Source organism: Phyllostomus hastatus, unplaced genomic scaffold, assembly GCF_019186645.2.
Source record: "Phyllostomus hastatus isolate PE091 unplaced genomic scaffold, TTU_PhHast_1.1 phas_contig_62, whole genome shotgun sequence".
Lineage (NCBI taxonomy): Eukaryota > Metazoa > Chordata > Mammalia > Chiroptera > Phyllostomidae > Phyllostomus > Phyllostomus hastatus.
Genome location: NW_025333921.1, coordinates 14,534,390 through 14,820,311, shown reverse-complemented (window position 1 = coordinate 14,820,311; position 285,922 = coordinate 14,534,390). Strand labels below are relative to the sequence as shown.

At 50.7% G+C, this 285,922-nt stretch overlaps 1 protein-coding gene and 2 pseudogenes across 11 annotated transcripts; 2 read left to right on the top strand and 1 right to left on the bottom strand.

Moving 5' to 3' along the window:
* Positions 1-15,933: 15,933 nt before the first annotated feature.
* LOC123825334 lies at positions 15,934-16,118 on the bottom strand (annotated as a pseudogene).
* Positions 16,119-85,862: 69,744 nt separating this feature from the next.
* On the top strand, positions 85,863-181,017 carry LOC123825148 (annotated as a pseudogene).
* On the top strand, positions 180,539-224,509 carry TLE3 (TLE family member 3, transcriptional corepressor). Of its 11 annotated transcripts, none has more exons than XM_045848454.1 (20): positions 180,539-181,654; positions 182,228-182,328; positions 182,814-182,877; positions 183,828-183,872; positions 199,301-199,363; positions 200,872-200,946; positions 209,385-209,589; positions 211,118-211,134; positions 214,598-214,717; positions 215,481-215,531; positions 216,196-216,348; positions 216,793-216,934; positions 217,438-217,637; positions 218,386-218,486; positions 219,270-219,519; positions 219,872-220,119; positions 220,578-220,725; positions 221,508-221,658; positions 222,505-222,581; positions 223,294-224,509. In XM_045848454.1, exons 1-20 carry the CDS (start codon positions 181,631-181,633, stop codon positions 223,399-223,401), a joined length of 2,343 nt encoding a protein of 780 aa, XP_045704410.1. In that variant the 5' UTR covers positions 180,539-181,630; the 3' UTR covers positions 223,402-224,509. The 11 variants fall into 11 exon arrangements, with proteins under 11 accessions (XP_045704410.1, XP_045704407.1, XP_045704411.1 ...); XM_045848451.1 differs by having other exon boundaries at positions 200,872-200,976; positions 216,793-216,925; XM_045848455.1 differs by having other exon boundaries at positions 200,872-200,976; positions 217,438-217,622; positions 218,410-218,486.
* The last annotated feature ends 61,413 nt before the right edge of the window (positions 224,510-285,922 follow it).

Here is a 285,922-nt window from a genome sequence, read left to right as displayed (position 1 = left end):
TGACCCGCTTTACCTCGTGGTAGCACTCGTCCATGAGATCATTTATGTGTTTGTTTTTACTTCCTCCTATCTGCCTGCATGCCCCGCCAGGGCAAGGATGTCGCCTGTCTGTTCTCGGCCGTGTCCTGCTCCGACACCCATGCTGCACAGAGAAGGCACTGGGTGACCCGCTCTCGTGTGGCTGCAGGTATCTGCACCGTGCCTAGCACTTGGTGGCTCCACAGAAAACATGAGTTCTTTCCCAGGACACTGGGCACACCCAGTAGCTTCCTCCCCATCTTGTCTTCCTCTCACCTCAAGTCCAGCCTCCAGGTACCTCTTCAACTCTCGGTCAAAGCAAACAGACTGAGTTTCCTCACTGTTCATAACGGTTTTGTACTTTCCCAATAGGCCTAAGCCTGGCCTTGAGGTTTCAGTCGCAGGTCACTCTCTCCCTCGCTGCTCTCAGGGTCACAGAGGAGGATGTTGAACAGAGGGAAACAGACGCTGTGTGGGCACAGCCTGCAGAGCACCTGCCTGCGCAGCAGTACCAGCCAGGGGCCATCAGGGCTCCAAGCCCCCTCAGCCCTGGGATATCAGTGTTTTCTCCCCATATTTCAGATGAGGAAACTGAGGTTTGTGTAGTTAAAGCTCTTGCCCAGGCATCCAGCAAGGAGAGAAGCAACTGGTGTTTGAGACCAGGTTATCTCACTCAAGGTCAAGTCCTCGCACAGGCTAGAAAGAGAAAGGGTCTAAAGGAAGAGGGAAGAGGTCGGATCAGCTGTTAAGGAGCTGAATCCCTCTGAGCGTGGTTTAGCCAGATGAACTTCAACACAGGAGGCCCCTGGGGCCTGGGACAAGTCACTCCTTTGGCTATTGAAGGCCTCTTCTGAATGCAAGGATCCCTCAGTCACTCTTCACAGCTCATAGGACAAAGCCAAGGCCCTTACCAGGACACTGAAGGCCTCTGTGATTACGATACTGCCTGTCTTTCCAGAATGATCCTCCCCCACCCCAGGCTACGCCCCAGCTTCTTTAATAGTGCCCACGTGTGCCTGTGTTCTCCACTCCCTGCCCCAGAATCTGCTCCCTGCCTGGAAGGCCTGTCGAAGTCTGATGAGCCTGTTCAGTGCCAAACCTGACCCTGGAGTCCCTTCATTTCATCCTTTCGGAAGCCCTATGAAGCAGGTTCTATACCTGTCCCCATATTACAGATGAGAAAACTGAGGGTGGATGTTAAGTTTCTTGGAGTCATACAGTAAAGCTGGGAACTGGAGGTATCTGAGTCTCTCTGCCCCATTCCCCAATAATCCCTCTGGAAGTGACTAAAGGAGGCGGCTCCTTCTGAGGGTGGAGGTTCTGGGGTGGTCCCCTGGGCCCTTGTACTCGTCCCCTGCCTTTGACAAGAGGTAGGAACCAGACCGTATTTTCTGGTTCATCCTTGCTCCTACCCTAGTGAGCAGAATCCTCCCAGCAGGGGAAGAGTTGACAGTTTGTTTCTGTTTATGGGTTGCAGGGTTGGGCGAGTAGTTTGGGAGCCATTTGAGGCACCCTCTGTTCCTGTAGGTTTGTCCAGAGCAGATGCTGCTGCCTCCTACCATGGAGTTGCCTGTCCACACCTGCTTTCTGGGGCCACCGCTGCCTGTGTGTCCACCTTGCTTCCCGGCTCTCCTCCCCTCCTCCCTTTCTCACTCACCCTTGACCTCTAAAAGATTGGGAACTTCATCTTCAAGCACCTCTCTGCCCCTCTCTCCCTCTTCTTCTCCCCACCCCTCAACCCTGTACTTGCTTAGTCTTCAGCTTTCCAGAATTATCTTCCCCCACCAAGGGCTACACGGAATCTGCCTTCCCACCAGGATTATCTTTAAAGATCTACAGCAGCCTCATTTGGACTCACTCTCCTACCCTTCTCAGCAGATCTTTCAACTTCACAGGACAACACTTAACATGGAGGAATGTGTTGATAATGTTGGAATTTCAGACATCTGGAGTCAGACTTGTAAGCAGCATCTGGCCTTGAAGGGCTGTAGCAGGCCAGGAGTTTGGCATGTTTAGGAGGCTGTAGATTTATTCTCTGTACCTAAAGGCTAATAAAGAAGGCACGTCTTCTTGGCAGCATGCAGTTATAGCTTCTTCTCAGCCCATGGAAAACTCCTGGGCCTGGTGGATGGGCTTTGGCCGGGCCCTCACTGGAGCCCGATGACTTGGGCTGAGCAGAGAGGTCCCAGGCATTCGAGGAGTCATGCCTTCTCTCCCCTGCTGGCAGGCTCTCCGTGCCGACAGTTGGCAGAGGAGCAGGCACCTTGGTAACTAAAATTCTGTTGCAGGGGCAGCAGTCACATGCTGTCAGGGGCCAGCAAACTCAGCGAGAGTATGCTCAGCCTGAAGTGATCAAGAGAGAGTGGTGGGGCCTGGGGCACTGGAGAGTCCTGACTTTGCCTAATGAAATTCAAGGGAAAATACGTTCTGGCCCTCTTGGGCTGACTGCCAGCTTCTGCTAACCCATTACAGGTTCCAAAGCTCTTTTCTATGTGCTTTCATTGAATTATCATCTCCTGCCTTCCTTATAGAAATTATCCACACTTGGCAAATGAGGAAACTGGACGTTAACAAGGTTAAGATGTCTCCTGGACTCATTTCAGGTGGTGATTTATGGGAGGTGGCTTGAAGATAGGTGAAGAGAGGCCTTTGCCCCCAATTTCCCACCGATCATCAGGTTTGGAGGTTGAAATACAAGTTTCCGAGTCAGCCATTAAAATCGTGCTCTGTGCTGACTCCAGATTTTCATTCAAAATGCATCTCCTGCTCCTTTCCCCGTATGTCAATTCCCTCCCACCTATTTGAGCACATCCTGTTGCTTACTCACCACATGACAGAAGACACAGAGGGGCCTGCAGTGGGGGTTGGGCATGGAGGGCCAGAGGGGTGTGGCCCCTAGGAGGAGCCCAGAACTATGGGGAAGTCTGGGAAGGCTTCCTAGAGTGGGTGTCACCAGGCAGTGAAGAGGTATTTCCCAAAGTAAAAATGGCAGGTGCAAGGACCCAGCATGGGCATGCGAGTCCTGTCGCATCTGAGAGGCCCAGGAGGTGGAGTGTGTCTGGTGTCGCAGAGAAAGGACAGGGGATTGCATTTGGAAGTGTACTGTAGGCCAAGGTGAGCGTTCAAATTCTATCCCAGAGAGACAGGCCTTGAAGGAGGTGAGGGCCTGGCTGCTTTAAATGTTTTCACTAAAAAATTGTAATAGGTTTGAAGTTCAAAAAGCATGAAAGTATACAGTGAAAAGTTTCCTTCAGCCCCTCCAGCCACCCAGGTCCCTTCTGTGCCCTTCCGGCGGTGCTTCATTCTGTGCCTTTATGAACTGATCTCTGCCCATCCTTTCTCTCCTCTCTTTACATTCTAACCCCAAAGACAGCACACTCTTTATTCATCTCTGCACCTTGGTTTTTTTCACTTTAAGACTGTATCTTGGTCATCTCTTTTGCATGGCTGTGTCACGTTGCATGGCTAAGAGGAGTTGTATTTTATTTAACCAGCCTCTGTTGGCAGACATTTTGTTTTTCTCTAATCTTTATCTCTTACAGTAAATAATCTTGTATGTTTATAATAACTTCCCTGTGTAAATACATCTATAGAAAAATATGTCAGAAGTGGAATCTCTGAGGCAAAAGAGATACACATTTTTATTTGCATTAAATTGTTTAAAATTGAAATTTAACTTACAAAAAGTAAAGTGTACAATGGAATAAGTTGTTCACAGTTATACATGTGTGCAACCTGCACCCAGATGCAGTATTGGTTCTGGTGGGGCACTTCCAGCCCCACCTCTCATGCCGCGTCTGTCAATAGCCACCCACCAAGGTCATGTGCTCATCTGACCTCTATCACCAAGGATTGGCATTTTCTATCTCTCAGTTTTGTGTACGTGGAATTATAAAGGATGCACTCTTGTGCCTCGTTTCTTTTGTGGGACACGGTATCATGTCATTGTGCTCAGCTGTAGCTCTTTCCTTTTCATTTCTGATTGTCCTCCACTTTATGAATACATCACAATAATGTATCCATTCCACTACCGATGGGCATGTGGGCTGCTTTCAGTATTGGCTATTATTAATAATGCTGCTATATACAATTTTCTGAAGGACGTTATAAAATTCATGTCCATTGGTTATATGCCTCGGACTGGAACTGGTGTGTACATTCTAAATTTTGCTGCATGTTGCCAAATTGCCCCCACTGAGATGGGCACAGTGCTGTGGAGGGCCCATTCTCTTGTCCTGCATGGAAGTGTTCAGCTCAGCGCAGGGTCCGGCGCAGAGTCCACACGCCTTACGCCTGGGCAGCCCCCAACTCCAGAAGTCATAGGAGAATGTTTCGTGAGCCCTAAAGCTCTACTCAGAGCAAGAGGTTATGATTTGCCAGTGTGCCTCGCTAGAAGGATCAGGTGAGAGTGAGGAGTCGGGGAACCCATTTCTACCCCCAGGGAAAGCTCTTGAGTTAATGACAATAACCCTCCACTCACAGAGTTCTGGCCTCTCTGGAGCACTTTGACTGGCACCAGTGGGTTCTTGGCCCTGGCTTATAGGATATTCTGGGGAACTTTCCAGAAATACCAGTGCCAGGGCCCTAGCCCTATGATAATTATCCTGGGTGCAGCTGAGGCATTGGTATTTTATAAGCTCCTCAGATAATTCCAGTGTGGAGCCAGGGCCAAGAAGCACTGTCAGATATCATCCTCTGAAATGGAAGAAACTGCTAAGGTGCTGGGGAAGGGGTTGTGAACTGGTATCTCTAGTAAAGCAGTAACGCTGTCCCCCTGCCAGGAGCAGTGCTAGAGCCTCACAGTCCTCATCTCAGTGGCTACCGTCTGAGGGGTGCAGTGCCTCCTGGGCCACCCAGCTGGTCAGTGGCAGCCCTGAGCCCACACATGCCCCCGCCTGCCTGCAAGTCCTGACTCCCATTATGTCTAGAGAAAAGACTAGAAGGAAGTACAGCAAAATGTTATGGGTAATGTTTTCTTCCATATACGTTTCTGCAATTTTCAAGTCAGCATGTATTATGCTAATAATCTCAAGCAAATACAAGTCCTTTCAAGTTGAAGTGAATAGCATTGACATTTTCTAGAGGAGCAAACTGGGGTCAAGGGCACCCAAAGTGACAGAATTGGGGCCACACCTGTCACCCAAGCCCCGTACAGTGCTTGAGGCCTCTCAGGAGGTGAAGCCAGGATGATCTTTACCTGTAAGAGGAGGCTCTAGAAAGGCATGAGGAAATGTCCCAAAGTCAAAATTCTTCCATTGTTTTAATTTGATTACATATGTTTTTGCAGAATAACCAGAAAAATGCATAAAAGTAAAAATAAAGCAAAATAACCTGATATCTCACTCCCTGGATGTAAACAGCGGGAAACTCGGGGCCTGTTCTTTCAGACAAGTCTCTGTCCACAAACATTCACTCGGACCTGAGTAAGCATCATTTGTCCCCCGTGGGTAATGCCGCACACACGTACTTCTGCAACCTTCTTGTTTTCAAATTAATCTGTCATGATCATGTCAATGAACAGAGACCCCACCAGTCTTGCAATGGCTGTGTAGTCCTCAATGGGCATGTGTGTTGTTCCTAACACATCTTGTTCTCATTGTGTTGGAAAAGAATATTCTAACATAGCTTTATGAAAACTCTGGAGTTAAGTTTTGTGTTTGTTTTGTTTTTATAGAGTGAACAGTGGTTAAATCAGGGTATAAGGATATGAGAGTATGTGTGTAAATCTGGGCCTTCATGGGTTGCATTTGATTAATTAATTTAAAGAATATTGACCCCACAGAGAATTTATCAACCTCTCTCTCTCTCTCTCTCTCTCTCTGTCTCTCTCTCTCTCTCTCTCTCACACACACACACACACACACAGCCCATTTGCAGGTGAGCTGTGGCTGTGCAGCCCCCCAGACCAGAGCTACCTGATGAGGCCGTGAGACCAAGAACAAATTCAGGTGTTGTGTGCCAGCTTGGGCTCTGAGCCCATTTACACTTAACAAATGCCTGTGGGCAATCACACACACACACACACACATGCACACACGCACACACACTCACCAGCCAACCTCATTCTCTCTGCACGCCAGGCGCTGGGGCGGCAACAGGCCCACACGTCCAGAGGCAGGCACAATTGAGTGGCTAAGGGCATTAAGTCCTTGATTAAACTGGCTGTTCATCTGAAGGGTCAATTAACCCAGCTAATATTCCGGGCCAGCCCAGCAGGTCCGTCCCCATCAAAGGACATATTGAGCGGATAATAAAGTGGCTTCATCACCTTTATGGCAGAGAGTAAGGCTCTGGCTCCCTCACCTAAGGGCCACTGCCCAGGTCAAGCTGCAGCCATGGACACTTCAAAGCATGGAGACTCCAAATCCAGCCAGCCAGCCTGGGGTTCTGTGAGTTTGAGTTTGTGAGTGGAGGAGGATATCTCTGCTGCAGAAGTTCTCTCTCACAGATGGAATAGCTTCCCCTCTGCTTGACTGTTGTGTCCACCGACGATGCTTGGCACCTCAGCAGCCACCTTGTGATTATGTGGGGACCTCACTGAGTGCCCTACCTCTGGGACTTTCACTACATCCTAGCTTTCTTATTGAGCCAGTGGGTAGAGTTCCCGGTTTCAAGCAACAGAAAGCATCCTGACTGATCAGATGGGTCCTTTTCATCACTTACCAGCTCCCTAGTGGGGTGAAGGTATAGAAGTGAGGACACAAGGAAGAATCTTCCTTCCCCTTCTGGTTCAAAGCCTGACACCAGTCACAGGGTAAGGGGCGCCCTAAAGCACACATGTTCCCAGGTGCCTGGGTCCTGGGAGACTGAACCCAATACCTGCACTTGTTCTGGCCCTAGGGGTCTGGCAACACAGGTGACTATGCTGGGGGACCAGGGAGAGGAAGCCGGGCCCCAGGGAGCTTCTTAGGTTGGACAGGGCCTGAGTAATGACCAGCCAGTTGTCAAGCTTGGCCAGATATCCCTTGCTCTGGGGGAGAGCAAGAATGGGCAGGAGTAGAAGTGGTGGCAGCAAAACATGTCTTCATGCTAGGTGTTGTGCTGTGGGCTTTGCATGGTTTACCAGTATCATCTTCACCACACCTATAAGGCAGATGCCATTAACCCATTGCCAGACAGGGGCCAGAGGGGTTAAGTAGTTTGTCCCAAGGCACACACTGAGGAGGATGGAGACAGGATTAAAATATAAGGTTGTATAACATGAAAGCTCTTAACCACCCTTTCTCAGCTGACATGTTCATTGGTCCAGCCAGCCGGCCAGCCATCAACCATTATTCTTGTTCACCTTTCAAATATCACCAGGTCGTCTGTCCCTCCCTTGCCAGGCACAGGGCCAGGTGCCAAGATCGGAGCGATGACAGCCCTGGACGCACCTTCTCAGCATGCTGAGTGGGCAGAGGCACCCTTGGCCAAGGCTGATGGCCACATTTAGGCTGAGGGTCAGTGTCCTCACACCACCTGGGAAGGGTGGTGTGAGGACACCACCCTTCACTTTGTGAAGATAGCACCTCAGTTTTGACAGCCTTTGCAGTGCTCTGGCCGTGAGGTCACAGACCCTGCGTTGGGTCAGACTCTTGGCCCCGGGCACTCACTGCCGGTGTGACTGTGGGCAGCGCATTCTCTCTCTCCGGGGCCTCCATCTCCTCATCCACAGAGCTGGGGTAAAGTGTTTTCTCAGGGGGTTGGGAGCACAAAGGGGATTCTTGTCTTAGGGAGCTTGGTAGACTTCAATGTTCTAGGCAAATACCAAGCAATAAATCTACTCGCACTGTGTTTGAGGAAAAGATCTCTCTTTTGAGGTGGTCAGCAAGTCTCAGATTAGAATAACCTTTAAAAGCTTCCTTATGTGTTTTAGACTTGTCCTGGCACACACCTTTCTGGGACCCCTGAGGCCTCCTGTGTGCCCACGTGATAGGCACCCCCGGAGGGAAGCGGCTGCAGCCCAGGTGGCTCTCCAGGCTGAGGCGGCACGGTGACTCAGATGCTCATGCTGTGATCCAGGGCTTGCCCAACTCTACTGGCCATGCCAGAAAAGTGAGTGCCTGCTCTTGGTTCAGATCTTTTGGGGGTTCTGCTCACCAGGAGGGGGTCAGAAATGAGCATGTTTTCTTCTAGATGTAAAGGAGAGTGAGTGTGACCCCTTGGTGGCTGTGGGGTGGAGCGACGTGCCAGGTGAGGAGCAAAGCTGAGTTTGTGCAGCAGTGTGACTCACAGCAAAGGGCCATCCTGTGCCCAGCCCAGGGCCTGAAGCCTGTGCCCTTCACCTCCTGCCCGGTGGTGTTTCTGCTAAGCACTCCTGTGAGAAGCCACATGCGGGGTCATCTTCTAGGAGCCTTTCTTGGGAAGCCTCTGCACCTTCCTGCTTCAGAATTGCTCTTGGCCTTGGAGGAGACATTCACAGGGGGCTTTGCAGAGAGCAGCAAGGTCTTTATTGAAGCCCCACCCAATGTCTGGGAGCTCAGACAGGTTCTTTGGCTTGAGGATCCCTGGCAGCTCCTTTCTGAAAGGCAATGACAGAGGAAGTCCCTGCTCTGTGTCACCTGTTAATGTGACCCCAGGACCTTAGCATCTCACCTGCTGGTTTCCTGGGAACTAAAACAAAGGGATCAGGTGGGAGAGGAAAGAATGTGAGAATAGGTTGTATTAAAACTTAAGCCTTAGAGTTAAAAATATAGAGTCCAGAATAAGTGTTCCTTTACTTTTTTATAAAATAAATCCTCTCTCTCTCCCTCTCTCTCTCTCTCTCACACACACACACGTACACACACACACCCCTCTTAGCTATAGGTAATAAGCAACTTGGAATGAGTGTCCAGGCAGGTTCCATGTGCATGTGGTGGAAGTGTATGAACATATGTCTCTTTACACATGTATCTGTGTGGGTGATGTACACATCTTGTGTGTACACATCTCTATAAATGGGTGATGTAAATGAAGGCTTCCCCACACCTGTGAGTCAGTGCAGACGTGTGCTCCCAGCATCTGGGAGTGTGTCTGTGGGGAAGAGGGCTATCAGGGCCCACGCTGCCATGTCGGGGGTGTGGGGGCACTGACACCCGTGGGCAAGGCCGGGCCTGCTCAGCCCTGGGGTCAGGTGTTTCGGAGCCTGCTCCTCTGGTCAATAAGGAGTTTGAAACAATCCTAGATTCCTGAAAGGGGAACTTCCTATATTTTATAGAACCTATGGACTCCTGTACTGACAAACCACATATTTAAAGGCTGAAAATACCAACTTTATAATAAGGTAAAGGGTGGTTTTCAGATATCTCTATTGAAGGCATTTACAAATGATTTATTAATTGAATGGGATGGAAAAGAAAACTACCCCCTAAAACCTCACGTCACTGTGATTTACCTGCTACTAAGGTTTAGGGTATCCTGAGAAAGAATTATGGCTTAACAATGTAGAAATAAACATTTCAATACCAAAGAATCAACAAACTACACTACAACAAAGCAACTTGGAGGTCTTGGAGGTCTGAGGAGCTCTGTGTATATGTGTGTGTGTGTGAGTGTGTATGCATGCATATTGCCTGTGAGCCTGTGTGTGCTGTGTATCTTTATATGTGTGACTGTCTTGTCTGTGCAGCCTATGTATGTGTGTACATCGTGTGTGTGTCTGCATATACATATGTGTGCATGTGTGTGTTATGTGTACACATGTCATATTGGTCTCTGTGGATGTATGTGTGTATGTGTGTCTCTGTGTGAGAGCATGGTCTGTGCATTTTTGTGTATCTCTGTGTCCATGTCTGTCTGTACATGTATGTGTGTTGTGTTTCTCTGTATGTCCATGAGTGTGTACAGTAAATGTGTTTGTGTGTTCACGCATGTCTGTATATGTTACACGTTTCCCTGTATGTATATGAATATGCACAATAAATGTGTTTATGTGTTCATGTGTGTCTGTGTGTGTTGTATGTTTCCCTGTGTGTCTATGAATATGTGTAGTAAATGTATGTCTCTATGTTCATGTGTGTAGCTGAGTGAGTGTGTGTGACCTTAGATATACCCGCCCCCTGTGCCTGGACTGCAGTTCCCATAGTTACAATTTGAGGCACGAGGGCAACACAAACTCTGGGTTTCTGGTGGGCACTGTCTGCCCAGCTCTCCTGTTGGAGCTCTGAGGGAACCAATCTTCCTCCTCCTCCTCTGGAAACTCACCTAATGGCCTGTCACCCTCCCTGCTCCCAAATGCCTGTACAGTCCTTCGCATGTCCACACACTGTCCCAGCCACCGCGGAGGACTTAGCCCTTTGTTTCTGTTGCAAGCTCAGCCACCTCTTGCCTTTACCCTGGGTGACCTTGGAAAGCTCCCCCTGCTTCACTGAACTGCAGGCAGGAAAATGAGGTGGTGAGAAACACCTCTGGCTTTGACATTCTCAATATGCGGGCTTCTTGCCCCCGGTGAGCAGGTGGGAGCTGGGACATGGTCCAGAGAACGTCACACACACTCCTCTCCCATTCAGACTGCACAGTCCTCTAGGGCAGGGACAAGCATGTCAGTGTCCCAGCGCCAGCACAGGGCTTGCCCCTGCGCGGGGTGTGGCAGGGCGAGTAGGAAGAGGCAAGGCTGAATTAGCCAAACCAGCACCTCTAGAGCCTCCCCACCCTGCAACCTCCATGCCCCAGATTTAGGACTTAGAGATCTCTCTCTCTCTCTCTCTCTCTCTCTCTCTCTTTCTCTCTCCCCCTCACATGCGCACACGCGCTCGCTCAATCTGACTCTCTTTCTTCCTCACCTTGCCTGCACCACAGAGCCACCTGGGAGCATTTAGAGGCAATGGCTCCTAGGCCTTCTCAGGCCGCATGAATCAGAATCTCTGAGCAGAGGTCCAGCCACCTGCATCTTCCATGTTCCCAGATCACTCTAACACACAGTGAAGGCTGAGAACGGCTGCCCTAGTGGCCCGAGCCTCTCCAGGCACTCTCAACAGATTCAGCCTCACCGAGACCACATTGAAGGTCTCCAGCCATAACTTTGCTTCTGACTTTCCTGTTGAGTTCATAAAATACAAATTTCGTGACTGCCCCAAATGTTTCTAATTCCAGTGGTCTGGCCTGGACCTGGGAAGTCCACTCCGAGGCCCCTGGTGCTGAGGCAGGTGGCCCTGAGTCCTCCAACCCTGCAGTGGGAGGCTTCCATGGTGGAGCTTGTAAGAATGCCACAGTGCGAGTGTCACAAGCTGCTTTAGAATGAATACCCCCAGTGGTAGGAATCCCTAGCTTGCTGCTGCCCCCTCCTCCTCAACTTTCAGACATTCTCCAAAGCCAGTCTAATTCTGTTCCTGCCTTGGTTCAGGGGCTGTGAAGATGACACCCTGATCCCTCGTGCAGCCTGTGGAGACCTGGGGCACCCAGCTGGGTCCTCATCTTGAGCCCCCCATGGCTGTCAAGCCTCTATCTGTGCATGTCTCTCTGCTCAGCGCAATCTTGCCTATTTCCCCACCTGGCTGGGCTAACACTCCCACTCAAGGCTCAGAGGTCTCCTGACCTCAGATTGGTCCAAGTCACCAGTTACCCCTCCCAGAGCTCCTAGAGCCCAGGCATGAGTCCTGGGTCCTCTGCCAAACCACACCCTTCAAGAGGGCAGCGACTGGACCAGTTGTGCTCACCACTCTCCATAATAATCCCATGTCTGCCCAGGGCCTGCCCTGTAAGAGGTGCTCAATAAATACTTGCAGAATGAATAAATGACATAATATAAACACACACTTCTTCGGTCTCAGTGATTTTTACCTGGAATAGGTTTTCCAGACTCATGGAGCAAGCAGGCAGGGAATGTATGATTGAGGTTGCTGTGAAAATGCAGCACGGCAGCTACATCCTGCGTGTGTGTGGGGGGGGGTGCCTGTGGGTGTGCACACGTGTGGATGTATACAGACGTGTATGTGGTGATTAGAGGCTGCAGTTAGGTTGAACTCAGAGTCCCCATCCTGGCCCATGGCCTTTACCTGACAATCACGCAATGGCCTCTGGGAGTTAGGTGTTCACCCTAGAGCATGGGCCTCCTCCAGGTGCCACAGGGTATGAGAACTCAGAGCCTGAGTGCCCAGGGTATGGGGACAAAGGCACCTCAGTTGCCTGGGGTTTGACCAGAGAAGGGTTTAGGGGTAGTAGAAAGGAGCATAGCTCTGGCGTGGGTTCAAATCCAGGCCCTGCTTTTTCCTCACCAGCTTGGACCTTGGACTAGAACCTTACTGTCCTCTTCTGACAGATGACCAGCCACCTCGGGGTGCTGATTGGTAGGACTGGCTGGTGATGCAGGGTGCTTTGCTCTCACCTTTTCAAAAGAAATCTTTCCTCGAACATCTGTCTCCTCCTCTTGTTCACCCAGCACTGCCCAGCACAGGGCCTGGCATATGGTCGGCGCTTAATGAAATCTAGTTGACTTGATTTGACACCTGGCCCAGAGACTGGCACATACTAGGAACTTAATCGTTCCTTTTCCCTCCTGGATGCACTGCTGACCTGAGACACAGGGGAAGGGGATCACAGCCCAGCTGTGTGTGTCGCTGCTCCTATGACCTTGAACAAACCCATACCCTTTTTCCAGACCTCAGCTTCTTCCCAGGTCAAAGGAGCAGGCTGAGTTTCCTTATTAAGTTTTGCCTTGTGTGAGAAGATTCTGCCCAGGGGGTTGAGGGCCTGGCTGTGTCCCGGGGGAGGGGGCGGCACCTATCTGGCGTGTTCCTGGCCCGAAGGCACGGGAGCAGTGTTCCTTCTTACCTGCCGATAATAGAAAGCCGTTCCTTCCATTGAGCTGTTTCCTTCTTTTGCCCTAAGCTATGAGGAGTAGATTGGATGGAAATTATCAAGCCTTCTCGTCTAAAATAAATATTCTTGAAATGGAGCAAGTTATAAATAAGCAAGCAGCAATCTCCTGTGTTATGAATATATAATTTCCATCTTTAATAGCTGACTCGGCCCCAGGGACTAGCTGAAAATGGCCTGTCTGGTCCTGATATTTTATGTTTCTTTAAAAAGGCCTCCAGACTTTTGTTTCCCAGTCCTTGGAGAGTTGAGTCTCCAGGGGAAATAATGAGAGTTGAAAGGCATAGTGAGCCCATGTACGAAAGGCAGGCACTTTATTTTCACAAAATCCCAGAAAATGCAAAGGCTCACACGGAATCAGAGAGTGAGGGCTGGGAGGGGCCGCTGAGCTCGTCCCACCTTCTCACTCTGCAGAAAGGCAAGAGGACTGACCCAAAGTCCCACAGCAGTGAACTCCATTCTGGAAGTCTTGAATGCAGGCCTGTCCGATTCACCAGGCTGTTGGCTGGCTCTTTCTTTCAAGAGGCTGAAGACAGAGGCAGAGGATTCCCGATTCTGGAGTCCCCAAAATCTTTCGGGGTGACTGACAGGAGGTGTGCCTCCAGTGGTGGCCCGAGCTCTGGGTAAGGGCAGTTGCCTGGGCTTTTCTCAGTTAGGCCTCCCGGGCCAGTCTGCATCTCAGCCCGGCATTCAGGCCCTGGCACCTCCTTCTCCTTCGGCAGCCTGATGCTGGAGGGTTAGTGTCATCACTCCTGCCGGACGAGCAACCTGGTGTGACAGCCTGGTGATGACAACAGGCTGTGGGGCCTCACAGACCCCAACTGCCCTTCTCAGCTCTGTGGTGCCGAACAAGCTTCTCTTAGCCTCCACGTCCTCATCTGTCAAATGGGAATGAGGTAATGTGTGTAGATCACCTAGGATGAGGTCAGACAGGAACCAGGTGCTGTGACTCCCGAATGTCCTCCCAGGCCGGCAAGCTCTCCCTCGCCAGTCCACACCCTGCTCTGGGACTGCCCCTCCCTGAGACCCACTCAGTGGTTTGGATGTGTCCGTCGACTTTATGTTAATTCATCTCATCTCCAGGGGAGAATGACCCTTCTCCAGAGCCCCACAGTCTCCTCCTTGGTCCCCAGCAGTGTCCAGCACAGGGCCAGCCACACTGCAGGTGACAATTGAAGACATACTGAGTAAGCACCTACTAAGTGCCTGGTGCCAGCTGTAATGACAGCTACCAGCAATCAGGCAGTGACTCTGTTATACTCAGAAATGCACTCACTCATTTTATCCTCAGTACGACACTGCAGGCTGAGCATTGCTATCCCCATTTCAAAGATGAGCAAAAAGAGCTTTGCTAAGAGGATTAAGGAACTTGCCCTTAGTAATACTGCTAGGCATGGCAAGGGTAGCCAATTTAAGGCAGAACCTCTTTTCCCTCTTCTCCGTTGCCTTCTTGCAGGATGGCCTGCTTTTTCCAGGATTAGAGTAAAACTGGAAAATGAATGAATTCGGCAGCAGGGCCCCTCATGGTGGGAACAGGGGCGGGTGGGGAGATATTAATGCCTGTGCCGTGTGCGTCTTAAAATGTAAATGTCCTCTCCTGTGGGTCCCGAAGTATGCTCGTAATTATGAGGCAGCGTCTGAGTTCTGATTTTGATGGCATTAGCTCTAATGGGTTTATTTTTTTAAGCCATTTAATTACTAATCAGTGCTGCCTCGCAAGCTAATGTGAAATGTGCACTTTGCATCTGGGGACAAGGGCCTTCTTCAGCAGGCAGCTGAGAAGCCTGCCAGGGGCCGAATGCTGGCCCGAGCGAGTCCCCCTCCTTCAGAGGTTCTCCCACTGCAGTCCCCAGCCCTCTCTGCCATTTGACTCTTGACCCTGAAATCACAGAATCATCAGTTGGGTAGCTTGGCCCCTCCCCCTTCTTTCACAAAAGGGGAAACCGAGGCCCAAGAGGCATCAGGGGTTATAATGACTGGAATTTGTGGGGCTTCTTTCTTACTTGCTAGTTGATTTCTAGCACATATACTCACTTGCTTTCCTAATTTCAATAGTCAAAAACTTTCCACTGCTAAATCCTCATTTTCTGAGGCTAATTCAGGTCTCATTTTCATTCACTGCTCAACAACAATCATGCAGTGGAAATTTTTCCCAAGTTGAAAAAAGAGCTGAGGCCGGGATGTCAGGATGTCTCCTGGCTCCTGCTGTGTGTCTCTGGACAAGCTGAGCCACCTCTCTGGTCTGTGGTTTCCCCTCCACAGTCAAATGCAGGGAAGGAGTTATTCAGTATTTTTCCAAACACTATACTATAAACCACTCTGTAAAACAGAGCATGCCATAAGATGTAAATATTTGTTATTTAGAAAAAAACCTTTTTTGAAAGGTCACATGTTCTAATTAGTTTGGGCAGTGCTGGATTCCAGTTAATCAAGTAATGAGACTGAGCCTTGGTGAGAAGGGCTACTCAGGGCTCCCATCCTTGCCACCAGTGGCCATGGAGAGAGCTGGCTGACACCCACAGGCTGCATTGTCCTGCCTTCCTGGTTGTTCAATGTCTCCCTAGGAGCAGACATGAACGTGAGCCCCCAAGAACTGCCTGCTGTGTGCCTATTATCATAAGTCCTTTCATATACCTTTTCCTCAGACATTGTCACCGTGATCTTATTTTCTTCCTTTCTGGCCCTTGACCAAACGGCCAGACCATTACCATTACCACTGGGTCCTTGGTTCTTGAACTTAATTCATTCTGCAAGGCTGTTCAAAGGGCGATTTGTTAGAAAATTGATTTGTTTGAAAAAGTAATCATGCTCTATCAGCATGAGAAGGATGTTGGGACAAGAACTGAAGTTTTGTTCAACAATGGAGGCATTGAACAACTTGGTCGAGAACCGAATTGTTGAAGATGGAGACGTTCTAGAACCACAGTTTGTATATGCTTTTCTCAAGGCACTTTTCCTTGCAGCTCTGCTCACCCAGGGGACTTCTTTGCACTGATGTCCCTTCGGGCCATCAGGATTGGGTGCGTAACACAGCACAGTCCGTCTTGAAGTCATGATGATGTGTCATGTTGACCCATCAGTGAGCCGGGCCCAGTTTCCTCCGTCTCCATCAGATGATCAGAGAGAGTCTCTACCCGTAAAACCATAGGTGTTCATTGACAGAAATAGACATACTCCATGGGGCACATGTTTGTGCAAGTTACTCAAGTCTCATCTTTGGTTTTTCGTCTATGGCACCTCCTCCTCATGGTTTTGGGGTACTCTGTATGTTCAGAGGAACTTCTCTAGTATGGAACCATAAAAATGATCCCTGAAAGTACAGTCTTTTTCACTCATGCCTTTGTATACATTCAGGCTTGACCCCAGATGTGCCATTTCCATCATAACTGAACTACTCAACCTCATAACTTGGTGCATCTAGTACTCAGATATTGATAGGGGGGTTCAGTCCCATAGTCACTCAGTGTCCCGTGCCAATTTCCAGGGGCACCCAGAGCAAGAGGTCTCTGCCATGAGAAAAATGTCTTCGCTCTGGAACCCCAGAGGTCTGTCTTACAACTCCCCTGCGGCTGCTGGCCAGGGGCCCCAGCCCACACCCTTGTCTGCCGAGGAACCCTCTAACACCACTGGACCTTCTGGGTCCGATGGGCCCAGCGACGGGCAGCTCAGATCACAACCCAGATGTGCTGCAGAGCCCTCTCCCGGTCTCAGAGAGTCACCCTATCTCAATCATGTGCAACTTAAAGGATCTAGTAGAACGTTACATTTTATTTTTGTCACTTTTTAAATTTAACTTTTTGAATAAATAAAACATTAAAATATTTCCAAAATTAAAAATACATTAAAAGTATATAGTGAACAGCCCTCCTTCTACCACTAATTTCCTTTCCAGCAGAAAACCACTGTGTTTGATTTCTTGTGAATTCTTCTAGAGACACTCTATCTTCATACAAGCAAATACGTGTGTGGATGTGTATCTTCCCACCTCCCATCATTTTTTAACACAACTGGTAGTCTGTGGTTCCGTCCCGCACGTGTTTAACCCAACAGTACATGCACACCGTCTTCACATAGAAACACGTAAAGAGGTTCCCCATGATAGTTAATAGCCATCTACAAGTCCGTTTAATGGATGTGTTCAAATCTATTTAACCATTCTCTTATTGATAGACCTTTAGGTGGTTTCCAGTCATTTGAAATCACAGAGAGGACCACAACAAATAACTCCCTACACATAGAATTACAGCTTCCTAGGGTGGGGGTACATTTGTAATCTTAGAGGATATTTTCAAATAGCCCCACTTAAAGTTCCTATCAGTACTGACTCCAGGAATAACGTGGAAATGTGCTCACGTTTGTGAACACCACTCTCATTGTGTATTTAATCTTTGCCAATTGGCTCAGTAAACAAATGTTACTTCAGTGTACTTTAATCTGCTTGTAGGCTATTTTATTAAATTCCAGTGTGTCTGTGCCTAGTGTCACCGGTCAGGGTTAAAGCCACTTGAGTTTTCACAGAATCTGTGTCTTCTACATTTATATATAGCCACAGAAATGAGGAGCAGAGCAAGAATAAGGTCTGACTTGTTTGTGTCTCTCTCCTTTGTTCCAAGAATGATTTCTGGTACCTAGTGGGTGTTCAATAAAAATTTATGAATAAATAAATGAATTGAGTGTAATATTGGTCCCCTCTCTTCCACAGTTTATAGATTATTTTCATCCTCCCCAAAATCCAGTGAGAGTGCACTAGAGACATTTATAACAGCATACTTTGTATGAAGTCTTATTGAGAGAGAGTGTTTCACCCATAGACCCTACTGAAAGGCCATGACCATGTTCCTGTGTTTCATCCCATGGAACTCCCTGTGTCCCTTACCTGATGGAACCAAGAAGTAGGCATCTGATGCAAAAGCATCTCATTTATAGACTGGTCAACAACCTATGATCTACAAGAAATGGCTGGGCCAGTCAGGACTGGGTGCAGCACACTAAGAGCTGTGAGAGAGCACCAGGGAGGCTCTGGAAGGTGGAGAGCAGAGGGGAAGGCCACAAAGAGATTGCTCAGAGAAGAGAATTCCCTCATGTGCTCCCGGAAGACAAAGGGAGAGCTGTCTCCATTGCTGATGGTTTCCCAGCTGAGCCTCATGACTTCTGGAAATGACTTTAGGATTCTGTCCTTCAATTTCTACAGGACCCCTGAGTGACCTGACAATAAATATTTCTTTACTGGAGTTGCCTGAATTGGGTCTCTGTTTCTTGCCATCAATTGACCCCCTATTGGATTCCATTTTATAAATGTGGGATCTGTGGCTGTGAGCAGTAGAGTCCAAGTTCTCTCCCTACTATGTCTGCTGGCTCAGTGCCTCATACTTGGGAGGTAGTCAGTACATGTTTGGCAATTTTAGGATTGGCTAGTTGATTTTTCAGAGGCTTAATTCAAAGCAACAACAGCTCTTGTAGCAGAATGTTTTCCAAGATGGCGACAACAGTAACTCCACATGCCATTCTGCAGTGAGATCTTGCCACTCGCCCACCAGAAGATGGAATCTAATTCATCTCCCTTTAATTTGGCCTGGACTTAGTAACTCCTTGTAACTAACAGAATGTGACAGAAATGATACTGCATGACTTCTGAGGTTGGATCTTAAGGAACCTTGAGGCTTTTGCTTGGTCTCTTGGAACACTGTCTCCAGATGTTCCACCCTTCCCCCAAACCCCAGCCCCCAGCTGTGAGGAGCCCGATTCACATGAAGAGGCCGCATGGGGGGTGCTGTCATGATCAGCTCAGTTGAGCCCAGACTTTGAGACACTGCAGTCCAGGTGTCAGTGAGGTGAGTGAAGAAGGCTCCAGCTGCCTCCAGCCCTCAACAGTTCAAGTCACTCTCAAAGACATGAATCTCCCTGGCTGAGCCCCCGGACCTGGTGGAGCAGAGATGAGCATCTCCATGGGGCCCTGTCCAAACTCCTGGCTCCAGAAGAGTTTAAACGTCAGGGTTTGTTTTACCTCACTAGGTTTTAGGTTAATTTGTTACAGAGTAAGTAACTGAAATAGATAACTAGAAACAACTTTCTTTCCCCTAAAAACATGACTTCACTTCCTATTCATGTCCAGCTAAGGGTTAACAGATGAATTCTAAATCCAGTGGATGTATTCTTAACTTGAGCCCATAAACAAAGGCAGAGCTTTTCCAAGACTGGGACTGGCTATAAAAAGAACGTTCTCTGACTGTAAGCCCAAGAGAGCTTTGTTCCTTAAAATTGGTGAAAAGAGGCTTCCTGATACATGAAGAAATGACATCTGTTTCTTGGGTTAAACTCTCTCTCACACACACATACACACACACACAATGTGGACTAGCTTCCTGTGCAGACAATGTGGGCTCAGTTTTCCGGGAAATAGTTAACCAATTAGGAAATTCTCCAGTGGAGAAAGCCCAGTCGGGCCATTCAGCTCTGGGGAGGGCGCTCTGGCAACAGACTTTGGCAGCAGAACCAACTCTTCCAGCACACCTCCTTGTGAGGAGCTGGGGCCACCAAGGAACCCCAGCCCCGATGTGTCCTCCCAAGGAATCTGCAAGCGCCTGCCTTGCACACAGTTTGGCAAACTGCAAAGCGCTCTCCAATGTACAGATGTCAGCCTGGAGACCAGCCTGTCAGTGAGTAGGAAGGGCAGGGGAGGGACCGTGACATCCTGAGAAAGCAGCTGTCCCCAGCATCCTGCCATGGCTGAGGGGAATGACCCACACAGAGCTCCCTACCCGTGTTCAGCACTTTATACTTTGCACAGAGATGTCTTTCTTTCATTTCTTTGAGCCCTTTTTCCATAAGGAAAGGCCTCATTATATCCGTGGTGCTCATGTGGACCTGAAGCTCGAGGAGCTGGAGGCTCTTCTAAGGACCACATAGCCATGAGGTTAAAGGGCTGAGGCCAGGCCCGGGTCCCTTCATTCCTTTTTGGTGGCCTTTGCACTGAGCTTGTGGTCATTGCTCCTTACCTTTGCAGAGTACTTCACTGTGGGCAAGTGCATCCCCACACAGCATGCCAGTGGAGCAGCAGGACTTGCCCAAGGTGCCCTCACAGTCTCGCTGCTGAGCAAGTGGCAGAGCCTGGCTCTGAGCCAGGTCTCATGGCTCCAAAACCAGTGGTCCCCCCTCTCCGAGGTCTCCTGACACAGAACAACATTAATGAAACCCCTTCATGTGCCCCTCTGCTGTCTCTCACCGGCTCCTGAAACACATGAGCCTGGGAAGGAAGGTCACTGCCAGCAGCCTTTTAGCAGAGATGTTCCTGTGATTATTCAATATTTATTAAATAGCCACAGCACGTAAGGCACTGCCTACCCCATGGTGACTGCTGTCGACTGACGTGATATTAAAAGGCAGCCGTGACTTGGGCACTAAAGGGCTGGGCAAACCAGCAGCAGGTCTCCCGCTGTGCCCACTGCCCTTTCCCAGGCTTTGAGTGCCGCCACCCTCAACCCCACGTTGGAGGGCTGGGGACTGATCACCTGTGAGCCCAGGTGCGGCCACAGGAGAGCCGAAACCCTCGGGGCTGCAGTGTGATTAAACTCTCTGTTGTGAGAAAGTGACACTGTGATCTGATTCATACCAGTAAATATGTGATTTACATTTAATTCTGAGTAACCTTTGTGGGCTCGGCGAGGTGTGAAGGAATCTGATGGGGCCGGTTCCATGGAGGAGGAGGAGGAGATTCATATTCATTAAGAGCGCCACAGCAGCCGGCTGAGGGGTGACAGCATCCAACTCTGCCTCCCCCCACTCACCCGCCAGGGTCGCCACTCCAGGGAGGCCAGCCATCATGCCAGCTGCCACTCGGGGTGGGGGTTGTAGGTTGCCAGCGAGGGCTGGAGGCACAGACAGAAATTGGGAGGAAAATAAACAGCAGGCTCCCAAGCTACACTGCTCAGGCTCCAGATCGCTGCGTTAGCTGTATTGATCTCTCGAGGGTGGGGAGGGACATTGATTGAGGGGGCGGCAGGTCTCAGAGCCCGGCCGTCTCTCTGTACACATTTACAAGGCAGTGTTCAGCTCTCTCTGGTTCATACAGGCTTATGGTAGAGGGAGAAATGCCAGAGAAGGTGGGGGTCTCGGTGCCTGGTCCAGGAGGGAGCAGAGAGCAGGGGTGGTGCTCCCGGCCCCTCAGGGCGTTTATTTGGGTTTTCATTACCTGAACAGCACGTGGCCCTGAGCTTGGAAGGAGAAAGAAGTGCCCTGAGGGAAAAAATGTGCTTCTCCCCCAAATGGGCTGTCCAGATGCTCCCAGAGCCTCATCTTGTCTGTCCTCTTAATGGGAATATCCCTACTGACTGACAACGGCTCCAAGAGCTGATGTCTGCTGAAGGTCAGGGCGTGCCGGGTGTTGTGCTTGCTGTCAGGAAGGCTTCTGGCAGCTTTCCCATGGCGTCATCACTCTTCCTTCCAATTTGTAGATGAGGATGCACCCACTGCATAACAGGTAGGCTTCAATAAGGTGACGTGCCATGGTTGTCTGAGGGGACCTTACCTGACTGGAAAATGTGCCCCTGGTCAGTCCCTGACACTGGCGCTGCTTTACTTTGGATTCGACCTGTCTTTCCAGCAGAGCAGGGCCTGTTGCTCTGCCCCCACTCTTCCGGGCCCTCTGAGGGACTAGAAGGAAAGAGGATATGGCGTCTTCCCTCGGGGCCTCCCCACAGCCGTGGGAGAAGAGAAGGTCTAGACACCCGACATGCAGTGCAGATACAGAAGGGTAAGGTGGCCCCATGGGCATAGACAGGACTCTGTAGCAAGGATGGCTCAGCCCCTACCTGGCTTGGGCTTGGGGCTGTGTGGGCAGCTCCCCCAGGTAGCCAGGGTGCTCCTGAGGGCAGAGCTGTGGCCCTCAGGGTCATGCTGTGGCCAAATGCAGCAAGAGCTCAGGAAGATCATTCAGAATAAATGCCCCCAGTAACTCGGGACAGTAAAATGGGTAAGGCAGGGTCTCAGTCTCAGGTCTCAGACCATGGCCACTCAGCCTCCAGCACTGAGAGTTTGTAGACTGCAGCTCCCAGCCTGTGTCCCTTCAGCACATGTGTGCAACTTCTGGGCTCTGGGCTCTGGGGCAGTTTCTAGTGAGATGGCCAAGACCAGAGGGCATTTCACCATCCAGGTTGGAAAGGGTTAGGAGGGAGCCGCAGGGGGCTGTGGGAGTGCCTGACCTGGGAGCACTGGGGAAGGCAGGAGCTCCAGGAGGATTCCCTGGGGAGTGACAGCTGCCCTAGGAGGTGAAGGTGGCTGGAGCACAGGCGAAGAAGCGGGGAAGTGTCCCAGGTGTCCTGGAGGAAAGGTAAGGGGGATGGGGTCATGAGAGACCAAGGAGCCCCAAGGGAGGGCTAATATTTCTGTGTGCAGGACAGAGGAGGGAGTCACTTGTCCCAGAGCCCTGGCAGGACATGATAAGAATGTTGAATTTATTTTTGAGGGCCACAGGGAGCTATTGAAAGCCTTCAGGCAGTAGAGTGTTTGAATTGAGTAGGCATTTTTAAAAGCTCGCTCCCGCTATGCTATGGGGAGCAGAACCTGGAGGGAGAGGGACTGATGAGGCAAGGCGGCTGGAGCCATCAAGGGGGAGGGGGGTGTCCTGCCTGGAGTGGAGGAAGTCCTCCCGGTGGGGAGAGGGTCAGAGGTGACCACTAATCTGGATGTAAATCGGGGAGAGTGTCCAGAATGGTGTTCTGGTTTCTGGCGTTAACGTTTGGGAGGAAGTGAAACCCATTCCTGGCCCAGACTGGAGGGAAAGAGTTGTTGGTTTGGGAGGAAGCATGATAGGCTCCGTTTTGAAGCCGATGGGTTTGAAGTGTCTGGTGAGACGTCTGGAGGGTGGCGGGATGCTGACCTGAGGGCCAGGAGAGAGGCCCAGGTGATAAAGATGTGGGAGTCGTCCATTCAAACATAGCCCACAAAGACGTGCATATGCACGAAGGCCAGCAGCAGGCAATGCCGTGTTAGGAGGAGGAGGATGCTGTGTGTGTGATTGAGACAGAGCAGCAGCAGGGGAGAGCAGAGAGACTGCAGTGTCCAGCAGCCAAGGCGAGAAGCATGTCAGAAAGAGGAAGTGGTTGGCAGGGTCAGGCCCTGTCCACAGACCATGTGGGATTCAAAGTGTCCACTAGATTTAGCAACAAGGAAGTCAGAGGGGGTTGTGAGAAGCTAGCCTCGAGGGTCTGGAGAGGCCAAAGCCAGACTGAGGGAGGTGGGAGGTGAGGAAGTGGGAAAAGCATGTGCAGACACCCCTGGCTAAGAGGTTTGGCTCTGAAAGAAAGGCAGGATGGGGCAATGGCTGGAAGGGGCCAACAGGTCAAGAAAGGGATGTTTTCAAGACAGAAGAGGCTGCTGGCCAGGATCCAGAAGAGGGAGAGGCTGAGGAGCAGCAGATAAGGGGCTAAAGGGTTGACCGGGTGTCTGAGGAGGTGCACGGCAGGTCCAGAGCTGGCAGGGGAAGCTCAGAGGTGGAGACGGAGAGGCAGAAAGAAGGGATGGCGTGGGTACCCATCTATCTGCAGCTGGGGCGGTGAGGACTCGAGGTGGGGTGTGGTACCGCTGTGCAGGGATGCTGAGTCTGGGCCACCAGGGCCTGTGTCTGAACTCCCAGTGGGCCACACAGTGCTGGCCTGTTCCTCCGTCCTCTCTCAGTGCAGCCCTCACGCCCCTCCTACACCTTGAGACCTGCCTGCTGCCCTTCACCCCAGACAGGAAAGGGAACGTGGAGGGGCAGCCACCCCCTGGCCATTGGCCCTGCCATGCTGGTAAGGACAGCAGACATCGGGAGGAGCAGCAAGGAAGCCCCTGAGAGGATCGATGTCCCAGATGAAAGGGTGGGAACCGAGGTAGTCTGTGTGGATGCAGCAGGGCCCAGTGCCGACCCCTGTCCTGAGAGCCGGGGTGGACTGGGGGAGGCAGAGGGCACCGGGAGCCCAGGGGCGGGGCCCGGGGAGTGTGTGCACAGGATGCTGGGCTGGGTTAGAGGGAGCAGTTTTACTGTGGAGGTTTCAAAAAAAAACACAGAAAAAGGAATTTCTCCATGAGTCGTGGGGCCAGTGTCTGAGACAAAGCCAATTTCCTCTGCAGAGACCTTCAGCTAGTGAGTGGATAATTAGGAATAATAGCAAGACAGACTGGTTTTTAATCTGTACTTGACATCCGACATGCAAAAAGCCATGGAATCACAGTGTGGCGGAACAGGCGCCCGGGTGGGCCTGGTCTTGCAGTGGCCTGACATGGAGCGCCAAAGCCTCACCCCACCATCCCGGCAGGCAGGTACAGACCCCTATGCCTGCTCACTTCCCTTCTCCATCGCCTGCAACGAGGCCTCTCTCCTCCCACAGATGCTACCAACACACAGGCCCACTGAGACAAGACAAACACCCAAGTGCAGGGGCAGGCCAGCCTGCATCACCAGTCTGGCAGAGGGCTGCCTGTCTTTCTGTGTTCACCCCCCCCAGGAGGGGTTTCTCAGCCACCCAGGGGCTGAGTCCTCTAGGAAAGGGTTGCTGGGATTTGCACAAGGAACTACAGTTTACTTCAGTCCTTTTCCTTCCCCAATGTGTGCTGGGGGGAAGGGGCTGAGGTTGGGGAGGGTGGAGCCAGGGAGCCTCGTTTAGTTGTCATGAAAGTTCTACTCTTTTGGAGAGCTTGGGAGGCTTGGCTGGCCTCCAGAAAGAGGAGCAAATGGGGCCACTGGAGAAGGTTGTGTGGGGTGTGCACTTCTCGGAGGCACCCTGGCAGGGGATGGGCCAGGTGGGACTTGCGCTCACCCTGGGGCTACTAGCCAAGTCCAATGTCGTGGCATGGGCTGTGTCTGAAGAGAGGCGGCACCTTTTTTCAATTCACACTAAGCAGCCTTATAGGCTAGCTGAATCCCCCAGAGAAGCTTGCTACACCTGTCCCCAGCCAGGTGGGCCAGGGACCCAGGTATGCGACAAGAACCTTCTGGCAACCTGGATCTACTGGCCTGGGCTGGGGTTCCAGCTGGCCTCCCTGTCCCCGCCCACCTGCCTCTGCTTCCTGAGGAGAATGAACCAGAACAGGACCGGTCTCTCTTTTGGGGGGAGGGGGTTCAGTTTCCATCAGCCCCAGGGGAGCAAGAGAAACAGGGAACTTACAGAATCAGCATTGAAATTATAATGGGAGGCATCTGATTCACCAGGGAGGGTTCCTTGTTCCTCTTTTTTTATTTTTAGTCGCTATTATGTTGGCAAGGAGGCCTGTGCTCATTAACCTGTACTGCCAGAGCAGAGACTCTGCAAAACCGGCTGGAGAATCAACCGGTCCCCACCCACCCGCTCTGCTCCCACCGGTTATTTATAGCTTTCCTTCCCCCTGGTGAATTAATTAACTTGTACTCCTGGCCTTGGACACTGGCTGTTGTGTTTATTTGGTGTCCCTTTGAGGCCAACACGGAGCGTGTAGAAGGACTGGGACTGGCGGGAAGGTGGGGCCCTTGGCTATTGCCCAGCTGGGCCACCTCCCTCCTCCAGCTCTGTGCCCGCCCCCAAACCACCCCATTCCCAGCAAAATGGGATTGAGAAGGTCTCTTGTACTCCAGCTTCACTCTTCAGAGGCTTGTGAGGTTTGTGGTTTTAAAAGTCTGCTAATCTGCCCGCATTTGTAGAGTTCAACAACGTACTAGAAAAAACAAATCTGAAATACATCCCCTCCCCTCAGCAGGGAAGTGAGAGGTCCGGACATAAGGCTACAAAGTCCTCTGGGCCTAGAGCAGCACCTGAATGAGGGCCATCCGCACGGGCAGTGGTGCCTGGGAGCACAGGGATTCAGCAATGGAGCGCAGAGTGGAGGGCACCCCTGCAAGGACCCCGGCAGCAAAGGTGGGGAGAAGAGCTGCCCAGGAATGCGTGAGGGACCCCGCAGGGACGGACTTCTCCAGCCTGGCCTCCCACGTCACAGATGGGGAGGCGATGAGGCCCAGGGAGGGGCGGCATCTTCTTCCTTCCTTCAGTGCACATTGTCTAATTCCCCAGCTGGGGGAGGGGTGCTGACCTGTGCCGTCCTGCAGAGCCCACAATACCTCCTTGGTCTGCACCCTGTCTAACTGGGAGTCAGTATCAGCCCTGAGGACAGGGTCCACCAGGCTACATTATGGCCCATGCAGGGTTCCATAATCATTTGGGGGACTTTCTTGTCCAAGGTTACTGGGAGAGGCAAGATTACAAGCACTGCCACAGCCATCTCCCCTCCTGTACCCACCTGCACCCCCAGGGCCACCCCCCCCCCCATACACAAATTATGTAGAAAGAGCTCCTGGCCTTGTCCATGAGCATCGATGCCTGTCCCCTAAGTGACCCCACTCTCCTCTCCTTTGACGGACACTCTTGTATCACCGGGTCCCCGACCCCAGCCACACCGTGTCTGGGCCCCAGTGCAGGCTTCCAAACAAGGGCACAAAAGAAGCTCCTGTCACCTCTAACAAGCTGCTCATGAGCCCAAGGCCCCAGACTCCCACTCTCCAGATTTACAACCAACCACCTGATCTCTAAGCAGGTGGCTAACTTGGACGCTGGTCACACAGGAGCGGCTGCTCTTGGGACACATGTCTCCCATGGAAGATGGACACCTTGCTTCTTTCTTCCCCCAGAGGTGCTAACTCCTAGAGGAAGGGCATTGAAGGGGGCTGGGCTGGGTTCCCACCCATGAAATCTGGCAGCATTTACTCTTCAGGCTGAGCTGTCGCAGCTCTGTTGAGTGCGCACACCTGTGAGCTTCAGGTCACCCTCTATTCCATAACCCGGAAGTGGGCCCCCAGGACAGGCTTGTGGTCCAGCCTTCTGTGCCAGCCTGGAGAGGGGGTCAGATATCTGCCCTCTCAGCTCCTTGAACTATCTTGCTGAGTACGGATGATTAGTCCTCATCAGCACTAGTGATAATATGAAAATCACTACAATTAAAGCTGGCAGGTTGGCCTTGCTCTGTGCCACAGGTTAGGTGATTTGCCTAGAGGGAAGTTCTGCTCTCTAGCCCCACCCCCACCTCAGTCCTTGGCCTGGGGACCCTCCCTCAGCTGAGAGAGCCTTCCAGACTCTGCTGTCTCCAGCTCTCCCTGCTGGTCTCCCCTTGGCCACCAAGGCTGAGGCCAAGTTCTCTGGGCACAGTTTTGTTCCTAAAATTACCTCCTTATGCCTGCAATTTGCCATTTGCACCTTCAAAATAGAGTGCAACTGGCTAATTGCCATAGCAATTAGGTAATTGCAGGTGCAATTAGCATCTCTGTAGCAAAGCAGATTGAGAGTGAGAAGAGACAGAGGGAAAGAGGGAAATCAAGACAGGAACTGCAGGAGCCTGAAGACAGACCAGAGGCTGTGAGGAAGAAACCCAGGGGCTGGGGGAGAGCAAACAAGAGTGGGTGGGCAAGGAGCAGGGTGAGGATGGCTAGAGAGAAGACAGGGATGTGGCAAAGAAAAATAAATCAATCGGCCCCGCCGCTGTCCTGGAGGGGCTGGTGGCCTAGGGTTGAGAAGGAACCCAGACCATGGTGGGAAGGCACCTGTGGGGCGGTGCAGGCTGGCTGCAGCTTCGGGGCTTTCTGGGGAAGCTAAGCCTGTATGCATGGGTGGGGTCTCCACACGCAGACAAAGGGCGATGGGCACCCTGGTAGTAGTGTCCCAGCACAAGCAAAGGTCCTGAGGTGTGAGGGCCAACTCTGGGGACTGAGAGAGCCTAGATGCCACAGTGCCCGGTGGGGCATTCCGCCATTGTGGGAGTATTCTGTACCTGCAACCTCCGATGTGTTAGCCATCAGCCACAAGTGGCTGTTGAGGACTTAAAATGTGGTCATTGCAACTGAGGAATAGGGTTTTTTATTTTATTCCACTTTAAGTGAAAATATAAATAGTTACATGGACAGCACAGGGTGCTAGAAGAGTGGGGGTGAGGCTTGGATGCCAGGGTAAGGCCCCCATAGAAGCTGCCTCCCGCCCAGCCTGAGAGCCTGGGAGTGCAGGTACTTGGGTGCAGAGGGCAGAGGAGGGAGTGAAAGGCGTGAGCAGGCCCCATGCTTAGATGTCGACCTGTTCAGTTTGTGTGCAGGCGAGTCACCAGGAAGAGGTGTTTAGTTGACCATGGGAAGTTTAAGATTGAAGTCCTACTTCTGTCCTGCACCTTGCCCGCCCCGGCTCTGCAGCTCTGCACAGGTGTCTCCAGGTGTCCCACTCCATGAATGCTCTGCAGTCTGAGAGGAAGAGAGCCTGTGAGCCTCCTCCCCGCTCCAGCCTCATGTGCCCCAGGCCCAGCCCCAGCCCAGGACCTCCACCTGTGTGCTCAGGACCTCCACCTGTGTTTACCACAGAACAAGCTTCCAGAGGGGTGACAAGGGCTAACGGGCCTGCACACTCACATGCACATGCATCCACACCCGAACATAGGAGTGAACACATGGTCACAAACTACACTTTGGCATGCTCACATGCACCTCCCCCCCAGAGCACTTTGGATGGCTACTGCTGGTGGGTTTGGGACCTTAGAAGGACTTTGAGGTGCCTGCCCTGTGCAGTGTCAGGGGTGAGGACTGTCATTAGCACCAGTGAGAGTCAGGAAAGATACAGTCTGCAGACCAGAGTGAAGGTGCGGGGCCTGGACCAGCCGCTTCAGGGGCATTCGGAACCCGAGGGCCACCAGGTCCCTTTCCCTTTCACACCTTGGAGAGGTCAGGGCTGGGTCCTGGTTGGGGCCATGAATGCCAGGCTGCGTTTGATGAGGGGCATGGTGCCAATACTGCAACGTGGCCTGAACCGCCTTGTCCCTGTCATCTCTGCAGGGGATGAGAGCCTGGGAGTGCCTGGTACTGGGACTTCTTTTTCTGTCTCCCACCTCACCCACCCCGCCGCACTCATTCTTGGCCCTGCCTGCCTGCTGCACTCTTGTCTTCAACTCTGCCCCTGGTTCCATGTCTGTTCCTCCCTTTCTTGGATATTTCCTGTTTGCTTCCTTCAGCCTCCTCCTGGGCTAGAACCTCACATTCCAACCCACATGAAATTCTGACCCACGTGAAACCCCCACCTGAGGACTGCCATGCAAAACTTCCAGAACATTCTTTTCTTCGCTGATACTGGGACCTGCTGTGAAAGCCCTCAAGACCTGGGGCCTGGCACTCAGCAGCAGGATGAGTAAATCAGTCCCCAAGCTGGGAGAGGTCACTGCACGCTTTATAGGTGATGAAGGACAGAGCCCTCTGCACAATCCATGTCTGAGCATGCACAGACCTGTCCCTGTGCGCATGTGCACATGTGTGTGAGGCCTGCAGCTCCCTTCTCGGTGTCTGGTCCCATGCACAGGGCCCTGGGGAGGGCTGGGGATGCCCCTGAGCAGCCCGGCTTTGGCTGGGCTGCAGGAGGTTTTCCTGGAGAGCAGAGCACTGCGGCTGAAATGGCATGTGACCTCGGAGGCCCCTCTATCCCTGGAGTTTTGCAGCGGGATGAGGCCGGGTGGTCGTTTTTCTTGCTCCCCCCACAGTGCTGATACAGGCCTGGGCACAATGGGTGGGCCAGCCAGAGAGGGCCTGCAGATGGCCAGAAGCCTGAGTCTCTGAGCTCCAGGTCTGTCTGTCTGTCTGTGTCCTCTCATGGTTGGAGCTGTTCCAGTCCTGACAGGTGGTGGGGCGGGACAAGGCCATGACCCCATACCAGGACGCAGCGGGGAGGTAGCAGGTGAGCAGGAAGAAGATGGCTTCATATATTTAGCCCCAAACCCACCTGCCCCCAAGACCAGTCAGTGGGACTGCCCTCACCTTCCCGCACCCCATCCTCAAGCTACACATCATTCTGTGGCCGCACACACGCTGGGCAAGGGAGCTCTCTGCGTTTGTCCTGCTTGAATTCATCTGTACAAATGCCAGGCACCACAGCCCAGTACCGAGCTGGCCGCAGAATGCTTTTCCCTGAGGAAAAGCCATCGAGTGTCACAGGTTGGGGTGGGAGCACAGAGGGTGGAGGAAAGGATAGAAATCCAGTCTGTTTAAGGGGGAAAGGAATTTGTTAAAGTATTTTAGATTGATCCCCAAATCAATCTCTAGGGGAACCAGAAGTCCAACTGTGGAGGTTACACAGCCAGGGTCAAATCTGACAGCCCCTGCAGGCCTGGCCATGAGGTCCCTGCAGTCCTCTCAGCCTGCACACTCTGCCGTGGATGCCTGCTATAGCGCACCACCCCTGCACCCTGCCCATAGCCACCCCTTGAAAAGGGACCTGGAAGCCGGCACCCCTGCCAAGTGAGACCTCGCCACACCCACCTCTGTGAATGCCTCACTTCAGATTTGTGTATCACATGGGAACACCTGCTAAGCTGAGCCTGGCCCATGGGCACACCCTGGCTGCAGAGGAGGCAGGGAAACTACCATGTCTTCCCAGGCAGGCGGGGCCTTGAGCTGAGATGCCCTAGGAAAGACACCGGTAACCACAAAGATGGACAAATAGCCCAACACTCCAGCCTGCACCAGGCCTGGGCCACTCCCACCGCCCTGCTCTGCCAGCCAGAGCCCCTCCAGCCCCTCAATGAGGACCCCATCCTGCTACTTCCCTGCCCCCTCCCCTCCTTGTTTCCGAGCCCCTGTCCCCGAGTCATACGCCCCAGGAGGCCCTCTGCCTTGGGGCCCTCGTGTGCCCTGCAGTTTTCCAGGGCTTGTGAAGATGTCAGCAAACCGCTGTGCCTTTCTGGTGGCAATTCAGTCAGGCTGGGGCTGAGTTGCGCCCTCATGACACTTCAGACACAGGGAGAGAACACACATGCTGAACAAGCTTCTTTAAGGACAGCTGTGAGAGGAGGCTCCTGGAGCAGCAGAGGGTCCGGGACAGAGAAAGGGGACACTTTCTGTCTGCCAAGCACAGCAGTGGCTGCAGCTCACGCTTCATGAGCACTTGCTACATGCCAGGCCCTGCATCACACCCTCAGTTCTTAAAATCCATGCAACAGCTTTATGAATTAGAGCTGTTACCAGCGTGGGACCAATGAGAAAACTGAGGGAAGGAGAGGTTAAATGACTCACCTGGAGCCCCACAGCTACTGAGTGGCAGAACCAGCACTTGAACCCAGAGCCCTCCACCACTCTGTTATGTGGCCTCTCACATTGCTGATCCTCTCTGCAGCTCTACTTCTGCCTCTGAGAGGTGGTCCCCAAGGCTCAAGGCACATGGTGCCATAGAGGAACCAGCTCATAGTTGGTGACATTAGATTTGGACAAAGGCTCTGCTTTTGTTGGCTGTGTGACCTTGGGCAATTACTTCATGTCTCTGAGCCTTAGTTTTCTTCCCTGCAATATGGGGCAATGAGGTCTCTCTGCAGGAGTCGGTGGGAGCAGTAGTGGCATGTGCTAGGTGCCCGGTGCTTGTCAGGGGCTCAGGAAATGTAGGACCAAGGACGTTCAAGCCCGAGCCAAGGCTGTCCAACCCACGGCCCACAGGCTGCATGTGGCCGAGGAAGGCTATGAATGTGGCCCAACACAAAATCAAAAATTTAAAACATTATGAGATTTTAAAATTTTTGTTAGTGTTTATATATTTAATGCGTGGCCCAAGACAACTCTTTTTCTTCCAGTGTGGCCCAGAGACACCAAAAGTTTGGACTCCCCTGCCTGAGTCCCTCAGATGGCCCCCAGGATAAAAAAAAAAAGCCCTGTGCCCCACCAATACCTCAGTGAACTGCAGACACCCAGAGTGGGGTAGGGGATAATGGGGCCCAGTCTCCTCTTCCGCAGACTCAGGCGCTATGCCAGTCACCCTCCCTGGCCCCCCTGAAACCACCTATATGTGCGCCCACGCACCCTGTCCCCCTCATGACCCAGGTCCTTCCTTTTCCGAGGGAGCAGTCAAAAGCCCTCCCCACTCTGGTCCCATGGTCCTCAGTACCAGCTTTTCCTTTGAAGAGAGGAAGATGGAAGAAGGCAAAGCTTAGTTAACCTCACCAAGAAAAACACGCCTGTCTCCTGTTGGAATCAAGGGTGTTTAAGCGAGGGAAGAGAGCACTGTGAACAGGGAAGTTCCCTAGGGTCAGAGAAAAAAATTCTTCTCAGAGGAGAAGGTTACTCTGGGAGGGCAGCAGACTTTTGTCTTGGGTGACCCCAGTGAGCTGGGGTGGCTGCCAGGACTCTGGACTTGCGTCCTGCCCTGGTGGGAAAGAACACTGATTAGTGATGTCTGCTTTGGTGTTGGCTAAGGCCACAGTATGTATTTGCCAATCTGGATCTAAATGCCTGCCCATGAGACCCCGAACCCATTCTCTTCCGCTCAGTCTCCACTCCCTGCAAGTCCCTGGGACGAGGGGCCTGTCGTCTGAAGCACCCTCCAAACAGAACCCTCCCACGGCCCCCAACCGCTGCACAGCTGCTTTGTTTCTCGTGCATTCCTCTCCTCTCCGAAACGACGGGAGTCTAGAACAGTGTTCTCAGCCAGGGCCGGTTTTGCCTCCCAGAAGACACTTGGCAATGTGTGAAGACATTTTGGGAGGAAAAGGAGAAGGGGGACAGGGTGGGTGAGACCAGTGTCTCTCGGGCAGGGACCAGGGACATTGTCAGGCATTCTGCAATGCCGAGGGGACAGCAACCTGCCAGAGAGTTGTCTGGTCCCACTGTCCATACTGCTGACGTGGAGAAACCCAGGTCTAGGGTACACTGTTTTTTGCCTCTGCTAGAATAATCTGTTGAGCTCTCTACCCCAGCACTCCTAACCTTCCAAGTTGCAATTAACCTCTGTCTCTTCTTCACAACATCCCCCATCCCTGACCCAACCCCACCCCTCACCTTGGCTCACAAATCCTATTAGGATCTCCTTCAACCCCAGACCTCATCTTTCACCCAAGTGTTTCTGCTTATTATTTCTTCTTCTATCCATACAAACAAGCTTCTACCCAAGCAGACTTCTGTTCATCCTTTAACACTCAGATTAGACACCACCTCCTCCAGGAAGACCTTCCTGCCTCACCCTCCAAGAGGATTAGGGTGATCAGTTACACCTCTGTGCTACTTCTATATCTTGCAAAACCCTTTGCTATTGCACCATCATCCTACATTGTATTTTTTAAAACTTATTTCAGTGATCACTTCCTTCATGCGGCCATTAGCTTCTTAAACACAGGGACTGGGGTTCATTCATTTCCTACTCCTAGTTGAGCACACTGTGGTGCACTCGAAGGGCCCAGCAAGGGAGACTGCTGGGCTGCTGGGCGGGTCCTGCCCGGGCCTGGTCCCAGAGTCGGTCCTTGGCAGACTCCCCCCAGCAGAGTCGCTCGGAAGGTGAGCTTACATCCAGCCTCCACTCCTCACAGGCTGTGTGACCTTGGGCCAGATGCTCACCACGCCTGTGTCTCAGTCCCTTCTTTAGATAAGGATAATGATCAAATCTACCACATGATGATTATGATTAAATAAGCTAATATATGTCAAGTGGTGCCTGATACACAGGAGGGGCTCAAACACAGTTAGTGCTAAATATCCAATAGGGTTTTCCTAGTCACATCATACTGCTGCTTTGGGTGTGCCCTGGTTATCTCATTGCTTCGTGGACATTTATAGCTGGGAACCATGACTGCCTTCCACTACAGCTGCTACCTAGTTCCTGCCACTGATGTCTTCCTGAACATTTAAATGATTCTTGGCTGAGTCAACCCCCTTCTCTGCCCCTGGGCTCCTACAAGCCCAGCCTCCCTTGTCCCCCACCTGACTCAAGTCCCCTTGTAAGCCCCACAGTGCCTAGCAGAGAGCCAGGCCTCTTAGATTTACTCGGGAGGTTTTTGCTGGGTGAAGGAATGACTGATGGGACTTGTCAAGTGGGAGCCAAGGGCTGCGGGGGAGGAGAGGAGAGTCTGTGGAGCAGGGGCCAGGAGGCAGGCCTCTCCAGAAAGCTCAGGGCTGTTTCCAGGCTGGTTGATTGGTCTTGACAAGCAGGATGGAGGCTGAGCAGCCCCTTGTCCTCTGCACTTTAAAAGGCCAGCGCCCCTCCCGGAAGCTTCCCTCAGAGACCTGCTAAAATAATACATTTAGACCTGCCAAACCCAATCGCTTCCGTTTGTCAGGCTCCCTGCAAATAGCATTTCTTAGCAGAGCTCAGCGAAAATACGATTCCAAACAGCATGGGGGCAATCATACATCAATCGAAGAAAAACATTTTCCCCTTCCCTTCCACCAGCCCCCATAATTGAATTTTAAAACCATTCCTGTGTTTCTGGGAGAGACATCACGGTACCTGTTGCTTTTTAACTCAGAGCTGAGCCATGCAGCAAAATGAGGCCAAACAGCAAAATTATTTTGATTTATTTCCTAACATTAGAACTTGGAGCTTGCTGCGAGGACTCAGCCACAAGAAGACGAGCTGATGAAAATGTATTTTTCCCTGTCGTTACCCGTTTAAATAGACGGGTGTTTTATCCTTCCTTTTTGCCACTTCGCTGTGCTAGAGTGAGTTTCCTGGCACCCTAGCCTGCCTTGGGCTTCTCTTCTCGGCATCAGAATGGCCACCCAGGCCTCCTTCTCTTCCTCCAGGGGCCCACAGCTCAGCATTGCCTCACCCAGGGGCCAGTTTTGAAGTAGAGCCCTCTGAGGGTGCGGGGAGGTCACCAAGGCCTTGTGGGAATGTCTATAGTACCCCTTCCTCTCTGAGTGGGAGGCAGGGGGACTAAGGGGAGGGAATCATTAAGGAGTTAGAAGAAGAAGAGAGCAGGTGGATCTGAAAAAAAACGGGGACAGTGCCACCATTGGCCATTGGCTAAACCATGCCTGACTGCATTTAGAGTCAGGGAAGCCTGGATTTAACTCCAGACTCCACTGCCAACCACCAGGGAGGTGGCCTCAGGCAGACCCACCTGCAGAGTGGTGTGAAGTATAACCTGCCTCCCTGTCCTGTGAGATTCAGGTCTTATACCCAAAAGCAGGACCAGAGGAGCCCAGGGCCTGCCTCCAAGTCTGGGATGACTCCTGGGGCCTGCTGGGGGCCCAGTGGTCCAGGCCCCCTGCCTCTGGCTTCTCAAGGTCAGGGTCCCTCCTTCAGGCCGCACAGCAGACATGGCTGCAGACCACGGGCCTCTGGGTATTGTCTTGGCACTTAACGCCCTCTTCCCAGCTGTCTCTCTCGCTGCCTTACTGCTTGCTTCCACAGCTCCAAACCCCCCTCTCCGCAACGGGAGCAGCTTCAGCTCCTCTGAAGGGGTCCCTCCTACGCCAAAGGTTCAGTCACAGGTTTTCCTCAGCAGAAACTGTTCTCTTCCTTCAAGGAACTCCAGGGCCAGCTGCTAAGTTTGTTTTCCACTTTGTATGAGAGTGAAACTAATTAATTACCTAACAGAAATGCCTAGCCCAGGACTTCCTGCTGAGTAGGCCCTCCTCCGGGACATGCCAGCCCCTCAGACCCCCACCAGCTCCCTTCACGGAAGCTAGAGTGGGGCCCCTGGGACTCCACAGATGACTGGAAAGCAGAATCTGAGCTCAAAGCCCGAGTGGCTTCCTGAAGACTGAAGCTGAGGACAGTCCTCCTGGGGAGGCGGCTGGGGAGAACAGCATTCTGGGAGCAAGTCCAGCTATGCTATGAGGGGCCTCGGGGTGCCGATGTTTTTGACTCCACATTGAGTCATATCTGTGCTGACCATGGTCCCAGTGCCTGCCCAGTGCAGATATTTCCTGGCCGCTCCACTTCTCTGGGCCCTTCTGTCCACTGCAACATTTCCCCGCCTGCATCGTTGGTGGAGAGGCATTCGATGTCCCTTTGCAGACGGAGACGTTTGAAGCCCAAGAGGCTGAGTGACACCAGTTCCCTTGGACACTGGACAGAAGACTTGGCCTCCCCAAATCCTGCTGTCTCCTGCACACCTGTGTGGAGGAGGAGGTAGCTGTGCAACCTGAGGGAGCTGCCTGCCAGCCAAGTCTCAAGGGCAGACCCAGCAGGTTGCCACGGAGACGCAGTCATTTAACAGAGCTAATGGAGGTTCTGTGCAGGCCGTAGCGCTGATTCCAGGGCCTGGAGCCCTGCTGCAAGCAGTCCACTCCTGCGGAGCAGGTTGCTGCCCCCTCCACCCCACCCCGCACACTGGTTGTCACCCCAGAGGGCCCCCAGCTGTGGGCAGAGCATTACTTCCCAGCTCCTGCATCCTGATTCTCCCAAGGCCCCTTGAAAGCTGTGTGCTCTCTGGCAAGATGCCCACCTCTCCCATCCTTAGGCCTTACCTGTAAAGTATATGTGATGAGGGTTCAATAAGGTAAAATGCAGAGGTCCATGCCCACATAAAAGAAGAACACAGTAAATTTAAGCTATGTCTTTTAAAGCCTATTCTCTCTGAAGCCCAGAGAAGATGAGGATCCAGGGCAAGAACTATGGGGTCCTGGCTGTCGCTTAGCTCCACCTTTCTCTGTTCGATGTATCTAACACAAATCTTCACTTGTGCTATCTCCACCCCCTGAACGCCCCTCTCCCTCCAGTCCCTGAAGGATGTCCTGACCCCCAAGCCAGGCAGGCAGCATCCAGGAGGTATCTACAAGCCCTCAGATGAGCCTTGGGACCTCCTCTCTCTGACACCTGCATGCATTTCTTTGGAGCCCTGGGGACCCTAGACACTTCTCTCTGACTAGTCGGTTCATAGCTTCTGGTCTTAACTGAGCCTCTCATGTGAGACTGTCTACCTACTGAGAGCAGGCAGGCTCTCCCTGCCAGCACCATGGCCAGATGGCTGCCCCAACCCTCCTTGGGGTGGCCATGGGCTCGCCCACGGGACTAAAGAAGCTCTCTGTGAACAAGCTAGGGGAGGAAGCTTATAGAGCACAGATCCTGGCCCCAAGTGCCCCACCTGTGAAATGAAGGTGACACGGCAGCTGCTAGTTATGGGGCTCACCATGTGCAGAGCTCTGGGCTTCTTTGTCTCATTTTATCCTCACTACCTTATTTTTCAGGCAAAAAACCATAGGCTCAGGGCAGTTGAGCAACTTGCCCAATGTCACACATCAAGTTGCAGAGCAGGATCTTCTAGAACTAGAAACTCCCAACCTGAATTCGGGGATCTGAGCTGTGTTTGAGAGAGAGAAGCCAGGAGTCAAATGCCAGGAGCCAGGGGGCAGCACTGCCCCTATGACAGGAAGCCGGCCCAAGGAGACTCTGCCAGGGCTCTCCCACCCAGCCCTATCTGGGACTCTCGGGGCTTAATTAGGGTGATTCATTTTTCCAGCAGAGCAGGAGGCTGAGGGAGCCCCCTGAGGAAGGTATGGGCAGCCGTTTCCAGCTCCCTCTCCTGGGGCAAGTCACAGAGGAGCAGGTGTTCATGGCCCTGCTTCTCAAGAGTTCTGGGAAGCACATTGGGGGGTGTGGCCCCAGGTGGGCCTGGTTCTCTTGCCTGTGATAAACTGTGGCTTAAAGGGCAGCCCTGGAACTCGGAGGGGCACTTCTCTGTCCTGCCCTGCCCAGCTCCCCATCTCTCTCCTTCTTCCTGCTCTTCAGGGAGGGCCGGGAGGAGCAAAGTGGAATCCTCAGGGGTGTTCTCTGATTAGAGGCTGGTTCCAGCCAACTGGGCCCCAACGAGAGGAAAGCGGTTTCCCCAGGGGCTCGGAGCAAGCTGGCCTCAGTTCAGGCTCCCCTTGGGGAGGTCGGCAGGCTATGGAAATGATGAAGCTGCTCCCTGGGGACAACCTTCCACTCTGGGTACCATGGAAGAGCAAAGCTGCCGAGACCTTGGAGACCTTCTAGAACTGGGAGAACGCAGGGCCCAGGGAAAGGAAATGTGCATTAGATTACAGTCGGAGGCTGCACTGGGTCGGCGAGTGAGAGAGAAGGCACAGACCACAGCAGAGCGGGAAAGACACGCAGCACCAGCAGGCGGCGATGCCTTAAATAAACACTCCGTGCTGGCATCCTGGGCCATCAGCCCAGGCCCAGGCAGGTGGGCAATTGCCCATTTGGTGTGGGTTTTGAGAGATTTTAGAAACTGGATTTCAATTTTTGGAAAGAACTTAAGCGAAGCATGAACAAGAAACCAGGGAAGTATCACAGGAACTGCCCCCTGGAGCTGGGGCCTAAAGCTCTGGCTCAGTCCTCTGGCCCTTTTTTTGCCAAGTGACTTTGTGCCATCGCCTAGCTTCTCCGTCCCCCTTATCTGTCAAGTGCAGAAAATAATCCCACTGTACCACTTTCCCCAGGGGATGAGGGAAGATTCAGCACACCAAAACAATCAGACAACAATCAGCCCCACAACAGAGAGGCTGCATTGCTGACACACACCCCAGGCAGGGTGAGTCTGGCCTTGGAGAAGAGGCCAGGATTTATTCCTGCAAGAAGGGGTGTTTTAACAGAAAGGCCATGCTCACCGCCAGCATTAACAGAGCACTGCCGGTGCAGATTGTGCAGAGGGTGTCACTTCATTCTGTGTACTCTTCCTAACTCTTCAAGATGGCTTTCCTTCTATCCCTTTTCAAATGAGCTATCCGAGATGCTGAGAGGTTAAAGGACTTGCTGACAGTCAAGAGAGGGACTTCTACGGAGGTCTGTCTGCTCCAGGGATCACTGCCCTATGATGTTAAGGCTCTATGGGGTTAGCAGGTGAGGATCCGGCCTGTAGACCAGCCTGGAGCCATTCTACCAGGTGAGACTGACCCCCTGTCACGAGGAGGGAAGAATGGTCACAGCATCTACTCGGCCTCTCTGGCTGTTGTGAGGATTAACTTAGGTCTTAAAACTGCATCTAAAGTTGTACATGGCAATCACAATTATTATAAATAATAAACCAGTCACTGAAGTAGTATAAAGGTCACTGAAATGACTCCCTGCTTCAGACAGGGCTGTACTTTGGTAGGCCAGGGCACTGGGGTCGCTGGAGGCCACTTCCAGACCTCAGGGAGGTGCCTGATGTAGTGTGTGGGGCCCACAAACTTCATGGTCCTCCCTACTCTGCCATGACTGCCTGTGACCTGCCCCCACTCTCTCTGGGAGTTTGTGGGAAGTGTTTACAGCCCAGACCTGCTCCATCCTGGGTAGACTCACACTCAGACCTTTCCTGAAGCCTTTGGACCTCACCAGGCTGGGGAGTGTGGCACACACAGAGGCAGTGGGTGTGGGAGGAGACCGACAGAGGAGAAATTGTTGGTTGCAGAGGGTCAGGCTGTTACTGAAGCCAGCCCTTTGCTTAAAGAAATCTTGGAAGTGCTGACTTGAGCAGATGGGAGAGAAGGTAGGGACAGGAATTGCAGGCAGGAACCAAGTCTAAGACAAAGGTGGGAAGGTAGGAATGAGGCAGAGAGGAACAGGCTTGGCCTAAATGGTCACAGGGAGATGGCAGGTCATGTGATTAGAAATCAAGGCAAACTTCGGCTGGCTACGGGAAGAAGCGAGGGTCCACCTGCAGGCTCTCAGGCAGAGGAGGGGCAAGTGCAGGGGTCCTGTCTGTCCCGCCCCCTGCAACTGCTCTTTATTCTTGAGTAAAGTGTTCCTCAGAGCCTATCCTCTGCCACAACCCCAGATGCTGCAGGCCACAGAAGCAGCAATGTGACCCTGTCCATGCCCACCAGGTGTAGCTTTTGTGGTTGGCCTTTCAGCAGAAGACAGAGCAAGCCACACTCAGTCCCACTCAAGGTCACCCCACAATGACCCTGAGTGAAGGTGGCTTCAGCACAGAGAGAGGCGCATGCAAATGAGCATGGAAACAGTGACAAGGGCACCTGAGTGGAAAGCTTTCTTTTCCCAGGCCCCTAGTCAGGGGGTGGGTGGCGGTGAAAGGTGAACAGAGGCTGGAGGTTATTTTGAATGTGACTGAGTTCAGCTTTCTCACATCCTGCATCGAAAGAAGCAAAGGTTCTTTATAGCCTAGATCGCAGTTCTGGGTCTTTCTCCCAAGCAGGTGATCTGGGCAAGTTACTTCTCCCTGAACCCTGGTTTCCTCAAAACCTATAGAGAAAAAGTGCAAGGCCTGGCTTACCACATCCTTTACATGCATTTTACTGGCTTTCTCCTTTGTGAGCCAAGAGATCTGACATTCACCTAGAGGGGTGATGAGCTTCAATGCCCCTGGTCCCGGCAAGCAATGTAGCATACACAGAAAAATGGGCATGAGGCCACCTGATGTGAAGAGGAAGACTGACTTAGCCTGGTTCCTCTGACTTCTAAAAGCCCTTGATGCAGATGACAAGATACTGTACATAGAGAGCCCTAAAGATTCCACCAAAAAGCTACTAGAACTGATAAATGAATTCAGCAAAGTAGCAGGAGACAAAATAAATATCCAGAAATCAGCCCTGGCTGGTATATCTTAATGGATTGAGCATGGGCCTGAGAAGCAAAGGTTCGCAGGTTCGATTCCCAGTCAGGGCACATGCCTGGGTCGCAGGCCATGCCCCCAGTAGGGGATGCATGGGGGGCAACCACACACTGATGTTTTTCTTCCTCTCTTTCTCCCTCCCTTCCCTTCTCTCTAAAAATAATTAAGTAAAATCTTTAAAAAGAAAGAAATCAGTTGCATTTTTATACACCAACAATGAACTATCAGAAAGGAAAACTAAGAAAACAATCTCATTTACAATTGCATAAAAAAATACGTAGGGATAAATTTAATTAAAGATGAAAAAGACTTGTACTTGAAAAATTATAAGACACTGAAGAAAGAAATTGAAGATGATACAAATAAGTGGAAGTATATACAGTGCTCATGGATAGGAAGAATTAACATCATTAAAATGTCCATACTACACAAAGCAATTTATAAATTTAATGCAATTCACATAGAGAACACTAGAACAAATATTCCAAAATTTATAAGGAGCCACAAAAGACCCTAAATAGCCACAACAATCTTGAGAAAGAAGAACAAAGTTGGAGGAATCATAGTACCCAATATGAAAATATACTACAAGCCCATAGTTATCAAAACAGCATGGTATTGGCATAAAAATAGACATATAGATCAATGGAATAGAATACAGGGCCATAAATAAATCCACACCTTTATGGTCAATTAATATTTGATAAAGTGGCCAAAACATTATGCAGTGAGGTAAAGATAGTCTGTTCAATAAATGGTGTTGGGGAAATTGTGCAGATATATGCAACAACAACAACAAAAAGAAATTAGACCACCTTCTTACATCATATACAAGAATAAACTCAAAATGGATTAAAAACTTAAATGTTAGACTTGAAAACATAAGAATCCTAGAAAAAAACATAGGCTGTAAAATCTTGGACATTACTCTTAGCAATATTCTTTCCTATATATTCCCTTGGGCAGGGGAAACAAAAGAAAAAATATATTTCTGTCTACCTCAAACTACAAAGCTTTTGCACAGCAAAGGAAACCATCAACAAAATGAAAAGACAACCCACTGAGTGGGAGAATATATTCCCTAATGACACATCTGATTAGGGGTTAATATCCATAATTTATAAAGAACCTGAATAGACACTTATCCAAGAAGACACACAGATGGCCAATAGATGTATGAAAAGATGCTCAACATCACTAATCATCAGGGAAGTGCAAATTAAAACCACAATAAGATATCGAGTCACACCTGTCAGAATGGATATCATCGATAAACCAACAAATAACAAGTGTTGGCGAGGATGTGGAGAAAAGAGGACCCTAATGCACTATTGGTGGGAATGCAGACTGGTACAGCTACTATGGAAAACAGTATGGAGTTTACTCAAAAAATTAAAAATGGACCTGCCTTGTTGCCCAGCAATTCCACTTCTGGGGATATACCTGAAGAAATCCAAAACACTAATTTGAAAGAATATATGCACCCCTATGTTCATCGCAGCATTATTTACAATAGCCAAAATTTGAAAGCAGCCCAAGTGCCCATCAGTGGATGAGTAGAGAAAAAAGTTTGGTACATTTGCACAATGGAATACTACTTGGCCATAAAAAAGAAGGGAATCTTACCCTCTGTGATAGTATGGATGGACCTGGAGAGGTTATGATTAAGTGAAATAAGCCAGTCAGAGAAAGACAAATATCATATGATTTCACTCATACATGGAATCTAATGAACTAACAAACAAACTAGAAACAGACTCATAGAACAGACTGACAGATATCAGAGGGGAGGGAGGTGGGGGGCTGAGTGGAAAAAGTGAAGGGATTAAGCAAAAAAATCCCCCTGTAGAAACCAACAACATTATAATGATTACCAGAGAGAAAGCAGGGTGGGGGAGGTATTGTAGAAGAGGGGTTGGGGGCAATACATGGTGACTGAAGACCTGACTTGGGGTGGTGAACACACAATGCAGTACACAGATGGTGTATTATAGAACTGTACACCTGAAACCTATATACTGTTATTAACCAATGTCACCCCAATTAGTTCAATAAAAAGTAAAAAATAAAATAAAATAAAATAAAATAAAATAAAATAAAATAAATAAAAAGTAAAACCCCGTGTGGCCCAAACACACTGAGCTCTGGCATATACCAGCCCTAGGCTGCCTGCAGAGCCCCAGCCCACATCCTGGTACGATCAGAGGACAATCTGGAAGCTTCGCAAAGATCAAAGCCCTGAGCAGACAGGACACTCTTCCCAACTCTGCTTGCTTTCCCCATCTGGCTGAAGCAAGCCAGGAAGGAAAGAGCATGGCTGGTGAGGACCCAGCTCTGGTCACTGGAGACAGCCACCCACCCTGTGTTTCCTCACTGCCTTGAGCCTCCTCTCCGTTTTCTGGTGTCTCCACCTTCCAGCTGACATCATTTCTTTCCTCTTCACTCTGAGCCAGGCTGCCTGCTTTCAAATTCTAGCTCCATCTTTGCAAGCTGTGTGACCTCCAGCTGTCAATGTCTCTATGCCTCAGCTTCCTCATCTAAGAAATGGGTTACTGAGTGTTCCTCCTCATAGGATGCGTAAGAGGAGAAAATCAGTTCTCCTCTTACGCAGAAGCACTCAGATGGTACCCAAACAGGACCCGATGACGTGGTAAGTTGGTGATTTTTATTCAGACAGGCCCCTGGAGAGAGGTCAGCCCTAGCACCCTGTCTTTTCCCAGGGATCTCTGCAGTTAGGTCTGGGCTAAGTTGGTGGTATGTAAGGATTGGGCCTGAGTCAAAATAAATTACAAAGGAAGGAGGTGGGCAAGGAAGTGGTTTTTCACGCTCCCTGGTGCCCACAAACCAACCCGCTCACCTGCTTTTCCAGTGGGTCTGACTGGCCCACGTTCACACTGCTGCTTCCTTGGTGAGGAATGTGGACCCCTGGCAGGAATCCATAAAGAGCGACCTTTCTTCCAGGGCCTTCGTGAGCCAGTGATTCTGAAACAAGATATTGTTTCCACTTCACAGATGAGAAGACCAAAGCTCAGAATGGTGCTGTGACTTGCCCAGTGTCCCTCAGCTGAGGCACGGGCTTAGGAGAGTAGGTCTCCCTGAGCACCTTCCACCGCACCTAACAGGCTGAACATCTCCAGGCTCGGTTGGCTCCCCTGTGGAATGCCCATCCTGTACCTGGCCAAGGAGGGGAAGAAGGGCAGAGACTCCAGCCCAAAGCTGGCCACAGAGCCAACTGTCCATCCCCAGGGCTGATAGGAAGACAGGAAATGGCGTGGTTGCCCAGGCTTCCCACTTGGCCCCTCCTTCCTTCTGGCATCAAGTCAAAGCCAGCGGGGTCTGCTCTGAGCAGCCACCGCAACTCTGGCCCTTTGAGGTCAGTGTCTGTGGCAGGGGCAACAGGACTGTGGTGGCCAGACACTGAGGACAAACAGCAGCGCTTGAGAGAGGAGCTGCCTCTCTCTGCTTTGTCCGTCTAAGGGTCTGAGCTCTCGAGTCAGGCCAGAGGCAGGATCTCAAGACACCTAGCTGATGCTGGGGCAGGCCTGGTGGGGTGCTGATCAGTCAGAGAGGTTGGTGTTCCCCAGGGAGGAGGCCAGACGGAACCGAAACTCCCCTGTGTGAGCAGGCTGGGTGCTGGGTGGGAACCCTCCCAGGGCCCAGACCCCAAGACACCACAAAGGGAGGGCTGCAGCCGGGAGTTTGCACCTGGAATCCTCCGCCTTACCTTTAGCGGGTGCGCCAAGACGTCATTTGATCCATTAATTAGTGTAAGTGTGTCTATTTTTACGACAGAAAACACAGGCATTTGGGGAAAAGTCAAATGTAGAAAAGGATCTGACGGGAAAAGCAAGTCTCCTTGCATCCCCCAGGCCTCTGCCCCCAGCTCTGCTCCTCCGAGGCTCCCAGGCTCACGGATTTCTTTAAAACCATCCAGACACTACATCATTTGCAAATGCGCACACTCATCTGTGTAGGTGTGTGCGGGTATACATCTGTGTTCTTTACTCCCTTTTCGAAAAAATGGTAACAGATCTATATAGCTTGAAGCCCTTTTCTCATAAAAATACACAGAAGGGGAGGAAATGGTAATGAAAAGAAATACAACAAAAAGAACACAGAGACCACTCTTTTTTTAATAGTCTTGAAGGATGGCATTATTTGTGTTATGTTGTGTGGTTCTGTGGGAGGTCCCCTGTTCCGTGTGGTGTGGCCATCGTCATTCAAATGGTTGGCTCTGCCGAACAGCTGTGCAGAATCCCACTGTTGGGCACCACTGTTTGTTTAATAAGTCCCCTGCTAATTCACAGTCAGCTGGGTTTCAGTCTTTTCCTTTTATAAAACATGCCCTGATGAGTGGCCAAGTGCACACTTCGCACATCTAACTAAATGACACGGTCCTGGGGTTGGGTCACTGGGTCAAAGGGAAGAGCATGTGCAGCTGGGACGAGTTGCCTGTCCCAAGAGGTGGCACTGATCCACATCCCTGCCAGTCCACTCTGCCAGTGCCTGTCCCCTGTCCCCTAGCAGCAGGGGACAGCCACACTTCTGATCTTTTCCAATCTGATGGTTGGAAGTCTCTTCCTGAAGTTTTCATTTGCATTTCTCTTATGAGGAAGACTAACTTTTTATACATTTAAGAGCCGTGTATAAATTCTTTCAAAAACTGTTTTCCTATATTTCACCCATTTTTAAAAACTGGGTTGTTGGCACTTTCTCACTGGCGGGCAGGAGCTCTTTGTGCACTAACGAAGGCAGTCCTGTTTCCACAACGTGAGTTGCAGTTTTATTTCTCAGTTGATCACGTGTCATTATGTTGGGGTCCCACACTACCTATCATTTGTGTCCTCCTTTGAAGTTCAAAGGCCGTTGGGAGGGGAAACAAGTTCAGTTCCTAATCCCCAGTATGACTGCAGGCTGGGAGCTGGGGCCTGACCAGGCTTTTGTCCTCTTCGGTAAGGGGGTGGGGCTCCAGGGATCTCTGCAGTCCCTCGTGGTCCCACCCATCTGAGCCTGGGGTCTAACGCCCCGAAAGATCGGACTCAGGACCAAGGGGCTCTGAGTGCTGGGAGTGTGGGAACAGGGAGAACACACACAGCAGTCAGCAAGACCAAGTGAGAAAACGGGAGGCACACTGCTGTCTTCAGCACTGCTGTGGGCAGGGCCCCAGCCGCCAGCTCCTCCCAGGGAACAGGGGTACAGAAGTGGCCAGAGCACTCGGCCAGTGTTCAGAGGGGGCTGGATGTCTGTGCTATGACTATGGAGGACTCTGCCTCTGAGCTTCAGGCTCAGGCTGTGACGGTGGAGGGGAGCCCCTGCTTCTGGCCAGCAACTTGGGAGAACCCACTCTGGCCTGGCCAAGCTCCAGGGTCCCAGGCCCAGGCATTATCACCAAAGATGGACAAGGTCCAGAGGCCCAAGGGGTTAGCCTAGAGCCATTGACAAGAAAGAGGCAGTGGCAACACATGAACCCAGGTTCCCAGGTCTCTGAGCACTGTTTCGCACATGTGCCAGTTCCTGGATGGCTCTTAAAAAAAAAAAAGGCAGCATGCCTGTCAGTAATAATAAGAGCTCACATTTACGGAGCTCTCTCACATGCCTAGCTCTGCATGAGCACTTGGCCACCACCCGTACACCCGCGGCACTCTCCCCAGCAGCTCCTGGGGGAGCTCCACTGCACTGCTCTCTAACTGATCAGGGAACTGAGGGAGTTCTATAGAGACACACCCAGAAGGCGGGGGCAGGCTGGGAGAAAACAGTGTGGGCTGCTCAGCAGAGAAATCCAGTCTGAGCCCTGGGGGCCACAGCAGGGCACTGCTGGGCAGCAGGCTCCCTTAAAGGCTGAGCAGAAGATTACAGCCTCCTCCCCTCCCCAGGGGGCCTGAAGGGCCTTGAGCCTCCCTAATGCATCCTTAAATAAACCCAGCCTAGGGCCTGGCCTGGCCACTGCTCTGTTCCCCATCACATGAACCAGAGAAAAGTTTTCAGGCCCAGGAAACATGGAGAGAGTGGCCAGATCCCCAGAAGCAGGGAGAACTCTGGGTTGGGACTTGCCGTGGCTCCTTGGACAACCCTTCCTCCTTCTGGTCTCGGCTGCCCCAAGGAAGGAGTTGGGCCACATTGTACATGTGGTCCTTTGTCACTGAGGGCGGCACCATATTCTGGAAGTGAAACCCCTGCCAGGCCTCCTTGCAGGCCCCCTCACACGTGGACTCTCCAGCGTCCATTTCTCTGTGAGGTCCAGGAGGACAGGGACCAGGTGGGTGATGCTCAGCTGTTTCCCATCACCCAGCAGACACACAGAGATGTTTGTTGAATGAATGAGTGAGCGTGAGTGGCACACTGCTGAAATCACCTGCTGTGACCCAAATGCCCCCTCATAACATGTGAGGGGGTAGTATAGGTTGTCCCCTCTGTGAGGGGTCAGAGGGCCTAGAGAAGGGAGGAGGGCTCAGGGAGGAAGACGAACTTCACTGCTTTGCCACGGGCCATCTGCGCATCCTGTAAGGAAAACAACCAGGTTTACGGATGCCCTTCCCTAGAGCAAAGGCCACACTGCTCCAGGCACACTGAGCAGGGGCACTTACACTTCAGGCCCTGGAGGGAGGCCAAGGTTCAATGTTGTGGTGGGTCGGGGAATAGCTCCCATGTCTTCTCCCTCCCCCAAAGCTTAGGCCTCTGAGCCAGGTGCCTTTTTCACCCAGTGACAACCAGAGCAAGCAGATGCCCTGTGTCTGCAAAGCCAGCACCACCTGCTTGTACCCACAAGGTTACCCAGCAGGGCAGGAATCACCTCCTGGATTAACCCTCCTAACTGCAGGAGGCTGGGTGGGCTGGGGCAGGCCCTCATTTGCCCTAGGCCGGCTCCTAGCAGGGGACGGGGGAGGAGGAGTAGCAGGCCTCAATTCCCATGCCCGGTCCTGGCTTTTCAGAGTCCACTGACCGGTGGACTGGTGGACCTTCCTGGTGGGTTTCCTTCATCTTGTGTCTGCTGGGAAAGAAGGGTTAGAAGAGGAGAAATGAAATGGCCTAGAAAGCAGCCTGAGAGGCAGCAGACGGCACTGGTCTCAGGAGCCAGACAGCACCGGGAGGCCCGGCTCTGATGCTTCCAGGCTGAGTGGCCTTGGGCACATGACTTAACCTCAGTGGCTCTATTTCTTCATGTAAAATGGGGGTGACCACAGTAGTTTCCATTTCACAGATGAGTGAATACATGTGAAACACTCAGCACAGTGCCCACACAGGGTAAGAGCTGGATCAGTGTGATATATTGGTCTTAGTCTTGGCTTTCTCTGGCATTGCCTGTCTCTACACGGACCAGATGCCTACACTGTGACAGGGCCCGCAAGCCATTTTGCGTTGCTGCCCCAGGGACTCTCTACCAGCTCCAGGAGACGGGGTCGTTATCCCAGGCTCCCAGATCAAAAGACACGGGCTCAGGGAAGCTGAGTCATTTACCCAAAGTCACTTAGCTGGCAAAAGGCAGAGGTGAGGCAGACCCCAAGTTTGCCATCTCAGAAAAGTATACCCTGTCCATGGGGCTGTTCTCTCCCTGCCACTAAATGCTCCATGTGACTGGTGAGTCATTTGGTCTCTTGAGCCTTAGTTAGTTCATCTGTCACACGGCTTAGCTGGTTTCCCTGCCCTTTCTGCTAAGTAGGCCTGGTCGGTGGAAGCACCTTGTTTCTGGCTGCCTTGTCTGTACCCCAGGGGCCCACAGACGTGCCCCTAAGGGAGGTGAAGGAAGGTAACAGGTTAGAGCCTGATTTTTCCCTTCTTGGTTTGTGGCCACAAGCAAATTTCTTCCTCACTAATTCAATAATTCTCTAAGTAATGCTGGCTTGGGGCAGGATGGGCTAGGGCTCAGGACAATACATAAGGACACAGGTCTGCCCTCAGTGAGCACATGGCTGACCAGAAAAACTCTGAGATCCCTTTGCTTCCCTGGGCCTCAGCTGCCCGACTCTGTGGCACAGGTTAGCGCCTCTGCTCCTTCAGAAACCAGGAAATGCTGGGGGCTGGTGGTGTTCCAGCCTGGGGCCTGGCGGTGAAGGCGCAGATCCGAGGGAGCGGGGTGGGGGGGGGGGGGGCGCTCTGGAGCTGACTGTCTGGAGAAGCAGTCACAAGGGGTTGTCCTGCAGGCTGTTTTGCTCATGCTATCCTGCAGCAAGCTGTCTACTGTTCTCATTTCTCCAAAGAGGCTTTTTTTTTTTTTTTGATGAAAACTAGCCAATCGCTTTTCCTTGGGGATGTGAGCAGTAGGCTAATTTGCTGAGAACAAGGCAGATGGCAGGCTAGGCTGGGTCATCTCTTGCATCTCCATGTCTCTGAAATGCTGGCCTTGGCGGAATTCCATCCTAGTCCTGGGGGAAGCCTCTTTGCCCCCCAAGACCTGGCCTGGTGCCCTCAGCCCAATGGGCTCCTCTAAGACACCTGATCACTTTAGCCTCTGAAACGTTGAGGTCACCCTCTTTCCCACCTTCTCCAGCACAACAGATTCTCATAAGTTTCTTGGATTAACTTGAATTAAATTGACTTGGATCTAATTGAAGTGAATTGAATTGGATGCCAAGTTACAGGCTTCATCAGACCGCATGCATCTGGTTTTGGTCAGGATAGTCCACAGATCAGAAAGGCCAGTTTGACGCTTTCTTTCCATTTCCTTCTTGGGCGGAGTGGGTAGGAGGAGAAAAGGGGGAATAAAAGACAATGGGGTTCAATGATGGCTTCCTTTGTCAAACACCACCTCCCAGCAACCGCCTCCCACACGCACTTTCCAACTCAACTTAAAATGCCAAAAGGTTTGTTCCCAGCAGCTAAACCGAAATTTTTGCAGGCCCTTTGTTTTGCTTACAGGTGTCATCTGTGAGTATTGGTGGTACCAATGGCTAACCCTAGATCAGGTACAGATAGGGGCCCACGGGAGAACATTTGGGTGGGACTGGAAGAGAGGGTGAGTTTATGACAGTGGGCCAGCTGACAGGCCATCCCAGGCGATCATTACGCAAAGCTGAGACATTTTTGGTGTCCACTACCTTGACCTTGCAGAACCTGGCAGCCGTGAGTACTTCCTCCCAGTAGACAGTAACCCACCTAGCTTTGGGGTGTTTTCTTCTCAATCCTTTGCAGTCTAGGCCCCCTGGGTGGTGAATGCTGACCTCCCTCCAGGGCTGGGACACCCCCACCCCACTCCTCTGGGTTAATCCTGTTCACTTCCTCCCAGGTGGGGAAAGGCAGGCCCTGCATTTAATTGTTCTCATCACAATGTCTCAGTGACCCCCGAACACCCAACATCTCATAGAGCACTCTGGGATTCACAGCCACCCAAGACACAGACCCAGAGAGCCATCCACCTCCTTAACTTCCCAGCCATGTGCTTTAAATTTCCCAAAGCGAGTCCACTGGCTAAGTCCTCTGCCACCCTCCCCACCTCAGTAGGAAGCAACAGCATCTAGCCAGATGCCCAAGTCAGAGATGGGGCTTTAGCCTTGATACCTCCTTCCCTGTCCCCTCCATAGCCAGCCCACCCCCAAACCATGCTTATTCTAACTTCTAAAAATCTGTCAGACCCCCCAGTCATCTTCATCTCAGCACCTGAATCATCCCTGGCCTGGACAAATACAATAGTTGCTTCTTAACTGCTCTCCTGCATCCACTGTACCACTGCCAGCCCATCCTCACAATGCTGCCTGAGTGATGTTGCCAAACTTCAGATCAGACCGTATCAACCGTCCGTGGCCTTAAAAGCCAACAGTTGTTTCCCACTGTTTTGGGGTTGAAGGCCCAGCTCAATGATAAAGAGGGAAGAAGTCTCACCTTCCCCAACTGGCCCCCTCTGGGACCCTAGTGCCTGCCATGCCCCCTTCTGCCCTAAGACCTTTGTACAAGCTCTCCTCTACCTGGAATGCTCTCCCCTCCTCCCTTCCTGTAGTTAGCTTCTATTTATCATTCAGGTCATGCCTCTGACATCAGGGAAGCCTGCTTGACCTCTCCGGTCAGGTCAGGCCCTTCTAGTAAAGGCCTCGTCATGCTGTTGTTCATGTGATTAGCCTAGGCTGAAATCATGCATTTGTTGTCGTGACCTTTTGCCCAGCACCTGTCTCCACCTCTAGACTGTAAGGCAGGCAAGGTTGCTGCTTTTGTTCAGCACCCTATTCCCAGGAGCCAGCCCTGAGCCTTACATAGCAAGACCTTAATGATGAATGAATGAATGAATGAATGAATGAATGAGTGAATGAATGAATAAATGAATAAATGAATGCAAGCAAGTGAAGAGGTCCTATGTCTGAACACTTGTGTTCCTTTCACCAATGAGAGGTGGCCTCTGCAGTCACCAGGCTAGCCTCCTTACTAGCCCCTGAGACAGCCTCCTTAGTCCCACCTCCTGGGCTCTTTTTACTCAGGACCTCCTTCTTCTATCCTGTAATCCTCCAGCTTCTCAGCCTCTAGCTAATTCACTCTGCTCAAAACTCAGCTCATGTTAAATTCCAGGAAACCATCATCAGACAGTCACCAGGAGGATGGCTGGGAGGGGACGCTGTGTATTGAAACTCTTTTCTACCCCATACTGAAATTATACTAAATTCTCCATGGTCTGGTGGTGGTTCCTGGTAGACAGAGCTGAATAATAAATGTATATGCTGCAGTCATATTTCCTGAGGCAGAAACTGTCCCATTTGCAGGGGGTTGAGGTCTAGGAAATCTCCATATGCTGTCAGCCCTGCTTTAGCAAAAAGCTCCCAGGAAACTGACTGGAAAACTCTTCAAGCTTGAACAGTGGGGCTGGGCCCCAGCTAGGGGCCAGGGTGGCTGCTTTGGGATCTGACCTAGGCAAGGCCCTAGAGGTTCCCCAGAGGAGCAGCAGTGATGGGGATGTCCCATCACCTTAATGCTACCAACACCTTATTTTCAAAAGAGACTTTCAGAGCCCATAAGGGGAAGTCAGTCAGGGACTGAGTTAGAAGTCAGGCATCTCTGAAGCCTCTGAGAACTCAGGCAAGGTTTAGGGCCCAGGTGTAACACCAGTAGGGACAGTCCCTGCAGTGAGGATAGAGAAACATCAGGTCCCACATCCTGGCCATGAGTTTATGAGTCCCCAGAGCCCCTGGGTGGTTCTGAGGAACATTCCAGCACGTCAGTAGAATCTCTGAGTAGCAGGGCCAGGAAGAGCCATAGAGCTCATCCAGTTCAATTCCCCGTTTGAGAAAAGGGGAAACTGAGTTCAGAGAGAGCAATGGACTTGATCAAGGAAACTAAATAACTTAGTAGAGTAATTAGAGCTAGAAACCCAGTCTCCTGGCTTTTCCTGCAGCATCAAGCTACGTCCCTATTTGGGTGGCTCAGAACTCACACACTGTCTGCCTGTCCCTTCTGCACACTGATTATCCCCCAGTGAGGCCGAGGGGAGACTGGTGGACAGATGGGGCTGGCCCCTCCTGACTCTGAAACTGGTTGAGTGAATTCAGGAAGGGGGCAAGCCAACAACTAATATTTATTGAATATACATCAGGTGGCTGAGACTATCCTTTTTACGCAGGATCTCATTGCAGCAGATTAAAGAAGTTATCATTTTTTGCTTCTCCTTCCAACAAAAGATGAAGTGTCATCCTTAAATCTGGGCTGGCCATAGTGACTTGCTTGACCAAATAATAGATCCATATTGTGCAATGGAAGTGGTGTCTAAGGCTAAGCCTTGCAGCTCCCGCCTGGGGTCCTTGGAATGCTTGGTCTCAGGTGCGCCCTCTCAGAACCCCATGCTGTGAGAAGCCCAAATGCACGGGAGGTCATGTGTGACCACTCAGGTTGACAGCCCCTGCTGAGCTCTCAGCAAATAGCCAGCCTCCAGTGACAGCCACCTCAGACGCCCCAAACAGATGAGCCTTCTTATGATGGCAGCCGCAGCTGCCATCTGACTGCACTCACATAGCAGACTCCGAGCAACACCCGCGTGGCTGAGCAGTCAATCCACAGAGCCACGAATGATAATAATGAAGTCTTGTTTTATTTTAAGTCATTAAGGGTTGTAGTGCATTGCTACACAGTAATAGATCATTTCAAGACTCATCCATCCTCTCAGAAACTCCTATTGTCTATTCCCAGTTTACAAATGAGGAAACCTAGGTACAGGGAAGCTACATCACTCACTCAAGGTTGCACAGCTAGGCACATGGCTGATCTAGGATTAACCAACCCACTAAACTCTTTCTTGCTCTCTCCCATTAAATTAATTGGGATCCAGATGGCAAACAACCAAATCCACTGTAGCTGGTTTAAACAGAAGAGGGTAGGAGAGGGTGCACAGAACTTCTGGGAGAGCCAGAGAGCCAGACTGATGGTAGACAACCTGAAATAACTGCCCACACCTGGGGCCTCCATTGAACGTGCCTCCACCAAGGCCTAAGAACACAGGGTGCATGTCTGGAGCTCTGTACCGGTGCCCCCACGAGCCAAAGCACTGGTACCTCTGCCACACAGGTGCTGCTATATCAATGCCCCACAACCTGACCCCCATCTCCCTGCTCATACTTCTGAACCAAGTTTTGTAGGGGGCTGAGGGTTATGATCAGTGACATCGGGGTTGCATGCCTGGACCCATACTGGGGGTGGGTTGTCTGGCCCTGGGGCAGGATATACCCTGTGAGAAAAGTGTGAAGATGTGTTCATTCATTCAGATCTGTCTCCTGAGTTCACCATGTGTAGCACCCCAGGGACCACCCAGTCTAGGGTGGGAGAGGCACGAGCAAACCAAGAACCACAGGAGATCATGCAGGGGCACTCAAGGTCTGTGAGGGACTTGGGACACTTTGAGAGAAGAAGGAGGGACTCTTGTTCTGCCAGGTAGTTGAGGATGGTCCAAGAAGCCTTATGCGAAGGTGACATTGAAGTAGAACTTGGAGGAATGTGGACAAAATCACCACATAGAGAAGGAGGAAACACAACGTGCAGAGATATGGAGATGGGGAAGAAGGAGTGTGAGGCTTTAGGAAATTGGCAGCTCCTAAAGCTAGAGTGCAGGCATTCACTGCTGGGCCGAGACATTTAGCCTCCCACCCAGCAACAGGAAGCCATGAAAGGGTTTGAATCGGGGAAGTGGTGAGAGCAGGTCTGTGCTTTAGAAAGACCACTCTGACCAGTGGGCAGTGGTGTCCTGGCGAGGGGGGGGGGAGTTGCAGCAGGGAGCTCAGGTGGGAAGCTGTTGCAATGGATGATGGAGTCTTAAACCCGGGCAACAGATTTGGGGGTCCCATATCACTCCTGCCCTCTACACACACACACACACACACACACACACACACACACACACACAAACTCTTCTCTGGTCACCCACCACCTGTCCATCCTGACCTCTGCCACTGGCACCACCGTCCTTCGACCACCAGGAAACGGCTAGCCAGGGTTTCCAGTCTGAGGGCAGCTTATATATGTGCTAAGGCTTTCTTGAGAAGTGCAATCCCTGGGTAGCAGGAATGAAGAAGAAAGCATGGGAACGAGCCAGGGAAGGCAAATTCAGGGTGGGCTGTTACTGAGCTGACCACAGCCTCACAGTTTCTCAGCCCCTTGGGATGTCTCCCAGACAGGCATGTGGAATCATGAAGCCTGGGAACAGGCCATTAGGGAGAAGAAGAGAGGAACTTATCTTCTGGCTCCTACTGTCTCCTGTCTCTCATAGGTCAAGGTTGGCTTCATAGAGAATTAATAAGACTCCCCTGCAAATTTGGGGTGAACGGGGGCCTTCCAGGAAGCCTCCGGAAAGGCAAATCCTGCACCCCATCAGAGCACTTCATTCGAACCTGGAGCAGTGGGAAGACCTCTGTGGATGCACTCAGAGCCACTGTGGCTCCCTCCACAGTGGGCATGATCAAGTTTGTGCCAAAGTGGGGTCCTCACCCCAGGGAAGGCTGAGACGGCAGGCAGTTTGAAGAATGAGGTACTGGGACACTCCACTGAGCAAGCACTGAGGCTCAGAAGCTGGGCAGGGCTGAGTGGCTCTGAGAAGCATCAGCTAGATCTGGTGTGAGGAAAACAGGTGATCCCTCAGTACCTGGGGAGGCATCATTTCCAGGAAATACAGAGGCTACTTGAGCCCTACAGAGACTGGGGTCATGGCTGAGCAGCCTCCTGCACCATGTGCAGCCACAATCGTCTCCCTCCCTCAGGGCGTCCTGTCTTTCTCAGGGGTGTTGCCCAGAAGCCCCTGAGATGAGGATTCATGGGGAGGCGATTTACTAAGGAAGTGCCTCCAGGAGAGACCAGTAAAGGATTAGGGGGAGCAGGACAGGGTGCGCAGGAAGCCCAGACAGGTGGGGCATGACATTGGCAGGGGGCAGCTCAGCCTGATCCCGCAGCAAACTCTGCAGGGTAAGTTACTCCCCAGAGTCATTCTGACCCCTGTCAAGGGAGCTTGGCTTCCATAGTCCCCACCATCAATCATCAGTCAAGAGCCACTAATGGGGAACTTAAATTCCCAAGCACTTCTGGCTCTCTGCAAACCTCTGAAAACAAGAGCTGCGAGGTGATAAAAGCAAAGGCATACCAGAGGTGAGAAAAAGGGCCCTGGGGTCCGAGGGAAGCCCAGGCATCCTGCTATGCTACAGCGCATCCCCAGTGCACTGCTCTGGGGAAAAGGAGGTGCCAGTCTGTTCAAGTACAGACAGTGGAAGCTGTGTTCTCAGAAGTCAAGGGTCGGTTTGGGAGTGCACAGGGCTGTATGTGGCATATTCTGTTGAGGGTCTGGAAATCACCTGGCTTTGGTAAATAATAAAAATACTTTCTGGGGCTTAAAACTCTGCAGGTTTGCTGCTGCTACTGCTGCAACTAGTTGGTTTTAAACACGCTCGGTGTCTCAAGTTTCTGATGTGATGTCCTGACTCAGGCTTTCTTGATTCTGCAGCTCGGGCTGTAAGCAAGGAACTCACCCTGGCTGGTGTAGCTCAGTAGAATGAGCATGGGCTGCAAAACAAAGGGTTGCCTGTTCAATCCCCAGTCAGGGTACATGCCTGGATTTCGGGCCAGGTCCCCAGTGAGAGCCGCATGAGAGGCAACCACACAGTGATGTTTCTCTCCCTGTCTTTCTTCTTCTCTTTCCGTCTCTCTATAAATAAATAAATAAATAAATAAATAAATAAATAAATAAATATTTTAAAAAAGGAACTCAATCTGTCAGTAGGAAGTCTGTCTTTGCCATAGAACACTGAACAACGCCCAATTGTTCACAACAGCATAACAGCAATTCTTTACTCTTCTTCACTGTGAAAGCTTCGTCTAATCAATCCCAAAACACTAATAATACCAATAACAACAACAGTGACACTGCTATGACATTGTGTGCTGGTCCAGGTGTTTCTGCAGTAACTCACAGTAGGGACTGCTGCAGGCCTCATTTTACAGAGAAGGAAACTGAGGCACAGCACAGTTAATGAGCTTGCCCCACTACATGGCAAGTCAGTGAAGGGTCCAGGATTGGGTCTCAGGCAGCATGGCTCCAGAGTCCAGGTTCACACACCCGCTTTTCCGTGTTTCTTGGCTGTAGAACCCTACACTGGACTGGTGTGGCTGAGTGATATTTCCAGAGACAGGACAATCTCCCATCCTCCTTGTTATTCTTACTGGAGGACACGGACACTCCTCCCACTGAGAGGTGGAGTCTATATTTCCTCCTCTTTGAAACTGCACAGACTTCGGTGACTATTTGAGTAACAGAGCACAGCAGAAGTGACTCTGTCACTTCTGATGTGGGTCAGAAGAGGGAAAAAGTCTCTGCCTTGCTCGCACAACACTCCAAGCTTTGCGGGCGCAGACTGACCTGAGGCCGCCCACACTAGTCCAGAGTGCACTTGGAAAGGTCCCGAAACCTCATGAAATGAGAGACACCTGGCCTGCCTCCAGCTCCTCCAGCCTCTGCTGCTGCAGTTTCAGTTGCCACGTGACAAAACCACAGGAGACCTCCAGAGCCAAAGCCACCCAGACGAGCCCTTCCTGAGTTTCTGACTCAGCAAAACTGTACAATAACAAAATGCAGCAATAGTGGCTGGTGCAGCTAGCAAACCAGCATAGACTCCATAGCAAAAGGAGCAAGAGCACAGAGAGTTATTAGGTGAAAGTGAGAGAAGAGAGTGCCCATGGAGGCTAGGTGGTCTGGGAAGACTTCCTGGAGGAGGAGGGCTTGTACTGAACCTGGAAAGACAACAGGATACAATCAAGAGGAAAAGCAAGAAAGCCTCTGAAGGAGGTCAAGTGGTGTGAACAAAGCTGTGGAAGGAGGAAGACAGAGGTCAGCTTCAGGATACAATGAGGAAATCAGTAAACTAGAGCAGAGAGTTCACCTGGGGCTCACGCAACAGTGAAATGTGAGCTTGGAGAGGCACCTGGGACCTCATGGGGAGGCTTGGGTGTCAGGCTACCCTTCTGAATTTCATGGCCACAGGGAGCCATCAAATAATGACAGGAGTAGTAAAATCGGCTAACATTTCTTAGGCTATGTACCGATGACTTTGCTAAGCCTTTACATTCATTTATCATATTTAATGATTATAAAACCCAGGGAGATTTTGAAAGGCCCATATTACAGAGGAGAAAACAGGCTCAGAGAATTTACATAGTTTGTCCCAGTTCACCCAGCCCTAGTCTGTGTCAGAGCCTAGATTCAACCCTGGACCGGTTTGGCTCTCAAGCTCATGCCTAAGACCACGAGCTCCCGACAGACAATCTCCCCAGCGAGATGTCACAATCAGATCTGGGTATTCGAAAGATCACTCTGGCACCTCCGGCAAGATGGATTTGGGGCAGTGGTGTGGGAGGTGAGTTTGAAGGTAAGAAGGCCAGTTAGGAAACTGTTGCAATTGCCCTGGCAACAGGGGATGAGTGTCTTTCTTCACTAGGCTGAGATGGCAGGCTTGAGAAGCCCAGGACAAGGCTGAGTAAAAATTCCTGCACCACGTGCTTTTCAAAAAGGAAAAAGAACATCACAGAAGCAAAGTTCTTTAAGCCATGGACTCTGAATCTTGTTCTCATCCTGGGTCCCATCCTTCTTCTTTAGGGTTTCCTTCCAAAAGGGGGGGCCAGGAAATCTAATGTCAGGCCTTTCTCGACCTTTGAAATTGTGATGTGAAGAAAGAAGAACGTGAGTGTAAACACCCCAAATTACTACCTACTGGATTCTCCCCAGAGCCAATTCAGTGGAAGAAACACCATTGAGGCTGGCTGTGACATATGGTGCTTGACTTCAGAAGTGCTGGGTTCTCACACCAACTGTGCTGTGTGGCCTTGGACAAGCCACTTCCCCTGACTCAAAAGTCATTCCCAATACTGTCTTTCTGGCCTGACTCAGTACATGTTGAATTCATTTAAGGAGCATGTGACCCTGAGGATTATGAAGGTCTGATTGCACAAATGGCCACAATCCTGCATCCTTCCCTGTCTCTGCATCCTTTGCAGCTCCACCCCTCTAGAAGTGGATCCACCCTCCATCCCCACTTGAATTGAGGCTGGCCTTCAGACTGTCCTTGGACAACATGATATGGCAGAAGTGACAGTATGCTGGTTCCAGGTCCAACCCTCAACAGTCATTGTGTGCTTCTGTGCTTTCTCTTGGAGCTCTCATCTGCCACAGGAAGAAGCCCAAGCTGGCCTGCTGGAGGACGAGAGCTGTGGCTCGTACCAGGTGGCCCCATGCACGTGGGCATGCCCAGCAGAGCTGCCTATCCAACAGCAGCAGACCACAGAAGAGGTCAGAGGAGTGCCCATGAGCTTGTAGAATCTTGAGCAATAATAAGTCATCGTTTTAAGCCAACAAGTTTTGGAGTGGTTGGTTATGTAGCAATAATTAACTGATAAGGTGTCAAAGGACTTTGGCATTTCACAACTGTCATTACCATACAGCCTCACAAAAATCCCATGGATTCAGATTTGTTATCACCGCTTCACATGTAAGGAAACTTAGGCCCAGAGAGGGGATGTGGTTTACTTTATACGCAACAGATAAGTCTGGAATTTGGAGCCAGCCCATCTGACACATACCTGCATTCCTTCTTCTACTTCACCGCCCATTGGGAGTTCTTAAGTGATTCAAAGACTCTTCCTTCTCGTCTTTGTCTGGCTTCTCATACTGTCCTGTCCCTTGGTATTCTGTCCATGAGAAGAACAGGGAAGACAAGGCCATGTCCATTGGCCAAGCCTTTGTCCATTGAGACTGCATATGCACATTAAAGTGAATCTCACTTGTAGCACCTCATTCTTTCCCTTTTTAAAATGTATTTTATTGATTATGCTATTATAGTTGTCCCATTTTTTTTCTCCCATTTATTACCCTCCACCCTGCATCTCCCCTCCCACCAGCATTTGCCCACCTTAGTTGATGTCCATGGGTCATACATGTAAGTTATTTGGCTTCTCCTTTTCCCATACTACATTTAACCTCCCGCTGTCTATTTGTACCTACTACTTATGCTTCTTATTCCTTATACCTTTTCCCCATTCTACCCCTCCCCCTCCCCACTGATAACCCTCCATGTGATCTTCATTTCTGTGATTCTGTTCCTGTTCTAATTGTTTGCTTAGTTTGTTTTTGTTTGTCTGTTTTTGAAGTTCAGTTGTTGATAGTTCTGAGTTTTTTGTCATTTTACTGCTCATATTTTTGATCATTTTCTTTTTCCTAGACAAGTCCCTTTAACATTTCATATAATAAGGGCTTGGTGATGATGAACTCCTTTAACTTGACCTTATCTGGGAAGCACTTTATCTGCCCTTCCATTCTAAATGAAAGCTTTGCTGGATAGAGCAATCTTGGATGTAGGTCCTAGCCTTTCATGACTTTGAATACTTCTTTCCAATCCCTTCTTGCCTGTAAGATTTCTTTTGAGAAATCAACTGATAGTCTTATGGGACCTCGTTTGTAGGCAACTGTCTCCTTCTCTCTTGCTGCTTTTAAGATCTTCTCCTTATCTTTAATCTTGGGTAATGTAATTATGATGTGCCTTGGTGTGTGCTTCCTGGGGTCCAACTTCTTTGGAACTCTCTGAGATTCCTGGACTTCCTGAAAGTCTGTTTCTTTTGCCAGATTAAGGAAGTTCTCCTTCCTCATGTTTTCAAATAAGTTTTCAATTTCCTGCCCTTCCTCTTCTCTTTCTGGCATCCCTATGATTCAGATGTTGTAACATTTAAAGTTGTCCTGGAGGTTCCTAAGTCCTCCCTCATTTTTAAAATTCTTTTTGTTCATTCCATTCTGGTTGAATGTTTATTTCTTCCTTCTCCAAATTGTTGATTTGAATCCCAGTTTTCTTCCTGTCACTGTTGGTTCCCTGTTCACCTCCCTTCATTTCACTTTTTATAGCCTTCACTTCTTCCTCTATTTTGTGACCATACTCAACCATTTCTGTGAGCATCCTGATTACCAGTGTACTGATATTCAGGATGCTCACAACCCACACCTAATAGATTGGCTATCTTTCATCACTTAATTCTATTTTGGGAGCTTTGATCTATTCTTTCATTTGGGTCATATTTTTTTTCTTTCTGCGAACATTGTAGTAAGGGGTAGACTGTTAGGTATTTGCCAAGGCAGAGCAACCGACCTCACTGCATTGTGGCACTCACTGTATGTGTGTTGGGGGGTGGGGGTATGAAAGAGAACAATGCTGCTTGCTCGGCTCTCTGTGGGCTTTCAGTCACTTCCCCCACTACCCACAACCAAATTAGGCCCTTCTGGTACTGTCTCCCAGGTTGGTGAGCTTGTGTACATTCTAGGACCCTGTGGGTCTCTCCAATGAACTCTCCTGTGAGGCCGGGAGTTTCTCCCACCACTGTAACCCCCACTGGTTTTTACAGTCAGAGGTTTTAAGGCTTTATTTTCTTGCTCTGGAACCCTGGGTTGTATGGTCTGTCTCACTCCCCAGTTATTCCTCCTGGTTTATCCATACACAAATGTAGGACCACCCAGTCCACCAGCCGCTACCTTACAAGGAGTCCTCTCCACCCTGGCTGCCTGTCTCCACCCCTCCTACCAGTGTGGATGAATGTTTCTTCTGTAACTCCTTGGTTGTTGAACTTCCATACATTCAGTTTTCTGGCAGTTCTGGTTATTTTTTTTATTTTTAAATTTGTTATTGTCCTTCTTTTGGTTTGCAAGGAGGCAAAGTGTATTTACCTTTGCCTCCATCTTGGCCAGGAATCCCTGGTTCTTCCCTTTTGCACTCTGCTTTTATGTAGTTGAGAGACATGCTTGGAAATGTGGTCTCCAGAAAATGTGTGGTCCTCTGGACAGTAGGGAAAGCATCCAGTTCTATGAACAAAGTCACAGTGATCCTGTGAACCTGGGATGATGATCCAGGAGTAGAGGACATTCTCCCTGGGAAGGGAGACATTGTCTCTGGGGAGGATTCTGGTCTGATGTCCCCACACCTGGCCCTGGGCCTGCCCTGACATTATCTAGCTGTGTGTTTGACTAAAGCCATCTCCTCTGAGTGTCTGTTTTTCCATCCATAAGGGAGTCCTCACCACTGTTAGGATTCTGAATAGCATGATCCTGGAGTGGAAGATCGATAAAGTTTCCCAGAAGTTAGGTGAGTCCAGGACCACCGCCAGATTTTGAGGCTTCCAGTATATACAGAAATGTAAAAATGCCAAAACAGAGTTGCAAAAAAGGTAACTTTTAATGCTTACACTGGCAAAATTAACCCTTTAAACCTTTCATCTGCACCCAATACATTTTACTTTTGCTGATCACCAGTGAAAACAAGAGTCTTAAGTTGAGGTCGTTTGTGAGTTTATCTGAGCTGATTGTGAGAGTCACCTTCTACTGGTGGGTCAGTGACCAACAGGAACAGGAGGAAAGCACCTTGGTGCTCAGGCGTCTGATGCAAACCTCTGTCTGACCGCCTTTGAGATGGAGGCCCTGCTGGGTCCAAGGCCAATGCTTCCACAGTCTCAGATCCCTGAGAGGGCACAGTGGCCAGCTCCTGTAGGCAGAGCGAAACGCCCGGTTTGCATCTGAACTGAAAGTGAGTAACGCTGCATAGCAGATACAATAAAACAGATCATGGAAAATTTAATGGCCCATGGTCGGCAATCACTGAATTATTTATGCCCTCACTGCCTCTTCCGAATCGTCAATTGCTCTGCCCCCAGCGCTGCAGCCCTGGCCGTTTGCAGGCTACAGACTAACAGGGCCTGGAAAGAGAAATGGACCCAGGAGTTAAGAGGCTGGAGATTTCTGGGTAACCTTGGGCAAAAATTGCTCCTCATCTCTTGGCTTTAATTTTTCATCTGACAAATTAGGGGGTCCTCTGCCATGAGCTAATAACAACTTAAATTTATGCTGCTCTCTTTGTTCATAGAGAACTTCCACATTCCTCCAGCCTTTTCTGGTCCCCACGCGGTAGACCGGACCACTATTACTGTCATTCCCATTATCTATGTAATAAACTGAAGCTCAGAATTGGGAAAAACCATGGCCAACATGAAAAGGACAAAATCTAGTAAAGAGAATTTCCAATTTGGAATGTAGACTGAGTGCGTAGAACTTAACTTCTCTCTGTACCACAATCCTATTAAAAAGAAGTCAGAAAAGATAGTGAGAGAAAGAGTAAATCCATATAGAAAATAAGGAGGGATGCTATCAGTGGGCCAGAAAGGTAGAAGAATTGCTGGAAGTTAGTAGGAATGTGGGATCCAATTGATTGAGAAATCAGAGCAAGGACACCACTATCCAGCAAAGACTGAGAAGAGACTTGTCACTGAAGCCAGAGTCTCATGGAAATGCCAACAAAGGGAAGGAGCTGGAGCGGGTGGGTAGCTGAAAGTGCATGAAGCAAAGCTGAGCCAGTTGTGCCCCTTCTTGAATGCACAGAAGAGCTGGCCTTGGCATTCAGCCCCAGAAAGAAGTCATAAGAACAGCTCTCAAAATGGGGATTCTGCAGACATTTTTGTAGACTTCCTTTTCCTGACCTTGACAGACTCAGAAAAAAAAAAGACAGTGAAAGACAGGGCCTCCCCAAGGGGATGAAACGTAGTCTGTCCTCCCACAGCATGCCCCTACCATCAGCTTGGCTGGTCCATGATCGATACATGGGAGCATGATGTCAGCACAATGTGGACGTCACACTGGTTTACACACATTTTTTGCTGCATGCTGTGTTTTGTGCCACCAAGTAAAAGCCAATGAAGCAAAGCAAGCCGAGCCCAGGTGTACACAGCACCAGGCACAGTCCCCACCACCCACACCCTTTGTGCCACTTGCAGTGTCACAGAGGGCTTTTCACAGGGCACTCCTCACTTGTGTGCATTTCGTGCTCCTTTTCATAACTCAGAAGCCTGCACCCTACCTCCCACCACCTTCTGTCAAAGTAGTCTCACTTTTTAAAAGGTAAAGCCCTACAGTTACTGTAATTATTTTATTTATTAGAAATTTAACACATATTTTAAAGCATTTATTTTTTAAATCAGGGCAGTTACTTTTTTGTTAATGATCTGATTACAACATTGCATGAATTTTGAGTCCTTAACCCTATTTTCCCCATTAGTCCTATTATTTTTAATATGTAGTTTTAAAGATTTAAAGATTTTCAGAATCTTGTGTTTTGGAATCCCTAACTAAGCTCTCTCACCTCACTCAGGAGGAAGCCTTCCTGACTTCAGAAATGGTGGCGGGTCCTGAGCTTTAGTTTATGCTCCCTGTCAACAAGCCTCACCCAGACACTGCCGGGACCTCTGTGCAAATCAGGACAGGCCTGTTTTAGAAGACCTGCACAACCCAGCAAAGGAAAAATGCCCATCCTAGCCAGTACTAACCCATCTCGTTGTCAATTCACATGTTTTAAGGATATTTGATGCCAAATTAAGGATACCAAGTTTTGAGGAAAACAAACCACATAAAAGAGAAGCATCAAGGTGAACAAAGCGACTGAAAAAGAAAAACAGATGATACAGCAAACAACTCATGCCAGTTCATTGCGAGGATGTTGCATCCATGAAACAAAAGTAGCTTGCTATGAAAGAAATTGGACAAGCAGAGAATAAGAAAGTTCTCAGAATGAAAAATACATTGGCTGAAATCAGCCATCCCTTACCTCCTCCCTTCACATGAGATCAGCCAGGTTGAATGTCTTTTATTCCTTTGAACCTTCCGTACATGTCTCTGGCCTTTGTATCATATCATACTTGCTGCTTTCTAGCCAGAGACAATCTATCTCATTCCTCACTTCTCATCATTATTCAGCTAGCAGATCTTGGTTCAGGTGTCTTAGAAAGCTTGGAAGGGTCAAGGGACCTTCTTATGGGCCTGCAGTACCCTATACATTGCCCCCTTGTGCACAGATAACACTATATGGTGACTGACATCTTAATACATCCTATCTGTCACTAGATGAGTGGATGGATGGATGGGTGGATGGATGGGAGGATGGGTGGTTGGGTAGATGGATGGATGGATGGGTAGGACGGATGAATGGATGGGGCTAATGGGTAGGTGACTGCAAGAGTGAATGAATGACTTGGTGAATAAATATATGCACAGGAGCTGGTCAGACCAAGCAGGAGCAGGACTTGATGAGCCTGAGGTAAAAGGCAGCTAACTAGAAAGGCCAGGGGAAAAGGCATGGATCTAATTATTAGAATTGCCCCAACAATACCAATTTCCAGAACACAGGATATTGAGCAGAACATAACATGGTGGCTGCTGAAGCACAAACCTGCCCAGTTTCATCCAAATCCTAGACACTAGGAAGGGCTTGAAGGGAGTGGGGGCGGGGCACCACATGTACATGTGGAAGGCCAAATGGCTCCACCTGACTACTTCATTAATTCATTTACTTCGTACGTATTTCCTGAGAGTCTGCTTGGCCCTTACCCCTGTGTGGGGCCCTAGGGATTCACCAGTGAATAATTCAGAATCACCGCCCTCCAAGAACTCCCGGAAATGGGGTAGGAGAGTAGCCAGATTGCTGCAGAAAACTGGACAAATATCAGCACACTGAAGAACAGAGTACAGATGGGGCTGGGGCCCATTTAAGTGTCAAAAGGCTATGGTGAGGGGGCTTCCTGAAAAAACCCTCTGGAGGAAGAGGCCTGCCAGGGTGGCAAAGGGAAGGAGCGGGCCAGGTGCAGCTTGATGCTGCTGCTAGTAAGAGGCGCATGGGGATGGAGAGAAGAGGCTCTGGGATCAGACGGCGTGGAGCCTAATCCCCGTCCCCAAGTTCTTGCTGAGGTCCCGGAGCTGAATTACCGTCCCCTCTGAACTTCAGTTTCCTCTCTTGTATAAAGGTTGTAATTAATCCACCCTCCTGAGGTCAGGTCCCCAGAGCACACAGGAGCTGACGCACTCCAAGGAAGACCACAGGCAGTAGGAGGTCAGCGCTGGTGAGGGAGGAGGGCAGGCAGGGGGTGACCCCTGAGCCAGGACTGACCTCTGAGCAGCAGGAGTGTCAGCTACACTCAGTCACCCTGTCTCAGGGCAAGGGTTGGCTTTCTACTCCCACTTCTGTCGCTCACCTGCCAGGCCCCTCGGGAACTCCCCAGTGCCAGTAGCTCTCTGTACCCAGGCAAAGTGACTCCAGTAGCTCACGGCAGTCCTCCCAAAATAGTACAGATGCTGGGGCTCAAAGCACAAAATAAAACAGACAAAAAACCAACAGCAAAAAGTGACTTAAAGGACATTAACAACATCTATCACTTCATCTCACAGTGCTCCCTGAAAGAAAATCGAGACAAAATTTGTATAGCTTTATCGCTGTGCCAGGCACATAGCAAGCCACAAAAAGGAGCTATTGTTGTGCAAAATCTCTTGAAGTTACCAAGTGCTTAGTAAGTGGAAGGCCCTTGAGTAGCACAGGGCCAGGCTGGACCGGGCTGAGGAAAAGTGACAAGTGTCTACAGACACAGTCAGAGCGGCCCTGCTGGAGAATGACAGCCTCTCTTTTTACACGGTGCCGCGGAAGACCCAGAATTGTCAGAACCACTGCCAGCCAGAAAAAGAGAAAAATTGTATATGCAATTAATTAGGCCTCTGCTTCAGTGCTCTGCTCTCTTTGCCTTCACCAGCTTAGCATCCAATTTTTTAGCTGAGAGGGCGGAGCAGTGGGTTTCTGAGATATTTTTTGCTAATGGGCTGAAATATTATACCCATAATTATAGCCTGACTGCATATTTTTTTCTTTTGCTCATTTTGTTCGGCACAGCAAACATTGTATCTGATTACAGCCATTGATGTCTTCTTTACGAAATGGGGTTTATCATGCTCGGCAGAAGGGATCTGCGTGTCGCTGGAGAAATTATCTACGAGCCCCTGAGGGGGAGGTTGATGCTGCCTGGTGCTGCCTCCTTGGAGGGGACCAGACAGGAGGGAGGGAGACTGGGACAGGACGGATGGAAACAGCCCATTCTCGCTACCCTCCGCCAGCCTGTTCATTTTCTCCTCTGCCCCTGCCTGCCCTTCCCCCACCACCCTAAGTCTGGCACTCACCATGCCCACTCCGACTTCTGGGGCTCCACACTCATCCTTGCTGCCTTCCTTCATCCTGTTGCATCTTGTCTACCTAAACCAGTGAGATACCAAGCGTGGGCCACAGATCAGCCACATCTGCCCCCCGGGGGGCTTGGTGGATGTACAGATTCTCACCACTACCCACTCTGCTTTGCCCAACCAACTACTGAATTGGGTCTCTGTGGGATGGGACCAGGAAATCCAAGGGTCAGATCCTCTCCGCAGAGCCTGAGACCCACTGAGTGAGAAAACTCCTGAAGCCAGGGTATGGAGTCCTACAGGTCCTGGGGCCTGGTTCCGCCTCTGACTCTGTGTCGTTGGACAAATTGTTTAATCTCTCTGGGCTTCAGTTTCTTATCTATTCAATGAGGACAGTAACAGCCAGTGCACTGCAGAAATGAAAATAATACTCGTGGATGGAGCCCTATGAAGTTTCCGGTTTTATAGGCCAATGGTGCTTGAATAGAAGGAATTTCATTGGCTCAGCCTAATAATCCCCCCTTTGATTTTTATCCTGCAGTGCTCACATTACACCTCCTCCTTGACTCCTCCATGAATCCCCAGGCCACAAAGAGCTCCCCTGCCCTGGAGGGAGCCGGGCACTTCTTCCTGTGCTTGTCAATTCCTTAAGGGATATCTCCCATCTTTCTCTAGGGTCCCCAGTCCATATGCTATTCTCCCCATACCCTCCAGGGGAGCAAAGAGAATCCAGCCTCTCACAAGAGACTATCAACCTTTGGCTCTGAAAAGAATCACTTAGTGGATAAAACTGGGATTTTTTAAATGTTTGGGTGGAGGAGGAGGTATATCAGGGAAAGAATGAAATGTTTAAGATCCCAGGCAAGACCACAGAAAGTGTCTGGAGAAGAGAAGTTTGAAATTGACAGGACATAAGGGATGGGCTGGAATCAGAAAGCTGCACTGTACGGCTGGAAAAAACAACATCACAGAACTCAGGACCTCAGGCAGGGTAGTGCAGAAGTCCCTCTGGTCCCTGGACCAGCAGCACCAGGCACCGCCTGGACCCTGCCACCCTCTCCTGTCCCCTCTCCAGGCTACGAAGTCAGAACATCAGGGTGGGGCCCAGCTCTCTGTTTAACAAGCCTTTCAGGAGACTCAGGTGCTCACTATAACTTTGAATCACTGGCCTTGCGTCACCACCCTCCAGGGCTTGAGTCGCCTTTGCAGCATCCTGCACAGTGGCCGTGAGTGCACCATAGCACATCCAGTGACAGGGAGCAGCCTTCCCCCCACCAAGCTGGGGTCTCAGTGTGAACAGCTGGCCACAGTGGGCGGAGAAAACTGTCAAGGCGATTAGTGATTTATCAGGATGGAAAGCCCTTCCCCTGACAAGATGCCATGTGGTCAGATTGGCCCCGATCAGAAGAAAACTAATACTCCACCAAGAGAATTAGGTGTTTGAAATTACCTGTGAGTATAAACTAAATAAATTATGGAACTTCTTAATTACCTGTGAAATGAGTTAGTCCTAGGGACATCTCAGTATTGACTGCGGGTGGAATGGGAGGTGAGAGGTATCTAAACATCAGGGGTAAGTCAAAACACTGTCTACTTAGCTCTTATTTATCTCTATGACACTTACTCCTAAAAATAACCTGCATGTTTTTTGTTGTTGCTGCTGTTGTTTAAGATTTTATTTATTTATTTTTAGAGAGAGGGGAAGGAAGGAAGGGAAAAAGAGAGGGAGAGAAACACTGATCAGTTGCCTCTCGCACACCCAACTGAGGACGTGGCTCACAACCCAACCAGTTGAACTGGTGACCTTTCAGTATAAAGGGTGACGCCCAACTCACTAGGCCACACCACTCAGGGCAACCTGCATGTTTACCGAGACAACCCAGGGTCAGGTGCTGTTCCAGCATCTGAGATACGAGGTGTTGAACAAGACAAAACATTTTACGCCCTCATAGTTTACTTTCTGGAGGGGCAGACTATTAACTAGTACACGAGATCATAATGTAATTTCATGTTGTGATATATGTAATAATTAAACAAAAAATAACAACAAATATAAAGTACCTTCCAATGAGGCTTACCCTAACTATCCTATGTAAAATTGCAACCCTCTCCAGCACCCCGATCACCCTTTAACCTGCTGTGTTTTTTCCCATAGCACTAGTCAGTTTCTGGAGTATACATAATTGCCCATTTATTATATTTATTGTCTGTCTCCTCCCACTAGAGTATACTCCATAGAAGTCTGGGGGTAGGGGAAGTGGGGCGCCAATCATGGCTTCTATCTTACTTACTGGTGTATCCCAAGCTCTTAGAAAATCATGGTCTGCAACTAGGGTGATTTTGCCCCGGGGGATGTTTTATGGTGTCTGGAGACACTTTCAAGTTGTCACTAGTGGGAAGGGAGTGCTACTGACATCTAGAGAATAGAGGCCAGGGATGCTGCTAAACATCTTACAGTTACAGTCCCAGCCCCGCCCCAGTCCAAATGACCCAGTCCAAAATGTCAACAGTGCTGAGGCTGAGAACCCCTGTAGCGGATAGTTAATAAATATTGGTTGAGTGGGAGGATTTAATGAGAAGAGAATGCCTGCTGGAGCGGCTCTATTTCACAGACAGTGGCCATGCAGGGCCTCTGGAGAAGAGGCACGTGATTGTAGAACTGAGTGATGCAATGAAGCAACCATGTGTGGATTCAGGGGGAAAAACTCTCCAGGCAGAATGGCCAGCAAGTGTGGAGGCCTCACAGCGGAATCAAACTCGGGATTTTCAGGATGCTACAAGGAGAACGGTGTGTGTCTGAGTACAAGGGGAACTGATGTATGAGGTGAGGGAGAAGAGGAAGGTGGGGCCATGCTGTGTGCACTGCAGACCATAGAGGCTGTCTGGATGCTATTTTAAGTGAGAAACAAAGCCATATGTTGGGGTTTGAATAGGGGACTCATGTGAACTGTTGTGTACTTTTTAAAGAGCACTCTGGTCCTCACTTGGGGAACGGGGTTTAGGGGAGTAGAGTGGAATCAGCAAGACCAGTTAAGAGATCATTGCAGCGGTTCTAGGGAGAGATGTGGGGCCTGCATCGGGGGCAGCAGAGGGGAGTGAGAACCGGGCGGCTTCGGGTGTGTTTGGAAGGTGGGCTACAGAACTTGGTGATGGCTTGGGTATGGAAAAAGAATGACTCAGGTTTGGAGACAGAGAAAGGGAGTGAGGGAGGGAAGGAGGGAAAGAGGGACTGAAGGAGGGGAAATGCATGAGCCAACGTTACATAGTTAGGAGCAATCCAGACATCTCAGTTCTCTGGCCAATGTTCTTTACTCTCATCATGTGATTCTTATAGACCAGCTGACATTCCACTGCCTTCAATTCCCCAAACAACTGCATTGAGAACATTCTGTGGAAAGCGTGTAAGGGGTATGGAGAAATCCGAGCCCCACCTCCAGGAACTTACCCCTTAGGGAGGGAGACAGACACACACACACACACTTGGACAGAAGATGGACTATATGTGCTATAATAGAGATTAAAACAGTGTGCAGTAGAAGCACAAGGAGGCAGGAGTTGGAATCCCATTGGGGAACTTGTAAGTAATTTGACTCTAAGGATGGGTGGGATTTAAAAATAATTGATGGGCTAAAATTTCTGAAACAGGAATCAGCTGACTGTGGAGAAGCAGAGGTTTCAGGTTCCTGGTCAAGAAATCAAGTTCTTATGCATTCTGCATTTCTCAAAGGAGATCTAAGTAGCACCATGGGAGAAGACCTAACACAGCACAATGCACCTAGTAGGAATGCAGTAGATTTTGGTTATAAGTAGGTTGATATCTATGGTGTCCATTTAATTGGAGATGTGTGTCGTTTATTTTGGTTGTACTGGGACAGTGATAGTGAATGGAGAATGATGATACTGGTGACAATGTTATTGAAAATGTTGATCATATTGTTGACAATACTGGTAATGACATGTGGAGGGTAAGGTTAATGATGGCCCTAATGATTCTGCTTTTTATAATATTGATCATAATGTTGGCATGGGCTTGTTTGGTGACAGTGACCATTATATTGCTGGTAACAATAAAGATGTTTATAGAATGATGTCAGTATTAGCAATGACTAAAGGTAATTTTAATAGAACAGATATGTAACAATTATGACATTGGTATGGATGATATTAATGATCATGACAATGCCAATATTGCTACTGATTAATGATGATGTTTATCCTGAAACAACATCAGCAAAATGATATTGGTGATATTGATTCTGATATTGGTGATGTCAACAATAGCAATGATGTTGATTCTGGTGTTGATATTGGGAGTGATCAAAAGATGATGCTGGCGAAATTGGTGATGCGGATATAGAGGATGACGGCTATGCTGACGCTGACGACAATACTTGCGACAACAATGTGTGGTGGTTGAGAGCTTGTTTTGGAGCCAAACAGACCCAAGTTCCAATCCAAAGTCTGGCCTTTTGTGCTGTGTGCCACTCCGAGCCTCAGTGGCCTCACTGATTAAATGAGGATAACTGTAATGACACCTAGTTTCTAGAACTATGCGAGGATTAGGTAGCACCCTGCATGTGAAGGCTGGTGTGCAGAAAACAGTCAGTGAAATCAGTGTGGTGGTGGTGGTGGTGGTGGGGAGATGCTCTTGGAAAGAATGGCACTGATGATGCTCTTCATGGTGCAATTAAAGGTCACTTATTGGTAGTATTATTTCAGTGATTGTGGTGCAAAGATTGATGGTGAAGAGACTGATCATTCTGATTACAATTAAGATCAATGGGAACAGCATGGTGGAGTGTTAAAAGCATGAATCCTGGAATTGAACAGCAATGATTGGATTTCTGCCTCTGCCTCTTGCATCCTATGCAACCTTGGCCATATCACAGCATGTTAAGGCTAGAAGGCCACTGGGAGCTCATCCTATCCACTCCCTCCCCCAACAAATGAGGCACCTCAGGCCCAGAGAGATGAGGGGGTTGCCTCAGGCCCAGAGAGATGAAGGGTTGCCCCAGCCCCCAGCTGGTTAGTGTGGCAGACTTGGATGGAGAACCAGGCCTCCTGGCTCCTAGGTCAGTCCTTTTGCCTTCTCAGCAGATTCAGTCTCTTTGGAAGGGAGCTTAGATTCTTTTGCTGTGTGTGAGCATGCACACACATGTGTGTTGTCCATATATATTGGTGTGTGTGTCTGTGTTTTCTCCTAGGCATTTTCCCCAAAGCATCCACCAGCAGAGCAACAGCCCCATTTTCAAGGAGGTGTTTTGTGAGAAGTCAGGCCCTGGGTGTCCTTCTGTAATCTTTTCCTCTTCCCTGACAAGCAGAGGCTTAAGGATTGCTTTGGACTGGCTGTGGCTGGACAAGAAGTTGAAATGGATAACATTTGCCTAGTTTTTAATGTCTGGCGTCTATAGCTTGCACTTCCATCATTCTATTATATTGATGACAGGCAGACCCAAGCCACAGAGAAGAAACAAATTACCTAATAAATCAAGGCTCCAGGATCTAAAGTGGACAGTGTTATTAGATGAGGGGAGAGCAGGATGCTACGTGATAGGTATGGCTGCCTGTGAAAATGGTCCAAACAGGGAATCATCTGTCTGTTTCTCCATAAATAATTACACACAACTGATATGCATCTGAGACAGAACATGATATGTTATTATTAACTAAACAGTGGGAGAGAGAAGACGGCAGGCAGGGAGAGGGAGAGCGTGCTGAGGAAACCAAAACGACATTCATGATATTGGGCTTGGCTCTGGCAAAAGCAGGAGGGGATGTGGTGACCTAAGACACTGAAATTCAAAGGGGCCAGGACCCTTATTCTGGGCATTTACTTGAAGCCAGAATATTTGGTAAGGAGGGTCAGGGGAAGAGTACGCTAACATGTGTCAAGTTCCTACTGCATTCCAGCCCCCGTGGCTCAGCTCTGCTCATCTGTTTTGCCTACACGCTCACAATGGCTGGAGAACATAGACTCTGGAGTCGCGTCACCTGTGTTCAAAATCCCAGTGCTGAGTGATCCTGGGTAGGTGACCTGACCTCTAGGTGTCCACTTTCCCCTCTGCAGAGTGGGTATGATCGCAATAGCATTAACCTCAAAGAGTTCTTGTGAGGATTAAATGAGTTAAAGCTTGCAAAGCTCTTAGAACAGGATCTGATACAGGACAGATAATGTATTATAAGCATGTGTTGGCTAGATGACTGTCCCTGTTCCACAAATAGAAAGAGTGAGGTTCAGAGGGAAGCAACATGCCTACAATAAAACAGAACAAAAGTGAGGGTGGCGTAGGAACTCACATCTACTCAACTCTGAAATTCATACTCTTTCCTCTACCTAGGGGAAGGCAAACTTTGCCTGTAAAGATCCAGATAGGAAATATTTTAGTGTTTGTGGGCCAGACAACATTCAATTCTCTTGGTGTAGCTGAAAGTAGCCCCAGGCAATCCGTAAAGGAATGGTGTGGTTGTGTCCAATAAAACTTCATAAAAACAGGCAACAGGTAGTGTGCTGAGCCCTGTCCTCACTGGTCTAATGACTTAGCTAAATGCGCTCCTTCTCCTTCTCCCAGGAGACCTTTGCAAACATCCGAACTCTCTACCATAGGGACAGGCATTTTGTTCTCCCTCCTCACCCCAGCCCGCCTGCAGGCACAGTCACCCTTGTCCTCATTGGCTCCTGTGACCGTCCAGTGGGTTAGGGGGCCGGGGACACCCAGGCAGCCAGGCGGAGCCCCTCTGCCTGCAGAAAATTGTGACCAGAGCCAGGAAGCAGCCTGCTTCCAAGCCTCTGTGGGCTTCGCCTAGAAGCCCCATGATAATCATTTGTGGGCTGTTAATAAGCAAGTCGAACCCCATAATCACCCACTGCTTAGCTTCCTGGCTTTAATTTCCATGGAGGCTGGAGAAAACAGTGGCTAAGGGCTTTGATTCCAAACAAAAACAGCAAACATGCACCCTGAAGACATCTCACTGCCCCAGCCAGTTCAGCCTTTCAGCTCCAGGACACGCGGACCTAGGGGGCCTGGGTGCACTGCCCAAAACCTGCCCACACGTTCAGAGACCCAGGAACAAAAGCAGCCCTGCGGGGGTTTCCAGAGCCTTCTCAGAAAGGCATCTCGGCAAAAGGCTGGGCCTCTCCCAGCTTCTTCCCCTCCATACCCCTGCTCCACCTTTCTGACACCCCTGTTTGGGGACAAATGACAGACCTCTGCGACTTGATCCTCTCTGCAACCCTGGAGCTCTCCTCCAGGAAGATAATGAGAATGTATTAGGTTTCACTATTTGAGCCAATATTTGCCAGGAAGATAATTTAGTATTTCCGCAGAGTAAAACTGCCTTTGGTTCAGCCTTAGTGGCCCCGTGGTCCCCTGCTCTGCTAGGAAATCTCACCTCAGTGATGCCTTTGCTGTGGGGAATGCCACACTGTGGCTCACATCCACATATTCCTTTCAGTCCTTTTTAGAAAAACAAAAACTTTTGGGGTATTGAGCATCTGCATGGGTGTGAGCTCTGCCCTAAAGCTCACTAACTCTGTGCCATGGGCAAATGGCTGATCCTGCCCGGACCTCTGCCCCTCATCTGTAGCGTGGCTGGGGCCCAGCTCTGCCACCAGCTGCGTGGGCTTGGGTGAATCAGTCTGCTTTTCTGAGCATAAATCGCCTCATCCTTAAAGTGGGCTGACAATGTCTGTACTGCCTACCTTTATGCCTACAGTCCTGTGGGGTGATGGTGAGGTTAGAGGTGAAACAGCACTTTGGAAACCATAGGACATCACAAAAGCATGGTTTAGGCGCGTCCAACCTTTCGGTGTCTCTGGGCCACACTGGAAGAAGAGTTGTCTTGGGCCACACATTAAATATATAAACACTAACAAAAATTGATGAGCAAGGAAAAGGTTTTAAGTAAATTTATGATTTTGTGTTGGGCTGCATTTATAGCCATCCTGGGCTGCATGTGGCCCGCAGGCTGTGGGTTGGACACCGGGAGGTTTCAAGCCCAGCTCTCCTGCCAAACCTGGGAACCTGAGACCAGGCGAGAGGCCTATCTTGAGCCTCAAGTCTCTCTCTTTAAACTAGAATAAGAGTATCTGCCCCATCTGGGGATTTTGATCAGTTTCTTCAAGACAGGACACCCCTTGGAGAAGGGTGATAGTCCTATTGCTATTGAAATGGTGACACCAAGCCCTGGCTGGCGTAGCTCAGTGGATTGAGTGCGGACTGCAAACCAAAGTGTCGCAGGTTTGATTCCCAGTCAGGGTACATGCCTGGGTTGCAGGCCATGACCCCCAACAACCGCACATTGATGTTTCTCTCTCTCTATCTCCCTTCCCTCTCTAAAAATAAATAAATAAAATCTTAAAAAAAAAAGAAGTGGTGACACCAGACATCATGCCGCTTCTGCAGTGGCTCACGAGTGGGTTTCAGCTGAGCCCACAGATGGACCTTCAGTCACAGTATAGGCATCGGGGGCAAGTAAATGATGTGAGACCCTGGAGCCAAGAGCACTGGATAGGAGTCATTACTGAGCTGTCTCTTCCTGGTTGTCAACACTTATTTACTCCTTCATCCAGCAGCACTACCTGAGCATCCACAGTGGGTGCAGGCCCTTGACTGAGGGCCTGGGAAACTGACAGAAATAGCCTTGTTCTCTGCCTTCAGGTAGGCAGGTCGGCAAACAGAACAAGTATTGGTAATACCATAAGAAAGTGTGCTCCAGGGGCAGTGGGGACCCAGAGGAGGGAGTGATAAAGTCATGGAAGTGAGGAGAGGGCACTGGGCTGGTGGCACGTCACTCTCACTCCCCAGGCACCTGCGTGTGTGCCCAGCAGTGAAGCAGGATTGCTTATAGCAACCCCGCCCTCTGCCCTAGGGAGCTGGAAGTGTTCCCTGAGACGCAGTGTAGGTGACATTGGCATAATAGACTGATGCAATGGGTGGTATTGTAAGTAAGATAGCTCCTGGGCAAATTATAAAAGCCACCTCTGTCTGGCCATCTGGGCACCCACAGCCCCCCATGCCAACCTTGGCCACTCAGTAGTCCAACACCACCAGGCCGCTAGGTGGGCCCAAGTTCTGAACACATCTTTCTCCACCCACCACAGTGTTCAGATTCCACCAATGCAGAATCTCAGCATTTAAACAAATCCTAGAATTGCATCAAAGACATTTAGCTCCCCTAGTCTAAGTGGTCGGGGAAAGTGGGGTCCCATGAGGATGAAGGACTTGTATGAGCTCATTCATCCTCTCAGCAGTGGGCAGAAGAGGAAAATCTGGATTTCCTCTCCCTTACACATGCTGCTCCCAGGGTCCCCTTCTGTCCTAAACCATTGCCTCCTGCCTCTTGCCTGCAATGAATTGAATTGTGTGTAATTGATAAATTATGCAAAAAGGGCGCCTGGCAGTTTTCTGCAATGTTGCGTAGCTTCAAGGCAGCCCCTGGGGACACAGCCTAATTTTATGGAAACCTCACACTCTGTCTGGCCTGTTTTGTGTAAGTCAGATTGATATAACAAGACTCTCGGGAGTTGACTTGATTTCTAATTTTATTCTCTAGGTGAGAGGAATGAGATATAACTCTAATGAGTGTGTTGTCTGGGGCAGGCGGTGGAATAGCAGCGGAGAGAAATGTCTTTTCATCTGCCTGATAGATCATCTCTCCAGCTGGACTTTATTTCTTCAGAATCCAACCTTCTTCCTTTTTGGGAGAAGGACTATGTGTCAGGTCAAGGGAGCAGGCAGTGGAAAAGAAGAATCTACTGTACATCACTTCACCAAACAAACCCAGAGTCCCGCAGGAAGGAACAAGGGATAGTGGCTGTCCTTTCTGCTGAGAACACTCAGCCTGGACCCAGAAATAGACTATGGCAACTTTTTCTTTTAATGTTTAACTCAAAGAGCATTCATATCCTCTCCCTTGATTCACCTTGGCTGAGCAGAGTGAAGACCAGAGGATTTATGGGGACTTCCCTGCATTATGAAGGCCCGATGGAAGGGTGTGCTCTGTGCTGAGCAGCCTGTTAAAGCTGTACACTTCCGCAGTGCACGGTTCAGATCCTGTTATCTTCCCAGAGCCAGCAGGGCCCGTGTCAGCCCACAAAGGGACACCTGAGGCGGTGCATAGGGAGCCATTTTGTTGCCTACCTACTATGTGCCAGAAACTTTAATATTCACAACAACTCTAAAAGGTAGGACTCTACTCCTGCTTCATAGGTGAGGAAACTTAAGGCCCAAAGGGATGAAGTCAGTTGTTCAAGATCACAGAGTTACTCAGTGACTGAGTCTAGGATTCAAACTCAGGTCTCTCTGACACCAAAGCCCGTTCTCTGTTTTCTGTTTCTCTCACAAGCTTTCTTGGAAAGAGGTCTCAAGGTTGCTCACTGCACAGGTCAATACACAGCCTCTTTCTCAGGTGCCCCTCCAGCTCTCAGGTTGGCCACGCCCCTTACGAGGAAGGGTGTGGTGTCATTCTCAGTTCAATATTGTAAGTGTGAATTCATAAAGCAACCTCCCTCCCTCCTCTTTCCCCCTCCTCCCAACTCCTACACACACACACACACACACACACACACTCTCTCTCTCTCTCTCTCTCTCTCTCTCTCTCTCTCTCTCTATCCCTACCACCCTGACTCCCCCCAGCCAGTAGGAACCCAGACACACCGTAAGGCGTCATGGCCTGGGAGTCAGGAGCCCAAGCTGTGGCCCAGGGCCACCCCTGATTCTGTATGTGCCCTTTCAGCACTTCTCTGCCCTCTCTGGTCCTGTTCCTTCACCTGCCAAATGGCACAAAAGAAATCCCATCCCACTTGCTCCCTGGGGTTGTTTGAGGGCCATGAGACAACAGCATGGTGGTGCTTTAAAAGTTGCATGGTCTAGTAACAAAGGCAAGAACAATGAAGATGCCTGGCATGTATTAGACACTTCCTGTGTGCCTGCCCCAGCCTGCACTGGAGCTCTCTAAAGTGTGACTCGGGCCCACTGCCTCCCACAACTACTTTTTGACACAGCAGCCTTAGTGCTTTGTTTCACATCCCTACCACTCAGTGTCTCTTTGGGAGGTCACGAAGGCCAATAAATATTACTCACCTACCTTTTCCGAGTCTGGAACCCATAAGGAAGAGCCCAGGAGGCAGATGATGGAGGTTGAAATGTTAGCCTAGGACCCCAGCAGACTCAGAGGATAAGGCTTAGACAGGCAGCCACAGTGAGTTTCCTAACACGTCCTCCTGCACTGGCCCTTAGAAAACTGCAGTCCTCCCCCCGCCCCCAGCAGAGAAGGCCCCAGCTGAGCCGAGTGGGTCAAATCAGGATCCAAAGATGGTCACAACACCCCTCCCTACAGCCGATTGGGCTGGAGGCCAGGGGCCAGGATGGGAGGGGCCAGCGGGGTATGCACATTTCCCTCCCCAACCCCCCAGTGGACAAATGCCCCCCTCCTAGGAAACAATGGCCAGGCAGCCGTGGTCCTAGGGTGACTTACCATTCCAGTTTGCCTAGGACTGCCTCAGTTTTAGCATCCTGAGCAACACAGAGCGGTCCCCTAACTTTCTAAGAACACCTTCCCCCACCCCACAGGAACCAGCTTTCACCAGAGGGTTTCCTGCACAGAGATTACCAGCCCTCTGAGGGTAGTCTAGGTGGGCTGTTGGAACAGACTGCCCTGGGCTTGGAAAGTCCAGAGCTCCCAGTGCGGCCCATCATGGCTTCTGACAGGTCCCTGGGAACTTGAGCGATGCCAGCCCTGCTCAGGCCTCAGCCTCCATGCCGTCCCCAGGCGGCACCCAAGAAACCACCCTGGTGTGAGGCTCCCAGGCATGGCCCGCTGTGGTCGGGCTGTCCTGGTCTCCATGCCCCGTGTGCTCACACCCTTCTTCCCCAAGATTCTGTCTCTAGTGCCCTGATGGCAGTCATCCTAATTCCCTCTTGCCTGGATAGCTCTTTTGGAGTGACAAACCTGAGAGCCTCTCAGCCACCCCAGGCAGGACCAGGCAGGGCCAGGGTCATTGTTCTCTCACGTCAGAGAGCAAAGGACGGCTTGGCCATTGCCCTGGGTGGCACAGCCAGGCAGGGCGGCAGGCTTCAGCCCCCACCCTCCTGCCTCAGGAATGCCTGTCCTCGTGGCCCAAAGACAAGCAATAAGAGAAAGAAAGGTGGCCTGGAGATTGATGGTTTGGGGGGAAATCCACCCCGACTTACTATGTAAGCAAAGCTGTAATCGACATGCCAGTCTCTCTGAACCTCACTCTCCCCCTCTGAGGAGGCGCCCAGAACTTGGCTCTTCTTGACAAGGACCCTGAATCCCTCCGTGCTGCCCTGCCTCAGGCCACCTCAGCTTTCCCAGCCTTGACTAAGACCTCACACGTGGGCCCCACCACTCCAGGCCACGACTGGGTTGAAAGGCAGGTTCCAAATGCGTAGGTCACTCTGTATGAATTTTACATGTCATAAACTGTATTAAGACATCTGAGCGCTCTAGGAGAGTAAAGCCACACCCCCTCTGGGAAGGGAGGATAAACCTGGAGGGTGGCCCCTCTATTGTCACACATCTGGGAGTCCTGAGGTAAGACTGGGAGCAGCAGCTGGCATTCAGGAGCCGCTACCTGTTAGCACGGGAATGGAGACTGATTTATGCACTGTTTTCCCCTCTGCAGCCGGCCCAGGGGCAGGCTCTGGGGGATGGGAGGGAGGAGGGCCCACTGCAGGGGCCCTCAGCCAAAATAACTCAGCTGCCATCCCTGAAGCACAGAGTGTGCTGTGCGCTTGGTGGGCCTCCCTGGAGCAGTGTGGAGGCTACCTGACCCAGAGGACTGGTTTCCATCCTGAGGAGGCAGCCCAGGGACAACGGAAGAATCCCCACACTAGAGGCTTTCCAGGGAACCCCCATGCCCATGGCCTCCAAAGGGATGTTGAAGAGACAGACAGTGGTCTTTAGAGGACCTGTGGCTGTCAGAGCCTAACAGCAGAAGGGAGGCAGAGACTTGGATGGGGGGAGGTGGGAGGGCGTGCACAGAGGCCTTCAACCCCCTCTGGAAGAGGGGCAGAAGAGAGAACGCTGGGGCAGATATGGCCAAATGTGGACAGGCCTGGCTGTTCGTGGCATTCTCAATAACATCCTCTGTAGATGTTACAGTTTAAAACAAAATCTACTTCAACCTCTTCATGCACAATGGGAAACCCAGACAGGGGCTCAGACCACGCAGAGGCGAGCTGGCACTTCACCCCAGACCTCTCTGACCCCAAGCCCACCCCCTCACCACACCCCCCTGCCTTTGCTTCTCTGCTCTTACAAAGGGGATGGTTATACATCCCACAAATTCCAAGCCCCCTTCATGGCCATTATGGGGATACCCATGTGAGGAGCTGCTGAACAAACACCTCCGATGGCTGGGCCATCCCCTGTCCCCAGAGCCAGTGAGAAGGCTGACTTGAGCTACTATTAAGAAAGAGGATTGAGGGACACAGCACTAACCGAGCAGCGTAAGTCTCACAGGTGGGAAACACGGGCAGCTGAGAGCTGGGTCTCTGGCAACGCCAGTGCCTACCACACCAACCCACAGAGAAATGCCTTCAGAGCCCTAACTCCTCTGCCCCTCCCACCTCTAGTCGCACATTCATTTGCGGATTTGGCTCTTTCTTGCCAGAGTTCTGTGGCTCTCTCCAGAGAAGTCCCTTGCACCTCTGCCCCTCCCTTGCCTCTGGGCCCTCACCTCCTTTGACATCCCTGTGAGCCTCAGAATCCACACTGCCTTTGTAGATTGTATGTCTTCCACTCCAAATTGGACTTCTCCCAACCTAAATGTGCTCTCTACATCTGGCTGCAGCACTGTCCCTGAGCTTTCCGGCACTCAGCAGCTGTGACATACCTGGACCCTCCTGTAATCCCCTGTAATTTAACTTTGTATCAGAGAGGCCTGTCAGGCTGAACCAGCCCTCAACACCAGGCCCAACTCCACCAGCTCCTGGAGGATTCTGGGCAAGGCGCGGGCTGAAGGGCTCCCCCATGTGAACTCCTGTCTCAGCTTCCTGACCTGCAGAAGTCAACTTCAGGCCACTTCCTGTGTGTGAAGAATGCAAAGTGTCCTGGCACTGAAGGCCAGCTCTGGCAGGCCCAGGGGGAAGGAAACCTGAGTGAGTCCAGGGAAAGTCAAAGGTCCCTTTGAGTGAAGCATTAGCTTTAAGAGCACCCTAAGTGAGCTTCAAGTGGGAGAGCGTGTCCTCTGTACGTGTGCCCAGCCAGTCCAGAGGAGGAGGGCTCTGGCTGAGCCGGACATGGATCGCTCCCATCCGAGGAGAAGGAGCTGGTGCTCTTCCTAGGAGTGTGGAACATCTGGCCTGGGCCGAGCCCAGAAAAGTGTCAGGAACCCCCCAGAGCATGTGCACGTGGGGACTGGGCCCACTTCTTCATTAATGACGTGATAATCTGAGAAGGATGCAAAGAAGGCCTTCTCACAAACCAACTCAGAACTCTTGGTGAGATCCAAAGGTCACTTCACACATGACCAAAGAGTCCTTTAGGCTTCAGCCACTTCCTCCCCACCCCTTCCCCCGCACACACAATATTGTATGCAGAGACAGAGTCACCCCCTGCAGCAGGCAGCACGGTTCCTGATAGGCTGGGCTGGATGTCTCTGCTGCTCCCAGACCCCCCGCCACCTCGCCTGGTGACTTTACCCAATCTCCTCCTTTATCTGAGCCTTAGTCTCCCCACCAGTAAAATACAAGGATCGCACTAGTTCCAAAAGACTGTTCCAGCTCACACAGTGCACTATCTGACCCTGAACTCACACAGCCCTGAAAAAGGTGCCTCATTGTCTTTATTTGATACTTCTGATATTTTGTTCATCATAGGTTTTTGCTTTAATTTTGATTTTTAAAAAATTAATAGATCACCTTTTAGAACAGTTTTAGATTTCAATGAAAATTGAGTGGAAAGTACAGAGAGTTCCCACACTCTCCCTTCTCCCTCTGCACAGTTTCCCCTAGTTTTACATTAATCTTACATTAATGTGGTATGTATGTTTCAATCGTGAACCAGTGTTAATGTGAGTACATCAGTATTAACTAAAGTCCATAGTTTCCACTAGTTCCCTGTTGTTGTGGTACATTCTACGGGTTGTGACAAACGGATAGTGACATGTGTTTGACATTGCAGTGTCCATAGAGAGTAGTCTCACTGCCCACCCCTAGAAATCCTCCATGCCCTGTTCATCCCTCCTCCCCCTGACCCCTGGCAACCACTGATCCTCACTGTCTCCACAGCGTCGCCTTTTCCAGAACATTACATAGTTGGAATCATGCATAGTGTAGCCTTTTCAGATTGCCTTCTTTCACCTAGTAAGATGCATTTCGGGTTCCTTTGTGTCTTTTTCTGGCTGGAGAGCTCATTTCTTCTTATCTCTGAATACTATTTGAGTGTATGGGGTACCACAGTTTATTCATTTACTCACTGAAGGACATTGTAGTTGCTTTCAATTAGTCTTTATTTGAAATTTTGCTCATTGTGGATTTAAAAAAATATTGCATTAAAATTTTATCTTGATTACTGAGTTCTTTGGTGCCCTTTCAGTGTTGTGCCTGAGGTGAGTGTCCCAAGTCTCAGCCCGCTCTTACCTCTGGCTCCAGAGTCAGAAACTGGGAAGGCCAAGTGAGAGTCCAGAAGATGTGGTCCCAGCACAAGCTTGAGCTGCGGGCCCACAGTCCATGCAGGGGAGTCCTGGGAGATGCTGCCCAGGGCCCTTCCCTCCATCATCGCAGCTGTCCTACTCCCCCCTTGCCTCCAGCAGCCGCTCCCTGACCTTTCCGCCCCAGCCCCTCCTTGACATCCAGGCTGGGTCACAGCTTGCAAACAGCTGTTGTCATCACCTCCCTCATCTCCAGAGCTGACATGACTCCTCGGCATCCGAGGCCCTTGCGCAGCCTGCATCCTAACCAGAGGGGTTTTCCCAGGCTCAGCCACAGGAAGGCAGGGGCGTCTGTACCCACTCTGCTTCTTTCCACCCAGGCTTGTCCATGCTGAATTCCCTTTTCAAGAAATGGCCAGGCCTTCTAGAGGGTTCAGTCTTTTTTAGACCAAGAGCTCTTTCTTCAGATGAGACAGTTCTCAGAGAGCATATGTACAAACAAATACAAACAGATCTGTTTTGCCTGGAGCATGCGGGCACCTTCTTAGTCCCTGAGGTACTACCTCAGAAACAGAACAGAGCCCGGAAGACGTGGGCATGGCAGAGGGCCTGGGCTTCGGTGTGGAAGCGCCTGCTGCAGCCCTGCCACCCAGGCTGCCGCGGCCCACCTCCGCGGCTCTCTCCGGCGCAGCACGGGCCCTCTCGCATCACAATGCTGCTCGAGTGCATCTGTCTCCCCCAGCAGAGTCAGAACTTTTCCTAATTGCCCTTCCTTCACCCACCCATTTATTCGGCTAGCCCACTGAGCACCCACTGATTCCACAGCTGTGCGCTGAGCACCTGCTATGCGCCAGGGACTCTTCCAGGCAGATGAAGCAGTAACCGAAAAGGACAAATCCCTGCCTTCGTGCGAGGGGGAGGGCAATAAGAAATCCAACAAATAAACTATGTAGAATAATTAGAAGAGAATAAGTGTTGTGGAGAAAAACACAGCAGGGAAGGGACATCACAACTTAAATAGAAGGTCAGGGAAGGCCCCCCAGGGAAGATGGCGCTGGAACCAGGAGCTGAAGGAGCTGAGAGCACAGCTGGGGCACAGAGGTCTGCACCATGGGCGGGCGGAGCAGGGGCCGAGGAGCATGTCTGGGTCATTCACGGAACAGAGCGGAGGCCGGGCAGGCTGGGGCCATGTTAGCCAGGGGAAATCAGGGCAAATGAGAGCTTGGGGATGCAGCCACACTGTGTAGGACCTGGTAGTCATGGTGAGAGCCTTAGATCGTTCTGGGCAATGATGAGAAAGTTTTAATCAGAGAAGTAACAAGCTATTACTCGGCATTTTAAAAGAATGACTGGGTTGGAAAGCCTCCATTCCCCTCCCCCTCCCTCTGAGTCCCAGTCCCAGGAGACTGGCTGTTAAGGAGCAACCGCACAGGCAAATCCAGATTTTGCAGGGCCTAGAGCTTAATCAACTGGGAGGCCTTCTTCAAGAAAAAGAACACATGGTTACAAATACGAGACCTGGGAAGGTCCCTGGAAGTGAAAGACCTCAGGCTCATACTTCCTCCACCTCATACGAAATTTGCCTTTGACCCAGTCACAGGCACTCCTTCGCCCTCCGGCTGCCTGGTGAGGTCAGCCAGTGGGGGCAGCAGCAGAGCAGAGCGCAGGAGGAGAGCAGGGCCAGGGGTCTGTTCACTTGGTAGTGCTATGTCCAGCTCCTCTTGAGTCCCAGTTGCCCCACGACGAGCTGGACCGTCCCTTGTTGGCATCTGTGCAAATGGTGCTTTGACCAGCCTCTCCTCAGTCACTCTCCCGAGTGCTCCTGGACCCAACAGTACACTTTCTCTAGCTGCTTTGTTCAGAGTGGGAAAATCGGGAAGGCTGGAAGGCTGGAGTTAGAACCCAGGCTGGGGAGAGGGCAGTGTCTTGCCCCCAGGCAGTAGCACGAGGGAAAGAGAAGGCTCCGGGATGACACCAAGGCTGTTGATCTGAGTGCCTTCCATTGCACCACATTCTCCGCATACCGCCCGGGCACCATGGAGGGCCAGTGACCTTGCTGACCAGAGCCCCACTCTTTCCTGACCATCCAACTTGACCTTTCTAATCTCAGAAATTGCATGGGTGAAATAGAGATAAAAAATACCTCCCTTGAAGATAATCTAGAAACACCCAACCTACAGTAGGTGCTCAGGGGCTGTCTCTCTTTAAGGTCCACCTGCTCAGTCTCCACTTTCTCTGGAACCTTCTTCTGATCAACCCGGCCACAAAGGACGACTGACTGCTTTCAAACTTTCTGTTGCATCCACAACAAAGATCAATCCACTTCTAACTTGAAGCTGTCAGCCATTTTCTGTGATGTTGGTGTTTGGCCTCTTCAGCTCAGTTTTGGACTCAGGCAGGAGGCTCCAGGCAGGCCAGGAACATTGTCCTCTGCTGCTGTCCCCATGGAGCCTGTGTACAGCGACAGGAGCCACAGCAGCAGCATTTCCTGAGCACAGCCCACACTCCGGGAACCGTCGGAAGCACGTTAAGCACATCACCTCCTTTAATCCCAACAGTGAGACCACAGAGCGGGCCCCATGTCATCTCCGCATTACAAACCAGGAAACTGAGGTGCGCGGTGGTTAAGGAACCCACCAGCTCTCCAGCCCGGGCCGCAGCTCTCCAGCCCGGGACCAAAGGGCAAACGCAGTGTCATCGGACTCCATAGCCAGCCCTCTTCGTCGCTGCACTGCGCTACCTTTCATCCATATAAGCACTCGAAAAATATTTACTTACTGATTGATGATCGGTAGCCTCTGCACATTAAGCTTCCGAGACTTTCTTTGTGTATCAGTTTGTTTTTTCCAAATGCTGACTCTACTGAGCAATGTATCGATCATTCCCTCTAATAATTTGTCATCTGGCGATGGCGACTTACAAACTGCCAATTGCCCAGAAGGAGAATGAGAATTGGGGCTGTTCAAATGTTTTTTTTAAGGAGCAGAAGTTCTTAGATGCCCAATTGTGGCACATGTGTCTTCTGCTGCTGAGCATACAGGGGAAAGGGTCCTCCTGCTTGGTTACCAGAATGACCTGAGGCCCTGGGACCCTAAGCTTGGCTGCTGAGCTCTTCCCTCCCCTCCCCCAGCCCTAGAGCCAGCAGGCTGACAGGCACTGGTGGCACGTCAGGGTAGATGCCTGTCAAGCGGTTCTCGTGTTGTGACACTAGGCAATCACGATTTATTTCACAAACAATCAACAACAAATTTATGCACAGGGGGAAAGATCAGAAAATTTAGGATGACAAACGCACTTGCACGAATTTGTGTGATGGGTTTTTTAACCAGAAGACAGAAAAGGAAATATTTTGAAGGAAGGAATAAACACATAGGCGTACAATCCCTAGATCTAGACTATTCACTTCCTCCCAACTCTGACAGGCAAGAAATGCCTGTACTTCTAACCCCCTGGTGAAACCTCACTTCTTCCAGGAAGCCCCCCAGATTTCTGAACCAGAAAGCCTGACTCGGTCCTCTGAGCCCTCTTTCTATGCATCTTCCCTTCCCTGAAGGCACATGATATTTCCACCTTAACTCAGAGCTCCTGCTAACCTTGTCCTGTTTGTTCTACTGGATTTCAGAGGTGAGGCAAACTGTTCTACTGTGCGAATGGCCTACGCACAGTAGGCATATGCTTGTATAGTATTTTGCACATAGTACTTACTGTTCAATAAATAAAAGATGTGTGTTTGTGTGTATGCAGGTGAACGTGAGTGGCTGAGCATTGATGCCCAGTGTCCCAAGGGCAAAACAGCAGTAAATAGCCCACCTCACCTACCTCAAATGGGGAATGTATTTGTCAGTGCAATTCTAGTAGGAGAAGAAACATGCACACCCCTGGAGGCCATTCTCTGTTCAGTTCTGCACAGTCTGTTCAGAAACCTCACTCGGAAGGTGAGTCCCTCACCTCATGTGTACACCAGCCTCCCCCATCCCCCGCCTCTCTGACACCGACTTACACGATGTCAAATTTTGCATGAAAGTGTTTCACTTGTGCCTAGATGTTTAGCCCAACTATATAAATAGAGTACTATTTTGTTCTAGAAATCGAAATTAGAGAACCAAAAGCAGTCTATTATATTAGCAACCAAAAGTATGAAAGCAAATTGTGGGGAAAAAGCTGCTAAGAGTATGGGCGTGAGTCAAACAGCCTGGTTTCAAATTCCAGCTGTGTTCTTTCTAAGGCGTCTGAGCATCAGTAAGTCACTGGGTTACTTCCTCTATGAAATGGGCATAGTAATATCTGCCTCTGGGGATTGTTAGGGATTTATGAGATGCTGTTCAGAAAGCCCTGAGCACAGTGCCGGCCTCCTACTAAGTGCCCAGTAAAGAAATCAGATGACATTGGTGGGCGGCAGGAGGGTGGCCCCACCCAATGGCTCCTCCATGTCTCATTTTAGGCTATCCACCTTCCCTGTTCCTCAGTTGTTCTAAACAGCCAACTGAGCAAGATGCTTCCTTGTTCCTTCCACTTCTAAATATCTATGAATCAGGCCCGGGGAGTACATGGCACAGGGAACAAGGGTGTTGTTCAGAGGCAGGCAGCCCAGGTGCAAATCCTAGTGCTATCAGTTCTAGCACTGTGGCCTTGAGCAAATCATTTAAGTTTTCTTAGCTGTAGTTGCCTCATCTGGGAAAGAACATAATACTTTTATAGCCTTTGTGAATCCAGGGGCCCATGTGATCCAGTCCTATTTAGCAGCCAAAAATTATGAGAGACTGCTGCTTAAACCTGAGTCTCAGCTTCTCACTTTCCTCCCTGAACAACAGGAGCTTCAGCACATGCTCCAGTTTCTCCACAAGCTACTGGAACCCAGGCTCTGTGCAGTCATCCAGCAACTGGGCCTGGCAGGCCAGCAGTGCAGCCAGCATCTGTGTAGGTGCCGGGAGCTTAGGATCTCTATGTCCCACTCCACCAGCATATGGGGCAACTGGGGATCCAGGCCCCTGGCTACTGGGATGGCAAGGGGTCTGGCAAGCATAGGGGGCACCCAGAGCAAAAAGGAGACTATGCAACACCTGAATGACCACCTGGCCTCTTACCTGGAGAGGGTGAGGAGACTGGAGGCTGATAAATGGAGACTGGAGATGAAAATCTGGGAACACCAGGTCAGAGGCTGGGGCATTATTTCAAGACTATCAAGGACCTGAGGGCTCAGATCTTCACAAGTTCTCTGGATAATGCCTGCATCATTTTGCAGATTGACGATGTCTGTCTTGCTGATGATGATTTCAGAGTCAAGTATGAGACAGAGCTGGCCATGAGCCATTCTGTGAAGAGTGACATCAATGGGCTTCAAAAGATCCCTGATGACACTAATATCATTTGGCTAGAAGTGGAGAGAGAGATCGAGGCACTCAAGGAGAAGCTGCACTTCATGAAGAAGAACCCCGACGAGGAAGTAAATGGTCTATGATGGCCAACTCTGGGTTGACTGAGAAGAGCTAGACAAGAACTGATCCCAGCAGACTGAGGAGAAGTGGTCACTTCGCAGACTGCTGAGATAGGAGCTGCTGAGACGACACTCATAGAGCTGAGACATACAGTCCAGTCCTTGGAGCCTGACCTGGACTCCGTAAGGAATCTGAAGGCCAGTTTAGAGAAGAGCCCGAGGTAGGTGGAGATGCACTACGCCATGCAGATGGAGCAGCTCAGAGGGGTCCTGCTGCACCTAGAGGCAGAGCTGGCCGAGACTCAGGCAGAGGGGCAGCGCCAGGCCCAGGGGTACGAGACCCTGCTGAACATCAAGGTCAAGCTGGAGGCTGAGACTGCCACCTACCTCCACTTGCTGGAAAAAGGGGAGGACTTGCATCCTGGTGACACCCTGGACAGTAGCCACTCCATACACTGCATCCAGAATACCACCTCCCGCAGGACTGTGGGCAGGAGAAGGTGTCTGAGGCCAACACACCCAAGTTCTCAGGTGTTAAAGAAGGGGCAAAAAGCCAATAAAAAGTTCAAAGATCATTGGACATTAAAAATGTTGTTAGAAAGAAATCCATCTGTATGAGAAACTCTCAAGTAATGCACAATAATTGTTTTTCAAACTACCCCCTTTTCACTCCTCAATCCTCTTTCCACCTCCCTAGTAGCTCGAGAGCATCTTGCATAGCACAGCCATGATGTTCTTGCCGGTCTCGGCGACACAGGACTTTTTCCTCCTCTTTCCTACCACCCCTCCCTTCCAGTAAGAGTATATCCTTTTTGGAAGAGATTCGGAGGAAGAAAACTTGGAGAGAAGAGACTATTTTCTCCACCAGGAGCAGATGGGGTGGGGTAGGGGTGGGAGCTGTGAATCTTTCCAAGTAAATAAGCAAATAAGTTTTGTTCTGTCACTCCTAAGTGACTGTGGGAGGGTGAAATTAGATCATTTGTACTGAGCAGTCAGCCCGGTGTCTGACATGTAAGAGGTGCTTGAGATATGAGAGCCATTACTGTTGCTGGTTTTGCTGACCGGTTTTTGCCTGCAGATTTATCCCACTGCTGCCGCCACACAGCCACCCTTCCCACCGTCGCCTCCTCCACCTGACCATCTTCCTCACTCCTGTCGATGAATTCCGTCCGCTCAGGGCATGGTCACATCCCATGCCTGTGCCTGGAATGCTCTGACACTTCCTCCTCTGTGACATTCTGGCTCCTCACCAACACTTCCTATCTCCTAGAAAAGGAAGTACTCATATTGCTGGCCCAGGCACACACACCCTTGGGTGTCTGAACATGCCCTTCTAGTAACTTCCAGTTGGCTCTCCCTTCCCACCATTATTGCCACACGTCATCTGATCTCAGAATGCAGCCTCTGACAGCACAAGGCTGAGCCTGTGTAATGAGCTCCATGGCACATCTGGCCTCAGACAGGGAATACTTGGGAAAGAAGTGCCTGTGTGCTGGGGCCTGAGTGAGGCTCAGAGAGGAATGCCAGAGGAGCTGAGGGGCCTAGAGTCTTAAGAAAGGCAAAACCCACAGGAAGGCATCAAGCTGTGCAGCAGGCACTGCAAGGCACATGACTTACCGAGCACCGAGAGAGCTGGGCTGGAGCTCATTCGAGGCAAAAGACCAAAGTTTAACTCTGTGACTCTATTTTGTCCATTTTCTCACCCCAGCTCAGGACTGGGACCTTCCCAGTTGATGCCTTTTATCTCCTATCAAGCCTTAATCTTAAAAACCTTATTTTGCCATATATGACATAAATGACCAAAACAAAGAGAGCAAGATGTGACATTCTCTACCCTCCATGCCCAGGGACATGACTATTCTACCCAGGACCACCATAGTACAAAATCAGTAATATGCTAATGGTACTACGAGGCATCATCCTGCAGATAAGAGAGGTATTGCAGGATGGAAGGAGGCCTGCTTAGACCCAGAAATCCCCCAGCTAGGGAGTTCGACCACTTCAACTTGTGTAAAGCTGGATCTGGTTCTGTATGAGACATTAACATTGACGGTGAGTGATTAGAACAATCAACCGGAGACACTTAATTCTTCCTAGCAGCAAAAAACCCTCCAAAAGCACTTTTTCAGCTGGATCCATGGTCACTGTTGATGTTCAGATGGGAAATGAGTAGCATGTGTGAAAATAACTGGCAGCTTTCAGGGACTTGGCAATCCACAGTATCCCCAATGAGATGAGGCTGTGAGATCCCCAATGAAGCCACAGGAACAGCAGCCACAGTGAGAGCAGGGATTCCCACTAACTCCGAGCTGCTCAGCACTCATGGAGAAGCACCAGAGTGAGGCAGAAGAGGGAACCTGGCCAAAAAAAGAAGGTCTGCAGTTCCTACTGTAGGCAGATTCATGAAAGGAGTCCAGGGAATTTGTCCAGAAGGAAGGACTGGTGGTCTTCAGCTAGAGACAAAGCTTGGGAGGGAGGATAGAGTTTTGTTAGGAGTTGGCAGGAGAGTAAGGTTCAAATATTTGCAGAGTCCTCCTAGAGACTGATCGACGGAAGTCACAGGGACAAGCATTTTAATGAAGACAGCTTTTCACAGGGAGAACTCTCCGACAGCCAGACCTGACCAAAACACAGGAAGCCTTGCAGGGCATCCATTTGGAGAGCACAGACCAGCAAAAGTGGGGGGCTCTGTGGATTGCATAGTCGGGTGGGTGGATGGATGGGTGGGTGGGTGGACAAGCAGATGTGTGCATGTTATAAGGATAGTTGAACAATTGACAGAAGGTCAAATATATGTAAATTTATGGACGCGAACAGGTATATATAAGGATGTGATGGATGCCTTCAGAGATGCTCTCCAATACTGAGAATCTACAATTACATGATAATTTGGGCAAGAAATACCTAGTCTTTGGGATATCAGACACCAGTAAAATATGGTATATTGATGTAAAGTTACGAGTTTTTAATTTTGTCAAGAACAGCAGTATAACAACCACCATCTAGTGAAACAGAAGAAACAGACCAAAATGGAATGAATACCAGTCCTTCCAAACAAGGATCACTGAGAATCTCTGTGTGTGTGTCACTCATTTTACATCAATATTTTTACATTGTCCTCATTTTTCTTATTTAATATATGCATGTTTGAGAATTAGTAGTTTGTACATACATTAGTCATGTTATTTTCAACTACATTTTCTGAGCCACAGACTCTAATGACCTTAAGAAGGTATGAATTTATACCAGGCATCGAAAATTCCATTGTTTTTGAGACAAGCAGTAGCATAAATGACGCAGGGGAGCATGGGGACAATGGGGACTGGACGGTGAAAACCTGGAGAAGCCGCACTCACCTGGGGAAGGCCATGCATTCTTAGCTCCAGCTGGCTGTCACCATGCAGGAAGGAAAACCCAGTACTGATGGCCAGATTTTCTGATTCACTGAGAAAAACTGGACATACAAATTTTATGATGAATCTCTTAATTTAAAAGTATTTGCAATTAAGTTCTTAAAATCGACTTGTGTTCAAGCCAACATACCTAAGCCAATGAAAGCATGTGCACCTGTGGATCAGGTTTGGCCTGCAGGCCGCAGGTTTGCAACCGCTGCTTTAGATATTGTGTTTGGAGTAGGAAGTGATTGGGGGAAAAGACACCAAAAAGGACAACCAAAGAGCTGTTCTGGTTAATACTTGGGGCGGGCAGGGGCAGTGGCAGGGGGCGGGCGGGGGGGAGCAACACACATAAAAAGTCACTGGGTTCCTCCTCCTGGTGGATAATTTCTTCACAGTCTATTTCCGGAAGAGCTGTAATTCCAGCTCCAAACAACCTATGATTTACATCCCGGCCGGTGTAAAAGATATTGTGCTGAGCCTTCCGACTGTGCTCTGTGTGTTTGTATAAATCTCCCTACTCAAAATATCTCCCACAGTTGACTGACAGCCCGTGTAATTTAGCAGAAGGCTAAAAATTAAAATCTTCGAGCCTGCTGAGGGAGCGAAAGAATACAGTAACACTGCAGCACCCGCCCCCTCACCCAGGCTTGGGCTCGCAGATGCCAGGGCTGTTCATTTTGGAGATGGAACAAAATATTTGTATTTAGATTTATTAAGTCATTATTCCACCATTTGTTCCAATGCTCTTTATTAAAACCAGATCTCATCTCTGTTTTGAAAGTATTACCTGATTTACATAAGCCGGTCCCAGCCCTAATTACGGCTTCCTTTGGTGTCTTTTCATTCCGAGGGAGGTTTGCTCCCCCCTTGTTTTTGTCGCCTGTCTTTGTGGCCCATATGTCTGCCTTGAGATAGCAAGAATCTTCAACCTATAAATAGACGGTTCAGAACAACCCCGCTGCCAGTTATCTGTCCACACATCAACATTACCATAATTGCAACAGTGAATGTGTAATCTCTCTAATCACACGTTCCAGTCGGAAAACTGGATTGGGTTTCATAAATTGTATAATTTGAGGCTTTCCTGAGCTAACCGCTGGGCGGGGTAAGCTGCTTTCGGCTGTCCAGAGCTTGGCCGTGGCCCTCGGCCGGGCCTGGGCTGCATAGCGACACACACCTGAGGCAGGCACTTGGCTGTGGGTAATGGCAGTGCCACCTTCGCTCTGAGATGAGGATGCCTGGGGAATACGGGAGGCACAAATTCCTGAAGCCAGGCACTTTGCACATGCTCTTTTAATTTTCTTTCTATTCACCTTGTCAGGGAAAATGCCATCAACATTCCCATTTTACAGAGGATGACATCGGCGCTCAGAAAGGTTAATTTCCAAGGGTCACACAGCAAGTAGCTGAGACTCAAGTGCAAGTGTGAGATTGCACTTCACTCCCAGTTAAGCAGCTTTCATCTATTACAGGACACAGTTGAAGGTGTCAGTGTATTCCTTTTCTTGTTCCTCCAAAATGCTTTCCTCTTCATCATTTTACTTTAGCTAATCCCCAGAAGTGGCAGAAGAGGTCCTTATAGGCAACAAAATTCTGAGACTCCAAGAGGTTAAGTGCACTGTCCAGGGTCACACAGCTTGTGTAGGCAGACCTGGGATTTGAGCCCAGGGTGACTCCCAAACCTGTGTGTGCTCTCTGGAAGACTCTGTGGCCCAGGGGACAACTGGGGTCCTTGCCTCCTCTTTCAGAGCCTGTTTTCCTGCTGCATCTCAGAAGGATGCCGCAGTTGGACTGGTGCCAGTGAGACAGTCCATGGCAGAAAGAGGAAGGGGAGGAGGACCCTCCTTCTGCCATTTTCCCCAGAACCTCCCTGGGGACAGCTCTGTCCCAAGCCTGGCTGGGGCTCAAGGAAATTGCCTCTGAAGACCCCCAGGGAGCTGCTGGGAAAGGACTCCTTTTGTTTTGCATTACAAGTTCCTCTGCACAATGTTATTGATGCTCAAGGTCTCTGGAGGGGAGAGGAGGCTGATGACACCCTGATAGATGGACTGGTCCCCGCAGACCAACCCGGCTCCGGCTGTGCCCGTAATTGCGTAGCCTTGCAAAGTTTCAGATGTCTATTAGCTGCTTTAAATTGAGTGCTAATCATATGACGGCCTGTTACCAAGATGCTCCCTCAGGTCTCCCTCCCTCCCTCTCTTTCTCTCAGAAGGAACCATGGAATCCCACTCTTTTGATTTTTCCAGATGAGAAAACTGACACTAAGAAAGGAGAAGGGATTTGCCCAAGGTATAAATACATCTTGAGTTCTTGCGGTGTTTTGAGCTGCACGAATGTACACACACACCCATACATATGCACGCACACACACCTCCTCCCACACTCACACCTCTACAGTCATGAACTAGGTCCCCAAGCTCCTTTTCCTTGACAGAGTTTTAGGCAAGAAATTGGGGACCAGTGTTCTTCTCGTCAGCACTGTCCCCATAGCATCCCCATGCCCCAAGAAGTCAGAAAACTGAGTTCTCACATGACACTATCATGGCCCCAGACCCACGAGTAACCCACTGTGAGCCCCACTTTTATCTCTGTATGTCACAGCCTGGCCAGGCCAGTGGAGATGAGGGCAATGCACCCCTTCACTTCTTCCACACAACGGCCCTGAGCACCAAAGACACATCCAGAAGTGACTTGGCTAAGTGGGATGGCCTCTCAGCAGGCCCCTGCCCAAGGCATGGCAGGAAGCAAACTGGGTCAGCGCTACTCCAGTGAGGCCCACAGACCCACAGCAGCATCAGCATCAGCTGGGGACTCGTTTGAAGTGCAAATCTGCAGGCCGCATCACAGTCCATCGTCAGGAGGAGGCACTGTGTTCCAACAGGGCCTTGGGTGTTTCAGTGCTCACCTGAACCTGAGAACTGTAGGTCCAGATCCAGCCCATCCCCGGAGCTGCTTCCCAGCTGGAGAGTCCTTGAGGCTCACCCCACCCTGAAGGTTCAGACCCAACTCAAACATTACAGTCATAGCTCGCCCTCACCTTCCTCAAGCAGAGTTCCTTCCCCCCACCTCAGGTCTTCTGTAACACTTGAAAAAATAGCGCTCCTTACATTCCATCTGTGGGTTCCACAGCGCCCGGTGACGCCTGGCACACAGTAGGCACACAATGCATACGGGCACTCAACTCCAACTGCACTGACCACTAGGCCCCCAAGGACTAGGCTTTGCGGCAAATTCAATGATTATTCTAGACCCACAAGGAGACTTCATTATTTTCCAACCAGCAGGACTCCTGAGGGCTGACCCCAAGGTCACCTCTCCTCCCCTGGCTTCCTCCAGTGCCCACCTACTCCTGCCTGCGGCCAAGAGCACCCTATTGAGACTCTTCAGGCTTGGACCTAACACATTAGTCATCCCTGGTGGCAGCTTAGCTCAGCCCAGGAAGAGCCTGCGGTGTGACCTCCTGTGGCACTCCTGACCCAGCCCAAAAAGCTTGTCCAGGGCTCCCACGCTCTGCCTTGCTGTGCAAGGTGGCCAAGCGGTCTGGGCAGGTCGTCCCTGAAGTACCCTGGAGGCCTGCCTGTAGCAGCCTGGTTTCCTCCAGGCCCCACCCAGGGGGACCCTCTCCAGAAGGCAGGAGAGGTGGGTTCCATCACATATGCCCTTTCTGCTCCCCAGAAAGCTCATATTCGTGGTGCCTCGGGACCATGGTATCTTCTGTGGTCACATGGGATTGAGGCTTACCTGCCTGAGGACAAGTTGCCTCAGATACCCTGGCCAGACACATCGAGAAATCTCAAAAAGCTAAAATCTTATTCCAACCCCTAGCAACTCCCACTCCCCACCCGGGGGGCACTCTCCTCATTGTCTCGGGCTGATGACACATCCTCCCTCCCAGGAAGCATTTCAAACCCAACCCCGTGAACTAGTAGCTGGTATGGCAGGTGCAGGAACACGTTTGGGAAAAGAGGACAACTGTCCAGTGAAATGACCTGGGGAAAAAAAGATAGTAAAAATCAACATCCTGTTATTCACACACTGTGACTTTGAGCAAGTCTCTTTCCACAGCTAGGTCTCACACATTAAAGTGGTTTAGAGGTGTGCGTGTCTGTATGCACACACACACACACACACACACAAGTGGTCGTTCCAAGCACAGATTGGGCTCATGTCACCAGACTCCGCTTTGTATTCTTTCCTTTGACCCCCAGAGTTGCGACCTGATCCGTGAGCCCCTGAGCTCTGCCTCGGGCATGCACTGGCTGCTGGCCCTCTGCTGTGATCCAATTTCCTGCAAAGAGGTTCCTCCCCTGCCGGGCCAGTGCCCAACAAGCCATGTCCCTTTGTCTCAAGGATCACTCATCCCTGTGTGCTCTGCAGGGCCGTCCTCCCTAGAAGGCTTGGAGAGCAACCTGTGGTAGAAACTGCGTCACTGCGTTGCACACCGGGAGGCTTAGATGGCAGATAGTAAGATCTGCTGTTTCTCCGGCAAGTCCAGCCAGAGCGGCGTCTTGTTACCCTATCTCTGAGCTGGACTCGGCACCCCAGGAATGTGAACTAGATGAGTGGTGAGGTTTCCTGTTGACACTTGTCCCAGAGAGATGGTCCTTGGCTTAGCTTCTCAGGCTGCACAACACCTGGAGCAAGCTGGGTCTCGGCAGGAGCGCCGGGTGCCAAAGGGCAGGAGAGGCCTTCCCAGCACCGTGCCCACTCCCTGAGGTGGAGGATTCCTGGAAGGTCAGCAAGCGCTTGGAACATGACCCTGGCCCTCTTGTGGGGGTTGGGGTGGCTGCTCTGAATGGCCCGAAGCCGGGTTGCCACTGATCTAAACCCGACTGTTGTCCCCTCCTCAGGGGAAGGCCTGGAGCAGGGCAGCTCATGAACGCGAAGCCCTATGTGCCCTCCAGTTTGAGAGTTTTCCATATTCCCCTCCACTCCCACCATGTAACTGAGAGCCCACACTTGCCTTTTTCCAGAGTCCAGCACTCTGACCTCTGGTCCAGCGTCCTGTCCACGGGTCTGTGTGCCCTGCCTGAATAACCCTTAAGAGCTGACGGTGCGCTGGTGTGCTTGGGCTCAGGGGTGTGAGGACGGCCGAGTCTAGGAGAGAGCCCAGCTAAGCTCGGGGCACCCTGAGGCTGCTGGCCCTGGCTGGGACTCCTCTCCCATCCTCCAGCCCTCGGTGGTAGCTGTGTTCAGCTGGGTGGGTGACTCAGCAGCTCTTGTTCCCACATATCGGGAGGGTGAGCCACTCTCCCCAGGGTGTCGGTTTGGCTCTGCCAGCCCATCTGGGGGTGTCGTGGCAGCCAGCCTCCCGTCCTTGAGGCCCCAGGCCTCGGACCAGCCTTCCCACAGCTCCGTCACAGGGTTTGGCCGCTTTCTCAGCCCACTGGCCTCTCCCCTGAGATTGGAAGGCCACTTCTAAATTCCTCTGGCCACCTCCACCTCACCCTGGCCAGACTGTGGTGATTTCCTTGGTGTCAGTCCCAGAACCCCTGCGCGGCCCCTCTAAGGAGCTCATCTCCCAGGGCATACAGCGTGCCTGCCAGGCCTGAGGGCCCCGGGCTTGTTTAGAGCAGGTCCTGTGTTGTGCAAAGAGAAGGGGCATGAAACCAGGGAGGGAAGTGGATCTTGGCTGGACTTTCACATGAGATGTGTGGGAAGGCAAGATACAGTTAGGCCATGCAGGTAGGGTTCGAGGGTATCTATCTGCTGAAGTCCACGAGCAACAGCACACCACAGGTTCTGGCTCTCACTCAGGAGTGGCATGTGGGAGTGAGGGAGCACCGTGAGGCCCGAGTGAGGCCCGCAGCTCTCTGGTGCTGAGTCTGAATGTGAGGTGGGCATGACCACGCCTGCTGGCCAGCGCATAGCACACAACACACACAAGCCTTTTTCTTAAGGGCCTGGCTGGCAGACAACCTGCTCCAAGGTACTCCTACATGGGTATGTTTGCCATCCCGGGTGTGAGTCCAGCAGGATTTGTGCAAAATTTCATCGCTCTCATTTCATACCCATCATCCTGGGATCCTGTGGGAAAGGAACGCTGAGGCACTTTGCAGATGTCACCGTGCACTGCAGTCGCTGGCCACTGCTGACAATTAATCCACAGCTTAGGATGACTAAAAAAACTAACTTTGTTGAGTAGTAAGTATGTGCCAGCTCCTGGGGTGGCACTTGGGGACACTGCGGTGCATAGAACCTTGTTTTGCCAAATAAGGCTCATGGGGCAGAAGAGGGAAGGGAGAGCAGTGCCAAAACCTTCCTCCCAGACAGGCAGAAAGTAAGAGACTGTGTGTGAGGTGTGGACACCTCACCTACAGGATTGTTTCAGTGAGGAATCAGTGCTGTTTAGGAGGATCCTAGAGGCTTCACGGGGGATGGATTTGGGGCTCTGAAGGATGAGCAGAAGTTTGCAGGGTAGAATAGGGAGAGAACGCCCCCATACCTGGGCTGACCAGCAGGCTAGGAGCTCTTCTGGAGCATCCAGGTGCAGTGAGGAACCTCTCTGCTACCTGCCTGTGACATCACAGGTGCTGGGAGGTCCCCGTGAGACACTGAGACACATACACGGAGGGTCATGTGCTCACCCTGTGTGTGACCTGGGCCTCTGCCTTGCAGGAATTGGTTGAGCGAGACAAGACTCGCTCCTGCATAGTGAGAGAGCACACTCCCCAGCAGGGCTCTACTGGTGGGAGGAGCCTGTGAGGTCTGATGTTACCTCCATGAATAGAGAGGCATACACAGCTTGTACACCAGTTCTGGGGGCTCAAGGATGTTCCCCTAGCTCATCTCCACTGAGGATCCCCAATATCGTCCAACTCCTGCATTTTGCGGGTAAGGAAGCTGAGGCAGAGATAGAATGTGACTTGTCAGAGGTCCACATGCATCACGGAAGAACCAGACCTAGAGCCCTGGCTTCTGACTCAGGCTTCTCCCGTGGGCACCCTGCGGCTGCCACCTCCTCAACACGTGTCCCTGGCCAGCTGCCACACTTAGGGTCCTGCCTCGTGATGGAGGGAAAGGGTGGGTGTTCTCTATCATGCCCAGTCTGTGACTTCTCTTTTGGAAAATGCCACCTTCTCACTCTAGTCTCCCAAGCATAGTCCTGCTGGTTCTCTGCCGCCTGGTGGCCTACCTCTGTGGCAGGCCCCCAACATCGAGCCCCTCCCAAATCATCCATGGGCATCCTCCTCCCCTCCTGCTCCTGCTCACCTTTCATAGCCAACCGCTGTCTGGCTTTGACCCTCACTCAAATCCAGCCTTTTCTCTTTATAGCCAAGAGCCCAGGCCCTCCTCACCCCACACTGGGACTGTTACCACAGCCAGAAAAATATTTCTAAGGCATACGAACATGTCGCTTTTCCACTGAAAATCTTGCAGAGGTCCCCTGTGGCCTTCTAAATTAAGTTCAAGCTCTTGGTGGGGTCTACAAACACCCACACAGCTGACACCCTCTGCTGGCTGAGTCCCCTCCTGCCTCACTCCCATTCCCATGTTGGCACCAGCTGGGCAAATGTTCCACATGCCCCACAGCCTCTCCAGGGGTGTCCGATCTTTTGGCATCTCTGGACCACACTGGAAGAAGAGTCTTGGGCCACACATTAAATACACAAACACTAATGAAAACTGATGAGCAAAAGAAAGCTTTTAAGTAAATTTATGATTTTCTGTTGGGCCGCATTCACAGCCATCCTGTGCCACATGTGGCCCATGGGCTACGTGTTGGCCGCCCCTGCTGGACCATCTCGTCCCACTAGTCTTTCTATCCAGAGGACTAAAATGAGCTTGGGCCAGCTGAGTACTCGTGGGCCTCCAGGTTTGCTGGAATACTTGCTTCCCAAAGTCAGTTCCCTCTTAACAGAAATTTTTGCAAAGGGCCCTATCTTGTTTTTCCACTTCTGGACTTCTGAAAACCCCTTATGTTCAAGAGAATCATTTGTAAACATCCTTCCACAGTAGTTTCCTTATGCAGATGGACACAACTTTTTATGTATAGTATTTCTAGGGCCTGGAATTAGGAGGCCAATATAGCAGTGTGCATTGGCCCGTTTGCTGAATAAATAACTTAATCAAGAAGTCCAATCTATAAATTCAGCAGGAACAAGGACTGATATTCAGCGTCCCGGACAGTTCGGAGCGGGAGGAATCACAAAGCACAACTGAGATGCGCTGTCCATTGGGCAGATGGGCGCATAGGGCCCGCCCCCCACCCCTGCAGCCTGAACGGGCCACATTCCCAGCTCTCCCAACTGGATTTTCAACTTTCTAGAACAGAGGCTTCCTATGTTATGTCTGCAATTTGTAGGATCTGATAAGAGACTTGCTTCCAAGTTCAAAAGAGACGGAACATTCTAAGTAGTTTCAAAGAAAAGCACTATTTATGGTGGGAGGCAATATATGGTAGGAGAAGAGAGGGCCTATAAGTCAGACCAGCTGGGGGGATCCCAGAGTCATCTTTGTGGACCAGACTGCTTACCTTTCCCATTCTTGGTGTCAACTGCACAGTGGGGGTATAACGGACTCGCCTCACTGGGTTGTAGTAAATGATGTAATGCAAATGAGCATCTAGTATGTGCTCAGTAAGTAATACTTGTGGTGATGGTTGCTAATGAAACCACCTGTGTTTATAGCAGGCTGGCTATATTAACACACGGTAAAAATACTGGTAATCTTATCATCTCAGCTGTGGAAGCGAATGGTATGGGCCAGCAACTGCGAACTGCAGCTCAGGAGGGGAGAACTTGACAGAGCTGAAGCCTACTGGGGGACAAGTGACAGGTACAGTGGACTAGATGGTGGCCCCCCAAAAGACAGGTCCTAAGCCCTGGAGCCTATCAATGTCACCTTATTTGGGGGTGGTGGGGAGTGGGTTACAGATGTGATTACACTGGATTATCAGGGTGGGTCCTATATGCAATGATAGTGTCCTTTTAGGAGGCAGGCAGAAGGAGAGTTAATAATACACAGACAGGAGAAGATGATGTGAAGACAGATCAGAGAGATTCGAAGATGCTGGCCTTGAAGAATGGAGTGATGTAGTCGCAAGTCAAGGAATGTTGGCAGCCACCAAAAGCTGGAAACGGCAAGGATCAAACTCTTTCCTAGAGCATCCTGAGGGAGTGTGGCCATGCTCAGACTTTGATTTTGGTTCCATGAGACTGATTTTGGACTTCTGGCCTCCAGAATTGTGATAGGACAGATTTCTGTTGTTTTAAGCCACTGAGTTTATTTGTTACAGCATCCATAGGAAGCTAATTCATCAATATCATAGATTATAGCCTTTTTTACTCACAAGTTCACGTAGACTCAGAGAGCAGCAGCACCTACCCAAAGCCAAGGCCAGGCCCACGTCTCCGGACCCCTGCACCACTGTGCTCCATATTCCATCTGCCCTCCTGGCCACGTGGGGACCCCTTCGAGGCCTTATCCCTGCCCTGAGAGACCCCTGGTTTGCAACAGTGACTTTATCTTTACTTACCACTGCTCTCAGGTGAGAACAGCTGGTACCAAACATTGTCCCCATGATCACCGCTGCCCCCAGCCTGCATGTCCACCTGTCACCTGTGTCACAGGTTGTGTTCTTTGAGAGCAGGTTGTAAGAGAGAGTGGGGTGCCAGCTGTTTATGAATAATCTACACCAGTGAACGAGGGGGAGGAAGTCGTCTGGCAGAGCTCTCTGTGTCCAGCTGGGGTAGTTCAGACCTGCCACCTCCAACTTGCTCAGTCACCAGGTCAGGGAGGCATGATCTCCAGAGAGCTGGATCTCTGCAGAGGCAGACCCCGAAGAAGCTGATGGCTGGAGGCGACCTGCTGACCATAGCCCCTGCAGCTGGGCAACACGGCTTTCCTGGAAAGAGGGCCTGGGCACGAGGGGACCACAGCCCGCATGACCACATGTTCTGCAAACAGGGACTATCTCACTGAGGCCTGGATGGTTTGCCAAACAGCAGCCTTACCCTAGAGAGTAGCCCAAACCCTACACACTCAAAGTAGGGTCTGTGGGCCATTAGCCTGCAAACTCTTCTTTGGGCCCTACATTCCAAATGAGAAGCAAGCTCTACATCAGGGCTTAGGAGCAAAGGAGTCCTAGGAACAAAGGGTGAGGTGGGTACAGATCTTTCCCAGAAGATCCCTCCTATTGGTTCCCGACTTGTTTCTTCTTTGTCCCCTCCTCTTCCCCCACTTTCTCCTTTGATTTCCTTCTCTCCCCGTCTGCCTTTTCCCTCCTCCCTCCCTCAGTCTTCCCTCTGTTGTAACTTGTGCACCTCAAACTCCATATCTGAGACTTCCTTTGCGTCTGCACATCTCTGTCTGTCTCATCCTCTGTCCCTCCCCCACAGTCACTACAGAACGAGAGTGTCCTCACGCCACACCCAGGCAGTGAGCTCTGCTGCTGCTGGGAGCCATCTGGGCGCCGCCGGCAGCCCCAGACCCTGCCATCCTCAGTCTTGCCACGTCCACACTTGCTCCGTTAAGGCCCACAGCTCCCAGCATTCTCTTCAAAGCTCTGTCTGCTCTGCACTCTCTCCTTGCCCCCAGCTTTCCCTCTCCACAAGGCCTTTAATCTTTTTTTTTAAGATTTTATGTATTTATTTATTTATTTTAGAGAGGGGGAAGGGAGGGAGAAGAGATGGGAAGGGAGGGAGAAGAGAGGGAAAGAAACATCGATGTGCGAGAGATGCGTCAATCAGTTGCCTCTCACACACACCCCCCACTGGGGACCTTGCCCGCAACCTGGTCAAATGCTGGTGATCTTTAGGCTCGTAGGCCGGCGTTCAGTCCACTGAGCCACATCAGCCAGGGCAAGGCCTTTAATCTTTGAAGCATTTTCCCCCAACATCCCTGACTCCCTTGTGAAATGCAAATGAATAAGCGTCTAATTACTCACTCTGTTCTGCATCTATTGCCTTCCTTCCTAGGTTTCTGTTGAACATCCCTCTTGCCAGCTGAGAATTCAACCCATTAGGAGCACTTCTAGTTCAGGGAGGTCCCTCGCCCTTCCCTCCAGTCTTTGTCAGAAATATAGCCTATGGGGTCATTCCACCCACCACTGGCTCTAACTGCCAGCACCATTCTTGGAAGAGGCCATGCCCAGTGTGGAGGGCTGTGCTGCGCCAGGAATGAGACCCAGCCTCTGCCCCAGAGGAAGCAGCGTGAAGATGAGGAGCCAAGTCCTGAATGAGTAACCTCTGCAACTGTGCACGGCCTGCCAGGCAATAGGTGACGACATGGGAAACATGCCCAAGGATATGTGTACAGTCATCTTTACATGTAGATGGGCTGAGTTTAAATAAGAAAGAAGGAGGTGGAGAGCTTGAGCCCCTCCTCAGTCATGGAGAGGCGGCCTATGGCAGGAGGAAGGAAACAGGCTCCAGCCCCCCACTCTCTGGGAGACTTTGGGCCTTTCGAACCTCAGTTTCTTCATCTGGGCCAGCACTGGAGAAGTGAACAAAAGTGCCATCATGGCTGGACATACAGGTGTTCCACTGAATGTTAGTCTCAGTTTTTCTGCCTTCGTGATCCCTCGGGGTGGATGCAAGATGGATGGAGGTAGAGTTAGATTTACATTCAGTGTGTGCAGCACTATCCAGCTCCTCCTAATCCACAGTCACCCCCAACAGCTCCATCCTATCCCAGCCAATCCTGACAAAAGTTGAAAGGTCAGTCTACTACCTACTAACTGGAAGAAGAGGATGCCCCCTGCCACACTGGCCTGCATTAGGGAGAACTGGACTCCCGCAATCCATCTTACCAAGCAGGTGTCCTCTGCTTCTCCAATCTCCCAAGCCAGATAAGTGGGGAATATTGCGTTTTTCTGGACCCCGCTCTACATCCCGTATCACCGTGGCCCAGCCTGTCCTGACTAACGCAGTCCCCGGGCCAAGCTCACCACTTGTTCTCCATTTCCTCCAGTCATCCACACCGACACCCCTCCCCCATCCCTTCCAAGCTTCCCTTTTCTTTCCTCCCTCGAATTCCAGAAGCCCTGCCTACACTCATTCACACTGCCAACTCTCCTGGCCTTCCCAGCGCCCCAGCTGGCAGGCAAGCTCCTGTGAGCTACAGTAGGGCCTGGGTGCCCTTTGTGTCCCTCAGAGGATGAAGTGTTGTGCTGAGGTGCTATGAGTGACTGAGCTACTTAGCATCCCCGACTGCCACGTCTTCCCTTCTTTCTCTCCGCCATCTGCCTCAAGAATCCCACGTGGAGGAGTAGGAGAAAGCCGTGACAGAGAGAGGGAAAATGATCCCGGTATTGTTCTAAGGCCACAGCCTGTGGTTGTGGAAGGAAGCAAGGGGTGGGGGAGTTGGGCGATGGGGAAAAGTTAACAAGATTAAAAAAGCCAGAATAAGACCACAGCACAAACCCTGTAATTATGCTCCCAAATTTAATCAAAATGGCTCCCCACACTGGGCCTGTAACTATCTCACAGGCCCAGTCAGGTTCTGCCTCCCAAGCCCATCACTTGAGACACCGCAGAGCCTGGAGTCTTTTTGCAGAGCAAGGAGCAAGGGTAGGATCTGCCTTCCAGCACCACCCATTCCCTGACCATCCCACCACGACAGGCTTACAGGGCTTCCCCTCTCCACTCCTCCCCTTCATATCCCCTCTGTGCCTCATCTCTGCCAGCCACTCTCCCTGCTACCCCAGCAACGCAGACTTAATCCACAGCCCTGGCTAGAAGCAGTGGGCCTACACTCCCTCAGGCAGGGGTCCCTCAGGGCTCTCCCAGAGGTGGTCTCTTCTAAGTCACACCCCACCAGCAGCTCTGGCCCCATCATGAGATGAGTTGACATTCCTGAGAGCAGAGATTTTTATCTTTAAATGATTTTGGTCTCCCCTGGCACATGTAAGCTGATTCCTATAGCTGGGGCCATTGTGCTCACTGATGACCTTTCTGCTCCCCTGTTTCCCAGCCTCCTCTGTGGCAGAGCAGGGCCATGGAACTCACTCTAGGCAATAGGGTGTGACTTCTTGGTCAAAATGAAGAAGGAGCATTTCTTCTCCACTTTGTCTTCCCCTGTCCTGGTGATCTTAGATTACATGTATTTCAACTGGTATACCTACAGAATGAATAAGACAACCCAACCCATGCTGAGCCTTCCAAGAGTGTAAAACCATTCACCATTGTGTTACGCCACTAAGGAGCCAGGGTTTATTTGTTAATGCACCATAGCCCAGCCTGTCTTGACTAATACAAATCTATCACTGGGAGACTAATGAAAATGTTTTCAAGTTACATCCAGTGAGATGCCACATCTCATTCCAGGTCAGGACACTTGAACTCAAGTTCTATCTAACTCTGTGAACTAATCGCTGTTATAAATTGGGCAAGTCTCTTAATTTCTCTGGGCCTCAGTTTCATTATCATCTGTCATGTGGTAGGGTTAGATGAAATGGTGTCATTCATTAAAACAAAGACTATAGAAGGAGGATGAAGCTTGTGAGCAAAGACTTGAGTTCCATTTGGGACCTGTTGGTGGTGCATTTTATAGACATAGAATAGGTCTGGGGCCAGGGAAAAGGATGGGGCTGGAGGTGTAAATTGGAGGTGATAGGGAAAGATGGCAGTTGAAGTCTGGCTGGTAGAGGAGGTTGCTGGGGGAAGAGAGTCAGACAAAAGAATAAGAGAAGACTGCTCTTTGCAAAGTAAAGATGAAGGCACTAGCTTCCAGAGAGACCATGTAATTGCCCAAGGTCATGTAGCATGTTAGTGTCAGAGGGGGAGCTAGACCTCAGAACTCTTTCCTCTGATTCCAGGGCTCCATCTCTGTTCATCACAGAGGAGGAGGAGCCTGAGAGTGTAAGGTGGGGCTCCCAGTGCATGCTGGGATAGCAGTCACCTGTGCAGCTCTGGTCACTTCTGTGCAACCCAGTTTCCCCACTTATAGCATAAAAATGAGCGTTGACTATTATTGTATGGGGCTTTCCAACTTACAAACCACCTTTATAACAGTCATCTCACCTGGCTCTTAAGGTGTCCCTTTGAGGAAGGCAGGGTACACAGGTAAGGTGCAAAGAAATGATGCAATTTACCGGAGCAAGTCTGAGTCTAGGTCCTCTGGCGCCAAGGTCAGGTACCCATCTCACCAAACTCCCTCCCTGGACAAGGTAGCCGGAGACTAACAACCCCTGGCTGCAGCAATCATGGGCCACCCTTTCTTTCTGTGAGGGTCCAGAACTAGTCACCCCATGACCTGCCTCAGTGTATGAAGATTATTTTGCGCCAGAGACAACTTTAGCCGCGGGCTCAGGAGAAACTTCTGCCCCCACCCTTAACTACCTAGAAGAATTTGAATTTCAGAGGCTTTGCCCATAAAAAATTATTAGTGATCCTTTTTGACAAACCTGTATGGCAAGACAAACTTTTATTTGCTAAATATCTGCTCCTCTTACCATCCTGCAATAACCCTTTGAGGCCCCCAGGTACATACCTCATTCCTTGCTCGAGATGTTGTCTATCTCTAGATGCCCCTTTCTGTCTCTGAACCTCTCACGTATGCAGGATCTCTGACTCTCCCATGTACTTGGGGTTCCCATACACACGTCTGCTTTACACTTGGTTATTTTCTCTTGCTAGTCTGTTCATGCCTACAAATCTTGAGGGTAGAGGAAGTTTTGTTTCTCCCATACATTTCCACTGGCCCTATTTACTGCCCCCTTTGTTTCTTCCGTAGGCAACAGGCAGCCCGATGTTAATGAGCTTTATGTGTTTCTTGCTCACTGGAACTGACCGCCTGTGTCCTGGAATTTGGCTGGTGGGTCTGGGACAGTGAAAAGGTGATTGGAGGCCACTTTGAGGGATAATGTGGCATCGAAGTTTCTTAACCTCACTGACAGAAGTAGGGGACAGCCCCAGGATGTTGTGATATTGTCATTTATAAAAAGAAATATATATTTGGTCTTGGTTCCATTTCTGGCACTGCCCCTAAAATCATTAGAATTGCTAGTGAGGAGAGCTGTAAAGGTGTCTTTAGTTATGTTAATGAAGTGACCTTTGCAAAGCACCAAGGTAAACCAAGAATGGAGGCTAGTTACCGGGGGACCCAACCTTGAGGTTAGAGGTTTGGAACTTTCATTTCCACCCCCACCCCCTTAGGGAGGGGAGAGTCTGGAGGTTGAATCAATTACCACTGGCCAATGATTTAATCAACCATGACTATGTAATGAAGCCTCCACAAAAACGCAACCAGCCAGGGTTCAGAGAGAGCATGGAAGCTCTGTGTCCCTTCCCTCACACCTGATCCTGTGCATCTCTTCCATCTGGCTGTCCCTGATGTATATAATCTAGTAAGTAAGATGTTTCTCTGAGTTGTGTGAGAGGCCCTAGCAAATTAACCAAACCCAAGGAGGGGTCATTAGAACGTCTGATCTTTAGCCATTTGGTCAGAAGTCCAGGTGACAATCTGGATTTGTGATTGACATCAAAAGTAGGGTGGGGGTGGGCAATTTTGTAGGACTGAGCACATACCTCTGGGATCCGATGCTATCTCCAAGCAGACAATGTCAGGATTGAGTTGGATTGCAGGCTCCCCGCTACTGTTGGAGAATTGCTTGCTGGGGGGAAACCCCTCACATCTAAACTGTGTTGGAATCAGAGATGCTGGCCCAAGATCAAGCAAGCATAGCCTGGGTAAGGCTAGTCTGGGCCCAAACATGAGTGTAGGTTCTTAGTGATTTCTGGGTTCTGGAGGGGAAGATGGGCTGACTGTTCTCTGAGACAACACCAAAAGCTTAGGGCATTTTGTCAGCCAGGGGCTGAGCTTTTCTACAAGAGCCTATTGTAGGAACAATTCAAAGAAAAGAATTCCAGTCAATCCCAATCCTTCCCATTCACTCATCCAACAAATACTGGTCAAATGTACTCGCTATCCCCATCCTCAAGAGGAGGGAGAAGACAGCAGGAGAGCAGAATGCAGAATTTCTACCTAGAAGATCTGAAATCAGGGCCTGAGGCAACATTTTGCAGCTGTGCGGCCTTGGACTAGTCAATAGGCCTCTCTGAGCTTCATTTTCAAAACGGAGCTAATAATACCACTCACCTTCCCTATCTCCCAGGGTGGTTTGGAAAATCAAAAGATACTTTCTGTGACAAAGTGGTTTGTGGGTTGTTAAGAAGATAAAACAGCACTTAATTCCTTGGGCACAATGTAGGCAGTCATAAGATCTGTTCGAGAGGTCCAGATAAGGGGCTCTGAGACAAAGGTAGGGGAGAAGGGGGATGGAGAGAGGGAGAGAACGAACACAGCTGAGACAGTGGGGGAGACTAAAGAGAAGAGGGGAGGCACTGAAATGATGGGATGGGTACAATCCCAACAGGCAGAAATGGCAGCGGACATTCAGCAGAGAATGGAGTAAGCAAAGGTACAGAGGCCAGAAATAACAAGACAATTTCCAGAGACAGTACACATGCTAGTACAGTATTTGTAGGGGCTGTGAGAGATAACATTGCAAGTGTATCTGGGGAGGAGACAGAGCACCTCCCCAGAGTGCCACTAGGCAGAGGCACTTGACTTGATTTGGTAGGGGGAGGGGATTGTGTATAGTAGTAGTAGAAGCAGCAGTAGTCCTCCGTGTGGTCCTTGGACCAGCAGCTGCAGCTACACTTGAGAACTTGTTAGCAATGCAAATTGTCAGGCCCCACCCAGGCCCACTGAAGCAGAAACTCTGGGGATGAGCCCAGAAACCTGGGTTTTATCAAGCTCTCCAGGGGATCCTGACAGCCAGTCAAGTGTGAGGACCACTGGTGAAGCAGATGCTGTCACCTCCGTGCCCTACCCCCACCCTCCCAAGCCCTGCCAGCTTCCATCTGCCACCACAGGAATCGCTTCAACTGTGAGTTCTAAGGCCGCTGGAACCTTCCCTGCCCAGACACAAAAAGACTGGGCTTGTCAGCAGTTAGCATCCCTGGGAAGCAGCTGTCAGCCAATGGTTGACAGGAGCTGGTGCAGTAATGCCCCAGCTCCTCGGCTCCTCAGACAGCGTGGCTGTGATGAGGTTCTATGCTGCTGGCAGGATGGAGCTGCAGGGCCCACAGCAGTCATTGTGGTCGTGATGGTAACAGCCCCTGTCAGGTATCCCGTGATGGGATGCCTTCCCTCCGTCCCCATTGGTGTTTTCTGGGACATTTCCCAAAGCAAGAACTGCCACTGAAGTCCTTGGCTCTGCTTCTGCAAAAACCCAAACCAAGATCCTTCCTGTGTGCATGTGCGTACATGTAGGTACGGTATCAAGGCAGGGGTTGAGGTGGGGAATTGCTGACTTCCTGAGCTGGGGAATGGCCAGTAGAGGGAGGGACCTGGGAGAGGAAGCACAGGAGGAAGGAGTGCTGGGAAGATGCTGGCAAGAATAAGGCGGGTGACAGAGAGCTTAGAGAGGAAGAGGCCCTAGGGCAGAGGTTATATCCTCCTAATGCAAATTGCCAAGACTGCATCATGACTGTGTGTGAGCCATGCAATACAGAGGAGGCCAAACCTGGCTCCCGTGCCTTAATAGTATTCCCATTTCACTGACAAAGAAACTGAGGCCTGCGAGTTAAGTAGCTAGCCCTAGGCCAGGTCTCACAGCTAATCCAAGATCTGGGATCAAAACCCAGGCCTGCCAGGCCGGAGCTTGCTGTTTTCAAGTCACCATCAGGGACACAGCCTCCAGGAATGTCAGACACCTATGGCCATGGTCGCTCCTGAGTGTGGCTTTGACTGTTGCACCTTTGAAGAAGGTGTTCACTCCGCTCAGAGCAGGGCAGTGTTCCTCAAGTGAGGGCTTCCCACACACCCTCCTCAGAACTCTAGCTCACCCCTCAATAAAAATCAAGACAGCTTCTGCAGCAGGCAGCCTGCCTTTGCCCCAGCTGTGAATCTGGGCTGGTTGCTTGTGCCTCGGTTTCCTCTCTATAAAACAGGAATAGAAATACTTCACATCGAGCTCTTAAACTAGCATTCTTGTCAGTGTTGCCATTGTTCTCATCCTTGTTGGTTATGTTGCTAAGGGTATAAACAGTTGGTCACAAAAGCATTTAATAAATGCTCCCGACTCTGTCACTTATCACATTCATCACCCAGCTAACAAGCGGCAGAGCTGAGATTCAATGCCAGGCCTGGCTGACGGAGGTCCAGATGCTGAAGCCCCCGTGGTATGAAAGGGTAGCATATAAATAATTAAACACCAAAACAGTGGTAGAGTTTTGTTCAGCCTGTTGTTTTTTAACCTCAGAAACTTCTTTCAAAATCTGCCTATTAACGTGGTTCCAGAAGGTGCAGGTTGAGGACACTCTGGGCGTCCTCCGTGGGGCCAGAGAAGCAATGCTGTTGAACTGAAATAGCCCAGGGAATTTGGGTTCTGGGGCTGGCTCTTTCGCTATGTGCCTCTCTGATCTTGAGCAGGCCATCTTCTCCTCAGAACCTCAGTTTCTCCATCTGCAAGTGAGCACACCAATTGCTCCCTCTCTTACAGGGTTGTGGGGAGACTCAGTCGAGAAGCGTTTCTTGTCCAGCTTGTGCTGGGTGCTAGTGGGGAGGGAGACAAGTACGGGAAACGCCACCCCTTCCCCACCCTGGAAGCTGTAGCTCTTCCCCCAGGGAAAGGGGGCGGGGCAGTGTTGATGGAGCACCTGCCTGTTGGGCACAGGGCTGAGGGCTTTACCCTCATGTAATTTCCACAACTGCCTGGTGAGGCTGGGGATATTATTCCAATTTACAGAAGACGACAATGAGGCTCTGGGGAGACAGACAAGTTGCCACTATTGGTAAAGCTAAGATTTAGACTCCAAATGGGCCCTTTCTGCCATGCCACGCTGCTTCTCATGTGGGGTCCCCCAACAGGATGGGCTGAACCCTCCTTGGGAGGCAGCACGTGCTGTGCACTCGGACCAGGGTGAAGGGTGAACACGGCACCCTGTAGAACCGGCGGCAAGTGCATAACAGTGGTAAATGCAGTGGCGACCTAAAAGTACCTGGACCTTCTGGTTGAGGCAAAAAGACTTCATAGAGGAGGACATATTTGATCTGGTTTTAGAGAATAAACAATTTTCCAAAGAAAAGAAAGTCTATCAGAACAAAAGGAGTTGCATAGCTAAGGCAGGCAGATGTCAAGCAACTGGCCCTAGAGGAACTACAAATGCATCTCAGCTACAGACAAATGGATAAGCCCTATCTCTTCAGCACTTTACCAGCTCTGTGATGTTGAGCAAGTTACTTGACCTTTCTGAACCTCGGTTTTCTATTTTGTTAAATAAAATGATAATACTGAAGTCATAGGGTTGTTAGATTCAGATGAGGTAAATGTGGAAGGACTTTACAAATGTTAGTTTCATTTCATCCTTACAACCCTTTGATCTGAGCTGGATGCAAGCCATTCCCATTTTTTTCAGAGGATCAGAGAGGGAAGACACTTGCCCAAAGTGCACAGCCAGAAGTGGCAGACACAGGGTTCAAAGACAGGCAGTTTCATTTCAGTTCCTGGTTTCTTAACAACCTGGATGTTAACACAAAATTTCTAAATAAATATTAGCAAAGCAAAACCAGCTTTGAATGAAAATGTTTATGGGCCATGATCAAGTAATTTTTATTCCAGGAATGTGGACATGATTCAATATTAGGAAATCTGTTAATACAAAACATTGTGTCAGTAAGTTAGAAAAGAAAAATCATAGGATTATTTTAAAAGAAATAGAAAAGAAAATTTAATAAAATGCTGCAGAAAGATCTCACTTAAATGTTTTAAGTAAACTAAAAATAAGATACTTTTCTACTTTGATTTAAAAAGAAAAACTTTCTCACATTAAATAATGAACATAATACCTATTGGCAAAAACCAGAAGTATTTCATCAAAACTGGGGAAAAATCAATGATCCCTAAAGCACTCCCATTAGCTATCACTATTTTGTGAGCCCTAGCAGATACAATAAAGACAGGAACAGAGAAAAAGAGGTGTCACTATTGGGAGGGAGGAGAGTCCGTCATCAGGTGGTACACAGTGAGCCCTCGCTGTCTCAGGAGGTTCCTGGGGACTGCTACATTAACAAAGCAATGTAGAAGGAAACCAATTTTACAACTGGTTAATTGATGGAAACACAGATTAATTTCTATGCCATATTTCCGGTCACAAAAATATCAAAGACACATCTAAAACACTTCTAATATGAAACATTAAAATAAATATGAGCTTTATGTACATTTAAGAAAGATTAATAAAAACAGGGGAAAGATTTCCCAACGCCAGGTCAGTCAGTGACCAGTGGTCAGAATCTCTCCCAGGAGCTCAGGCCAACAGGTGGGACCCACTCTGGACAGAGCACCCTTCCATCGCCGGGCCGCTCCCACCCACACTCACTCAGAATTGCCACCTCACACACACAGAATTGCTTTGGGATGGGAAGGAAACCAGAGTCCTAGAGAAAATCCACACAGACATGGTGAGAACATGCGAACTCCTCCCAGACACGGTCGTGGCCAAGATTCCATTGTTTTTCCTCATTAGTGTTGAACGAACAACACTATTTAAGGACCTGTTGTAATTGCTTATTTTTTTTCATTCTCAAAAGAAGAAAACCTGATAGAACTAATAATTACTCAAATGACTACATGCATAACAAGTACATATTTTAAACATTACTTTTTGTGTGTACCCACAAGAACCAGAGAATATAACATTTGAAAAAAAATAAGATCCCATTCACAACACCCACAAGCACTGTAAATGTGAGTTACCTCAGCAGTGAACGTATCGGACACCATGAAGAAACGAGGATGTGTTTCAGAGACACAGAGCCTTCAGTAAATGAGAGATACAGCATACTCCCAAAGCAGAAGACTTTTAAATAGTATAACAATGCTCATTCTTCCCCAAATTGATTATATTCAGTGCATTTTCTGAAAACTATGGTATCAAGGCCTTGATCAAGTTATTCTAAATCTCTAAATTATGGTAAAGTTCATCTGGGAAAATGAAGAGGCAAGGCTTTCCAAGAAGATTTTGGGAATTAAGTTCAATGAAGGAATTTTTTTCCCCACAAAAAAATAAAGCAATATAATCCAAAGTTATAATCATTATAAAACAGTATGATTATAGTACAAGAATTACTCAATAGATCCAGACAAGTAAAAACAACCTCAACAGCAGCACTCAGGGTGTAAGTGCCGGCTGCGCAAGGAGTCCCTGGACGGTGAGGTGGGGAAGGAGCCATGCTGACCGACCTCGGCTGAGGCACTGGGCTAGTGAGTTACAGAATGAAAAAAATTCAGATCTTCACATCAGCCTTGATGCCAAAACACAGTACAGAGGATAAAAGAGTAACACATAAAAAGCAAAGCCATAAAGATCTAGAAGAAAACAAAAATAAATGTTTATCAGTTTTTGTAATGGGAACAAAAAAGTTCTAGAAGCATAAAAATATGAAAGCAAAAAGATAAGAAAAATTAACACATCTCACTAAAAGAAAATTGAAATCATCCAAACTCTCTGAAACACTATAAACAAGATGAAAAAGGCTCATCACAAATTTAAAAACACTTGTAATAAATAAATAAAAAAATCAATCTTATTATACAAAGATTTAATCAATAAGAAAAAATTCAAATACTAATGGAAAAATGAACAAAACATACATGGAAAACTCACAGAAGAAATACAAATTAGTGACTAGAAAAATGCAAACAATTAAAAATGTCTTTCTTGTCAAGTAAATAAATAAATAATTTTTAAAGTACCATAAATAATTTTAAAACCATGCTTAAACTTTTAAATTAGCAAAGACTTTTAAAAATGCTATGTTCTATGTAGACATGGATATGAATCAAAAGTACCTTCAGACACTGGAAAGCAATTCGGTGCTATGTTTTAAGAACCCTATAAAAAGTTCTTTAACACAGCAAATTCCCTTTTAAGAACCTAATTCTCAGAATTTGTGGCACAAATTTGTATATGTAAAACTATGCTTGTCAGAGAACTATTTATAATAGCCAAACTTTGGAAACCACAAAAGTGTCCAACAAGATAGCATTGTAGGGGATTGGTTTAATAACATATAGTATAGTCACACAATAGAATAAGATATAGTCTTTTTAAACAATGCCTTTGAAGAAGATTTAATGATATGTAAAGAGAAAATGTGGCAATAAATTATTTGGCAAAAAAATACATTCATATATACAGTAGGACTCAAATTTTTGAATAGTATAAAACAAATACTTTGAGGATTATGAATTGTTTTTTATTATTGTCATTCCTGTCTATATTTCTCATATTTTTAATAATAAGCACACACAATTTTTTAAAGCATATAGATTATACCCTGACCTGCAATTGTGTGGTAAGACGAGCCTTTGACAAGCCCAAGGTCCTCTATGGTTTGTGTTGCTGTTTTTACTACCAATTTCCTGGTGACATAACAAGTGTCTGGGAGAGACCCTTCTGAGCTGTCACTCACACACGATCAGCCCTGGCTTCAGGATCCTGCTGCATGCAGCACGCGGACCGGAAGCCTCGCTCACTGCTGGGAGGACAGCTGGCTTCACTTGGCTGCTCCTCACTGTCTTCCTTCTGCCCCTGCTCCGAGCTCATTTGCTCTTCTCTGTAGAGGTAACAGTCACTGCTGCTACCACTGTCTTAGGGAGGAAACACAGAGGGACACACACACACACACACACACACACACACACACACACACACACCCTTCCTGGACTTCATTGAACAGCAGTACCAGCCCGACTCCCATTTCCCTGATAAGAGAGATGGCGCAGGATGTCAAGTGACCTTCTTTCTCCACCCTCGCCTGACCGCACACCGAGCGCCTTGCCCTGCCCTCCAATCTGTGGGTCACTGCCTTGTTTTATACACTCAATGCCCCACCCTTTACCTGCCACCTCTGTAATTTCCAAACAAAGAAGGGGGAGACCAAGGTTGCAGCTTTGGTTCTGTTATCACTTCCGTGGGTGACCAGAGGCCAGTCACACTCCCTCTCAGATCCTCAGAATTCCCATCTGGATGATGGACCAGCTGGAAGAAACCATCTCTGAGGCTCCCTCCAACACTAACATGTTAATAGGAGCAGTTCCTCAGAGGAGGGCAGTATCTGGCTCTCCCTGAGAGCTGGACAAGGTACCCACAGAAATAAAAATCCAAAAGTGTCTGTCATACTGATGTCTGTGGTATGAGATGTTAGGTGACCTGGACTCACTTGGAGAAAAGATGAAGAGAGTGTGCTAGGTGCATGTTTTAAAAGACTGTAGCAATTGTAAAAATACATAGTATTTTATTTTTAAAAAAAGAGTAAGAAACAGAGTGAAATCAATAGCCCATGTGTAGATGCACTGAGCTGTGTCTGTGTGGAAAGAAGGCAAAGGCTCTCATGGCGCAGGTGGCAGGGACCAGACTGCTTCACTGTAAAGTCCTGTTTCAGAGTCACTCCTCTGGGTCTTAGCAGCTTGTTTGTTTGTTTGTTTGTTTGTTTGCAAGACACAAGTCTGATAAGAAGCTGTCTGGGGTTCAACAAGAGAATCTGAAGGGACAACATGATACCGCCAGACAGAAACCTTTTGAACTATTGTATGAATCTCACCATGGGGTCTTATCTGCCCGGGCTCCTCTGCTTCACAGCAAACTTTCCCCGAGCTCCCTGTGAAACTGTTTGGAGATGTACTTCTTGTCCTTCCAGCTCCCCTGGCCTCCTGCCCCACACAGCATGCCTTCCCTTCTCCATCCCTGGAGAGCCATCCCATGAGACCAGCTCCCTATGGACACAGACCCCTAGGCTGAGACTGTTAAGGCTCTCAGGAGATTTTCCAAGGGGAAGGGGAGAGGGGGCTATGCGGTGTCCAGGGAGCAACAAAGGCAAATACAACTGACTCCTCTATGCACACAACGGAAGCCCAAGGAAAGTAAGGCAGAACCAGCCCTGCTGGCAAGTGTGGCCTCCAAGACTGCCAGGGCTGCAGTCTCATGTGTTTCTTACATTAATGGGCTTGAAAGTGCCAGCTTTGCTCATGAGTTAATGTTCCTTTCAAGGTAGCTTAAACAAAAACAGCAGAAGTGCTTTAAGAACTCTCTGGGCAATAAGGAAAGAGAGGAAAAAAAGGAAAACTAGTTCAAATAATGGGTGGAGCACTGGGGAAGAAAAGGGCAACTAAAGAAAATAGAGGTCATTTGCAAGTTTCTAGTAATGGAATTACTAGGTCAAAAAGTGGAAGCATCTGTACAGTACGCCTTACGTGTTGCGCAGTGTTTTGTAAAACAGTGAAATGATTAAGAGAATCCACCAGCACTGACTGACTATGCCAGTCTTACCACTACCTTGCCAGCATTTCGTGGTAATATTTTAAGATTGCTTTTGCTTGTTTGGTAGACAGAAAGCCAACTCTTCTATCTCTCCTTGTATTCCAATAAGCAAGCTTTCAAGAAGCGCCACTAAGTCTCAGGCAATCAATTTGTCCCAGGAAGTGCTGAGATGATAAGGTCAGGGTCCTCACTCTGAACTTGCATGCACTGTAGCTGACAAAACCCAAGGGACAAATGCACCTGGGAGACATAACAATGCAAAGTGTCAGGATAAGAACAGTCAAGGCTGGGAGCCCAGGGCCCAGAAGTGGCTCAGGCCGAGCTCCCCTCCCCCGCTCGGGGCTCCAAGGCTCCAGAGAACTCATGAGTGCCTGCCCAATCCACAGCCCTGATCTTCTCCAAAGGGGTCAGCTTCCCAGGCTCCAGCTCACCAAAATGTGTCCTGACTGCACTATCTGGGAGAGAAAGCCAACCCTCCATGAACCCCCTCCCCAATTCTGCAGAACCATCCGAAGCTGAGAGAAGGGGTGCAGAAAGCACCAGGCTGGGAGCCATGAAGCTGAACTTCTAGCCTTAGCTTTGCTACCATCATACATACTAGGTGGCCTTGGCAGCCTTTCCCTCCCTCTGAGCACCAGTTTCTTACAGAATGGGGCACGGGGGCATACTCACATGTACTTGTCTAATACTTTTTGCCCTTCCCTTTGGGGAAGAGAACTTTATCCTCAAAGAAATAGGGCTCAGATCCAAAGTAACAGACTATTTATTTTCAGAGGCAGGGGAAGGGAGGAAGAAAGAGAGGGAGGGAAACATGGATGTGAGAGAGAAACATAGATCAGTCGCCTCTCACACACCCCCAGCTGGGGGTCTGGCCCGCAACACAGGCATGTGCCCCAACCAGGAATTGAAGTGGCAACCTTCTGCTCTGCAAGACAATGCCCAACCCCCTGAACCACACCAGTCAGAGCAATTATCCACACCTTCAACCTAAACCAAGGGAGATGGTTTCTAAGAGGAAAGATGCCAAAGAGGGTATTTCTAAGAAGCATTGCCTGAGAAGAACAGGCTGAAGATAAAAGGACCTGATAATTGTTGATCACTTACATGTGCTAGTTACTGGTTTCTTGTGGAAGGATCCTGGCAAGTATTATTTTTAATCCCACCATGACCCTGGGGACAGTCATTCTTATCCACATGTTTCAGATATGGAAACAGAGATTTTGAGATGAAATTACTTGCCCAGAACCCCACAGGCAGAAAGTGGCAGGTGAGTTGCAAACTCAGTTCATCTGACCCCAAAGTTCATGCTCTTTTCTGAGCAAATAGACCAGGTCAGACACTCACCAAGCTGAATCTGGCCCACTGACATATATACAAGGTCTGTCTAGAAAAAGCCCAACCATTGCTAATGCATTGAGACAAGTTTGCACAACATCAACATAACCCAGCAACCAAGGAGAGTGGACTGGACTGTGCATGAGTGACCAATGACGACTTCACTGCACTAGTCAGTGGGGGAAGTAGATGCCGTTGAGTGAGCATGTTACTATGTGGTTATCGCTTTCAAAATAACTGAGCGAGTAAAGCAATGAATTTGCATCCAATTTTGCATTAAGCTTGAACATTCCTCTGCTGAAACTATTTGGATGACTCAGAAGGCTGCAACTATGGGCAACTGGTGAAGATTGGCAACTTCATCACAACAACCACCCGCTCATGCAACACATCTTGTGCAGAGTTTTTTGACAAAACATCAAGTCACCCAGGTGACTCAGCCCCCTACAGCTCAGATTTGGTACCCTGTGACTTCTGGCTTTTCCCAAAACTAAAATCACCTTTGAAAGGGAAGAGATTTTGAATAGTTGGTGAGATTCAGGAAAATACAACAGGGCAGCTAATGGCAACTGAGAGATCTGTGTGAGGTCCCAAGGTGCCTACTTTGAAGAGGACTGAGGTGTCATCGTCTTATGTGCAATGTTCCTTGTGTCTTGTATCTTCTTCAGTAAATGTCTCTTTCGTAGTATGTGGCTGGATACTTTCTGGACTGACTTCATATGTCACTGGGTCTGAGTAAGTCTTCAAAAATTGGAAATTGTTACAGAAATTCAGCTTCTGGATTGGAAAGTTGGGAAATCTGTCAACATGGGTCTTGTTCTGTGGCGACAATGATCTGCGGCCTCATGAGGTCCCCTTTGGTCAAGCCCCTAGTCAGCCAGGTTCCTTTCCCACGTGGCAACTGGCCCAGTGCCCCTGAAAACCAGTTGGGCCCCTCCAGGCTCTGCTGTGCCTGTGACCCCCGCCTGGGGGATAGTTCTGCCTCTGTATCCAACTGTGGGTAGACGTTGGAGAATCAAGACAAGAAAAGTCTTGTTCCATTTACTACTCCCTGAGCTTTCTACCTCCTCCTGCTCCTCCTCCCCTTCCTCCTCTTCCCCTTTCTTCTCCCCACTAATCTTGCCTCTCCTAGCTCACAGCTTCACTCCTTGGTGCACTTTCTGTACACACACCCACACACACAGCCTACGCTCTTTTCCATGGCATGTTCTACTTCCCAGGGAGACTGCAAAACCTGTGGGGAAGGGGTGTCTCTTGTGTCTGCACACACAAGATCTGGCACAGCCCTGTACTCGCTGTCTCCCAGACAGGAGGAGCTCTCGTTACCTCTGGTGTCCAGGCAGAGACCCAGCTGGCTAGGGAGGGGCCACAGGTTGGGAGGAGACCCAGCTTCGATGCAGCTGTCCTGAGTCATCCCCCCGCCTCACCACCCTAGTGCTCCTGGGGCACCTGTGTTGATGAGTAAGGTGTGCGGAGACCCCAGGGGCACCAGCTGAGTGCCCTTGCTAGGATTCTCTCCCCATTTATGCTGGGAAGTCTTAGAGGAACCTGTGAGCTGGGCCCCAAGTCAATGTGCCTAGGACCCTTGGCTCTGTATATACAAGCCACCCCACCGGCCTAGCCCCTGCCAGGAGAATTTACCCTGTGGGATGATTATCTGAGCCCTCCCACCCACCAGTGTAATTTCAGGAAAGCTTGGATTAGCAAAGCTGCTCTCTTCCCACAGGTAGGTCATAGAGCACAGGGCCTGGGGATGGACCAGCCTGGGATTCGTCCCAGAGCGCTGTCATGTCTTGCTTGGGTGGCCTTCTGCAGGTATCCAGCTCAGTTTCTCCACCTGTAAAATGGGGCTCAGGAAGCGAATGTGTAAAGCTGCATTTCAGTGTAAAACCCCTAACCCGAGCACATACCCAGTCCTGAGGGGAGGAGGAATGTCTTGGGGTTTTCCCAGGTGAAAGGAAGGTGTAAGGCTAGGTGGCAATTCTCAGACCTTGGCGTGCGTCAGCATCACCTGCGGAACACGGTGACCAACCTCAGGGAGTCTGCCCAAGAGGCAGCCTCAAAACAGTGCCTGGGATGGAAGACATCAATTTTTCTCATTAAAATTTATTGAATGGGTTTTCATTTAATGGCCTTTCATTTTACAGCAGACTATTCAAAAACAAATTTTAGTTATACAGCAAAGGGCTGGGTGTGTGATTCTGGCCTCAGAGCAGAGGGGCAAATGAACTGCCCTAGATAATAATAATCGCCATCCCTGAGCAGCTGGTTAAGTGACAGGAGCTCTTCATATATTTTGTCATTTTAACCTTCCCAAAGCCACAAGCCCCTAATAGAGTGATGGTAGGGGCATCGGTATATTCGTTTTATGGGTGAGGAAACTGAGGCACAAAGAAATCTGATAATTCCAAGGTTACTTGGCCAGCCAGTGGCAGAGCTAGGATTTGGAAGAGGAGTCTCACTCTGGCTCCCAACAAAGCATCTTTCCTTGTCTCCTTGCCTTACTGAGAAAGGCCCTTCCTGCCCCCTGTCCTGTCCCCTAAAAAGAAGTCCCCATGTGGCCTGTGACCCATGGACTGTCCTTTCCAGACTTATTCCTTGGGATCTATTGGAAGGAGCCCTCAAAATTAATGACAAGTGGAGACAAAGTGAAAAACAGTGTAATTGTGTTACATTTCACTGCAGAGGCAGCACGTCCGAGGAGTCCAGAGCTGAGGGGTGGGGGAGCTGGCTGGGGCAGCTCTGCTGGGCGAAGCCGTCCGACTCCCAGGCCTCAGGCTCCGAAGCTGCGAGGCGGGGCTGCCAGTGCTCGCCACACCTGCTTCGAGCAGGAATTGTGAACTAACAGGAGCGAGTTCTGGACGAACTGGAGAAAACTGTGCAGAAAGCCAGATGTCTCCAGAAGACTTCAGAATACTCAAAGAGTATTTATCAAGTTACAACTTTGTTTCATATTTCAAATCTTTGCCTGCCTAGCATTCGACATGCCATTTGACAGTAATTAAATCTGTTGTCACTGACAGAAACCTGTTTGGTTCAGCAAGTGAACTGAACTGATTGTCCCCAACAGAGCTGCGTTTCCTGTCGGTGCTCAATCCCGGGGCGCCTTTGTCCTCGGAATCAGAAGGAGCGACTTCCTGGAAAAGGCGCCCATTTATTCAGCTATTCGTTGCCCCTTTTAAAGGTTAGCTTGGTGTGGTGGTATTTACCACTCTACACAGCATTTTCTTCTTTCAAACATCTTTCCATATTATTCAAAACGAAGGAGCCCCAGAATTCACGAGAGGAAAAAAGTACATGTATATAAAACAACTTACAGCAATCCATTCCACAGGCCCATTTTACACTAACAATGAGCTACTCTGAAAAAATTTGATTCATGATAGAAATGCTTACATACTGTTATGTAAAAAGTTTATTTTACATAAAATTTGAAAAATCATTAGGTATATACAAATTTTAAGTGAGTTTGCCTGGTACTCCTTCAGGTACTCCTTCAGGACCCATTTCAAGGAATTGATTTTTGTTTTTCAGTACATAAAAATCAGTTGATCATTCCACAGGAAACAAACACCATTGCGTACTGAGGGCGGCAACACAGACCTCTGCTTCGAATGGGCTTGCAGCCCGCCCACCCTCCTCGGTGGGTTCCTCCCGAGACCTCTGGAGGCGGCCGGCCGTTCGCGGCACCCTCCTTTCCTTGGCTATTGCAACAGCGGGCGTTAGTGCCACCACGCGCAAATGGCCACGTTCCACGTAAGCCAGGCACACAAGTACTAGCTCATAGTCTCATTTTAAAGTTTTGAAAAAAAAGACCAATTAGACACATAGTATACCACACAAGCCTTCTTCTCATGGTCAATCAAAGACATCTAGTCCATTATACTCTAGGAAAGGGAGTTGCTTTGGAAGAAAATGGCCGAGGCAGAGGCCATAAGATGCTCGTGTTCTGGCCTGTACCCTGGGCACTACTCTGTGTTTGGAAGTCCCAGGACCTGGGAAGAGGGACCTTCCTCAGGAGCAGAGCACCAGCTCCACAGTCAGACTCTCTGGCTTCAGATATTGGCTCTGCCATTAGCGGTGTGACTTCGGGCGAGTTGCTTAGCTTTTCTGTGCCTCATTTCCCTTACTTATAAAATAAGGAAAACAGGACAATAACTTTATCAAGATTCCAGTTTCCTGAGCTCTGGTGGGTCTAGGGCAGGGGGTGGCCAATTTTTTCTGTAAAAGGCCAGACAACAATATTTTTAGCATCAAGAGCCATACATGCAGTCTCTGCCACAACCATTCGATTCGGCTGTTGCAGTGCAGAGTGGCCATACACAACATGTACACAAATGAATGTGACTGCATTCCAGTAAAACTTAAAAAAAAATAGGTAGTTAGTTGGATTTGGCCTGCAGGCTATTGATTGCTGACCCCTGGTGTAGAAAATGTCAAGGACAGAACAGGGAGATGGCAGTAAGAACAGACAGAGCACAACCAACAGAGGAGGAAAGAAAAAGTTCTGAGCACTTGAAAAGAAAATTGAGGAGGCAAAAGGACCGGTGAGCTCTCCCTACACCATGCTGGTTGTCTCTTGTCATCCCCCAGCCTAGAATGCCTCTCCTTCTTCCAGGTTCCAACTTGTAAGGGCCTCTCCCAACCCATCCACACCCTTGAGGAGGGTAAGGATCAGGGTAGACTGTCTGAACGTAACATGTTTGATAGAAATACTATTGTCCAAAAGCTGAATCGGAACCAAGGTTCTAGACCCACCTCTGCTGTGAACTTCCTGTGTGACCTCCTCGCTGTGGTCACTGAGATGGCTACAGCCATGGGGTCTTCCCTATCAGCCGGAATTTGCTTTAAAGGGCTCCACAAGGCAAGTGTGGGGACAGGAGGGCTGTGCTCAGTCTGTGCATGCCCCATCCCGCCCTTGTGCCGGCCCCCCAACTTTTCCCCAGTGCTAAGGCATGCAATTCAGTTCACCCATCCAGGGCCCCTGGCTGAGTCTGCTTATTGCCCTTTTATGCGTCATATTCTTCCATAGCCAGAGGACCTTTGAGATGAGCTAGCTAACCCTCTCATTTTTTCAAATGAGGAAACTGTGGCCCAGGGAGGGAAGGCACTTCCCCAAGTTTTCACAGGTAGCTGTCCTGACTGCCAGCCTGTGCCCTGCCTGTGTCCCTACCTCTGAAGCCACACCCTCAGTCTCTGCCAAATGCAAACCACAGGACCTCTGTGGGCCCAGGCAGGGCCACCACTGGCACAAAAATGCCTTTTGAGAATTACAAAAAGTACCTACCCCTTCTCTGACCATACAGCCCCACACCAGCACACACCCCATGGCACGAAGGGCCGTCAGCAGGAATTCAGCCCGCGCTCGGCCCCACAGCGGGATGCTTTGTGCAGCAAACACCTGCTTGGCCTTGCATGGAGGCCCCGGCCACGTAGGAGTGCACATCCAGTGTCACATTGGAAACCTGGACTTGAACTGAGATTGGCAGTTTATAAATGTTTCCGATGGATTCCTCTTCTTCTTTTTTTTCTTTTTAAAATACAATACAGGCGTGTCCTGTGCAGACCTCACAGGACAAGGCTGTGGGATGGCAGATGTTGCCATGTCCTCCACACAATACACGTGTGAGATGACAGAGGAGTGACTTGTCCAAGGTGACACCTTGAACCAGTGACAGGCTGTCTTCCCTGTTGCCTGTGACCCACACTGTGCCTCTGTTTCACAAGTCAGCGTGAATTGCACACGCACCTCCCGGCCTGGCCCGGTCCCCAGTTGATATTTTTACCAAATGTCACAGCAGTTTGCAGGAAGGCCCAGGGTCTGGCTTGAGCCAGTAAATTATGATCGCTTGCCAGAGAGCTGTAAACAGGACTCTGATTAATGAATTCCTTAATGGTGGGGCCTTGTGGGCAGACGCTGTCTGAGTGTCACCCTCGGCAGATACAGAGGAGGAGCTGGCGGGGCAGTGGGAAGATTTGTGTCACGTCTTTGCCTCGGAAAGGGAGCTCCACACCCGCTGGCCCCACGGGCCTAAATAATCACCCCTCCTTTACTGCGGATCGTGTGCCCGCCGGGCTGAGTGCATGCAGCTGGCCTGCGCACGGACCAGGGGGAAATGATTGATCCTCGGGTGAAAATAGAATTAGCTGGCTGGCCTCCATGGTGATCTCAAGAAACTTGAAAATGCCCTTTTCTGAATCCAAGCAATGAGCTGGGAAGCCTTCTCCCCCACGCCGCCTGCCTCGTGTCTGGTGTGACCCTGAGGCCTGAGCTCGACCAGGAAGTTCTGGGTCACCAGCCTTCGTGGTTGGAGATTGGAAACTCAGGCAGCAACAGTCAAATGCAAACCTGTCCAGACACCCCAAGTATTGGGGAAGAATGAAAACACAAGAAAGTCACTGACCAGGGGATGATCTTGCTGTGTGACCTTGGGCCAGTGTCCTGACCACTCTGGACCTGTGTTCTCCTCCATGAAATGAGAGGCCTAGAGCACACAATTCACTTGGCACTCCATGTTGCAGCTGGTGAGATCAAAGCTAAGGCCAGAACAGGGTGGGAAGGAAATGGCACGTGTGGCCCACTGCCCCTCCTGCCCCTGGGGCAAATGCCGTCGGTCAACCCTGGCTCTCCTGGCCGCTGAGCCAGGCCCAGCCTCATGGCCCTCTCTGTGCAGGACCCAGGCAGCCAGCACCACCCTCTCACAGCCAGCAAGCATGAGAAAGCAATTTGCCACCCCCAGACTGGAATATTTGCTTTTTCTGTTTTAGTCTAAGAGTGGTAGCTGGTACAGTTTGCAGGGGTGTATGTATGTGTGTGTGTGTGTGTGTGTGTGTGTGTGTGTGTGTGCGCGCACGCGTGCAGAGACCTGGATAACTCGTGACTCTGTAGGCAGCTCACTCGGGTAGAGTACCAAGCCTCTTAGAGTTTCCTTGAAGTCCTTTTCTACCTTGAGTTCATAGGTGAATAAGAACAGTCTGTTAATTGTGATATCAGTGGGCATCTATGTATTAGCCTCGTGCAAAGCTCCTTATGGCCTTTTCTCACTTAGTCATCATAATACCTGACAAGGGGATTCGTATTGTGCCATTGTATAAAGGAAGGTATTGAGGTTCAGACAAAGTAAAAAAGACTAAGTTCACAACTAGTAAGTGTCCCAACAGTGAACCCTGGCATCGTGTGTCCATAAAGTTTTTGAGTCTCCTCCTATCAAGAGGGGGAATCTGTTTCCCCACCCCCTGAGTCCGGACTTTCCACACCAATAGAATGAGGCAGAGGGATATTGTGGAAGCTCTGTTGCCTGGGTTCCACAAGACCTCATAGCTTCCACTCTTGACCTTGGGAATGCTGCCCTGAGCTGGCTGCTTGGCATAATGGGGGATAACAGGACAACTGGAGAACTGAGGCACAGCCAGCACGGGGCATGCAAGTAATGCCGCAGTGGACCTTGCAGTCCTGCAGCTCCTGAAGCCGACTGCCCAGCTGAATGCACTTGACTGAGCAAGCCCCAGAGAAACCAGCAGAGGCATAGCCAGCCAGCTTATAGGACTGTGAAAAGTAAAACCACTTAGTTTTGAGAGTAGCTTGTTATGCAGCAAAAGCTAACAGATACACAGTGAATATTGTATACTCTAAATATTATTGGCGTACTTCACAAGAAGTAATACAGAGGACGAGCATGGAGCCAGGCAGCCTGGCCTCAAATTCCAGCTCTACCTTTTACTAGCTGTGGACTCGGGCAGGTCACTCTCCCTCTTCGTGCCTCACTCTCTCCCTCTGTAGGACGGAGCTGATGATAGTATAATTATCTTATTGGGCTGTTGTGATGATTTAATGAATCTCCAGAAATATATATAAAGTGCCTAGAAGAGTGCCCAGCACAGTGTGTTCTCATATGTTCTTCCTAAAGAAAGGAAATTCCCAGACTCATGGGTAGTCAGTGTCACTTGTCCAGTGAGGGTTTTGGGGGGCTGTGGCAAAAATCCTGTCTCTTAAATCCTCAGTTCCTCAAGAGAGACTGAGCCAGAAGTCCCCAATGGGACATTGAAGAATTTCCTCTAATCTTACATGACATGCAGATTTGCATGGAGGCCCTGGAGGTAAACGCTATTGGTTCTATTTTCTCGGATGAGAAAACCAAGGACCAGAGAAAAAGCTAGCCCTCAGCCAGCTTCCTAATTCCTGATCCAGGGCTCATCCTCCAACCCACCAGGCCTTTCGTCCTGGTGCTGATGCAGGGGTAGGGGGTCCTCCGTGAGGTCCACTCCCCAGCCTCCAGACTGGGAAACAAGCAGGTTCTCCGGGATTCAGTAATCCAGCCCTCCTCAGGGCAGTAAGGGAGAGCGGCGGGGAAGGCCAGCCTCTCTCTGAGGCATCCTGTCACCAGAAGCCATGGGAAGGAGGGTGGGCCGCATTCTGCAACTAGCAGAGCCAGTAGGCACATCTTTAAAATGGGGTTTCTGCCAGCTCTTAGGCTCTCTCCATCTCCACATTCCACTCTCCTTCGTCCTTTGTTCCCGGTCATCCAGCATCCTCTCTCCTTTGATCTCCACAAGGACGACCTTCTCTCTTCCCTGTTTCAGTGGGCTCAGCACCAGGCAGGGTGGAAACAAAACCTAAGATTCACTGAATACTGAATATGTGTCTGGTACCATACGAACATTCCCCTCTTTTAACTAACACAACAAATTCACAAAGGATGTGGTGTTACCCCACTGTCGCAATACAGGAACAGGGGCCCCAAGAGACTTGCCCAAGAAGAGGCCTCTAGTAGGTGTCACAGCTGGGATTTGAATGCAGACCCTCTGACCTCAGAGCCGTAGCCATTTCCACCACCCACCTGCGTCCCCCAGGGAAGCTGGGAGCTCGGCATGGAAACTCCAGTATGGAAACAGCCAAGTGGAAACTGTGCTAATGAAAGGAGAGAGTGAGCCGGGCTGGGCCCCCAGGGCTGCTTCCTCATCAGCTGAGCCCGGGGGAGAGATGTTCCCAGCCTCCTCAGCAGCTAATTACCAGCTTCACTTTTTCCTTTCCCTGCTTGGATCTTTCCTATGCCCTCATCTGTGCTCCACACTCAGCCTGCAGGGCACGGCCCTGCCTTGGAGCTGGGAGGGCTGGGGGCAGGTGCTGAGAAGGAGCCTGCAGGTCCCTCTCACAGCCCCTAGGCCCCGGGAAGCTGCCTGGGAGGCCACTCCGGGAGGCAAGGACCCCTGTGGGCTCCATGCATGGCTGAATCCATGGTCCTCGATGAGGGTTAATAAATTGACACCATCGCATGCTCTGATGTTCACGTCTGTATCTCACATAATCCTTGCAAACATCACACTGCCATCATCACTGATAATCCTCACTGCATGCCCTCACTGGGCTGACTGCATTCAGTGTGGGTTGTCACCTGTCACTCCCTCAAACCTCCAGAGAGAGCTTCCAGGAGGCCTGTGCCTGACTGCATTGTCCAAACCCTGGATGTGGACTCTGATGCCCAACAAGGCTAAATGACCTTCCTGTTAGCAGGTGGCTATGACAGAGCTTAAGCCCAGGTCCCTTTGGCCCCTGAGGCAGTGCCCTTAAAGCATGTGCTCCCACTGATGTCGAGGGCAAGGGAGACATCTGACTCTCCAGACAGAGGAGCTCGCTGGGCAGCACTGTTCTGAGTGTGGCTCTCAGTGCGACCTGGATCTCACCGGGGCTGATCCTGCTCACCCCTGCCTGTCCTCAGGTCTCCCCACTTCCTGGACCACCATGGCCCATCTCAAGGCCTGTGGGATGTTGGTGAAATCTCTGCCTCTCTGGTCAAGGCTGTAACCAGAAACCTTCCACTCTCTCTCATGCCTTCTCCTCTCTCACTGCCTCATGGCCCAACCCCACCCGCCACCTTCCTTTGCCTTCCCTCTTTCTCAACTTTCCTCTTCCTCATCCAGAAATGGAGGGACACACGCTTTGGGTCACAAGGCTCAGGGCCCAATGTCGGGTCCCCACTCAACAGCTGGGTGACCTTGGACAAATCACTAAGAAGCCCCTCAGCCATTCAGGGTCCTGGGGTAGAGGAGGAGCCAGCTAACATTTGGGGTGCCCACTCTGCACCTGGGGCTCCTGAGGAATCTCTCTGCCTAGTCACCCTTGCAGTCTGCCAAATGGACCTGAGTCAAGACAGCACTGGAAAAGGGTTCACCCAGGAGTGGACACATGGACTGTACCCACTTTTTAAATGAAAAAGAAGAGGTGAAGTCACTTGCTTAAATGCCCCAAGGCTAGTTAGAATTCGGGTCCAAGTTCAAGCCAGCGCTATCCCAGTGCAGTCTGTGTCCATCTGCCCATTCAGTGCTCTCGCGTACTCTCCGAGCTCTGCTCTGTGCCTGGCACCTCGCCAGAAAGAGAATCAGCAAGACATTTTAAGGGACAGCCCTCCCCTGACAGGTGACTGGGGGGGGGTCTCAAGAACCAGAGGAGGCCGTGAGTAGGAAAGCATTTATAAATAACGAAAGACAGTGCATGCCCACCTTTCTCCCACAAGACCTTCCCCTGCTTAGCCACACAGAGGGACCTGGGTAGACAGAGGCCAGAAGTTAATGGCAGATCCCTATTGGACCAGCAGACTACCCAGGAGTTTCCTTCTCCAATCTTCTCTGACACCCAGGTGCAGGATGAAGATTAAATTAACAGAGGACCTGGGGCTTGCTCTAGATCCCACCTTAACCTGTGCTCTCCAGGCCCAGGGATGTGCTGCTCCGAGGAGCGCCCATGCCTTCCCCAGGCCCATTATCCTGCTGGCCCTGCCCTGCAGAAGCTCTGTGCTGTGACAGAGCCATAAGGAGAACCCTGCCAGGGCAGGGACAATGCCAGGAGGAAGCCTGCAGCTTGTGCCAACACTGGGAGCAAGATGGGAGGTTATTTTTAGAGGCAGCCTGATGGGGTAGCCGTCTGTCCCACTTCACAGTGACATGGAGATGCCCTCTGAAGAAGGAGAGCAGCTTGCAATCCAACACAGCCTCTCCTGGCCTTGCCAGGGCCTGGGCAAAGCCACCTCATCCAGGGAGCCTTCCTTGGTTCCTGCAATTTTCCAGTGGCCCCTTGTTCTCAATTTCATAGACAGGGAAGCTGGAGATGACAAGGAAGTTACCATGTTGAATGACTTCTCCGTGCTAGGCACCTTGCACAGATCCCCTCATGTACTCCTCCCAGGACTGAGATGGGGGCATTACTTATTCTTGTTTCACAGAGGAGAAAACTGACAATCAGAGAAGGTAAGTAACTTGCTCAGGGTCACACAGTTTGCAAATGGCAAAGCTAGCATTTAAACCCAGGGCTGCCCAATGCCAAACCCTGACCCCTTCCCATTCCACAATGGCTCTTGGAAACATGTCCCCTCCCCAATTTCTAGATGAGCCTCTCTGGCCTTCTTTTCTCCTTGTGACCTTCAGGCCTGACCTTCTATGAGCCTTGGAGACTTCTGGTTGGATGAGCCCTAGCCCACAGCTCTCACTGTGGGTAATGAGCATTTATTATCATCTATATACCAGGCACACAAATCCCATTGGGATTAATCACTGGGCCACTTAATACCCTTAGATCTCTGTGCTCTGAGTTGTACCTCTGTTCTTCTATTTAATCTTCAGGATGACCCTGGGCAGTAGTGCTGTTATTTCCATTTTACAGATAAAGAAAATAAGGGCTGAAGAGATTAACTCTCAGTCAGCCAGGGCTTTAAAGTCCTGTGGGTCCACCCCTGTCACAGTGGCAGCAGCTGTTCGAATGTTTGCTGCCTCGTTCCTGTGCAGTCTTAGCACAGGAATGCTAAGGGGCTGAAGAGAGCCTAAAGATCCCCTCTGGATCAAAACCCTTATCCCTAATCTTATATTGAACTTGGGGCAGGTACCAGTCATGTAACTCTGCCCATTTTGCAGATGAGAAAGCAAAGCCCAGAGAAGGGACAGAACTTTCTGTCTGTTGTACAGTGAGAGACAAAGGCAAGACAGAGCACCTACGTCTGCCTGCCTCTCAGCTGCCCTTAGCTGTCTCAGCCTTAGACAGACGCCCTTGGCCCTGAGCCCGAGCAGTCCAGGATACAGTCACAGGTCAGATGTCCTCTTAGCCTTCTGCACTTGATCTCACAGGAGCCCAGAGACCCTGGGCAGGGTCCCCGCCCAGAGAGAGGCTAAGAAACTCCAGCATCAGAATGGGACACACATTTTCAAACACAGAGAATCAAGCATTTCATCAGAAACCAAGTCGGCGGAAGGTCCCACTGGGCCCAGGGCAGGAAGTGTGGTGCAGTGGTGAGAGCTGGCACTAGAAGCCAGGAACCCAGGGCCCTGTCCTTCTGACTCCCTGTGGGGCCTTGGCAGTGGGGGCTGAGGTCCTTGACTTCTCTGGGCCTCCTTCCCATCTCTAGAAGGGCGGAGGGTAATGAGGTGGTCTCTCAAGTTTCCATTTAGCTCTGTAAAGTGATAGATAAGACCTGCCATTCCATTGGAGAAACAAAGGGACACCAATGACAAAGTGATCATGTTGGAACCCACAAGGAAAACGGCTAGAGGTCTATAGCATCCGGAAGTGAGGGGAGCACTTAGGGGCCCTGGGCCCAGGATGGGGAACAGGGGTGAGTATGAGAGGCTGCCTGAGTAAGTAAGACGGCCTGAAGAAAAGTTGCCCCTCTTCCTCCCCCGGGAAGGTGCTGGCTGAGCAGTAGGAGCGCAGACAGTTGCGAGGCAAACAGCCCTTGAAGCTGGCCTGCGAAAGGCAGCTGCCCGAGAGGGTGTGGAGCAGGCAGCTGCCCGAGGACAGGTGCGTTAGGGTCCCATGGCTACTGTAACAAAGCACCACAAACTGGGTGTCTTAAAGCAACAAAAATTTCTTCTCTTACAGTCTGGAGACCAGAAGTCCAAAATCAAGTTGTCAGCCTCTGGGGACTGTAGGGGAAATTTCATTCCTTGTCTCTTCCAACTGCTGGTGGCCCCAGACATTCCTTGACTTGAGGCTGTATCACTCCATTTCCTGCTTCCATGGTCACATTGCTTCCTCCTCTCTGTCAAACATCTTGTGTGTCTTTTATGAGGACACTTGCCATTGGATTTAGCACCCACTTGGATAATCCAGGAGGACCTCTTCATCTCAAGATCCTTAACTTAATAAAATCTGCACAAACCCTCTTTCCATATAAGAAAATATTCCCAGGTTCTGGGAATTAGGGTGTGGACATCTGTTTAGGGGGTCACCATTCAACCCACTATAGCAGCATCTTGCGTGGGCTTGAGCTTGGGGCTCCACACTCACTGGCTCCAGGCATCTAGGAGGCTTCTGACAGCTCCGCCCAGCTGGGCAGGGAGTCCCAAGTGAGGTACAGCTGAGGCAGGAGGCTGAGGGCAGAGATGCTCACTCCTGGGAGGGAGGGAGGCTTTGCTGCAAAGGTCCCTCCAGTTCTGGGGAGGCCACAGCTGCCTGCAAGCCTGTCTTCCAGCTCAGAGACACATGAGCCTACTAATTCAACTCCATCTACCAGAATGACCAGGCCTGAAGGGGACATAGGCCAGTCACACCACTTCCTTTCACACACAGGGACAGGGAAGGCACAGCAAGGTGAACCAGGTGGAGGCCCAGCAGGGGGGCTCAGGCACAGCAGCACGATGCACCGCAGAACATCCTAGCGCAGCTTAAGTGCACTCCAGGGGCCCTACCTTTCCCTCCCGGCTCAGGCAGGCTCGAGAGCCCAGGTTTGCCAGATCTGTCCTCATTTAGGGCATGTTATGTCATTATCAGGGCCTGTGCCAAGCATGCCTTCAGATCTGGGGTCTTGAAAATATGTGAGTATATAAGGCCCTTCTAGCTTCAGACTATTAGAGATGAGCTCTTGGCCAATTAGCTAGTTTCCAGAGTGCTGTGGCCTGGTTCTGAAAGGGACAATGTGGAGGAAGAAATGCATGGGACACTGCCCCAGGGTTCAAGGAGCTGCAGACTGAGGACAAACTGTGCACACAAAGAGAACCAGCAGAGTGTGGCCTGGACGGTGGAGATCAGGGGACAGTGGTGTGGGCAAGAAAGCATTCTAGGTGCTGGGGAACACCTGGAAAGAAGTTTGTGTAGGGGGATTAGCTGCTTGGGGGAAACTGGAAAGAGGTTTGTGCAGGGAGATCAGCTTTGGGATATACGGCTGGAAGCAGGTGTTCTAGGGACCCAGGAACCGCTCACTCTTGCAGCTTGGGGGTAAGTGCCAGTATGGGGTTGGATTTCAGGAAGATCAATGCAGAGGCCCCATGTAAGGTGGACTGGGGATGCAGGGCAAGAGAGAACAGGACAAAGAGACTAGTTGGAAGGCTATTGTCCAGACCTTAGAAGGGTAATGAGAGTTTGCACAGGGTGGTGGGTCTGAGGCTGAAGAGGGAAGGCTGTAAGAAGGAGGAAGGGAGGGGAGGAAGGAGGAGGAACTGATGAACATCCACCCTGCACCAAATACCGCATGCACGACCTCTCATCCTCCACCCCATGTCCTTTTCTCAGCTGCTGCTGCAATGGGACGACTGGGTTCCTAAGAAACATGTGGTCCCAGTATTGCAGAAGAAACTTAGTCAATAGAAAAAGAAGAGATCACAGAATGAAAGAAAAGAAGGAACTCTAAAAAGTTATTTTCCCTGTGATGATTCCAATAATTACAGTCTTACGCTTAAACGTGCAGTTTGCGATTGCCAACTAAAAATAATGAGACAGCACGTTTCGCACATGTGGGGTTTCCCACCAAGATAATGTCATCACCAGTCGCAGTCCAGTAACATGTATCATGTTCCCTAACTAACTGGCATGCCATTTCCAATGCAAGATGTAGAAACGTGTGCGTGAAGCAGTGTCTGTGTTATTATCCCCACTTCTCAGGTGGGAAAATAGGCCCGTGGATATGAACTCACCAGGGTCACAAAGCCCAGGAGAGGCTGAGTGGAGATGGGAACCAGCCTGTCCAAAAGGAACTATTTCTGCTCTCTAAGCCCCAGGAAAAGGAATGACCGGGACTTGGTGCCTGATGCCTGCTGATGATCCAGGAGGAAGGGCAGGTGCAGGTGGGGCTTGGCTGGGGACCTAGGCCAGATCCTGGGGGCCTGAGCCTGTGAAGCAGGCAACCAAGGGAAGGCAATCCCCTCCTGCTTGGCCAGGCTGTCCTTCCTACCACCCAGAGCCCTGATTGAGTGCTGCACTTGCAGAGCAGTGAGGGATGAAAATGGGAAAGGAGGGAGAGGAGCAGATGGGGAAGGAGGGAGCGTGTCGCCCAGAGGGAGGACAGCACCCTTTTTAGGCCAGACTGAGGGCAGCTCTGCCCAGCTATTGCTGTGCTACCTTTTAGCACTTTAATCAAATGCCTTACAAATGGGTTTGCCCGGATGTCAAAAATCCAATCGGATACATTTATTGGCCTGACAACCAATTTTCTACAATGTATCATCAGGGACTGATGGTCTGTTTGCGGCAGCAAGAGAGTTGGCAGTAATGGAGCTGGGAGAGCCACCCTCTGCCCTCAATAGTGGGTCAGGCTGTCACGGGGGAGGAAAGGAGCCTGGGCCCATAGAGGCAGACAGACGGACGTGCCGAGTGAGCCTTTCACCCCAGACTCCACACAGTGGGGAAGTGCTGGGCCGAGGGGGTAGATCAGGCAATCTCTGGCTGGCTACTCACACCCTGTTTGGCCTGAACCACTGCCCCTGCCTAACCCGGGCCTCCCTGGGGTCCTCAGCAGCCGCGTGGGAAGAATGGGAGAGCAAGAACCTGGCAGGGCTGACGTGAGGACTGTGTGGACTGAAACAGCGTCTGCTCAGCATCCTCCGTGTACAGGGCATGGAGAAAGGGAACCAATCAGGACATGGCTCGACCTTGGGGAGCTTTCAGGAGAGTGGGGGACACTGGATTAAAGGGTTGGAGGGGGACCACATATGCCCTCTCCTCTCATGCCTTCCAGCTGGCACTGAGGAAGCCCTTAGGGTCTCCAGGAGCCCACTAGGCATCGCCAAAAACCTGAGGAGCAGGCTCCCGGCTCCCATTTCAACCACAGAAGACCCGTTTATTTGTTTGTGCTCTTTATTATTGGGCTCCTGTGTAAGATCACCTTTGCGCAAAGGGTTGTATTCCTTTAAAAAAAAAGTTTGCAAATTACTGATTTAGTCAATCTTCTTATTTTACTAACAGGGAAACTGGAGCTCAGAGTGGCAAAATGACTGCAAGGCAGCCTAGGAGGACTGCTGAGAGGAGGTGACATGTGCACTGAGTCTTGAAGGATAAGAGGAATTTCCCTTGTATTGAGAGGCAAAGAGAGCAGAGAGGAAATGCTACATTGCCTCATGCCAGTGTGCACCTCTGGGCCTTTGCTCAGGGTCCTGTCACATGACAGAACCTGGCACGCTCTCCCCGTGCCTCACTGGCTCACTTTTCTGCTCCTTCCACAACCGGCCCATGCCATCTTCTCCATAAAGGCTCCCATCCAGCATGAATGGGCCCAGCACTCCTACACTTGTAACAGGCTATTTGTGAGACAGTGTAGCTCTTCCATAACTCTGCCCTGTCCTTGGCCCAAAATTGACGGTGCCAATGCCACCAGCCAAAGACCGTGGGGAACATAACTGTATTTGAATGAAGGTGCATGTATTACCTGCTGTAACAAAGGAGGGCTCACACTGTGGGGGACAGTGGGGAGCCTCAGTGAGAGAGTGCTGGAAATGGTTCGAGGACTCGGGCTGATGGGAGGTGGTGATTTGGGGAGGGACTGAAGGAAGCAGAGCTTTGTTCTGTAGTGAAGGCTTCCAGGAAGTTGGGAGGGAGTAATTTTGTGACTGTCTTAATGAATCTTAGCTAGAAGGAGGGAAGGAAAGGGCAAAGCTAAGTTATAATTGCTAACGAGGCGGGCAGCAGTTGCTGATATCAGCCAGGACAGGAGGCTGTTCGGTGATTTCTGTGGTTTGGACAATGTTCCCATTTTTGTCTGTGTTCAGACACGATTACAGAGTGGTCTTGTTTTTGTCTTGCTTGTGGCCTCGTCTGAAGTTTTTGTTCTGGGAAATTGTTTATGTTCAACAGGAGACCACTGCAGCCCCGCTGGGGTGTCAGGCCAGCTCTGGCCATCCGGGGTCATCTGCGTCCTCCAGGGAGGGGACCCACTGTTACTCCGTCCTGGCCTGGCACAGAGCAGACACTTAGCAATCACGTTTAGGTGGTACAAGAGGTTGGAAATGCAGAGTGAGTTTAAGGAATCCACAAGGGTGACGCCAAGGACATGAAGAGGTGCAGCTGCAGGTCAGAAACGGACCTCAAATGCCAACTAATCAAGTGAGATAACCAAGGTGACTGCGCTCTGGAAGGTATAAAGTACTGGTGGATGGTGAAGGATTAGCCTTATCTCCTGCTCCTTCCTCCCTGGACATTGGTCTGGAGGCTTGCAAGCTCTTCGGCTCTTCAGCAGTGTCGCCCACCAGCCACCAGAGACAGGAAGGGAGAGAAAGCACAGCTCAGCAGAAGCTGGAGAAGCCCATCCCGGGTGGGCGGGCCAGGGAGGGATGCTATTTATCCCTAGGATGCCCCGACCTTTCCCCACGCAACAGGGACAGACACACAGGGCCTGGCTTCATCCTTCTCTTTTAAAACAAGAAATGGAAGCATTACTCACCACCCCAGCCATTTATCATGGTCTGGGGACATTAATTTGACAGTGTGTCATTTTCCATTTGGTTTGGGCCCGGTGGAGGCTGCCCTCGAAACACCTTCAATTAAATGCTGCTAATAACACAGAGCTATTTTGAGCCAGGAGGGCCCTCTGCTCCCCCCAGAGCTCTGGTGCGTGTGTGCTGGGAGAAGGGGGGCTACTGCCAGGAGACTGCCCTTCACCGTGATCCCAGCGATGTGACGGGGCCTTGCCTTCTGGGCCTTGCACCGTTGCAGGTGGGTGATGTGTAGCCAGGATGGTGAGAATGGGAGGAGGACCAGCTCAGCCCTGGAGGGAATATTCTAGCAACCAGACAGGCTGTGGCCCTTTCTGCAGGACATGAGAAGCCATGCTTCTCGCCCCCACACAGAGAAAGCAACGGTTTTGGAGTCCAGCAGACTAGGAGGTATATTCCTGCTGTGTGACTTTAGGCAAGTCCTATAATTTCTCTGAGACTCAGTTTTCTTAGCTGAAGAATGAAGATAGGAGTTGCTTTTTGATTGGTCCTATTTTTGATGTACCAATGATGATTGGTACTATTTTATGAATTCAAACAAAACATTATACATGTGAGACTTTTTAACTCACTGGAGATAACTTGTAATAACCTTTTATTTCCCTGATTTAAAATTTGGGGAAAGAGACCATTAAGTCCCCAACACTCCAGATTTCTTTAGCGAGACCCCAGAAGCAGCAGAGAAGGCACTGCAGGGAACACATGTGGTCTCCAGAGTTAGAAACATCTGGGCTGCGGTCCCAGCTCAGCCACCAACTGGACATGTGATTTGGGGCAGTTTATTCACCTTCTGTGCCTCAGTTTCCTCATCTGTTACAGCAAAGGAGAATTTGCATTGTGGGGGATTGGTGGGGAGCCTCACGTCATGCTCTCAACAATCCTCCCTAGACTTGTTAAGAGGATGAAATGACATGACATCTAAAGCGCAATACCTAGCTAAGAGTAAACACTTAATATGTGTTCTCTTGCTTCTTCTTCTTCGCCTAGAAAATAAGCACTGACATTGGTGGGTAGTGCACTGTGGATTTGCGCTAAGGGTTGGATAGAAATGTCAATCTTCAAATTGCTGTGAGGTTCTGTTAGAAGATTGAGCCACGTGGAATTTGTTGGTTTTGTAAGTCAGAAATGGATGAGTATCAGCAATTTCATATATTCAACCTGATGTCTTCCGTTCTGCCACTGAGGCAGTTGGGCTCAGGGATGTTGATGTGCTCAGCCCAGGCCCACCAGCCGGTGGTGGAGACAAGGTGGGCTCCTGGCCGTTGACGCTGGAGCCCGTCAGCTTAGTCAGGCTCGAAGGGGAAGCACAGAGGATCCATGGGAAGCCTCCTGGCTCTGGGAATGAAGGACAACCACCACTGGGCCTGTTTTCACAGGATGATCCCCAATTCCAGCTGTTGGCACTGGAAACACTTGATAGGACCCAGTCAGAGTTCTGGAAAAACCCATTGTAAGGGCCCAAGTGAGGCTCTGGTGTGCGGGGGCGGGGGGGCGGGGACTGGCTAGGCACTTAGACTCTGTACAGCAAGTCCTGAGGGCTTCTAGGCTTTTTGGGGTCACCAGAACCCAAACATCACACTCCCATGCCTAGCCAGCCTCACAGATAGCTTTTCCACTGGGAGGCCCTAAACTGCCATGACCCAACAGACACAATTTGGCATACATCCAGCTGCCAATAGGCTCCCTGCAAAGTGCAGTATTGATTCAACTGTTGCTACTGTGGTTTTCCCTAGAGTCCTGGGCTGGGGAGAAGCCCACGATCCACCGTGTGCCACGTTGAGACTGTATTCATTAACAGACAAGATGCTGACAAAAACCAGCCTTGATCCAGGTGTGCCTGATTTCGAGGGGAACATCCTAATCTGGGGAGCCCAGGGCTCTCATTCAGGCTTTGATCTGCAGCCATACACCAGCCCTTTCCGTCTCTGGGCTCTGTCTTCTCATCTGCAAAATTGGGCCCTGGATTAAGAGCCTTGCTAGTTCCTCCATCACTGAAGGTCTACAAGTCTTCACAAGCAGATTTGAGACAGCGCCCCTACTGGTGCACTAAAATGCTTTTGTTCCTTCCAAGAGAAATGAAGTGAAGTATAAGATTCTCTCTCCTGTTTACAGTTACTGATCATCCAGACTGGTTTCAACATACGCTATTTTTTTTCAATAACCTCTTAAAAATCAGTTTTCCTTTCCCTGTATCCCCCCTCCTCCCATACAGAGGTAAGACTATGGAAGAAAATAAAGGAATCTACGTTCCTTTCTTCCTTCACAGGCATTTTGTTTTAAACTGGTCGAGACAAGCATGTGGACATTTCTTAGCAAGAATGAATGCCTTTGTCAGCCCCCACACGTTCACTGCGGGAGAGCTGGAGTTTCGACAAGACACGCACAGAGACTAGCCAGGTGGTTACAACAGCCTGCCCCTTTCTCTTGCCCACAGGGAAAACCAGTACGAACATTATGAGCAGTTTGGCAAAACTCATGAGGATTTTTAAAAGATTTGTATCCTTTGGAATATATCCTAAGGAAATAATTCAAAGTACAGAGAGAGCCATATGCATAAAGGTGTTCATTATGTGAAAAATTAGAGCAAATTAAACATCCAGTAATAAGAGACTGGGTAAAGTAAACCATCCCACATCTTCTTGATGTAATAGAAAATACTCTACATCAATGACAAAAGAAGTCCATAAAACCTATAGCAACATGGGAAATGTTTCTGTTTTAATGGTAGGAGAAAAAAAATCAAGATTCTAATCCAGTTAAATGTGGTGGATTTAATACACCTTGACCTTCCCTTACTCTCAACATCTCATTAAATTGACAGTAATAGGAGAGACATATAAAATCCCAACTCCAAAGCGGTCTTATGACATCAGGAGATAGGAGATTTCAACATTAATATGGACTCTGGAAAGTCATTAAGGGCAATAGTGACTCAGCAGGATGGAGAGAGCTATCGACTCAAGCACTTGCAGAAGGGAGACCAATAGGAAACAAATTGATTTGCCTCAAAGAATTGCTGAGAGGCTTGGCGCTTGCACGTTTCCCTCTGTGAACGCCCATGGGGTGGCGCGGAGCTGAAGGACGCGCAGTGGTTGAAAGTCCACATCCAGAGCAGCTGTGCTCCCAGAGCCGTCCCTACCCTCTACAGCATCTGCCTGGTATCAGAGCTCAGCGGGAGCTTGAGGAAGTACAACTCCATGGAAACATGTCCACAAAATGCAGTCAGGAACATGATATCCAACACAGAATTCTGTGTTCAGCCTGATTATAAATCAAGTGTGCTGTTGGGATAAATACATTCAGATGCAAAAAATTAAGCTCCCTTGCACCTTTTCTTAGGAAATTACTATAGCATGTGCTTCAGCCAAAGAAGAGAATAAACCAAAAAGTGGGAACAAATGGAATTATAAGAAACAAGGATCCCACTGGAGAAAGTGGCACAATTTCAGATGACTACCGCACAGCAGCCCGGAGCCCCGAGCAGCCCAGATGAGCTGGTCCAAATGAGCGGTGCAGTGGGAGAGCCATGGAGACGAAACTGCTGTTCCAGACTTTCAGAAAACAACATTGATAGTCATTCAGTAGTGCTTTTGGAGCTTAGAGATCTGAACAAATAAAAAAGCAAGGAAAGTAATATCAAGAGAAACAAAATGCCCTGGCCAGTTTGGCTCAGTTGGTTGGTGCATCGCCCCATAACTGAAAGTTTGTGGGTTTAATTTCTGGTCAGGGCACATGCCAGCACTGTGGATTCGATCCCCAGTCCAGGTGCATGTAATCCCCAGTCTGGGTGCATGCAGGAGGCTACCGATCAATGTTTCTCTCTCACATTGTTGTTTCTCTATCTCCCTTCCTTTCTCTGTTTAAAAAAAAAAGCAGTGAAAAAATGTTCTCGAGTAAAGATTAAAAAACAGAAAGAAAGAAAAACAAAACGATGTATAAAAGGGTGGATGTAATCATAGTACCTGACTTGAGTCATGCAGAAACAGTATTTCCTAGCTGCGATAACATAAACACAGGCCCAAACTGAGATATAACATAGTTGGATCATGAGAGAAGGAAAAATGTGGGAGATAAGCTTGTAAAGTAGTTAAGCCCTCAATTACCAGAATAAGAGGTCAATAGGTAATGGGAGGGGGGGCGGGGGGGCGGGGAACGGCACAGCAGGTTATGTGGAAGTGTACGGAGATAAGGAAGAGATGCTGTCCTGGGGAGCTGAGACCGCTTCCTCTCAGGAGTGGGGAGGGGTGGGGAGCAGTGCGCAGGGACGGCTGCTTTGCACCCGAAGCCTTTGGTGTTACTCAGTTTCTTAGAACCATGTGGGTATATTTGGCAAAAGTAAAAATTACTTTTTCAAAACTGTGGCCCAGTTTTGCACAACTGTTGGCTCCATGCGTGGTTCTTGAAGCCAAGCTGACTCCCTCCTTATCATGCCCCAGAGCAGCTCCTGAAAGTGAGCGGCAAAGACCTTAGGTAACTTCAGGCAGTTCCCAAGGCTATGACTCCTGTTTACTCTCAACATAGCTCCCACTTTCTGCCCCTCGCAGTGACCCCCACCTCCACATAGGACCCTTCTTCTTTGCCTCTGACTTTCTGTGGAATTAGAGATGCTCTTGGTTTGCTGGACTCAGTGCTTCTGCTAAGGGTTTCCCTTCATTGCCTCCCTCAGTTCCCACTGCCTGGGGTGAGGCTCCCGGCAGGCAGTCTGCACCGCGCAACTCTGCCCACTGGCCACAGCTGATTGGAGCAAGGATGACTGTCTGAACCAAGCAGAGACAACCCTGTTTACTCTGGGAAAATCATAATTGAGGCCAAGTGGCAATCAGACAGCTGGACTGCTTTCTTGAATGGTGGAAATGTAAATGTGGGGCTGTGGGCAAAGGGCAGTCTAGAGGGAGAGAGAGAGGGAGAGGGAAAGGAGAGGGAAAGGGACAGAGAGAGAGGCCCAGATGAGCAGAGGAGACCCCACTCTAGAGACCCTGTAGTCTCCAGTAGAAAGACAGGCCAACAGAGAGGCGGGGTCCTTGGACGGCCCTCCCTGAAGCCTAGAACTCTCCATGGTCCCCTAGGAGAAGGCCCCTTTTTTTGATGCAGCTAGCTTCAGCTGGTTTCTGCCAAGTACAACCAAAAACATCTTAAGTAAAAACCAACCCAGCCCATCTCCCTAGACTCTGAGTGAGGAAAGCCAGTGAGGAGCACACATTTGATTTGGAGGGGGCTTTAGCATCTGTTCTCCTCCCACAAGAACCCCAATTTCTTCTGGGGGTACCTCCCCTCATAACACGCAGTCTCAGTTTGTAGTAAATAGTGGAGGCCTGAGTTTCCTTGGAAAATGAGGACAACCCCCTTCCCATGACCCCGGGCCCCTTTGCTGGAAACACCCTCTGCCAGGGGGTGGCCGCCTGGCCAGTGAGACTTCCCTGGGACCCTAGGTCCTGAGCAGAAGCAAGGAAGCAGACAGGGCTGGAGTTCATGCAGTCGGCCAGAAGAGGCCAGGGGGGATGAGAAGGGCTGCTTCCAGGAACTCCAGGGCCACCCTGCTTCCTGTCAGTTAGCTCCTGGCTGTTTTCATCCTTCTTCCCATCCTGTGGACTTCCCCACACCCTTCCTTCAAGCTCCCTTCTTTTTTGAAGTTAGCCCACTTAGCCTTTTGTTGCATGCAGCCCGGGAGCCCTGCCCGGTGCTGGGAGGGGGATCAAGCAGAGGCTGGACAACTGTGTGTGGACTCTGCAGCTCCGGCAGCACCTCCTCATCTTAGGGGACAACTAGAGACAGAACCCTCATTTTCAACAGTGGCAGTGCCAGGAGACCCTGTTTGGCTCCCCAGGAGAGTTAGATCTCTAAACAAGAGCTTACAGAGATTTCTAATTTAAAAATAAAAATAATAAGATGGAAACATGAATTCATTTGGCAGATATAATCTCTCATATCAGGGGGTTCATGGTGGTTACAAATAATAAAGGGGGCTATTGGCGATAAATGGGTTGCAGTAGATTAACCTGAGCAACCTTGCTAAGAAATTAGGACTCAGTTTTTCCTCCTGCCTTGGGTCCTTCCCACCTCCATTCCCATCCCGCCATCATCAGCTGCCTGCATGCCTCTGCCTGCACCTGTCTCCCTGGACCTGCTCTAGGCAGGCGCCTGGCTGATCTCAGGGCTGATCTTCATAGGATGCTTCCCACAGGAGAGGCGGGACTTTATGTGAGCTCTGCCGAAAAGTTACACAGGATTTCCAGCCCTCCCCCACTCCCCCCACCCCCCCACCCCACCCCCGCCTCATCTGCTCTCAGCGCCCTCACCTATGAATCTTCTGGAAGGGTCGCTCTGAGGACAAGCCGTGTACTAACTCAAGGGAGAGCAGGGAACTCACATCCCGCATATCAATGAAATTTATGAGTCGTGGATATCGTAGGGACCTGTTTTCATTCGACTTCATTCACCACTTCCTTTCTTCATATTAATTTCTCCCAACAGCCCACTTATCTTCCCTCTTGGAGCCTTGCCCACCACCACTTTCCTGATGCAGGGGTATCTCTAACAGGCTGAAGCACTCAGCGCTGCCACGGCTTTGAAGTTGCCTGGCTCAAGCACTCACAAGTTACTCTCTGTGGTTAATCAAATATCAAAACAACCTCCCCCAGTGATTTGGAGGAGCTTGGTGACAGCAAGACATTGGCCACGGAGCTGTCAGAACAGGCCACGTCTGTCCGACGGCCGGCGGCGAGGCCGGCCCTGTCGTGCTGCATTCCCAGTGGCAGCGGGCCGCGGTTTTTCTTGAGAAGCACTGCTCTGTGGTCACTGAGGTTTGGAGTTTTTTTTTTCTTTTCTTTTGAAGGCAAAGAGATGCTCCTACCAAGGGTCAGCTGGGTGGTGGTTAAATTTTTTTATGACAAAATGAATCATAGCAACAACAGCCGTGGTTAAAGGGAAGGTATTTCCTCTAGGAGCTGGTCTCAGTTCTGACCAGAGAAGCTTGGACAAGTCACAGCCACTCTGAACTTCTGTTTCCTCTTCTGAAATATGAGAAAAGTGGGTTAAATGGTCCCTACGGTCCTTAAACCGGAAGGTAATTCAACTCTTTACCATACCTTACAGCTTACACAGAGCACTTCTGCGCTCGTTACTTCATCTGATGTTCACAATAACCCCATGTGTGTGCCAAGAGGGGGATAATTATCTCCATTTGTAGCAGTGAAATGACTTGCCCATGGTTATACATCCTGCATGACATGGGGGTGAGCTTCCTTCGTGGGCTGGTCTCCCGGTCCAGGCTTGTCCCACCCTTGGGGCAGGTGGGGCAGACTCTGTGGTCCAAACCTCTGCCCCTTCATCTCCTCGTAGAAGCTTCTCTTCAAGCCAGAATTCAGCGACCATCTCACCCTCCTCATTTTCTGCTAAACAACTGAGACCCGTGGAGGGAAGTGAAAAGACCTTCCCGCAATCACACCACAAAGATCCCCCATCTCCTGACACAGAACGCAGAGCCGTCCCACCCCTCCCATCCTCCTCATCAGTACCACAAGGCCAAGAATACCTGCATCTCAGACCTGTGCTAAGAATGGGTCTGCCAAAAAGGAGACACTGGCAAGTCCTGGGCACATCTGGGACACCACCACTGTGCCATCACTGCCCACGCTGTCTGCGTGGGGCCTCAAGAAATTGGAACTAGGGTCCTCTTGGGGACTGATGTGCCAAGAGACCCCAGGACAGGATCGTTGCTGCCCTGTCACCCCTCAGTGTCTCCCTGGCCGTGCAGGTCAGCCACAGCCCAGCTCACCCTTTGGGCTCCCCTAAGTCCTCCAATTTCTGCTGAGGCCCAGTCCCAGCCTACTTTCCTCCCCACACCCACCTCTGTCACTGGGAACACAGCGTACATGCAGGGTTCAGCCAGCCCTGGATGTACCTGTAGCCATGGCCTGCAGTGTCCCCTCCTTCCTGTCTGCCTGGAAAGTGCCAACTGTCCTCTCGGGACTTGGCTCAGTGGGCCTTCTTCCAGATGCAGCTCTGGAGCGGGGAGAGCTTCCTTTCCCCACTCCCACGGCACTTTGAATAAACCTTAGGCAAGAGCCTAAGTGCTTGCACACGGCATCTTGGGCCCACGGGGCTCCCCTCCCTTCAACTGGCCGCTCTGTGAGGTGCACTGCATTCTTCTCAGGGTCTTCAGCGCCCAGACCTGAAGGGAGGGCGGCCCTGGCAGCGCCCACGCCAAATTTGCTTACCGGTAGGAGCGACCAGGCCCATTCACACTAAAGTCAGCCCCACTGTTGATCAATACCTGAGCCAAGCCTCTCCAAGCCTCAGTTCTCTAATCTACAAAATGGGGGCAATGATCGGACAGCCCTCATCTGGTTTATAGGGAACAAACAATGGAAACAGTTCAGCACACCTCACACAGCAACAGGAACTGCTGTTATTATTATTGGGGGAATTCCCTGTGAGGTCCTTCCCTGGGCTCACGAGAAAGCCCCAGGGTCTCCACGCCATTTGCAGGAAGCAGCCAGAAGAGCTGGCAACCGCCTTCCCTGCCCTCCCTTCTCCAGCCCCAGTCGGAAAACCCCTTGTCAGGTCTCCCCAAACACAGCCAAACTGCTTTCCTTCCCTTGTTGACACAGGGAAGACCTGGCTGCTGGGCCTCGGGCTGGGCCTCCCACTCTAAGTGCAAACACTGGGCTGTGTATTTTGGGCCCCTCTGAAGAGCCGTTTCTGGTGAAATACCAGGTTTTGAAATACTTCATTGCTTGTTTGCATTCGGAAGCCCATACAAGCTCAGGTCTCACAAGGCCTGTGTTCAGAGAGGTTGGAGGCTCTGTGTGGTTACGGAATTAGGCCCCAGTGGGGGGATGCAACAGCCTTCTGCTCTTGGGCCGGGTCTGCGGAGCCTGGAGAGAGCAGACGCAGGCACAAAGATACAGGCCGAGGCAGCAGTGAGGCCCACGTGCGCGGACAGGTTCAGCCCGAGGCGCAGACCAGGGGCCGGAGCGCAAGCCGAGCCTCCTGTGCTGCCGTCTGCAGAAACACCGCCCGGGTTCTTCCAGGCCTCTCTCCTCCAGTCACCAGCACCCACCTCTCTACTCACGGGGATGTGTAAACTCCTCAACCGCCAAGAGCCAATTCGAGAGAAATGGACATTGATTTGAGCTGTGTGACTCCAAGGATTTTTATCAAGCCCAGTAACTGGGGTCCAAGCTAGAGTGGCCAGAGAGGGTGGCAGGGAGGACTTGGTAGAGACCCGTGGGTTTCAGCTCATCCCTCAAGAGGATCAGCACCCATGCCTTCAGTGGTCCTTTGGGTCTGGTATTTTACAGGCCTTATTTTCTTCAAACTCCTTGAGATGGGTGGTACCAACCCCATTTTACAGATGCAGAAATTGACTCTAGAACAGAGTGGGCTTCTCACCCAAGGGCCAAGACCCTGATGGAAGCTCCTAGGACAGGGCCCAGTGACCTCCCCTATATCCAGAGACTCTGCAGGGCTCAGGGAAGGGAATGTGGAGGAAGTTGGCACAAGAGCATCGAGGTGAGATATTTGGGACAAGTTCAGTGTCTGGTGAGCAGCCCAGAACAGGACATATTTGGCAGGACAGAAAGGAGACTGGGTTCATAAAGGCAGACAGAGGCAGGAGCTAACCAAAGAAGGACCTCCATCCTGTCTCCCAGGTGGTACAAGTGCCTAGCCAGGGGCCGTCTCCTGAATGGATTCGGCAAATACTGACTGAGCACCTTGCATGTGCCCAGTGCGTGGGGATCCCTCAAGGAACAGACAAAAAGCAGAGAAGCGAATTGATTTATTTACACACCTGTCACAGGTCCTCCACAAGAAAAACAGATTCCCAGCCCTGACCAGTGTAGCTCAGTGGGCTGGGCATCATCCTGCAAATGGAAAGACCACTGGCTCTATTCCCAGTCAGGGCCCATGCCTGGGTTGCAGTCCAGGTCCCCAGTTGGAGGTGCACAAGAAGCAACCGATCAGTTTCTCTTTTGCATGGATGTTTCCTTCCCTCTCCTTCTCACTTGCTTCCCCTCTCTCTAAAATTAAATAAATAAAATCTTTTAAAAAAATAAAAAGAAAAACAGGTTTTCCAAAGCTGCATCCCAGAGTTCACATGCATTTTTCATAGAAAGGGCCCTATTTTTCGGCCTCCGCTGGAAGCCTGTTTACTTGTAGCTTGCACGTAGTCCCTCCGAGCTGAGTGACCTGGAGTCCCGGTCCCAGACTGATTAGAAGCTCAGGTTCAGAATGCTGTTCCTGGAAACTCAGTGTGAAGAGGGGGATGGGACAACCACTGCCTGGTGGATGAAAGTGCTTCACATGCAGAGCAGGAGAAGGCCCTCTCACAGAGGAGGGTTTTGGCCGAGGCAGAGCTGGGTGTTTTGACAATGCTGTTGAGCTAAGTGAGGGCGGGAAAATTCCTGGTACTCTGAGGCTCAGTTTTCACATCTAAAAACCAGAACTTAGAGCCTCACCCATGGGAACTAAAGGACATGAAGTATGTGGGTCAGCAGATGAGTGTCTGACTCAGGAGCTATCACTTGTATCATGATTGCTATGCTTCACGTCATTTTTTATGATTGGAGGAAGCTCAGCACATCTTAGAGCGGTAGTTCTCAAACCTGTCTACACATTGGAATCATCTGGGAGCTTTAATAAGCACTCGCGCCTGGCTCTCCCGCCCAGAGATTCTGAATTAAATGGCCTGGGGCTGGGCCTGGGCGTCAGGACTTTTCAGCTCTCCGGATGATTCTAATGTGCAGTCACGGCTGAGAACCCCAGCCCTGGAAGCGGTTACAACGCAGCCCAACCCAGAAACAGATGTGGAGGGTCCTAACCATCCGAGTTGCTGAGAAGGGGCTAAATCTCTATCTGGGTACAGCTTGTGAAAGCAGAAGAACATATTTTAGAAAGCTTTCTGTCAAAGTGGTTAATTTCTTTTAAGCCTTGGCACTTAGGGGAATAAAGTTCAATTATCTGGAAAACTCACTTACGTGGAACTCCTCACTCCCTAATGATGCTAGCTAAATGAGGTGTTACCATTCTATAGATTCTCAAATTAGAGTCTTTGTGATTCTTCACCCAGAAAAAAAAATTATCCAGAGGCTTGGATTTGAAGCACACCCTCACTGCCCTGGCTCCTTAGCCAGCTGGGCTCTGGTTAAGACTTGTCTTAGGAAAGGGCTTCCTGGCTTCGTTGTCAGATTTTTTTGTTCACGCCCCAGCCAGCCAAAGCGACGTGCCCGCTCCTCTGTTGCCTTGGTTCCCGGGGCCATTTCACCCGTTTCCTCATGAAACAGCAAGTATTCTCTTCTCCCACATCCAACAACCACATCCTGAGCCACTGGGAGAATTGCTCTCAGCATGCACTGTGCAGAGCAATAGCTCCATGAGAATATTTTGAATAGTTTCTTTTATAAAGAATAAAAATAAAGGATCTTTTTCATTTGTTTTATTAGCCCATCTTTAACTAGAGGGGTGAGAAGAAAAAAACAAAAGGTGCTTTCATTATTCAAATCTCATTTTGTTCCTGTGGACCCATGCAAACAAAATGCAGACACAGAACATTTATCAGTGAGTTTTCATGACCCAAATAAGGGAAACAGAATGGAAAGAAGGGTCTGTATCCCAGGAGTCTTGACATCTGTGGCCATTAGATATTTACATCTTCGTTTAATGCTTGTCTTTTCCCACTTGAAAAGAAGCTCAAGGAGAGAAGGGTTTGTCCCTTTGGTTTATCGCTGTACCTTCAGGACTGCCTTGCCGGTCAGTAGCAGCGTGTCATAAACAGTTGTGGAATAAGATGATCCTTGAACAGATCCTGGTTTTTGTAAGTTTTGAATCAAAGTTCTGGGAGACAGTAGTACCTGTTGTAGTAGTTTGCTAAGGCTGCTGTAACACAGCAGTGCAAATCGAGTTGCTCTTAAGAGAAATTTGTTTTGGAAGCTAGATATCTGAAATCAGGATGTTGGCAGGGTCGGTCCCTTCTAAGGGCTGTGAAGGAGAACCTGTTTCTGCCTTCCTTCTAGCTTCCGGAAGTTTTCTGGCAACCTTTGGTGTTGCTTGGCTTGTAGAAGCATCACCAATTTGGGGCTTCAACTTAATGAGGCACTGTTCTTGTGCCCATGTCTGTGTTCAAGTCCCCTTTTGTAAGGACAGTAGTCATATAGAGTTAGTATGCATACTGATGACCTTATTTTAGCTTAATTACTCAATAAAAACCCTGTCTCCAAATAAATCATGTTCTAAGGGACCAATGACTTTAACATAAGAATCTGGGAGGGGGACAGGGCTTAACCCATAACTTCTGCTGATTAATCATTAATTAAATAAATATTGCAATACATAACAGGCACCTTCTAGCTGCTAGGTGCTTTGTTAAGGCCTGGGGAGCTATAAAAATGATATAGAGAAAGCGACAGGAATAGAACTTGAAATCCCCCAAGGAGCAGAGGACCGTCAGAGCATGGCTCACAGCGTGGCTTGTGGCTCTACCACGGGGTGCAATTCATTCCATGGAGGGGACCTAGTGGTCTGCATGGAGGAGGTGACATTCAAGACGAGCCTTGCGAGATACATGGTGTCCCCAGGCGGAAGAGGGAGGAAGGCTGATGGCAGACAGGAAGGAAGGCGGGAGGGTGCTGGGCATTTGGACAGTTTGGTGAGGCTGGAATGTAAACAACATGAAGGCAGGAAGTAAGAGTGATGCCTGTAATGAGGTCAGGTGTGGGAGGCTCACACATGTATTTGCTGTCGGCCAAGGGCAGCCAAGGCATGTGGTTGAGGAGGGGAGTGATTCAGGAGGATCACACCTCCAGTACAGGAGGAGGAGTGCAGAGAGCAACTTCCGGAAAGCCCAGGCCAGAACTGTTGGGGTTGCTGGAGTAGAAACGGAAAGGTCTGTGGACTCCAGTCTTCCCCAGATGGGAGCCAGGACGGCTGGACAGTAAAGAAGAGGGGGGCATTGGGCATAGCGGGAGCTCCACGTCTGAAGTCAGGGGTGTGAACAGAGAAGACTCGGAATGAACGGAGGCTTCAGAGCCCCCGTTCAGGCGGTGGAGGAGGTGAGCTGAGGCTGGGGCTCTGCAGGTGGGTTTGACGAGGCAGAAAGCGTTCAGAAGGGAGATCAGGGCTAGAAATTGAGACGGGAGAAGCAGACATCACAGGAGATGAGGTCACCTGAGGGAGAATGGTGGACAACTGGAGGGAAGGGGTGGGGAAGGGGGGAGGCCCAGGCCCAGGAGCCTCCGTGATGGTGAGTGTCAGTGGTGGCTACATGTGGGCTCCACCTGGAGAGACTGGCGGTCATACAGGAAAGCCAGGGCCCGTTCCAGAGAAGCCTGATTCAACTGCACGCGAGTGCGAACCGGCACTGATATTTTTTAAAACAACAGTTCTCAGTCTTGGCTGCACGTTGGGGTCACCCAGAGAGCTTCAGAAATTACTGGGGCCTGGGTCACATGCCCAAAGATACCTCTTTAATTGGTCTGAGGAAAGGCCTGGGCATCAGGAGTTTTCAATGTTCCCCAAGGGAGTGTGCCACGTAGTTCAGGGTGAGAACCATTGCTCTGAGGACCCATGGACGAGTGAAGGGGAGCAGGCAAGAAGGAAGACCAGGAGACCCAGAGGCCCCGAAAGCCCAGGAATGGGGTCAAGTACCAAGGGGAGGTCAGAGAGCTCTGCACAAAGGGGACATCAGGGAGCGACATGCCAGAGCCAGCTCCCATCGGCTCCTCAGGGCCACTTGGATACATTTCTTCCAGCTCTGTGCTCAGCAGATTCCCATTTTCAGCTTGAAATCTACCATCGTGAGAAGATGGATACCATGGAAATGGGCAAAGGCTACCAATCAGGGTACAAACAATCCCTACCCATCCATCCCCTACCCCTGAGCCAATTGTTAAATATTTATCAGCATGCTACTATCCGTAGCTTTGGTCTCTGTCTGAAGTCAATTTTAATTCATGTACTCTCCATTCCAGGGCAGATTCCCTCCCAAGGGCTCCTAATTTCCAGACTGGAAATGTGTCTTCTGTGCCCTCTGTCCAGGGCTTTTCTCTCCTTCCATCTGAACAGCTTCCCTGCCTCCAGCCCCTGCTGCCCTCAGCAGCACCCAGCGGGCAACAGGGGCTGGCCTCTGCTCTGTGTGGCACTGGAGGGGCCACAGGGATTATAGAAGGGGCCCCAGGCCCTGGAGATTTCATCTCACTGAAGAAACATCAAGGACAAGGAGCTGAAGGACCAGGAGGATGTGGGTGACAGATTAAGTGAGAAGTGAGAGACTCTCACAGCCCACACTGTCAGATGGATGAGCCTGAAGAAGGGGTGGGCCTGGCCAAGGGCTGGGCAGTTTAGCATGGGCCCCTGGGTAGGAAGGTGGCAGTGGCTCGGTTATCCATGGTCATCTCACAAGGGGAGAAAGGGGCTTCACGGTATTTTATTGCTCTAAAGACATTCCCACATGGAGGTGTCCCTCTCATTCTCTGAGCCATTTTGGCATTTCCTCAGGGTGCCTGCTAGAAGTCCCTGCTGGACCCTCTGGGACATGGTCGCAGCAGAGATCCAGGATCCTTGAAGAGCCTCTGATGAGCCCCTGCCCAACCCTTCCCAAATCTCCCCCCACCGTCTCCACCACGTGCAGCTTTGGTCAGGAATCCTCTCTCCTTGCAAACCCTTGGGCAATGGCAGATGAGCTCAGCCGTCTGCTCCAGCTGGCTTCCATGCAGATCCATTTAAAGCACCTGCCCAGGAGTAATAAAGATTGGCCCAATTTTTAGAGGTGGCATTCATAAATTAGGCAGGGTCCAGGAGCAGGTAATGAAGCTCTCCACCAAAAACCAGGTCACAGGAGAAAGGGTAAAGCCTGGGGACTCAGCATCATCAGGTATAGACAGAATCTGACCCCAGGAACTTACCTGGGAAGCTGACACAGCCACCACATGGATGTGGATTTATCTTCTGTGTGGTGGAGGAAGGCAGAACTTGACCAGAGGAGGGGTATCCACGAGGCAACACAGCTCAATTTCAGGGGGTGCTCTGGTGCCTAGAGCTATCCAGCCTGCTGCCTGCACAGACCTCTGAAGCTGGCAAAAGCAAGGGTCAGACTGGTCTCCACATGCTGGAAGCTGGTCAAAAAGAGCCGCCTTTTAAAACCACCGCAGCCAACACATGGGGCAGCGCCCTCAGCCCCCATGCTGCTACAGCCCACGAGGGTTAAAGGCCCGCTTCCTACGTGTTTATCTCCCTGATGTTAGAATCTAACCACACTTCTTCTTCCCAGCCTTGAGATGCAGGACAGCCATGTAGCTGGTCTCAAAAACGCCTGTTGACCTGTTCATGACCAAAGTAGTGAGACCCTCTCAGCATCTAGGGCTAGAAAGGGGTGTTAACCTGGACCATTGCCTTAAGGTAAAGAGAAAACTTACCAGCTGTAATTTCAGGCACTGCCAAGATGGACATGGAACTAGGAATTACCCTCAGTGTCAAGTCCCATGCTGGGGCTGGACCTTTGCTATCTTGTTTAACATCACTGCTCAGAACACCAACAGCTATTCCCCATAAACCTACCTGTTGGCAGAGTCAGGCCTGGTGTGGAAGTGGGAAGATGAGTCTCTTAAAATATACATTTCTGTACTCCATCCTCTACGGAATAGCATTTTACATTATTCAACAGAACAGCACACCTGAGCAGATCTTGTAGACAGATGAAATAAAGGGTAAGCCCGGCCCCATCACGGAAGGTCCCTTGGGCCGTAGAATGATCCAGGGCCTCTGGAGGTAGTGTCTTCTCCAGTGTTAGGTTTCAGATCATTAAATACTTAACGGAGGGAGAGGCTAAAAGCCGAGGTGCTCCAAGCCACTGCTGATTAAATATCAATCAGAAATTAAGACAGAGTAAGTCTGAAATTGTAATGATCCTTTTTAAGGACAGGCCCCTGTCCTGTTGATTGTTTTCGTTGTTGTTGTTTGTTTGTTTTTTAATTTGCCTGGCAGGAAGCTAAAAAACTAAAGCACGTAGTTAAACACAGGACACCCAGTGACCTTGCCTTTCCCATGAGTGTCGGTCTCCGCAGTGCACAGGCGAGGCTCTTGGAGTGTGGAACGTGGGAGTGCCCCAAAGGCCCAAGGCCGCTACTGAGTGCGCACTGGAGTGCGCACCAGGCTCTCCTCCGGCAAACTGACTCCAGACGGTCAGCAGCCAGTGTCACCCCACCTCACTGCCACAGCTCATGAACGCAGGGAGAGAAATCCCCTTCTCCTCATGTAGCTGGTGGAGACCTGGGCTCCGGGACAGACAGAGCAACTCATATTTACTGAGAATTTACCGTGTCCTGATTTCACACTGTTCTGTTCCTCACGTCATTTAATCGTCACAACCACAAGTGAAGAAGACACCTTTATGACCCCTTCACCGAGGAGGAAACTGAGACCTAACGAGGGTGAGTAATTTCCCCAAACCACCTGGATGGTAAGCGCTGGGCTCAACTTACAAACATAGTCAGTTTGATTTTAGAATCTTCACACTTCACATCTGACCCCCCATCCCAGCTGCTGGGGAAGGAGCCCCGTCCTTGCTGCAGGCCGTGCCCCAGGCCTTTCCTTGGCTTCCCACTCTGAAGAAGAGCAGATGGTATGGGGCCCTCGCCTTTTCTCACTGGCTCCAAGAAGAATCGCTTCTGCCTTTGGTTCAGGAGGCAAAGGGTTAACTTAAACTCTCTCCCCTTATTTGGGGTAGTAGGTTCTATGCCTGAGTCACTCTAGCACCTGATTGCTTATTATTTCATTGCTGTATTGGGGAGCACGAAGTGATCTACTGCAAAGTTATTAGCAAATTCCAGCTTTAAGGAAATAATTACTGAATTCTCACTCCCTGGGTTGCGTTATTCCTTCCAAGATGCTCAAAGACATTAAGCATTTTCACCAGGGTCGATAGCAACTCTGTAATATGCAAATAAAGTAAGTCTGTAATTACCAATAAAATGCTTACTGAAGTGACAAATTTTTACTCAGCAGTAAGTTGGGGGAAAAATGGCATCATTTGTTGTTAAGGATCCTTTAACCTTGTTAGTTGGCATTCCTCTCTGTGCTGTGTTATGGTCATTTAAAGAGACAGTGGAGCTGCCAGGCCTCCCTAGTGAGGAGAAGGCTCTCCCAGGAGTTCCTCTTCCAGCCAGCCTGCCTGTTGTTCTGTGGGGGCCTGAATGCTCCATGCTGGGTGCTACAGAAGCACGGGCACTCCGTAGACTTGCCCTGGAAGTCTCTACATATGCTGGGAGCTGGGCCTTCAGTGGGGTTCACCACTCACTGATCCTTCCACACGAGCAGATAGAGTGACCTCTCAGCCAAGAGCAGCTGCCAGAATGATCCTTCTGAAGCCCAAATATGACTGTGCTGCTCCTCTGTTTTCAAACTCTTCCCTTGCACCCCAGAGATAACAGCATAAAGATCCAGCCATTTGGTTCTCAAAGCCTATCACAGTCAGTCAGTCAGGGCACTAGGCACAGTGAGAGTTCCAGCTACCTCTACCCCAGGATCATCCATGCCTCCCATGGATGCAGCCTTGATTTCTTCATTTATAAAAAGGTATATTGGTCAGTGTAGGCTAGGCTATGCAGCAATAACAAGCAAGTCCAAATTTTCAGTGGCTTAAAACTATCAAAACTTATATTTTGCTCATCTTACATGTCCATCATGGGTCAGCCTGAGTATCTGCTCATTGTATTCACTCAATAAAAAGTAGGCCAATGAATAGCACAGAGATTAAAAAAGAATGAACTCTGCCCTGGCTGGGTGGCTCAGTTGGTTGGAGCATCATCCCATAAACCAAAAGGTTGTGGGTTCCATCTCCAGTCAGAGCACATCCCTGGATTTTGGGTTCGATTCCCAGTCAGAGCACATATGGGAGGCAATTGCTCAATGTTTCCTGTACCTCCCCTTCCTCTCTCTCTCTAAAATCAAATGGTAAGAATGAAGTCTTACCTTTTGCAACAACATAAATGGACCTAGAGGGTATTATGGGACATGAAATAAGTCAGATAAAGAAAGTATCTCATGGTTTCACTTACATGAGGAACCTAAAAAAAACAAATAAATACATAAACAATACAAAATAGAAATGAACTCATAGATATAGAGAACACACTGAGTTCCCAAAGAGGTGGGGGTATGCAGTTTGGGTGAAAAATAAAGTTTTTCTTTTTTTTTTAATAAAAAAACCAGACTGATGATGCCATCACCTTCTCAGACATGGTGGCCTGCCGCTGTGTTGGAGGGAAAGCGACATGTCCCCCCATGTGGAGTGTTCCGGTGCTTCCTCTCAGAAGTCATCCGTCAGAGCCATTCACATGGGCACACACAGCAACGAGGGGCTCAGGAAGTGACATTCTCCTCGGTATACTCAGCAGGAGAAACAGAAATGTATGAGGACGACACTAACGACTACCATAAATGCAGATTTGAAAACTGTAGAGTGCTTTCCCTCATAGGGTTGTTGTGAGAGCTGAGCGTGATCACGCTTGCAGATAGCCGAGCACAGTGCCTGGCACCCAGTGGGTGTTCAGTCAGTTCAGCTGCTGACAGGTGCCCAGTGTGCACTTGTTGGACGAACATTCTAGGGTGACCCTCTGTAGTCACAGCCAGTTCTCTCTCTCTCTCTGGGTCCCTGTAAGTTGTGGTGATCAGGGAAAGTCTTCAAAGAAAAGGTAACGACCGAACCCAGTTTGAGGGAGGTGGCAGTGTCGGGAGAGGACGCTCTCCAAGAGGATGAAGGCATGAGCACAGACCCTGAGCTGGAAAAGAGGGTATGCACAGGGGAAACGAGATGAACGTCCCAGGAGCAGGGCTTTCCACTGGCAGTCCTACATGCAATAGGGATGTCTCCTCAAAGAACAGGGAAAGAGCTTCATTCTGAAGCATGCGTTAACAGTAACAAGCCACAAATCAGAAAAATTCCTTTGATGTGCCCTGCATCTAATTCCTGGCCTGGAAACTGTCACTGGGAAATAAGGTTGGGGTTTGATTATCAGAAACCTTGATCTGAAACTCAGATCCCAGCTGAGAACCTAGGCCTGCTGGCTGCAGGTCCAGCGGCCTCTCCACAGCCCGAAAGGTGTGGTGGCTGACCTGGTTTCTTCTCCTTCTCATTGCCAGAGGCTCCAGTTCTGGGCGACCGCATTTGCCCCGGAGAAGTCTTTCTCTGGTATTCACATTGGTAACTGCTCCAAGGCCCACCAAGAACTTGGAAGCGTGCCACCCACATCCTCTCACACTGACCCAATTGTCTGGGGCAAATGCCTCCCTTTTTAACACTGGACCTTCTGGAGGAAACGGTTTCAATAGGAATAACTCTGAATTCTCCCAGGCCTTGCCATCTGGGTATCTAGAAAAGAGCTTCCGGGATATATGGTTCTTTTGAAGGAAACAAATTCAATTAATGATTGTGTTCCCTTTAATATGCCTGAAAACACTCTTGTACTCTTGCCAGGGCTTTTTTTTTTTTTTTCATTCACCAAACATGTATTGATCTCCTACTGTGCACTCAGCACTGGGCTGAGTGGAGAAGGGGGAGGCAGGGAGAGAAGGCATCTGTGAAAATGACCCGATATAATAAGCAGCACAACAGAGGTAGGCACAAAAGACCCTGGGAGCCCTGCAGGGGTGGCAAATTGCACCTGGGCAAATCAACAAGGCTCAGAAAGGGGCAACCAAGGCCACCGGGCACTGAAGAAAATGGACCCGCAAAAACTTGCGGGTTCCTGAACTGACTCCACTATATTTCTGGACAAATTTGGGATGCATGCAGTAAGACATGATTCCACTGAGCAGATGTTTTCACATCGACCTGTGTTTGCCAGGCGCAGAGCTAGATGCCCGGGGATCCAAGGAGGAATGAGACATAGTCCCTGCTCTCAGAACGCTCACCGTCTGGTCACCAAGACTCAGGCTTGGGTGCAGTCAGCTCCGCCACACAGTGCCTTAGAAAGCCCTACTGCAAGTCTTCCATGCGGGGAGAGTGAACTAGTCCCAAGGACTGGCAGATCACAGGGAAGCTTCCTAGAGGAGGTGGCAGAACTGGGTTTTTGGAGCGATGGAGTGGTGGGAGAAGAGGGGCTGTGCACAAAAAGTCAGGGTGGCCACAGAGCCAAGTCATAGGGACAACCACACACACGCACATCCCAACTGGGTCGTGGGTCTGTGAAGCAGTGGGGGCAAAGCCAGCTGCAGTGGGGTGATATTACACGTGACCCTGATGGCCTGAAGCCACCAAAATCATCACCACCCAAGAACTTGTGTTTCCTTTTCTCTAAGGATCCCATTGTTTAGCAGGCTTTCTCTACTGAATGAATACTTTCCATCTGTTAAACAATAATCCATGTGTTTTCCCATGGTATAGCTAATGCTGGCTCAGTTGAAATTATTCTAGCCAAAGGAAAAAGAAAATTTTATGAACATGTCACTCTGGTGCTCCAGACTCTTCAATGGCTCCCCATTGCCCTCAGGATAAATAAAGTCCAGCATGTAAGGTCATTGGCCTTCTGGTCTTGTACCTCTCTAATGGGCCTTGCCAAACTCCCTGTGCTTCTTTAGACCTGCGTATTTCCCCCTTCAGACTTCTGAGAATGCTACCCCTCTGCATGGAAGCCTCTCATTCTTTTCCACCTCCATATTTCCTCACTTCTCTGGGCTCAAACTTTAATGTTTCTTATAGGCAACATTGCTGGACCCCAGATCTAGGGTAGGTGCTGAGCTCTGATCACACTCTGTGGGCATGCTCCCGTTCCTTGTCTGCTTCTTCAGGAGACCGTGAGCACCTGGGCAGGGACTCCACATCCAGTCCCAGCAGCCAGCACTCTGGAACACAGTGGCTCTCAATAAAGGTTGAGTAAGAGCAAGCCGTGAGTGACCGAGTGAATGTGATGTGTCATTTCAGGCTGACCCAGGAGCCATGTCATGGCAAAAGGTACCTTTCACACCCACCAAGCTTCCCGAAAGAATGGAAAGAACCTACAGACTACCCACGTAACTATTGTCACAGCAACCAAAGCAGACATTCCTGGCACAGGCACTGAGGAACCAGAGGGGATTTTGATTCTGGGACAGGCATGCCTTTCCAGTCACAGTCTATCAGTCTGGATGATTCTCTGCACCCCTCTCCCCAGTCAAGAGGACTGGGCAATGGTGGAAGTATCAGCCAGGTTGTACCTACTTATTTTGTGGGTGTTTTTCTTGGTTCTCTCTTTCAATGTTTCTTTACCCTCTGACTCCAGACAGGAAGCAAGGTCAGTGTCTCTGATTCCTCATGAGACCCCTCTGTTTAGAGCCCACTCTTTACATTATCACCACCGACAACTATTAACTGCGTGCCTACAGTGGGCCAGCCACTGGGAGCACAGACGTGCCCCAAGTGTGGTCTCTGCCTTTGACAGGTTTGGAGAGAGGACGTGAAGGATAAATCTGTCATTAAGTAACTTCCACAGGAGCCATAAGCAGGATGAGCAATAGATGCCCGGGGGTCTCTGGCACTGAACGTGAGAGGGTACCAAGACATGAAAGAATGGTTTTTAAAGGCTGCGTGTATTTCTCAGTCTTCTCCTCTAACGCCGTGCCAATTTATGGGGAAGGTGGCACAGGTAACTAGTTGGCCGGAGGCAGCCTCATTCCCTGTCCCATGTGGCCACCACCTGCTGATGCATCTCTCATACTTCACGACCCAGGTTCCCACACTGTGACTGGTGCCTTTGGCAACCACTTACCCGACACTGAGCCGCCTGGCACCCACGCACAGCCCCCGGAACCTCACTAAACCATCCTGAGAGGTGGGGATGATTTCTCCATTTTCACTTGAGCGTTTGTCCAGCTGAGTACAGCAGTGATTTGAGTTCAGGCCCAGAGACCCTGAAGCCAGGGCTGCAGCATCGGTTGTCTGGTTTGGCTTCCATAGTGATGGGCTGGGGAGGCCGAGCAGATGGGACTATCCTCAGCTGGCAACCCTTCAGCTGCTCTCCATGCTTAGAAATTAGATCACATCACCATTTGCCAGGGGGTGTCAAGGGCCCACAAAAATGGACAAAAGCAATTGCATCTTTGGCCAGCTATGCAATGCCAGGGATGGTGGCTGCCCTCTGGGCAGAGGCCCAGCCATGGGGGTAAGGATAAGGGGGGCCAAAGGGAAGAAAAGAGTCCTTTTCTCCCATTTGGGCCCCAACCTGTCTCTCTGTTGCCTCTCATCTTTCTCCCTTCCAAACCACCAACATCCACACTTGTTCATTCACTCACCCCCAGTGAGCACTCGGTGCCAGATACCTACCTCACTCAATCTCTGACAGCCGAGGACAGCTCCAGCTCAACTCTTCTCCCCTTTTGCAGGGAAGAACACAGAGGTGTAGTGGCTCAGTGAGCCAAGGTCATGTAGTTGATAGGGGCTGGGATTCCAACGTGGGCTGTCTGGCTCTGCAGCTTCTTGGAGCCAGTCCTGTGGGAGCCTCTGTCCCCTTCCTGCCCTCAGATAACTGCTGTCCTTACAGTGGGGAGGATCCTGAGAGCTGGAGTGCATTAGGAGAAGGCTCCAGAATTCGGGCCTCCTCCTTTTCCTCCTCAGACTTCTTGCTCAACCCTGTACCCCTCAGGGGAGTCCCTTGGCCTGCCTTAGGTTTCCCTCCCAGGCCCAGGAACACTTACCTCCATCCTGGGGTGCAGGGGAAAAGGGCTAATTAACAGTCTTCTGAGGGTTTTGAAGATGAAAAGTAGCCTTTAAGTGGCAGCCTATTATCCCTAAGCTTCACGGGGAGTAATGAAATTCTGGGTTCCAAATGGAGAGTAAAAATCCTTCAACAAGGAGATAAAGGGAGGCAGACAAGGAGCCGGGTGGAGGGCAGGAGGGCGGTTTACTGGCACCTCCAGTGTGCAGACCCCAGCTGTTTGGGGCTAAAAGCCTGTGACCTGGGTCAGCCTTAGGCTGGGATGCCTTTTTCATCTTTGGCTGCTGTCCCTGCCAGCAACCTGAGACCCTGGAGGAAGGAGAACTGGGCCTCCCTTGAGGGGCCCCTGGCCTGGGGTAGCCAAGATCTGAGGACCCCGAGGCAGATGGTAGTCTTGGAGGGTCTGGGTGAGGAGTGGGGAGCCCTGAACTCTGGTCCTGGCTCTGCACTGACTCAGTTTCTGACTGTGGACAGGTCCTGCCCTCTCTGGGCTCTTTGCTTTGGGAATTGACTTGCATGCCCCCTACCCCACTCCCACACATGGAAAGCTCCTTGAGGCCGGGCAATGTAAGCCCCGCATTGTGGAACCCAGTGCCAGCACAAGGCCAGGCGTCTGGGGGCCCTCCCGGCACTTGCTTTCTGAGGTTCTTGGACTTCCTGTGTTTAGTCAGTCCCAGGTTACCGGACTGGGAAGGAGATGCCATCCCGAACCCTCCCGGAGTTTCCTGACTGACAATGCCATGGGCAAGGCTGGGCCCTGGAAGAAGCCAGCCCCCTCTCAGGAGCATGCACTTGGAGCCTGCAGTCCCAGCTGCCCCCCTTGTGGGCAGTGGGCTCCCTGAAGGCAGGATCCCCGTGCTGGCTACAGAGGCAAAGTTGCACTCAGACATAAACTCTGGGTGTTCTCAATCCAATGAACAATCATGAAATTGAACTGGTAAAAAAGATTTTGGAAAATTCTCATCAAAAATTAAAACTTGATCCCAACTCCACTATTTGGACAAATCCCATAAGCTGTGTTTCAGTTTCCTCACCTGTAAAGTAGGGATAGTGATAGGACCTACCTCATTAAGCCATTCTAAGATTATATGAGTTAATTCCTATAAAGAACTGAGAACAGCTTGTGACATATAGTAAGTATTTAGTCAGTTAACCTAGTTATTATTAGTACTTATGGTTAGCTAGTTACTATTCTTTCATGCTCTCTGCATGGGGAAGGGAGACAGGGACGGAGATGCCATTGCACGTAAGCCCCAGCACCCCACAGCACACTGCAGGTGCTCAGAACTCCTGATCAGCATTATATCTGACCCTTAAGACAAGCTTGAAATCTAGAAAGGTGGGTACTATTCCCCCCATTTACAGAGGAGATCACTGAGGCACGAAGAGCAAGGGAGTAGTCTGTGGTGACTCAGCTGGACAGGCCTGAGCGTGGACCTGAGCTTGGGTGAGAAATTGTTTGTACAGTCAAGCAATGTACACTGAGCACTGCCAGGCCGGGCACCAGAGGTGTGAGGATAAAGAAGACAGACATGTTCCTTGCACTCCTAGACATAACATTCTGATAGACAGATAATGAGACAGAAAAACAGGTGAGTAAATAAATAAACATCACAGCTTATAATCTAAGCTCAGAAGAAAATAAACAAATCAAAACTAATGAGGAAGTTATTCAGAGAAGACATCTCTGATGAGATCGAGGCTGAGCCCAGGACGATGAAGGGTGAACGGAAGCCAGTGCCTTCCCATTGCTCCTGACCACCTCACCGCCAGCTCTCACTAAAGTGTAAATGGTTAACTGTAGGTTTGAGCCTGGATGCGAGATTAGTAACCAGGAGGGAACAGGGAAACAGCAGTGTGGAGTCCCTAAGGGAGGAAGGGAAGGATGGTGCTAGAGAAGGAGAGGGCTTAGAAAGGCGGTGGAGTCTTTCAGAGCTTAGGACGGGAACTGCAGCTTTACAGGGCTTTGGGCAGAACAAAAAGCCAAGCTTGGTGGCTTGGGGAGGAACTCCCATTGGTGAGAAGGAAAGACATGTGCCTGAGTCCTCTCTGTCCCAGAGATAGACAGCAATCCAAGGTGAGGGAGGCAGAGAGATGAAAATCACTTGCTACTGTGAGGAGGATGCAGGAATATGGCATCATTTCTAACCAGAACAGGCAGAGGCAGTGCTGCCTGCAGGTCCCCCGAGAGGGAGGACACTACCTCTCCCATTCTCATAGTTGTCCCGTGCACCCCCACACCCTGAAGTGTCCCCACTATGCATCCCACACTGTACTTAGCTCTGAGGAGAGACAAGAGAAATAAGCCTGTGACTGCGGAGGTAGTCGGGCCCCAGAGGGAGAGGAGGCCTCTCTGAGGAAGTCCATTTGCACTGAGGCCTGAGGAATAAACAGGGAGGGAAGCGTGTTCCTGGCGAAAGGAACAGCATGTGCCATGATGTGCTGGTAAATTCATAACTGGCCCTGGGGTGAAAGGGCAGCTGGTTGGCTGTGTTTGCTGACTTCTGTGGTGTGAGTACTCTTGCTGGGGCAGGACATCACTGGCAGGGGCAATCATCAGCTGGTGGGCGCTGGCTCCAGCCTGTCACTGGGGCAGCAGGCCTGACGTGGGCAGGCACTTGGATGGTTGCTGGGACGGAAGCCCAGCCAGGGCCACTAGAGGAGGTCACTGGCTTTGGAGGGGGTGTGGGCTTTAGCCTGCAAGTAGCATGTGTAGATTGTGACCACAGGTCTCTGTTTCATCTCCCTGTTCCCCTCAGAGCTCTGCCAGGTTACATCCTGGGCCCAGCGTTCCTAGTGTTAAGTAATGAGGAGAGAATTAATTAGATCCTCACAGGAACAGTTGCCGACTTTTTGTCTGGTGAAAGGAGGGCAGGCGTTCTGTAACCATGGATGGGACATCCCTGGAAGTGCCTCCGACTACCTCTCAATGGCAGGACTCAAGTCGAGATCAAGCTATTGGTTCACCAGCCCTTCTGCTGGAAGAGGTCCAGCTGTGTAGCAGGCTGGGCCTGGGGGGTGGTGAAAGGTAAGATAACGATCCCTGTGTTCCTGCAAAGGCCTGGCCCCAAAGCTCTCAGGCTGTGGGGCATCTCTCTGTTCCCAGTTCAGAGAAGGTTCGAGCTAGGCAGAGGAGGACCAGGTGATGACAGATAGGCAGAGAGCTGCCACAGCTGCAGCTGCAGCCCCAGGTGCATGGAAAGATCAGCCACTCACAGGAAGGAGGTGGTGCTTAGAAAAGGCAGGACTCAGTGCTGGGACCTTGAGGACAGGACACCTTTGCTTTCCCACCCTGCCCCTCACGTTGTATCTGGTATCCTACACCTGGGCCCTCCTAGTCTTCCCAGTCCAGACCTGCCCTAAAAAATTCCCTGTGCTCTACTTGTTCATCCCTCTCCCCCACTCCTAGCAACCACTAATCATTTTACAGTTTCCATAGTTCTGCCTTTTCCAGAATGTCATATCTTTGGAATTATATAGTCTGTAGCCTTTTCAAATTGGCTCCTTTCACTTAGTAATATGCATTTAAGTTTCCTCCATGTCTTTTCCTATGTTGATAATTCATTTCCTTTTAATGCTGAAAAATATTCCATTGCCTAAATGTATCAGTTTCTTTATCCGTTCCCCTACCCAAGGACATCTTGGTTGTTTTCAAGTTTTGGCAATTATGAATAAAGCTGCTATAAACATCCATGTGCAGGTTTTTGTGTGGACATAAGTTTTAAACTCCTTTGGGTAAATACCAAGGAGTACAATTGCTGAATTATATGCTAAGAATATGCTTAGTTTTGCAAAGTGGCTGAATTAGTTTGCATTTCCACCAGTGAATGAGAGTTCCTGTTTCTCCACACCCGTGCCAGCAGCTGGTGCTGTCAGTGTTCTAGATTTGGGCCGTTCTCATGGGTGAGTGGTGAGTGGTGTCGTCTTGTTGTGGGGTTTGCATTTCTTTGATGACATGCGACATAGAATATCTTTTTTATGTGCTTACTTGCCACCTGTATATCTTTTGTCTGCTTTTTCAATTGGGTTATTCATTTTCTTATTGTTGAATTTCAAGAAATCTTTGTGTATTTTGGATAACATTCCTTTATCAGATATGTCTTTTGCAAATATTTTCTTCTAGTCTGTGGCTTATATTCTCATTCTCTTGATGAGTTAAATTTTTCATTATTAAAACAATTACTCTTTAAATGATTACTTGATGATGATAAAAAAAAGAAAAAGGGAAACAACAAAAGAAAAAAGAAAACACAAATAACTAGCAGCGGTGTCCAAACTTTCGGTTTCTCTGGGCCACACTGAAGAAGAATGATTGTCTTGGGCCACATGTTAAATACATTGCTACACCTAATCACACACACAAAAAATCTCATAATGTTTTAAGTAAATTTATGATTTTGTGTTGGGCTGCATTCATAGCTGTCCTGGGCTAACTGTGGCCTGTGGGCCTCAGATTGGACACCCTTGAGTCTTACTGTGCATATAGCATATTGATAAAAAAAAGATAGAAATAAAAGAAAAAATACCCTCTAGGGATGATAATAATGATGACTATAGTGACAACCGTTCCCATCTTTGTAACTTGCTGTGACCTGGGTGCTCGGCAGTTGCCTCAAGTCATCCCACCAACAAACCTTGCAGGGGTGGGTATCATCATTCCCACTTTATAGATGCTAAAGAAGAGGCTCAGACTGCACATGAGTAAGGAGCAGAGCCGGTTTTCAAACCCAGCATGGTCAGCTCCACAGTCCTAGTTCGAAACCAAGCAATTTGAGTGTGCTGTTTTCATCTATCTTTCCCCACTGGGAGGTTTAAGTACAGTTCATGTCTCTCCTGCCCCCAGACCCTCTTAATTTTTATCATAGTTTTTCAACTTGAGGATTGACCTGGGAGAAAGGCTTTTGAAGAACAAATTGAGATTCTGGAAGGTTAGGTGACTTGCCCAAAGTCACAAAATCAGCCAGTGTTTGACCTCAGACAAGCCACTTTTCAAGCATCCCCACCCTGTACTGTCAGAAACCACAGTCCAGTTCTTCCCACTGTTTTAGGTGGCCCTCCAAAATCTCCCCTGGACTGGATTGCTCTGTCATCTCCTGTCTTGCTTTCCTACCCTCTTCCCCCACTTATTGTTCTGTGGCTACTAAAAAGATCATTCTAAACTGTTGGCCCAATCATAGCCTTCCCCAGTGATGGTCCTCCTGTGTCCTCCATCTGTCCTCGGGAGGATCCCAGAACTTCCTGGCATAGTGCCCCAGGGAACCAGCATCCTATCTCTTCTGCCTCTGCAGGCTCACCCCCACCCTCCACACATGCCTTCTCCACTGAGTCAGACTTCCTGCATCTGCTTTTTCTTGAGCTTGCAGGACTCTATCCACATTGCTTCTCTGCCTGGCACTCGTCTCCCTCCTGCATTACCCACTGACTCCACCAGACCCTGGAAGGGGTGGAGGTGGTCCCTCTCCTCCAGTGGTACAGGGAGGAGCACTGACTCTCATCTAGGGCAATGCCAAGTGCTTCATTCAAATTTTATTTAAATCTCAACAATTCTGTGGTAGGCATCACTAGCCCCATTTTGCAGAGGAGTAGACTGAGGCTTAAGAGACACTAAATAACTTGGCTAAGGCCACAGAGTAGGTATGTGGCAGAAGCAGGATTTGAAACACTATTTAACTTCACATGCAAGAGTCTTGACCCCATCACTGATTCCTACCCTCCCAAACCCTTCCCATCCCCTACCCCAACCTGCTTTTATGGCGTTGTGCTCTTTAATTTTCTATAGACTTTTTAAAATCAGTTTTAGGTTTTCAGATAAGTTGAGCAGAGAATACATAAAGTTTCTACACACCCCTCATTCCCCTCCCAGCTTCCCCATTATTAACACTTTGCATTAATGAACTACATTTTTTATGAGTAATGAGCCAATATTGATACATTATTAACTAAAGCCCACAATATACCTTAGGTTCACTCTTGGTGTACATTCAGTGTATTTGACTTGTATTCACCATTGTAGTGTTGTACAGAAGAGTGCCACTGTTCTAAAAATCCTCTGTGCTCCACTTATTCATCCTGCCTTTCCCCAGCTGCTGGCAACCACTGATCTTTTCATTGTCTGTATAGTTTTCCCTTTTACAGAACGTTACATAGGTGGAATCATATAGTGTGTACCTTTTCAGATTGGCTACTTTCACTCAACAACATGCATTTATGTTTCCTCCATGTCTTTTCATAGCTTAATAGTTCATTCCTTTTTATCACAGAATAATATCCCATTATATGGATATACCACAGTTCCTTTATCCATTCACCTGCTGAAGTTCACCTTATTTCTGAGTTCTGGAAAGTATAAATAAAGCTGCTGTAGAAGTCCCTCCTGATGGCAAGGGGCCATCACCTGGATCAGGCAGTTGGCCACAGGCAGATTAAGAGACTTCCAGCCAAGATGGAAATGTAGGTAAACACAGTTCACCTCTGCATACAACTAAAGTACAAAACAGACATCACCCAGATTCATCAGAAAATTGAGCTGTATGGAGGTCCAACAACGAAGGATTTAAAGAAGCCACATTCATCCAGACGGGTGCCTTTTCTACAATAGGCCACACTACTAAGACAGGGAGTCAAAGCAGCTCTACCTAATACACAGAAACAAGCACATGGAGGCTGCAAAAATGAGGAGACAAAGAAATATGGCCCAAATGAAAGAACAGAATGAAACTCCAGGAAAAGAGCTAAATGAAATGAAGATGACCAACCTATCTTCACTGAAGATGACCAATGAAGATGCAGAGTTCAAAACACTGGTTATCAGGATGTTCAAAGAAATCACTGGAACTGCAGCAAAAGAGACCCAGGCAGAAATGAAGGTTGCATTTAGTGAAATAAAGAAAAACCCACCAACAGTGGAGGGGATGAAGCTGGGATTCAAATCAATGAGTTGGAACATAAGAAAGAAAAAAGCATTCAATCAGAACAGCAAGAAAAAAAAAGAATTAAAAAAAAATAGAATAAGGAGCCTCTGGGCCATCTCCAGATCATAAGGGTGACATAATGAGAAGAGGAAGAACGAGAAATTGAAAACTTATTTGAAAAATAATGAAAGAAAACTTCCCTAATTTGGTGAAGGAAATAGACATACAAGTCCAGAAAGCACAGAGAGTCCCAAACAAGTTGGACCCAGAGAGGACCACACCAAGACACATCATAATTAAAATGCCAAAGGTTAAAGGTAAAAAGAGAATCTTAAAAGCAGCAAAACCAGAAAATTACCCACAAAGGAGTTCCCATTAGGCTGTCAGCTGATTTCTCAAAAGATACTTTGCAGGCAAGAAGGGACTAGCAAGAAGTATTCAAAGTGATGAAAAGCAAGGACCTACAACCTAGATTACTCTACCCAGCAAAGCTACCATTTAGAATCATAGGCCAGATGACATGCATCCCTGACAAGGTAAAGCTAAAGGAGTTCATCATCATCAAGCCATTATTATGTGAAATGTTAAAGGGTAATATGTAAGAAAAAGAAGATCAAAACTGTGAACATTAAAATTGGCAACAAATTCACAACAATCAACAACTGAATCTAAAAAACAAACTAAGTAAACAACCAGAACAGGAACAGAATCATAGAGATGGAGATCATTCTGAGGGTTATCAGTTGGGAGGGAAAAGGGGAGAGAATGGGGGGAAAGTGCAGGGAATAAGAAGCATAAATGGTAGGTACAAAATATACAAGGGGAGGTTAAGAATGGTATAGGAATTGGAGAATCAAAAGAACTTATATGCATGACCCATGGACATGAACTAAGGTGGGGGGGGGGATTGTTGGAGGGAAAGGGTACATCAGGCAGAGGGGGGAAAGGGGAGAAAACTGGAACAACAGCAACAGCAAAATCAATAAAATATGTATTTTTAAAAAAGAAGTCCCTCCTTATCCACGGTGTCACTTTCCATGGTTTTAATTACCCACAGTCAGTCTCAGTCTCAGTCCAAAAATATTATATGGTAAATTCCAGAATAAACAATTCATTAATTTTAAATTGCACACTGTTCTGAGTAGCGTGATGAACTCTCACACTGTACGACTGCATCACACCCAGGATGTGAATCATCCACATGCCCAGCATACCCACGTTTTACATGCTATCCTCCTGTTAGTCACTTGGTTGCCAACTTAGTTATCAACTGAGTGCTGTGGCATCACAGTGCTGGTGTTCTGGAAACCCTTGTGACAGCCTCACAGCACGTCACAGTGCTTACATCATTTACCCACCTCATTGCATCACAGAGATATTGCATCATCTCACAGCATCATGAGAAGGGTTGACACAGAGCACAACGAGATATTTTGAGAGACCATACTCATATAACTTTTAAGGCAGTATATTATAATCATTCTATTTTATTATTAGTTATTATTGTTGATCTCTTACTGTGCCTAATTTACAAATTAAACATTATCATAGGTATGTATGTATGGGAAAAAAACATAGTGTATACAGGGTTCAATACTATTTGCAGTTTCAGGCATCCACTCAAGGTCTTGAAATGTATCCCCTGTGGATAAGGGGAAACTACCACATAAACATTTGTGTGCAGGTTTTTGCATGGATGTAAGTTGTCAGTCAATACCAAGGAGAATAGTTACTGAATCATCACGATGCTCTTTTACACGGTGTCCCTGACTCCCTCCCTATCCCAGCTGGAGACCTCTTGGAAGGCAAAGAATGTATCTTGTACTTCTCTGTCTCCAAGATTTACACTTAAGAGGTCCTCAATGAATGTCAATTGAAATAGGAAAACCGTGAAGAGACGATTGTATAGCTCAGATTTTCTGGGACACTTTAAATTCCCTATCATTTTTTTCCTTGCAACCAAATGAAGATTGAAAATGCCTATGTAAGCTTTCCATGTTAAAACATTTCACAACCTTTTAAAAAAAGTCCTTTGTCAATTACACAGTTGCTGGAGGAATAACGAGAGGGGCCTAGAAGCTGTCAGTCGTGTTCTCTCGAACCTCGGTCTAGTCCCTAACCTGAGCCAGGTTTGGTGTTCTCCAGCGACACACACACAGAGCTGGGACTAGCTGACCTGAGTCTCTTCAAGTTAGGCTGTGAGGATCCCCAGCAGATGAGCCCCCTCCCCTCTCCCTCCTAGGGAAGATGGGCTGAGAAGGCAGCTGTTGGGGGAAGGCCAGGTCTCTGTCAGCTGAGGTCCCAGAAAGGGTCCCCAGGCCCCAGCAACAGGAAGGAGGAGGGTAGGAGCACCCTTTCCCCTTTCACCAGAGATGCCCCTTTGCACTTATTATCTTTCTAAACTATTCATTTTACCATATTCATTATAAGAACATTCACTGACCACTTATCACTTGCTGGGCATTAGGCTAAGTCTTTTTAATAGACTGATTTAATTGAGCATAGGCCAGTTCTATAGGGACTGTTATTATCCACGTTTACAGAGTCTATCCAATCCACAAACATATACTGAGTACATGCCACATATAAGGTGCTGCTTTAGGTCTGCAACAGAGAGCACGGCAGAGTCCCTGACCTCACGGGGTTGACATTCCAGGACAGGTGACAGACAATCAACACAAGGGAACTTTATGTTTTGTTAGAAGGTGACAGTCCTACCCCAGAAAAAGTAGAGTAAGAAAGGGGGTCAGGAGCAGTGGGAGCAGTGTGGGGTCAGCTTATATTGAAGAGAGTAGGCAGGGTGGGCCTTGTTGAGAAGGTGGGGTTCTCAGCCACAATCTGAGAGAAAGTTAGCCAAGTGGCTTTCTGGGGAAAGAACCTTCCAGATCGAGGGGATAGCCAGAGTGAAGTCCAGAGGCAGCAATGTGTCAGAGGAAGAGGTCAGTGGAGTGAGTGGGGCAGAGGGGCAATGGGGCTGCTCACGGAGGGTCTGGTGGGCCACACTGTGAGGACCTTTGCTTTTCCTGGAGGAAAATGGAGAGCCAGGCTGGGTTTTGAGCAACAGAGTGACCTGATAATCTTGACTTCTCTGTTAAGAGGCGACTGCGGGGCAGTATGACAGGGTGGCAACACAGAAGCCCGCTGGGGGCTGCTACCGCCATCCAGCAGAGACACGTGGAGGCCAGGACCTGCTGCTGGCAGTGCAAGGAGTGACAAGAGGTGGGATTTGGGACCTACCTGGAAGGTGGGAGCCGTCATGATTCTCTGAGGAAACTCTTGTTCACATGAGAGATTTGAGATAGAAGGCCCTACCCCGGACCTGTACTAAGGGACTGCCCCATGGGGAAGATTCCAAGTCCACTGCTTTCTCAGGTAGGCTGGTTGATGCAAACCCCTCGCCCACCCAGAGTGGAAAGCACCTCTTATACCTCCCCTTTCCCAACAGCATGGGCCTCAATCCCAGTTCCGCTTGGCGTTACCATCGATGGCACAATGATAGTAGCTTCCTATTGCACTCCCCAAATGCTGACCTCCCAGTCACCCGGGCGGGCATTCCAGTTAAAGAGGAAGCGGAACCGGAAGTGGAACTCCTACCCTAGCATCCCCATACCCTCCTGGCTGCTGAGGCAGGCCTGGGGGTGGGGGTGGGGGAAGCAGAGTAAGGTGTTCCTCTTAGAATTATTGAAAGCCATTAGACACTTTTTTTCCCACAAAATCTCTGCTTCACTGCAATTAATTTAGCATTTTATAAGCTACTACTGTGTGCCTCCCCATTGAACTAGGTACTGTTTGCATATAAGATACTAAGTTCAGCCTTTGGCAGAAAGAGCACTGTGCTTGACTAAGAAGATCTGGGTAGTTGTTCTGCAGTGAGTAGCTACATGACTGTGGACATACCAGGAAACCATCCAAGCCTGTATTGCATCATTTTCAAAATGGGGAGAGTGGTATCTATCCAAGGGAGCATAAATGTAAAAGCGACTTTATAAAATAAAAAATGCCGATGGAAGATCAGGTGAATGCTCCCAGCCTGGGGGAGGGACTCTAACATACCCAGCTAACCACTGGAGGGAGGACATCAGACACCAGAAAGGATGCCCCAGGATACCAGATGGGGCATGACTCATTCTGACCAAGGGGAACAGTGAAGACTTTATAGGAGAAAGCACCTTGAAGAGTGAGTGGGATTCTATTAGCTTAAATGGAGAAGAATGGGCATTCCAGGCATCAGGAATATGCAGGCAAAGGTGGAGGTGTGAATGTACACTGCAAATGGCAATAGGGAGCTATGGAAGGGTTTGGAGCAGAGCAGCAGCAGAACCAGATTTGCCTTAGAGGTCACACTGGCTCCTAGGGAGGCATAGAGTAAAATTGCTATGGCCCAGCTGAGTGGTCCAAAGGCCTGGGCCAGCACCCCTCACCAGAGGAGAGAGGAAACCTGCCGGGGTTCCCCCTGCAGTCCAGATGTGCACAGGGAAAGGCAGATGGAAGTGAGGAGCTAGTGAGAGCAGAGCCTGGGCCAGGCAAGCCAGCTGGTTGCCCACACAATCCCCCAACCATCCCAGCCCACCCCCAGCCCCTGGGAGCCTAGAGGCCTGTTTGTTTTCCTTGTACAGAGTGGAGCCCTGCCCTTTGTAAGATTTCTGCTGGGGTAGGAGCGAAATGTCTACTTGTGCCGCTGCCTGGATTTCCAGCTATTGACACAGCCTCTGACAATGAAAGCAAAGGCCAGGGGAGGCAGAGACAAGGTGGCTGATTAAAATGTTCTTCCCCTGGGTTGCTCAGCCCTGCCCTGGGAAGGCTAGCTGGAAAACCCGGGGAGGAACCCTCTCCTCCAGAGCTGCAGGCCAGCCAGTAAGAGGTGGGGCTTTGAAAATGACTGGGGATTTTCCGCACCCCCACCCAGTCCAGCTGATCCAGCTCCTCAGTACACTGCTTTCGTTGTTTCTTGCCCCCCACCAATAACCAGGGTCACTTAGATGACTGTAACTTCTTTGAGGCTGTTTTGTTTCTAAAACAAGGCAACAATATTGCCACTTCACAGGGTTTATTATAGGTCAGATGCCCCAAAGAATGGACTCCGAGTGGGGTTGCTGTATAAAATATAGGGCACCCACCCAGTAAAATCTGAATTTCAGATCAACAATGAAGAATTTGTTTTGGTATAAGTATGTCCCATGTAATATTTGGACATGCTTATCTCTTAAAAATATTCATTGTTTAACCAAAATTCTAATTTAAATGGGCGTCCCATATTTGTATTTGCTTAATGCAACACCTGTAGGGTGGAGACTGTCCGCATGCAGGAGGTTCATTGAGGCGCCTCTCAGTGTCAGTAGCTGCCACAAAGCCAGGGCAGCGGAGCACAGAAGAGGGAGGAGCAGGGCTGCGATGCTGTCTCACAAAGGTCTCAGCCAACCTGACCTGGAGGTGGAGGGGTCTCTGGAGCTGGGCTGGCCTTTAAGAGCTGCCCCAAACTGAAGCTAGGGCTCTCGGCCTTTATACTCCCACATCCTGCTTGTCATTGGATTCTGGCTTTCTTGAAGAAGGTGTGACCTGGGCAAGGTGGCTATGCTGAGAGCAGTTCTAGGAGAGGGAACTGCTCAGCACTGTCAACTCCCAATACTCTTTTCATCTGGGGCATGGAGACTTCAGTCTTGAGGAGAGTGTGGGCAGCAGCCCACCACAGCAACCTGGACCCAGCGCTATACAGTTGGATGAGACAGTTGTGTAAACAGCTTGGTTTAGTAGTCAGTAGTCAGTGGTTTCAGCATCCCCCAGTAAAGGTCAGGTCATTTAACCTGGCCTTCAAGGCCATCAGCTGTCAAGTCCAAGTTGTCTCTTCCAGTCTCCCTCAGCTTCTTTTTGGAAGCCCTTTCCAAAATCAGGCCTGTTGACTTAACATCTGGTGGGGGGGAGAGAGGGCATGGTCACAGTCCCCCCCTGTGCATTGGTGATCAACTCTGCTCAGCCTTCACTTTTGCAGATTCCAATCAAAAGCATAATGCAGGTCTTCTCCTAAAGATTCCGTCTCAAGCCCAGACCCCTGTCACAGTTGTGGGGACTTTGGTCTTCCTCTGTCTGGGTCTGACCTCATTCTTCTCTTAGTTAGGATCTACAAGGCTGCAGTGAATTGGTTTGGAGAAGACATACTAGTCATTGGCTAAAAGGGGATACCTGCATTACCAGTTGTGGGGGCAGCTTGGCTCTGGTTCCCCGTGTCCCTGGGTTTAGCCTTCATAGAGTAGGAGGCTGCAGGCGGGTGGGCAGGGGCTACCTCTATCAGGCCCTTGCTAGCTCTGGATGAGCAAGTTTACAACCTCACCCCCCACCCCCACATCCCTTACCTGTGACCCACTGAAAACTCACCCACCTACCCCCCACCCTGCATTTTGCCTTTTCAAAGACTCCAGGGACCCTCCGATTAACACTGACCTCCAGCATCTGGTCTTCTGAGTCTGAAGTTTCTCTTTTTTCCACAAACATGAGACATATGTAAGTTCTGGGAGAAGAGATCTGGGTCTAGTAGAAAAGTGTCTAAGTTTGGATGTCGATCAAGAAGCTGAGGGGCTGAACACATGGAGACAAAGCGGTTGATGTGCCCTCAATCACTCAGAGTCACTAACAGTCTTTGGAAGCTTGCTGCCTGCTGGGTTATCCTGCTTAATTCTCACAACCACCCTGTCAGGAAGGCACTATTAATACCCCATTTTACAGATTAGGAAACTGAGACTTAGCAAAACAAGTGACTTGCCCAAAGTCCCATAGCATTACCATCCACCTGTCTACCAGGGGCACTTGAGCTCTGACTGGTAGAGGCGTGCCCTCTGCTAGGTGGCACGATTCATCTATGTATGCTCAGGCTTGATGGCCTTGAGTCACTGTTATTTTCCATCGCTATTCCCGTAAAACAGCTAAACAGTAAGGAAAGACAAAACACACCAAAAGCACAAGTCAGGCTGAGATTGGCACAGTCAGAAGTTTGCTGGAACAAGCAGGAGCGTACCAGCCAGGACTCAGGTGCAGGGAGCAGGGGCCGCTCTAGCTTTGTGACACAGAGGACATTCGGGAAGGAATCAGCATCTGAGGCAGCACTGGAGAGGCCGGAGGAAGGCGGGGCGGGCCTCCAGGAACCCTTCCCCAGAACTCCGAAGAACTCAACTGCCAGAAGGGCTGCCTCTTTCTTTAATTGTGGTCACACACACACACACACACACACTTTACCACCTTACCTGGTTTCAAGTGTACAGTTCAGTGGTGTTAACTATGTTCAAGTTGTTGTGCAACAAACCTCTAGAACTTTTTCAGCTTGCAAAACTGAAACTCTGTACCCATTAAACAGCAATTTTCCCCTCCCCCAGCTCCTGGCAACCACCATTCTACTTTCTGTTTCTATATGAGTCTGACTACTCTGGATTCCTCATACAAGTGGAATCATACAATATTTGCCTTTTTTTGGTGGCTAGGTTATTTCCCTTAGCGTAATATCTTCAAGATTTATCCATATTGTAGCGTGTGACAAGAGTTACTTTTATTTGCCCATTTATCTGTGCATAAACATTTAAATTGCTTCCTCTTCTTGGCTATTGGGAATAATGCTTCAGTGAACATAGGTCTGCAAATCTCTCTTCAAGATCCTGCTTCTGATGTTTTGGGATATATCCCTAGAAGTACAATGCTGGATCTTAAGATAGTTCTATTTTTAATTTTTTGAGAAAATCCCATACTGTTTTCAATAGTGGCTACACCAGTTTACTTTCCCAGCAACGGTTGCAAGACAGGTTTGAGTTTTCGTATATCATCACCAGCACGTTATTTTCTGTATGTAAAGTGGCTATCCGAATAGAGTTGAGGTGATATCTCATTACAGTTTTTATTTCATTTCCCTAATGATTAATGAAGTGGAGCATGTTTTCATATGCTTCTTGGCTACTTGTATACCTTCTTTGGAGAATGTGTATTCAAATCTTTTGTTCATTTTATAATTGGCTACAATTAAAAAATTAATTTCTTTCATTAAGTAATAGATCTTTATATATTCTGAGTATTAGCCCCTTATTAGATATATGATTTACAAATATTTTATTCCTGTCTATAGGTTGATTGTTTCCTTTGATGCACAGAACTTCTTAAGTTTGATGTACTTAAATTTGTTTACTTTTACTTTTGTTGCTGGTGTTTTCCCCTGCTTTCCTCTAGGAGCCGTGGGGAAAGCTGCCTCGTCTCACACAGTCAGGGAGACGGGGCAATAAATGGCCACCTCTCAGACCTCTAACTTCAAGCTGTCACCACCCCCAAACCCCCGCCACAACTTCCCCTTGACATTTCTGAAGCCAGTGACTAGACACTGGAACATGGGCGCAGAGTGGACCACCATCTCCGCAAATATGTCACCATCAGAAGTGACTAGGGGAGCCCAAGATGATCTCTGCCATACTGCTGCTTTCTAGTCTTGCTCAGGAGCAGCTAATTGTGGAAACATATTTTCATTGAGGGCCCTAGCAGTGAGGAAGTGTGATGTTCAGCTGTCAGCCCCAGCAGTGCAAGGAAGTGCCCAGTAAGGAGGTTGGAACAGATGAAGAGTGCTGGGGGGCCAAGGTAATGAACTAGATGATGTATCAGAAAGTGCCAGGCCCCTGCTTAGCCCAGAGCAGAGCATTATTATAAACTGTGACCTCCCGGGCATAAAGGAATGGGGGATTGATGAGGCAGGATGGTACTGGGGAGAGTGGTGCAATGATTATGGGCACCGACTGCAGCTGGGCAGGGCTGGCATGGAATCCCAGGTCTATAGTGCATGAGCCATGTGCCTTGAGCAGGTCACTGGGCCTCTCTGGGTCTTTCTTTTCTCCTCTATAAAAAAAATAGCAGGGGTGGGGGTGGCAGAGAGAGAGAGGTGGCCCTGAATAACCGGCAGCTCTCTTCTTTCTTGGCTGCCTGGCCATCCCACCTGCTCTGGGGGTGCGTAAGCATGGCCCTCAGCCTCTCAGTCTCCCTTTCCTCTTAGGCGATTTCACAGGAGCTAAGGGGAGGCTGAAATGAGAGCTAAAGGGCTCCCTAGGCGTGAGCCGACACAAGAGGGTTCTGCTCCAAGGCGTCATCAGGACCCCTCCCGGCACATGGACTTTCTATAGCCCTTCTCTGTAAGCAGGAAAGAATTCTGTCTTTACAGCTGAAAAGGTGTGAACAGTTTAATAGTGGTTCTAATATTTCTTTTTTACCCCAGAACCTCCCCATTTTCTCCCCAAACAAAATATTTTGTAGACCCTACCTATAAAACAGATGAAAATTGGAACGTTTTCGAGGGAAGTGGAGGCAGGGCTCCCTGCAGCCACTCTCTCCGAGTCCCCACCTCCCTCCACCCCATCAACTGCTGCAGATCCCAGCATATCCTTGGAGGACAATTTGAAAACCAGGCAGTTTTATGTAAAGAGTTCATTTCAATGCCAGAAGGCCCAATTCTGGCAGAATTTGTTGTTATCAACTTGTGTGGTGGTGAACAATTAACTCTCTCTGGTCCTCAGTTTTTTTTATCTCTTTTTAAAAAATATTTTAATTGAATTTATTGAGGTGACACTGGTGAATAAAATTATACTAATTTCAAAGGTAAAATTGTTGTATTGTGTGCTCACCACCCCGAGTCATGTGCCCTTCCAGCCCCATTTATCCCCCCTTTACTCTTTCCTGCCTTCCCTTACCTGATCCTTAAATGGGGATAATTTTTCCTGCTCTATATGTTGTGTCTTGCATGAGCCCATAGATATAACAGTGCTTTAAGATGAAAACACAGAAGAAAATGGTGTTGGTTGTTTGTACCTTGCTTTATTCTGCAGATGTTTTGCAGTGGGTTAGTGGTCAAATGATAAGTTAAACCTCCAGACTTTCAAAATGAGTCTCGTTTTGCAACTTTATCCTAACATCAAAATCTGACATGGCCTATCTGCCTTATTTCCTCCTTTCTTACAACTGAAGCCCCTGCCCTCTTTTCCTGTCCCTATCTTTCCATCTTCCCAGAATTCTGTCGTCTACCTGCAGGCTGGAGTTTTAGAGCCTTCACTGCCCTCTCCTTTCTGCCCTCTAAGCCCTGTCCTGCCCACCCTTCTGTGGTTGCTTCAGACTCCCTTCTACAAAACCTCAATTCCAAGAAGAGCACCCCCCAAAGAAGGCAAAGTATACACCATTCCTGGCCACTTCTCGTCTCCCTCCAACCCCCAACTGCACATGACCTTGACCTCTCTAGCCTTCCACCTTGATATCTCTCAGAGCTAAGCCAACAGCTACTTGTCTGACTATTTTCCAGTGTAACACAGATACCCAGAGGGCCCAGTGGTATAGGAGCTACCAAGGGATCTCAGAACCTCATCTAGAGCCAAGTCTTCACAGACAGACTTCATTTGAATGGATACACAATTGCTAATTTATAGGGCTACCTTTAAATTGCTTAATCTGTACACAAGGTCAGATCCCAGAGCCAGTTGGTTTTACCGACACTTTTTTTTAGGGGGGCGGGGGTGTGTAGAGAGCACTGAGATTAGAGAAAAGAGAAGAAAAGGGGTCTGACAACCCTGGTAAAGAATGTGAAGACAGAGGGTCTGAGTTCAATAATCACTCCTTCCCTACCTGCACACATATTTTCCTTCCTGTATCTCAGTTTGCTCATCTGCAAAGTAGGGATGTAGAGAACGACCCTCTTTGTTAAGATTGAATAAGGTAGTATTTGTCAGCATTTCCCAGCCTCAGTGCTATTGGTATTGGGGACCAGGTACTTTGCTGCAGGGCTGTTTTGTGCCGTGTAGGATGTTTATAGGCATCCCCAGCCTCTACCCACTAGATGCCAGTAGCACCCCTACTCTGAGTTGTGACAACCAAATATATTGTCCGATGTCCCCTTGGGAGCAAAATCATTTCCTGTTGAGAACCACCTGTGTATGTGAATGTCACTATTATTGTATGTATGTGACAAACACAGAGTTATCAAGTCATTTACTGAAAGGACAGAAAGTTGAGAGCAGATTTACAAGTGAAAATCAAAGCTCAGTCAAATCTCCTCTCCTCTCTCCCCCCCCCCCCCACCCACCATAAAAGATCAGGTGGGCTCGGTGCGAGCTCTAATGCAATCGCCCAGGTAGACCCAGAGCACTCCCCTCCACTGGCCTGGATCATTCTTACAGCATGGGCCTCACCCTTGTAAAATTAGATGTATTAATGCCAGCAAAATATTTCTTAATCTCCTAAGCCTGTGCTTTGAATCCTTAAAAAGGAAAGAAAGAAAGGGCACAAATCTTTTAATTAGGATGCCCAATCACTTCAGTAAATATTTACCCGGTTGGACATGAGGCACGGACACCCTGCGCCATTAGTCAATAGAGGTCAGCGCAGGGCGCCTCAGGAACCGCGGGGTGCAGCTCAGCTTGGCTTTGGATGGTGTGTTGGAAGGATGTTTCCAGTCATGCTCCTGCTAAAGACAGGTGAACAAACACATTTTGTGCCTACTCTGCATACCCGTCCCCCACTAAGCCCCAGGTGGACACCCGGGCCTCCATGTAAATCACTGCGTGGCTTCCTTAGCTTTCTGGAGAGAAGTGGTGGCTTTCTCTGCCAGCTGGGCCACCAAACAACCCAAACTATCGTCAACGTTCTCTGAGTGTCCTGGCTGGGCACCTGGGCCCTTTCTGGAACTCTCTCCCTTCCTCTCTACATGGGCACACCTAGGGCCACCCTCCACAGGCAGCTTTCCTGACCAACCCACCATTCTACCCTATCTGCTTCCCTGCGTAGACTCTGTTTAGCTCTTCAGAGCCTACACACAGGCTGGAATCAGGAGCTGTCTGGCCTTGTATATGTCACAAAGGCAAGGGCTTCACTTAGATTTTGGTACCTACCAATTGGTCTTACGTAGAGTGGGCTTTGTGTAAAGTCCTACCAGGTAAACAGTCAAGTGCCACTATTCCCATTTTGCAGGTATGGACACCAAGAACCTGAGGAAGGAGGTCCTCGGGCCTCCTGACGCACATGCTGGAGCTGCCACACAACACTGCTGAGTGGATTCCTCTCTTCTAACGTTAGGAGTCTTCAGAGACAGATTTCATCGCAGCCCTGAAATGGAAGTGGGAATGAGGGAAGCAAGCTCTTAGCTTCCTTCCTCAGGGAGCAAAGATGCCTTGTCAGATGGCAAAATACAGACAGAATCCAAGAAGGCAGGCTGAGGGGGAGGAAAGTGTTTCCAAGAGAAGTTTTGCTCATCCTGGCCCCACTGCCCACTGCAACTTCTGTCCATCCTTCTGGGCTGAGCTCAAGTTCTGCTCTTCCAGGAAATCCTCTGGGAAACCTCCTTCCTGACTCCTGTTCTCCCTCAGGGCCAGACTGCTTTATACTCATATACTTCGTTGTTGCAGTCTATCTTCTCAGAGATGCTATGGGCTCCACTGCTGTCCAAGTCTTCTGATTTCTCTACCTCTGCCTCATTCCTGCACCTCCATTTCCACAGGGCTGTTGTCCCCTCATTCTTTCCTTACCACTCCCCACACACCTCAAGAGCCCTTGGGTAGCAGGGATTGCCCAGGTCATCTGAGGACCATGATAAAAACTGGGAATTCCAGAAGAGAGGGGAAGGCCTGATGAACTCAGCTGGATGGGGTGGGTAAGGTGTGTGTGTGGGGGGAGGGGGATCTGGGTGTTTATAAATGTGTAGAAGAAGTTTGGGGCTTCTGCTTGGTTTATTCCCCACAAGGGCTGGGACTTTAGACCTTCCTCTCTCTGCAAGCATCCAGAAAATGTATGAGGAGTTGAATCACTCACTTGTTCCACATCATCATCATAGCCATTAACTGTTCTTAATCACCTAATGTGCCAGGTTCTCCACTAACATCATCACATGCATGATCTTCTTCGATCCTCAGAACAATCCTCTGAGGCCAACTGGATTGTTATGTCCACTTTACAGATGAGGAAATAGAGGTTTAGCGAGATTAAATAAGTCCCCCAAGATTGCATAGTTTAGACCAGCCAGAAAATTGGAAGCAAGGTTGGGGAACCCTGGGAGGTCCTGTGACTTCTCAGAGCTCAGTGGCCTTCCCTGAAATGAGGTGGCTTCAGGGGGAGCTCTATAGTGGCTCCCTTTGGGATTTCCTGGGGCCCTCCAGCATCCTATGGTCTGCCTTGAAAACCTGATCTGCATTTTCAGGAAAGCCAAGTTTGTAGAGACAGTGGGGAGTGGTGATGAATATTCTAGAGCTGAATTGCCTGGGTTCAATTCCATAAGCCACTGAAGTGACCCTGGGCAAGTCATTGTACCACTGCGTGTCAATTGCCCCTTCTACAAAACAGGGATGATACTGATAGCAGCTACTTCATTCGCTGTGAGAGGATTCAGTGTGTTAACATCTGTTGAGTGCTTAGAACAGTGTCTGGCACAGAGTAAGCACTATATAAGAGTTGGTTAAATAAATAGAAATTCCCTTTCCTCTCACTGTATGGTGAGGTGCTTGCTTGTGGAGGAAGGCATAGGATGACTGGTGGGTAGTGGGAGTGAAGGTGGGGGAATAGAACTGTCCTAGCAATGGAGTCAACAGCCAACAATCACAGGAGTCTTAGAGTCAAAAAAGGGGGTGGTCAAGGGAGATTTACCCTCTCTTTGGGCAGTCCCTACCAGAGACCTCCCAAAAACTAAAGCTAGAAGAGGCTGTAAGGGAAGGGATGCAACCCCTCCCAAGGCACTGGGATCAGTTCCTCAAACAGGAGGCCACAGCCTGATGACCGACCTGAGCCAGATCCTTCAATTCCCAAGAAAGGAAGAAAACATTTATTAACATCTATCTAAATTGTTTGACAATGATTTTTACAGAATCAGAGGAGCAGCTCTTGGAGCTAGCAAGCAGCTGCCCACCAATCGACCCTGCACCCCAAAAGGTGCTGGAAGTCTTCATTCTGGAAATCCAGGCCAGACTTTCTGTCTCACCCAGATGACTTTTTTCTCTTCTTTTTTATTGTGCCAGGAATTCCTCTCCCACGTGGGGTGAACTCCGAGGTACTCAATTAAGCAGCCAATGAAAAGTCAGCTCTCCGGTAGCAAATGACCCTGACACTTCTTGTAACATAAACAGTTGAAACGTTTCCAATTAGAACTGGAGACAGAGACGTTTGAACTCTTTCTCTCCACTCCCCTCCTTCAAAAATAATTGTCAAGCGCTTTAGACAGTGTGTTGTATACATGTTTTTTATTTTCTCTTTCTCGAGCATAAAATAAATTTATTTTTCTCCTTGTTTTTCTTGATTTGTGGGGTGGCATGGGGGTGGGGGTAGAGCGGTGGTAAGCTTAAAGGGGTGCTGGCCTAGTTAGTTACCTCCCTGCTCCTCCTCCTGCTGTTCCGGCTCAGGCAGAGCTCGAGAGCTGGAATTGACTCTGGGTGCGGAATGACTGGGAGCCAGCTGCGGGCAGCTGGGCCTGTGACCGTACAAAAGGAGCTGGTAGTGGATGAATGAGTGAATAAATATGAACTCATGCCTTTCCTTCAGTAAATCTTCGCACGGATCCAGCTCCAGCAAGCAAAGTGGGAGCTGAGGTTGCCTCCGGAGTCGGCTGCTCTGGATTCGAATGCTGACATTTCTGCCCAGCTTGGGGCAAATTACTGAGTTTTCTCGGGCTCCCCCCACCCCCCCGCCCCACTCTGTAAAATGGCGCTACCAGGTAGGGAGAAAGGTGAGGAGAGAGTTCTCTCCTGGGTAACAGTGCCCTGGCTTGTACATTTAAGCGCTCCAGCGCAGTTCTCATTCCCAACTACCAGGCCAAGTCCCTCACAAGCTACCACGGGCTCCTGAGGGGCCCGACCCAGCGCTGGCGCTGAGGTTCACAGGTGAACTCTACAGGAGTCTGTCCTGCAGGAGCGCCCTGGATCTTGGGGTCCCCAGTATTAAGGACGTCGGGACAGGAGTGATGCACGAATCCAAGACAAAGCTGCCGTCGTTTTCTGTCCACAGTCCGCGTAGACCTGACCTGCGGGCCGGAGCTCGTAGGCCAACTGTGGGCGTGCGCCGTCTGAGCCAGTCCAGAGTGAGGCCGAGACTGAGAGGCCTGACGAAGCGCCGAGTCCCAGCATCTTGAAGGCATTGTGTTTAATAAATCCGGGCGAGACGTATACCCGCTCACCCCCCTCTGCTCTAGGCTCCCAAATCGAGACCTGCTGTGGGATCCCCAGTTTATGGGGTCTTAAAACCCCTTCTACTTTGATTAGCGGCTTCAAAGAAATCGCTTTAAAGTTCTCCTCCTCCCATCCCCCACTCCTTTTTTACAAGCCACCCCTCTCCCCCACCCACTCCTTCTAGGCTTCTGGACAACAAAACACTTAATGCGAGTTTAAGAGCGGAGGCGATCTTCGGGCTTCCTTCTTGCACACTGGCCGTAGAAATTACCTGTTTCAGGCGTGCGCAGGAGTCGGGGAACCGTGGAGTTTGGGTGTTTTTCCTTTCTCTCTCTCTCTCTCTCTCGCTCTCTCTTTTTTTTTTTTTTTGGTTTGTGTGTGTGTGTTTTTTACCTTTTATTATTTAAATTGATACGTTTCATTACTAGGGAGAAAAATAAAATATTCCTTTGATACACAAAATCAAATTGATATTTAGCCTCTGCTTACTTTTTTATGCATGGCTCCTTTATACCACATGGTAGTGACAGATTGTTTGAGCTGGAAGGAAAAGCCATTCAAAGCTAATTAAGCAGCCATTCCAAGCACTATTTGCAAGCGGGAGGCTCAGAAGCCTCCGCGTTTGTCAGCGCTCCCCCACCCCGCGTGGTTTTGACTGACAGCTCCGTCGCGGACTGACAGCTCCCAGTAGCTCCACCAATCAGTAATTGACATTCCTCTCAGTGGCCTCTGATTGGTCTTTCGAGCCTGGCTTGGGGGCGGGGCTGGCGGCCCCCACGTGGGGGCAGGAGCGAGAAAGGGGGGGCTGGTAGGAAGCGGGAGCGCCCACCCGTGACGTAAGGGGGAGGGCAGAAAGGGGGGAGGGGAAAAAGGAAGCTCCAAAGAGGAGCCATTTTGTGTCTAATGAATGCTGCGGCCAGATTCTTGCATCTGTCGAGCTGTGTTTCTCCCCACCCTTCCCTTCGGTGCGCGCCGCACACGATTTATGTTTTTATTTAGGAAAATAAATAAATGAAGAGAGGAGAGCTGCTGGGGAGGGCGGCCAGAGCGGGCGCGGAGAAGTTCAGCTCCGAGGCAGGCGCTCACGTGTAACTCCCTACGCGCCGGCCTCCGAGCACAAGCTCACTAGCAGCTCCTCATTAAGATGCATAAGCGAACTCGGCTTCTAATGAGGGGAAAGTATAGATCCTGGGGTGGGGGCGGCAGCCACCGACCTGGGGTACGTGCGGGTTGGTGGAGATGCAGGAGGGAGACCCGGGGACCACCTGGGCCCGCCCACGCGGAGACGCCCCTGGGGTGAAAGGTGCGGCCACTTCGACCTCGGAGCTGTTTGGGAGTTACTTCCCCATGGCTGGTCTGCCCTGACGTAACCCCGAGCCCTTGAAAGCTAGGTTATCCGTTTGCGGGCAAACTGGCCCGGGAGTTGAGTGGTCTGTTGAGGTCTCTAAGACCTCGCGGGGAGTCCTGGAGTCGCGCACGGGGGTGGGTGAGCATCTGTGCCCCCCGGGGCGTGGAGGTTGATGGCCCACAGGCAAGCTCGCGGGCCCCTGCACAGGCCCTCCGCCGACGCTGTGACACTGGCGTTACAGGCTGAGAAAACCGGATCGGAACTCGGGGCACCCAGGTCGGGGCGGGGCAGGTACGCCACCCCATTCCCTACTTCTCTCCCTCGGCCTCGGCGCACAGTGAGGAGCTGCGGTCAGGGCGTCGCTTATCCCCCCAGGAAAGAACCCCGAGTGGGGACAGCGAAAACTGAGCCGGTTGTCCGCGGGCGGCCGGGCCCGCCCTTCTGCACTGCCCTCGGAGCAAGAGTTCCCCAGACTTCTTTTCGCAGGCATCCGCCGCACATCAAAGACGTGTTTATTTGGCTTTCCGAAAAGAAGGACGAATGAACAAAGAATAGTTGGGGGCTATAGGGAGTAGGGGTGCTGAGGAGAAGGAGCTAAGAAAGGGACACCCTCAGTTACGAGCAAATTTTTAAAGGTGGGTTACAACTTTGGGAGCCACCATTTTCTTCGTCCTAAATCCTGTGAAGTGAAAACATTAAAGTGACGAAGTGATTTTGTTTGTTTTATATAGTATCTAATTGGACCGCTCTGCAGACCTAATGAGATTAAAGGGAGGAATCGTTTGCCGCCACTGCAGAATAAACTGATACATAACACCAGCCACAGGTTTTGAGGATTGTACAGCTTGTCTTTTTCCCCCTTTTGTTATTATTCCTGTCTTCTCTCTTTCTCCTCCCGCCAAATAGTTATTTGCTAGTAGATCGTGGGGGGATAAGAAGTGGAAAAAACTCTAGCAGCCCAGGACTATAATATATATCTATTTATTATATGCCTTTCGGTTAATTCCTGATCTGAGGAGCGCTGTTTTTCACTCTCATGCGAAAGTCACCAGCGGGTAGGGCCTGATTGCTAGTTTTTCATGCATAGTTTTAGACACAAGAGGGCATTGTGACGTTGCGCCTGGCGGCGCCCAGTCGCAGGCCGAGCCCAGTGGCCCCACGTGGGGGCCCTGCGTTCTCATTGGCCAGCGCGGGTGAAGCTGCCACATTATTTTGTTACTTTTCAGTCCCTATTTGGAACTGCTCTCGCGGCAGTTCAGACCTCGTGCTCGTCCCCCCTTGTCTGTCTGTGTGTGGTATCCGCAGGTCCGGGGCACTCTTGGGGGTGTGTGTGTGTGTGTGTGTGTGTGTGTGTGTGTGTGTGTGTGTGGCGTGGTGTTTGAGGGGTTTGTCGGGGTGCGGACTGGAGAGCTGAGCGGAGCCGAGGGGAAGGAAGCCGTAGAGCTCCCGAGTGTCGGGCTGCGTCTCCCCTCCGGCGTTCTTTCTACTGCCAGAGCGCTCCGAGGTGGCGGAGGCGGCGTCGAGTGCTCCTCGTTGGAGACGCGGCGCTTGAGCTGGGAACAGCTAGGACCCCTTTGAGAAGGCTTCCTGTGCCCGCTGGAGTTAGAATGGCAAGTCGGCCGATTTGCACGCACTGAGCCGGAGTTTCCTCCTCGGCCCTGGGAAGGGTTGGCGACTGCGGCGGCGGCGGCAGCGGCAGCAGCAGTAGCAGACGGAACAGCAGGCTCTCCTTTCCGAGGGGGGGCGTCAGGAGCCCCGTTCCCGCCCTCACCCGCCAGAGCTTCTGCGGCCCCTAGCCGCTACCTCGGAGCCGACCTTCTTCCTCTTCAAGCCGACAGCCACCTCTGGGCTTGGACCCGCACGCCGCGAATGCTGCGGCTGCCCCGGCGCGTCCCCCTCCCACCTGAGTGATTGGAGGGGGCCTGCACTCGCCCCAGAAGAGGCTCTGGCCTCGGGACACCGCGCCGTACCCGCCGGGGAGGAGACGATGTCCGCTCAGCTCCCGGTTCTGACGCGCTCCACGCAGCCTGGGGAAGGCTGCTGGCCGCAGACCGCCGAGCCCTAGGCTCACAAAGCCCGCGCCCGCCACCCGGCCTCGGCGCCCGCCGACGACTTTGCCGCCCGCTCCGAGGCTCTTTGTTTTCGTTTGGGGTGGGCGCCCGACTCTGGGATTTCGCTGCGAGAGCGCGCTGGGGGGGCCGGGGGCGAGCTCTCGGTTTGCCCGCCGCCCCCCTTTCGGGCTTGGTTCCCCTCTCCCCTGCACCTCCCCGGCCCGGGCTCTCGGCGCATCCACGCTCTCAGAATCACGACCCCTCCCTGCCATGTATCCTCAAGGCAGACATCCGGTGAGTAATTGCAATTCGGTTTATTTAAGCATCTATCATGGCTGGGTAAACGAGGCAGTTTATCGGGCACCTCCATTTTGCTTGTTGCTACCTTTCTGTGTGTGTGTGTGTGTGTGTGTGTGTGTGTGTGCGCGCGCGCGTTCACACAAAGGGGTCGGGCGGGGGGCGCCGTTGAGAGAGGAGGTTCATTCCACCCGAGTGGCACTGGGGGCTGCCTGTGTTCCCAGGGACCTGTTTGTTTTCATGCCGTCCCTGCTTCCTCCCCTAAGTCTCCCAACTCAGCCGCGTGTCTCCCCCGCCCCCATCTTACTTGGGAATGTGGGGGGCTCTTCCTGAAAGGAATGGGAGCCCTGCAGCCAATAGGGAGGGGTTGGGGCGCCCCCCTCCTGCCCCGTCCGGGAGATGAGAAACTTGCTGGGAAGGTTCTCGAGGGCTGAGACGGTGTCTTCTCCGGTGGGGCGGAGGCTAGGGGTAGGGTACCTAGGGGCAGCCGCCGAGGGGCGCGGGCGGTTGGAGCCCCGTCTGAGCCTCCTCTTCCCTTCCCCCTCCTTGTCTTGTCCTCTTGGGCTCCAGGCTCCCCATCAACCCGGGCAGCCGGGATTTAAATTCACGGTGGCTGAGTCTTGTGACAGGATCAAAGACGAATTCCAGTTCTTGCAAGCTCAGTATCACAGGTAAGGCCGCTGGGGGCCGCCTCGGGGCTGGTGGGGAGGGGGCGTCTCCACTTGGCTTTTGCCAACCCCCGAGGAGACGGTGGGGGCTCCCGACCTCGGGGCAGCGGGGCAGACAGGCCTCCGCCTTTTGTTTCCCCTTTCCAGGCGCGGCGCCTTAACCCTTGGCTGCCCGCAGTCTCTGGGCTCCCTGTGCCGCCTGCCGGGTGTCTGGGTTGTGGGTCTGGGTCTTGGGTGGGCTTGCTCCGGGTTCTGGAGGTCGAGAGCGAGCGTCAGGGTCCTGCCTCCCTGTGGCCGGCATCAGTCTCCTCACTCTGCCGCGGGAAGTTTTAGTTGTTTAACTCCCCTCCGCCCTGAGGCTGTGGGGCAATGGGATACCTTGGGGGGTGTCAGGGAAGTGGGAAAGTGGCTCTCAGAGGCCTTCGGTTGGATCCTTGGGGAGACCTGGCACGCCCCAGGCCTGAACCTGCTGCTTCCTGCCCTTGCAGCCTCAAAGTGGAGTACGACAAGCTGGCGAACGAGAAGACGGAGATGCAACGCCATTATGTGATGGTGAGAGGCTGTGAGGGCTGGGCTGGCGGGCGGGCACGCAGGCAGGAAGGCTGGCTGGAGTCGATTCCCGCCACCGCCCCCCCACCCCACCCCAGGGCCTGCTGGAGGAGGGTGGTTGAAGGAGGGGCAGAAAGAGAAACCCAAACCCCTTGCCCGCACTTCTGCGATACCTTTGTGCCCCTTTAGTTCATATTTTGAAGGTTTCCCAGAGGGCTGGTTGCCCTATCTTGGCAAGTAGAACAGGGCTCAGTTAGTCGACATCAAGGGTTGGATGAAAATCTCCCTTAGAACCCTCCTGGGAGTGTTTGGAAACTTTGCCACCCTAGGGATGTAGCCAGAGTGGGCCATAAGCCCTCCCCGCTACCTCCTTCCTTCCCCAGACATTTCTGAGAGTGGAGGAAGAGCCTCCACTGCCTTCTTAGGGATTTCCCAACTGAGAATCTTATCAGCCCCCTGGGCAGTAGATGGCCATTCTCCCCTTTTCCCAGTGTCTGTTCCAGCCAGTTTACATCATTCCTCTGTGAAAGGGCATGGAAGGCACTTAAGCGACTCCCTGCACTGCTTTCCACATAAGAGGCCTTCGACACATTGCTAAATAACTCTCAGAGGACAAGAGGGTCCCAGTGTACACACGATTCCCTGTTGAACCTGAACCTTGTATAAACAGGATATATGGCACATGCGGTGCTTGTGGGAGGGAGGGGGGGCGGGCCCAGCTTCTCTGGCTACTGGATGTATAATGTTCTGTCGAGAACAGCACTCACTGGTGTGAGTGCTGTTAAACTATTCAGCCCTTAAACTATTCTAGTACTGGCTTTGGGGTTTGATTTAAAGTGCTTTAGCAAATGTATCCTGAAAGTACAATTTGACCAAAACCTTCCCAAAAGCTGATTTAGGAAAATGAAGAGATTTCTGTGTTGTCTGTTAATAGCAGTTGTTTTCACTTTTAGTACTATGAGATGTCCTATGGTTTGAACATTGAAATGCACAAGCAGGTAAGTACTTTTCTCCTTTAAAATATCTATATTCAATTTTTTAAAAGTTATATAATGCATGGTTTGTCATGGCCCCTCCTGTTTGAAAACGAGCCTAGTTTTTCTCTGCCTCCTACTTCTCCTTGAAGAGTGAATGGATCCAGTCCTTGAAATACAGGGTCTGAGGCTTTGCTGATTTCTTGAACATTGAGCTTTCAAGCTTGTGAAATTTGTCCTTGTCTCAGATTTTGGGGAGGATAAAGGAGCAATAGGAAAGTTGTACTTTCAGGATCTTCTTTAGAACTCCTGAAACCCAGAAGTGGCTGGCTGCTTTTATCTGTTTTAATGTAAAATACTCAAGAGGAAATGCAGGAGAGGGTGTGTGTGTGTGTGTGTGTGTGTGTGAGTGTGTGTGTTTTTGCTTGCGTGCTCTGCTTGCCTGCCGGAGCAAAAATGTGATGTTCTTTCTGCCTTGATAAGATTAAACTTCAAGAGTCTTAAAAGCTAAGCTGAGCTGTCAAAACTCAAATGGAACAAGTCACTAACTGCTTAAAAATATAACTGGAGTGATATAAAACCCTAATGCCCTGTGTTTATGAGGGAGCTTTCTCATCTCTTCTTAATTGAAGGCAGCCTCCTTCCCATTTTACAGAGAAGGAAGGTGAAGAGGAGAGGTGAAGTAACTTGCCCAGGGGCAGCCTGGCCAGGACTTTTGAGATGGCTGGGAGTTGAGCTCACCTTTGAAATCCTGAAGTCAAACCAGTTTAGCTAGTGTGGTGCTGCTTGACGGATATGTAAACTACCTCTTATTGTCACTCTTCTAATAACAGTATACCTCAAACTGAGCAAATACAAACACCCTTTATCTGGGTGCATATCAGTAAGTAGTCCCTGGTGCTAGGCTGGGCTTAGAAGAAGCCTGTTTGTGTATTTGTGCTCCAAGGAGAGGCTGCCTATAATTTGGCTTGGCCAGCGATTAGTGTTGGCACGTATAAATGGCACAGGCCTGTTGTTCTTTTTAACAATTGCTGTTCTTGAAATCTCAGAAGGCTGTTGACTCATGCTAGCCTTTGGTGACTGTGACTTGAATGGATTTTCTGCTATAAATTAACAGTCGTTTACAAGGTTTCAATTTTGCTGTTTCAGGGGGCAAGACCCAGGGCAGGTGAGAAGGGCAGGTGACCTCTGGAATGCTCAGAGATTCCTGCCTGCTCCAGTGGCTTGTGTAGAGCCTTGTCAATCTGTAGTTTCCTTTCTCCTCCTGGAGGGAGCCCCAGTGTTGGGTGAAGGGCAGCCAGAAAGGGGCCTGAGTTTACTGAGCAACGTGGGAAGCCAGTTTGTGGCTTCCTGAGGGATTAGCTCTTTAGGAAGGCACACAGAAATCATAAACAGATACCACGTTGTATGTAAAGGTGTTTCTTCTGGGCAGAATGGTTCAGCCCAACCTGAGGTGGAACTAACCAGTTCTGGCTGGTGCGATAAGATTGCTTGAAGTAGAACTGGGGTCCCAGGTGTTCGTGTACCTTGGGGTGTTATGCAAGGTGCCATATCCTCCCTTTTTCCACCTCTTCCCCCTCCCACCCCCATAAGCGCTTAATATCTTGGGTGTGTTTAAAGAGAGTAATTGTACCTAGGTTTAAAATTTATAGCAGCAGTTATTCTAAGAGCTTCATAATTAAGGTGTAATATGTTGTTGCATGTTGAGGTGTTCCTCCCTGTGTCTGGGAGTGAATGGTTCTTTGGCAGAGGAAATCCATCTTGGCTGGTGGAGCACAGCTGTTCCCAGGGTCCTGAGGACACTGAACTCGGGAAGAGTTAACCACCTTAACACATTTGGTGGTGGGGTTTTCATAAAGAGCAGCTGTGTGCATCTGGGGCTTCTGGCCATTCCCCAAGCAGGGTTCTTAGGGGGAGAATGCCTGAGGTTTGGCTGCATCGGCTCATTTAATCCTGTCAGCTGCCAGAGGCAGATAGATGGATTCTCTGTCCCCTTTTATAGGCCAGGAAAGGAGGCTTCAGGGACGCCAAGTGGGCAGAGCTGGGACTCAGATCTGTGCCTCTAGATTCCCAGTCTGGTGCTTCACCCTTCTCTCCTCACCTTTGCCTTCCAGCCTCAGTTCCCATCTGCTTCCCAGCACGAATGTGTGTGTTCTGAATGCTGTGCCTTTGCAGGGCTTATGGCAATCTCTGAGTTGGGTGAAATCACCCTGTGGCTGTGTAGGAACAAAGAGACGAGGAGGTGAAGAAACCTCTGCTGAGAAGTGCAACCCTGACCTGATGGGGCTGGCCACTCCCTGGGCTTGCGAGCTTTCTGCTGCAGAAGAAAACCGGGCCACTAATTGTAGTGTGGGGCTTGGGTGCATTTGGCGGATGGTGGTTAGGCCTGAGCAAACAAGTTTATCAGCTGACCTGTTTAGCGGTTGACTGGTGTTTTATCTGCACACACAATCAAGTGACTGGAGTGCTTGAATTATTCATGCAGTGTCCTGCCCTCTAGACTTGACTGTTCGTGTGATTACATCTGCCTGGAACAAACAGGCTGGATTCTTCATCTTTCAGCTCAGGGCGGGGGGTAAGGACTGTCTGTACTTTTTATATAATAGATGATCTCTAGAGTTAGCACCTTGGGAAGTGTGGCAGTCCTTAGTCTGCTTTCTCGCACGCACATCCTCTTACCACCACCACCATGGGAAATGCCTATTAGTTGGGAACCACAGGTTCTGTCAAATGGGCCCTGTATTGACAGAGGGCAGCTGATACGGTGCATCCAGCCCATTTTTATTTTACTGAGAGGTTAAATTCATTGTGGCTGGCTCCTCTCCTGGCTGTGTCTCTGTCTGCCTCTTGTTCTTTTTCCAAGCTGTCAAACCCCAGAGAAGTAATAAATGGTTTCTCCTCCCACTCCTCTGCCTCCGTCCCTAATTATGGTAAAGTGAAGATTACAGAATCACAGGCCTGGCCTAAAGACTTGAAGAGGTCACTCACCTCCTCTAAGCCCTTGCTTCCAGGCAGAATGTCAAGGGTGATTCAGCGAGGCCGGGGAGGCGAGGATAGCTCACCAGCTCATCAGTTCCCATCTTGTTCCTGCGCAGGCTTTGCAGTGTCAGCCACAAATCACAAAGCCACTTAGAAACAAACGCGTCATCAGGCCGCTCTGCGTCCTCTGTCCGTGAGTGCTGAGGGTTTGAAAGAGGACTTGAGGGCTTTGATTTGGGGGAAACCTCATGCCAGCACTGTAAGGTCACCTTTTTCTACAAACTGAGTGACTCTTCCTCTAATTTCCTTTTGCCGTGCCGGAGCTGGGAAAGCCCTGTGGCTTCTCACCCAGACCTTTCAAGACACAGATGAGGAAGCTGAGGCCCAGCCGGGAGTCGATGCGTCCAGAATCTTCCAGTCCCTGGTTAGCAGCAGAGCTGCCACCTCAGCCTTTCCTCCTGACCCCAGGTCTCTTCAGCCAGACTCAGGACAGGAAGAGTCCCCGTGAACTAACTAATAGCACTCTGTGCCTTTAATTATGGTTGCTTCTTTTTGTGCTGTTATCTCAAGAGCCTAAGGCTACAAACCTGGCTACACCAAAGTCCAAAGTACCCCACTTTGGGTTGTATAACCAACCATGTCAGCTGAACCCTCTTGTCTGTGGTCCTCTTCTGAATTACTAGCTGCTTGCACAATTAGTGATGTGAGGTGCGGATAATACATGGGATGTGTAAGTAGAAAAGGTCCCAGAAAAGGTTCATGAGGGAGGTATAGTGGTCAAGCCTGTGAACTTTTTACTTGAGGATACCGAAACCCATGGGGGTGGCCCTGAACACAGGGCTGAGGGAGAGATGGGAAACCTCCACTAGTCACTGCCCCTCTCTGTGTTATCTCCCATAAGTCATGAGGGGCTTGGGCTAGAAGATCTCTATGTATGACAGCTTGAAGTTCTGTGACCACTGTGAAGGTGTGGGTGGCCAGAGGGAGCCAGCAGGTGGCAAAGTTACCAAGACCTGCCCAGGAGTGGTCTGCCTTGTTGGAGAGAAGGTGACCACTCTTTCTCTCCACCACTTGGTGGAGAGAAAGTTGACGGGGACACCTGTTTGTGTGGCACCTTTGTTGAACTAAGAAGAGATCCCGGTGTCATTTCTGGTCACAGTGCTGGCATCTAAGAAACCCTCTGCACCGTGGTTTCCATCTGACTTTTCCTGCCTTGCCACTCTTCCCTGGAACAGTCCCCTCTAGTCACACAGCTCCTGTCACTGTCCTGAGTTCCCACCTCACTTGACTTTGGGCTCTGCTGAGCTCAGCGCTGTCTTCACTTTGTCCTGTCCTCTCAGAGGAAGCCTGCCCCCACCCTTCAAGACTTCCAGCCTTCTCCAGCCCCCGTTGTTGCTGATGGTGTTGTACGGAGTGGGGGTGTGGTGCTTCTCTGGGTCTTTTTCTTCTCACATGTTTGATCACTAAATGACCTGGGAGACGGGCAGATGCTCCCTTGTCCTCACTTTGCCCATTAAGGAAACTATACTGGGAGGGAACCTGGCTCCTAATTTAAGACTCTTTGCATGGACCGTCTGGACAAGGAGGCTCCAGATTGCACAGAGCTCTCTCTCTCTGGATCCCTTCCTCCTCACCTCATATAGGAAGGGTCTAGTCTGTGTCAGAGTTCATTTCCGTTTTGTTCCTGCATAGAAAAATGTTTTCTTGTCCCATCTGCTCTACAAGATCCTGGGACACCAGGAACAAAAAGGTGATCCAGGCCAAATCTCAGTGGGGTGTACCCTGCGATCTGGCAATGGTGATGTCCTTTCCCCCGCTTCATTGTCTCATTTTTGTGGTTATGAAGGAAGGCCCTCTGCTGAGGTGTCTTATGTGCACTTAGCACATAGTAGTTGCTCAGTAAACAGTGTTTGTTTTTCTTTACCCAGGGTAGAATTCTGATTGCCTGTGCCCTGTGAGTAGGAAGTGAAGGTTTTAATTGTGGGCTGGCTGCTGGCTCTGCAGGCTTCCTCCTACTGCTCAGCATTCAGTTTCTTCATCAGTCAAATGAGGGGGTTGGCTTCATTCCCAAAATGGTGATTAGGGGCCCGGGATGTGCCTGGTGTGGGCTGATGCTGGTGAAAGAGACACCCTTCCCTCTACTGGAGAGTTGGGCATCTAAATAAGTCATTGCGATGCAGTGAGGTAAGTGCTAACATGGCCGAGTGACACAGGAGGAGCACTGGGGACAGAACAGCTTATTCTTCCTGGGCGAGGGGAGTCTGGTAGAAGGCTGCCCCTGAGGGCTGTTGCTTAAGCCGTGTGTCAGGGAGGGCAGGGGCTTACAGGCTACAGCAGCATCAGAGACTCCTCCAGGGATGGCAACAACTCCATGGAAAGGCAGGCAGTGTACTCCGGAAGCCACAAGTCCACAAGTCTTAGGAGTAGTGTGGAGGGAGTGAGGTGAGGTGGTGACATTTTGCAGCGGTGATGTCCGAGGCCTCTCTGCTCTCACACTCCCGACTCTGTGGCTCCTGCCTCCCCATATGGCTCTCCAGGGCTGGCCTGAGTCCATCTGCCTGGGGTGGGGGTGGGGGACACTGCTTCTGCCGCCTCACCTCCCCTGTCTCCGTCCCCACCGGAATATGCTGTTTTGAACTTTATTTCCTAATGTGGCATTGTCTCCTTTCTCATATTGATAATTCCGTAATGACTGGTTGTGACCTGCCCCCTCCCCCATATTTAATTCTCATCAGCCCAGCTCTCCACTTTGCTATTAATGATAGCAGCCAGCAAAATAGCTTTCAACATGCCATTGACAGTCTGGTTTAAGAGCGCACTTGAAGTAGTGCTAGACAGCTGAAAGCACCCATAATTGTGTACCAGAGTGAGAACTGCATGCTCAAGGGCCTTGTTTTTATATGCTTAAAGGGACAATATCTTGTTTTCAGCAAATGCTCTCTGAGACTCACAGCCAAGATGCTTCCTTCCCTTCTCTCTTTACCGTTGCTACTTTTGCCTTCCAAAGTGAATGTTGTTGTTTTTTGTGTTTTTTTTTTTTTAAGTTGGGGCTAGGGAGAAACTTAGGGAAGGGGCTTTTCCTGCCATCCAGTAAGTAAGGATGATTCCCTGGATTTGTTGCTGCGAGTCATCCCTGGCAGACCGCACGCGCAGGGGAGGGCTGCGCCGCCTGCTTGAGGGTTCTTAGGACCTGGCGTTTCTCACTGAGATTGATTTTGAATTCTTTTGTTTGCTAAGGAAGTTGCACAGTCAGCACGGCACAGTAGGCAGGCAGGCTTCCTAGCCATCTTGGGTGTTTAGGCAGAAGTCATCTTTGTGGGGGTTGTAGGGGAAGGCTTCTCCGTTTGGAGAGTCAGATCAGGGACCTCTAAGCCCCTTTCAAATCAGATGTTCTAGGTGGCTGCTCTTGTGCAGGGGCCCCTTTGGAAATGTGAGGGTGGGTGGGGCAGAGATTTATCTTCTCAAGTGGAGGCTCATCCAGGCTTAGGGGTTTACCCAGGGGCCCCATTTATTCAGCCCTGAAGATTTTGCCTGAGAACAATACCTCCCTCCCCTTCACCCCAGCCAGCTTCATTTGTTAAAGATGCAGTGACGTTTTTGGGAAGAGGCTCTCTCCACCCACTGTCACCAAAGCCTCCCTTTACCAGTTGTATCCATTGACGGGTGTGGGAAGAGCTTGTTCCCAGCATCAGGACAGCCGGGGCGGGGGCGGGGGGGGGGCAGTGGGCGGCAAGCCCTTTGGGTCTGGAACCTAGCTTTGGCCTGCTCTCTCCCGAGGACAGCTGCTTGGGGGTCCTGGAGCAGGGACCCCCACCACCATCACCACAAAGTAAGCCCAGAAAGAGGGCTTTTGTTGAGGATAAACAGTTTGGAAGTTTTGATCTTCCAGATATCATGGGTTATAATATAACCCTAAGTAGCACTTGATTGTTTATAAAACAGATGAGACATTTTCATCTTAGGAACCTAAAACAATAGGCATTTGGTCCAGACAAGCAAACACCGGGTATGGAAGCCTCAGAGTGCGGTGTGAAAGGCCTGGGCCTGGAAGATGACCTGCATCTTCCCGGGCCCCAGAGGGCTGTGCTCTTAAATTGGGGGTGGCGGGGGCAGGGTGAGCAGAGGAGTGTGGACTGACAAGGCTGTGAGTTCCCTGGGGGGGCAGGCCTGCTGGTGTTCACAGAAGCCCGGCAAACTCTGCACGCTGCTCGGCCCCATACCTGACTTGAGTGGGGTTATGTCCAGACTGGGGTTCTCCCTAACCCTGTGTGGCATTATGGGCTTTCTGGAAGGGAAAGAAGCCTTTCTCAGGCTCCTGAGAGAAGCCTGTTGGCTGTAAAAATTGTGATTCTAGAAAGAAATGTGTCATAAACCTTTATTTTAAAGTATCTTTAATGTAGGTTAAGCATTTTTTTTTTTCATCTCTCATTATGGATAGTTGAAGTGTGAGGGGAGGGAAGGGGCGTGAGCAGAGAAGTGGCTTGGAGGAGAGGTGACGGAGCCCGGAGCCTGGAGCCCGGAGCCGGGAGCCCAGCCGGGGGAGTGAGGGGTGGGGAAAGACAATGACTGGCTGAATCGTGATTCCAGGAGGGACTGAGCAGCGGGGACCCCCTCAGGTCTGTGGCCGGGAGGTGCAGCAGTAAATCGTGCTTGTCAGCCTTGACTGTCTCTAGGCTGGAGTTCAAAGTGTTTTGGCCTTATCTCATTGCCCTTCTAAATCCTTGATAAGCATTGTTCACAGCTTTTCAACTGTGTGTTTTTTATTCTGAGGGAAAACTCTGCTAGCGGGTGGGGTGGTGGGTTTGAGAGGAAGCGCATGGTATGAACAGGCTCTAAATGACTGATTGTGATTATGATGGCCTATGAAGTGCCACCACTCTTGTCGTCCTCGTTTGGGATGAGAGGACACTCTGACCCTGTAAGGGACGGGCGTGCTCTTCGGTTGTGAACCGAGGGGTAGGTGGATAAAACGGGCTCTGTTTCTGTCCACAGGCTGTCCCCTCCTCTACACCTCACTTTCCCTCCCCTGCCACCCAGCTTTCCCAGAGAGCCCTTGTCTCTTAAAGGTCATGGCCAATGTTTCATTTGTGGTACTGTCCTTATGGGGAGACCCCCCAAATTTAAGAAGCCACTGCCTCTGCAAGGGCAGTGTGATTTTTACAGCCTCCCCGGGGACAAGGGGAGGTTTGCATAATGTTGGGGGGAGGATTAGGTAGGGGTTTGCTGTGGCAACCTGAGGGATGAGTTGAGAATTTTTCCTCCACTTGGGAGTAGGCCAATGGAATCTGGGGAGGTGGGGGAGGGGCAGCAGGTTATGGGGGCAAGGGAGAGGGTGGGGGTGCTGGCGCCTGGGATGAATGGGCAGTGTTGGAAGGTGTAATCTGAAAAGACTTTCCCATTCTGTCTACACAGACAAGCTCTTTGAGGCCATCCGCCGGAGTAGGGAGGGGTGGGAGGCAAGCAGAGTTTTATGTGTTTGGGAACTGAGAAATTAAAGTGAACAAATATTTAAAGATTACTGGATCTTGTTAACAGGAAGCCCTGTGGATGGTAACTGAGAGCCTGAGAAATGAAAGTCTTGGAGTCTTAGAGCCAGGGAGGGACTTAGCCATCATCTGGGCCAGGAGTGGTGTGCAGCCCATGCGCCTGAGGATGGGCACGCACTCTGTGCACAGCACTTAATTCAGTTTTGAGATGATCATACTGGACGACTGCACTTAACAGACACTGAGGCCCTCGTGCGGGTCACAGCTGGGACTGGAGTGCAGGTCTCTGGATTTTGCATTGCCAACTCTTTCCAAGGTCAGTGGCCTGGAATCTTCCTCTCTGCCCCCCATTTCCCACTTCCTCACCTGGCCTTACTATTTCCAATTTGCTTTTCCCCTAGACTCTTGGCAGAAAATACCTGAGATTTCTGGTGGGGAGAGAAAGGGAAGGCACATCCTTTCCAGGGAAGCATGTGGAAAGGTCGTGTCACGAACTCCGCACCTGGCACCCCCTTGCCTTTCTGATGTCGTAGCTGGCTGAGGGTGTCGTGTCGTGCCCTCTCTGCCACTCTTGCCCTGTGTGAAGGACCCGGGGTCTGGTGCGCACGGCGTCCGTCCCAGCCTGGCCACAGCCAGCAACCCTCTCCCTCCCACGGGAGACAGATTCTCAGGGTCACACCAGGGCCGGGCCTTTTCTTGTGCGAAGCCCTCCCAGCATAAAGAATTCAGCAGGCTTCTTCGGAAACATAAATATTTAATGGTGTTGTAGTTATATATAATTTGATCAATATGTCAGTGCTAAAAGGGCCTTTAAGGAGGCTCCCCTATCATTGAGTGATCTGTGATGTAAACCTCCCAGCCGGCCCCCCCAACAGGGGTCATTATCTCCCTCCGTCGCTGAGTGGATCATGTGTGTGTTTGCCCCCTTCTTACAGTCACCGGCGCTCCTTTCCTCTAGAGCCTGAGGGAGGGGCCTGGGAATGCCGGGCCAGCTTTTGCTGGAGGTCTCGCCCCTCCCTGTCCCTGGACTTCCCTCCCATCAGCAATAAAATACCCACTTGCTTTATTTCAGCTTAGTCTGAGGAGAAACTGCCTGGCAAGGAATGTCATCTTGTAGTTCAGTGACTGAGGGCCTATCGCTTTAGAAATTGCCTTGGAAACGCAGTGGGGTGTTTTAAGTTCAAGTTGCCCAGACACATTGTTCTGCAGTCTTCCAGCATGTGATTGCTGGATGACTGTGGCACCCGGCTGCTGGAGCCTCCCCCTTTTGCACAGCCCCCCAGCCCTCCCTGTGCTCCTGTGATTTTAATTCAAGACGAAGCAGATTGACTTTGAGCACTGCAGGACTTGAGTCAGAGAACCTGGGAAAATCTGATTCAAATTCAAGAACCCCGGAGCGGACCGAGTCTCCCTCCCAAACGCACATGCCTCAAGAAGCGTAACCGGAGGCCCAGCCCCCAGAAGTGTCTTCTTAGAGGTCACTTGGCATGCCAGGCTCAGGGCAGAGTTGAAAACCATTTCCACCTGGCTGGGGAGTGTAACCTGTGCTCACGTAGACAGGTGTCTTTCCCTCATCTCATTTTTCTCACACGCATACACGGGAGTCCTGATTCACAGCACGCCACCCTCGTTGTCCCAGGAAGGAGTGCTGGTTGTAGAAGTGAAACCAGGAGCCTCGTGGTGGACCCTTGGCGTCTCACAGACGCGGAAGTTGCTGATGCTTGCCACTAAATGGTGTATCTTGAAGAGGCCTTGCCTGGCCGTCTTTAGCTCACAAGCAGTCTTCCTTCGTGAATCAGAGAACCCAGACAGTTACCTGACATGCACCGATCTAGGACATCAGTGCTCTGTGACAGTTGTATGCAGTTTTGCGACGGTCACATTCAAATGGCTCCTGCTCTGAAGACTGGTCGTGGGGCTGAGCCCAGCCCAGCGTCACTCCTCATCTCGAGGTGGCTTGCTTCTCTGCTCAGCCTCCAAACTCAACCCATGCACTCTTACTGAGCTCTACGGAGTCTACGGAGGAAGTGAAAAGTCGCAGAACAATTCAGAAATGTTGAACATATTAGAATCTAAGTGGAAGCTATCCAGTTCCCTCTGTTTTGCAGACGACAAAGCTGAAGCCCAGCGGAGGGGAGTGATTTGCCCAAAGCCTTACAACTAGATGGAGGCAGGGCTGGGAGTAGAGGCCAGGTCATTTCTGTGTGGCTTTGGGTCATAACTTACTCTTTAAAATGGCAGGTTTCTCCCTCTCCTTGTTTTTATTTGGCTGAGGTTAAAAAGAAGTGAACATTTTCAAGAGCCAACTGGTATAGCCGCTTGGGCAGTTTAAAACTGAGTAGTGGAGAGACCCTCTGATGGAAGTGGCTGTCAGCTGTGCCTGGAGCAGTCAACTCCACGGGGGCGGGAGTGGGGATGAGGGGGCAGGTCCAAAGCCAGGCTGGGTGCTGAGGGGCGGGGGGACCATGAGCAGGTTCCCTCTCTGTTAATGTAGTGTGCTGGGTCAAAGGCCTGAGGGTGGTAAGCAGCAGCAAAGTGGACGCTGGCATGCTGGGTGGGGGAGAAATGCTTTTAGAATGCTCAAGTACCCTCAGTTTACAGTGAGATGTTTAGGGGTCCTGCTTTAATAAGGAGATGATGGGGCCAGTGGGAGCTCCTAAGGCATGTTGAGCAGATTGCTCTTTGGGAAATTACACTTGCCCCCCACTATCTTGTTCCCCTCATTCATCTGCCTAACAATCTCGACAGAGACATGGGGCAGATGTTACTCCAACGCCCAGTTGGGAGTGCAGAGTCTGAGTTTCGCTGGGTCTCTGAAGTGCCTCTGTCTAGTAGATTAGTTTCTTCTGAGCAACAGTGTTTTTCCACCAGCAACACCGCCTCCTTTGAAGCACACTTGAAAGGGAACTTTCAAAGGCAGCATCAGTCTCCCCAAACACCTTTTTCCACAGGAAGCAGTTTCTCTGCCATGGACACCGGCCACTTTGGGGCTGAGGCTCTGGCTTAAAGGCGGTGGTTTGGTGGGACTGAGACGGAGGGAAGGACGGAGGGTGGCCTTGGCGATAACAGAGCGCCCTGAGCTGCCAGGAGGGGTTTCCAGCCGATGATGGCCCCCCAGTTTGTGGGTGGCGACTGCCCCGATTGTGGAAGCCACATGGCTTGGTGTTCTCCCCCTCTTGGAACTGGTGTTCGAGTTGGATAAAACGCTGTTTCAACAGCTGCTCTAATCAGAAATGCTGTTGATCATTAATCCTGATGGTAGTTTTTCTTTCAAAAATACTTCTCTAAGTGCTCTCAAAATGTGGAAATTTGGCTTCTTGGTAGGAAGTCATTTAGTGATGTTGCTTAACTGCCGAATATCAGTTTCCTCATCTGAAAGATGGAGATTTTAATAAGCGCCTTCCGTGTAGGACGATTGTGTGTTCACACGTAAAATGCTTGGAACAGCTGGGGCTGCGGATGTTGGCTATTATTATTGGCATTGTTGTTAAGAGTGACTCTGTCCGGCCAACTTTCTATTTTCAGGAGCTTCCCCTCTTGCCGTCGCCACCCTCCGAGAAATCATCGTGAAAGAGATCGTTCGGTGAACAGTTTTCCTGTTCATTCGCTGACTCACCGGAGCCATTCTCAGGGTTGGGTGGCCCGTGTAGAGATGGGCAAGGCTCATCTGCTTCCATTTTTTAGGGGCGTGGGGAGGGGAGTGCCGCTCAGCAGCAGGTGATGGCACAGTGGCAGAGGGGTGCAGTTCGCATACTTTCTCCACCCCGACCACCCTCCCCACAACCCCGAGAAGCCCCCACACTCAAGGACAGGGGACCTGTGCTTTATTATAATAGATCTCCAAGTGTAAGACCACCCCCCTTTCTCTGCCAGCCCCCCAACTCTGTACAGTCTCTCCTCATGGTAAACCCGAGTTCTAACTGCCACCCAGGGGGGCCTCTCGTCATGGAGGGCAAGCCCAGGAGAGAGCCTGAATGCCCAGCCCAGGCCCCCAGAACATTTCATACCTGTGTGGAGCTGTCCTGGGGGCCTCAGTTGGTGTCTGTGGTGCCGGGAGGCAGGTGGAGGGGGCAGAAACTGCCTTCAGAGCGGTGCAAGGGTGAGTCTGAGAGGGAACTTGCTCTACTGGTGCTGCGCGGTCACCTGGTGGCCCGGACGCCAAGCCTTGAGTCAGGTACGGCTACGTGAAATCCTGGCAGGTCCCTTTCCTCACAACGAGAGGGCGCTGGGCTCCTGCCAGGCCTCGAGGGAAGATCCGTGCACTCAGGGGACGCCTGTGGCTGTGTGTTTGCCACCGGGTGTGGGGAAGGGGGAGGGGAAGGTAAGCTCCTTTTTCCTGTAACTACCAAGACCCTGACAGCTGGCCTGTCTGCTAAAGGAAGTAGGCGATAGTTGGGAACCCTTTCATAACCACCAACCCTGGAGTGAGCAGGAAGATTTGAGCCTGCTGCCTGCCCTGCTGGCTGTGGGGAGGGGGAAGGGGCCCGCAGCCAGAGACCGCCGAGGTGGCTCGTGCTTGGTCTGGCTGGACGGCACTGCCTCACTCTGTTGGTGGAGGGCTTGACTGCTGCCCACCCCACGGCCCAGTAGTGTGTCAGCACTTCATCCACCATGGCCTCTCTCGCAGATGATGTCCACACTGGGGCGGGCCAGGGTCAGTGGCTGGGGGACACTCTGCACTATGAAAACTAAATGCAGGGAGGCCAGTGAGATTCTTCTGGCTAAACATTTATTGAGCACCTACTCCGTGCTAGGCATTGCTATGGTAGTTATTTGAGGTAAGAGGCCTTGGACCAGGGAGCTTCCTGAGCACTGAACCTCATTTGTTTTTTTTGTTTTTGATGTATCTTTCTCTTCCTATTTGGCACATAAACGTGTGACAGTTCAGTGATTGTGTTGCACTCTGCAGCGTTGGACTGAGGTGCTGCAAGATAGCTGATTGTTTCTAGAACTCCTGCCACATAGGACGCTGACTTTTCTTTTTTAAGATTTTATTTATTTTATTTTTAGAGAGAGGGGAAGAGAGGGAGAGAAACATCAATTGGTTGCCTCTCAGGCCCCTAACCAGGGACCCAGCCCACAACCCGAGCACGTGCCCTGCCGGAAATTGAACCGGTGACCTTTCGGTTTGCAGGACGATGCCCAACCCACTGAGCCACACCAGTTAGGGCACGACCCTGACATTTATACGTCATTCTCCTTCCCCACTGTCAGTTAATAGGGGAGGTTAAAAGGAACAGAAATGAGAAAGGACTCTTATTTTGGAGTTGACTCTTCCCACCTACCTAGATTAATAATTTATACAATAAATACTTAGTAAGCTTCCCAGGTTCCTTACAGTATGAATGACAGGCGTGTAGTGGGTGGAGTCCAGGGATGCTGCTAAAAGCCGTACAATGCACAGAACAGCCCCCACCCAGCAAAGAAGTATTCAGCCCCAAATGTCAGCGGCACCGAGGTGGAGAAGCCCTGAGGTCAATGTCCTTGCTAGAGTGTGCCCCAAATGTGCAGATGAGGCTATGGGCCCCGTGTCACTCCCCCACCCCCCTGGAAGTGGAAACCACTATCGACACTCAGTTGCTCTGGGACACAAGGGACAGTCCTTCACAACAAAGAATTGTTCTGCTCCAGATGCCCACAGCGAGAAACCTGGGCCCTGTTCACCCTTCAGGAGAACCTGTTCCTGAGAATCTGAGAGTTCCCGGAGAGAGTGGCGATCGTTTGTCCCCATCCAAGAGGCCCTGATACGGGGACACACTCCCTGTGGTAGACCCTGCCGCGGTGGCCGGCACCCCCAAGACATGGTTGCAGAGGCCTCTCAGGTTCCCAGTGGATGGCCGGTCTCTTCACAAAGCACAGGCATCCTCCCAAGTGCTGGCCCCAGGAAGTCTCCACACACGTACTCCGCCCAGGTCCAGGGGTCCAGGGTCTGTTTGGAAGCCGACAGACAGCGTTGTTTTTACTTTAAGTGCACAAGGATCTCTCATCCAGAATAATTTGATGTGCAGATGATCACATGTGTAAAGGCTGTTGTCATGGTTTTGTCTCTGGAAGATTGCTGTGTGCTGATGAGAGCTTTGCAGCCAGCTCTGGGACCTCAGTCCTGGTGGCCTCAGGATTCAGAACGAGACAAGAAAAGCAGTCGTGAGACTTGTCTGTGCTGGGCCTAGGCCTTTCCTGTCTGCTCAGTCGCCGTTCAGCACCACTCTCTTGCAGCCGCTCCTGATCTGAGGGTCACAGGACACTGGTGGCAGAAACAGTTGGTGTTTTTCTAACTGTGGTGATATCTGGGGTGTTGCAGGGGGTGAGGGGCAGAGAATTGATCTGTCTCCTATGATGAACTTCCATGAAGGCCTAGGGACCTAAAGAGTTACCTCCTGAGCTGCTTTTTAGGGGAGGCAACGCTTTACCCTAAAAAAATGACAGTGTTAACTGAGAGATTTCAAGCTGGGGTAGCACATAGATGGGAGAGGCAGAAATGAAAAATGGGGGTGCAGGAGACCTCGCAAGCCACATAACAACTTGTGTGAGTCTGGCCCCAGGGAACCCAGGGGCTTCCCGTCACCTCCTGATTTGTCTGGGAGCCAGTCCTGCTGTTGCCGTGGGGGCCCTGGGCCTGGCAGCCCCGTCCTCCCCGCACTGCCCTTGCGTCTTGTAACAGGTGTACCGGGGTGTGCAGTGTGCGCGGTTGTTCTTGTTCGTGTTGCTCTGTTTTTCACGAGGGCTTCTATCCAGAGGAGACAAACTATACTCTGACCCACACAGACCTGATAGGAAATCGGAGCTCCCCCAAATGCAGGCAGCCTGGCTGGGGTGAGCTGGAAGATTTCTTTGTGCCACAATTTAGCCAAGAGGCTCCTGAGGAGAGTGGAAAAGATGGAGCTGCTGGGAGGGTCTGTGGTTGGGGGACTTTGCACTTGTACTGTCTGCCATTTCGGCGACTTGATTTATTTGCCTGAGCTTTATGAGATCTCTTTTCTTTTGCAGACAGAGATTGCCAAGAGGTTGAACACAATTTTAGCACAGATCATGCCTTTCCTGTCACAAGAGGTAAGACCTCCTTTTGCTGTGTCTTCCTTTAATTTCCAAAACAGCCCACTGGCTGGTTGTGTCTCACCGGAGCCCCCGCCCCTGTTCACTTATACCGACTGAAGTTGAAGTGCACAACCTAGGGGTTTACAGAGCCTTCTCCAGCCAGTTCAGGGACAGGGAGCCATACCAGAGAGAAAATTTGCTTATTCTTCTGGTAGAACTAGTTCTCTGCCACTGCCTGAGTCGAGAGAGGAGGGTTCTGGCCTGCGGCCGGGGTAGCAATGGTCAGTGGGTGCCTCTGTGCCCCCCATGGACTATCTAAGCCAGCCTCCGCTTCCATATGCCCCAAATTCCACACCTGGAGCTGCCTAGGAGCCAGGAAACCTGGCCAGTCAGTGCCAAGAGGGGAGCCAATACCCAAAAGGAAGCCCACCCTTCAGGACAGAGTATACTTGGCAAAGGCATGGCTTTCTTGGTCATATCACTTTCTAGGCCACTTTCCAAGGGGCCCCCTACCTGACCCAGGGCCTGAGCTAGTGGAAACGTCTCCAGGGAGGCTTCTTGGCACAGGGCAGACAGGCAGGCTGCCTGAGAGGCCCGTTTCCATCCAGCAGAGCCTGCTCCAGCTGAGGCAGGCCCTGCCCGCCTCGCCCCTCTGGGGCAGGGGCCTTCTCAGCTGCCCCCGAAGTCCTGGGTCCGAGTCAGAGGAGTGACCATCAATGATTGAATTCAGGGTAATGCTGTGTCCTCAGAGCTCGCAGCCCAGTAAGAGAGAGGGCTGCAGACGAAGGGGGTGTTGCCTCAAGGCTGAAAGGAATGAATGCACTGGAAAAATGCTTTTTTTTTTTAAGACTTTTTTTTAGAGTAGTTTAAACTCATAGCAAAACTGAGTGGAAAGCACAGAGATTCCCACAGCCGCCCTGCCAGAGTGGGGCATCCGCTGCAGCTGACGAATGTACCCTGGACACGTCTCTGTCACCCGGAGTCGACTCCGTTTACTTCGGGCTCGTTTTGCCGCTTCTCTTTCTCTTCCTACCTAGACATATGTTCTTGTTTTCTCTCTATTGAGATACAGACTTGACTCTACTTAGATACATGTACTTTTCTTCTGAACCTTTGAACGGCAGCCACAGGCACCCCAACAGTGTGGGCAGGCTCCCGCGTGACTGTGACACCGTTACCGCACTCAGAGCGTTAATAATCCCTCAGTAGTGTGTTCCGCGTCCAGCTCATACTCACACGCATGGGAGGAAGTTTCTTTGCATGTGTGCTGGAGGGAAGGTGATTGACTAGTTCCCATCTTTTGGCTCATTTATATTTTAACTTAAAGCAATTTATGGTGAGTTCTGATGACAGAAGTAACACATGCTCATTGATGAGGGTTAGAGAAGAAAGGAGAGGCGCCCTGTCCCCATCCCACCTGTCTCCCGGGCCAGCACAGTGGGCCTCCTCCGCCTTCTGCTGGCGCTCCCTCGGCGGCCACCCACCCCCAGTGGCCGCTGCTAACCCCGCCCTGTTTCCTCCAGCACCAGCAGCAGGTGGCGCAGGCTGTGGAACGAGCCAAGCAGGTCACCATGACAGAGCTGAATGCCATCATCGGGGTACGTGGACTCCCCAATCTGCCTCTCACCGTGTGTATAGCCCTTTTATTCCTCTTATTTATCATAACCAGAGGTCGATTTTGATCTTAGCTGGCCTCAAAGAACGGCGGCCCCAGGACTCCAGCTCCTAAAGCATTTCGTGGGCTTGGATCCATTTGGGGCTCTCTCCCCACTGGGTCCCCAGTTGCCTCCCAGTCCCCAAGTTAAAGGGGTGCTAGATATGTCTCATCTACCTCTAAACTCATCATCCCTGTCCTCCCTCAACTTCTGGTGTTCCCACCACTGAGGGGAATGGGCTCTGAGATCACTTTCAAGACCAGGCTGACTGGTGTGGGTCCCCAGCCTCCTCCTCATGCCTCCCCAGTAGCCTGTCTGCTCTGGGCCCCCTCCCTGGCAAAGGTCTGCCCTTCTTTGGCCACCTGGGATCAGAACTGTCTCTGCTGAGCTGTCGATGTGAAACGTGCTGTGGAATTTGGGGTTGGGCCTCAGCTCCTGCCTGAGCATTCCTTACGTGCCCTCGTGAATTCCAGCTGGGGTGCCTAGACAGGTCGTCCTGACCTTCTAGGTCAAGCGAACAGGAAAAAATATCCCAGAGCTCTTTGTGGGGCCCACTTCCAGTCTGGCCCCTTTGTGAAAGGAAAAAGCCAGATCCTTCCCCAGCCCCTGCCTGGCTTGTATCTGTAAAGTATTTCTTGGATGCAAATGGCATCTTTCTCTTGTTTCCCACTTTGGTTGAGACTGCGGATGTTTAAGATAAACGTCTGAGGAAAAACAGCTCTTCGGTGTGACTTTGGACACGGTTTTCACTTTGGGGTATGCCTGTTTACGTACTGTCCCTAAAGATGATAAAATTCAGGGGTGGGTGAGATCACCACTTCCCATCCACAGACAGGTGGGTCGGGTCCCTGAGGGGCTCCGGACAATGTGGATTCCAGGGGGGTGGCCGCAGAGTTTTTCCCCTTAGGTCTGGAGGCTGGAGTGCAGTCTGTTTTTCTGAAGTTTTCCAGATCATTCCAAAGGATAGTCAGGCTTGGGAAACAGTGGACTTGATTGGCTGAAGCCCCCCGTCAGCCTGAACATTCTGGGATCCTGGTTGGTCTTCATTCCTTTTTTTGTACGTGAGATCATCATTTCAAGGTGGGACTGCAGGCCACCTTGAGGGGTGGAAGGTAAACCCTTGGTTTCTCCCATTTCGTGGCAGAAAGTTGGAGACTTACGTTCTAGTTGTGTCCTTTCCCATGTGACCTGGGCAGGCCCATATCTTTCTCCAGCCTCAGGTTCTGCATCTGTAAAAGTGCGGGTGGGGGGGGGGCAGCTCATCTCTCTGGGCCAGGAGTGCCCCGAGCCTGAGGTCAGGGTGACAGAGCGATGCTGGTCCTGACTGCCTATCACACCACTGGGACTCGTGATGGTTCCATGGTCCCGAACTTCCGGTGCCCCATGGCAGCTGCTGAACGCTGCTGGAGGCAGGTGTGGAGCACTGGGCTGCCCCTGGTAACATTGGTGGAGGAACAGACCCTCAACTGTTATGTGGGAGGGATGGAGGGGTCTTTGGAAAGGGGCCTGTGAGCAAGTGGTCAGTGTTTTTAGCCATTGAGTTTTGGTAGGCAGCACCCCCAGGGGGAGAATTGTGATATTGTAAAGTTTGATGTTTCCTTAAGATCATCTAGCCCAGTGTCGGGGCCAGATGCTTTGGTGGAGGCAGGGCTGTCTTTTGCGTTGCAGGGTGTTCAGCAGTGGTCATGGCCTCTCCCTGCCCCTGGACGCCAGCAGCCCCCACCTGCACCGCAACACCCAGCAGTGTCTCCTGGTGGAGAGCCTCTGCTGTCTCTCCAGGGGTGTCCAACCTTTTGGTCTCTGGGCCACACTGGAAGAAGAGGAGTTGTCATGGGCCACACATTAAACACACAAACACTAACGGGAACAAACAAAAAAAAACTCATAATGTTTTAAGTAAATTTACAATTTTGTATTGGGCCTCATTCGGAGCCATCCTGGGCCACAGGTTGGACACCCTGACATACAACACCCTCGCTTTTAAGAGAGGAAAAGTGATTCGTGGACTGTCACATACTGTTTTAGGGACAAAGCCTGGGAGAGGCCCAGGGCGACTCCCAGCCCAGGGCTTGGCCCTGTCCTGTGTCCTTTGTCTCAGTGGCTCCTTCCTGTGTCAGTGGCTCTGCCAACAGCGACAGCGGCAGGAGGGGCCGCAGGGGCGCGAGCATGCTGTGCGTTCTGTCATGTGAGGTTTCTCCTCTCCCAGCTCCTCACCTCCATCCCCTTTCTGGGACGAGCCCTCCCCTCCGGGCAGTGGCCACAGTAGAGTCCCCTCTCCCCCTCTGTCTCCTTCCTTGGATGAAAATCCTCTTATGAAAATAATTTTTTTTAAGTTCTAAGAAAAGAGTGAAACTGGGGAAGAAGCACTGCTTGGATTAGCTCCACTTCCTTTAAGTAGTATTTAGGAAGCTACAAGTTAGGTCAAGGCAGCTCCAGGCAGATATTGGAATTCAATTAAAGCCAACGAGTAGGGCCTGTGACCCCCATTTTCAAGGTAATTGCTTCTGCGGCTCTGAGTGAATGCAGCCGTCGCCCTGTCATTAAGCAGGCAACCGTCTAATCGCCGAGCCTGACAGAGCCTCACAGGCAGGAATTACGGACGGCTGAGGCCCGCTGCGCGGGGAGCCGGGCTGGTCTGCACACCAGCGGGGAGGCGGTGGCTGGTCTCCTCAGGGAGGACTGGGGAGATGGGCTCGAGAAGGAAGGCAGGAGGCCGGAGGGCCATGGGCTGGCAGCCAAAGTGTAGGTATCTGGGACCCAGCTGTAAAGGGCAGTGATGCGAAGGGCCTAGGGGGCTCTTAGCAGCAACTAGTGGCAATGCCCACGGTGCTGTTGGATTAGCAGCTCTAGAAGGGTAGTAGCCAGGCCCCTGGTCTTGGAGTTAGGAGGCTTAGGGCAAGTTGCTTGATCCCTCTAGGCCTCAGTTTCCCCATTTGGGAAAAGCCTGCAAAGAGATAAACAGGTTTCATATGATATGCCTGCTTCAGTCTGTCATTTAGGGCTCTCTTGGGCATGAAGTTAAAGGATTCTGAGGCTGCGTCTTGGCTCAGCTCAGAGAGCTGAGTTAGGTAGTGTCTGGTGTGGGCATCCCTGTAGCTAGCGGCATAGTTATTGCGTGGAGTGAGGGGTTTCTAGGGTTCCCCCCTTCCCAGTAAGAAAGGCCAGGATCCAGCATCAGGCTGGCATGAGAGGGAAGGGGGCAGAGCAAGGGAGCTCAGGCGTCCTGGCCCGGCCCACCTACTCCCCTGTGGGGCCGCAGGGAACGCAGGTGTCCATCTAAGGAAGACAGGCCCCAAGATGTCTCTGCTGGCTGGAGCCTGGCAAGGCCCAGTTGCTGCTGGGCCCTTACTGTTACATGCCCTTAATTCGTGGATCCAAATTATTGGGGGATCCTTGGAAGGTCAGGATTACTGAGCATGAGCAGGGAAATTTGGTCCTGTGGAGGCAACTTGCAGAAGGCATCCTCAGGTGCATTGAAGACTCTGAGCCAATGTTACAGCAACCATTTACAAACTCTTGCTTAACGGCGCTCTGTGCTGGTCCAAGGTCACTGACTCTGGAGAGTGCAGGGGCTCTCACCCCACCTGCCCACTGACAATTTGGTTTGCATTTCCTTGGAAGTTACTAGTGGAGGAGATGTTATACAGTGTAGACATTTTTTAAGCTGGGGGTGAGGAGGAGGAAGCAGGAGATTGTGTCCGTCTTGTCACGGACTGGAGCGTTTTGAAGCCCTGCCTAAGATTCTTGCCGTCACTCCAGGATGTTGATGAGTTGGATCAGTTGATTGAATTTCACGTGAGGGAGAAGGATGGCGAATGTTTCCTAGAACGCATCCGTGTCTTTCAGCTAGGCGGCTGTGGTGGAGAGAAGTAATGCTAGGGTTGAGACTTGGCTCTGGTTGCTTCTGCAAGAGTTGTCCCTTAGCCTCTCTGAGCCTGACCCATTTCTGAACTGGAATCAGAAGGTGGTTGTCAGCCCTAAACGCTGTGGGCCCACCAGCCGTGAGACACAAAGGAACGAGCGGAGGCCTGGGCCTGCCCTCCCTCTCCTTGGAGGGCAGGAGGTGTTCATTCCGTGCCTTGAGGACTCTGCTTCCTTTGGTGGGCATCCTCAGTGCATTGTGGCTCTGGAAATGCTTAGAGAACTTCACTAGGTTTAACCCAAGTCACGCACCTGAGAAGTGAGGCATTAAACCAGCTCAGAAAGGCATGATGTATGTAATCCGATCACACATACCCTGCAAACGGGGGTTTGCCCTCAGCGTCTCCTGCAGGCAGCCATGCCTTCTGAGCCCAGGGCACTCGGCACACGGGTGGAGGGAGGATGGGGATACATGAGTGCCCCGCAGGACACGTCCTCGGACATGCCTGTGTTCTGGTCTGAAATGTTAAAGGAAGACGTGCACTCAGGGGTGGGCTTGGGTCCAGTTTCCTGTCCCCACTTTTGGGATTGGAGGTGGCAGGGGTTGGCTGACTGGCTTTCACATCACGGATGGAGACGTCCCAGTACTAGACGGAACAGTAGAAATGAGGCAGGCTGCTGCCACATGGTCAGCTCAGGCCCCTCCTCGGACTGTGGACTCTGTTCTCTTTCTCCCCAGTTGAAAACATAGTCACCCTGTCACTGAGATGCTCTGTTTCAGCACATTGTCTTCTGAGGTCAGGGATATGTCAGGGGGTAGAAATGCAGCCGGAGCATGGCCGTGGGCCTGCCTGCCTGCCTGCCTGCACAGGGGCTGGGGCTGAGATGTGGGGATGGTGAGACGAGAGGGTCATTGCCCATCGCCAGCTGGCTCCCCCTGCCCACTGGGGAGAAAACTGTGTTTCACTGTCTGTTGTAACCAAGACTGTTGTCAGTAAGTAGGCCCCGCCCAACCAGCCCTGGGATCTGCTCCCACCCTGAGAGGGAAGCCTCGGAGGCTGGCCCTTCCATTCCTGATTCCTGGAGGCTGTCGAGCCACTCTTAACTGTGCCTTCAAACTGCTCAGGGGAGACCTGGCTGGGCAGGGGTGCTCTTGTACTAGAAGATGAAAAGTACATGGAACCATGGCAGTTTCTTGCTTTTGTTGCAAAGAAGACACTTGTGCTTTACACGCTAATGGCAGAAGCCACTCTCAGTCTTGGAAGCGCAGCATCTTCGAAAGCCACTGTTTCCCAAGTTTCTGATGCTGTTTCACTTATTCATGTTTTAGGGAAGTAGGAAGCCCCACTGACGCTCCTTGTGCCAAGTAACTTTCAGCTGCTCGCCCATGGGCCTTGGAGAGGAGGCATGGATCTGGGAGGTGGGGGCCACTTTTGGGCTGAGCCGCTCTGCGGACTTCCTTCCCAGCCTGTCCGTGTGTACCTTTGCTGAGCAAACATGCCAGGTGCCATGTTTGAGGTGCTAGGATGTATCAACCAGGTCCCTGTTTTTCTGGAAGCCACTAGTTGCCAAGCAGCATGCACATAAAGATGAAAGAACTAGTTATATTTGTGATCCAGTCATAGTTTTTGCTGATGTGAATTGAGCACCTCCTTTGCCTTTGGGCACAGTAAAGCATGTGATTCTTGCACGTCCCAAAGAAATGGGCTGTACTCTGATTCCCATTTTGTGGATGAGGAAACTGAGGCCCAGAGAGGTCCTCTGACTCATCTAAGGTCTCAGCTGTTACGGGACAGCTGGACGTCCGCCTTAGTCTGTCTGGCTCCAGAGTCTGAGCTGTCAGAAGTCTTAGAAGGGAGAAACTGACCGGGATGATGGCGGCTTCCAGAGGAAGCGGCATTTGAACTGAGGAAAGATGAGCCTCGAAGGTCAGGTCAGAGGGCAGGTCTTGCCTGGTAAGGTAAGAAGCAGGGTGTTTGGAATTATTCAGCAGAGTCTTTCCATGGGCACGAGTGTTTAGCAAGCTCTGTCAGGAGAGTCGGAATTGCCGATGGAGGCAGTAGCCTTGTTCCCAGGAAGCAGAGCTGCGCCTATGAAGCCATTCTCCTTCCTCTTTCCTTTCGCCCTCCAGTGGTCTTATTGGCCATACACCGTAAAGAACAGATTAAATACCTCCATTCTTGCTTTCTAGGATTTTACTACGTAGTTAACCTTGGTAGATTTAGAGTGCCTACTAGCACGTGGTCTAAAATCACAGGGCCCCCAGTAGAGACTCATTTTAAAACTGGGTATTTAGATAAAGTGGAATGGTCCAACCACACCAGGGAATACTCTGCGGCCATTAAAAAGGAAACTTGACTTCTTCATAACACTGTAAATTAAGACCCAGTTGGCCCGAGCCAGTGTGGCTCAGTTGGCTGGAGCGTCATCCCATACACCGAGGGCCTGCAGGTTCCATTCCCAGTCACGGCACGCGCCCAGGCCTCGGGTTGGATTCCCTGTCGGGGCGCGTGTGGGAGGCTGCCAGTCCATGTTTCTCTCTCACACCAGTGTTTCTTCTCTCTCTCAAAAGCAGTGAAAAAAAATGTCCTTGGATGAGGGTTAAAAGAAGTCCAATTATATAGCAGTAAGGTTAACAAGAGCCCATTTGTATAGAAATACATTTAAAATTTGTGGGTTTCCATGAAGGAAGTCTAGACAGATGAATAGTGTGTATCTAAAGGGTAAGTTTTTTTGAAAAATTTTCTTAATTTGCTTATTTGTACCTGACAGTGAGCAGGTGCTATTTTTGTGATGACACAAACATCACATTTCCTTTAGGCCCCAGGCCCACCAGAGCCTGAGCGCTGGGTCCCTGGGACTCCAGCCGCCTCGGCCCTGGGCTTGGTCCCAGCCTGGGCGGTCTGGGGCAGATCTGGGGTTGGCTGCACTGGGACCAGTGCCCACCAACAGCTTCTGTAAACTGCCCCGCAACAGACAGCCTGGGCCTGGGCAGCAGGTCCTAGCCTTTCCCCCCGCAGCTGAGAAACGAGCCCTCTGGGTCAGGAGCTCACCGGTAGCTGCAGTTGCCGCCAGCTTTGAGGTGGGCCAGTTTGGCAGTTTACCTCTCAGCTGGGGGAGAACGGGGTGACCTCTGACCCCAGATGCTGCCTTGTGGAGCCCCACCTTCAACCAGAACTGTGGGCCTTTACTTTGTTCTGCCATCTGTCCGCAGTGGCCCAAAGGCCACAGTTAACATTGACAGGCAAGCTTGTCAGACTTCTGCTCTTTGTCCCCCCATAGAACTCTTCTTGTTTTGGGGGTCTCCTTAGGAATATTCTCTGGATGAGGATAGTGGTTGATTGAGTTGAGTCCAGACCCCACTTACTCGAGATGGGACTTGGGTGGTTACTGGCCACCCCCGCTCCATTCTCCTGAGTGTGTTTGCTATCTGTAATTTGGGCACACCCCTCCTTTGTCGGGTGGTTGGAAGGGGCAGAGATAATATTTGGAAATGCCCAGCATTCATAAGTGTTGGTTCCCTTCTCGTGCTACTTGAGAAGAAAGATGTATGCACAGCATATTCAAGGCCCCAGCCACTCCTAAGAAATATTTTGATCCTGGGAAGGATTTGGCGTAATCTTAGGAATGTTACGATAAAGGGCCTGTAGTTCTGGTTGCTGGGGATAGACCTAAGCCTGCCTAAGCCAGTGCCTTGGGTGGAGGCAAGGAGGGGGAAAGAGAGGACCCTGAGGCCAGTGCTGGCTGGGGTGGCGTGCGTGGAGCAGGGGCCATGGTCCTTGACTAGCATGGTCCTCTTTGCTATTGATGGTAGTACTGTGTTAGTCAGGTCAAGGTTTTAGAGAGAAGGCGGGGCATTGTAAACTCTCTGCTAAATGTTAGCTGCTGTTTTGAGTAACCTGCCTGAGGTCACACAGCTGGTAGGTGCCCAAAGCTGGGGTTTGAGTCCTGAACTATCTGCTTCCAAAAAGTCAGCTTTTCTTGTTCATTCCCATGTCCAGGGACATTAGGTGTCATTTCACTGGTCCCAGCCTCCTTTTGACCTTGGGACTTGGCGGCTGTAGCCAGCCTTCGCTCTCTAAGGCAAGTTCCTCAGCATTAGGGAGCCTTCCTTGGGATCTGGGCTGGGTACGGGGCACTGGCTGCTAACAATGAAGCCATGTAAGCATGAACGAACGTGGGGTGTAGGAGCTTAGAAAAGGATGCCCTCCATTGGGAGAGAGCCCTGATGACTCTGGTTTTTAAATGCATGATTTTATCTTGGACTTCTAAACATATGCGGAGAAATTCTGTCTGAATTGGGTGGAGGGACGGGTAGAGTGTTTGAAGACATAAATCTTGATCTAAATTGCAGTCCATCAACAGACTTCCTTCAGTATGACAGCATGTGGACTGAGATGGGGACAAAGGTTTTGGGGGGCGTTTTTTTCCCTGCTGCCACATGAAGGAGCAAGAGGGATGGCCTGTGGCTTCCCCTGCCCTCTTCTGCATAGCTGTGCTCACCACCAACTTCATTGCAGCAACAGCAGCTCCAGGCGCAGCACCTCTCCCACGCCACGCACGGCCCCCCAGTCCAGTTGCCACCCCACCCATCAGGCCTCCAGCCTCCAGGGATCCCCCCGGTGACGGGGAGCAGCTCGGGGCTGCTGGCACTTGGAGCCCTGGGCAGCCAGGCCCACCTGACGGTTAAGGACGAGAAGAACCATCATGAGCTGGACCACAGAGGTGCGGCCTGGAGCTGGGGGCTGGGGGGCAGGGGCGGGGGGTGGGGGGCAGGGGTCCTGTAGGCTCCACTGTGAGTGGACAGAGAAAATGCTCTGTCCCTAGGACAGGAGTTAGCAAAAGATTTGGAGCCATCTCTTAAATTCCTGGTGTGCGGAAACCAGAGCTCCCAATCCCTGATGTGCCCTGGACTCTGCCCTGGAAGACACCTTGTCCATTCAACCTGGAGCATCCTCCCATCGTCCTGGCTGTACCCTGCCTGTCCTTAAGGGCCAGCCCCCGTCCCATGCCCTCCGGATGCCTTCCTGGCCAGGCTGGGGTCTTTTACAAATTGCTCTAAGAGCTTAAGAGGTGGAAACACAAGACTAAGCCCTTGGTTACTGTCCTCTTATATCCTGTCCCTGGAAAATGTTTTGTCCTTACCAAGATCATTATTCCTCTGAGGACAGGGGCCAAATTCCTGGGTGTCGAACTTAGCATATATGTCTCACCAACACAGGTACCTTGGAAAAGGTACACAGTCGGCACCCAGTAAAGACTTGTCAGCTGACTGTCTTTAAGGAGAGGCAGCAGTCATGCTACTGCAGGGAGGTGCTCGGAGAGACTTGGAATGCGGGCTTGCCCCCACCCTGCCCTCCCTGTGAGGATCCAGGAGGCTGCACAGAGTCGGCCCAAGTGGAGGACTCAGTTTGGGAAAGGGAAGGGCCTGGCTTCCTGGGAGACCCTTTCAAATCCTGCCACCTTGTGTGGTCTGCCCTTCAGTATTTTTTGTAGCTTTATTGAGATATACAGATCATGTAACTATAAAGTATGCAGCGTGATGATTTGATTTGCATTTAGGTATTCACTAGGGCAGCACCTTCCGAGGCCCCTGGCAGTGCACGCTTGGGCACTGGGGGCCTGGCGTGTCACCATCCTGCCCTGGCCGGGCCCCGGGGTGGTAGCAGGACGCAGGACCAGAGATTTACATTTCTGTCCCTGCAGCAGGTGGTCCTCCCTGCAGAGGGAGAGGCCCTTCCCATGGCAGACAGAAGAGTCTGTTGTCAGTGCCGACCGGCAGATAAAGGCTTCAGCTTCTGGGGGTTTCTGGCAAAAAAACAGAATGGTGCTCCTTAATAACAAATGCCAGTCTCACAGTTTCTTTTAAAAAGCAATAATGTTCTCAATCCCACATCCCATGGATATTTTGCATAGCATGACCCTTCCCAAGTTAATGGCTTAAAAACTGCTGACCAGTAGTCTTGGTGTCTTTCTTGGCATGTCCAGGAGAGCCAGGCCACAGGCCGAACTGGTGGCCCGGGGAAGCATGGGAATCGGGGCAGTTGACTTCCAAACCGAGGAACCTCGCCGAGTTCCCTGCCTTGGCTCACCCGCAGTGAACCAGGCCTGCTGCTCGTTCGAAAACCCATCAACTAGCAAAGAATAAAAACTGGCTGGATGAGACTGACTTTTTTTCTGTTTCTTTTTGTTTTTTGTCTTTTTGTCTTGGGGGCCCTGACCTTCCTCCTGTCCTGACCTTCGGTCCCCAAAGAGAGAGAATCCAGTGCGGTAAGTGCCAGCACCCTGGAACCAATAGGGGGCGTTTGCGGTGCTGGGAGTAAGGGACCATGTGACCTTTTGGTGGGAGGGGGGAGTGTTGTCATGAACTAGGAGTTGTCGCCTGTTGAGAGGATGACCTTCAGTTGTGGACGCCTTCGCCTCCCCAGGCTTTGGCCTGTTGTTTGTCAGATGAAGAGCTTGGGCTAAATGGGCTCTTACGCCCTTTATAGGACGGGTGACTAACCGGAGAGGTCGGCTGGCTGGCCCTGGGTCCTCTGCGGGGGTCTGCGGAGTGTCTGGGCTGCACCCAGGGCTGAGGACCCGGGTACCCCGCCCCCTGGCAGGGGGTACTTCCCCATTCCCTGGATTGGCCGCCCCATACAATCCTGTATCCCTGTTTCCTCTGAACACCTGAGGTTTCTTCCTGTTCTGGGTCTAAGGAAGTGCTAGCAAGTGGGCATTAAGGCCAGGCTGCCAGTGTGTCTGCCAGCTCTGAGATTTGCCGTAAATCTTTCCGGTCACACTGAGGCTCAGAGGTTCTGTTTCAAGTGAATAAGCCTTCTGAATAAGCACAGTGGAGTCTGGATAAAAAAAAAAATCCTCTAGCGATTAGCAAAGCTATTTTATTCCTCATCGCTGTCCTTGTATCTGGGGCCATCTAATCTGTTAGGATGGCCTTGGTTATTACCTCGTGTTAAGTAGGGCTTGGAAGGTCAGGCACTTAACCAACCATCCTCCCCAGCTCGCCTTCGCAGCCTGCTGCCCAGGCTAGCTTTAAACCTCCCCTGAGCAGCGGTGCTCCTGTTCCCTCTGGACTTGCCTATCTGCTTTGGAATCCAGGTGCACGCTTGGGCCTAGGGGTGGTTAGGTACATAAGGAGTCACTGAAGGCGAAAATCCATTTTGATGGCTTTAGTGTTGGTCCTCAGAAAGTGGCATTTTTGGAGAGGTGGCTTGCCTCAGAGAGGGCCCACACTGGACGCCTCATGGCTTAGGTTTGGTTCTAGCTGCATGGGACACTGGATGGCTCTCTCGGGCTCAGTTTCTTCATCTCTGACATAGGCATCTTCCTGCCCAGCCAGCCTCTGAGCTTAGTGAGGAAGACACCCCCCCAGCCCCGCCCAGAACAGGACATAAGGTCTGGAGATGACCTGGTTAATGGACCTGCTGCAGAGTGAAATGGGTCATTGAAGCCCAGCACCCTCCCTGTCTTCACGTCATCCTCATCCTCGCTGCTGTTTGCTCTTGGTTTTGTGCTCTAGTTTATGAAAGCTTTCTGCTGAAAGAAACCCACGGGGAACCCCCCCAAGAACTGAGCTCCTCACTCTGTGACACTCGCATATCCGTGCACCTGAGCCTCACAGAGCGGGGCGGGGAGGGGCTCAGGCTCGGGCCCCTGGGGAGTCCGGAGGGAACGAGTCAGGATGCCATCCTGAGGCCAGCTGGGCGGCTGGGGAGAGGCAGTAGGCTGTGCGCATGTGGGGATGGTGTTTCAGGGGGTGTAGACTGAAGTAATCAGCCCTTTGGAAACCAGGTTGTCAACAGATGTGGCCCACGGCTGGGAGGACAGGCCTGTGCCCAGATGGGAGGGGGGACGGCTGGACGGGCTGGAAGCTGTCCCAGAGGGGTTAGTCTGGAGTCCAATTAGAGGTAGCTTCATTCATATTTCCTTGCCTAGCTGAAGCAATAAAAAATACTTAGTTTTTTGGCTGCCTGCCAGCCAGAGGCGGGCTGGATCGATGCCGCTAAATGCCTGACATGACTCTCCGGTAGCAGCGAGGGTTTTCAGCCTGACTGCATGAGAAGAAAGAGCTCGCTGTTCTCCGAGCCGCGCTCTGGGTCGCAAGGAGAAACACGAGCTGCTGCACGCCCCCTCCTCTCTGCCCGCCCGCGAGGACAGGGCCTGGAAGCATTTCTGCTTAGCACGGGGCGGCCACCATCGGAGGAAAGGAAATGAAATGACGGTGATTTTTCTGCCAGGCTTGCAGCAGCTAATTGAATTGCGGCCGTGCGCACATCGCCGCCACTCACTCGGCTGTGGGGAAGGTTGAGCTGCAGTTCCATTATAACCTCCATTTTTTTCTTCAAGGCTTGATAACTCTGCCATTTTAATTTTGCTTCAGGCAGAAACTTGGCAGGGAAGGGCTACCCAGAAACCGGCTTAGCAAAGGAAATTAAGTTCTGTGGCTGGTTCCCCAAACGCTGGCACTAGCCCCCAGAAAGTAGGGGGAGAGAGGTGCACATTCATCCCACCTGCCTCCAGATGCCCTCTCCTGGACACGTGTCCCTCCGCCCTGTGTGGGGTGTCGATGGCCCGGTCCTGTCCCTCCCTCCCTGGACCGGAAGCTCCGGGAGGGCAGTGTTGTGCCCGCTGCTTCCTCCACGCTGGGCCTCCTCCTCCCAGACCCGATGTAGGGTGGGTGCTCAGAGCAGGGGTTGGTGGTGAGGAAGTGAGGAAAGGTTAGGGATTTGGCCCTCAGACCAGAGTAAACCACAACAGCCCCCCTGGGGGGCACGGATTCTGACTTGGTTGTCTGGGCACAGAGGTTTGCTGGCAGGTGCCACCCCTTCTCCCCAGCCTGGTGCTGACAGCCACGTAGGGCCGTTCCTGGCCGCGGACACGACCGAGTGCCTGCGGGTCCTCTGCGGGTGGCTCCCTCACCTGGGAGCAGCATTGTTCCTAGGCCGCTTGCGACGCTCTGCTGCCTCAGCTGTTAGCCCATCTTTCCTCTCCCCAGGCCTCGAGTTCCGAAGTGTTCTCATCCTTACTTGCTTCCTGTTTGAAGGGAGAACTCATTAGGCTCTGCCAGGCCTTCTGGAACTCGGCTTTCCTTCATGTTGCCTCCTGCTGGTGGGCCTCGGGCACACTTCCCGGCCTCTTTCCCATTGTGACAGAGGAACAGGGGGGCTTGTCACCTCCTTTATGCTCTTCCGCATCTTTGGAGGGAAAACGGTGCTGTGTTTTCTGTCTCTCTGTAGTCCTGGCATTTCTCTAAAGTTGCACCACCACTGAGAAAGCCTGTTGGCCACCACTGTTCCTAGAGAGGTCAGTAGATGAAGTAGTTTCTCACACGTGGCCCCAGTCTGTCAGCCCCGATCCATCTTTCAAGACTCAGTGCAAATTTGGCTTATTCCTTCTTAGAACGCGTAAGTGTGAAAGGCGCAAGATGAGGTGAGGGGAGCAGGTGTGACTCCCGCCCTGATGGAGTGGAGCATGCAGCCTCATAGTCGAGAAGGCACAGGCTCACCGCAAGGTTAATTGCTCGGTGTAGCATAGCAGTGGCTCTGTGCTGCTGCCAGAGCCTCTCTCAGGGGGACGTAGTCTGGGGAGTCACGAAGGCTTTCCTGATGAGGCACCGATGCAGCCACGACCTGCAAACACGAAGGACACCTCCAGTAACCTCCTGAGTCACCGTGCTTAGCTGTGACTATGTGTGTGAAATATTTACACTGAATCTCCTTCCCACTTCCAGAATAACTCAGTGTCACCCTCAGAAAGCCTGCGGGCCAGTGAGAAGCACCGAGGCTCTGCAGACTACAGCATGGAAGCCAAGAAGCGGAAGGCCGAGGAGAAGGACAGCCTGAGTCGATACGTGCGTCTGGGTGTGGTGGGCTCTGCTGGGGCTGCGTTGGGCAGGCGGGGGCGTGGGAGAACCCACAGGACCCGAGTCACAGAGATAGGTGGGGGCAGGGATAGGAGTGGTGGAGCGGCGGAGGGAGGGGTCTGGGGGGAACTGAGGGCACCTCCTATGGACAGGCCAGCAACCCCAGCTACTATTGCGGCCCTCCCGGAATGCCCAGCCTGCTTCAGAAAGCCGTCCCTGGCACCTCGCACTTTGACCCTACAGCGTGGTCGTGCAGTGTGCAGGGAGGAGAGCTGGGACAAAGGGAAGGGAGATGCTGTTTTGGGACCCGGTGGTCTCACGCGGAGCGCTGTTCAGCCACTCGGCCGCTCTATGGCTTTGGGAACGTTGCACAGCTGGTCTCAGCTGCATTTCTGGGCGACGAGGCTCATCTTCCCTCCCACACAGAGTGTGGAAATGGTGAAGTGAAACTAGTTCACTTCCTTGTAAATGATAGCAGATATGAAACCCACTGGGAAGTGGTGTCTGGCTCCAGAGAGACAGGTAAGGGGCTGAGAACTATAATGGGGCAGATGTTGGTGAGGCTGCCGGTGCGTGTGGGGGCAGAGGGACCTCAGAGCTAGGAATCTGCTGAGGAGGGGGGCTGACTTTGGTGAGCCTTGGGGTTTGGCCTGGACCAGATCCTGGCTGGAGGAAGCAGGGTGAGGATGGTTCATGCTCACTGTGGGGTGGGGAGGGTGTGGCCTCTTACTGGCTTCTCTCTCGTTTGCAGGACAGTGATGGGGACAAGAGTGACGATCTGGTGGTGGATGTTTCCAATGAGGTAAGGGCAGACCCGGGCTGCAGAGGGCCCCTTGGTCTAGGAGGTTTGAGAGTGCTGCTTCCCTGGGTAGGAGCTGTGTCTTAGCTGCTGTGCTGACATTACTGGCAGCCTGAGCAGGGCGGTGAGGCCTCTGAAGCTGGGCCGTCAGGCTGACGGGGAAGAGCAGGGCAGGGCTTTGCTGCATGGTGGCTGGGCAAGCATGGGCAAGTGAGGGCTTCCCAGGACAGGTCCCCAGAAGGAGACGCTCAGAGACCCCAGAGCAGGGCCAGCGCCGGTTCCTTGTGTTCCTCTAGGTCAGCTGTGTTCCGCCCAGCACCCTGGGCTCTGGAGGAGGGGGTTGTGAGCCCCTGGGGCAGCCTCTGCAGACAAGGAGGGGCTGAAGCAGATCTGCCAGAGGCCCAGTGGCCCAGATTTGAGTCCTGAACTGTGTGTGATTTTGGACTGGTCACCCCATCCCCACCCAGGCCTCAGTCTTCCCATCTGGGGGTCTAAGTACTCAGACTAGATCATTAAGAAGTAGTCACCCTGACTTCGGGGTCCCCAGTCTGTGGCAGCCAAGCTTTTTTCTCTGTCACCCGTTCCTACTCCCTTCCCATCCCAGGGCTGGAAGGAGTCTAGGCTGGTGGTTGCTTTGAGTACAGTTCTGCATCGCTTGTGTTTCTAGGACCCAGCAACTCCCCGGGTCAGCCCTGCACACTCCCCTCCTGAAAATGGTCTGGACAAAGCCCGTGGCCTGAAAAAAGATGCCCCCACCAGCCCCGCCTCAGTGGCCTCCTCCAGTAGCACACCTTCCTCCAAGACCAAAGACCTTGGTCATGTATGTGGGGTCTGCCCCAGTGCTGCGAGCCTGGGAGAGGGCTGGGGAGGGTCGGGTGGAGGGAAGAGGTTCTGGAAGAGACTCAGGAGCTGGGGTGGTGCTGACTGGAGGACAGAAGGGTAGAGTAGGATGAACATGGCTTGGGGTTTGACCCAGGTTCAAGTGCTGGCTCTACCACTTCTTGGCTGGGCCCTGTGCTAACTAGTTGCCATTTCTGAGCCTTGGTTGCTGCATCTATAAAGTGGGAATGGTCACCGTAGTCTCTGCTCAACAAGGTTGGGCAAGAATTGAGTGGCTTTTGGGCAGAAGATTCAAAACTGGGGTTGGGGCTGGCCCCACGCTCAGTGTGGTGACCAGCACTGGGAGTGTGGCCAGCTCCGAGTGCCTGGCACTTGGATAATGAGCTTCATGGCTCCCCTTGGTCTCTGTGTCTTCTCCTCTCAGAACGACAAATCCTCTACCCCTGGGCTCAAGTCCAACACCCCAACCCCGAGGAACGATGCCCCGACTCCAGGCACCAGCACGACCCCAGGGCTCCGGTCGATGCCAGGCAAACCTCCGGGCATGGACCCGATAGGTATAATGGGTAGGCATGATGGGGCTGGGGCACCGTGGTTGGGGCGGGGCGGGGGGTGGTGGTGCTGCCCAGGCCAGAGCTGCAGCTACACGGATGGGCTCGGCTCTCCCCAGGCCTGCCTTCGGGGGGCTTCATGGGCAGGTTTCAGGAGGAGAGGAACTGGTCTTTCAGCCCTGATGGTAGGGCTTAGTGGGGCCACCGCTGGGCTAGGCGTGTGCCAGGAGCCGCGGACAGGTCAGGATACCCACTGTTTGTTCCTGCCTCCCGTTGTCAGTTCTGTGAGGCTATACACAACCCTGTTCTTTGAACTTCCATGACCTGCCCCGTAAAAAAAGATGAACACTTCTCTCATCTCAAACCTTCTTAAGCTGTGGAGACGGGGGTCCCTGTTAGAAGGACTCACCCTGAGAGGATTGCTGCTAGGTGGTCTGGTGGCCTGGATTCTGTCCTAGAAGGAAGGGGGGGCCGCTCCCCTTGATGGCCCCCTCCCGCTGATGCCCGCCTCCTTGCAGCTTCAGCCCTGCGCACGCCCATCTCCATCACCAGCTCCTACGCGGCGCCCTTTGCCATGATGAGCCACCACGAGATGAACGGCTCCCTCACCAGCCCCAGTGCCTATGCCGGCCTCCACAACATCCCGCCCCAGATGAGCGCGGCCGCCGCTGCCGCCGCCGCTGCCTATGGCCGATCGCCAATGGTGAGCTTTGGAGCTGTACGTAGACTTTTTGGCTCCTTTTTGGGGGACTGGCAAGGAGTAGGGAGCTGGTGAGGCTTAAGGGGCACTTCATGTACACTAAAGGGGACCCCAGGGTCTCACAACCCGGCAACCAGCTGCCTTTGGGGTAAAGTGCTCCTTAGAAACGACTTGGGGATCAGTAGACCTGGGCCCCACCCCGGCCTGCCCGTCGTTCCCTCTCAGGATGCGGCCTCCCTGGCTGCCCCTGTCTGTCTGGGTAGTAGAGCTGACCCCTGTCTCTCTGGGCCCCCCTGGGATGGGGTCCCAAGATGAGTCAGGTGACTCCCAGGGAGCAGGGGTTCAGCAAGCACGGCTGCATATTACACCAGGGCTCATCTGTTAGTGTTGATGAGCAGTTCAGGCTGGGCTGGGAGAGAGAGGAGTGATTTTCAGGAGACAATTTCTTTCATCTCCTGTACCTGGTGTGGCTTCCTCTTCATGTGACGAGCCCGCTGGGACACTGCGGAGGGACTGAAGTGGGTGGGGGAAAGGGGAGGCAGAGGGTGCTGGTTCAGAGTTGGGAGGTCCGGACTGTCACACCATCCCTGCCCTCGTCCTGGGCACAGCTCTTGGCCCTCCTGGGCCTGTCTCCGCTGAATCAGCGGGGTCCGCTCTGCTTGTCTGTCTCCGGGGCCCGGAGAAGCAGTGCTGCACAGGCAGGGCCCAGGAAGTAGAGGAGAGGAGGGGCCGGGGTGGGGGGATATATGGTGTATCTCTCACGAAGGGCTGGCCTTGTCTTGCCTTACAGGTTGGTTTTGACCCTCACCCCCCCATGCGGGCTGCGGGCCTGCCCTCGAGCCTCACCTCCATTCCTGGTGGAAAACCGTAAGTCCTGGCTGTCTTCTTGCATGCTTCTTGGGGAGGGCAGAGGAGGGCACACGCCCCTCCCCATCCCCTGCCCTGGTGGGCCTCCTGCCTTGAGAGGTTCTTATAGGCCAGGCTGTAGCCTCTGTCCATACTCCTGATCAGCCCGCGGTTCTTTCTGAAAGGGGAACTGAGAGGGGTTCGAGGGTATGGTCAGTGGGTTCTGGAAGGGAAGGAATACCGCAGATGTTAGGGCCTCCCAATCAAATGACACAGTTGACCCAGGGGTTCCTTTGGGTTCTACCTGTTTGGAACGCCCCCAGCTGACACCCACTGTAGCATGCAACAGTAGGCAGAGCACGCCTACTCGCCTCCTGGCTCTGATGTGTACTTTATGGTTTATTTGGGGACGTAAACAGGTCCCCAACCCAGTATCACTGGCTCCTGAAGGAGGAGGTGGCATCCTGCCGGGTCCTTCCCAGGGGTGGTCAGTGTGTTAGGGATGTCGTAGATAACTCTTATCGTAGGTAGTGGGGGAGGCCACTCCAAGGCACAGGTGGGGCTAGTGACCTGGCTCTCGGAGCAAGGATGTGTAAGCAGGAGCAGAAGTCAAGGCAGGAATATTAATCATTTCCCACTCTGGTGGAGCCTAGCCAAGGGAGTTGGGGTTACGGGGTTTCCTAAGATTTGGAGGGAAGCTGGAGGCTGGGAGGCCAGTCGGGGTGGTGCCGGTGGAACCAGGTAGGACATGGAGCAACTGGAAAGGACTGGGGACAGCAGAAGTGACGGGTCTCGCCCTTCCAGAGCATACTCTTTCCACGTGAGTGCCGACGGGCAGATGCAGCCTGTGCCCTTCCCCCACGACGCCCTGGCAGGCCCCGGCATCCCAAGACATGCCCGGCAGATCAACACACTCAGTCACGGTGAGGTGGTGTGTGCCGTGACCATCAGCAACCCCACGCGGCACGTCTACACAGGTGGCAAGGGTTGCGTGAAAATCTGGGACATCAGCCAGCCAGGCAGCAAGAGCCCCATCTCCCAGCTGGACTGCCTGGTGAGGATTCCAGGGCTGTGGGCACCTCTGATGGGCACGGGGGAGCAGAGCAGCTGGGGCCGGGGGAGAGCCCTGTCGACCTGGTCTGGCTCAGCCCTGCATAATTGGCTGGGTGACTTCGGGCAAGCCGGCTAACCTCCCTGAACCCTGGTTTTACTAAGTGGAGATGATACTGACTTTCTGGGGTTTGTGAAAAAATGCGTGGAAGACTGAAGGGTTGGGAATGAGCAGGGGAGATGGCTGGGCAGGATGTGAGCAGGGGTGGTGAGGGTGTTCAGAATTGCTGCATGGGACTCTCCTGGTCCCTGGGAAGGGAGGTGGGCAACTCTCCACACTGTCCTTCTTTCTCCAGAACAGGGACAACTACATCCGCTCCTGCAAGCTGCTCCCCGATGGGCGCACGCTCATCGTGGGTGGTGAGGCCAGCACGCTCACCATCTGGGACCTGGCCTCTCCCACACCCCGCATCAAGGCTGAGCTGACGTCTTCTGCCCCTGCCTGCTATGCCCTGGCCATCAGCCCTGATGCCAAAGTCTGCTTTTCCTGCTGCAGCGATGGGAACATCGCCGTGTGGGACCTGCACAACCAGACGCTGGTCCGGTGAGGCCATGGGAGGGGCCTGTGCAGATCAGCCAGCCCCATGCGGGATGGGCCCAGCGCAGCACCTTCCTCAGAATGAGAGCTAGTGCAGCAGCGGCGGGGCTGGCCCCGGTCGGCTCTCAGTGTACCTTGGCCGTCTTTGCTCATCACATTACTGTTCAGCTTGTGTAATCAGCCCTTAGTTGTACAGGGTAAGGAGAGGGATTAAGAATGCACATTCTTAAGAGGAGGCACCGAGTGTCTGCCTACGGAGATTCCTTTTTTATGAACCGGCCCCTGGACAGGACCCCTGAGTAGATGGGAGAGGGGCCAGGCCTGGCTCTGCTGCAAGCTCACTGAGGGGACGTGGGCACATGGTGAACCCCCTTCTGGGCCTCAGTTTTCTCTTCTGTTCAGAATGCCTGCTGGGCATCCAGTGGTTCCTCAGCTCACCCCTCCTCCCCACTCGGCCCTCACAGGCAGTTCCAGGGCCACACAGATGGGGCCAGCTGCATAGACATCTCCCACGACGGCACCAAGCTGTGGACCGGGGGCCTGGACAACACTGTGCGCTCCTGGGACCTGCGGGAGGGCCGGCAGCTGCAGCAGCATGACTTCACCTCCCAGGTGGGCTGCCAAGGCTCTTCTTCATCCCCCACCCCCAGAGCAGTGTGTTTCCTCCTGAGACCCACTGTGCTGGGTCAGGGGACCAGGGGGCCCTTATAGGTGATCATTGCCAAGGGATTTGAGACCAACCTGGGCCATCTGGGAAGGCTTCCTGGAGGAAGCAGCAATGAAATAGACTCAACAAGGCCTTGGAATTGGACACACTTGACCCAACTGCTTAGCTTTAATTCCCAGTTCCTCCACTGTTGAGCACTTTGGCCTCAGTTTCCTCCTTTCTGAGATGGGAATTACAGTAGGTAGCTACAGCACCTCCCAGGTCTGGTGTAAGCACCTGAAATGGTTCCACTAGAAGCTGTAGCCATTACCCTGGCTCATAGGAAACATTCTGTAAATGCTAGGTATTATGACTTTTTTGTTGTTTTTATTGCTCATTTTAATGTTTAGTCATACATATTTAATATTTTAGTCTTTTAGTCACTCATATTTTTTCTTAAGGTAAGACAAAACTCACAGACAGGGAGTAACCTTGAAAGGAAAAGATCTGTGTCACTCTGAGTGTGAATCCTGGCTCTCACGCTTACTTTCTCGAATCAGCAACCTCTCTGAGCCTCAGCCTCCTCTCCTGTAAAGTGAGGGGTGGGGGGAGTGGCACCCCATACCCTTGGGCTATTGGGCTGAGGGGGAGGAGGGCTTGGCTTTGCAGAGGGCGGGTGGGAGGTGATGGGGAAGGAGGGGCGGGGCCTGGAAGGCAGAGGAGGCTGAGCTCATCTCCCCCCTCGCAGATCTTCTCCCTGGGTTACTGCCCCACCGGAGAGTGGCTGGCGGTGGGCATGGAGAGCAGCAACGTGGAGGTGCTGCACCACACCAAGCCGGACAAGTACCAGCTGCACCTGCACGAGAGCTGCGTGCTCTCCCTCAAGTTTGCCTACTGCGGTGAGCCGGGGGAGCGGGGGCCCTGGCGGCCTGGCCTGGCCTCTGTGTACAGATGAGGGGCCCCACGCTTACAGTAGGAGCAGAGCCTCCTGGCCCTAACGGGTGTGTCCCATCCTTATCCCTCGAATGCAGATACTGCCACAGGGTACTGAGCTCCCTTGACACCAGGCCAGAGCCAGTCGCTGCTAGCCTAGGGCAGTTGAACTGCAGGCAGTCCCTCTAGCCGGTTCCTTCAGGCAGTTACGACTGCAGCCTTTGGCTGAGAGCCCTGGATTGGACAGTCTGCTCCTCTGCTGACTAAGTGTGCAGCCTGGGACACATCTCATCTTCTCTGACTCCAATGGGTCTTACTCTGTTGCCTGGGAGTAGCACAGCGCCCACCATGTGGCTTTGGGGAGCACTGTGCCTTACCACTGGGGGCGCCCTGACAGAGTACAGGTGCCTTCTGACCGCCAGCCTTGGCCGGACCTGCAGATGCAGGGCTTGCTTTGCTGTTTTCCAACAATTCCTGCTTTCTTCCAGTAGAAACGAGAAGGATCAGTCCACTGTTGTGGCTTTAAAAGAATGTTTTTGAAACATGTAATTGCTGTGATTAAGTGCAAAACCTACCTTTTTCCATCTCAGCCCCACTCACTTCTCTCCCCTGATTGCAGAGAGAGGTGTTTTCCAGGTGTCCGTGTATCTGTTATGTGTCTTGCTTACAAAATGGCTCTTGAAAGTGGAGTCGGCTAAGCACTGGTTAGTGGTTCACACTGCGTTTCCATGGCAGCTGGCCAGGTCTGGGGTAGGTCTTACTTTAGAGGACAGCCGGTCACAACCAGACCTTTCCTTGCTTCTCGCCTACAGGCAAGTGGTTTGTGAGCACTGGGAAAGATAACCTTCTCAACGCCTGGAGGACACCCTATGGAGCCAGCATATTCCAGGTACCACCTGCCATCCGGGTGCCCCTCCTGGTTCTGCCCTGAGTCAGGGCCAAGCTGTGGTGATGGCTGTGGGGAGAATGGGAGGCAAAGCGGGACCTGCTGTGGCCCTTCCAGCCCCTACCTGATGGGTCCAGTATGGGTCTCCAGAAGGAGAGCTTGGGCACATCAGCAGGACACGCTCTGCTGCTGATGGCATCTGACCGCTCAGGGCAAGGGCTTTTAGGCAGGGGCGTTTGTAGGGTGTCCAGACCCGACGGGAGTGAAGACAGGCCCCTGGCTCAGGCCTGTGCGCTGAGCACTCCGAGGGGGTGCGTCGGCAGTGGAGCGCACAGGGCAGCTTTTTTCAGAGCGGTGCTGCCTAGTGTTTGAGTAAGTTTGTGTTTCATCAGTGGAAACAGAGCCGGGGTGAAAGCAAAAGGGTCTAGAAAGAGGTGAGAGAGGGAGGAAGCTTTTTACGATTTCTTTACCATCTGGGGCCTGACACTGAAGGCAGCAGTGGGCCCGGTCCCTGTGGAGAAGCCCAGGGAAGGGACGTCCGTGAGGGAAGGGGCCTGCCGGGCTGTGTCAGAGGCCACGCTGCATGCACTCCAGGTGGGAGCCAGGGGCGGGGCGGGGGGTGCGGGCAGGGTTTCATTCAGAGCATTGAAGTGGTGTGGAGAGAAAGTGACTGCTGCCTTTTTTTCCTTCCTGCACCTTGCTGCCTAACCTCCAGTCTAAGGAATCCTCGTCTGTCTTGAGTTGTGACATTTCAGCAGATGACAAATACATTGTAACAGGCTCTGGTGACAAGAAGGCCACAGTTTACGAGGTCATCTACTAAACAAGGACTGTAACAGGGCTGTCAGACTCTGGGAGGAAAGGACTCGGCTGTGACAAGGAGATCCTGGCGAGGGGCCCTGAGGATGGCGAGGCCAGCCAGCAGCCCAGCGTTCCGGGGCTGCGCTGTGGCGGCGGGCTGGGAGGGCACACCTACACGTCCGACTGCACGCCGGGTTGATGCGTTTCACAGACTCCGATGGATTTCTCTCCTCCTCCCCTTCACCGTCCTGGCAGATGCTACCAATAGATTTATTTGGAAACTCGTGGCTCCAGCTCCCCACAGACACCTGACTCTGTCTTTCCTTCCCCTTTCTTTTGATCTGTCCCCATGCCTTGGGCTGGGGACGCTGGAGAGGACCACATCTGTGCCAGGGGAGGGGGGTCTTATTTTCCCGCTTGTGCGGTGCACAAGATCTGTGAAAATGTAAATAACAGACTCATGACTCGGACTGGGCAGCGGGGGAGGAAGCTCCTTCTCACCAGAAACGCTAGCCATGTATTCGCCTGCTGTATTTGTAATCCACTCATGGTGGTGGTGTTTTTTTGTTTTGTTTTGTTTTGTTTTTTTGTTTTAAACAGAAATTCCTGCAGAGGGAGGGGAGGATCGGGGAGAGAGGTCCCGGGTGGAGGAGGGTCGCTGCAGCTGGTGCCCAGTCTGGCCAGCCGGGGACCCTGGGGCGAGCGTGCCTCCTCGTGCGTGGGCTTGGGCGGCGTCCCAGGAGGGCGGAGACCGAGATCGACACTGTGCCCCGACCAGCACTTGAGTCGGGGGCCGGCCTGGCCTACGGGCAACAGAGATGGTCAGACGTTTCTGTGGCCTTCTGCACTTCGTCTGTCCCTCGCTCTCTGTCACTCTCTCTCAGGGCTCTGACTCTTGCTCACCCACCCTCCCCTCCTCGCCTCCGTCTGTCTTGGCTGCGCACTTGGTCGCGTTGAGAAATGGAGTCCAGAGGCGCTCCCTCTTCGTCCCTTCTCCATCTGCGGACAGAACCTAAACCGGACAGAAAGTTAGAAGAAAGCATAGCAACTCAGCTCAGGGAGCTACCAGAGAAAAATAGCAACTGATGTGGGTGCTTTTTTTTTTTTGTTTTAATTTGAATAAAGAATTAGAAATGATGTCCTTTTATAAAATGCCTTTGCCCCTTTCCTGCTTGTTATCCCTTCCTCCCCCACCTCCCCCCCCCGCCCCCCGCGACCCCAGGGGAGAGAGTATTTAGCCTGCAGGATTGAGTCTGAGAGGATTACCCCCCACCCACACACACACACAGCACCCAGGTGGGCTGCAGGCGCTGGGGGCCAGGCGCCGACCCTGGCACTCTGGCGGCTTCATGCCGCTCTCAGTCTCTCTTGAGCCCAAACAGGTGGCAAGTGGAATGTCCTCTCCTGCAGGTACCGTTTTTTTGCTACCAGTGTGTTTTGAGGAGTTAGCATTCGGGTTTTTTGTTTGTTTGTTTGTTTTTCTGGTCTTTTTTTTTCTTCTAAGGAAAAGCTAAAGGCCGTTTGAGTCCTGGTGATGGGCTCTCCATGGATGTAGCATATGGAAGATAATTTTTATACTGCATTTTTATGGCTTATTTTATAATGTGTGATTCTGTCTGGTGAGAAGGAAGGAGGGCTCCATTGAAAATTGCCTGTATTCAGCGATCGTGTTCCTGTGCCAGCAGCCCCCCGACTGCAGTGGGGGGGGGGGCACCGAGACTGGTCAGGTGCTGGGTACCTTTCTGAGGCTGGGGGAGAGGCTGGCTGGAGTCCGTCTCCCTCTCTTTCTTGTCTCTGTCTCTGTCTCAGATGTTCATCTGCCACTGTTAAGGCTGTAGCCACGAGGGAGGGCGAGGGTAGACGTTGATTCCTGAAGAAAAGAGAAAATGAAAAGTCATTGTAATGAGCTGTTTTTATATTTTTAAAAGTTACTATTTAAAGGTTGGCTTGATTGTTGCGTTTTAATTGCCTCCCTCCAGTTGGTCAGAAGAGGGTCTGGGCCACTGTCACCCTCAAGTCCTGAATTCTGAGCAATGGCCTTTGTCATTTCAAAACAAAAGCTCTTCTCATTTCAAAGTACTTCCCATGCCCCCCCCCCCCCCCCCATCTAATTGTGCAGGATGCTGAAGGGCAGTGTTTTCACTGTTTATCCCTGCCTCTCCTGGCTTCCCTTGGCCAGTCTAAGCCCCAGGGAATGGGTGGGGAGCTGTGACTTCCTCCAGGAGGCGAGCAGAACCAAGTTCCCCAGGGAAGGCTGCAGTAGCTTAACACTAAAGTCTTACCCAGCTGTCGGTGCAAACTGGAAAAATGTGAACTACAAGTGCAATTGCAAAGTGTCCACGAACATCTGGATGCTGAAAACCTGGATCATTTTTTTTAAAGCGTAACAAATTTAGATGTTATGGTGGGGAGGAGGGGCGACCTTCCATCCCTAGGTCACTGAGGTGTGTTTCAAGGCGTAGGGGAGATGTGCAGAAAGGGAAAGACTGCGGGTCAGGGCCCGCTGGGCACGGGGCCGGCTGCTCCCAGCCTCTGGGTTTCACGCCTCCACTACAGAAGTCTTCCAGAACTGCAGACTAAAGGTTTCCAGCTCCTTATTGGGTCAAAGTCATAAGTCACAAATAATTGCCTGCTGTCATTTCATACAAGAAAACCTTTTGTTTAAAAAGAGTGACAGAATGAAGCACAGTGTTAAATTCTAAGCCTAGAAAGGACAGCTGGCCTCACACAGGACCCTTTAGCCAGAGAGGCGGTCCCTGGGGCTGGTGGAGAGGCTCCAGGTGCAGTGCAGCTCCTAGCTTTATCGGTCGACTTTTCCCCTTCACTGTTGGCACTGTTACGGATATCCCATTTCCCCCCGGCCCACCTCGCCCCACCCTCGCGCCCCTTGCCCTCTGGCCATCACCACACTGCCGTCTGTGACTATGTATTTGTGTTCTTTGGCCTCTCCACTCACCGTTCATCCAGCACTTCCCCCACTCCCGACAGCTGTTAGTCTGTTGCATGTGGTGGCTGTGCCCTTGTTTCTATCTTGTTCATCAGTTTGTTTTTCAGACTCCACAAGAAAGGTCATATGTGTGGAGTAAAACGGCACCTCTTTGGGCCACACTGCTCATGTGTCCAGGTCCATACATTGCCTAGAGGGTCAGATGGTAGGGTCAGATGGTAGGCTTAGCCAGGAAATTCTGTGTGTGCCTAGGACTTGCCTACGGGTTGCCCACCGCTGCCATGCTAGCGGTGGAGTCGGAGCGCACAGAACCCGGTGAGTGGAAGAGGGAGACCGCTATGGGCGAATGCTTATTCAGAGCGAAGCCAGTGTTACTCCCATTTCCGAGAAGGGGAGGCATTCTCTGAAAGGCTGTTCTAGCAAGATTTCCTGGTCACCATCCAGGATGACAAGATGACCAAGGTTCAGTCCTGGCCATAGAAGCTCACAGTGGAGGGTGGGGAGAGACAACACAGCCTCTTTATTTGACTTGTGCAAGGAAGTGGGGACACCGCTTCAGCTCCAGCTGCTGGCACCCGACTCGCGCCTGTTCACACTGTCACCGTCCTCAGGAGCTCCCCAGCCTCTGCACGGATTCTCACTGCACGGTGTGCCACGTCCTGGCTGCCTCACCCCACCCACCACTCCAAGGCTTTCCACTCGGCTTGTTGGAGACCGAGAATCTTGTCAGTTCCACAGAAGTGAATTGGTATTTTAATGATTGATTGATTGATTGATTGATTGATTTGATGGGGTGCTTCCTCCACACTTTAACCCTGTGGGGAGGGCCACGCTCATGGAAAAACAATCCAGTACAATCCTTAATCTGTCCAGGTGCCCCATGCCCCCATCCCAAATGGCAGAAGGCCTTGTCACCATTTGTCTAGCCTTTTAAAGTTACCCCCCAACCTCCTCCTTTCACGCAAAAACCCAGGCTTGGACCAGTTAGCAATTGCACCACGTCTGTTTGCTTGTCTGTCTGCCCAGCTAGACTAGTTCCCCTGGAGGACAGTGCCCAGGACTTAACCAGCTCTGGGCAGTCCTAGTGAATGGTGAGACGATCCTTCTGGTCCTCAGGTGAGGAGGGCGTCACGGTGCTGGGAGCTGAAGCCCAGGGAAGGGAGATGGCTGCAGTTCTGCGTGCTCTCTTGTGCTGCCTTTGCTCCAAGTAAGGAGATTGGATTAGACAAAGAGGATGGAGGTGTCATGGTGTTAGTTCATATCGGGTTGTGTGTAAGTGTCTAGGTCATCCCTAGCAACAGCTGAGCAGGCATCTCTGCTGGCCTTCCTGTCCCTGCCCATCCATCGCTGTCGCCTTCCCTTGGCCCCACCCCAGCCAGCACAGGCAGTGACTGCCCTAGTCTGTAGGGTCTGCAGGAAGGCACAGAGACACAGCTGGGACGCTGGGTATTGTGGGCTGGCCATCCAGTACCCCGTGATGGTGTGGTGTGAATTTTTTTTCCAAGAGCAAATTTGAAAATGAGTATTTTTAATACGAAGCACAGCAAATAAATGTGATTGACATTTTTTTTATTTGCATGGTTAGGCACCACTTGATCTTTTTGCATGTGGTCCTGTATTCTGGTACCCATGAAACATTTTTAGACATTACCCAAAATTGGGCCTTTGAGATTTGAAGACATGTCTATTCTGAGCCTCTGATTTTTTTGTGTGGGACAATTGAGGCTCAGAAAGGACAGGTGACTTACATGAGTCACATAGTCTGAGCTGAGATTACAGATCACACCTCAACCTCCCTAAGCCCCTAGCATACTTGGGAGCAGGGGAGGGTAGGGAGGAGCTGCCCAGGGGGCAGGACTGCATGGTGTTAGGAGGACTGGAATCCAGGGAATGAGGCCTCCTGCTCCTTGTCCAGCAGGGCTGGTGAGGAAGTTCCTCCCTGAAGGCCTATGGCCAAGAAAAGTCATGGAAACCAGCCTTCCATTTCGAGAATATCCAAACACTCATTCACCCATCTTGCCCATGCTTCCATCTGTCCATCCATTCATCCATCCATCCATCACCTGCCCATCTATCTGTCCATGCCTCTAGCCATCTTATCCACCCATCCAGCCAGCCAGCATTTATGGGGTGAAAATCTAACGTGTCAGGCATGGATCTCGCTACTGGGATGCAAAGATCAATGGGAGACAGTGCTTGCCCTCACAGCTCTCAGCCAGCTGACAGAAACAGTCACATCGACTGTCAGCTAATTGTCACTCCATGAGATATGTAGCACAAACCAGAAGCTGGCCCAGCACACAGTGGAGACATTACCCCGGGTGGGGACCGTCTAAGCAAGGGTTCCTGATAGGTATGAGCTAGACTGAGACTTGAATATTGGAGAGCTACTGAGCCAAAGGGAGGTGGGGGAAGAAGGAGCAGCATGTGCTAAGGCCTGGGTAAGAGGGAGCCCTCTGCCCCTCTCCTACCCCACTCCATGTGGTTTTTGCTCCTCCCCTGCTCCAGCTCCAATCCAGTTTGCTCAGGTCCCAGTTCTGGGATGTTACCCTGGCCAGCCTCCTGCAGTGCAGGAGCCAGGCCAAGATTCTGCACCGAGCAGGATAGTGAAACTCAGGAGGGAGATGGGCAGAGCCAGGAGAGGCAGGAGCTTGGGGAGGAAATGAAGGGGCTGGGCTGCACTTTGGGGGCCCAGAGAATGCTGTACTGACCCTCAGGGCTCTAAGTCCTCAACATAATTGGCATTCAAAAACCCTAGAGATCTGGCCTTGGCCTGCCGTGGCCCGGTTGGAATATTGTCCCATAACCCAAAGGTCATGGGTTTGATCCCCAGTCAGGGCACATGCCTAGGTTGTGGGTTTGGTCCCCAGTCGGGGTGCCTACATGAGGCAACCCAATCCTCTCGATGTTTCTTACGTTGATGTTTCTCTCCCTTTCCCCCTCCCTTCTCCTCTCTCTAAAATCAGTAAGTATGCCCTCAGATGAGGGTAATAAAAACAACAACAACAACAATGGGCTCTGTGCACTGCGTTGTTGTACATGGTGACTCCCTTCTCTGGGAGTCCAGCCATCGAAGCTCAACCCATTCATGCAGCACCTTCACAGACCGTGCACCTGCCCTTTCTGGAGCACCTCACTGGCCCTCTGCACAGCACTGTCTACACTCCTTAACTCATTGCCAGACTGCTTGCTTCACTGTGCACACCAGTCCACACACCTCCAGTGCCCTAAAAAACAGCACTCTGATTTTAGGCTTCAGCCAGGAATGTCCTGTATCCTTCTTTGAACACCTACTCATACTCGAGGACTCAGCTTCAGTGGTACCTCTTCCAGGAAGCCTTCTCTGCCCCTCTGGTCTGGGTCGGGCGTGTCTCCTCCGTGCTCTCGGAGCATACTCTGCCAGCTCCACGGTGCATACCAACCAGTGTGCTGTGACTGTCAGTTTCGTGACATCATCCTTTCATCGGATGTCCACTTGACTCTCCCACCAGACAGTGAGCTCTGAAAGCAGGGTCTGTATCTTGTATCTCCAGGACTTGGCACATAGTAGGTGCTCAGGAAATGTTAGTTGAAGAGTGTGTGATGAAGATAATAGCTAATATTAATAGAGTGGGTAGTATATGTCAGTGCTTTGTAAACATTGTCTAATTCCATCCTTATAACTGCCCTTCAAAGTCAATGCTATTATGCTCATTTTAAGATTTTATTTATTTGTTAGAGGAGGAAGGAAGGGAGGAAGAAAGAGAGGGAGGGAAATGTCAATGTGAAAGAGAAACCTTGATTGGTTACCTCTCCCATGCACCCCGACCCTCACATGCCCCCTGACTGGGGACCAAACCCACAAACCAGTCATGTGCCCTGACCAGGAATCGAACTGGCAACCTTTCACTCTGCTGGATGACGCCCAACCAACTGAGCCACACTGGTCAGGTTATTATACTCATTTTATACATGAGGGAACTGAAGTTCAACTAGCCCAAGGTCATACAGCAAGTAGCGTTTCTATGATGCTGCTGCTGGCTAGCTGGCTGGCTGGATGAACGGGTAAATGAATGGTGGACTGGCTGCATCCCTAGGACTGGCTCAGAAGTTTGGAAAGAACTGATCTCACAGGTGGAGGAGGAGATGAGTGACCTTGAGATGAAGAACGTAGGAAGGAACACGGGTATGCCTCATGACCAGCTTAGGCTTTCCTCATGTCTTTAGGGAATCTCTGTCATTGACCAGACAACTCCACAGCGTGCTCTCCCTGACCCTGAGCTGACCTCTTAGGCAGATCACAGGTCATGGCTGGTGGCGCAGGGGTGGGCCCTTGGGACCTCCTGGCCTGCTGAGGTGAGATGAAGGAGTGGGACGGGGCCATGGCCCTGTCTCTCCTGGACGTCACCAATGAAAGCCTCCCTGTGCAGGTATTGCTGGTCATAGGTGATGAAACTTGAAAAAAGCCTGTCTGGAGTCTCCAATTCTGGCCAATGAAATAGCAAACTAATAAGGATTCCCTTTAACCATGTGGACAGACTGACGTGTTGGACAAAATTAAAACAATTTTACTAGCCTAACTTGAAAGAAAAGGAATCCTTTAATGTCATAAATAAAAGACTTTAAAGGCAGAGTGAGGAACTCTCAAGCTCAGAACAGTATGTAAAAACCCCATAAAGCAAAAAATTATGGAATTATGAGGAGGAATGGGAGGTCTTAACGTACCACTGACAGAAATCTGTAGATTGAGCTAAAAGAAATTTACAAGGGTATAGAAGATTTGAACAACATAATTCATAAACTCGAGACATAGAACCCTATGACCAGCTACAGAAGAGCACAAATTATTTTCCAGCAGACCTGAAAGACTTAGTTGTTACCAATCAAAAGAAGTAGGTAAGGCACATAACAAAGTTTAATACCCATTCACTTTTCTTAAAGTACCAAGCTAGAAATAAAAGAAAATAGTCTGACACTGGGTAGCTAAACCAGACCACAGGCCTAATACTAGCCGAAGGTTAAATTTTAGAAATGTTGTTTTAAAGTCAGCAACAGAATACTTACTATTACTGCTTCTATTCAATATATTGCTAGAGGCTCTAGCCAATGCAATACAACAAAATAAAGAATAAACAAGGTAAAATGATTAAAATGAAAGGAAGTTATAATTATTTGCAGATGATATTACTGTATACAGAGAAAATATACAAACGAAACAAAAGTTTAGTTGCTGGACTTAAGATCAACATTTATTAAAAAGCACTCATCGATAAGCAGTAACCAATTGGAAAATGTAATATAAAGAAATAAAACATATACAATAGCAACAAAAACTGTCCATGAATAAATTAAGTAAACCTACACAAGAACCTTAGGGAGAAAAAGATAAAATTTTATTGAGGGAAATAATTTTTAGAAGACCTATATGGATCATAAGCTATGCCATATGTATTGATGAGAAAATTCAACTTTATTTAAAAAAAACCTGTCTTTGCCACTAATCTATATTGCAATGCTAAACAAATTCCAAGTAGGGTGTTGATAAGCTAATACTTAAATTTATCCAAAGAGTAAAGGACCAAGAAGAACAAATATATATATTTTTAAATATTGTTTATTTTTTAGAGAGAGGTGAAGGAAGGGAGAAATAGAGGGAGAGAAACCTCAATGCATGGTTGCCTCTCACGTGCCCCCAACTGGGAATCTGTCCCTCGACCCAGGCATGTGCCCTGACCAGGAATTGAACCAGCGACCCTTCAGTTTGCAAGCCAGCACTCTATCCACTGAGCCACACCAGCCAGGGCACAAATATAATTTTGAAGAAGAATAAGAAAGGAGGACTTGTCCTTCAGATATTAGACTTGTTATAAAGGTACAGTCAGCAGGAAACTGCTCTTGGTGCACATATAGACAAAAAGACCAGCGGAACAGAATGGAATCCATAAGAAGACCTCCGTACAGAGGAGGATCTGACTACGACCTAGGTGGTGTTACGTGTCAGTAAAGAAAAGCATTATTCAGCAAACAGTTGTGGGACAAAGGTCATCTTTACGGGGAGAAGATGGAGCTCTACCTCCCACATTGCACAAAAATAAATTCTAGCAGGATTAAAGTCTTTCCACTTTCAGGATAAAATATTGGAGAACAACTGAGGAGGGAAACAATTATCGAACACAACACAGAAAACAAAAGCTATAATGAAAAAATTAAAATGGATCAATTTGACTATGTTAAAATTTAAAACACCTGTACAGCAAGACATGCCATAAAGTTACACAGCGTGAGCCCTATAAATGCAGCCCTCTCACTGACAGGAAAAGGGGCGCCTGGCACACATATCGAATTCTTCCACATCCGTCTGTGAAAGCATACAACCCAGAAAAGATGAGTGGATGACAGAAGTGGGCAACTCACAGGAGAATGGCCAGTAAACGTGGAAGTGCCACACCTCACCAGTTACCAGGGAAATTCAAATTAAAAACAGCGAGGAAGTACAACTCATTCCCATTTGGTTGGAAAAATTTTGAGTTTAATAATATGAGGCTTCCAAGAGGATGAGGCTTGATTAATACGTCAAGGCTGCTTGTGGGAGCAAACCTGAGCCCACTTTGTGGAGCATCTGACACGAGTCAAGTAGAAGAAACACAACCTATCACCTGATCCTCCAACTTCTAGGCACGTACCCTAAGGAAACTCTTAACACAAGTACACAGGGATGTGCATGGAGATTTTCATTGCCTCATTATTTGAAATCGCAAAAGTAACTGGAAATAACCTGTCCATTATGGGGGAATCAGTAAAGAAAATTATCTGTGCATTTTTGTATAATGAAATTATACACACATACATACACACATCCACATTAAGATGCATGAGTTAGATATTTATGCATCAACCTGGATAAATCTCAAAAACAATGTGTGAAAAGAGCAAGTTGTGAAAAGGAATACATGAGATGGTACTATTTATGTCACGTGTAAGTCCACATTAAACAATCGTAAATTTGAACACACATGAACGGGAAGAACGCAGCCCTGCACCGGGATAAAGGTCACCTGCGGGAGAGGAAGGGGGACCAGGCTCAGGTGGGGGCTCTGCTGCGCCCATCCCGTTGTGTTGCCTGTAAAAAGATTTGAAGAACATAATCCAATGTTCACATTTTAGAAACCTGTGTGGTAGCTTTAGTAGCGTCACATTCTCTGTTCCTTTCTACAAGTTTGATATGTTTCACAATTGAAGATTAAAAAGCCACAAAAATCAGGTTTTGATAATAAATCATCCCTGTCACAGTTTCTGGGGACTAAAAGCCGGCTTTGGGCGTGGCGGGCACAGGCCGGGGTGCGGCTCCGTGCCCAGCGGCATGGGACTGGGGCCCCAAGCCCACTGTGTCACCTCACCTCGGCCGCCGGACCTCTCCCGTCCTGTCTCTTCTCATCCACAGAGTGAGGCTTGAAGGCTGGATGAGCAATTTTTGTGACCCCTCCAGCCTAGGTATTTTATGACTCTAATGATTTTGCAGGTGTGCAGGCGCAGCTGTCATGCAGGGACAACATAGGTTAAGTTTGCTTAGCTGCTCATTGTAAAACGTGCTGGAGGGTCACCAAATAGCGAACACTGTTATGAACCTCCACATGTCCATTGCCCAGCTTCAACGGCAGCTCAGGGTTGACCTGGTTTTCTCTGTGCCTACCCGTTCCACCAGCCACCGTCACTGGAGTGTCAGGCAGCAAGTCACAGACATCTCACCATTTAATTAGTAAATATTTCATTATCTCCAAAGGCAAGATCTATTTTAAAAATATACAGCCAAGGGAATATACTCAATAATATTATAATAAGTATGTATGGTGTCAGATGGGTATGAGACTTACGGATGATTGCGATGTTCAGATGTACCTGAAGCTAATATAATATTTGTGTCAAATGTAATTGACAAATAGATGTAAAAAGTTTTAAAAAATATAGCCATAATGCTAGTAACCCACCTAAAAATGACCAATTATCTCCAGTGTCATCAAACATCCCATCTGTATTTCAACTTCCTCAATTGTCTTATAATTTTTTAAAAAAACTGTTTATTTAAATTGGGACCCAAATAAGGTCCACACAAAGCAACTATAATTGATATGTCTTTTAGATTCCTCTTTCATATTGCTTTCTCTCTCCCCCCTTCCATCTCTCTCTCGTATGCACACACACACACACGCATTTATTCCTTAAAGAAACAAAATTATTTGTCCTTAGAGCCTCTCACAATCTGAATTTTGCCAATTGCTGAATTATACTTGGTATTGGAGATTGATTAGATCCAGGCTAGCGGGGCGGGGGTCGGGGGTGGGGGGAGGCAAGAATACCTCACGGATCCATCAGGAAACACATACTATCTAGAAGCTTCTCCTTTTGTGTTAGTTGTCACAGATGATTATTGTCTAAAGTCACAAATTTATTAGGGGCTAAAATGGTGATATTTTAATCTATTGCTCCATCTATTTGCTTGAATACTACTATAAAGAGAAACTGCCCCTCATCAACCATTTGGCAATCATGAAGCTTAGTTTAAATGCAGAATAAGTGCTTGATTCATTTGCTTTATTTGCAGTTTTTCAAAGTAATATGTTAGTTTCTTAGTATCCTCAAAAGCTAACTAATTTTTAAATCTTATTATGAACTTGTGGTTTTAAACATATTGAATGTTTCAGTCAGGAGAAACCATTTTTTGCTTCTCAAATCATCCTATTTTAGGAAACCTCTTGAAGATGCCTTCTGAGTCTTTTTGATAGGACTCTAATAGTCGACAGCCCCATTGCTTTCCAATGTAAGACAATGTTCCTGGCTCACCTCAAACATTTTCTGTCCTAGATCTGGCGCCAGCCATTTCTCCAAGGAGTCCTAGTTCCTTTTAGTGGGAGGTGGAGTTAGAGACCATAATCTGGGAGCTAGGTGTGCTTAATGCTAAGGATTGGTCAATGTTTATAGATCCTTTTAGTAGCAGAGCTGAGAAATATGTGCATTTGTGTTTATGTATTTGTTAAACACAAAACACATCATGACATCTATTGATACTTCTAGCTCAAATTCAGGGTTGCAGGTTTTTACTTAAACTCATTGATCTTCTATTTGAATTTCCTATCAAAGGAAATTAAATTCTGAGTAGTTTACACCTAAGTGATGGTGAAGTTCAAATCATTCTTTGGTTGTTAATCCATTTACGGCTTACCACACTCTCCAGCTAACCATGAACTTCACGAGGGCGAAGGCAAAGTTTGGATCATGCTGTATTCCTGGCTCCTGACAGAGTACCTGCTGCATCGTAGGTGCTTAATAAGTAGTTACTGAATGCCTGAAAGAATGTTTTCAATGAAAAGTTTCCTCTTCTTAAATAGAGAAGTAGGGTGCTGGAATCTGAAAACTAGCTATCTACCCACCCACCTGTTAACTTAATAGATGCATACAGAACACACCCAGTATTGGAGACTAAGAACACAGGGTAAAGAGATGAAGGGTCAGTGCCCTCCAGCAATGTGCTGAGTGGGGAAAACAAGCTCCAACAGTTGGAGCAATTATAAAACAGTGTTATTCATAAATAGTGGTCTGGACAGCATCTGGTGGGGCCTGAGGAGGAGAGCCTGGCACGTTTTAGAAGGGTCAGAAAGAGGGATATCCACGAAGGCTTTGCAGAGATCACACTCATCCTGGGTGTTTAAGGATGAAGAGGGGTTTCAGTTGGGAGAAGGAAAGGCATTTTAGACGCGCTAGTCCCTGAGTTGCCTGCCCCTCGGTAGTGCTGAGCTAGTTTGCTGCTGATGGCTGAAGCTTTGCAGATCCCTTGAGTTGGGGCCGGGGCTACTCCTTGGAGGATCCCTAGTGTCTCCCCTGAGAGAGCTGCAGGAAGTGTTGGAGTGAGGGAGGGAGGAAGGGAGAGGGAGCCCCAGGCCCCAGTCACTTTTGGGAACACAGACAGGTGCCCCCGCTGCCCAGAGCGCTGTTCAGGAACTACCCTCAAGGGCTGTGCACGCAGGATGTAAATCAGCCTGTTCCTCAGCCAAAGTAATTTGCATTCCAGCTTGTTTGGGGACACACTCCTGAGTCCCTGGGGAGTCCCAAGTCTCCACCAGTTGACTCACCATCACCTTTTCATCAGGGGAGGCACCCTCCGTGGGCCAGGCAGGCCTGCTTCCAGGAGCCACAGCCGCCAGGCCTCCTCGTGCGTGGCCCTCCACGTGGACAGAGCCGCCTCGCACTGCAGAGCGGCTGGGGCCGCGGATCAGAGAGCTGCCTTCGTCTCTGAAACACCATCCAGCGACATTTTCCCTGGTTTGCCAAACCTTACTGCCCAGGAGTAACTTAATAGTATTTCTTTAGACAAATTCATTTTTAAGCCTAAAAATAAGTATTTTTAACTTTATATTGTTTTCCTAAATAAATCTCACTCACCTAAAAAAAAAGAAAACTATGCTAGTAACCGCAAGGAAAGCAAACTGGAGGGCCCCTGCCTCCAGGCCTCCTCACTCCCTGCTCGTTAGGAGAAAGAGGTGGGGAGGAGACGGGCAGTGTTTGAGGTGCTGAGGGCCCTTCGCGCCCGCTCAGAATGTGCTCCTTGAGCTGATCAGAGTGATTGAGAAGCAGAAAGGGAGTAACTTTTCTGCTCTGTGGGTCCATGGTGTTCAATGCCCGTTCGTCTTACTTAAAAGTCTTCCATCTTACCTCACTTCTGAAAATCAGATCCAGTCCAATGCCCCCATTACAGATGGGGAAACTGAGGCCCACAGAGCACAAGTGACTTGGATCGGAGTTCCATGGAGGCAAGACCCCTGTCAGCCTCGGTCTCTCTGCGTCCCTAACTCCGCTGGCTGGCGGAGTGGACAAGTGTGTAATCTCCTATAGCTGTGAGTCAGGACTGAAACTAAAACCCGGATTTCTTGACCCCGAGCGATGTTTGCATCGCAGACTCCCCCACCCCACCCCAGGCCTCCGACACCTCTCCTCAGCTTCCTCTTTCAGTTCTTCTTGGGGAATTCCAGGGACTGTGTGTCTTGAGCAGGGCGGTGCGGTCCTGCCTGGACCCCGCTCTGCTGCCCTGCCTCCAGGTGTCCCCTGTGGTCGCAGCCGGTCTCCGGTGGCCTGAAGTGCGATGTGCAGGGGAGAAAGGGCAGCGGCCCTGTCTTGGCTCCCTCAGAGGCTCTGAGGCCCGGTCCCATCTGGCCTGTCTGGGGGCAGGAGGGAGGAGCACACAGAGGGCCCGCTGGGCTGGACCGAGGGGCCCCACGGGCGTGGGAGAGGCCTGGGCTGGGCTGGTGGCTCCTGTCCCTTCACCTTCCCTCCATTACTCTTCACTCCGAGGACGCTGATCTTGCCCCACCTGTGGGCTCGGTTCTGTGCTCTCCTAGGCTGGTCCTCTGGAGCAGCCATTTCGTCAGCTCTGGCCTGGGCCACACTCCTACCCACCCAGAGTCAGCATCGATCCAGTTGTCCTGAGACTTCAGAGATAAAGAGGGCCCAGCCCTTCCCCTCAAGTTCCTGCCAGGGTTGGACATGGGAGACAGAACTGTCCTCATGACCCCAATATTCCTTGGCCAGTGGTCCAAGGGAACTGGCCAGAGAATGTGGGAACCGAGAAGAGGGGCACCCACCTGGCCTGGACGTCGGCATGGCTTCCCGGAGGAGGGAGGCCTAAGCGGGGCTCTAAGGGCCAAGTGGCATGAAGAAGGCCAAAGGAGGAGTGGCAGTGCTTCAGCCTGTGCGTGTGCAAAGTTAGCACGTGTAAAGGCCCTGGTGAAAAGGCAAGAAGAGATAATACTCCCCGGAGAACACCTGAGGAGTCGGGTGTATCCTGGGAACCAGGGAGCCACTGGCAGTTTGCGTCAGAATTTGGGAGTTGGAACACGAGCTACAGCTGTGGTGCTGGGCAGGGCTGCAGGGCTGGGTGGCCAGCAACCTGACCAGGACCATGGTGACCGGCTCCAGAGCCTGGAACGGCCTGAAAAATGCGTGGGGTGAACCTCAGTCCCCCACACCCACTCTGTCCCCCACACCACCTCCAGTCGATAGGGGCTCCAGTTGATAGGGCCACACGAGCTGGCCTGGCACCCAGGCGTCCTGCTTCCTGGAGGCCTGGTGTTCTGGGAAGGCTGGGGTCATTGCTGTCCTTGGAAGGGCAGCTCCACCTGCCCTGTCCCTCCGTCACAGCAGTGCAGACCCCAGCCGCGGACTTTGCCTTCCTCTCTCCCCCCTAGTCCGTCTTGGCCACTGGCCCAGAAGCTGCCTTGTCTGAAACTGATGCCCGTTAATCAGCGACCATCTCCTGTACCCTCACTCCCCCAGCAGCCCTGCCCTATGCCTAGTGTCCCCTGCATTGCTCCCATGGGCCCTCCTGTCACCACCCTGGACTCATTTTGGGGCCCCTAGGGTCTCAGGTCTCAGCCTGGCCCTCCCAACTCCAGGCAGTCCAGAGTGGTCCCTCTCTGCATGTCCTCAGGAGAACTAGAGCAGGTGTGAGGCCAGGCCCTGCCACAGGCTTACTGTGTGTGGTCCTCCTGGGTCTGTGCCTCAGTTTTCTCATCTGGAAGATAGAGGTAGAAAAACAGATCTCAGAGTCCCGCCCTCACCTCCATTGGCTAAACCCAAGAACAGTAGTACTGTGGCCTCTCCAGATCCCCCTTCTTCCAGATGTTGGGCTTCTGGGCAGCCACATCTGCAGAGAGGGGTACAGGCGCAACTCCCCAGCCCGCACTGGGCTCTGTGGTCCCAGATTGGGCAACCCTGTTGCGGTGGCTCTCTGCTGTGTGGTCCTCCATTGCTGAACCCTCAGGTGGCCCTGTGCTGAGCAGATGGCAGGGGAGGCACGCGTCAGCGTCAGCTGCTGTTATCTCTCCTTGACGACACGGAGTGTAAATTTTGTTGGCAACACTCCCTCCTGCCTCTGCATGCCACCAGCTTTAATCACTGTAATTGAGTTATAATGAATGATTGTGTGTTCGCATTGTCTGAGCCGGGCGCAACCAGAGCGAGCCAGGCGCAGCCGCCTCTCCTGGCTAGGGGGTCCTCTCCGCCCCGGGAGGGGCGTCGTCCTTGCCCCCGAGGCTCCTGTCTCTGTGTGGAGGTTGCCACCCACCACAGCGGCCCGTTTCTTCTTCACTTTATCATTTTGAAATGACAATGAATTCAGGAACAGGGAAAGAAGAAATGAAATTGGAGTGGCCCCTTAGCGATAACCACCCCTGCCCACTAACATTCTGGTGAACATTTTCAGACTTTTCACTAGGCGAATAGTTACAGCTGCTGCCACACAGCACCCCCCACGCATCACTGTGGCTGACACCAGAGGTGGGGCTAAGTGCGTCGTCCGGTGTGCCTCACTCCCTGCCACCAGCAGCTCCAGGAGCCGGCACCCAGTGGCCCTATTGTGCGGAGGAGGCACCTGAGGCTCAGGGAGCTGAAAGGACTCCCCAAGTTCAAGCAGCTGGAAAGGGGGCTGCCTGTTTCAAACCCGGTGTCTGAGCCTGTGCACCCCTGCTAAGGATGCAAATAAAATAAATGGATTCTATACCTCCCCCCACCCCCCCCCGCCCCCAGCTCTCCCCAGCCTCTGGTGAGCAGGAGAAGCAAAGCTGGCTTCAGAACTTCAGAATTCTTTCTCATTCCAAAGTGCTAGTGTTTATCTGAGGGGAGTGAGTGCTGGATGGCCCTCTTCTGGGAAAGCAGCCACCCAGCCAGCCCCCTGTGGGGACTCTTGGGACCAGGGAACCTCCCTGATCCACACAGCCCTGCTGGCCGCTGCCCCTTCTGAATTGGAGGCCCTAGGTAAGCTGCTGCCCTCCACGTGTGAGTGAGGGGTGAAGGGAGACTTCCCAGGGGTGTTCTGCCTGTTCTGGCCATTTCAGGGCCCCTCTGTGCAGGGTAGGCGGGCAGCTGGTGTGGCCCTGGTCTCTCCCGGCTCTGTCACTGAGCCGATGTGGGTAGACCTCCCTGAGTGAGGGCAGAGGGAGGCGCTGGGGCAACGGACAGGGTCGCCTTTGCCTGGACACAGCATAGGCCCTGGCTGGGGGCTGCTGGTCCCTCCACTGGGCCAGGGCTCTGACAGGGCAGTGAGGGGGAAGGGCTGGAGTTTGATGGACAGGACCATGGCAGCCAGGAGCTGGGGCGTATCCCAGCTCCATTCCTGACTTTCTGCATAACTTCCACCGGCCTCACCCTGCCAAACTTCCTCTGAACTTGTCCCAACTGATGAATTGGGTGGGGGGCACCTGATTGCCTCTTCCACTCTTCCAGGCCATGTTATTCATTTTTATAGTGTGATAGCATTATTACATATTTATAAGAATAATATTCACATGTAAGTAATAACTATTATTATAGCTGACATCTCTTGAGACAGTATGTGCTAAGCACTATGCCTCTGTGCTGTGTCTTTTCTCTTGTGACAGAGAGTGGTCCTTTTCCACACCCGCATATTGAGATCCATCCACAGGTCAATGCTTCGGGGCCTTACCCCCTGGGCTTTAAAGCTGAGCTCTGTGGGAGGAGTTGGCCCTGTCCTTGGCCTTGGACCCAGGCTCACCTCTCTGGATCTGGATGGAGCAAGGTTCGTGAGTCTCCTTGTCTGAGGCAGCCATCAAAACAAGTCACAGCGATTGTTCTTCTTGGAGTGTTTCTTGGTGAGGTGTTTCAAGTGGCCTTTGGAGAACCGCTTCTCAGAAAAAACAAGGATTGCTTTTGCCAAGTGTTCTCAGTAAACAACATTCCCCAGGTTTCAGGTTTTCCAGCTACTTTCACCTTCTGCTTTGATGACGGTTCCAGTTTCTGGGATGAAAAGTCCCTTTACCTGCTGACTGTGAGCCAGGAGAAGCCCAGGTGCCAGCCCTCATGTTTCTGGATGCTCTGGGGCACAGGGACGCCAGCACAGAGGGCAGCCCTGGCGCTTTCACTGTCTCCTCAGAGACCTCCCACAACCCCGTCCCAGCTCCATTTGGGGGATGGGAATCTGAAGCACAGAGAGGTAGGTGACTTGCCCAGGGCCACAGAGCTAGGTGATAGTGCAGTGTGCTGGGCACTGAGGGGTGAGTGAGACACTCATGGCCCCGTCCTCTGGGAAAAGCCTCAGGCCCAGGTTGAGACACACCTCAGGGCTCTCATGACAGCTATGGTCTCCTGTGAGTCACACCCACAAACACCCCCACATGAGCCCATGGCCTGAGCTGCCAGACTTGCCCATCGAGGCCACACTGGAAACCATGTGAGCTGAAGGGGTGGAGTTCCCAAGCTGTGGGACTCCCAGAGACTAAGACACTCCCACAAGGTGCAGGCGGCTCCCAGGGGCCACTGATGCCCACACCCGCCCCCCCGTAGATGCTCAGAAGCTTCTTCTAAGTGGGGCCTGGCACAGGTCCCTGCAGTCCATGTGCTCGACCAGCCACCTCTTCCGTCCCAGTGTGGGGCCTGCCCTCTGCCTCTCTGCTGCTTTCTCCAGGGCCGGGGAGAGGTTCTGCTCCACAGAGGCCTACCTGCCCTCCCTCAGCCCCCACACCAGGGAGACACCGCCCCTTTTGACATCCAGAATTTCCTCTAGGGACGCAGGCTCTTCACTGGACCTGGAGAAGCCTAACTACTTTAGACTTAGCCAAATAGTTGCAGGCCTCAAGTCTTCAAGGGCCTTAAGTTTTTTCCCACGTGGGAATGCAGTGGCCTGCCTGGGGCGAGCCGCTGGCCACGGCTTCTCCCAGGGGGACAGGTGGCCGTGCGGTGGGCGGAGCACTGGGCTGGGTCTGAACTGGCTCTTCCCTGGCTCTGCCCCTGATATGCGGGTGACATTGGAGGAGTCCATCTCCCTGGTCCTTTGTTTCCTCATTTGTGAACTGCATCCAAATAGACCTATCTCCCTGGGTTATGAGGTTCGAGAGAAGCTCATGTAAAAATGTGCTTTGTGAATAGCCTAGCGCTGCCTGTGTGAGGATGAGGAACTGTTACCATGCCAAGGTGTGTGGCCACTCCAAGCTGACGACCCTCAGCCAGCCGTGTGGTTGGTGAGTCTGTCTTCTAGACTTGAGGTTGGCCTGTCTCCTGTGCCTCATCCTGGCTCTCAGCCCTGTGCCTCCCCCGACACACAGAGACCGTGATGCTGTGTAGCGGCCTTTGTAAGAGAGGACGCTCAGCTAGAAACCTGTTCTTGTAAAAAGAGATGGACACCTAGAGAGGACCATGCATGAGTGCCAGGGATCTGAGGGTGGTCCCGAGTCTGGAGCTTGTCTGGCCCTCCTTGGTGCTGCCTTTGGAGGATGCTGGGAAGCTCATCTCACCGGGGCCAGCTGTGCAGCCTGGGCTGGCAGTGCTCAGCCCTGCTGTGTGGGAGCAGGCCCAGGAGACAGCCGCGATGGCTGCCATCCCACACAGCCTCTCGGGGCCAGGGTGGCACCACTGATGGCCTCGTGCAGTGGGGTGGGGAGCCTGGGACACCATGACGGTGACCCTGAAGGAGATATTGGAGGTGAAGGGAAGTGGGCATGTGTCCAGGGAAATGTGCCCCAGAAGCTTCAGAAGAGGAGGAGAACAAGGTCTGGCAGAGATGGGCCCCTGATTTTAGAAAGGCAGGGTGCAAACGCAGCCTGAGAAAGAGATCCTTGACCCCACCATGAGCACCCATGAGAAGGGCCCGGAGGTTCCCTGGAATGAAGGGTAGATGTCCAGAGATTTGGCTAATCAGGGTCCTAGCTCACATCTGACCAGAAGGCTTGGAGGGCAGGTGAGCTTCAGGACAGGTGCAGCCCAGGTGAGCCACTCGGCCCATGTGGAGGGAGGACGGCCCAGGAAGGAAGGCAGGTGGTGAGCCACAGGCCTGGGCTCTGCTTGGAAGGTCAGTGTGGAACCAGCGCCACAGACGGGCCACACAGGGGAGGGCCAGCACTCAGGCACAGATGGCCACACACCCGGCTTTGAGCCTCAGCCCTTTACACTTACGGGCAGTGTGATGGAGTGGTTATGAGCACAGACCCAATGGCCACACTGCCCGGGTTCAAGGGGCGCCTTGCCAATGATCACTTGGGGGACCTCTGGTAAGCTCCTCGTGCCCCAGTTTACTCCTGTGCAAAATAGGGGTCATGACAGCATGAGGAATAAGTTAGTTAAAACCTAGAAAGTACTTAGAAGAGTTCCTGGCTCCTACTAACTAATCAATGCATATTAGTTGTTATTACTTCAGTGACTTAACTTCTCAAACATGAAACAGGGCAACCAGCTTGTCAGGAGGGCCGCTGAGCCTGCTCTTGCTTTGTGACGGCCTGTGCTGGACACAGAGGTGCCACAACTGTGGTGGCCGAGTGCAGCCTCCGGACCCGACGGCCCAGGAGCCTCCAGCCTCCCTCATTTGGCAGCAGCGGCCAGTGCTTCCCGGAACGGCTGGTGGAGCGGTGATGCAGTGAGGAGGCACCTGCTGGAGCTCAGGTGGGGCCAGGTGGAGGCAGGAGGTTGCCAGGTGCCAAGTGGGGGCCTCCAGAGCCTGGCAGGCTCCTGACTCCCCGCAAGGGCTCTCTGTTGGCAGCAGAGGCCTGCTGTGGGGGCCCAGCCCTGCACCCTCCGGTGCGACTGACCCCACACTCTGGCTCCCTCACCAGCAGCCTTTTCGTCTTATTGGAGGGTAATAAATTTTAGGCCCTTGGAACTCCTTGATGTCCTAGATTGGTTATTCTGGCCGCCATACTCTTCATATTTTCTCATATTTTCCCCATTTACCCAAAGACATGCATCCTTAGGATCTAAAACTGAGGTGAATTTGCACTATCAATTTAAAAAATCATTTGTCTTTATAGAAAGTCATTAATGAATGCACGGAGGGAGACTGACCGAAGCTGGAATTGGGGTGTGGGTTGGAGGTGGGGGCTGTTGGGGGAATGGGGAGATCCCCATGGGTCCTGTCAGCCCCAGCAGACCCTCCCTGTCTCTGAATTCTGGCCAGCGGCAGGGCCTGGGCTCCCAGGGTCCCTTCCTGGTGCCACTTGTAGAACACAGTTGGTTTGCTCCTTGGGCTATGGTTCTCAACCCTGAACATGTGCAGAAACCTTGGTTGGGACATTGGGCACCAGCTGGCTGGGCCTCAACATCTAGGTGAAAGCGTCTCAGTTGTTCAGGATGAAGGGCCCGGGGGGATACCTGACCAGAGAGTGGGGAGGAGAGAGCAGAGGCAGGTGGGAGGCACAGGCCCCTCCCAGAGAAGCCTTCTCTCCCCACCCTTCCACAAGGAAGAAACAGTTTTAAGGAAAAACTTTCAGGTGTTCAGAGTTCTTACACTTTACAATGCACTTCACTCTCGGCACTCATTTGATCCTTGTGATTGTGGTGGAACCTCTCTATTTGACAGTGAAGGAAACTAGGGCTCAGAGAGGGCAAGCAATTTGCTTAAGGCCACACAGCCAGGCCAGGACCTGTCCAGGTCCTCAGCCCTGGCTGGCTCACAGAAGTGTAGGAAGGGTTTTCCAGCAGTTTCTGTAAGCCCTTTCCCTGATGGGGACTGAGCAGGAGGGCTGAGTCTCCAAGCCAGGGAACCAAACGTTCTGGCCACAGACACTCTATTTATTGAAGAGCACCAGCAGCTGGAGAGCAGTCTCGATGCTCTGCAGGGTGCTGTTAACCTCCTGCCCAGCAGGCCCTGGTGCTCACAGATGACGACGGAACTCAGAGCCCTGTCCAGGTCCCACGAAGCCCTACGGACCTGGCCTCTGGTTACTTCCCCAGCCTCATTTCCCCCACTCTTCTCTGCTCACTCAGCTCCGCCACACTGTCTTTCTGAAGACACTGAGCCTGCTCTAGCCTTGGAGTCTTTGTCTGCTCTGAGCACTCGGTCTGGAATTGCCCTTCCCAGATACCCTCTTGGCTCACTGCTTGCAGCCCTCCTGTCTCTGCAACCCTGGTCCCTTCCAGCCCTCCCTGCACAATGGCCCACCCTCCTCCCACTCCCATCACCCCATGAGCTTTGTGTTTCTTCTCGGCACTGTCATCATCGCTGGATGTTACTGTTTAGTCCATTGTCGTCCGTCTCCCCTTTGAGCCCTGGTGAGCTTTGGACTGTTGCTCTGCCTCTGACCCCTGCAGGTGTGTGGGAAGGCAGCTCAAACTGGCACCCAGGCTGGCGGAGCAGGTCTGCAGGTGCCTTTGTGTCTCTGTCTTTCTGGGTGCCCTCAGGCTGGTTTGCTTGTCTGTGGTGCCTGCGCCTGGTATGTCTGAACATTTGTGAGTGCGTGTCGATGTGTGCCCAGCAGTGTAACATCTCTTAGTGCAGGTTTGGGCCCAGCCTGTGTGAGTGTGCCTTTGTGTGCCTGAACACCTGGATGGCGCCCATGAGCGTCTGTGTCTGTGTGAGGCTCCAAAGTCAACACAACCAAACCCACACTGCCGGCCCGCTGTGGCTCTGCCTACCCTGGCGTGGAGCACGTGGACCGAGCAGCCAGTTCAGAGGAGCCAATGGAAAGCTGAGGCTGGTCTTTCTTCTTTAAAGGTAAATTCCAGGGGGAAGAGCACTACAGAGGAATTGTCCCGGAGATAGCTGGCTGGTGGCCAATTTGTCTTGTAAAAAAGATCCTGGGTGCCCATGGAGCCAAGATGAAACAATTCTTTGGAATTAACCAAGCTAATTTTGACGAGCAAACATTTTGCTACAATGAAAGTTTTTATTGTAGTGCATGAAAGTCAGAACAACACCCAGACCCCTTGGGGGAGACAGGCAGGAGGGAAGAAGAAAAACAGTGTGCACACAAGCTCTAACTAATCACTGTGAAATCAAAAGTGCCCAGTGCTGCCAAATCAACGTGACTAAAAATACTCAGGAGGAGGAGCCGCTTCAGGGCAGCCCCAGAAGCTCACTGCAAACCCCAAGCCATCATGTTCCGGGGAATAGCAAGGCAGGAGGGAGAGGACCTGGCCAGCTGCTGGAACGTTCGTCAGGCCTGGGTCAAGGTGGTGTCACCTGGACTGAGAGGGAAAAAAGCTGCCATTTCTGGGGTGCCACTGGTTCTCTGAAGCCAGAGCCGACTCTCCCTTGCCACTGCGTTACAGGGCCTCCTCCCTGCCTGTGTTCATGCTGGCCCCCTCAGGGGACCCCTCCCTGCACTCCCTCTCCCACCTACAGGCAGTCTTTTGTGGTGAGTCTTTGATGTCAGGGATTACCCTGTGGTTCACGTGACCACTGCCCTGTAACCAATGCCTCGAATGTGGTGGGAGGAGGGAGACCCTTTGGCGGTCAAGGATTTACTCTGAGCACTGGGTGTGTGTGGCAAAGGGATGAAAGAGACTTGGGGCAGCTGTCCTTTAAAGAATGTGTGTTTGGCGCAAAGTGACATCATGTCAAACCAGCAGGATTTCCTCAACTCCCACTTGGCCCTCAGAGCGGTGCTGGGCCCTGGGGGGCACCTGCGTGTCAGAGACAGTGGGCCCTCCAGGCTCTGACATGCGTTCGGGAGGAGCAGTATGCAAGCACATAATTAGCTAAGAAGACTCATCCATGATAAGAAGTGGGTGAACGTATGCTGTGGGGCGTCGGGTCCACTTGGAACAGTCAGAGCAGGCTGCCTGGAGGAAGGGACACTTGAACTTCCACTTGAAGGACTCAGACCAGAGGAAACAGCAGATGTGCTCTCTCTGGTGTCACTCACTGCTCCCTGAGTGAGCACCCAGGGCCACTGAAGGCGGTCCTTGAAGGACAGGACTGACATCATCCTGTGCAGGCTCAGTCCCGTTATCTCTGGTTTTTGTTTTGTTTTGTTTTGGTTTTTGGTTTTTGTTTTCAATTCCAAACCACATCATCCGACAGGACACATTTCTTCATGGGAGTTCACAGAATACTTGGAGAAGGGGCTGGGAGAGGAGCAAAGCACTCTCTCTTCCAGCGCACCTGCAGTGGAGCCCAGCTCTGAGGCGGTGCTATGGGTGCACAGGTGTGGGGGTCAGATGGACCTGGGTCCAAAGCCTGTGTTCTCTGCTGCTGGGGGAGGGGTGTAAATGGTCAATTCAGTACCTTTTCTAAACCTCAGCTGTCTTCTGGGGATGGTCTCAGACTTACGATGGTACGACCTAATGATTTTTCAACTTTATGGTGGTGCAAAATTGATAGGCATTCAGTAGAAACTGTACTTAGCGTTCGGAATTTTGATCTTTTCCTGGCTGACCACATCCCGTATGATGTTCCATCGTGAAGCTGGGCAGCAGCATCAAGCTGCATCTCCCAGTCTGAGGTGACCCCTGGGTGAACAGCCTGTGCTCCGAAGTGCACTGTACCACCCGTGTGTTTGAATACTGTGTTCTGTGTTTCTGCATTCCATCGTGTCTATGAAGCACCTATCTGTGTCTCTCGTTTCTGATGAGAAGAGGAAGGTAATTTCCTCCAGAGATGGTACTCAAGATAATTGCCTAACTGCAGGTTAACGTTAAGTGTTCTGAGCCATTTAAGGTAGGGTAGGCTGAGCTACGATGTTCAGTAGGCTAGGTGGATTAAATGCATTTTGACTTATAATATTTTTATTGTAACAATGGGCTTATCAGGAAGTAACCCCATTGTAAATCAAATAGCATATCTATATAAAACAGATGTTAGAGCATCTACTTCATAAAATAGATATTATTATTACTAGTATTATCCCCATTATCAGTTAGGACTATCCTGGCTGCAAGTAACAAACTATCAGAAAATAGTATGACCAATACATACACGTATAATCTTACATGACAAGAAGGATGTTTCCAAGGATGGTGCAGCAACTCAACAATGTCAGTGAGTGTCCAGGTTTTCTCTATCTTCCTGCTCTGTCATCCTCAGCAGATGGTGCCTCACAGTCACAAGAGAGTTGCCATTTTCCAGGCATCATATCTTCACCCAAGAGTATTTTCAGCAGGCTGGAAGGTAGAGGTGAGAGAGTCAGAGCCAAAGGGCTCTTTTCTCATATGCCTATTTATTTGGGAGAGAAATTTTCCCCAGAGGTTCCTGGGGGAATTCTCCATCCCTTGTGTTGGTGGAAAGTGGGTCATTTGGTCTGTGGCAAAGGAAAAGGATGACCATGAATGATTTAGACCAATCACGTTTGTCATGTGAGGCTGGGCATATAAATATCTAAGCACAAATTTGAAGGAATGTCAAGCAGACAACCAAGGAGTGTGTAGTGCCTCCTTGAGTTGTGCAGGCGGTGCTCAGCGCTGAGACGGGCCCAGCGGGAACGCAGCTGCAACTGGGTGCACACCGGGCCGGGTCTAGGGAGAGGAGGAGAAAGTATTGCCCATGTCTCATCGGAGCCTGGACCACAGAGTGTCGAGGGTCCCTATCTGGATGCTTTTAGATAGATAAGTCTCAGGAATGCTAGCCACCCCTCACCCAGCATCAAAGGCCCCCAGGCCCACCAAAACTGAAGGGCACAGGCTTTGCAGTAAAGAGCCTGCAGGAGGGGCTGGAGTCCCAGCGTGGCCTCAGACTTGCCATGCGGCCCTGGGCAGGTCACTTGGCTTCTCTCGGTCTCACTGCCCTCCTATGAAGGGAACAACACTTGCTCTGTGGATGCCGTGTGTCTGGTAAAAACTTGTCAGACACAGGAACCCATCTGGGAAGTTCTGACACAGGTCAAGGTGAGGGGTGATTCCTTAGCGGTAAACAGCTGGCTGGACCAGGTGTATTTTCAGGCTCCCTCCAGCTGTGATGTGCTTGGGTCCTGACCCCGTAAAACTGCAGTGTGGCTGCTGGGTTTACACAAAAGCTCCCCTACTTGCAGGCTGTGTGAACTTCGGCAGTGCTGCTCACCTCTCTGGGCCTCAGTTTTCTCATCTACGGAAGTGGGAATAATTATAAAGTTGTACGGGGGTGGGGGATCCCTGGAAATAACGCTCATGAAGTCCTTCACAATGCCTGCACACTGGGACGTGCTGGGCAGATGGGAGCTACTGTTGACATATTATGTCATCGTCGCAGCACCTCATGAGTTTAGCGATTACTATCCCGCCCACTACTCTGAGTGGGGAGGGGACTTGTCCCAGGTCCTTCAGGCAGTAAGAGCAAGGGCAGAATTAGAACCCAGGACTTTTGACCACAAACCCCAGGACCCACCTGCTGCGCTCCATCCAGTCTTGGGGAGATAGTGTAGCGGGGGGCGGTGATCACTGGGACATGGGAAAGGTGCATGGTCTGCCAGTGCGAAGGCCTCCATCGAGCGTAAATGACAAGAATAACCGTTCTGCTCTCACATGTATTATTTTTATCATTAAATGACTTCAACGTGGAGTTGTTCTATCTCCATTTTATTAACGACAGCATGATGTGCAGCCAGTTTAAGAATGTGTCTCTGAGTTGCACTGAGGTCCCAGCCTGTCAGGCCCCAGACCCTGTGTCCTTCCCACTGGGCAGCAGGTCTCGCTGGCCAGGGACTCTCTGGGTCCTGGTGGCCCCCTGCAACTCCTTTCCCCACGGTCACTCCCAGTGCTCCAGGGCACTCAGCGACGAATCCTCCTGCTGCCCCGTCCTGGGGCTTTTGCCTCAGGGCCCCAGGTCCTGCCCCAGTGGGGGCCTCCTGCCTCCTGGCTTGTGTCCCCTCCTGACGCTGAGCTGACTACAGGTGACACTGGCATGGAGGAGGGCCCCTGGGGTATGTCACTGCCCCACCTTCTCTGCTGGCAGAAACCTTGGCTGTAAGTTAGCAGAGCCTTCTGACTCTCTTACCCCAGAGGGCTAAGTCTACGGTGGGGACAGCAGGAAAGTGAGTGGAGAAGACATTGGGCCAGAGGGTGGTTGGCCTTCCTCAGCCTGGGAGCAGCCTCCGGTCTGTGCGGGGACACCGCTGTTGGCTGAGTTCCTTCACCCGCATTCCCTCTCTGTGCCTCCAACTACCCCATGTAGGATGCTGGGCAGGTCTCGCAGGCCCATTCCCAGATGAGGAAACCAGCACTCACACAGCTGGTGAGAGGCAGAGCCCCTAGGCCTCACCTGGACCACTGTCATCGCCCCGGCGCCTCTTTCTAGGTAACCGTGAGGCCAGCTCTGGATACAAAACCTCAGCCCCAAGACGCTGGAGGGTCGCCTGGGAGTTGAGAGGGCTGTACTAGGCCCCTCCTTAGGCTGGAGTCCTTCCCAGATGGAGACCAGCAGAGGAGGGGCCCTTTGAGCCTGGAGCCACCTCGATCGGGCGGCAGGAGCCACGTTCATCAGCTGGTGAGCAGCTTCCTGGAGCCACAGTTCTCAGAAAGGCTGGCCTGCTAGCAAAACAGGCTGAATTGGGCTGAGCCCAGAATTCTGCAGCAGATGAAAAAGCAAACCATGAGTTTGCTTTGTCCAACAAGACCTGGAGCCATGAACTATCTCGTTTCCTTTCGTGACGTTTTCCTTAGGCCTTGGGGTATGACGGGGAGTGTGAAGCCTTGGTCCTGTGGCCTGGGCCCTTCCTCATCTCCACATCTCCTCCACTCATGAGCTGCCCTCTCGGCCTGTCCCTCCACACACACAGTGGCACACAGACACACAGATACATAGACACACACATTGATACACAGGTGCACACAGATGTGCACAGCCATGCACACAAGCACCCAGACTGCAAACACACAGAGACGATGCATACCAGCACAGATCCACATCATAAACAGACAGACACACAGACTCACACTCACACTCACACACAGACAATACTTCTTGGGGTACATCCACTCTCCACTCAGTACAGGCTCTGACATCACAGAACTGACCCTAGGGGCTTGGTTCAGTGGTTCTCAAACTTGGCTGCACATTAGAACCCTCTGGGGACCTCCTAAAAATGCCATATGGCCCAACCACACCCCCAGTGAATCACACCAGCGTCTGGGGGCCAGCTCCAGGCACCCTTTTTCTAAAGGCCCCCAGGTGGCTATCGTGCAGCCAGGGTTGAGAACCAGTGACCCTCAATTCATTTCCTCACCCAGCAAGAAACCCCATAAAGGGAAGTGCAGAAGGCCACCTAACGTCACATATAGCACCCACATTTCCAGGCCCAGCTGGTCTCCCTCCAGCTCGTCTAATAAACCCTTGACCCCCAGGAAGAGGCAGGGCAAGGGGCCAGGACCGGGAGCCAAGTCTCCCCTGCCACACCTGGGAGAGAGCCAAGCGAGACTGACACCTTCCATGCCGCGCTGGGTAGGGTGTTTCAAAGGCTGGGGCCCGTTTCACCAGAATTCCCCCAAGCTTTCTGACATGCAGGTTCTCAGGCCACAGCCCCGCGGGCTGGGTTCCAGTCTCCGAGGGCTGTGTTGGGGCCTCCGGGCTTCATGCAACGGCAGGTTTCAGGGCCCAAAGACCAGGGTGGAGTCTAGCGCTGGCCCTGACCTGCTGGGTCACGTGGGTGTGTCGGGGCTCATCTGTGACCTTTCCACCTTAGAGGGTCTCATGAGAAGGAAATAAAGGGACATCTGGGGAAAGACGTTGCAGACTCAAAGGCACAGCAGGGGTTGATTGCTTTATTATTAGTGTTGGCTTGTACTTACTGTTTCCATTCTGCTGGGCCTGCCCTGGTCTGGCACCTCTGTGAGTGAACCTGGCCATCTGGGAGCTCTGGAACCCTGCAAGGACAGTCTTGGGGTCATCGCCACAGGGAAGGAGTGTGGGACAAGTGCTGTTCGTCAAAAGCCGTCCCTGCACCCCGCCCTCTCATCTGTTCAGCAGGGTGACCATGAGGCCCTGTCATTGCGATTGAGACATCCAGTGGCTCCCGAGAGCCCAGCCTGTTGCGGGGCCCTAGTGCGGGAAGAGCGAGGCAGAGGAAGCTGAACATTTCTGAGCCCTTGCTATGTGCAAGGAATCCACTAGGCATCTCGCACATATTATTGCATGAAATTCCCATACCCAGTATTATCCTCCAGAGAGGAGAAGATGAAAATGCCAGGGGAGAAAACAGAGACTCCAGTTATGACTGGTCCAAAGGCACTCAGGCAGCATCCTGTCCTCCCTCCCCAGGTGACCCTGTCTCCCTGTGCCACCTGGTCCCCTCCACATGCCAGGATTACAGGACTATGAGGTGCCTCTCACTTCACTGGTGGAGGCATCAGATGCAACCCAAACTCTTGCAGGATCAGTGCCCTTCTGTTTCCAGGGGCAATCCCACCAGACCTCCGAGCCCAGCCTTACCTTGGCTGCTGCCCAGGAAGGATGAGAACATCTGAAGTCAAGAGGTTTCTAACAACATAGGGTTTCAAAGAGAGAGAACGATCAAATGCCCAGGAGAGCAAAAAAAGCAAAGTCGGGTGACATCAGGGTAAAGTAAAGCAAAGGAGCCAGCTCCCATGGCCTGAGTACTGGGACTGCCAGCTGGGAGACCCCTCCTGTCTACTCGGGAGGGCTGTGGGCCGATGGACAGGGACACGGAGCAGGGAAGGGGGGCCTGAGAGAGAGAGGAGAGAGGAGGAGTAGATATGGAGAGAGGAAGAGAGAAACAGGTACTGAGAGAGAAAGAGAAGACAGAGAAGCACAGAGAGACAGGAGGGGAGGGGGAGAGCAGCAGAAAGAAAGAAAATGATAGAAAGCAAAACAGAGAGAGAGAGAAGGAGATCTGCAGACAGGACGAGGCAGTGAGGTGGGAAGGGCACACCAGAGGGGCGCGGAGTAGAGAGGGGAGCCTGATGCAGGTGAGTTCAGGTGCCGAGGGGCGGTCAGCGCAGCTGCTGGCAGGCCTTCCCCTTGGGAGCCCCTGCCCCCCCGCCAGGCTGACTTTGGGCTTGCTTCCTTTCCTCCCTCGGAGGCTGCTTGCTTTCCATGTGAGGGGGACAAGCCGGGTGGCTGCTGCCATTTCCACAGATGGGTTGTCAGAGGACAATGACTTCTCCAGAGTCTGGGAACTAACCTTCCTCCCAGTTTGGGAGGGAGTCCCCTAGACTGGGGGGCCTGCAGGTCCTGGTTCCTAGGGCCCTGAGAGGTGAGAGCTGCTCCCCACCCACAGGGCACACTCAGGCTGGTGGCGGCCACAGCCCCCATCCACCCCCACGTTCCCAGGCCCATCATGCCACCTGGCCGTCCTTTCTCAACCTCACCTGTGCACTCTGTGCCTTCAAAGCCCATCCCAGGCCTCTCCTCCTCCAATGGGCTGGCCGGGACCATGGGCCCCCAGGGATTTTTCTGGACTTCCTTCTTCCCCACCCATCCCCTCATCTTCCTCCCCTATATAACCATCTACTTGTTCTCTGTATCTGTGGGTCTGTTTCTGCCTTTCTTTGTTGTTCATTTGTTTTGTGTTTTTTAGATTCCACATAGAAGTGAAATCATGTGGTATCTGTCTTTCTCTGTCTGACTAGCTTACTTTGCATATTCCCTTTACGTCCATTCATGCTGTCACAAATGGCGAGATCTCATTCCTTTTTATTGCTGAGTACTACTCCACTGCACGCCCAGCCACTGCTGCTCTGTCCCTTTGCCTGCACTGAGCAGCAACTTCGTGCCAGGCTTTGGCTCTCGTAAACAACGCTGCGATGTACATGGAGCACAGACATCTTTTCAAATCAGCGCTTTTATTTTCTTTAAATGAACGCCAGGAACAGGAATTGCTGGATCATATCATTGTTCTATTTTTAATTTTTGAAGACTCTCATGCTGTTTTCCACAGAGGCCTCACTGATTTATTATCCCACCAACAGTGCGGGAGGGTTCACTTTTCTCCACATCCTCTCCAACACTTACTGTTTGTTTGTTTTTGATGATAGCTTTCTCCGGACTTATTTTTACCTGCCATGCTGGGCCACGTTCAGTGACACAGTATTTGTCTCCCAGGTATCATGCATATAAACTCTCCCTTCTCATCTCTCCATCTGGATGTAAAGGTTTCTTCATGTTTATCTTCTGCCCCTACCCCCACCCCCCGGGCCTCACAGCATGCACACAGAGAGGGTCTCCCAGGTTCTGAGATGTGCGGCTGGCTCTCATGTGCCTGCTACTTTCCCCAAGTTCACCCCCTCATGCCGGCACTGGGTCGGCAGCCTGGAGAGCATGCGGCAGAGGACACCTGGCGCCTGTGGCCTGAGGAGAGCATGAAGCCCCCTGAGCTGATCTGTGCACACTCAGTCCTAGAGCCCAGCTGTTAGGCAGACGGCCCCCGCCCCAGCCCCTCTTCCTGAACCTCACTCAGGACCAGAGCCCAGCACCTGTGTGTGTGGCAGGGCGGGGACAGGGAAGGAACTGGGTCACTGCACCTTGCTGGCCTGGCTCAGAGCTAAGAACGCATCCCCAAGGGCCCAGCCTGCAACCTTGCTTCCGACCTGCTCTCTCACTTCCTTTTCTCAGTGGGTCAGCACCTGCTGAGTGCCCCACACCCTTGCTCCCACCCCTGCCAGGCACACCCTATTCCTTTCCCCAGAGACCTCTTTCTGGGCTGGTCTTGCTCGGCCAAGGCAAGACACATGGCACTTGACTTCCAGCGGGTGCAGCAATGCGACTGCACCTTCAGAGCAGGGTCTCTGCCAGGCTGAAGTGTCTGGACGGCTTGGGCCATGCTAGTCTTCACATCCTCTAGGCCTAACATGGGGTTTGGCATGTAGTGGGTGCTGGGGTCATGGGAGAGCAGGTGACCGTGGCCCCAGACACCAGGTGGAAGCCCTGACAACTTTGATCTGCACTGCCCCCCCTCCTGTCAAGATGTGATGACAACAGTGATGATGATAAATGACAATACCACTGAGCAGAACACTTACCTTGTCACAGTGGGCACCTGCGACAACTGAGATGGGGCCTGGAACACAGCGGCCAGTGGCGTGCTCAAGGTCACACAGTTAGTGAGCAAAGAGGGCCCCAGTTGAACTTGGATGGACTGTAAGTCGAGCCCGAGCCTCATGCACCCTGCGGACCCTGAGCCGGAGGACAGAGCAATGGGCTCTGGCGGCTCCCCTGTGTGACTGGGAGAGAGACCCACTTCCCCCCCACCCGCCCCCAGCCACCTGTATATGCTGAGGACTCCAACTCCTTGGGTCTATGCTCCTTTTCTCAGTTGATATATTTTAATTATAAGGAAATTAGACCACCCCTCCCCCACCCCTTGAAGGTATCATGAGGATTCAGATTCAGGCAAGAGTTAGAGGTAGGACCCCTGCCTTCAAAGACCTTTCAGTCCAGGGGGCCGGAAACAGCCACCTAACCCTCTGTTAGGCTTGGGTTCCACTCCACGATCAGACAGTGGAGCCACGGTGAGGTGGCTGCAGAGGCCCCTGGAGGAGGGCGAGGGGAGGGCAGGCCTGAAGGGGTGGGTTAGGAGGCGGGTGGGGGAGGGAGGGCAGTGCAGACCGGGGTGAGGACTGCAGGCTGTGAGACAGCCTGTGCGGCCGGCCAGCTGGCACAGAGCAATCAGTGACCTTCAGCAGTTTCCCTCTCCAAGCCCCCTCTTGTGAGCCAGCATCTTTAATTTATTAAGGAACTGATTTTAAGTCATCTTCCTTCTCTCTCTGCCTACCTTCCCTCTTCCCCTGCTATATTTCCCTGATCATAAATTATGTTTAAATGACAGTTTAGAAAATGAACAAATCTTTGGTGACACTTTTATCACCTCCAGAATACTTTTAATAAGGGGTTTCAGTAGATTGCATTCTAGGAGAGCGAGAGGAGAGAGGCCAGAGAGTCGCTCCATCTGCCCAGCCCTGCAGGCCAAGTGCAAGTGCGGCCATCTCCACCCCACCCCCTCCATGGGGGAGGCCCTGCTGAGGGCCCCAGCCCCCGTCCTGACGCCCACTCACCTGTGGCTTGGAGCACAGCCCTTCACTCCTCCCTCTTCATTGGTCTTCACAGCTATAAAGTCACACTGGGTGGAAGGGGGGTAATTAGAGCAGACTTATTATTAATGGTTAAAGTAATTAGCTGCTGACCTTTTGTACCACGCCTAGTTCTTCAGATGGGCATATCAGGCCCAAGAATATTTCTTAGACCAACAAGAGAGCTGCTGACCTGGATTTAAAAGCCTGGCCTCTGGAAAGGGTCTGTGCTGCGGGTCTCTTGTACTCACACTGTGTTAGACGTCGGGGAGCCTGAACCCTAACCTAACCCTAACCCTAACCCCCACTCCCACCCCCACCCCGCACCTAAAATGCAGTGCCACCTCTGGGAGCTTCCACTGAGCTGGGAAGCGAGAAAATCTGTCCAGATGAGGGTGTGGGAGAAAGAAGGCCTGGGAGGACCAGGAGTGGAGTGGGGGAAGCAGAGCAGCCTCGGGGCGGGGGGGGGGGGGGTCTGCAGAGGGAACTGACCCTCAGGAAGGGGAGACCGATTATGTGGGGCCCATTGTGGCAGGGAGGGCTGGGGATGGGGGCCTTGTCCCAGTGAGGGGAAGACGGGGCAGAAGCCAGGAACAGGTCTGGGAATGAGACAGGTAAAGGGAAATCAACGGGATTTGGGGGCTTCCTGGATACAGAATGTGAGAGCAGTGGGGTCTGGGTGAACAGGGTACCTCAGAGAAAGGTGACTCAGGGTACCACTGCGGGGAGCAATCATTGGGTAACTTGTAAAATGATTTTGTCCACTTAAAAATGTACAGAAGAAAAATCAAGTTTTGTTTTCTTTAGGAAATACAATGTTGAGGGCCATCAAAATATATTTGCTTCTAATTGAATTATGGTTTAAAACTTTAAACAAAGGGAAAAAGTTTTCAGTTAACTAAGTGTGGAAGGGAGGTGGGTGCTCAGAGACCCTGGCCTCTCCTGGGCACCTGCGATGTGCGAGTCACCGTTCTCGGTGCCTTCAGGAGCTGGCACTCTTCAAGAGCTGGCCTTGTACCAGGGAGCCGTCCTGGCCCTCACCTTTATTACAGGCAGGAAGTCATGGCCATGGGTGAAAAGTGAACATTTAAGATATGGAAAATAAGCAAGTGTTATTGAGACTCAATTCTGTGTAAACTGGGACTGGAGACTGTTAAACGGAGTGAGAGAAAGTTGTTCTTGTTTGTTTTTCTTTACACTTTGCTCTAAGTGTACCTGAAAAGGCCAGGATGTTGGAGAGAGAAGGACACGGGAGGGAGAAGCTGCGGCTTTGCCACATGGTGTCTGTGAGACGGCAGGCAAGCCCCGGACCTGGCTGGCCCCTGGTGTCCTGGCTGCAAAAGGCTGCAGTGTCTGATTCTCAGAGGCAGGAGCTGGGCACTGTGTTGTAGCTCCCAGCCCAGATTTGACCTTCTGTGCTCTGTATTGGTAGCTATTGTTATTATTATTATTACTAGGGATCATTAATTTACAGTTTAAAAATGCTTCACTTATTTCATCTTGCACCGTTTTATTGAAGAATTATAATTTTATGGGAAGTTCTCCTAACTGGCTAAATTCAGTGTCATCCCTGCTTCTTTCGAGCATGCACAACAGAGAGACACACAGCACCCCCCCCCCCCCGTCTGCCGGCACCCACCCACCCAAGCCGCTTTCCCTGCTCTCCTGCCATCTGCAGACAGGACCTCCCCCTACTTCTGCAGAGGAGGAAGCTGAAGCTCACAGAGATCACACAGCTAGGACACAGTGAGCAAGGATTCAAAGCCAGGTGCACTTGTCACTGAAGCCTGTGACTCCTTTCAGGTGGCAGTTCCAGGGCTTAGGCAGTTCTCTGGGGTGGCACTCACCTTGCCATGATAGAGGAAGTGACAAGCTAAAGGTTGTCCTGTGACACTATGAGTTTTCCAGGGGTGGTTGCCCTCTGGCACTGAGCAGCTCCGTGAACCCCAAAGAGGCATCAACCGGGAGGATGCCGCTTCGAGTGCCAGCATCCTCACCTGGCGAGAAGAGCTAAGTCCTCCTCTGGAGTCCCCTCGGGGCTGCTCCCTGGCTTTCCCTGGGCTCACTCAGCCTGGTGTTCAGGGGACCAGATCTGACGCAGCAAGCAGAGCCCCAGTAAACCCTCACACTCACCCAGGGCCATGTGATCTGAGGAGAGCCCTGTGACAAATGCCACGGCCTCTGAGCCGAAACGGGGCAGTGACCCTGCAGACAAGAACATGCTCCCTGGTGCGCTGACTTGGGCTGGGGTCCCTGCTCCACCTTTACAAGCTACGTGACCTTGGACAAGTCACTTCACCTCTGTGAGCCTTAGTTTCCTTGCCTGACACATGGGGAATATACGTCAAATACGTAATGCATAAGGTTTTTATGAGGGTTAATTGAGATTACACATATATACACATATATGACTATATTATGTATGTATACATAACATCTCACTTAACTCCCCTAATAGCCCATAAGTAACTAATAAGTACTGAAACATAGTAATGCTTTAATAAATTAACATTAACCAAGCTCAAGCCACACTCAGAGGAAGCTAGTAAGAGCCATTGTTTGTGAAGCCAAGTTCTTTTCATCACGGATTGTTTTATTTGGCACTTTGTCCACTCACCCACCAGACTACGAGCTCCATGAGGCCAGAGCCACTTCTGTGCTCTCAGGGCCCTGCCCACAGCACTCAGCAACCCGTCTGACACGGCAGGGCAAGCACACCTCACTGCTGAATCAGTGGCCTTGTTTAATCCTCTCCACAGCCCTCCTAAGAGATGCTATCATTCCCATTTTACAGATGAAGAAACAAAGGTTCAGAAAGGTGAGCAAGGCTACACAGGTCACGAGTAGTGGAACTGGAATTCAAGCTCAGGTTCCTGACTCACAGATCTGTGCTGTGAAACCTGACCCCCCGCTGTCAGAGAGAACTGTTTCCGCTCCACAGGCAGAAAAAGCTGTGACCAGGGCTCCTGCTTGCAGCCCTGAGCCCTCCCCTCTACTTGGGAGAGGGTGGTGGACAGTCCTCAGCCCCACAGCTTTCTGAGTAGCACTAACGGGGCAATTGCCCAAGAGGCCTTAGTATAACAGCTTGGGGACTAGGGGGACTACTCTGCCCACTGCCTATGTGACCCAGGTGGTAAAACTTAAAGCAGACTGGGGACACCATGCATTTTGTGTGTCCCTAGGGAAACCTCCTCATGGGGCCATTTCCTCCCCAGGAGGCAGCCCTGCCTGGCGGGAGTGCCCTCCTCTTCAGGAGCAGGGACAGCTGGGGCTGCAGTGAGCTGAGGGCCAGCCGGTCCCCTGTCCCCGCAGTCCAGAGGAGAGCCGTGCCTCTGAGGTTCTGCAGAGAGGAGCCTGCCACGGGAGCTAGTGGTGGCTCGTTCTGGGCTTTGGGGCTCCCTCACAGGTGGCTGGAGGAGCCCATTTCTCAAGGTCTTGGGAGAGGCTTGTGGGATGACTCCTGGGGGGAAACCAGTCAGTGCAAGGTGTCCTGGAACACTGATCAGGGGCAGTGTCACCTCAGTGAGTGCACCCCGGTGCCCTGTCAGCTACCATGGTCATCTTAGGTAAAATTCTTGTTAACCTCATTGAGTAGATAAAGAAACCACAGCTCAGACAGGTCAAGCAAATTGTTCAGGGGCCCTTTGCAAGTGAGTCTGGCAGAGCCAAAGATGGGTCTGACTTTAAGTTGGGCACAGACGGCAGGCACCTCATGTGCAAGCGTTCATCTATTTCCTCCTGCCACTTTGGGAGGTGTTCCTCCATCCAGTAGAACCCCAGCCTTCTGCCCCTGCACAGGTTTGTTCGTTCAGGAGACCTTCACTGGCCAAACCCTACACGCCTGGCAGTGTGCTTAGAGCTGGCCCAGACGAGGGCCCTCAGGGCCTTTGGGGTCTGAGAGCCCAGGAGGGCTGCAGAGGGGACCCATGTCAGGTCTGCAATCAGGGACCAGGACACGAGACTTGGCTCCACCTCTTACCAGCCCTGGCATCTAGGACAAGTGCTTTCACTCCTTCAAGCCTCAGTTTCTCTATCCGTACAATGGGAATAAAGTTCATCTACTTTTCAGGATTATTGGAAGAATTCAAAGGGAGTTCAGGTCCACACTCACCTGAATTCCTTGGGGCCGGGTATATTTTGAGATTAAAAATACTTTATTTTTTTTATTTTAAACATAAAAATGATGGAAATACCACATATTTTGCATTACTCCAGCATGATCTGGGGCAGGGCCCTGTAATCAGACAGATCAACATTTTTGTAGAAAAACTAATGAGTATTTATAGCTAATGGGGTAAATAAGGACTAAAAATAGATGCCAAGCAAATTTTTTAAAAACTCAAGTGTTCTGAGCATTTGGGACCTCAGGATTTTGGATGAAGGACCTGGATAGTAATGATAGTAATACTTACTGTTTACTGAGCAGTAGCTGATTTGCATGCGAACTCACTGAATTCTTATATCAACTCCCTGAGATCAAGGGCAGTGATTACCCTTGTTTCGTAGTTATGGCTGGGAGACTAGAGAGGTTAATTCACTTGCCCACAAGCACACAGTGGCTAATGGTAGAGCCAAGATTGGACGTAGGCAGCCAGGCTTCGACATCTGTATCTTTGCTCAGGTTTGAAACTGAGAGAGGTGGTGAAGATGCTGACAGGGCCTCAGGGCCCCCACCCATCTTCCTGAGTGACAGACAGATGGGCACCGAGAGAGAAAGTAACTTCCAAGGTCTTCTGTCCTCTTTCCATCAGGCTAAGTTTCCATACTCCTGATCCCGTGTGCCTCTCTCTCTCTCTCTCTCACACACACACACACACACACTCACTTGCACACCCCACCCCTCCAGCGTCCACCTCCCCAGCACCCACCTACAGCACTGTTCACCAGACTGAGGTGTAAGGACGGCCAGCAGGACATCCTCAGCACCAGCCTATTTCTGCCTCTTCTCTCCCCTGTGTGACCCCTCACCTCACGCCCTCATCAGCCCCCTGCCCTTCCCGCAAGGATCAAAGAGGCTGTGAGAGGACATCACTGGGCAGCAGAGTCTCCCGGCTTCCTGAGCTGAGCAGCATGCCTTCCGCCTGACCATCAGCACGAAGACTGAGGTGAAGGGAGGCAGGCCCCAGGGCCCTAGACCTGGAGTCAGAAGGTCTGGGTTTAAATCACAGCTTCTTCTTTATCAAGCCTGGTGAGTGATTTCAGCCCGCTGAGGCCTGGAAAGAGTAACAGGTTCTCAGCAGGGGGTTGGGGCTCATTGGAAAGTTAACAACGTTAGCTGGAGCCAAATGGACCAGTTTCCCCCCAGGAGTCATCCCACAAGCCTCTCCCAAGACCTTGAGAAATGGGCTCCTCCAGCCACCTGTGAGGGAGCCCCAAAGCCCAGAACGAGCCACCACTAGCTCCCATGGCAGGCTCCTCTCTGCAGAACCTCAGAGGCACGGCTCTCCTCTGGACTGCGGGGACAGGGGACCGGCTGGCCCTCAGCTCACTGCAGCCCCAGCTGTCCCTGCTCCTGAAGAGGAGGACACTCCCGCCAGGCAGGGCTGCCTCCTGGGGAGGAAATGGCCCCATGAGGAGGTTTCCCTAGGGACACACAAAATGCATGGTGTCCCCAGTCTGCTTTAAGTTTTACCACCTGGGTCAAGTATGCCCTTGGACACCAGGTATCATTTGAAAGTTTCCTGTTCAATAGAGGAAAACCATCACTCTTAAGTTCAGAAGACTATTCCTGTTGCTTACACCTCCTTAGTCTGGTCGCCCTACCTGCTAGGGTCCCCAGCGCCTCGGCCCTTGCCCGGAGTACCTGGCCCCTCCTGACCAGCCTAATCCAGCTGTTGCTGCATACCCTTCCCTGTTTCCCGTCTTCTCCCAATTCCACTGTTGAAATAAAACATCCATCATTCTTCATTTTCCTTATAAGCCCCGGTCTCTGATCTGCTGGGTGATTAACCAGTGAGAACACCATGTGCTCCCATCACAGGCTCTGCGCCATACTCACTGGAGGTGACTGTGCTGGCGGCGGGCATTCTTGCCTTCCTTTTGCTACCAGCCCCCACCACCATTTCCTTTTTCCAGATGAAAAATGACTGTATGATTTCATGAAGTTCCCTGTCCAATCATCCTCAGAAATTGATTGTGACTCTGTTAATGACTGCTTGGTCAGATGTTAATGTACCAGGGGACAGTTTATGCTGTCCTGCTTCCTGCAGCCAGAGCAGGGAAAGGCTGCAGGAGGGCAGGTGGGGCAGGGGTGCAAGGAGGGAGAGGCATGGTGTGAGGTGGGCAGGCAGAGATTTATTCCAACAGTAGTAATTTCCGCTCCTTTCTTGTACAACGCTCTCTGTTTTGTGAGTCCTGCCCCTGGGTGGCAGTGTGGGGACCTTGCTTCTTGCCCCTGCCCCTGCCCTGCCGTCAGGGGGAGAGCAGGAGATCGAGGCAGAGACCAAGAGAGGACTCAGGACTGCCTGTGGCTGTGACCTTGGGCTTCCCTGAATAACTTCTGGCATCCATGAAATGAGCATCATCATACACCCTGCCCCACCAGGGCACTTTGAGGCCAGAGGCTGTCCCCTCTGCTTGCCTATCCATACCCATCTCCTCTGCTCCATCCTGGCTGCCAGTCCCCAAGTGGGAGTATCGAGCTGTATAGGGCGGTGTGGGCCCCTCTCCAGCCAAGGTAATAGGGAGTACTTAGTCCAAGCCAACATGTCAGTGGTGGGTCAGGAGAGGCCACACGATGCAGTTCTGGCTAGAAGGGACCTTTCCAGGGCTTCTGGAAAAGCCATCCCTTGCTTGTCAAAAGTTACACCAAGAAGGAACTTCTTGCCTCCCTCCCCTGGTCACTGCCTCGCATGCTCTGAGCCCTCTCAGCTGTGCATGGGATGTCTCTGACAGCTTGGAGCTGCTGCGGTCGGCATGCACGCGTGAAGGGACATGCCTGAGGACCACAGCCAGCGCTGAGGATGGCAGAGAGGAACACTGACAGAACCCGGGTCCCTGATGGCTTCACAAGTAGCTGAATTAACCAAGCCTGGACCTGCTCACCTCCCTTCCCGACCTCCTCCGTTACTCTTTAACTGGGCCCTGTAGGGACATGTGGCCAAAGTGTCCCCGAGGGACCTACGCAGCAGGAATTCCTCATGAGTGGGACAGTGATGACTGATGTGAGCATTGATGTAATTCTGTGATTTTTATTTTTTATTTATTTTGTTTAATCTTTATTATATTTTTAATTACCATTTTATCTCCTTATACCCCCATTGTAATTCTTTTAAGGACCTGAGTTTGAACCTAACTTGTGTTGATCCTGGAGTCCAGAGACACCAGTGATGCGCTGGTGGGGCAAACCAGAAGTGCACTTACGGGTGGGCAGATGCCTCCTGGAAGAACCTCACTTCAAGGAAGCAGGAGCCCCGCCTAATGACCATGTCTTTGCAATGATCAGTCTCACGCTGAATGTGCCAGGTCGGCCATTGGCTCCTCTGTTGGCTCAGTTTCCAGGGACTCCTGTCTGGGTCCCACAGGGTGAATAGGAAGATGCACAACCCAAAAACCCTGGTGCCCCAGGAGTCCCACTTTGGGAGCCTTCCATCAGAGCCATCTTCCCCTCCCTCTGCACAAACAGCTCAGCACCGCTGCTGCTCGGGAGCCAGGGCCAGCAGCCCGGCCCAGGACAGGGGAGAGTCCTGCTCAGCGAATGCCGGGGTTCTTACAGCGCCCTGACAGAGCCTGCCAGACGTCAGGGCAACAGTGAAGGTGCCAGGGCAGCGGGGAGGTGGGGGGCCGGTTGACAGAGTGGTGGTCTTAGTTCTGGTTCCCCAGAGAGCAGACCCTGAGATTCAGAGTTGGAGGTAGGTGCCTTGTTTGGGAGGGGATCCCCAGAGGCAGGAATGAAGGTGGAGACAGGAAAGAGGAAGCTAGGGCCAAGGAGTATCACGAGGCTCCTGCTGTGAGCAGTGGGGGCTGAGCTCCCTGAGTACTCTGAGCCCTGGTAGCAGTGTCAAGGAGCCCTCCGACTGGCCCTGGGCACAGCGGGCGGGAGCTTTCATCCACTGGCTCCCACAGACCAGGGGGAGTCTGCACACTGAGCGTTGCTCAGCTGGGCTGACCTCAGAGTGGACCTGACATGCACACCGGGGGGGTTTGCTGTGGTGCATACTCGGCAGGGCTCGTTCTCGAACATGCGGGAGCTGCCCCCGGGGATGTCCAGGTCCACCTGGGGACATCAGGGAGGGCTGGGGTTTTGTCTTAGCAGGTGAGAGTAAGAGCTAGTCAGGCTTATGATTATCATTCCTCATGGGCCCAGAGGAGGTGAGCCTGGGGTGCTCCAGAGGGGACCCTGCCCCTTTCCCAGGCCCGACACCATTTCTCCGAGTCTCGAGTCTCGGTGGTCTCTGAGTACGATGGCTGCAGAGGGGACAGAGCAGTTCTGAAGCCCAGGGAGGGAGCTGGCCACTCTGAACATTTCAAGTGGAGTGATTTTTTAATGGTAGTGATTAGAAACTGCTGTAATATTTTTCTTAATTGACTCTTCTAATTGCAAATCAATAGGACTAATTTGCTCCCTGGCTGGGTCGTTTTGTTGTGAAGTGACTGGGAGCCCTGAAGGACTCTGTAGGCCAGGAGGACTTAGGTGAGGTAAAATCATATGTTTTTCACGCCATCCCTTTTGGGTGGCAGGAGGAGCTGGGGCCAGAAATGAAGAGGAAGCTGGTTTCTTTCTTTCTCCTTGCCCTCCAGCTCAAGCGTGCTGGGTCAGTGCCCTGTGCATAGGGGAAAAGTAGGAGGTGGAAAGGGCTGCTGCCCTACTGTGCCCTCCAGCTTCCAGAGGCTGTCTCCTTGATGGAAAGTTTGACTCAGAGTAGAAACAGCTAGGTATTTTAGGATTTCCCTCAGCAGCAGTAAGGTAGCCTGGAAATTCATTCATCCAGTCAATACATCACAAATATTTCCTGAGCGCCTATTAGGTTGTGGGCTTTGGATGGAGATAACGGGGGATTCATGGTGAACAAAATAGCTCTGGCTTCTATCCTTACTGAGACACTGGCACTGAGTGACTGAATCAGTATTCAGCTGCCAAGTACTAAATCCACTCTGGCTATTTACGCAGAAAGTGTATTAAATGGCCTTAAGAACTGCTGGGAGGTCTGGAGAAATGGGCATTAGGCTGAGATCCCAGGAGTGACTTTTAAGAACCAGGCTGCTGAGAATGCTCCATTCGGGTCACATGGGGCAGCTGCACCACAGTTGTATGTTCTAGAACCCTGATGCCTCTGGACAAAATGGAAGCCTCATGCTAGCCTCTCTTTCCTGTTGGCTCAGTTCTGAATTCAAGTCACGAGCCCATTGATTGGAGGAACCCACATCAATAGAACCCCAGAGGAAAGGGAGTCTGTGCATGCAGGCTTTATCTCCCCAGGAAGCACCACTTGGACAAAGGAGATGGGAATGGATTGTGAATGAGTAAACCCATGCTTTCAACACAACAATTGACTGAACAATTTGTTAATTAAATACCTGTGGTAAGTTCCTTGCAGAAAATGCAGAGAAAATTGTCAGAAGAAACTTGACTAAACCCTTGGCAAGAAACAAGGGGAAACTGATTGTAAAAGTAAATGTTGGGGCCATATATGAGCCCTCTGATGACAACAGCCCCCATTCTCAAAAGCACATAAACCTACCACAACCACTGAGATGTGGCTGTGCTCTCCCTCTTCCCAGTCCTCAGGTCGCATGGTAGTCATCACTCTGTTCCCAACACACCCTGGTGATCTCTACCTCTCCTCAGGCCACAGTGCCAAAACCCTTGTTCCAAATGGTATAGGTGTCCTGGGGCCCACCCATTTGACCTGAGCTCCCTAGACAGACAGTGTGGTGGGCATCATGAATGACCAGCTCTCTACAGGGCTCCATACAGGCCCTTTCTGGTATGAACCCAGTTCCATGATCAGAGAGTGACTCAGCCCACTATATAGCCACATTATCCCCACAACTTATCTCAGTGTTTAATGAAGTTTGGTCCAGGGGCCAACCAATATTAGATTCCCCACCCCCAGCTTTACTGAGGTATGATTGACAAATAAAAATTGCAAACATTTAAAGTATATAATCTGATGCTTTGGTATATGTATACATTGTGAAATAATTTCTATAACCAAGCTAGTTAACTTGTCCATCACCTCACATACTTAACATTTGTGTGTTTGTGTGTGTGTGTGTGTGCGTGTGCATGTTAAAAACACTAGAGATCTACTCTCTTAGCAAATTTCAAGTACACAATGCATTATTATTAACTATAGTCACTATGTTATACAATAGGTCTTAAAAACGTAATCATCCTATAACTGAAAGCTTGTACCCATTGATTAATAGCTCCCCTTTTCTCCCATCTCCCAGCCTCTGGTAACCACCACTCTGCCATAATGATACCATTTTTTTTTAATTCCATGCATAAGTGAGATCATCTGATATTTGTCTTTCTGTGGTTTATTTTACTTAGCATAATGTCTTCCCAGTCCATCTGTGTTGTTGTGAATGGCAGGTTTTCTTTTGTTTTTTTAAGGCTGAATAATATTCCATTGTCTACATATGCCACGCCTCCCTTCTCTACTCACCTGTCGGTGGACAGTGTTCTCGTCTTGGCTGCTGAGTAACGCTGCAGCAAACATGGGAGCGCACACGTCTCCTCCAGACACTGGCTTTGCCCCTTCGGGTGTATATTCTGAGGTGGGATTGCTGGATCATACGGCAGTTGTATTTTTAAATTTTTGAGGAACTCCCATGTTGTTTCCAGAGAGGCTGCACCAATTTACATTCTCACCAACTGTGCACAGTGGTTCACTCTTCTCTGCATCCTTGCCATTGCTTTTCATTTTTTGATTTTTAAAAATAATAGTTGGTGTGACAGGTATGGCGTGATATCTTATTGTGGTTTTAATTTGCATTTCCCTGGTAATTAGTGATGCCAAGAACATTTTCATGTAATTGTTGGCCATCTGTATATTTTCTTTTGAAAAATGTCTAGTCAGGTCCTGGGCAAAATGTCTATTTTGTGCATTTTTTAATTAATTAAATTAATTAATTAAGCTGTTGAGTTGTATGAATTCCTTATCAGACATGTGGTTCACAGACATTTCCTCCCATTTTGTAGGTTGCCTTTTTCTTTTGCTGACTGTTTCCTCTGCAAACTTTTTCTTTGATATAGTTCTACTTATTTATATTTGCTTTTGCTTCCTGTGCTTTTGATGTAAAACCCCCAAAATTATTGCCAAGACCAATATCAAGGAGATTTTCCCTATATTTTCTTCTGGGACTCTTATGGTTTCAAATCTTACATTGAAGTGTTTAATCCATTTTAAATCCATTTTTGTGTATGATGTAAGATAAGGGCCCAATTTCATGCAAGTGTTCTCAACATCATTTATTAAAGAGATTTTCTTTCCCCATTGAATATTCTTGGTTCCTTTGTTGCAAGTTTGTTAACTATATATCCGTGGGTTTACTTCTGGGATCTCTATTCAGTTCCATTGATCTTTATGTCTGCTTTTATGCCAGGACCATACTGTTTTGATGACTATAGCTTTCTAATATAATTTAAAACCAAGAAGTGTGATGTCTCCAGCTTAGTTCTCTTTGCTCAAGATTACTTTAGCTCAACATTAGATTTTTACCTGGTAAAAATTCTGTTGCCCAGGCTCTGCTCTAGACCTCCTGAATCTGAATCCCTAGGAGGTAGAACCAGAAAATGTGCATTTTATGCACTCTCCACGTGACTCTGGTGCCCAAGACTGAGGGCCACTGCTCTGAGCAAGCATACAGGTCAAGTGTGGGTCATGGAAGGTACACAGGACTTGCTGTCACAGTACAGCTTTACCTCTTAGTCTCTTCCAACCTTTTGATTCTAGTTGTCTTGCTATGAGGTTCAGTTTCCTGACCTGAAAATTGGGGGTAATAATATAATTTGCTTCCAGGGTTTGTTGGAGCTCTGAAATAACATATGAGAAGCCTCTGTCAACTAGAAGGTGCTGTTTAAACACCTGTGTAGCCCTTAGGAGGCTCAGTGAGAATGACATTTAGAAAGCAGAGTACAGCAATCTCCAGTAATTAAAAAAAAATCATTCTTTACTCAAGTTTCCCAAAGGATATTAAAAGAAATTTAAACACACAGTCCACAGCAACACTTATTAAATAAGCAACACTTATTAAACCCCCTTTTTTCTCCCATCCAGTTCCCTTGTGGTCCACTAGGCTTGCCAGTTCCCCCCAAACCCTAAATCTCCCTCTGCCTCCAGTCTAGGCACCTTCTTTTCTCTGTCATCTCCCTCTGCACTGTATTACTTACAGGTCAGGTTAGCCTCTTTCCTTCCCAAAGAAGCCACCCTATTCAGGAGCAGGGACAAGGCAGCACCTGAGTGGAGAATGAGGAGTGTTTGGGGAACTGGCTGGGGTTGGGGGAGGTTGGTCAATATACTTACCTTAATGCATTCTTTTCTAATTTTATTGAGAAATAAATGACATACATCACTGTGTAAGTTTATGGCATACAGTATGATAGTTTGATTTACATATACTGCAAAATGATCAACACAATTGTTTCAGCTAACATCCATCTTTTCATATAGATACAATAAAAGAAAAGAAAAGAAAAAATTTCTTGTGATGAGAACTCTTAGAATTTACTCTCTTTTCAGCTTTTCCTATATATCACATAGCATTGTTAGCTATAGTCATCATATGTTATACATATTTTTGGTTTGTCACATCAGTGAGTATAAATATAGCAGTGCGAAAGAAGTAATAGTTTTCAGTCTTCACATGTGATCCATGGTAAGGGTGCGAGGCATCTCGCCCTGCTCTCCTACAGGAATGGAAGCCAGGCCCTCCCCCTCTCCCTCCCTCTTTCCCTTTCTTCCTCCTTTCCTCTCTCTGTCTCATTTCTCTGTTTTTATGTCTGTCTCTTTTACTTTCAGTTATTATTTTATCCCACAATCATTTAATTTACCTGCAATATGTAACTAAATTTCTTTTTAACTATAAAAGTGAATAAATGCATATGTGAATATTTTCTTTTTAAAAAATATATTTTATATTAGAGTTGTCCCATTTTTTTCTCCCCTGTATTCTCCTCTGTGCTGCATCTCATGTCCATGGGTCATACATATAAGATCTTTGCCTTCTCCACTTCCTATACTCTTCTTAACCTCCCCCTTGTCTATTTTGTACCTACCATTTATGCTTCTTATTTCCCGTATATTTTCCTCCATTCTTTCCTCTCCCCTTCCCTGCTGATAACCCTGATAACCCTCCATGTGATCTCCATTTCTGTGATTCTGTTCCTGTTCTAGTTGTTTGCTTAGTTTGTTTTCGTTTTTGTTATTTTTTAGGTTCAATTGTTGATAGTTGTGAGCTTTTTGTCATTTTACTGTTCATAGTTTTGATCATCTTCTTTTTCATAATAAGTCCCTTTAACATTTCATATAATAAGGGCTTTGTGATGATGAATTCCTTTAACTTGACTTTATCTGGGAAGCATTTTATCTGCTCTTCCATTCTAAAGAAGAACTTTGCTGAATAGAGTAATCTTGGATGTAGGTACCTGCCCTTCATAACTTCAAATACTTCTTTCCAGCCCCTTCTTGCCTGCAAGGTTGTTTTGTTTTGTTTTGTTTTGTTTTGTTTTTGAGCAATCAGCTAATGGTCTTATGGGCACTCCTTTGTAGGTAACTGTCTCCTTTTCTCTTGCTGCTTTTAAGATTCTCTCCTTCTCTTTAATCTTGGCTAATGTAATTATGATGTGCCTTGGTGTGTGCTTCCTTGGATCCAACTTCTTTGGGACTCTGAGCTTTGTGGGCTTTGTGGAAGTCTATTTGCTTTGCCAGATTAGGGAAGTTCTCCTTCATTATGTTTCCAAATAAGTTTTCCATTTCTTGCTCTTCTTCTTCTCCTTTTGGAACCCCTATGATTTGGATGGTGGAACATTGAAAGTTGTCCTGGAGGTTCCTAAGCCCCTCCTATTTTTTTGAAGTCTTGTTTCTTCATCCTGTTCTGGTTGAATGTTTATTTCTTCCTTCTGGTCCAAATCATTGATATGACTCCCAGTTTCCTTTCACTGTTTGTTCCCTCTATATTTTCCTTTATTTCACTTTTCATAGCCTTCACTTCTTCTATTTTGTGACCATACTCAACCATTTCTGTGAGTATCCTGATTACCAGTGTTTTGAATTGTGCATCTGATAGGTTGGCTATCTCTTCATTGCTTAGTTTTATTTTTGGAGCTTTGATCTGTTCTTTCATTTGGGCCATATTTTTTTTTTGTCTTGGCAGGCCTATTACATAGTAAGGGGTGGAGCCTTAGGTATTCACCAGTGTGGGGCAACCCACTTCTCTGTATTGTGGCACTGTATGTGAAGGAGGGGTCAGGGAGACATCAATGCTGCTTGCTCAGCTCTTGCTGGCTTTCAGTCACTTCCCCAGCTACCTGCAAGCATTTTGGGCCCTTTTGGTGCTGATTCCTGGGTGTGTGGGCTTGTGTATGATCTAGGACCCTGTGGGTCTCTCCAGTGAACTTTCCTGTGAGGCTGGGAGTTTCTCTCACTGCTGCAACCCCCATAGGTTTTTACAGTCAGATATTTTGAAGCTTTCTTTTCCTGCACTGGAATCCTGGGTTACATGTTTTGTTTTGCTCCTCAGTTATTCCTCCTGATTTATCCACACACAAATGTGAGACCAGCTGGTCCACCAGCCACCGCCTTACACATGTATCCTCTCTACCCTGGCTGCCCATCTCCGCCCCTCCTACCAGTCTGGATGAATGTTTCCTCTTTAACTCCTTGGTTGTAAGACTTCCATACAGTTTGATGTTCTGGAAGTTCTGGTTATTTTTTATTTTTAAATTTACTGTTGTCCTACTTTTGGTTGTGGGATGAGGCAAAGTGTATCTACCTATGCCTCCATCTAGGCCAGAAGTCTCTGAACATTTTCAAATGGGGTGGATGAGGTTAAGATATAAAAGCAAGAAAGTACTTCTGAGTGCCAGTTTTCTTGCCCATGAAATGGATAAAATCACCCTCTAGCAAGGGCTGGGAGATGAGGTGTCACTCCACTGTCCACTTACACCCTGTTCGGGGTCAAGTGGCTGGCACCCTGAGAAGCTTCTCATTCTAGCAAGAGAGTAGGAGACACGAGAAAGGGAAGGAGGGGATGATGCTGGGTGGGTGAATGTGCATGTGTTTCCACACGTAAAAATGTGGCTGGAGATGCAGGTGTCAAGACCAGCCCCCACCATGGTTAGGTGGTGAGGCATTCTATCCCCCACCTCTGCTCTCTAGCATTACCCCTCCAACCTGGTTAGTCCCCTCTCAGAACCAGATGGCTTAGAGTCCCCAGATGGAACCCCACCATGGCCCGCTGTCTCAGGGCAGGCAGAACTAACAGGCATCACAACTGGGCCTGTGGAGCTCCTAGCAGGGTGCAAGGGAGAGGCTGGGGAAGGAAGGCCTAAAGAAGAGGGGAGAGAGGAGGAGGAGGCTAAATTCTAAAAGGCCTGGGTGGGGTGCTGAGGCTGAAAGTGGGTCCTCCATGACCTCCAAACAACAGGCACGGGGGGCTTGAAGAATTCAGGCTGATTCCAGATCCTGTGTGTTTCCTATCCTGCAGAGGATTTATTTAGTCATTTAATCATTCAATCTATTTTTCATTCAGAAAATTCTTATTGAGCCCCTTTTATGTGCCCAGCACTGTTCTAGCCATGGGGGATACAGCAGTGAATGAAGAAATAAAGCCCCTGTCCTATGGAGCACATTCTAGTAGGGGAAACAGAAGAAAACAAGATAATGTAAGACACATAACATGTTAGCATATGCTGAGTGCTACCGAGAGAATAAAGAGCAAGAATATGAGTGATGGGTTGACATTTTTGAAAGAATAACCGGGGGACGCCCCTTGGAAATGATGACGTTGGGAAAAGACCTGACTAATGCCAAGGGGGAGCCTGTGGTGTGTGGGGAAGAGCATTCTAGACAAAGAGGCAAGTGCAAAGGCCTTAAAGGAGGAGCATGTCTGAATTAGAGCATGAAAAATGTGACTAAGCAGTGTGAGCAAGGTGGAGACAGCAGGAGGTAAGGCTAGGAAGCAGCAGGGCCCAGAATCTATAAGATCTGGCCAGCTGTACACTGTGCAAATGTGGGTTTGCATCTGAGAGTATGGGGACCACTGGAGATCTGAGCAGAGATGTGTCAGGACAGGATCACACAGCTCCAGGTAGAGCCTGGACTACTGGGACAAAGGTGGAATTAGGAGAACAGAGGGAAAGGCCCATGTGGTTGGAAGTGCCAATGGCTGGTTCCAGAGTGCCAGTCATTGGAGGGGTGCAAGGTGCTCAGATTCTGGGTGCAGTTTGATGGCAGAGCTGGCCACATTTACTGGAAGGTCAGTGATGAGAATTTCAGGCGGTGATGCTGCTCAGGTTGGCTGCAGGTCTGTGGTTCCAGGGGTCAGGCCACTTAGAACATCCTCAGCCTGCCTGAAGAGAGAACTGGCCAGAGCCAGGCAAATGGGTAGGCCAGGCCATCCAGACTGGACTTGCTCATGGCCCAACCCAGTGAGCCAGTTGTGTAGCTCGAGGAAAGACCACAGGTCCGTGAATGCCTGGAACCTAGAACACACCCTGGAGTAAGATCCACCACAGCAGGGCTCCTTCCTTTGCCACGGGCCAACAGGGCTGAGCCAGCCCTATGCTGACCCTGTCCTGGCCATGAGTGCCCACACTGAGTAGAGATGGCAAGGGTGGGGCTGGGTTTCCATATTGTACCTCCTGCTTCCCATCAACAAAGTCCTCTGTCTCGCTGGTCAGCAGAGTAGTGCACATCACAGGGCCCAAGGGGACCCACTAAGAGGGACTTAGGGAACAGCTCCTGGGGCCTTCAGTTTGGACCAGCAGTCCTCAAACAGGGCAGTGCCTAAGGAAACATTAGACAATGTCTGCAGACATTCTGGGTTGCCACACTGGGTGCAGGTGGTCCTCTTGGCTTCTAGTGGGCAGAAGCCAAAGATGCTGCTAAACATCTTGTTCTAGCACAGGGCAGCCGATATAGCAAAGAATCCTCTGAATTATCTGTTCAAACATGTCAGCAGTACTGAGGTTGAGAAAACCTGGTGAAGAGGCACATTAAGTCACTAAGTTTCCCAAATGTGGCAAGCAGAGGGAAAAAAAAAGCCACAAATTCCTCCCATCTCTGAATGTCTGACCCTTTACCCCATCAAGAGGTGGAGTCTATTTCTCTGCCCCTAGTGACTTGCTTTGACCAATGGAATGCAATGGAAGTGATGTATGGGGTTTCTGAGCCATGGACTCAAGAGATTCTACAGCTTCCACTGTCACCAACTTAGGGCCCCAGCCAACGACAAGGACCAGAAAACCCTCCAAGGTAATCTTAAATCACTTAGCTCTAGACAGCTCCAGATGAGTGCAGCTGAGTGTGTGCCCCTGAAGGAGACCAGCGGAAGACCTATCCAGAGCAGCCCAGCCCATTTGCTGCCACAGAACAGTGAGGAAGCAGAATGGCGATGTGAAACCACTGAGTTTTGAGACCGTTGGTTTTATAGCAGTAGATAACCGATACTCTGAGAGTGAGTGTATTTTAAAGGGGATGTCCAGAGATCTCACAATGTAGCCCAAAGGACTAACGGGCACACTGCAGTCAATGGGAGGCAACTGCGGCTCAGATCTGGGGTGGCGGCAGAACCGTTCTCCCTGTTGATCAAACCCCGCTAGATGAGTGGTCACTAGTCTGGTCTACATGTAAGGCTGGGTTCAGTGCACGCACTGAACAACTACCATCCTGCTTTACTGACCACAGGTCGGGTGGCAGAGCAGCTGCATAACCGAGGTGAGGTTGATGGTAAATGGCTGTGTGGAGGGAGTGGCTTTAAAGTGAGGCAGCTGTGCGCAGGAATGCCAGCTCCACTGCCTGCCAGCTGCGGGGCCTTGAAAAGGTCACTCTACTTCGTCTCCCAACCTCTGCTTCCTCCTCTGAAAAGGGATGGTCACACATCTCCCAGGTGTACTGGGAGTGTTATATCAGATTAGTGAGGCAATGTATGTGAAGGACACAATATTGAGCCTGGCATAAAGAAGGCACAACAATCACTTTGTTGGCTGAGAAAACAGGCCCACTGTTTGAAACAGGTTTGGCTGACAGAGTAAATGGTACAAAGGGACCATCTAGTCTGTGTGTCCTCTTAAATTGAGCAGGGCCTCCAAAATTTAACGAAAAGAAAAAGAAGAAGAAGAAGGACTGGGAGCTGTAGGAACTAGGATATTGGTACATGTTTCCAGAATGGGCATCCCAGGTGAGAAGGAAAAGCAGGTTTAAATCAGACTGGCATTGATAGCAGAAGGCAGGCAAATGGTCGGTCTTAACATTATTCCTGTGTGAGCCAGCATGTGGTATGGATTTAATTTAAAACAAGCATTTAGTGAGTTGATAAACAGGAGTGCACACCTCCTGCCCTCCTGTGCCTTGATCCCCAGAAGAACAATTATCCTGGAGAGAAGACGAAAGAAACATATGGAAATGAAGTCTAATAACGTGGAGACTGCGGCAGCACCTGCCTTCCCAGGGCGGGCTTTGATGGAGCTTGGTGAGATTGTGTTCGCACCAGCAGGTAACAAACGTTGGCTGAGGACTCCCTCCCTCACTCACTGCAAGGTTCAGTCCACATGGCAGTATGCAGATGGGCAGAGAACTTCTTAATCTTCCCTTAACCAAGCACTCCAAGCACATGGTCCATGGGTGTGTTCTCTGTGCCCTTTTGTACGGATTGTCCACTGGTGGTCTGGTTGTGTGTTTCTTTGCCCTCCCCCAGAGGCTGACACAGAGCGGCCAGATAGAAGGCCAATCATTCTCTGACTAAGGTCCCCAGACCCAACTGGGAAGGTAGTCATTAGGATTCTAAGTTACAATTCATAGCAATCCCTTTCCAACCAGCTGGACAGAAGAGGGGCTTCACTGATTTATGGGACTGGCCTATGGAAAAAGCAGGGCAGTGGGCCAGGCACCTGAGCACCACTGCCAACAGCAGTCTCATCCTCTCTCGTCATCTCTCGTCTCAACCATGTTAGTCTCTGAGGTTGGTTTCCTCTACAAGACTGAGTGCCCTGACTGCCCAAAACTCCCACCCATAGGGTTCCAGCCATGGTCTCAGATGCAAAATCCCTGGGAAGACCTCTGCTGGGCCAGCTTGAGTCCTATGTCCAGTGCTGCCCTGTGGCTGGGGGTGGGTGCTCAGGTTGGCAGTCTCCTCCATGACCTCACTGATAGATAGGGGAGGGGAAGGGACAGCTCCCAACAGAAGTGAGAATGCTGTTATCAAAAAGAGGGGAGCGCTGGAGAGACAACATGGGAGTTATGCTATGGGGCCAATAGAGTTGTAACAAGTCTTTCTTGAGTTATTCCTACTATTTCCCTAAAGCCCCCAGGAAGCATGTATTTACCCGTGGGCAGGTTATCCACACTGAAGGATCACTCCGGACCACACGCATATCTTGGTGTCCTGTTGATGCTCTGAATTCCATCCCAGTCATTCAAGGTCTTTGATCACTAAACTTATAGGAAAAGAATTAATCTTTACTTAACGAATGCAGTTAGTTTTTTATGGTAAACTGGTTAAAGACAAGTATTTTAGTTATAGGGACAAAGCTTGGGGCAGTGGTCTCTCCCTCTAAGAGCTCCCTCCCTTGCACAGTGAACACGTGCTTAGCAGATAAGAGGAACACGGAACAAATTTGCTTATTGTGTCACTTAGGATTTGGTTCAGCTGCATATAAGAACTAAATAACAGTGGCTTTAGCACACAGGGGTTCTCTTTCACCCAAAAGAAGTCTGGGGTACATAGAGTGACAATGCTCTCTAGGTCTCCCTTATTCTCATATCCTTGTAAGAAAATCCATGGGTATCTTTTGTTTCAGACCTCGGTTTCAAGGATGCTTTATAGTGAACAGAATTAGGAGAGATATTTTGCCACTCTCTCTCTGTAAAAGGGCAGACCTGTTTGATGTCCAATACAGTAAAGATATCATGCTGCTCAGGGCAAAGGTTGGGCAGGTTTGCTAGCAGCCCCATTACAAAGGATTGAGGGTTCCCAAGTTTGAGGTTCCTCACCTGTGACACAAACCCACATCTGCAGCATCTGTCTGGATTGCTCTGCATCACCCCATGGGACTGGGGGACAGGAGGAACTAATGCAAACTGACTTGAACATGAAGTTCATGCTGCCTGCTGTGTCAGGAATAATTGAGTCCTTTCTTTCTGAACCAGGAGCCTACTGTTCTCTGCTAGTATGCATAAAACTGACAGGCTAACTTGTTAGCTTATACATAGGGCAAAATTTCAGATCATTCACAGGTCTTGAGGTATACACTGAAGGGCTGGAATGGTGACTCCACAAAGTATTCTGGGCCAAGCTCCTTTTATCTTTCTGCTCCATCAGCCGCAAGGTCACTTCATGGTCCATGATGGCTGCTGCAGCTCCAGTCAGCACATTTGTATTCCAGTAGAAAAGAGGAAAGGGAAGTCACCACCTCCCAGCCCTCCTGGAATTCCTGCATAATACTCAATGGCCATTAGTTAATCACATGGCCTTACCTAGCTGCAAGGGAGACTGAGAAATGTCTTTAAGCTGGGTGCATTGCTGCCCCAGCAGGGCTTCGTGACTAAGGAAGAAGGAGAATGAATGCATTGAGTGGCAACTAATATTCTCTGTCCCAGGTCCCACCTCCTGCCTGCTCTCCCTAGTCTGGTGGTAGGGACAGGAAGGAGTTCCCCATTCAACTACAGTGTGCATTGAGAATGGCAGAGCAGGGGGGGCGGGGCAGATTTGGAAAAAGGTATACTAGATAAAATACCCTCCTCACCAGCCCAAGAAACTTAAAAGATAGGAAGTATGGACTTGTGGATTACTGATTACAAAGAACTGTGGAAAGTTGTGATCAGAGCTAGATAGAGGTGATTCAGCCCAGGAAGCCAGATGGTACTAACAGGAGGAAGCTATGTTAATCGGGAAATCAGAGTGGGCTTCCTGGAGGAGGTGACACTTGATCTGAGTCCGGAAGAATAAGCAGAAGTTTACCAGGCATGAGTGAGGGATAAGGCTGCCAGATAAAATACAGATTAAAGTTTAATTTTAGGTAAAAACAAGTAATTCTAGGATGAGTATAGCTCATGTGATATTTGAAACACAAAAATTATTTGCTTTTCATCTAAAATTCAGATTTAACTAGCATTCTGCATCTTTATTTGCTAAATCTGGCAACTCTCTATGGAGTTGAAGGCAGTCCAGGTCCGGTGAGGGTGGCAGGCTGCCTTGAGTGAGGAGATGTGTGAAGGAGCGTGTGTGTGTTGGGGGATGGGGTGAGGCTGGAAAAGGAAGCTGGGTAGGTCACTGTCCAGCCAATGGGAATTAGGAGTATGTATTATGTAACATTTACTGGAGCAATCCCTACATACGTGCCAGGAACTCTGCCAAGCACTTTGGTATTGACTCATTTAATCCTCACCCCAACACTCCAGCAGGGAGGTACTTGCATTACTCCCATTTACAGCTGAGGAAACCCGAAGGTTAAGTAACAGGCAGGAAAGGTGGAGTGGGCACTCACACACAGCTGCACATCCAGTTGTACCTCGTGGGATTTGCCACGGCACTTGCTGTGCATGATGTCATGCACTCAGCTTCTTGTTATCCTGCCTTCCTCTTAGTAGGGCTTCCTGGGCAATCACATAGCTGCCCTAACAGGGGAGAAAATGAGGGGAGGCCCAGGCAGTTTAAGCTCCTTAAAACAGGGCCCTGGGACTCTCAGAGAACAGCCAGTCCAGGGGTTTCTGCACCTGGCACCTAGGAGCCCCTCAGGGTAGTGAGGAGGGACCTCCGAATGCCCCTTTTTGGAGTGGAGAGGAGAAGTGGAGATGGGGAAGCAGGAGGGTGGGGAGAGCCTTGCAGAGGACAGGCTGAGGGTGGGGTGGGGCTCCAACTGCAGCACATCTGCTTTTACCCATGCCCCGTGTGTATCGGGCATTTATGTGAGGCTGCACTTGAAAAAAAAGGAAAAAGATGGCCCAGCGGCTTCCAAACTAAACGTGATGCTGGTCCCCAACACCTTCTTTTCCAGCAGTTTCCAGAGCAGGAAGCTGATGCCCCAGAGGGGAGGGTGTGGGGATGACCCCCCTCAGGGCAGCAGGCTCCCCAGAGCATATCCAGGTGCGGCCTCAAGACCAGTCTCCCGTCCCCACCTTCCCCTATGCCCCCTGGTCACCAGGGGTGTGTGGCCTAGGAGGTCAAGGAGTGGGCCTGGCAGACAAAGGTTCCCGGCTCAACGCTGCTGAAAGGTGCTCAGAGGCTCCCTGGAGGACCTGCCTGACACAGGCACTGGCTGGGGAGAGCGGGCCCAGGCCTCCGCTGGCTCACCTTCTCTGGGGGCATCCTCCATCACCTCTGCTCGCTTTGCCCTCCCCAGCCAGTTAATGGTCTTGAGGCCCTGACTTTGGGCCCAGCTGTGGCCAGCAGGACGCAAGTGCTTACAGAGCTCGGCCTGGGTGTGGACGCCAGGGACTCGGGACCAGGAGCGCCCCCAACTGCCCCCCTCCGTTTGTACCTGCTCCACACTACCCCTGTGCTGGCGGCCTGGCTGGGCGGCCCATTGTTGTCTGGGAAATGTTTAGGAATCAGCCATTTAATGAGAACAAAAGGAATTAATTGGTGGTTTAGGCCTAATGAGACCGCTGTGCAAATTAACAGTCCTCATCAGCAGAAACAAACAGAGCCCTTAAATGAATTGCCGAAGAGCATTAAACTGAATAAGCTTTTGCTGGGATGATAAATAGCGGGTCAGAGGAGACCATCTGGCCCCTTCCCGAAGCTTCCTTCCTGGGAGGAGGGAACACCAGGAGGGCCCGCTGGGGCCGACAGCCAGTGCACACACCGCACACACCACACTCACTGTCACACACTCACTCTGTCACATGTGCATGCAATCACACTAGCACACGGTCACATACATTCTTTCACATGCACTCACACATCTAGCCACATTCATGTGCTTTCATTCACATGCATTGGCACACTCACAATTGCATGTGCACATACCCACAGTCACGCAGACATTCACATACACATTCATAGCCCCAGACACACACTTGCACTCACATGTAGTGTCTGTAGACACATTCACTGTCACGTGCATGTGTGCACACACACAGTTTGGCACACACTGGTCTGCAGCCCCTTTGGGCAGGAGGTGCAGGTGACTGTGGTGTCGTTTTCCTCCAAGGGGCTGGACGAAGCTGTGGGGCACACACGGGGTGCTCTCTGCCTGACCTCTGACATGTGCATCGAGGTTGGGGACATGGGGCCTGGGTGTACTGAAGCTCCCACCCCCCCTCCCGCCTCCCCACAGGATACTTGGCTAGGTGGGAGGATGGAGAGAACCCCTGGCTCCCAAGGTATCACCCTCACCCAAAGAACAGCCCTTCCTCAGGCAGGCACGCAGGCCCCTATGCAGTGCCCCTCGCCCTCACCCTGGCCCAGCAGTCTCGGGGGCAAGGCCTGGGCGAGCAGTAACTCAGAGGAGGGGCCTGGGCCCTCCAGGGGTTCTGATGCACACCAGGTGTGTGTCTGAAGTTCCAGATACTTTGCCCCACTGTTTTGTACATTATTCTTTACTCACCGTAGACAGCAGATGCGTTTGTTCATCATTGAACGTGCCACCCCTGTGCAGTGTCTGGCTCAAAGGAGGAGCTTAGTGCACATTTGTTGATTGAACGAATGAAACCAAACTCTTTCAAACAAGTATATGATCATCAGCTCAGACTGAGGGGCCATGAAGCTGGGTGAAAATCCCAGTGTTGCATTCCGTGCACAAAGGGCCCACGTGAGAGCCTCAGAAGGTCTTGTGTCCTTCCCGGGGGATCGGCTCCTTCAGTGAGCTGTCTGGGTCTGGATCTTTTAGTGCTATTTGAGCCTTCCCCAGGGGAGCTTTGACTTGCGCAATGAGGTCCCTGCCCTTCTCCACATACCCGGCCACTGGAGGCCACTGCACAGGCTGCAGAAGTCACCTTGCCAAGGCACAGGATGAACTGGGCACAGAAACCTCTGGTGGCCCAAGATACAGTAAGCACTCAATCATTTTTAGTAAGATAATTAACTTACTCCTTCACTCATTATTTGACAAGTAGTTTTCAAAGTCTGGCCCTGTGCTAGGTATTGTGTCACACAGTAGTAGTCATTCACCTTGGTCAAATTTCTCCTATCAAGGAAATTACTTGTGGGTGGTGGGGGTGAGGGGAGAGAAAGACACACAAGAAACATGTTACATGCCATGAACAAATTCGTCAGGTTTAGAGCTAAAAGAAATAATGGAAAGAGCTATTTTAGGAAGGTGGTCAGGGAAGGCCTCCCTGCAGAGGTGGTGTCGAAGTGACTGCGGGCAGAGGGCAATCCTGGAGACGGGGACGGCATGTGCAAGGGCCTGAGGTTCACGTGCAGATGGAGCCAGGGGATGTGGAAGGGGGCGCAAGGCAGGCTTAGCACCTTGGACAAGCCTGAGCGTGCGGCCATCAGGGGTTCGCAAGAACTGATGGACATCAGTTGTTGGGTGTCCGGTGTGTTGGTGTCCCTGGGCCACACTAGAGGAAGAGTTGTCTTGGGCCAACATTAAATACATTGTGACCTGTAATCACAAAAAATCTCATGGTGTTTTAAGCAAATTTACGATTTTGTGTTGGGCTGCATTCATAGCCATCGTGAGCCGCATGCAGCCTGCGCATTCCAGGTTGGGCACCCCTCAGTGCTTTAAACCTAAGGCATAACTCACCAGAGAAAACTACGAAGATGCTCCACACAAAACCTTAGAGATCCTCAACCACCTAAAGGTCACAGAACACCTACTGGGTACAGCCCTGTGCCTAAGGTTGTGGGGAAAAGAATGTGTGTAAAATGCGGTCCCTGCCCTCGAGCCAGTCAGCCGCTCTGTCGTGGACGGCCTCCCCACACCAAGCACCTGCTGAGTGCGGCCTGGGTCCAGCCCAGCTGAGGACCACAGCGATAAGATGAGGCTCCCGGGCCTCGGCCACCAACCCGACATTCAGAGGAGGCACCATGGAGGCTTGGCATGGTCGGCGAACTTCTCAGGGAAGATGCAACTTAAGCTGAGCCTGGCAAGATGGGCAACAGTTGTAGGTACCCGTGTCTTTCTGCTAGACCCTGTGCATATCTCCAGCCTACTCCCCACCAGTAAGGTTCAGGCCATTAGCCCACTGCATGCGTGAGGAAGCTGAGATGCGGAGAGACAGTGAGAGCCCCTGAGCGGCGTCAATGGGATCTGACCCCAGCTCCGCCCGGCTGTTTCCACTCTTGCAGAGAGGAGAGGGAAAGCGATCTCCGTCTGGGCAGCAGGGCCACATCGTGACTCAGCCCCATTTCTTCATTAAAAATATTAAAAATTATATTTTATGATTGTGTTGATGTAAAGACAAATATATTCATGTTCTCCTTTTGAATTTTAGAGGATCTCTAAGGTTCTTGTGGATCCCCAGATGCATTGTGGGCCCAGGGCACAGGCCAAGTGTGCCTGAAGGAGAAGGGGAAGCAGCCCCCTTGCCCCCCCAGGTGCCTGCACCTCCTCCAGATCCCCGACCACCTGCCCAAACTCCAGGAGCTCACTCCCCAACCCCGAAATATTCAGACTGTGCTATGCACAGAGAGAGAGGCCAGGAGAGAAGCCTCACCTCGGGGGTCTCTGCAGCCCCAGCTCAGCAGGAAGGGTGGCTGCATGCAGAAGCTGCAGCCTGGGAAAGCGTGTCGGGGCTGGTGCAGGGATGAGAGCTCACTCGGCTTTCTTCCTGGAACCACAGCTTAAGTTCTCCAGGGTGATAAACGGTTTGGCCTTGATGACCAAGGCCACCTCCATAACTTACAATGCCAAAGAGGCCCCAGAAACATCAGTTTCATGTCTGTGAGTTTTTCTCAAGGCAGGCAAGGGCCAGGCTTAAAAGATGGAGAAAAAATGGCCCAGTCATTCCGCTGCACCCTGCGAAGTGAAGCCCAGGGATGGTGGGATTCCCTGTTAACAGCATCCCAGTGGTCTCACCTTCCGTCCTTGCCAGCATAGGGCCCCACTTCCTGCTTCTCCCAGAGAGCCTGTGAAAGCACAGCTCTACGGAGGAGTCTCCCTAGCTGAAAACCTTTGCTGGCTTCCCTTCAGCAGCAGAAGGAAGTCCACACACCTCAGTCTGGTGTCCAGAGCTCTCTGGGGTCCAGTTTCAGTTTACCTTTTTAGGGCACTTCCCCACAGACCTTTCCTTTCAGTCCTGAAACCTGTTCTGTACCTCCAAGTTTTATTGGTCCTGGCTGTTTTCCCCTCCTGAAATGCCCTTCCTCCTCCAGGGGCCCTTTCAAGAAGTTTCACTTATTAGAGGTACTTTTTCCTTTCTTTCTCCCCATGACCTGTGTTTGGATCCCTGTGGCAATCTTCGGTGCAATCTGCTCATAGCTACCTAAGCGTGCCTCTGTCTCCTCCTAGTGTGGGAACCCCTAAAGAATGTGGACTGATTTTATTCATTTTTGTCTCTCATGTAGGGTTAACATGGTGCTTTGCACACACAAGAAATACCCACAGTTCATGAAGCGAATTGTATTTCCAATGGGGAACTGCCTTGGCCTAGGTAGATAGCCTAGGGGTACAGAACTGTGTTCCTGTTTGAGACCTTGGTTTAGAGGCAGACCCACTTCCCCATTTCTAATTAGATAAAGCCTTGACCTTGACTCATGTCCCCTTTTGGCCTTGGAGAAACTCAGGATACCAAGTTTGACAAATGCATCAGTCCAAGAATCCATAAATATTGATTCATTGTTTGCAGAGTAATTTAAATGTCAGTTATAAGCCCAAGGCAGATAAAGATCTGTATCAACAATAAAACTGGATACAAGCCACCAAGCCGTGAGGAAGCAGCTTCAGGTTAAGACGAAAATCGAATGTGCAGGCCTTGGGGAGGGAGAGCATTAGACGAGGATACTGATCAATGGCTCCGGGAGACTTGGCTGCCAGTGATGCTTGGGTCGGGATATGCTTGCTCGTTACCATGTCTGCTGTTTGTAGATGGAGGCGGTCCCCCATTTATCCATGTATCCATCCATTCATCATCTGCGTATCCATTCATCCGCCCACCCTGTCTATTATGGAACTCATTTTCTCAGCTATTCAGAGGGAGATAGAGACAGATAAATGCACTTACACACCCAGAAACGTGCACACACAAATACACTGACAAATACACAGAGATATAGTAATAAACATAAAGAGGTAGAGACATAGACTCTCATGGAGAAGGGAATAACAGAGGGAGACAGAGGGACAGAGATGAAGGAGAAACAGACACACCCTGTGGCTGGAGGGCACTGGCACCAACGAGCAGGGTTTGGGCGCCATTGCACAGTGGGAGGCATTGTGCTGCGCCTGGTTTGAAATAGGAGGCCTTGATTCTAAGCCCAAGAGATAGTGTAGTCCACAGCTTAGGAATTAGGTTGCAATGACCAGATAGAGTTCAAGTTTCACCCTCCCCACATACTGGAGGTTTATGATATTGAACTACTTAATTAAACCTCTGAGCCTCCGTTTGCTCATCTGTAAAATGGAGATTCTCATGTAATACACAAAGATCCTTACCTAACAGGTTTTGGAGAATATATATATATTAAAGGCTTAGCATACTGTAAGCACTCTATAAATGCTGAGTTTCATTATTCTAAGTCTAAACTGAGATGTGACCTTGAGCAAATTGATTGCTCTCTCTGTGCCTTGGTTTCCCCATCTCTGAAGTAAGAAGGAGTAGCCACGAGGGTTTCCAGTTCCCCTTCTTGCACCACCTTTTCTCCCCATTACCTTGTCTGTGGTTCTTGGTGGCTGCCCCCAGTGAATGGTTTCTCTCCTTGGCAGAAGGTGCCCGCTCTGTCTTGATTTCATTTAGCCACAGTCAGAGCCAGTAAATAAATTGCTTCCCTCCTCTTGGCTGACACCAGGAAGCAGCCGGCTTGACAGCTCTCCAGGAGGGATCGATCGGAGGACGTCTGATTTTGAAATGAACTGGAGGACCGCTCTGGGACGCTGCACCTGTTATGGTTCCAGGTCAGGGCTGGTAGTCAGGAGCTGCTGCCTCACACCCTGGTCTTGCTGTGGCTGTCAGGGACGGCGGAGAGCAGTCAGTTTCGTGTGCCGTGTGGCATCCCCGCAGTCTGCAGGAGGCCCCTGGGACCCGTGGGCCAGCCCCTCATCGGGCACTGTCCCCCTCCCACCTTTTCCTAGGCTTCCTGATAAACATCCACTGACCTCTGAGGTTCACCTTGGGCACTTCCATGCCTGGGAGCTCACTACCTCCTGACTTTTGAACAGTCTTAGAGATAGCCATTCGGCCTGTTGATGCTGATAAACTGTGACAGTGATGACATACATCCCTTATTTTGGGACAAAATGTGTTAAGAAGGTGATATAGCTTAGAAAGACTTTAAGTTCTTTGTTGTTAAGAAGCAGGTGAATAGAGGCAATAAACCCGGAATTAGCATCGCCTCTGTCTGCAAAGCTTTCTGGCAAGATGCCACTGCGACACTTCGTCCTCACGGCACCGCGGGGTCACTGACAGACACCGCGGCCCGTTTTCCCCAGCAGGCGGCTCTCTGGGGTGTGGGGGGGCCTGTGCTGTGCTCTGTCGTTCTCGTAGGTGATTAACAAATGTTTGCTCGATGAATATGTATGACACTCCGTCACTTCAATACGTGTGGCCCTCAATTAATTTTTAAATTAAATTAAAATTATTATCACAGTTTTATATAAATTTAGAAAAGCTAAGTGGCATTTCAAGGCTTCTAGCTGAAGACAGCTGTCCACTGAGCTACTCTGCCCCAACCCCAGGCCTGCTTGCTTGAGAAAATCATTTTTAACTCTTTTCTCTGTACTTTTGAACTCCATGTTTTTAAGTAAGATGATTATATCTCTATTTTCTGACTTTTTCCATTTTAAACATTATCTATTGGCATTGCGTGATAGATTTAACTTTCTGATATACACACATGCACACATTTCTTCACCCACCCTCCCAATACAGTCCTATCACAAGTTTTGGTAATATATCAATATTTCATGTTTAAACAACTGTGACAATTTGAATATTGTTCACAGTTGGGCCATGTAATATACTATGATTACATTTCCTTTCTTCTACAACTTTAATTTTTCTTGTACTTAAAAATTACCTCTTATTTTATTTGCTTAGTTTTCTATGTTCTTATCACTAATTCTTCTCTCAGGTCTCCAAAGGAGCTGTAACACCCCCCAATATGGGGAAGGACAGCAGACCAGCTGTGTTCTGTCCGAGGAGCCATCCTTCCGGGGCTCCCTCTCCTGCTGCGCTCCAGATGGGGTTCCTTGTGTCACTAAGGTCTGCACCTCCCCCCCACCCCGGCATCATCCGGGTGTTTGTTTGTTTGTTCTGGAACCTCTGTCCTCTGCTGGCTCTCACTTCTTGGACAGCAGCTTTCCTCTCTTTCTACTCTTCTATTGTGGTTGAACACAGCTTCCCATCGGGTCTATGATCTCAGTTCTTTCCAGCAGCCATGCCTTTCAGAGGGACCGGTGGATTTGATCACTGAGACTTTTCCAGGGCTCCAGTATGTAAATCATCCGGCTTCTTCTGGCTGAGCCCTTACAGATGCTTGGAGAGGGAGAAAGCTGAAATCTAAGTCATTTCACCAGTTGTCCATCTGTTTTTTCTTTTCCAAAGTTTCCTTGAAACCTCTTGTTTGCTGTCTCCTCTTTTATTTTCCCCATTTTTGTGTACTTATCCTTTAAAAACCTTGTTAGTATAATTTTAGTGATGTT

What these genes read in the sequence shown, in the direction of transcription:
- TLE3 (XM_045848450.1), top strand. Translation starts at nt 181,631, where the DNA reads ATGTATCCTCAAGGCAGACATCCG. An exon ending in TCTCCCAGCTGGACTGCCTG is followed by an intron (nt 219,520 to 219,871) that starts GTGAGGATTCCA and finishes TTCTTTCTCCAG; the next exon opens with AACAGGGACAACTACATCCG. An exon ending in CCTCAAGTTTGCCTACTGCG is followed by an intron (nt 221,659 to 222,504) that starts GTGAGCCGGGGG and finishes TCTCGCCTACAG; the next exon opens with GCAAGTGGTTTGTGAGCACT.